Source organism: Anolis sagrei, chromosome 4 (assembly GCF_037176765.1).
Source record: "Anolis sagrei isolate rAnoSag1 chromosome 4, rAnoSag1.mat, whole genome shotgun sequence".
Lineage (NCBI taxonomy): Eukaryota > Metazoa > Chordata > Lepidosauria > Squamata > Dactyloidae > Anolis > Anolis sagrei.
In genome coordinates this window covers 76,402,856-76,657,468 of record NC_090024.1, presented here as the reverse complement: position 1 = coordinate 76,657,468, position 254,613 = coordinate 76,402,856, and the positions used below count along the sequence as shown (strand labels likewise).

The window sequence follows — 254,613 nt, the reverse complement described above, 5'->3', positions numbered from 1 at the left end:
CCCTAAAGGTAAAGGTTTCCCCTTGACATTAAGTCTAGTCGTGTCCGATTCTGGGGGGTGATGCGCATCTCCATTTCTAAGCCGGAGAGCTGGCATTGTCCATAGACACTTCCAAGGTCATGTGACCGGCATGACTGCATGGAGCACCGTTACCTTCCTGCCAAAGCGGTACTTACTGATGTATTTACATTTGCATGTTTTCTAACTGCTAGGTTGGCAGACGCTGGGGCTAACAGCAGGAGCTCACCCTGCTCCCCAGATTCGAACCACCAACCTTTCGGTCAGCAAGTTCAGCAGCTCAGTGGTTTAATGTGCTTCACCACCAAGGGCTACCTAACACAGCCCTACTCAGTTTGTAAAAGCCTAATGGCTCAAAATAATTTCACTGGGCATAGAAATAAATTGGCAGCCAGTAGAGCTTTTATAATAAGGAAGTTGGGTCCGCCGTGTTGCTAGTAGCCCCAGTTAACAACCTACCTGCAGCCCTTTGGGTCAGTTGACATTTCCAAACAATCTTCAATGGCAGCCCCATCTACAGCACATTGTAGTAATTGAAAAGGACTATATCTAAGGAGTGTACCACTGAGGCTAGATGTAACTTCTCCAGGAACCAATGCAATTGACACATTAGTTTTAATTATACAAAACTTCTGGTCACTGCTGAAACCTGGACCTCCAGGTTCAGAGCCAAATCCAGGAGTACACCCAAGCTACCAACCTGTGTTTTCAGGGGGAGTGTGATCCCCATCTAATATAGACTGAATCTCTATTCCCAGATGTCTTTTGACTAACCAGGAGAACCTCTGTCTTGTCTGGATGAGGCTTCAGTTTATCAATTCTCATCCAGTCCATTACAGTTAAGGAACTCCACAGGACAATGGTCAGGGAGTCCAGGCATCTTCCAGCACCACCATCCGAGAGCTCCCCTCCAGGAAGGAATGAAGCCACTAACAACAGTATGTTCAAGCCCCATCCCAGAGAGGCAACTTAGAAGATACCATAGTCAATGATATCAAAAGCGACTCAGAGAGCCAGCAGAACCAACGATGACACACTCTCCTGCCTAGTTCCCTGCATAGACAGTCCATCAAGATGACCAAAGCTGTCTCCGTTCCATAACCAGGACTGAAACTGATCCTGATATTCCACATCATCTGGGAATGCATAAGATTGAGAAGTCATTGCATGCTCTAGTACCTTTCTCAAAAACAAAAGGTTAAAAGTATTCTAGTATTGAATGGTTCAGGAAAGATTTTTACATCCCTCCCTTCACACGAGTTAGGACCCTGCCTTGTTGTAAAGGGGCATTAATGACACACTCAGACAGTCCTCCTGATCTGAATAATAAGCCAGAAGGGCAAGGGTCTAGTATACGGAATGGCTCTTACTTCTCCTAAGATTGTTGTCCTCATCATCTGGTTGCACAATGCAAAAAGTGTCCATCAGGACTGGACAAGCAGGGACCAAGGTTATATCCATTAGAATTATATCAACTGTGGTATGTCAGAATAAATCTAAGCAATTTTATCAGTGAAATGGTGGGCAAATTCTTCACAGAGAGCTCTGGTTCTGTTTATTCGTTCAGTCGCTTCCAACTCTTCGTGACCTCCCTGTTGGCCATTACCACCCCCAGCTCCTTCAAGGTCAGTCACTTCAAGGATACCATCCATCCATCTTGCCCTTGTTTGGCCCCTCTTCCTTTTTCCTTCCATTTTCCCCAGCATCATTGTCTTCTCTAAACTTTCCTGTCTTCTCATGATATGGCCAAAGTACTTCAACTTTACCTCTAATATCCTTCCCTCCAATGAGCAGTCAGGCTTTATTTCCTGAAGTATGGACTGGTTGGATCTTCTTGCAGTCCAAGGCACTCTCCAAATTTTCCTCCAGCACCACAGTTCAAAAGCATCTAAAGTTTGGTTCTGTATGGATACAGTAGTGTAGCAGACCCCCTCTTTTTTTTTTTTTTTTTTTTTTTTTTTTTTTTTTTTTGCTACCTTCATTTCTCAGCCATAGGCCTTCAGATGTTAGCCTGTTTTTGGTCAGACTCGCTATATGTTTTCTGCTACTGCCAACTCTAATCTTTCTCATTTGATTAATGTGGAGCCCCCAGTAGCACAGTGGGTTAAACCCCTGTGCCAGCAGGACTGAAGACTGACAGGTCATAGGTTTGAATCCAGGGAGAGTGCGGATGAGCTCCCTCTATCAGCTCCAGCTCCTCATGTGGGGACATGAGAGAAGCCTCCCACAAGAATGGTAAAAACATCCAAACATCTGGGCGTCCCCTGAGCAACGTCCTTGCAGATGACAAATTCTCTCACACCTGAAGTGACTGGCAGTTTCTCAAGTTGTTCCTGACATGACCAAAAAAATTGTTTAATTGCTACCAGCTCCTTATAAAACTAGAGACTGGTTTGGCTCCATGAGATGGCCAACTTAGAAGTGATTGTATCCACCCTGGCGATATTTCCCATTCCAGAGATCAGCCAGGGCTTCGTCCACCTGCCAAGGCTGCAGGAAACTCCCCAAGAGCCATGAGACCCATCTGGCCCCATAAGCCTCCTGAGATGGACTATATTAATGAGTCCCCTATCCCTGTAGAGGATTTTGAGTCCCAGCAAGCCTGAAGCAGATTAGGATCTGTCCATAACAGGACAGCAGAAAGGTCCTCCATTTCCATGTCACTATCATTGCTCCCTGTAGAAAAAGCAAGGTCTGGTGTGTGCCTATAACAATAGCAGTGGGGCCAGATACCACCAAGGTAGTCATGGTGGACAAAATGCCACGTGCCCAATCTGCCTTTATCCATCTTACTCTTTCTGGTGTCTAATAATTACCTGAACATCATGTTATACAAGTTTTCTTTCAGATCATTACTCAAAGTAGCACTCATTGTTCCAACTGGATTTATGTACCTATATTTTGAGCCCATTTATCAATGGTGTTTTCCACCCAACATGTCATTTGATATTTTAAAAAGTACACAGGCATCACTTTTTCTCTCTGGAGCTGCCAGACCAGCTCTCTTGTCATTGGGATACCTCAGCAGGCCACTCAAGGCAAGGGAGCCGCAGTGGCGCAGTGGGTTAAACCCTTGTGCTGGCTGAACTGCTGACCTGAAGCAAATCAGCAAGACTGAGTTGAGCTTCCATTTTTCATCTTCAGCTTCCAATGCGGGGACATAAGAGAAGCCTCCTGCAGGCATCCCTTAGGCAACACCCCTGCAGACAGTCAATTCTCTCACACAGGAAGGGACTTGCAGTTTCTCAAGTTGCTTCTGACATGATTAAAAAAAATCAAACTGCCTCTGTTTCTTTCCTCGGCCCTATCTACATCGGCCATTCAATGCAGTTCCAAACCAGGATCAAAGGGAGTGGTTTCGCTGTGCCAATGATTATACAGGAAACCCTGGAACCAGTTTGAAACCCAATGGTGATGACACAAACCACAGAGTAGTAATGAGCATTAAGGACTTTCCTTCACAAACTTTTGTGGGAGTTTGTTGTCTGGCCACCCTAGTTTGAAGCCAGCTTTGAACTGCATTAAATGGTCAGTGTAGATAGGGGCCTTAATACGTGTGACCCCCCCCCCCCCAACAAACAAACACACAAGTAAGGATATTAATGAGGCAGTTAGTGCCCAAAGGGAGGGGAGTCAGTACACGTGGTCTGACACTAATTTTATTTGCTGGTGCTGAAACAGGAAAGTACGTGATTTGGAGATCTTCTGGTGCCAAAAGAAAAGGGCGACAAATTCAGACTTTGTCCCAATTTTGCCGGGGGGTGTTTTTCTTTTTCAGCCCACAAATAACACTATGTAACAAAATTAGATAAAATCTGTTCCTGGTTTGAAAGTGTTATTTCCTGTTTAATTGTGGCACTTGCTTTGAAAGTAGTTGTTACACTCCAGAAACTTTGTTTTTGTGTCTGCCACAAACTATGCTGAATTGGTTGAGCTACATATTGAAAAACTCTAGCAAAATGTGATGCAGGATGGCCCACAGAAACAACACTTTTGCAGTTTCATTAACTTTTCTCATGTTTTTATGATAGAACCAATTAGGAAATCACTCGTTTATAACCCAGGAACAAGAATCGTTTTACTTAGGGCCCTTCCAGACAGGCCCTATATCCCAGGATCTGAGCCCAGGTTTTCTGTTCATTCCAGATTGGGTTGTTGTAGGTTTTTTAGGCTGTATGGTCATGTTCTAGAAGCATTCGCTCCTGACGTTTCACCTGCATCTGTGGCAAACATCCTCAGAAGTTGTGAGGTCTGTTGGAAAGTAGGAAAATTGGGTTTGTATATCTGTGGAAAGTCCAGAGTGGGAGAAAGAACTCTTGTCTGTTGAAGCTAGGTGTGAATGTTTCAACTGGCCACCTTAATTAGCTTTTAATGGCCTAGCAGTTTTCAAGGTCTGGCTTCTTACTGCCTAGGGGAATCCTTTGTTGAGACGTGATTAGCTGTCCCTGATTGTTTCTTATCCAGAATTCCCCTGTTTTTTAATGTTGTTCTTTATTTACTGTTATGATTTTAGAGTTTTAGTAATACCGGTAGCCGGATTATGTGATTGACAAGAAGAAAACTGTCTCATTCATGACCTCACAGCCTCTGAGGATACTTGCCACAGATTCAGGCGAAACGTCAGGAGAAAATGCTTCTAGAACATGGCCATACAGCCCGAAAAGCCTACAACAACCCAGTAATTCCGGCCATGAAAGCCTTCAACAATTCATCCCAGATTATTTGGCAATGTGGACTCCTATAATTCAGTTTAGAGCAGAAAACCTGGGATCAGATCTTGAGATATAGGGCCTGTCTAGAAGGGCCCATAGTGCAATTGATAGTAAAGTGTAGGGCAGGCATGGGCAAACTTGAGCCCTCCAGGTGTTTTGGACTTCAACTCCCACAATTCCTAACAGCCCGTAGGCTGTTAGGAATTGTGGGAGTTGAAGTCTAAAACACCTGGAGGGCCCAAGTTTGCCCATGCCTGGTGTAGGGAGACAAATTGCCCCTTCCCACCTGGAAGACAGCAATTGTTTAACAATAAATAGAGAAAAAAACTTTGAGGTGAGCTTTAAGATCCCCCAGGAGATATCTGACCATTTGGGAGACTGAAGAGAGTGCTGGGAAAGAATGGGAAAGGTCCATCTACACTGGAGAAAGAATGCAGTTTGACACCACTTTGAACTGCCATGCCTCCATGCTATGGAACTCCCAGAGTTGTGTAAGCATTGAGAGTGACGTCACGCCCTAGTTTGAAGCCTGACAGGCCGAAGAGAGAAGGGACCGCCCACCACTTCTCCAGGCCACGCCCATAAATTTGCACTAACCCCGAGGCTACTGGGCTTGTCCCTACCAGGCTCCCGTAGTTGGGGAAAGCGGCGGTTAGTAGGAAGGAAGGAGGGAGGGAGGGCGCGCGGGGTCAGGTGACGGCTGGCGGGCCGATGGAGGAGGAGGAGGAGCTCCCTCAGCTGAGTGGCGACAGCGGCAATGTCTCGCAGAGCCACAGCAGCGCCTCCGGCCTTGCCGACGAAGAGGCCTCCGCCGCGGGTGGGGAGCCGCTGGTGCTGCTGGGCAGCGACTATGCCGCCTACCTGCTGCCCTCGCCTTTCGGGCAGGTGAGTGAGCGAGCGAGCGAGGCGGCCTTTGCAGCTGAAGGACCAGAGATTGGGAATTATTCGCCTAGGCCAGTGGTTCTCAACCTGTGGCTCCCCAGGTGTTTTGGCCTACAACTCCCAGAAATCCCAGCCAGTTTACCAGCTGTTAGGATTTCTGGAAGTTGAAGGCCAAAACACCTGGGGAGCCACAGGTTGAGAACCACTGGCCTAAGTTTTCAAAAAAGGAAGGCATAAGCCAGTGGTTCTCTATTAGGATAATATCTTTGTTAGACCAACCAAAAGGCCATATGTGTACATCCATTTGTATGCTAGGTTCTTGTAGGTTTTTTCGGGCTATAGGGCCATGTTCTAGAGGCATTTCTCCTGATATAGCATTTGTTGGATTTTCTACGTTCAGCAAAGGACAAGAGGGATCCTCTCACCTCTGCAGGAGTCTACCGTATACCATGCAGCTGTGGACAAGTCTACATAGGGACCACCAAACGCAGCATTGCCAAAACACGAATCAAGGAACATGAAAGGCACTGCAGACTACTTCAACCAGAGAAGTCAGCCATAGCAGAGCACCTGATGAACCAGCCTGGACACAGCATATTATTTGAGAACACAGAAATGCTGGACCACTCCAACAACCACCATGTCAGACTACACAGAGAAGCCATTGAAATCCACAAACGTGGACAATTTCAACAGAAAGGAGGAGACCATGAAAATGAACAAAATCTGGCTACCAATATTAAAAAAACTCTAAAATTACTACAGCAAAACAGTAGAGAGGAAACAACCAGGCACATCTTAACACCTCTCAACAGAACATTTTCCCAGGCTCAGCTAGGTCTTCAAATGCTAATGAAGGTGGTCAGCTGAAACATTCACACCTAGCTTCAGCAGAGAGCTCTTTGCCCCACCCCAGTCATTCCACAGATATATAAACCCATTTTCCTATTTCCAACAGACCTCACTACCTCTGAGGATGCTTGCCATAGATGCAGGTGAAACGTCAGGAGAAATGCCTCTAGAACATGGCCCTATAGCCCGAAAAAACCTACAAGAACCTAGTGATTCCAGCCATGAAAGCCTTCGACAATACATTTGTATGCTAGTTTTTGAGTTTGCCAGAAATATTAATACAGTTAGATGGTTGCCAAAGGAGAGAAAGAGAAGAGTTAAGGTCTGGCTGATGCTGAAGCTGCGTCTGCATTCATTTAGACTCAAGAAAGAATGCAGGAGAAGGCTGCAAATGTTCAAACTTTTCTAAGTGCTATGGAGATTTCAGTTTGCACCTAGCTAGCACTTCTAGGCTCCAGCAAAGGATCACCGCCTTGTCGGGGCGCTGGAGCTTGAGCACCTCAATGATGTCATGAGCGAAACCGTGAAGGGCCACCCAAGACGGGACGGTTGTGGCAGAGAGGTCAGACCAAGAGTGATCCCTGGGGAAGGCAATGGCAAACCACTCCAGTATCCTTGCCAAGAAAACTAAATGGACCAGTACAACCAGAGATATGTCGGTATGCCATTGGAAGATGGGACTCCCAGGTCGGAAGATGGCCAAAATGCTACTGGGGAGGAGCAGAGGATAAGTTCAACTAGCCCCAGATGTGATGACGCAGCTAGCTCAAAGCCGAAAGGAAGGCTAGCGGCCGACGGTACTGGAGGCGAACGACTAATCCGATGCTCTAAAGATCAACACACCATAGGAACCTGGAATGTAAGATCTATGAGCCAGGGCAAATTGGATGTTGTTATTGGTGAGATGTCAAGACTAAAGATAGACATTCTGGGGGTCAGCGAACTGAAATGGACTGGAATGGGCCACTTCACATCAGATGACCACCAGATCTACTACTGCGGACAAGAGGAACATCGAAGAAATGGAGTAGCCTTCATAATTAATAAGAAATTCGCTAAAGCGGTGCTTGGATACAACCCAAAAAATGACAGAATGATCTCAATTCGAGTGCAAGGAAAGCCTTTCAACATCACAGTGATCCAAATATACGCCCCAACCACAGCTGCTGAAGAAGCAGAAGTAGATCAGTTCTATGAGGATCTGCAGGACCTACTGGATAATACACCAAAAAGAGACATTATTTTCATTACAGGAGACTGGAATGCCAAGGTGGGAAGTCAAATGACAACAGGGATCACAGGCAAGCATGGTCTGGGAGAACAAAATGAAGCGGGACGCAGGCTGATAGAATTTTGCCAGGAAAACTCGCTGTGTATAACGAATACTCTCTTCCAACAACCTAAAAGACGGCTTTATACATGGACCTCACCAGATGGTCAACACCGAAATCAGATTGACTACATCCTTTGCAGCCAAAGGTGGCGGACATCCATCCAGTCGGTGAAAACAAGACCTGGGGCTGACTGTAGCTCAGTCTTCTTATTGCCCAATTTAGAATAAAACTAAAGAGATCAGGGAAAATACACAGACCAGTTAGATATGATCTCACTAACATTCCTAGCGAATATACAGTGGAAGTGAAGAACAGATTTGAAGGACTAGATTTAGTAAACAGAGTCCCAGAAGAACTATGGACAGAAGTCCGCGACATTGTTCAGGAGGCGGCAACAAAGTACGTTCCAAAGAAAAAGAAAACCAAGAAGGCAAAATGGCTGTCTGCTGAGACACTGGAAGTAGCCCAAGAAAGGAGGAAAGCAAAAGGAAACAGGGATAAGGGGAGATATGCCCAGTTAAATGCGCAATTCCAGAGGTTAGCCAGAAGAGATAAGGAACTATTTTTAAATAAGCAATGCATGGAAGTGGAAGAAGACAACAGAATAGGAAGGACAAGAGACCTCTTCCAGAAAATTAGAAACATTGGAGGTAAATTTCAGGCAAAAATTGGTATGATAAGAAACAAAGATGGCAGGGACCTAACAGAAGCTGAAGAGATCAAGAGAAGGTGGCGAGACTATACAGAAGATCTGTATAGGAAGGATAACAATATCGAGGATAGCTTTGACGGTGTGGTGAATGAATTAGAACCAGACATCCTGAGGAGTGAGGTTGAATGGGCCTTAAGAAGCATTGCTAACAACAAGGCAGCAGGAGACGACGGGATCCCAGCTGAACTGTTTAAAGTCTTAAAAGATGATGCTGTCAAGGTGATGCATGCCATATGCCAGCAAATATGGAAAACACAAGAATGGCCATCAGACTGGAAAAAATCAACTTATATCCCCATACCAAAAAAGGGAAATGCGAAAGACTGCTCAAATTTCCGTACAGTGGCCCTTATTTCTCATGCCAGTAAGGTAATGCTCAAGATCCTGCAAGGAAGACTCCAGCAATACATGGAGCGAGAGTTGCCAGATGTTCAAGCTGGGTTTAGAAAAGGCAGAGGAACGAGAGACCAGATTGCCAATATCCGCTGGATAATGGAGAAAGGCAGGGAGTTTCAGAAAAACATCTACTTCTGCTTCATTGACTATTCTAAAGCCTTTGACTGTGTGGATCATAATAAATTGTGGCAAGTTCTTGGTGGGATGGGCATCCCAAGCCACCTTGTCTCTCTCCTGAGGAATCCGTACAAGGACCAAGTAGCAACAGTCAGAACTGACCACGGAACAACAGACTGGTTCCAGATTGGGAAAGGCGTACGGCAAGGCTGCATACTCTCACCCAACCTTTTCAACTTGTATGCAGAACACATCATGCGATGTGCGGGGCTTGATGAATGCAAAGCTGGGGTGAAAATTGCTGGAAGAAACATCAACAACCTCAGATATGCAGATGACACCACTCTGATGGCCGAAAGCGAGGAGGAGCTGAGGAGCCTTCTAATCAAGGTGAAAGAAGAAAGCGCAAAAGCCGGGTTGCAGCTAAACGTAAAAAAAACCAAGATTATGGCAACAAGAATGATTGACAACTGGAAAATAGAGGGAGAAACCGTGGAGGCCGTGACAGACTTTGTATTTCTAGGTGCAAAGATTACTGCAGATGCAGACTGCAGCCAGGAAATCAGAAGACGCTTACTTCTTGGGAGGAGAGCAATGTCCAGTCTCGATAAAATAGTGAAGAGTAGAGACATCAGACTGGCAACAAAGATCCGCCTAGTCAAAGCCATGGTATTCCCTGTAGTCACCTACGGATGTGAGAGCTGGACCTTAGGGAAGGCTGAACGAAGGAAGATCGATGCTTTTGAGCTGTGGTGTTGGAGGAAAGTGCTGAGAGTGCCTTGGACTGCGAGAAGATCCAACCAGTCCATCCTCCAGGAAATAAAGCCCGACTGCTCACTGGAGGGAAAGATACTAGAGACAAAGTTGAAGTACTTTGGCCACATCATGAGGAGACAGGAAAGCCTAGAGAAGACAATTATGCTGGGGAAAGTGGAAGGCAAAAGGAAGAGGGGCCGACCAAGGGCAAGATGGATGGATGGCATCCTTGAAGTGACTGGACTGACCTTGAGGGAGCTGGGGGTGGTAACGGCCGACAGGGAGCTCTGGCGTAGGCTGGTCCATGAGGTCACGAAGAGTCGGAGACGACTGAACGAATGAACAGCAGCACTTCTAGGATGAAGAAACGTACACATAGTTGCACTTCTGGGGATATAAGATCCAACTTTGCCCAACTGTGTGTTTTCTGGTTAAAGCAGTGGTTCTCGACCTGTGGTCCCCCAGATATTTTGGCCTTCAAATCCCAAAAATTTGAACAGCTGGTAAACTGGTTGGGTTTTCTGGGAGTTGGAGGCCAAAAACATCTGGGGACCCCAGGTTGAGAACCACTGGCATAAGCTGTGCTCTTATACAGGTAGCCCCGAGTTACAAACATCCAGCTTGCAAACGACTCCTAGTTAAGAACGGGGCTAAGGCAACAGGAAGTAAGAGACATTTACCTTCAGGAAGGGAAATTCATTCCTGAAAGAGTTGTCATGGGGAAAAGGGTCTCTACTGAAGCTTTATCTCGAATCCTTGTTTCCACAACAACAACATTTATTTATTTAGTTAATTTGTACCCCAGGAGCTGGCTATTCTAGGAGCCCCCGGTGGCGCAGTGGGTTAAACCCCTGTGCAGGCAGGACTGAAGACCGACAGGTTGCAGGTTCGAATCCGGGGAGAGGCGGATGAGCTCCCTCTATCAGCTCCAGCTCCTCATGCGGGGACATGAGAGAAGCCTCCCACAAGGGTGATAAAAACATCAAATTATCCAGGCATCCCCTGGGCAACGTCCTTGCAGACGGCCAATTCTCTCACACCAGGAGTCACTTCTGACACGAAAACAAACAAACAAACAAACATTTCTACTCTGCCTTTCTCGACCCGGGAGAGGGCTCAAGGCGGCTTATAAATCGAGCAAAAATTCAAAGCCGCATAGGTAAACAATAAAACACATCTCATAAAAATATAAGCAGTCTAAGTGTATAAACAATTAAAACACAATGTATTGTCAAAGGCTTTCATGACCGGAATCACTGGGTTGTAGGTTTTTTCAGGCTATATGGCCACATTCTAGAGGCATTCTCTCCTGACGTTTCGCCTGCATCTATGGCAAGCATCCTCAGAGGTAGTGAGGCATTCTCTCCTGACGTTTCGCCTGCATCTATGGCAAGCATCCTCACAACCTCTGAGGATGCTTGCCATAGATGCTGGTGAAACGTCAGGAGAGAATGCCTCTAGAACATGGCCATATAGCTCGAAAAAACCTACAACAACCCAATTAAAACACATAGCAATCTATCAATCAGATTAAAACCACATATAAAATGTGAGTCGTGAGTCATGTCTCCTAGCTCCTTTGAAGTTGCATACTTCCAATCTTTCACCTATTTGTCCTCTGGACAAGTATAGATCCAACTAGTAAACAGTGTGATATAACAGGAATGAGAAAACATCTGTCTTGCCAGATGCTGTTAAAGATGTCAACAGTTCATTAACTATCGCTTATTAAAACTAACACATGCATACTCTGGATAGCATAGGGAAGGGTTAATGCCTATACATACATACATACATACACACACGCATGCATTCATCCTTTGGATACCATAGAGAAAAGTTCACACACACATACCACACAAGCCAATGCTATTTAGCCACAAATGGAAAAGATAAGCACATGATCATATATTTTGACAAATGGTAAATTTGCATGAAGCCCAAAGGAGTGGATCCACGACAAATAGGATATGATATATGTATGTGTGTGTGTGTGTGTGTGTGTGTGTCTGTCTGTGTATGTATGTATGTCTATGCAGGCAGTCCTTGAGTTACAAATATCCAACTTGCAAATGACTTATAGTTAAGAATGGGGGTGAGACAACAGGAAGTGAGAGAAATCTACCCTAGAAAGGGGAATTCAGTCCTGAAAGAGTTATCATGGAGAAAAAGGGTCTCCACTGAAGCCTCATCAGCAGTCCTTGTTTCCACATAAAACCAACTTTTTTCAAAATCCAGTTGTCACCGGGACAGAAATAGAGGTGAAATCTTTTGAACAGGGGCACAGACAGCAAAACAAGCACTATTATGTATGTATGTATGTATTTATTTACTTACTTATTTATTTCAAACATTTATATCCTTCTCAACCCCCGAGGGGGAACTCAGGGCAGTTGTTAACTCTTATGCTATCCAAAGTTTATATGTATAGCTGGAGTTACACTTAAAAATGTACCTATTCTGACTTACAAACAAATTCAACTTTTTTTTATTTATTTATTTATTTTTATTACATACATTTTTATCCCGCCCTTCTCCCTACAAGGGGACTCAGGGCGGCCTTACATAAGCATCCAATGATACTATCAACATATACACCAATAAAATTACAATTAAAACAATAAAATCAATTTAAAACATTATACAGATTCAATAAATAAATTCATTAACAATAAATAAACGTGCCAATACACCAAAGCCAAGCCAAGAGAATCCAGTGTCACAATGTCTGAAATTTTCTTTCATATTGCTGCTCCTTTCTAGTTGAACGCCTGGTTCCAGAGCCGGGTCTTCAGTCGTCTTCTAAAGGACAGGAGGGAAGTGGCCAGCCTGATGTCCTTAGGAAGGGAGTTCCACAGACAGGAGGCCACTGCTGAGAAAGCCCTGTCTCTCCTCCCACCAACCGCATTTGCAAAGGTGGTGGGATCGGGAGCAGGGCCTCTCCTGATGATCTTAAGCTTTGTGATGGTTCATAGCAGGAGATACGTTCAGACAGGTAATCTGGGCCAGAACCGTTCAGGGCTTTAAAGGTTAAAACCAGCACTTTGAATTGTGCTCGGCAGCCAGTGGAGCTGATGTAACAGAGGAGTAGTGCGCTCCCTGTATGCTGCTCCAGTTAACACGAATTAAACTGTTCCACATATATGAAAGGACCCCCACCTTTGTTTCCAGGTTTATTTTCTGTTTTGTCACCATTTGTGTTTTTTCTTTCACTTTTGTTTTTGCAGATTGAAACCTTAGATAAGGGTCTGGAGGATTTGTTGACCAGGGTAGATGAATTTGTGGGAATGCTCGACATGGTAGGTATGCTACTGAGAAATGTAATAGTTAACAATCATTCTTGTCAAGGTTGGCCAAAAGTCACTAAGGGCTTTCGGTATTTAAACTCCTTTGTTTGTTGTTTCTAATTTACAATACCATGTCATCATATATAAGAAATGCCATTTGCATTACATGTAAAATCGTTTCACTTGCCCCCCCCCCCAAAAAAAGTTGTTAAAACATCAGGTGCCCTTGTGACTTTAGACTCACCCTGTATCAAATTCCTAGCAAATGACTGTCCAGTCTTCAAGCAAATCATATATTGAAAAAACCTTTTAACACTATGTAAACATAATAAATATTTCCAAAACTTCTTAGAAGTTTCAAAACTCCCTTTGATAATTATTTAAGAAGATAAATATTTTTTTTCATTTTTCTGCAAAGAAAAGCAGTTGGCAGTCAGCTCTGGATTTTAGCTTATATTGCTGTACAATAGCTAGTTCTAAACAGTTGAATTGTATTATTGGAGTGCATCTTATTCTGAGCCAAATCCAGTCTTCAAAGCATGATATAAGTATACAGTTATAGAGGAGTCATGGTTGGGGTTATTTATTAAATTTATTGTTGAATTTATCCATTCAAGACTTGCTGCTACATTTGTAGGCAACATTGTCTGTTTTTTTCCAGATTCGAAGTGATTCCTCTCAAGTAGTAAATGAAAATGTGCCACATATTCATGCAAAGGCTGTGGAAATGAGGCAGCTATATAGAAAGATTGACAAATTGGAGGTTGGTGTTTCTAGTACTAATGTCATAGTCTTTTTTTCCCAGGACTAATATGGGAGGGGGTTTTTTTTTATAGTGCTGTGAAAAAGATGGTAAACATTTATAACTGTAGGTTATTATTGGTTTCACAATTGACCTGTTTTGAAACATCAGTGATATGCTTTTATTGAATGTACTTTATTGAGATGTGCCCTGCCTCAAGCTGTAAGGAGAAACGGGATAATAATGATAATGATGTTATATTACCTTTCAAAAATTCAAATTAATTCAACAATTCAAAATAAAAAAGAAATCTTGGGGTTTATCTTCACTGTGCTGCAATTACTATTTTGTAATTATATAGTGATATAATTCTTCTAAATCATACATCTAGAACAGTTTTTCAAAGTTCCAAGTGAAAATTATGACCCATAAGACCCAATTTTCTTCTCATGTGCAAAATGAATGTTTGGTGTCATAACTAAAATTTGTATTTATTCCCATGATGTTAATCAACCATTTGATTATGGGTCTTATGTAATATGATTAACTGCATTTTCTGACTTTAAAATAAAACTACTTAGCTACAAAATATCCTTTCAGTATTTTTTTGTGCTTCTATGTGATCTTGCTGAATCTTGTTTTCTTTTTCTCCATGCAATCAGGCCTTTGTTAAAATGGTTGGAAATAGTGTTGCTGGGCTGGAGGAACATATCACAAAAGCAGAATCAGACCTTGGAACATTTCCAAATACTTTTAAAAAACTTCTACACACAATCAGTGTACCATCTTTTCTTAATGTAAGTATTCTAATGATGAAAAGGCAGTGGAGCCATGCATACACGTATGATATCTGAGCATCTATAAATATATTTTGGATAGGAATTTGGGTGGTCAGAATCTATCTGTGTTGAGATATTACAACTTTAGAGCCTGGAAATCAGTATAATGGGATGTACGCATTACTTTCAAAAGGTAAAATAGGAGCAGAAAGATACATTTCAGAGTAATTTCATTTCTTGTAGTTGTATCCTATGCAGATATTTGCTTATAAAATGACAGTTTTCCCTGTTGCTCTTTTTTTAAGTGGGACGTTCAGATAGCTGGGTATTCAGACATATTATGATAGGAGAGCATGGTTTAATTTCTTAAGAACTTTCATAATAAAACATTTCATATCTCTTTTCTGCCCAGACTGTACCAGCACTTTCCAGGCAGATAGTAAGTTTTCTTTACCTCCATAGAAAGTAGTGACAATTTTGCTGCTTTTTTTCCTTCTTAGGTCCCTTCTACACTGCCATATACAATCCACATTATCTGCTTTGAACTGGGTTATATGGCAGTGTAGACTTGTATAATCCAGCTCAAAGATGATAATGTAGATTATCTGATTTGAAAATCTGAATTATATGGCAGTGTAGGAGACTTCGCTTCTTTTGGTCCTAAATGTTTATTCCCAAAGAGTGATTTGTACATCTTCCTACATATACATTTCCCAGTGTCTTCTCACTCTGGAAAAATAGAATCACAAGACTTATAGAATCTGATTTCTATATTTTAAAAACCTTACTGGCTGTGGACTCTAAATTTTATTCCTTATTCTGATGTGTGCAAATGTAGTAACTGAGATTTTAATTACAGAAATCATCTTCCTCAAGGCAGAATCCAGCCTCTTATGAACCTCCTGATCTCTTCAAGACTGAAGATTACTTTCCTTGTCTTGGTGAAGCACAGAATAAGTGACATAACTGATGACATTTTCCAAATGATAGTATTGTAACTGGTTGAGCGCCAGGCTGGTCTTCAGGTTGTTGCTCTTTGAAAACAAGTGTCCAGCTACCTTCCTGTGTTTCAGTCTCTCATCTACATTGCATATGTCTTGTTTTTTGCTTTGAACATGTTATTTCTCGTGTCTTCCTAAAGGCTCAGAAATATATATATATATATGAGTGGCCAATCATATTATCAATTAGCCATATTGAACAGAAGGGATAGAGCTGTGGGATGGTGGAGAACAAGTGTAGTTTTGCCTTGCTGGTGCTACCAACTCCTTTTCACAAACAGATATGGGGAAAGAAGAAACAGCTATCCACCACTATCTCTTTTGCCTTGCCAAATTAGAAAGAGGCTTGGAAGACTAGAGTTGAAACCTAATATGAAAGAGATTTCTTCCTTGCATTTCACCCTTTGCCAAACTCCAGTCCCTCTTTGGCTTTGCCAGAATAAAAACAAAAGAATTGGAGCAAGCAAATACTGTCTTCTGCAGCTTTGTACTTCTCTCCCTTCTGCTCTCCATGCAGGATGACAGAAGCCAAACAAGAAAATGCCCCCTTCCTTTCCAGGAAAAAACTCAAGAGGACCGGCAGAGCTGACTTAACAGCAACCAGTTGCCAGGACTGTAGTATATTTTTCTTTGCTAGCTTCTTTTGGAAATTTTGAATAATAAATGGCCTTCTTTAATTACTGAAAAAATTATATAAGTAGGGAAAATGTATGTTTTGGAGTTTTGCTGCTACTAATGCTAATTTGAATATCACACAGATGTATTTTTTAATACGGTAGTTCTGTAGTACATTTCAGTGCAATAAGGACCAAATTATATGCATTCATGTTTCTTGAATGAGTGCAGGTTTTATTCACTATCTTAGAGAAATCCACCGTTTGATTAGAGAAAAAGAAAAGCTCTGTTGTCTGAACTAAGAATAAAGGAAAACAGTAATATATTCTGATTGCTGTAACATTTCAGCAACAGCTCTCTAACAAAGTCCTTTTTGATGAGTATCCTAAAATGTGTGTATATAATGCCAAAAATATAATGACCAAAGCTCTAGAACTTAAAACTTTAAATAAAAAAATAATACAGTTTTCCATATTGTGTACCAATTTTTAAACCACAAAAAAGTAAATTACTTCCTTTGCAGTAAAATAACCAGGTTGCAAAATTATCGTCTTTGGGTCTTTGATACTTCTGACTTCTTTTTATTCTTCAGTAGTGTTCAATCTCTGCCCCCAATGAAAGGATTAAAAAACTGTAAATGTTCAAAGATTTGTATATCTTGAGGTGTTTAGATTATGTCATCCCACAATAATGTATTTGAGGCAATCGTAACAAAACAATTAACCAATCTTTTAATATATTTACTTACTTACTTACTTACTGGGTTTATATCCTGCCCTTCTCACCCCGAAGGGGTCTCAGAGTGGCTTACAAAAAGGGACAATTGGATGCCATATATATATATATATATATACACACACACACACACACACACACACACACACATACAATAAAACAAAACATAAACATTAAAACCCAAAAGTTAAAACACATCTTCTTAAAACCAATTAATTAAAAACCACGCAGTCCAAAGGCATATTCTAGGAGCCACTATGAGAGTAATATATGCCAAGGTTGATTACTTTTGGTTAAATGGATGCCTTAAATATGTTATTGTGGGATAACATAATCTAAACGTTTCAGTAGATATTGGCTTTTGAACATTTACAGTATTACTATACTTTTTCACAATCTCCAAGATCTGGTTTTCTATGTGTTGCAGTGTTCTGCACGAATGTTGGTTGGATATTTCTGCCACATTGAAGGGGTGTTGAATTGCAGCCAGAGTTCTATTTCTACCTTAATCATTTTCGTAATAGTTCCTGAAAGAAAGAGGGCCTATTTTGGGTTGTTGTGAGTTTTTCAGACTGTATGACCATGTTCCAGAAGCATTCTCTGATGTATTGCTCACATCTATGGCAGGCATCCTCAGAAGTTGAGGGATCTGCCATAGATGTGGGCAAAATGTCAGGGAAAAATGTTTCTGGAACGTAGCCATACAGCCCAGAAAACTCACAGCAACCCGGTGATTCCGGCTATGAAAGCCTTTGACAATAGGGTATTTTCTTTCCTCCCACTTGTGGCTCAGTCCCATTCCACCTTTGTTCTGAGAGCAGTATGGGAACAGGCAGTTTGATGACCTCCAAATATTTTGAATTATACTTAACCTTTGTCAAGTACCATGGATTCTGAGAAGGTTGATTCTGATCTTTCTCTTCCATCACCTTTCTTTGAATAAATGCTCCTCAAATTCAGCTATTCCAAAACAGCCCTCTGTACTCTGAATTTCACTTTATCCTGTTGTTCTAAAGATCAGGCACAGAAAACACGTTCTTTCCCCATATATTCATATACAGCATCTCTCTCTCTCTCTCTCTCTATATATATATATATATAAAAAATTGGTATCAGGCCATCATTAGGCAAACTGCCAAAATTCTGCTCATTTTCCACAAATAGTAATAATACTTGCTAAACTTCCTACGAACATGTTTAATGTCTCCACACTGCCTGTGTTATTACTTATGGTATAGTTTATACTTTATTCTGTTATGTTATTCTGCTTTAATGACTTCCTCTTACAGTAACCTTAAGTGACTGTATTTACTTGCAGGTCCCTCCTTGTTTTCAATGCAAATAAGTCTTCATTTTCTAGCTGCTCCTTTCTTGAACTTTTTCCTCAAAATCAGGTTGGCATAGTGCTTTTCGGTTGTTGCCAAACTGCAATTTCCATTAGCAGGACCTGTAGTGATACTTAAAGTTGTTATCCAAAACTATACTTTTCCCATTCCTGTTGCAAATATACTAATTGGTGCTGTTTTTATTTAACTTATTTTGTTAAATTTCATCAATTCAGGAAATATGGTAAACATCAACATTAGCAATGTAGACAACATTCAAAGCCCAGTCCAACTGAATAAAAACAGCAAGAATCCTGTTGGGGGACTTGCAGTTCAGGAATTAGACCTATACAGTTATGTAATTTCCATATCCAGTAGAGGGCTGCCACCCAGTGTGCACTGGTACTGATGCAGAACTAGATTAATGTGCATCAGTCCCTACTGACATTAGGCACCTATGTACAGCAGACACCCTTGCTGGTGTCCCTTTATGCATCTTTGCAACTCAATAGAGGGGCTTCTTAGCACCTCTGCTACATAGCTAGATGTATGTAAAATCATATAGGATTCTGGCATACTGCTGTACCTTGAGAAAATGTAAGAACCATGTGCAAGATTTTTTTAAATAGACCTAATTATGATCTCCTTCCGTATTAGTATAACCTGAGGTTAGCATACTGCTTCATCCGTATTTATTCCACACAGTTAAAATGCCAGAGTAGGTCCATGTTGTAGCCCACAGACCCATAGAAAAATAATACTTGCATTCACACACAGTATCACAGTAAGATTCGAGCTTTGTCTCAACCTGAGTCAAACACAACTACTCATGGTTCAAAGATATTTTACAATGCCCTCCCATGTTTTTGTTACGGAAACTTAAGGAATGCAAATTTAAGCAATAATAGATGCTGTTCTTGAGGAAACAAAACTAGTCTGTAGATCCTTTCCCCCATAAAGTCATTGTATTTTAGATATGACTTGATTTTTTTTTTTTACAAAATCTGGATATAAATTTGCACACATTGAAGACTGAATGCTTTTTATCACAACTATTATCATAGTGCTTTGGACTGCAAGAGGACTGAATCGTTAGCAATCAAACCCAATCCATCTTGAATGGGCATTTTTATCACACTAACCTCTGCAAAAAGCTACATCAGATTTCTGTGGTACAGTTAGTTCAAAGAACCAATTTCTGCATTACTTTTCCTGTTTTAGTTGTCAAACAGCATTAGTTTTGTCAGGATTTTGACAACTAGAATTAGACCTGCAACTCCGGCTATCAGACTTCATCTAAAAGATTAGTTACTAAAAAGAGCCATATGGCAAATAACATTTTTCAACTTAGTGACAGAAATGTAGTTTATCATTATTAAAAAAAACAACTTGTCAGGTTTGTGAGGCTCTCAGAAGAAAAAAACATTTCCTCTATGAGGTACAATCTATCTCTTCCAGAAGCCCAACTTCATTAAACCTGACTGCTCCAAGAAGCCAAATTGTTCCCAAGAGAACATATATTACCCTTCTCCCCCTTTCTGGGAAGAGAGATTAAATGACCTGAGCATCAACGCCCTTCAACTTCCTACCTATAGCTTGTAATTCTATGTAATCTCCCTAAGACTACTACTTACAATGTTGTTTATTCCCATATGGACCAAAAGGAAGGAGTATCAGTGGTGTCGAACCTGTGGCCAAGTGTTTTGGACTTCAGCTCCCAGAATTCCTGACCACTGGACAAACTGGCTAGGGCTTCTGGGAGTTTGGAGCCCAAATATCTGGAGGGTCACAAGTTAGACACCTCTGATTTATTATGGACTTGGCAAGCCTTGTCAGCCTCTCCATTACATCACATAACTTGTACTGATTACAAGAAAGGGCTTCAACACTTGATTTTACTGTTTTAAGCTATACCAGAGTAAACCAGACACAAGAGTCATTAAGAGAATTCATATTTGAACATGCCAGTTATAACCATTTCATAAATAACCTTTACACATGTATAACTGAAAATGTAATTTATTGGAACCCCTCCAAAAAATTACGGTACAAATTGGTAATATCCATTGCCACAGTTTGCAAGATTTAGAAGTCTGGACAGGAACAGTGTAGATTACCTATCACAATGTTAGGTTCAAGCATTATTTTGTACTCGTTTTACACCTTCATAAGCTCAAGGGTTTTTTTTCCATGTCAGGAGCGACTTGAGAAACTGCAAGTCACTTCTGGTGTGAGAATTGGCCATCTGCAAAGACATTGCCCAGCATCCTTTGGGAGGCTTCTCTCGTGTCCATGCATGGGAAGCTGGAGCTGACAGGTGAGAGCTCACCCCCACTCCCCAGGGTTTCACCCATTGCACCACTGGGGGCTTCATATGCTCAAGTGATACTTGACGAAGAAATAAAGGATGCACCCCCCTGGGAGATAGGATGGGTTACAAATAAGGTATTATGCTGCTCACCACTGAACTTCTATTCTCTATAGGCCACACCTGTGGAGTCAGGAATGAGCACATGCATTTTACAAGCTCCTAAGGTAACTTTAGCCAGGTTGTAATTTATGTTTATCTGCACTGAATAAATACATTTATTTCCTCATAATGCCCCTGCAGGTGGGAGCATTTCTGCATAGGTGAATGAAGGCTAAATGTGAATTCGTCATCACTCTCCTCTCTGAATGGCCAAGCCATCTCTTCTGACTATTGGTATTAATGCAGACATTTATGATCCATATACCAGTATCCTTGATGCTCTGCTCCCACATACATAGGGACTGCAGGTCCCTATCAACACCTTTGCCTTTCTGTTGGTGCATCTACTAGAAGGCTGCATTAAAGGACATTTGAAGTAACTGAACAACTTGTAATGCAACTGCTGAAACGTCATTGTTAGTAACATCTAATTTCACCTCAACAACATCATAGTAACTAGAAAAAAATCCAAGTTCAGCATTCAAAAGTTTTTCTATGTTACAGTAATAGTTTCCATTTATGTTAAGTAAAGCAATTTTGGGCTATTAAAGTCAAACATTTTGTCTTGAATTTGGGGAATGTGAAAACCAACTCATGTCCAGAAATAAAATAACAGCAGGAGCAAAATTTACCACTCTCAGCTCTATTCTCTTTATAAAGAATATCTGCTATGCTTTATTTAACTTTGAAAGAAACTGTTGTTTAACTTCTTTTAGTCACTGGGTTGTAGGTTTTTCGGACTGAATCTATGGCAGGCATCCTCAGCGGTATTGAGACCAACCTCTGAGGATGCCTGCCATAGATGCAGGTGAAACTTCAGGAGAGAAAAACCTACAACAACTCAGTGATTCTGGCTATGAAAGCCTTCGACAATACAGCTTTTAGTCAGCACTGATAAAAATAGCATTAAATCAGTTGAACAGCTTCAGGGCAGTGCAAATAAATATGAGTTTCACACATTCGGTTTTATATGTGAGCCCAAGGGCCAATGCAAGATCTTTCTACACTGGCACTGCTGAAGAGTTTATACTTGATCTCATATTCCAGATACAAGCTTCACAGGCACATGAAGACATGTTAAATGGTACTCAAAGTTTTGCTTTGGACATGCTTGCTAGGACCTAGCAATCCTTTGTAAACAATGCCAAATGGTATGCATTGACACCAGTGTGTTCCAGTGCAAAAAGATAAAGTGATCCCTACTAGGTATCTATCACTTTTTACTGAACAGCAAATCAATACTGGGAAAAGTCAGACAAAATGTCAGAAAAATGAATTCAATTTTTTGCATAATAATTTCCTGGGGAAAGAAGTTTAGGAAGTGTTTGTAAACCCTCCTCTGATGTGTGGCATTGTAGTGGAAGCAGTGTTTTTTTAGTAAGACTGTTACAGTTGATATTACTCCACCAGTACATTATATAAAAGTGGAGAGGCTTAGAGGGCAATATGAAAATCAGATTAGAAGCCAACATATTAAAAGAGTAGGATTTTTATTATAACTGTCTTAACCAGGTTTGAGATTTTACCAAAATTTGCATTTGTAAATACAATTGCTACTTTAAAAATACCTGGATGTCTTCCACTACTATATTTTATTTTATTTTAAAAAAACATGGGTCGAATAAACTGCACAACAAAATTAAAGAGACAGCCTCAATTATACTATACCCCACTGCCACAATGAACAATTGTTCAAAATTAAATGAAGCATTAATAGCTTTTGTATTACATTAATTTTCAAGAGCAGTGTACTTGGTGCATGTTGCCTGATTCTGTCTATTGTGCTTCCTCTCAAAATAGGAGCAGCGATAGAAAACAAGAAATTTGTCACAAATATTTGTAATATGGTGCCTCAACTACAACTCTTTATACATAAGCCCCAAACCCTCCATCCTATTTTCATCACTCCTGAATTAACAAGCAACCCATTTGAAATGAAAGCCTTCTTTCCACTGATAGGGAATCCTGGAATGCAATTCTTATCCTCCTGCTTGCTTACAACTTCATTCCTAATGTCCGAGTAAGGCTATTCCCCAACATGCCAGCCTCTACTTTTTAAAAACTAGTATTTCTAGCTTGTCTGGAGGGCAACAAGCCAAAGGTCCAGGACAATGCTAGGATTTTCTTTCTCTGAGAATTCCTGGTTATTACAGCCAAGAGACCACACACCATGCACTAGGATACTGCTCAGGAACAATAAGCCAGAATCCCCTGCAATTCTGTTTTATGGTTTGCGCAAATGTGGCTATGATTTACTAATATCGTAATATCACAAGAAACTAAATTGAGAGAACTGCTGAAGTAATAAGTAATATTTCTTGCAGACCATAGGATTGTCTTTTTAAAGTTGCACATCTTCTGATACATGTTTCAAATTCAAACTGTGCTTTACATTTTTAAGTTCAGACATATTAAAGCCCAGAAGCACAGATGGCTGGTGATGGTGATTTTTTATTGCCCTTAGGCAGGTGTGTCTCTTTCTTCCAAAAAATGATGCAATATCAACTTTCCATGCGCAGAATATAGACGATAGTAATTCCAATTCCTTCTTAGTGGGATACGGATTCTTGTGAAAATAATCTGCAAGAAATCGTCTTTGAGCTTCATTTGAACTATATTGGAATGGCTTTGGATTTAACGCCAATATATGGAGATCCTCAAGTGAAAATTGTCCTTTAGTTTCTGCCTTATGATCTGTCTTTTGTCTTTTCAAAGGCATAAAATTCATGTCATTGGTTGGAATTTGGGACATATCACTATTTACAATTAGGAATGGCTGGTTATCATTCCTTTTATGTTCTGCAGCAGCATAAAGATGGTCAGATTGTTTCCTCTTGGCTGAAGGAGAAGGTGCTTCATGCTTCTCACCATTCACAGGTAGAGGCTCTTTTTTGATACTGAGTTCAAGCGGCAGCTTCACAGCTGATGTACTATCTTTTGGGGCACTTCGGCAACGGAGCAAATGCACAGCAATGGCAGTTAGAGTCATGTTGCCAGTGTATACACCACAGCAGTGGATGCACTTGAAACCAGGCGAGTTCAATATGGTATGTACAGTTGGCATGATATGGTGCCTATCCTTCAAATGGACCTCATATGCATTTGTACTAGTAAAAGTACTATAACAAAAGGGGCAAGTTGACACCACCTTATTGCCCTTATCCATTTCAGGCGCCTCGTGTTGAAGTTTGATGTATAGAGGAATAAGGGTCCTTGAATTTACCCCAGCTAGGAGTGCTAGGTACACGTCTCTTTCACAAAGTTCTTTTGCAGTTATACTGAAGTCAAAATGGGGAAACAAAAGGTCACCTTCAGAATCACTCTCAAGTTGAAATCCTTTGTCATCGTAATTGGCATGTAGTTTCTTCTGTCCTTTATGTACAGCTCTAGTGTGGTCCACAAGGCATTTTAAGTCATGGAAAATATGAGTACAGAACAAGCAAGTTAGGCCATGTGTAAAAATATGCTTCACAAGCTCTGACTGAGATAAAAAACATTTACAAGAAAAACATCGGACAGTCTTATCTTTAAGCCACCGCAAAAACGGTGCATAAGCTGCAACTTTGTCTATTTTAAGGGCAACCTTTGCCGCGCTTAATTTGTGAGCTACCTGCATGTGCACCTGATAGACATTTGATGGGAAAAGCTCACTGCAAACAGGGCATGTTTTCCACTGCTTAGCCTGTTTGAGGGCTAGGCTCATGGCAGTAGGAGACAGCTTTGTCTTGGCAGGAGTTGTTATAGCAGAAGATGGCACAGTAGCTGGAGCCTGAGAAGCTGGGGCAGATGGCATCAGATGGGCTGGCATCTGAGGTGGTGAAACAGTTGTAGCCTCACTACTAGGCGGACCAGGCAAAGCCATTGAAACGGATGCAAGAGTGTACGTGGGGATCCCATTAACTTGCTTTCCAGTTGGAATTAATTGTCTAAGTAATGGTCCTCCAGCGAGTAAAGGATTCTGAGAAACTCCGGGTCTGCCTGGCTGATTCACAGGAAGAACTCCTGGGGCTGTAGGCTGGTTAAACTGCAGAATCCCAGGTCTAACTGGCTGGTTTACTGGAAGAACACCTGGCGTGCCAGGATGATTAAACTGAAGAACTCCTGGAGTGACTGACTGGGTCACTGGAAGAACCCCCGCAGCACTGGGTTGGTTCAAACTGCCAACAGGTCTATTTACAGCGAGGATCCCTGGTGAAGAAGGCCCGTTTATGGGCATAGTGCCAGGTCCAATGGTTCTATTTAGAGATCCAGCTGGCTGAGTAACCATTGAATTGCGAATTGTTTGCACTGACTGATTAACAGGAAGCAGACTTGACCTGACAGATCGAGGGTATGGCATGAGTCCTGAAGGAACTGCTCTACGTATTGCCCCTGCAGGTTGGTTGAAGCAGAAAACTCCTGGCCTTACAGGCTGTTTTAGGGGGAACCGATGGGAGACAAAAACTTGTTGGGAAACTGCAGATGCATGATTTGGATCTCCTGGGTGGGATCCAGACATAAGTGAAAGACGTGACTGAGCAATTGAGGTTAAAGGTGATGTATGGGGAAAATTACAAGAGGCACTTGAAACACTCAGTGGTCCAACTGTGTTTTGAATTGCATTTGTTGGCATCATATTTGGATTTTGATGAAATGGTGGAAGTGAAAGCGAAACACATGATGTAGAAGAACATGGCCCCGCTGAACCAGGTGAAAAGGCCTTGGCTGCGGAAGGCTTAGGAGCAATATTGATCATCTGCAGTGACTTTGCCTGACTTTTCTTCTTTGGCTGTACCAAAATGTCAGGCCCCAGTAAGTTTTCCAGGTCTCTGTGGACTTCTGATGTCAAAATATGATATATTAAAGAATCTCGACTGTTTGCAAATGCATTGCACTGTTTACAGTAATGTTCAATACAATTCTCTTCACTTTCATCAGATCTCTCTTCAAAATATGTGCTCAATATGTTCTGGAAGTGGGTTACTAATACATGTTTCTTTATATTGTAATACAGTGTGTCTGTAAACTGGCATTTCTGACACGCAAAGTTTACTGCATCATTTCGGAACTGCCTCATGCCACCACTCACGCTATAGTTTTGTATTTTTTTCTTGGAATGAAACATCCGGAGGTGTTTTCCCACTTTTTTGGAATGAGAAGCAAATGCACATTCTGGACAAGAGACAAGTACTTCTTGGTCCATTTCATCTTCATGGCAACGATTCAAGTGATTTTTGAAAGAAGCAAGATATTTTGAGGAGAACTTGCACAGGCTACAACAATATGGATTTGTTCTGTATCTCTGCAAAACAAGTAAAAGACAACAACTGCTTCAGCAAACATTCACAAAATGCCTGAAAATACTAAATGACGTAACTGCCTTACTAACTACATAGAAAAGTTCCTCCAAGACTGGTCTTTATTAAATTGTTGAATGTACATCCTGCTTTTCAAAGTGAGATTCAAAAGAATTTAGATCTATTTTAATAGGTACTGGGACTAATAAATAAGGTTTTATAAAAAGCTACAGTTCTACATATTCACTTGTATACTTTTCTAGAACAATAAACTAGCAGATGTTCCTAATGGTGGAACTGAAGATTTATGTGGTAAGGATGCTTTATAGTGGTGCAGGTGGTGGGTGGGGCTGCCACCAAAACATTTATATATTGATCATAAGGTTCCAAATTATGGGCTGTACAGGACCACATACCCTATCAGCAAGTCACAAAAACTACGCAGACAAACCAGCACTGCAACTTTCACATTTGTTTATACATGTGCCTTAAAGCTGCCTGTCATCTTATGGCAACCCAATTACTTTCATAGGGTTTTCTTAGACAAGGAAAACTCAAGACATGGTTTTTTACCTGTTCTTTCCTATGGCTACACCTAGCATTGACATGCGTTCACCCATGCAAGTACTATCCAGGGATAATCCCGCTTAACTTCCATGATCAATCAGGATATCTTGGAAGCTGTGCACCTTACTTCATGAAATTATCCTATAGTCTTGTTTGCATAAAAACTCAACTAATTTATGTTTTAATATCACTGGCTGAAGGCCCCCTCAGCTTATACTCGAGTCAAAGTTATTTTTATTTTACTCTATTATTGTTGTTGTCATTATTATTATTACATTTATAATTTACTCTATTATTCTTATTGCATTTATTATTTTATTCTATTTTTATTATTTATTGTTTTACTCTATTATATTATATTTATTATTTTACTCTATTATCACTTTTATTACATTTCCATTATTTTACTCTATTATTATTATTATTATTATTATTATTATTATTATTATTATTATTGGAAGGATACGTAAGCACATTTACATTGAAGAAGGTTAGAATAACGGTCTAATCAGAGTTGAACAGTCTTATTTTAAATTAGTTTTATGTAAATATTCAGAAACATTATAAAACATTTAACCTACTGATGTCTCACTTCATGTAATTTTATTGGTATCTATTTCTATTTTGAAATGTACCAGTAGGTGCTGCATTTTTCACCTTCAGCTTATACTTGAGTCAATATGTTTTCCCAGGTTTTTTGTGGTAAAATTAGGTGCCTCAGCCTATACTCAAGTATATACGGCAACTAAAACTAAATACTCAACTTTTATAAATATTTTCACATATATACACCTCTGCAAAAAGGGATTAAAACTTGTGTTCCCAAAATAGTATTTTTTCCTTTCACCACGTTTCAAACTAAGGGAAATCTCAGAAGCATTCTAATTTCTTTCGCTAAATGACAAAAACATTTTGATTTAAGCAGACCTTTAATGTGCCTTTTTACTGGGCACGTTTTTATACATCTTTGAGTTTTTGGATGCTTTTAATTGAGTTTAAAATTCATTATATGATTTTAACTGTTTTTACATTATATAGTACATGTTTATAATTTAAGATTTTTGGAAAACCCCTTGAGTACTGCTCTGGAAGACATATTAAAATAAGCAAATAAATAAAATATAGCAATGGATCAACTGCTCACAGCAAAAAATGTTTCTTAAAGGCCCCAAAAGTATACCCAACCCTCTGGCTTCAAATAAGCAAACTTTGTAAATAATAGTTAACCTTCTGAAGGATAGTTTCTGAAAATTATAGTGAATATACATACTCGTCTTTTAGGCACAGGCTCCAAATGGGACACATCGCTCCATGAAGTGTTGTAGAAATATTTTTCTCCTGGATCAAAACGTTTCAGAGTCTACGAAGAAACAGTCTTATAAGAACAGCACATAATTGGGAAAATGCCATTTTATACAGTTAACTGAAATAACATTATTGTATTCATAAACACTGATTTCAAATCTAAATTATCATAGAAAATTTTCAATAATAAATCCTTTAAAACTGATGGGGAAAATGAAGTAAATCCTTAAGAACCTGCACCCTCTCAGGATTAAGGATTGACTATGTTTCCATACTTGTGGTGTTTCAGATTCACTGAGATCTTTTCCTCAAAGTAAAAAGAGGCACCCTGATTTACAAGAAGGCAGCTTATGGGTCTTACACCAGAGGGCAAAAATAGCACAATTGCTTCCAATGTCCCTGGAAATAGCAAAAACCTAGTTTAAAATTGCAGAGTGAAAGGGAGACAGAGGCACGGGGGAAGTGTGGCCCTTTAACTGTCAAGGACACAGAAGGCTTCCTACTCTAAGCTGTATGAGATATAAAAACAGTGAAAAAACTGATCAGTATGATCAAGATACTTCTCAGGTAAGATTCCTCCATGTTCCAAGAAGACTGAGACTCAAGAGTGAGCTGCATGTACTCTCTTAGCTGTATCTAAAAGTTATGTTACTTACATATATTAAGATTTATAAATTCCAAGACCCATGTCCTTATTATATTGGGACTCAGTATCAATAAGTACTGTGACAGATTTGCTTGATTGTGTTAAAGAATACATGACAGGATAATTCAATACCACCAATTCTAAATGTATGGTAAAAGATGGACATTCATCAAGTAACAGCTCACCTTACTATAACTGATATTTATTATTTATTTATTTATACCCCACTTTTTTCTCTCAACAAGGAGACTCAAAGCAGCTTACATTATGCAATATGCAAACACGGGCTAGAGCCTCCCTTAAGGCATACTCCGTGGCCATACGGGCGGCCAGGAAGTCATTCACGACCGCTCGTATAGCATCTGCAGCAAATAGATCATCGGAGCTGTTTCGGGTCGTGGGAGAACTCCTCCACCCACCTGCGGTGGAGGAGGTCCCTGACGACCCCGCAGCTCGGTGTCGCGATTTCGCACACCATTTTGCAGATAAAGTCGCCCAGATACGCCTCGAGCTCGACTCCAATTCCATCGCAGTGCCTGAAGAGGTGACGGAGGTACCTGCTTGTCGAATTTTGTGGGATTCTTTTAGGCATGTTCTTCCTGAAACCGTGGAGGAGATTCTTGGGGCGGTGAGAGCGACCACCTCATCTCTAGACCCATGCCCATCTTGGCTCATTAAATCAGCCAGGGAGGGGTTGGTTGACTGGTTTGTATTGATTATCAATGCATCGTTGGAGCAAGGGATTTTTCCATCTGGTTTGAAACAGGCAGTGGTTCGTCCACTCCTCAAAAAAGCTTCCCTTGACTCCACGGTGCTGAGTAACTACAGACCGATCTCCAACCTCCCCTTTCTGGGCAAGGTGCTGGAGCGGGTGGTCGCCTCGCAGCTCCAGGGCTTCCTAGACGATACCAACTACCTAGATCAGGCACAGTCTGGTTTCAGGCCTGGTCATGGCACCGAGACAGCCTTGGTCGCCTTGGTGGATGACCTCCGCAGAGAGCTGGACAGGGGGAGTGTGACCCTGTTGGTTCTCCTGGACATCTCAGCGGCTTTCGATACCATCGATCATGGTATCCTTCTGGGTCGTCTCTCCGGGATGGGCCTTGGGGGCACGGTTCTGTCGTGGCTCCAGTCCTTCCTGGAGGGACGCACCCAGATGGTGAAGCTGGGAGACGCCTGCTCGGACCCCTGGCCTTTGACCTGTGGGGTCCCGCAAGGATCTATCTTGTCGCCCATGCTCTTTAACATCTACATGAAACCGCTGGGAGAGGTCATCCGGAGTTTTGGAGTTGGGTGCCATCTCTATGCGGATGACACACAACTCCACTACTCCTTTCCACCTAATTCCAAGGAGGCTTCTCGGGTGCTGGACGAGTGCCTGGCCGCTGTGTCGATCTGGATGAGGAAGAACAAGCTGAAGATCAATCCCGACAAGACAGAGGTCCTCCTGGTCGATCGTAAACCGGATCGGGGTATAGGGTGGCAACCTGTGTTGGACGGGGTTACACTCCCCCTGAAGCCACAGGTCCGCAGTTTGGGTGTCCTCCTGGACTCTTCGCTTACACTTGAGGCTCAGGTGTCGGCGGTATCCGGGAGGGCCTTTGCACAACTGAGACTTGTGCGCCAGCTGCGACCGTACCTCGTGAAGGCGGATCTGGCCGGGGTGGTCCACGCCTTGGTCACCTCTAGAATGGACTACTGCAATGCGCTCTACGTGGGGCTGCCCTTGAAGACGGCTCGGAAACTACAATTGGTCCAGCGGGCAGCAGCCAGGATGCTAACTGGAGCTCATTATCAAGAGAGGGCAACCCTCTTGTTCAAGGAGCTCCACTGGCTGCCATTTATTTTCCGAGCCCAATTCAAGGTGCAGGTGCTCACCTACAAAGCCCTGAACGGTTTGGGACCACCCTACCTGCGTGACCGCATCTCCATCTACGAACCCACACGCTCACTCCGGTCATCTGGGGAGGCCCTGCTCGTGATCCCACCTACGTCGCAAGCGCGCTTGGTGGGGACGCGAGACAGGGCCTTCTCTGTGGCGGCCCCCCGACTTTGGAATGCCCTTCCAAAAGAGCTCCGTCAGGCCCCCACTCTGGCAGTTTTCAGAAGGAATCTAAAAACTTGGCTGTTCCGATGTGCCTTCGCAGATTAGGAATCCCCATCCCAAGTCCTAGATGCACTTTAGCACAACTAATGTTGCTGCACACCGCACTTAATCCTACGTTCCTCCTGCCATCTCAGCACTTTTAACCCTGTACCCCATTGCGCTGGCCGAACCAGTTTTTAATAGTGTTTTGATGTATTGTTCATTGTGGTTATTTTGCTTAATTGTTTGATTTGCTTTGTTTATTGCTGTGTTATGTTTTCTATTGTATTGTGTTTTGTGGCTTCGGCCCGTGTAAGCCGCATCGAGTCCTTCGGGAGATGCTAGCGGGGTACAAATAAAGTTAATAATAATAATAATAATAATAACATTAAAACAGGATTAAATATTATTGGTATTTTTTTCAAAAATGAGCTTAAATTCATAAAACTAAAACCCACAGCACCCCCTTACTTGATCTTGAAATCCTTTAAAGGCCTGGCTAAATAAAAATGTTTTAGCCTGTTGCCGGAAGGACAGCAGGAAGGGAGCCATTCTGGCTTCCATGGGCAGGGAGTTCCAGAGTCGAGGGACAGCCACCAAGAAGGCCCGCTCTCTCCTTCCCACCAACCAAGCTTGAGATGGGGGTGGGACTGAGAGAAGGGCCTCTCCCAAAGACTTGAGCCATCTAGGGCCTTAAAGTCATAACCAGCACTTTGAATTGTGCCCGGAAAGAGATTGGCAGCCAGTGGAGCTGCAGCAAGTTGTCCGCTCCTTGTAGCCGACCTCAGTTCACAGTTCTTTGGACCAGCTGGAGTTTTTAATGTATATTTATCGGACAAACTTTTGAACACAGGAGCCTCGTTGCGAGTTAAAATTTGACAGACAGGTCGGGCCATTGGCGGATGGATGGAGAGTGTTTGTATGAACTAATTAGGAAAAAATCCACAACAGATGGCCATCCAGCCTTTGTAATAAAATAATAATAATAATAATAATAATAATAATAATAATAATAGGAGCAATCCCAGAGGGCATTCAATCAACTCTTTGTGCCATGCAGGAAAAGCACAAAGCACCCCTGTCAGATGGTAATCCAGCCTCTGTAGTAATAGTACTATGAGTAGTAGTAGTAGTAATAATAATAATAGTAATAGTAATAAGAGCACCCGGTTCAACTCCTTTCTGCCATGCAGAATAAGCACAATCAAAGCACTCCCTGAGTGGTGGGAGGAAAATAGAGCTGACTGTGAGAGCCGTTCAGCAGTGGAACTCTCTGCCCCGGAGTGTGGTGGAGGGTCCTTCTTTGGAAGCTTTTAAAAAGAGGCTGGATGGCCATCTGTCAGGGGTGCTTTGAATGCAATTTTCCTGCTTCTTGGCAGGAGGTTGGACTGGATGGCCCATGAGGTCTCTTCCAACTCTTTGATTCTATGATTCTATAGGGTTTTGGAAGAAAAGAAGGCGGGGGGGGGGGGTCTGAATGGCAAGGAAAAAGAGTCTGTTCTCCAGAAGAACACTGCTACTGCTGTTTCGGCTCTTCAAAGCGCCCCAAACTTTAATTTCCCTGCATTTCTCAGGAGGAGGAAAGAGGTAGCAGGAAGCAGTATGGCATCATGGAGCCCCTGACTATCACTTGTGGAGCCCCAAGGGCTCCACGGAGCAGTTTGAAACACCCTGAAATAAGGCATGTACAACCATGACCAGATCTGGCTTCTCTAGGAACGGGCTCAGTTGGTGCACAAGTTTTATTTTTTTAGGGAAAGGTAACATCTGGAGGTGAATATATTTTCTCCAACTCATATGTGTCAAAGCCAAGACTCGTGGGGCAAATCTGGCCCTCTGGGCCATTTTATGTGGCCCTCCAGATGCTGGACTACAATTTCTGCACACCACCCCCCATCATGACTAGAGCTGATAGGAGTTGTGATACAGTCACATCTGGAAGGTTGCAGTTTGTTCTCTTTAGTCAGAATAGTGGAGGATGAATTTAGATACAAGACTTGTGGATATGATGTCGAGCCTTAAAACGTCCTTTAACCTTTCCCCAACCTCAGAGCCACTAGCACTGTTGGATTGCAATTCCCATTATCCTCAGTCTGCATGACAGATTATCAAAAAGGATAGGAGCTGTTGTTCAATAACATCTGGGGACCCGAACAGGGAAAAACTAAAGAACCACTAACCACTATGTAAAAAAATATAGTTGGCTCTCTGTATCCACAGATTCTCTGTCCATGGATTCAATGGCTCTTTGAAAGCAACTATGAGACTGATGTGGCCTTTGATGAAAATCAATTTGACCTAGCTACATTACTTCGCAGTAGAGTGGTCTTATCACAGCAGTAGTCCACTCAAGGCCAGCAGAGCAGACTACTCTCTGCTAAGGATTGTGCAGCACACACTTACTTTCTCCTACTGTGCTGCTGAAGATCAGCTAGGTTGCGGAGAAATAGCACTGAAATAGTGACCCAGATTGGGTCTCTCATAGTTGAGGTCTACCTATGACGTCAATTACAGGTCTCTCTCATCTTTTTAAGTGGGAGAACTTGTACAAAAGGTATCTGACTAAATACTTTTTCCCCCACTGTACATCCCTTTTTCTGTAGTCCGAGGCAAAAAAAAAAATCATCTGAACTGGGGAGTTATGGAGAAGCAATTGGAGGTTTTTGCATATCTTTTCAATGCATAATTCCACAAAGAATCAAAGGTGCTATTTATAGGAAAGATCACTACAAGGCGATTGCATTGTAATATTTTTCAGCAGTTACAAATTCAAAATATGATTTCACAACAAAAACATTCAGTTAAATAAATTATATTTCTTTACGTGAATTAACTCCCGACAGCTATCAAGTCCAATATCCACAAGAATCCGCTTCACTTTCTTTCGAGCCTTCCTTATACAATCAAGATTTTGTACAGGAATCTGGAACATGATGAATTTTGCCTATAAAAAAAGAAACAACAGTGTAAGTACCGTTTTCTTTTTAAAAACCTAAAATTGATTTTTGTGGCTTACGATTTTGACATGTTTAATGTTTATTTTAGCAGTCATGGACACTATTTATACAAGGCGTCCATAAAGTCTCTTTACCAGGTAAGCCCTGAAGATGATGCTAGATGATTGCTGTTCAGCTTTTTTACCACTAACCTGTGGAATCTACAAAAGCTCTGTTTTACTGCCCATGCTATTCAACGCATGTATATGTGCTTTCAGGCCATTGGTGGGAATCTGAAGACACTACTTATCTATCTAAAATTTAAACTATGCATGTCTGTCTATACTACAAAGGCTCTTACTGGGTGACAGCCCAGTGGCCTTTTGTGATGTCACCGAATTGGTTGTTGCTAAGAGAAAGACTGGCTGTTGCCAGGCAAAGTGGTTGTCTGTGATGTCACTGGGAAAGAAAGGTGACATGCCTAAGAGGGGAAGGGAGGAAGTAAGGAGCCACAAAGCAAGCCATGTTGTCATGGAGACATTATGAGGCTCTCTCAGAGCTGGAGAAGGGAGGAGGGGAGGGGGAGAAAAGGAGGGAGGGAGGGAAAGAGAAAGTGTTGAGTTTTATCCCTGGCCTGCACAAGTTTGTGTGTGATCAAGTTTCTAGTCATCAATGAACAGCTAGACTAGAGACAGCGCTAAACTGAGGGATTCCTTCCCCCCACATTCCTATGCATGTTTCCCAAAAGGGCTTTGTTTTTTGCCTGGACTGCTAGCCACTGCCTCCTCCCCCTTTGGTGACGTAGTAATGGAATTTCTGTGAGGGAATTTTCTTTTTAAGTTCAAACTGCCCTGGGTCAACCATGAGGTCTCAACCATTTTAGTGTTCTGCTTTCCTTTCTCCCTGTGAGGACGCATTTCGCCTCTCTTTAGGCAAAATGTAGCTGCATGGATTTTTTTTTACCTTGCATCTTCTTTAGAAGATATTTAGTAAGCTAATTAGTGCCAAGACCTTTTCTATCAAGAATGCATTTCTTTTTTACTTCAATAAAATATTTTTGGACCCAAAGTTCTGACTCTGCAATCCTAAGCCACTCTAAGCATTACGAGGCTATTTCTGCTCATCACACGTAAGTTTCTGCTGGTCAAGGAGTTTACTCTTGGTACTCTGCTATATTTTGGTGGAATTGCCCAAACTGTGGTTTATTTTTGAGCCTAACAGCTCAGATTCCCCAAAAGAAAGAAAGAACGACAATGGAGGTTGTGGCTCCTCCAACACCCGGCAATTGCTGAATAAATACACTAGTGTATTTATGAATGTGACAAGATCTTTGCCTGTATAATTTCTGGGGCTTCAAATTTTAAGGAAATTTAACAGATCACTGTTCTGGGTTGGATCCTGACTATCAAAATTTAGAAGAAATGCACTGAAATGAATGGGAAATAAGTAAGCCATCATTATTATTGTCATTATCATTATTACCACCACCCTACCTTTATCTCTTTGGTTGAGAAGCAAAGCAACTCACAACATTAAAAAAAATCAATGCAATTCTTCTTCTTTCTAAGCTATTTTCCCAATAGAGGGGTTAGCTATTTTCCCAAACAGGGGTTTGTTTTGGGCATCATCAAGTCTCAGGTTGGTAACAGGCATGTCTTCGTTGATGGTGACCATCCATTTTTCTTTGGCTGTCCACGTGGTCACCATCCTGCAATCTCCAAATGTAGTGCTGTTTGTGCTATGATGTTGGGTCTCTTCTCATGACATGGTCGCCTTGCTTCCTGCATTTTCTTCCTGATCGCTTTTATTTCTAGTCTTCGACGGATGTCATCATTTGGCACATGGTCAAGAAGTGTCTGCAGCTGTTGGAGGGTTGCATGTTTTTGGTGGCCGAGTGCTACGTCGTCTGCATATAGGAGTGTCCAGGGATGCATAGTCTGCAAATCTGCTGTAGCAGTGTCCATGCAGACAATGAATAGTAACTGTGAGAGTGATGATCACTGATGCACACCAATAGTGATGTTGAAGGGTAGTGAAATCCCTGCAGGGCAGCGGACAACATCTGTTGTATGATTGTATAGTAGCTTTTTCCATGATACATAGTTTTCTGGTATTACATGTGACCGTAGTGCTCGCCAGATGAGGTCATGACACAATAGGTGTTTGTTATTTACTCATTCAGTTGCTTCCGACCTCATGCACTAGCCCACGCCAGAGCTCTCTGTTGGCTGTGGCCACCCCCAGCTCCTTCAAAGTCAAGCCAGTCATTTCAAGAATACCATCCATCTATCTTGCCCTTAGTCTGCCCCTCTTCCTTTTTCCTTCCTTTCCCCCCAGCATCATTGTCTTCTCCAAGCTTTCTTGTCTTCCCATTATTTGGCCAAAGTACTTCTCATTATTTGGCCAAAGTATCCTTCCTCCAGTGAGCAGTTGTACAGTACTTTATTTCCTGGAGTATGGACTGGTTTGATCTTCTTGCAGTCCAAGGCACTTTCCGAATTTTCCTCCAGCACCACAGTTCAAAAGCGTCTATCTTCCTTCATTCAGCCTTCCATATGGTCCAGCTCTCACATCCGAAGGTTGCTATGGAGAATACCATTGCTTTAACTAGGCTTATTCGGCGGTATGTTGAACAATTGCAAATGTCTCCTTTGCCTTGGTATACTGGTAGTCCAGTCCATGGAGGTGATTTTTCTGTTGTCATTTTGTTGAATAATGATGCTAGAAAGATAGCATCACAGTCTTTCAGCATTTTCAAAATTTCAGCTGGTATGTCATCTGGGCTGGTGGCCTTTCCATTCTTCATTTTTTTGTATGACTGCCTTTACTTCAGTGGCTGTGATAGCTGATACAGGGCCAAAGACTGGAGGAGGGCTTATTATTGGTGGGTGGGGAAATTCTATATTACTAATGATGGAAAAATAGTCACACCATCTTTGTAGGATGGATTGAGTGTTACTCAATTATTTTACCATTTTTACCCTTGATGTGCATCACAATGTCCTTTGTGTCGCACACTAGGTCAGGAACACCTTTCCACCCAGCATCAAACAGTGTCCAGTAGCTGTTAACTACAGAAGTTTATTTACAAAAGGCATATACAAAATGGGGAAAGGGCCTTTCTCCAAAGGCAATAGAAAAGGTGCCATAAAATAGCAACAGTCCAAATTATAAAGATCAATAGTCTAAGATTGTAATGTCCATGAAATCCAAGGTAGCAAGAAACATGAAATCCACTAAAGCAAAGTACATGAAGTCCAGAATAACATGAAGTCCAGAATAAAATCCAAGAACTCATAGCATAATCAAAATTCCATAGCATGTAAACAAGAACTTAAGCAAGGCAAAAATCCATACAGGAACATAGGCAAACTTGAGAGCTGGTCATGAACATGAAGTTAAGACAAAGTTGTCTGCTCTGAAGAGCCCCGGGAAACGGAAACTAATTTAAGCTCAAACCTGACCCAACAAACATGAGACAATCTTTTCTGCACCTTTGTTTCAAGGACTGTTTCTCACGAATTCTTTCTGACTTTCTAATTAACCTTCCCTTAACTGTAATCTCATATCACAGAGCCCTAATCTCATATCATGGGGCAACTCCCCATCTTCTGAAAGCTGAGAAGACTGGGCAGATCAATTCTCAAGAGAAACATTTTCTATCTCTTCTGCAGCTGTCAGCCCTGGCCTGTCTCTGTAATCTATGGCCTGCATTCCTGTCTGTGCTTCAACCCGAGGAACAGACACAGGCTCAGTGAAAATCTCACCCTCAGAATAGCATCCCCAGCATCCTACTGAACCCCAACTTTATGTCATCCTTTGGTGTGATTTAACAAGTCAATACGCTGTGTTTGCTCCTTCTGGTGTATCTCATTTATCATAAACTTGTTGGTAACAGGCATATATTTTTTTGCATCTGTTACTACATGTTTTGCTGCTGATTTAAAATCTATAATATATGAATATTAAAACAGAATTAAACATACAAATCAATTTAAATCACTTAAAACACACATTTTAAATGGGCAAAGGCACTCCTGGCCACCATAGAAACCTGGGTCTCCAGGCTCAAGGCTGAATCCAAGAGGCTGAATCCAAGAGTATACCCAAACTGCAGACCTAGATACATTAACTAGAATTTTACACATTTCCATTCGTATCATCACGTGCTATCACTCGTGGCTGAGTATGATTGTCTTCCAAGTGTAGTCTTGGCAGTTGGTTCCGAAATGACTGTAGAGAATTATTCAGCATCCACACGGTCTATTCCAGTGAGGCTATACATTTCCAGGTAGAAGGCAGTCCATCAAGGGTTTGCTTGATGTGCCTTCCTCTTGATACATTTCTCAGTTTCGCCCTCTATTTCTATTACAACTCCCCTTCCTTGCCATTTTCTAAGAGTCCAAAACATTGCAAACTGTGCTTATAGGCAGTTTTCTCCTATTCTTTGGTGTTTTCCATCTTTCCAACATTCTTTTTAAATGTGATGACTACAATTGTATACAGTACTCAAGTGGTGGCCAGAGCATGGATTCATATGCAATAATAGCATTATGACATTAGCTGTGTTCCATCTTGGAATTTTCCTGTTTTACAGCAGCCATACACTGGGTTGAGAGATTTCCAGAGGTATTAACTATGATCTTGCAGATCTCTTGGTCAGCTACTGCTAGATCAAATCATATTAGAGCACTAGCGTATCTACTAAGCATGTGCGATCCATGGTTCTAAAGTACTTACAAAACTAGGGGGCGCTGGTGCTTTTTTTCTAACGTGTTGGTGGTGAAAATTTCAGAACTCTAACAAAACTTTCAAAATTTCACTACTGTTAGCTCAAAAAATTTCAGAACCTTTGACTTATCCACAGATTATGGGATCAGGCATTCACAGAAGAGTTTGTTTACTGGGAAAGGCAAGATTTATTGGATCAGGCTTGGACTACTTTGGATGACAATTTTAATTCTGGTGATTTTAATCTGGCGAGAGGGTTCTTAATGCATATTTAAAATTAGTTTAATTTTGTGGATTTATTTATTATGTGTTTTATATTATGTTCGGCATCAAATTGTTGCCTGTTTGGAAGCTGTTCTGGATCCCGCCACGGAGGTTGAGACGGATGGGGTATAAATGTTTTAAATAAATAAATAAATGTTTTGGGGGGCAAAGTTTTTATTTAAAAAAATTAATAATAAAGAAAATATGTTCCTGGTTTGAAAGTGTTCTTTCCTGTTTCATTGTGTGGTCTTTACTCCAGAAACTTTATTTTTTGAGGCAGAAGCTTTGTTAAATTGGTGGAGATTCAACAAACCAAAATGTGCCATAGGGCGATGTCCCTTGCACAAACACACCGTTTTTTGCAGTGTGATAAATTTTTGCCATGTTTTTATGACAGAACCAATTAGGAACTGTCATTTATAATGAAATTTTGAAAGTTTTGTTACGAGTTCTGAAATTTTTACCACCAAAACTTTAGAAACACTTTAGAAACAAAGCACCAGCACCCCTAGTTTTGTAAGTACTTTAGTATCATTTAGAACAATGGATCGCACGCGCCTAGTATCTCCTGGCGTTGCTCAGGTGTCAGAGGAGCCGTTTCCACCACCACCACCACCCGCTTTCACCCCTTCTTTCTCTTCTCTTCCCCTCATACCTTTCCCCTCTTCCTTTCTCTTCCTTTCTCTGCTCCCCCTTTGTTCTCCTTCTTCTCCTTCCTTTCTTTCCTTCCCCTGCACTTTCTCCCTTCTCAAACTCTGAGAGGGTCTCACAATGTTGTGGCAGGATGTTGGTTCGTGAAGTGATTTATAATTTACAAATCATGGCCTCCCTTGCCCCAGAAGCAAGCAAAAATACAGCAGTCCTTTTACAGTAAAATATGCTTCAACACATCTATCAGCGAAGTCCAACTGCCAGCATCTGACCTGATCTACACAGTTTAGTAAACTCATGGATTCAGGTTTTCATCCAAAATATCCAGAAGCTTTAATCTTTACCGTTGCAATATATTCAAATGTACAATCAGGATACGCAGATCCTCATTCAGACTTGTCTTTACAAACAATCAGAGTCATCAAATAGTCATGACTGAGTCACACAGGAGAGAGAAAGATGGATTACTTCGTCCTCCTTATATAGCCACTTGCTGATAGGCCGTTAGTAAGGGACACTGGATGATGCAACCCCTTTGCAATATTTATTATTTATTTATTTTAAAACATTTATATTCCACCCTTCTCACCCCACAGGAAACTCTGGGAGGAGCATAACATATATATGGCAACCATTCAATGCCGGGACATAAACTATAAATATATACAAACATTAAATTTACACAAACAATACACCTCATATGATTATTACTCAGCCATTACCACACCCCCTTAGGTTTTGCATCATGACATTCACAGTCATTACCCAGGTGCTATCAATATCCCACATGTTCATCAAACAGTATTTTCTCTATGACTACAAAAGCTGTGTCATTTCTATCTAATTAATGTTTCTAAGGCAACGTGACTTCTTCCTTCTTCCCTTCCCCTCATACACGTCACCTTTCCCAGTGATATCACAGAGGACTACTTTGCCTAGCAACAGCCAATTCTTCGCTTAGCTTATCTAATGACATCACAAAGGGCCACTGGATTGTCATCTAGCAACAGCATTTCTATGACAGAAAGGCAAGTATACATTGACTTTTATATAACCAGATATGAGAAGGTAGTATTTGGCCATCTTTACATTTCTTTTCATTTTTAAGCCTGTTTCTCCAATGTAATCTTTTGGAATATATTTTTTTGTTCTTTTAACTCTACATTAATTGATTTCAAACTTGGCACTTCATTATATATCCTTAACTCCAGGTTTGCATAAGAGGATTCTGAATACCGCAATCTGGATAGATAGGCATATTTTGCATTTTCTATTTTTGTGATCCTATATCTCGTGTATCTCTACAACTTTTTTAATGGATCTGTTAGACCATATATGTCTTTTTAAAGGTCTTGCATATTTTCCCCACTGCTTAATATATTAATTGCATTTTATTCAATTTTCTAATATTTCATTTATTACTTTCTTCTTGCTTTCATTATAGTCTGGCAATGATGGTGATGGTTATTTTAACACATTGTATCTTCCCCCAACGTTTTGTAAAATCACACCCGTAAAATGAAATGCAGTATTTACAATGGACTCCGCAGAAAATGCTTCAGCTGTACTTCATAAAAAGGAATTGGACAATGCTTGAGAATAATGAGACACTGATGATGTTGTTTTTATTGCTTTTGTGATGTCTTATACTGTTTAATGTTTTTTATCTATATTATGTTTTATGTATACTGATTTGTTGGAAACCGCCTTGAGTCGCCAATTGGCTGAGAAAGGCGGTATACAAATACAGTAAATAAATAAATAAATAAATAAATAGTCTGTTTAGCAAGCTTTCCAAAGCCTTGCAAATGCCCATTTATTATCAGTATTTTTTTGTTTTTAAACATATTTTATATACACACATTTACCCCTTTTGCGGGAGGAAAGGGTCACAACTAGAAAGGGTTTAAGAAGCCCTGGACTAAACCATCTAAACTTGTACTGCCTGTTCCAAGTACGAAGACATCTTTTCCCCCTTTGTTACCAAAGATTCTTTAAAATCAAGAATGTCAAAAATTTCAGCCTTATGTCCACAGGGAAGCAAAAGGCTAAGACCAAAAATATCAGCATATTTAGCTTAAAGCTCTTCCAGCCAGGAACAAAGCATTGAGAGATGCATTTTAGATGTTTAGAATGAGGGAAAAGTACACAAGCTGGGAAAATACTAAACAACGGTGTATTCCTGCATGGCAAGGGGTTGAACTGGGTGGCCCTTGTTGTTTCTCCCAACTCTGTGATTCCAAGATTGAGTGGTACCTCAATAATGATAGCATAAACTTCTGAGATCCCAGGTCAGGCAGGTTTCACCAGACCCTAGGATTTCCCATTCAGCCAAAGATTACACTGAGACCTTTCCACGCACAAAGCACATTGTCCAATACCACCAAATGCAGTGCTCAAACATGAATCGAAGAACACGAAAGGCACTGCAGATTGATTCAACTGGAAAAAGCAGCAGTAGCAGAACACATGATAAACCAAGTTGGGCACAGAATATTATTTGAGAACACAGAAATTCTGGATCACTCTGACAACCACTGTGTCAGATTACACTGAGAAGCCACTGAAATCCACAAGCACATGGTCAATTTCAAAAGAAAGTAAGAAACCATGAAAATTTGGGTACCAGTATTGAAAAACACTAGAATCAAGATAGTGACTAATGAACACCATCAAGACACAGGAGGCCTCCAGGCAGGAAACCATCAAGAGCCAGTGAACACCGTCCAAAGGATGCCTCTAGGCAGCAAACAATTCAAAGGGAACAACGACCTAGCTATTTCCATGTTGATGCTGTAATCATATGGTAATGGGGGGATCCCATTCAACACATTAAAGAATCTAGCTTGCTAATTGAACTTTTCACACTTGGTTAATAGACATTGATGGTTTCTCCCACCTGGACATCCCACAGGTATATAAACTCCACTTGCTTGACTACCATCAGATCCTCTGAAGATGCCAGCAACAGATGCAGGAGAAACGTCAGGAGAAAATTCTGCTAGAACGCAACCATACAGCCCGGAAATCACACAACACCCCACTGATATTATCATTATTAATTTGTGTGTAATTATAGATGGAAATCTCAAGCCTCTTCTACAAAACTTGGGAAATGTCTAGAGAAGACTACAGTAACTGATGAATCAGAAAATTTTGAAGTCTGTTTCAGTTTCTAAAGATTTTCATTAAAACGCTGTTGACAGGTAAACAAATTACGAAGGCGAAAAAGCTAACCTAGCACCTGAAGGTCTCACTATGATAGACTAAAAACCACTACCTGCCTCAAATGACCTTAACACGTGAAAGTCTGTCCTGCTTTACTTTCCTACCCTTGGTACTTCTTTGTTCCGCTTTCTTGATGATCTTGAGTTATCACAATGATCAATTATCTTTATGCCAATGACAGTCTCTATGGAATTGGTATAGGCCAACCATCAAAATATGTTCTTCGGCCAGTTTACAGAAGAACACACCACCACTAAAAGGCAGCCATTTGTTTGCCTCCGCCATAACTAAAGTCCCATAATCTCTAGTCATCAATCACTCAACTGAGCAAAACCTTTTGATTCTAAATTCCAAGACCATTATTATTATGGACTAGCTGTACCCCCCCCCCCCACTGATTGCTGTGGCCAACCTTTCCTCCCTCTTTCTCTCCTCCTTCCTTACCTTCCCCTTTCCTTCCTTCCTTCTCTTCCTCTTCCTTTCCTTCCTCCCCTTGTCTTTCCCTTCCTTTTTCTCCCCTTTCTTCCTTTTCTACCTATTCTTAGACTGCAATTCCCAACAGTCCTCCTGATCAATCTACCTACCTACCTATTTATCTCTATCTAATCTATCTATCTTATCTGGAGGATTGCTGGGAAATGCAGTCCAGGAATAGGAAATTGGAAATATGTAGGGATTGGGATGCAGTCCAGAGAAATCCAAGGAGGAGAAAGCTTGCATCTTGGAAGCAGTGCATTTGGATCACCCTCCTCTCCTAAAGGGCCTGGTCTAGGGGATGCTGGGAGTTGTAATCTGAAAGAGTGTGTGGATATGCTCTTGTGTGTTTTGTTTGTGCGTTATAGTGTCTTTTTGCCTTTTTGGATTTTTAAGTCCATTCTGTTGCGTTTTTCAGTGTTTTTATGAGTGATGGTCACTTGTTGGCCTAATAGGTGTATTGTGTCCAAATTTTGTGTCAATTCGTCCAGTGGTTTTTGAGTTATGTTAATCCCACAAACGAACATTACATTTTTATTTATATAGATTAAATTCAACGATTAAGGGCATCAATTCCTGCGGAGTTTTCCCATTTGTAGATGATGCCATGGAAACGCAGAGAAAACCTGCCACATGTGAACACAGGTTTAACAGTCCCATTATGATAGATTCGCAGTTGAACGAAATATACAAATAATAATAAACTTAATTTCTAGACCGCCCTCTCTCCCCTGAGGGACTCAGGGCGGTTTACCTATAAAAAGACAAACATTCAATGCTTCAAAATGGATACAAACACATCAAAATAACACAGGATAATGTATAGTAAACTTACAACGAAAGACTTAAGCATCAAAATAAAATAAAAAAGGATCAAAATATAATAAAAAAGGGACAATCCATTAAAATACAAAAACTAAAACTTAAGCAAACATTGAGTACACCCTAAAAGCAAGTTAAGAGACATTACATTAAAAATGTCATAACTGCCATAAAATACATGCCAGCATTTAAAGTGTCCGAGTGTCCTAAGCTGTTTTTATAATACTGAATTCTAACACTATGTAACAAAATTTGAAAAATAATTCTGTTCCTGTTTTGAAAGTGTTACATCCTATTTGATTGTGTGGTACTCACTTTGAAAGTTGTTGTTACGCTCCAGAAACCTGGTGTTTGTGGCTGCCACAAAACATGTTGAATTGGTTGAGGCTTGATGTGATAGTCATTGAAAAACCATCGCAAAATGCGCTGCAAGATGTCTTGCCAAAGCAAACTCTTTGTAGTTTCATTGTTGCATATTTTTCATGTTGAGAAACTGCAAGTCACTTCTGGTGTGAGAGAATTAGCCATCTGCAAGGACGTTGCCCTGGATGTTTGATGTTTTACCATCCTTGTGGGAGGCTCCTCTCATGTTTTTATTATTATTAACTTGCCATCCCCTGCCACACGTTGTTGTGGTCCAGTCTGTATATATGTGTTTTGTGTGTGTATATATGTGTGCATATATTTGTGTATATGTGTCTTTGCGTATATATATGTGGTTTTGCACATGAGTTGTAATGTATTTTTTTTTTGGCTTTTTAAGTCCCTTCTGTTGTGTTTTTCAGTGTTTTTATGAGCGATGGTCACTCATTGGCCTGATAGGTGTATTGTGTCCAAATTTGGTGTCAATTCGTCCAGTGGTTTTTGAGTTATGTTAATCCTACAAACTAGCATTACATTGTATTGTCGAAGGCTTTCATGGCTGGAATCACTAGGTTCTTGTGGGTTTTTTCGGGCTATAGGGCCATGTTCTAGAGGCATTTCTCCTGACGTTTCGCCTGCAACTATGGCACTACCTCACTACCTCTGAGGATGCTTGCCATAGTTGCAGGCGAAACGTCAGGAGAAATGCCTCTAGAACATGGCCCTATAGCCCGAAAAAACCCACAAGAACCTAGCATTACATTTTTATTTATATAGATATCATTAATTGTTGCATTAATGATTTTTAAACAATTGAATTGCTGTGGTGCCTTTTACATATTTTATTAAGTATGCATGTATTTATTTGTTGGCTTTGAATACTTGCCTTTTATGACGTTAGCCCAGGAATGGGCAAACTTCGGCCCTTGGGGTGTTTGGGACTTCAACTCCCACTATTCCTAACAGAATTGGCCCCTTTACTTTTCCCCCTCAGCACCTTGAGCTTTGAGTAACTCAACCATAGAATAAGTGTTGGAAGTGACCACATGGGCCATCTAGTCCAACCTCATTCTGCCATGCAGGAAAAGCACAATCAAAGTATCCCTGACAGATGGCCATCCAGTTTGTGTTTAAAAGTTTCCATGGGAGGAGTATCCACAACCATTTTCCAACCTGAACCTGTTCCAAAAGTCCCAATTTTAGCATTCCATTTTTTCCCCGCCCCATTGTGCGGCTTCTCCCGCCCTAGTGTCGGAGGCTTTGGAGAAATTCTGAAATGAGTGAGGAAAATTAGGGCTTAGACCAGACCTGGGCAAACTTCAGCCCACTCTGGACTTCTACCCCCACAATTCCTAACAGCCTCACGCCTAAGGGGGGTTAGGAATTGTGGGAGTTGTAGTCCAAAACACCTGGAGAGAGGAGGGGCTGAAGTTAGTCCATGCCTGGCTTGGACCCAGCTAGCTGCCTTCCCGCGCTTGGCGCGCTCTCCAAAGAGAAAGCAAAGGGAAAAAAGATGGGAGGAGGCGCCCGCGAGGCTGGACTCCGCCCAGAAGCAGCGCGCGGGGAGAAAGGGCGAGGGGCGCGCGCTCTCACCTTCCCTCCTGCCCTCCTTCCCTGGCTCGGCTGTAGCGCCTGGTGGCTTCAGATTGGGGACTTGCACTTACCTGCCCCGGCCGCAGGGGGCGCGCGCACTCTCCCGCGCTCTTCTCTGGCGCCGCCCTCAGGGACGCGCGCGCCTGGTTGCTGCTGCTGCAGCTGCCGCCTTGTCTTCTTCCTCCTCCTCCTCCTCCTCTTCCTCCTCCTGTCTTCCTCCTCCTCGCTCAGAGGCCGGCCCGACTCCACCTCTGCACCCTGCAGGCCCGGCGCTCAGGCCTCAAAGCCCCGAGCATCCCTGCCCGTCCCTGCAGCGCTGGCCCTTGCTCTCGCCCCGCGAAAGCCGACCGCACAAGCCCTGCTCCCTGCTCCTCCCTCCTTCCTTCCTTCCAGTGAGAAAGAGAAAATGGCGCTCGATTTGTCCCAGGAAGTGACGTCCCGCCTCATTTGCATCTCAGCCAGTCCACCAATGAGGAGAGGCTCGGTCCAGGGCTCCCATTGGTTCCCTCCATCAGCACTAACTCTTCAGGGTGGCTGAGGTTCCCAATGCAGCCGCTGGGGAGCGCTCTAGCTGAGCCTGGGGGGCCTCCCCTCCACTCACCCTCACCTGGGCCACTCACCTGTCCTCCCCTGGGGCATGGGCACCTCTCCCACCAAGCCAAAGTGGCAACTTCCACGTGATTTTGGGTTGTGACGTCACTGCAGAGGGGTGGGGCCTTGCTTGCATCATCCCATGTGATGCAGTCATGTGGCCATGCATCTCTCTGGCTGGTTTGCATATAAGGTTGAGGGTGCCTTGTTTGCATCATCAGCAGGCTTCTTGAAACCCCCCTTTACCTCCAACAACCAATGGGACCCATCCAAATGGAGTCTGCCATTGGAAGAAGGAGCCCTCAAGTCATCTAAGAAAGGCTGTTGCAAAGTTGGCATCAAACCTGGAAGGCTCTTCTTTGGGTCAACCATTCTTTCCATCTCTAGAAGGTCAAGTTTGTCTTCAAAGAGTAAAAAAAGAAAGTGAAATGGTTGGTTCCTATCATTTGAGGTCTTCAAATCATTCGGAAGCGCTTTCAAATTGGGTTCCTCCAGGGGGGAGCAGGGGCTCGTGTGGGTTCCTACTCCATTTGTCCCACAGTGGTGTGACACGGAACCAAACTTATACATCTAGCCAGGCAGCGGTTCTCAACCTGTGGGTCCCCAGATGTTTTTGGCCTTCAACTCCCAGAAATCCTAACAGCTGGCAAACTGGCTGGGATTTCTGGGAGTTGTAGGCCAAAAATATCTGGGGACCCCAGGTTGAGAACCACTGAGCTAGAGGAAAGCAGGACCTAAGTAGGAAACTGATGTTCCTAAAGAACAATCCAAAATCTAAATGTTTTCTTTAAAATATATATCAACTCAATTTGGATATAACCGCCAGTGTCGTTTCTGGTCCCAAAGCAAATATCAAAATGGAGAGGCCATTGTGATGTTCCTTCAAGTTGACTTTGACTTAATTGTGGCGCTCTTTGAAGAGTTTCTTGGCAAGACTAATTCAAGGGAGATTTGCTATTAAATTTCTGAGAGAATACGAATCCCTCAAGGTCACCTAGTTGTCCATTCCTGAACCCTAGTTTCTTGGGAGTTTGCTTGGCAATGGAAGATTTTAATGGAGTCCCCTTCTCTGAAGATGTTTAAACAGAAGCTGGATGGTCATTTGCCTTGAGTGCTTTGATGGCCTGTTCCTGCATGGCACAGGCTTGAACTGGATAGCCCTTGTACTTTCTTCCAACTCTATGCTTCTGTGGGTACTACTCCAACTTTCAAATTACTGTATCGTATTAGCTTTCAAAATTCTTGTCTTCCCAGTGTCTCATGATGTACTAGCACAGTGGTTCTCAACCTGTGGGTCCCCAGATGTTTTGGCCTTCAACTCCCAGAAATCCTAACAGCTAGTAAACTGACTGGGAGTTCTGGGAGTTGTAGGCCAAAGCACCTGGGGCCCACAGGTTGAGAACAATTGTCACAATAGCAAGAAATAAACCATCAAGTGACATCATGATTAGTAGATGTGTTAATAGATGCTGTGTGCAGTTTGGAACATGGAGACATGGACTGTTTAGTTAGAGTAGGGCATGGGAATACTTCGGCCCTCCAAGTGTTTTGGACTTCAACTCCCGCAATTCCTAACAACTGGTAAGCTGTTAGGAATTGTGGAAGTTGAAGTCCAAAACACCTGTAGGGCTGAAGTTTGCCCATGCCTGAGTTAGAGCAGTACACGTGTCCTTTCTCATGTTGTTTTCCATTAGTATCGTTCATGCACTTGTTATTGAGGAAATGCAAGATCTGACCATGATACAAGGTACCGTGAGCACTTGGTATTCACTAGCAGGTTAGTTCCAAGACCCTCCCTGGATACCAAAAGTCCATAAAATGGCCATAACATACAATGGCAAAGTAAGTAATTTCCCCTTCATATCAAATGGAGAACAATTCTAATGAGTGCTGAAGAGAGGCTGAGGATCTGTGAAATGTCAAGACGCTACAGCATGGAATGCCTACATATCACTGTAGTCTTCAAGGTTTTTGGCATGTTCTTCTACATGTCTTGAGTTGTGTTTGGTTGAGTCCATAGATGCCAAACCCATGGATATGGAAAGCTGAGTAACATTATGTCTGATTGTTGCTGCCATTGAGAAGAGGGCAGCTTTAATAAGGAACAAACATCTGGGGTTGATTCTGAGAGCCTTGATGAAAGGAACAAGCATCAAGAGCATTACAAAAGGTTCAAATCAAGACTATTCTTTGTTAACCATCTTTCCTTATAGAGAGCCTATGGATTCTCCTGCACTTCTAGCATTCATTGCCAGTGATTAAAAGCTGGAAATGAAGAGGTTAAAAGCATAATTGTCACCTATATAAATAAATTACTTCACAAATATACCAAGGGTATAATGAACTCACATTTCAGATCAACATAACAAATTATGGTAATTGTTTTTTAGCTAGAGGGTGTGATGTGTAACATTTTCCAATTATATTTAAATGGAATGTTAGAATCATTGTAGTTTAATTTCTCAGGTCTGATGCCATTTTCTTTTCAATCCTATGATTAATATGTTTTAAGCAACGGAAAAGCAACAAGTTACGTTTTTATTAACTGCTGTCAAGTCAACTTCAACCTCTAGGGACCTTATGAATGAGAGAAGTCTGAGGGCCTTTCTACACTGACATGTAATCCAGAGTATCAAATGATGTAATCTTTCTGCTTTGAACTGAATTATCTGAGTCTATACTGCCATACGATCCAATTCAAAGCAGATAATCTGGATTTTATGCAGCTGGGCAGAGAGGACCAAAGTCACTCTACCTTCCAACAGCCCTGCTCAGGTCTTGCAGACTCAGAGCCGTGACTTCCTTGATTGAATCAATTTATTTGGAATGCAGGCTTTCTCTTTTCCTATTGCCTTCTATCTTACCAAGCATCATTGTCTTATCGCATAAGTCATGTCTTCTCTTAGCATGTCTAAAGTATGACAGCCTTAGTTTATTCATCGTTTCATCTAGGGAAAGTCCCAACCTCATTTGCTCAAGGATCCATTCATTTCTCTTTTTTATTGTCCACAGTATCTGCAGAATCCTTCTCCAGAACCACATCATCATCATCATCATCATCCAATTACTTATTAATTGCCCTCCATCCGAGAATGCTCTAGAAGATTTACAGCTAAATTGTAAAAGATAAAATACATACATACAAAAATTAAAAGGGATCAAATGCTCTAGTAAAAAGCCAGGTCTTAAGTGCATGAGTAAAAGGCCCTAAGTCACGCATGGCTCTCATGTGGGGTGGCAAGGAATTCCATAAGGCAGGGGCAGAAATAGAAAAAGCCCTGCATCTGATCCTTTCCAAGTGCACTTCTCTAGGACCCGGTATATAGAGTAAGTCGCGTTGGGCTGGTTGTTGCGACCTCCGATGATGGGAGAAGGAGAGGCGGTCCCTAAGGTACGATGGACCCTGGCCGTAAAGAATTTTAAAGGTCAGAACTAACATCTTATACAGACCTCGGTACTCAGTTGGAAGCCAATGTAAATGTTGCAGCACTGGTGTTATATGGCATTTCATGGGCGTTCTTGTGAGTAACCTGGCTGCCGCGTTCTGAACGATACGAAGCGTTCGGGTTGTAGACATCGGAAGGCCAACATACAGGGCTTTGCAATAGTCCAGCCTAGACGTGACCGTGGCATGGATTACAGTTGCCAGAGCCTCGTCAGATAGGTAGGGTGCCAGTTGCCTCGCTTGTCGTAGATGGAAAAAGGCCTGTTCGCTGGCAGCAGCGACCTGAGCTTCCATTGTCAGCTGCGAATCCAGGACGACACCTAAGCTCTTAACAGTGGTCGATGGAGATAGGGCGGCACCATCGAAGGTGGGCAACGGAGGAGTCAGACCTGCCGGGCGGGCATGCCAGAGAATCTGTCTTTGCCGGGTTCACCTTCAGTCTGCTAGCACGTAGCCAGTTTGATAGAGCTTCCAGACATAGGGTGAAATTGTCTGGAATTGACATTGCTCCAGGCGCAGAAGGAATTGGGTATCGTCTGCATATTGGTAGCAGTCCAGGCCGAAACTCCGAGCCAAACTAGCAAGGGGTCTAAAATGATCTCAAATGAGTTCATTTTCTTCCTATCAACTTTGTTCCCTGTCTAGCTTTCACAAACATATAGAAATGGGAAATATGATGGCATATATCTTTATGGTTTGGGATCTTGTCTAGTTCCTTCATCACTTCCCTTCACAATCTTAGTCATTGTAGACATCGGAAGGCCAACATACAGGGCGTTGCCATAGTCCAGCCTAGTCCAGCTTGGGAGTGATCCTGGACTCATTGCTGAGCCTGGAACCCAGTTTTAATTGTGGAGAGCTTTTCCACAATTAAAACTTGTGCACCAGTTGCGCCCGTACCTCGGGAAGTCTGATCTGGCCGCAGTGGTCCACGCTCTTGTTACATCCCGTATAGACTACTGCAACGCACTCTACGTGGGGTTGCCCTTGAAGACTGTTCGGAAACTTCAACTGGTCCAGCGAGCAGCAGCCAGATTGCTCACTGGAGCGACATACAGGGAGCATACCACCCCCCTGCTGTGTCAGCTCCACTGGCTGCCGATTCAGTTCCGAGCACAATTCAAGGTGATGGTTTTGACCTACAAAACCCTTTACGGTTCCGGTCCTGCGTATCTGTCCGAACGTATCTCCCTCTACGTCCCACCCGGGAATCTGAGATCATCTGGGGAGGCCCTGCTCTCGACCCCACCACTATTACAAGTGAGGCTGGTGGGGACAAGGAACAGGGCCTTCTCAGTGGTGGCCCCTCCATCTGTGGAACTCATTCCCGGGGGAAATCAGGGCATCAACATCTCTCCTTGCCTTCAGGAGGAAGGTAAAGATGTGGTTGTGGGACCAGGCCTTTGGACACCCTGACAATTAGATATGGAAACCAGATGGATAGGACCGACAATTTAGTGGAAATTGGAACGTAAACTATGAGACTCTGAAACGCTGACCATCAATGAGGTTTGTATTGATTTTATTGCTTGTATTGGTTTTATTGGTTTTATGGTTGTTTTTGCCGATAATAATTATTGTCTTCTGTTAACTGTTATTGCTAAAATTATTGTGTTAACTGTTGTTATTGTCCTTTGCTGTTTGTGATGCGGGCATCGAATTGTGCCTCGCTTTTGTAAGCCCCCTGAGTCCTGTCCCCCCCAGGGTGAGAAGGGCGGGGTAGAAGCAACCGAAATAAAATAAATTGTCTGATTTATTGATTGTAGTCTCCATTCTGAATAATGGCTGAGTCAAGCCATAAACATTCTTGAACTAGGTAAATGTCTGCATTGCCTACTTTCTAATAATGTAAATCATATGTGGTCAGAGAGATTAGAGCTATGTCAAGAGGACCAGCAATTAAGGACTCACTTTTCCAAGCGGATCCGAAATAAGGAAACCAGGTGCAAAAGAAGTGACTTTATGGGAGGGGTTTGGGGTCGCAGTGGTCAATAGGGATTCCATCTCCCTGGCTAGGTTCCCTATCCCAGAATCAACCACATTTGAGTGTGTCCACCTAAGGGTAGGTGGCCGGGACAAAATAGGGATTCTGCTAGTGTACCAACCACACCGCTGGACTACAGTCTCTCTACCTGAGCTAGCCGGGGTGATCTTGGGCCTGGCTTTGGAGTCCCAACAGCTCATAGTGCTGGGGGGGGACTTCAACGACAATATGGAGACCACCCTGTTGGGAGCGGCTCAGGACTTCATGGCCACCATGGCAACCATGGAGCTATCCCAATTATTATCTGGCCTTACCCACAGAGCAGGGCACACACTAGACTTGTTTTTCTGCCAGGGATGTGAGGAAGGTGGTAGTGTGGAGGAGCTGACCATCACTCTGTTGCCATGGACTGACCATCACCTGCTCAGGTTTAGGCTTACTGTGCCCCCTAACCTCTGCAGGGAGTGGAGGACCAATTAAAATCATCCGCCCCAGGAGGCTTATGAATCTGGATTCCTGGCTGCTCTTGGGTAATTTCCCACCACCCCAGTAGGTGATCCTTTCGATGCTCTGGTCACTCTCTGGAATAGGGAGAGGACAAGGGCAATAGACATTATTTCTCCAGAACACCCCCTCCCGTATAGCAGAGCTAAATCATCTCCTTGGTTCATTGAGGAGCTGGCAGCAATGAAGCATGCAAGACAGAGACTAGAGTGCATGTGGCATTTAACTCGCAGTGAGTCAGACCAAACAGGGGTATGTGTCTATATAAGGGCATATGCTATGGCAGTGGAGGCTACAAGAAAATCTAATTGCAGCCAACACTGAATCCACAAGGAACCATCCACCTGAGCTGTTTTGAATTATCAGAGGTTTGTAAAATCCCATCTCACAAGATGGGATCCCTGACCATTTCGTAGCTCGCTGTGAAGCATTTGCTCGGTTCTTTGTGGACAAAGTCCGATCTGTTCCGACTTTGGCTCCATGTTAATGGCAGTCTCTGAAGATGTAACATGAGCACCTGCTTGTCCGGTTTTAATGGATTCATTTCAATTGGTACAGCTCAAGGATGTGGACAAGATCCTTGGAGAACCGAGAGTAACCGCATGCATCTTAAACCACTGCCCATCCTGGCTGATAAAGGAAGCCAGAGGAGGTTTGGCAGAGTGGATGAAGGTAGTGGTTAATGCCTCCTTACAAGAAGGCAGGATTCCAGCAGGCCTAAAGGAAGCGGTCATAAAACCGCTGTTAAAAAAAACATCACTGGACCCCACTCAATTGAACAACTTTTGGCCAGTTTCCAATCTCCCCTTTTTGGGCAAAGTTCTGGAACGTGTGGTGGCCTCACAACTTCAGTGTTCTGGGAGGAAACGGATTATCTGGATTCGGCAGTCTGGCTTTCGGCTGAAACAGCCTTGCTTTCCTTAGTGGATGATCTATGCAGAGAACTTGACAGTGGGAGTGTGTCCCAGTTGGTTCTCTTGAACCTCTCAGTGGCCTTTGATACCATAAAGCATGGTATCCTTCTGGGATGCCTCACAGGAATGGGACTTGGAGGTGCTGTTTTGCAGTGGTTCCAGTCCTTCCTGGAGGGTCGTTCTCAGAAGGTGTTGCTGGGGGATACCTGCTCGGTCCCACAGTCTTTGTCCTGTCTTTGTCCTGTGGGGTTCTGCAAGGCTCAGTATTGCTGCTCATATCGTTTAATATCAATATGAAGTCATTGTGAGAGATCTTTTGGAGTTTGATGACATCTGTATGCAGATCATTCTATAATTCCTTTCCACCTGCTGCTAAGGAGGCTGTTCAGGTCCTGAACCGGTACTTGGCAGTTGTGATGATCTGGATGAGGGCGAATAAATTGAAACTGAATCCAGACAAGACAGAGGTACTTCTGGTCAGTCGCAAGGCCAAACAGGATATAGAGTTACATCTTGTGCTGGACAGGGTTACACTCCCCCTAAAGACACAGGTTTTCAGCGTGGGAGTTCTCCTGGATTCATCACTAAGCCTGGAGCCATAGGTTTCGGCAGTGGCCAAGGGAGCTTTTGCATAATTAAAACTTGTGCACCAGTTGTGCTCATACCTTGAGAAACCAGACTTGGCTTGTGGTCCACGCTCTTTTTACATCCCAAATGGTCTACTGCAACATGCTCTACATGGGGTTGTCTTTGAAGACTGTTCGGAAGCTTTCAGTGGTCCAATGGGCAACAGCCAGATTTCTCACCAGGGTGGCATACAGGGAGCACACAACCCACTTGCAACACCAGCTTCACTGGCTGCTCATCTGCTACTGAGCACAATTCAATGTGTTGGCTTTGGCCTATTAAGCCCTAAATGGTTCTGGCCCAGCTTATCTGTCCAAACGTATCTCCCTCCATGAAACATCTTGAAGGTTAAGATCATCTGGGGAGACCCAGATGATCTTAACTCTTGATCCCACCTCCTTAACAAGTGCTGTTGATGGGAAAGAGGCATCAACTTTTTGCCTATTGTAACACTGATGCGAGTCCCCTTTGGGGTGAGAAGGGTGGGATATAAATACAGTAAATAAATAATAACAACAGATCCAGACACTCCACCAGGAACTTGCTGTCGTGCGGAATGAGCAGGCCAACCCCAAGATGGCAGTGAGACCCAGAAAGGCGCTGCTGGCTCTCCCTGAAATGCTTGCAGGGGAGGCCAGCATGATTAATACTTTCATGTGCCAGTGTGATTTTTACTTATCCACCAGGGCCAGAGATTTCCCAGATGACAATGCCAAGGTGGGGTTTATATTCAATCTGCTTTCTGGACCTGTGTTATCTTGGGTGTCCAAGTTTAAGTTGGTTGGCTCAATCTCCTGTGTTGGCCAACGTCAAGACCTTCATGGAGCATATAAAACTGACTTAGGAAGCCCCGGTCCTGGGAGAATTGGCAAATATTCCAGGACACGGCATCATTGGCCCAATACATTGCTGATTTCCGGGTCCTGGCTCAGACGTTGGATTAGAATGATGCCACACTTCAGAGTCAATTCATCACCGGGTTGAACCTGGATCTGCAGGAGGAGATTGCCAGAATGCCAACTAAATCGTAAGTTAGAGGAGCTGATTACCTTAAGTCTGTGGCTGGATGGAGTGCTTCTCAACCAACGCTACTTAGAGAAGGGAGCAGCGGAGCAAGCGGTTTGGCGGGCCACTTCAGTGCCCATCCCATCCAGTGATGGCGAGGAATCGATGCAGCTGGGGACAGTTTGACCCAAGATTGATGCCTCAGAAAAGGTGCTTCGGCAGCGGCTGAACCTCTGTTGGTACTGTGGAGCTGCCAGCCATTTCTCTTGGGAATGCCCTGGAATAAAGGGGTACCCGGGGGGTGCCTCCAGGCCTCAGTGCTCGAGTGAACATGTCAACACCTGGTGGGAGCCGCCAACAGTCATCAGGGGAGGGGGTCGATTGGGCCTAGACGGGCTCGCCGCTTCAGTCGGTCCTCCCCCCACAGAGCAAAAGACTTGGATGTTGTTTTTGATACTCCTGATCTTGTGGCCTGGAGGGAGAGGGCCCCAGACAGTGAATATAATGGTGGATTCGGGTGCCACGGACAACTTCATTGATCAGTGCTTTGTAGACCAACTGGGGAAGGAATGAAAAGAACTCTAGGAGCTGCGGGTGGTGCAAACCATTGATGGATGCCCCCTGAAATCAGGATCCATGAGTTGCTGGTCAGTCCCGACTCGGATAACTATCAGGGAGCATATCAAGGACATTTCCTTTTTGGTCACAGAGGTCCCTCATTTCCCAGTCATGTTGGACTTGTCATGGTTGTGCATACATGACCCGGATATCTCTTGGTCATGGCAGGAGTTACAGTTTGCTTCTTCTTTTTGTCAGAACCATTGTTTGCTGGCACATTGGTGCCATGCCCAGGAAGGGGAGACCCTAGCTACATTGCTACGGAAATATTTGGAGTTTTGGGATGTTTTCAGCTAAAAGGAGGTGGACTGGCTGCCTCCTCACTAGCCCTATGACTGTGTTATCAATTTGGTGCCAGGTGCTCCTATTCCCCAGGGAACCTTGTACTCCCTCTTGGAGCCTGAGCTGGCTACTCCCAGAGCATTCCTGGAAATTAATTTGCACAATGGGTTAATCCATCCATCAGTGTCACCAGCCAGGGCACTGGTCCTGTTTGGCAAGAAGTCAGGAAAGTTGTGCTTGTGTAATGACTACTGTGCTCTGAACATTATTTTTATTTATTTATTTCATATATTTATATCCCGCCCTTCTCCTCACAAGGGGGACTCAGCGTGGCCTCACAACACCATTTGACATCATTACCCACTGCCACTGATCCTGGAGTTGCTGGAACAGCTGCAAAGTTCATGGGTGTTCACCAAGCTGGACCTTCTGGGAACTTACAACTTGGTCCGGACCTGGGCCGGGGATGAATGGAAGATGGCTTTTCAGATGCAGTACGGTCATTAGGAGTACACTGCCATGTCTTTCATACTGTGTAATGCATCAGCCATGTTTCAACACTTTGTGGATGATGTCTTTCATGACATTTTAGATTGCTTCCTAGTGATCTACTTAGATGATTTTCTGATTTACTCGCTAAATTAAAGGGTGCATGACGAACATGTCCGAGTGGACCTGAAATGGCTGCAAGAGCATAGGCTGTTCGCCAAGTTGGGGAAATGTGTCTTTGACCTGCAGGAAGTCAATTTCCTAGGGTATCACATCTCTCCTCAGGGCATTGCCATGGAGCCTGCTAAGGTGACAGTGGTGCTAGAATGGAAGGCTCCCACTTCCAAGAATGACATCCAATGATTCCTGGACTTCACCAACTACTACTGCCTTCGGGTAAAAACTCCCTTTCAGTGGACAGACGTAGTGGAGAAGGCTGAAATGACTGTTTACCTTGCAACTGATTCTTCAACACCCAGATCCTCTGACCCCTTTTGTGATACAGGTCGACGCTTCGGATGTGGCAATCAGGGCAGTATTTCCGCAACCTTTGGGTAAACATTTGCATCCTTGTGCCTATTACTTCTGTTAGTTGATGGAAGCTGAGTGCAACTATACCATTTGGGAGAAGGAGCTGTTGGCAATCAAGGGAGCCTTTGAGACTTGGAGACATTGGCTAGAAGGGGCCTGGCATCCAGTGGAAGTCCATATGGACCACCAGAATCTGGAGTACTTGCGGACCACTCGGAAGCTCAATAAGTGACAACAGTAGTGGGCACTGTTCTTTGAGCGCTTCAACTTCCACGTCCAATACGTGACCCCTACTCAGACGAAGCAAGCAGATGTGTTGTCTTGGAAGCTGGAGTATACTCAGGGCCAGGAGGAGATGCTGGAGGCCTGCATTCTACCCCCAAGAAATTTTGGTGCTGCCTCCACCAAGCCTGGGTGTGCTGTCAGCAATGGGATTGTGGGGGCCAGGTCAGTACTCTTGCCCACCTCAACACTGTTGTTGCAAGATCAGATTTCATTTAGCTAGTATACTGACTTGTGGATTCAGGAACGACAGGAGTGTGGGGTGAAATTTCCCTTCTTTGTGATGGGTTATTGTGTCACCACGTGCAAGTGTATGTGCTGTGGAGCCCGATGAGAATGGAGATATTGAAATTGTGTCATGACAGTTGCCCAGCAGGACAGTTTGGATGATCCAAGACAATGCAGCTGTTTCTGCTACATTTTTTGTGGCCTAAGGTACAACATGAGGTGGATAAATATGCATCCACCTACCCTGTGTACCAGTGCTCCAAGAATGCAGTGGGTAAACTGGCCAGGGTGTTGCACCCTTTACCCACCCCCCCCCCCCCCGTGAGGCCTTGGGAGATCACATCTGAGGATTTCATCACTGATCTTCCCCATTCTCATGAATTTACAACTATTCTTGTGATCGTGGATTTATTTACCAATATGGGGCATTTCATCACTTGTGCCAGATTGCCCATGGCAAAATAGACTGCAGATCTCTTTTTACATCTTGTTTTCTGCCTGCATAGATTACCTAAGAGTCTGGTCACTGATCAGGATGCTCAGTTCACTTCCCATTGCTGGAGGGCTTTAACGCGATTGTTGGGGATCAAATTCCAGATGTCAACTGCTCACCAGCAGCAAACCAATGGCCAGATGAAAACAAATGCTACTTTAGAACAATATCTCTATTGCTATGTGAATTATCAGCAAGACAATTGGGCTTCATTACTTTCACTGGCTGAATTTAATTATAATAACTCTGTTCATGGCTCTACCAAGGAGTTGCCCTTTTTTGCCAACTGTGGCTACCATCCTCAGTTTTTCCCAGCAGTGATTGAGTCTGGTGGTGTCTCTGCCGCCGTCACCTGGATTGAAGAGCTAATGGTGGTCCATGAAGTGGAGCTCAAGTAGAGCAGGCTAAAGAGGATTACAAGCAGACGGCAAATATGCATCTGCAACAGGGGCCAGACATTCAGGTGGGGCATTGCATATGATTGTCCACCCATTCAGAGGCCTTGCTGGGGCTGTATCCAGTGGTAACCCAAATGACCCCAGTGACATTCAAACTACAAGTTCACCGGGAGGTTCGGCTTCACCTTGTGTTTCACTATTCCTTGCTGCATCTGGCTGACAATGTGTGGCCGGATATGGGACAGGGTGCCTCCCCCTCCAATCCTCAGAGAGGATGAAGAGGAGTTCAAAGTGGCAGACATTTTGGATTTCCACACACAGCAGCGTCGATTGCAATACCTAGTGGACTGGGCTGACTATGGCTCAGGACAACATTTCTTGGTGAATGCTCATATCTCCCCACTCTGGATTTGGTGGCACACTTTCTTCGCTCCTACCCTGTCAAGCCTTGACCATGGGGAGGGCTAGGGGAGCAAGGGGGAAGGATAGTGTTGTGGCCTGATCAGATTCTTAGTGTTCAGAAGATGAGGCTGGAGATGCTGAGAGGGATTCTGAGGGCTCGCAGAGAAATGTTTTAGAACCTTCCAGCAGCAATGTTTGGTTTCTCCTAATTTTTCCCAGGAGACTGGTGAAGGCTGTTCCCATGGGAACCTACCAAAAGTGCTGTTCGATGAAATTGGGGGAGACAAATGTCTGTCGAGGTCAGAGAGATTAGAGCTACATCAAAAGGGCCATCAATTAAGGACTCGCTTCTCCAAATGGATCCGAGGCAAGGAAACCAAGTGCAAAAGAAATGACTTTATGGGAGGGTTTTTTGGCTATTAAAAATTATTCATGTTGATACAATTATTGTGAGAGCAATGCTGCATTCAGGTAGAGCTGTGGAATTAATGTAATCAAGGGTCAAGGTGTTTCTGTGTTCTGATATTGGAGGTATAGTTTTGCCTTGCTGGGATTCATGTACCTTGTCTTTGAATGGCATAGTTTTGCTTGCCTTGGTTTTATGTACCTTGTTCTTGCATACCTTGCTGGATTTATCTAAGAGACTTTCTCTGAAAGGATTTTGGAACCTTTGGCTTTGATGGACATAACCTGTGAATTTTTGATTCCTTTTTAAAAAATTGCTTGCTTTTCATATAATCAGCTTTTATTATACCCTGGTTTTATATTAGATCCTCTGCACTGTGTGTGGTTTGTGGTGAAAAGGTGCTTCAGGGCTCTAGTGCAAGACCATGACACATGTGGTCTCATAAGAACACGAGAACCACCACAATGGATCAAGCCAAATGCTTATGTAGAACCTAATCTCATGGGGGGGGGGGGGGGGAGTGGAGGGAATCATTTTACCATAGCATATTGTTCCATTCTGTTTAAAAGGAAAATTTATAATACATTCACCCTCATCACATGCAATATACTTTTGTCAATTTCTATAGTTATCCTCCAGGTTCTGAGCTGTCACACGAGCAAATGTAGTCCCTACCCTTACCACTTTCTTTTCTTTTTTATCCCCTTATTATGATTAAAGGGGGGAACCTCAATATTGTGGAGGAAAATATATTCTTCAGATGGAAAAGATGTGCACCTTTGATTAATAATTCCAACATATTGCCATTCTGAAGTGCCAACTATTGTCTGGTATCTGTGAAAAGGAGTCTTGAGGGAAACTAGTTCTACGTTAGCAATGATGGAGGACTAAAGAGAGAAAAAGAAAGGGGCCTTGAAGTTAAAATTTACTAGAAAGTTCAAGTCAAAATGCAGGAGGAGGAGACAGAAATCGGCCTGCTGAGTAACAAGCAGAAGAAAGAAAGGAGGGTGCAGGAGGAGAGATTCCGAGGAAAAGCAGACACTGCTGGCACCAATAGAAAGAAATAAAGGAAGAGATAAGGGATGAGGCATGGAGTGGAGAAAACAGCCTACACGCATGCTCAAAGTATGCTCAAAGTTTTGCCTATTCTATTTAATTATTTTAGGATTGGGAAGAAAACTGTTCAAAATGAGGGGAAACATCAAATGGAGATGGGCATGAAATAATCCAGGGAGTCTCAGGGCCCTGCCACATGGCAATATAACCCAGAATATCAAGCCAGATAATCCACAATATCTGCTTTGAACTGTGTTATCTGAGTCCACACTGCCAAATAATCCAGTTCAATGTGGGATTTTATACAACTGTGTGGAAGGGGCCTCAAAGACCCAAAATCAATGCCAGGAGCCAAGGTTCCTCACCTCTGTTCAGTTCTGTAGAGAAGGTACAGATTGCAGCCCTGCTTCTGCAGCTGTCCAAAATCTTAAATGCTTCTTCCATAACTAGTATGGATTATTTAACGTATCTGTGTAATGATATTCATAGATGTAAACAATCTCAGCATGCATTCCCACTATCCTGATCATCTGAAAGGGACAGCCTAGAATAATCCTTAGCCCTTAACATACTTCACAGGCTCCAAACTGAGTTCAAAGGTAGTTCGCACTCAACCAGTTCAACAAAGTAAGAGGAGAGGAGGAGGAATCTCTGTTCTCTGTAGGTTCTATTAAAAGCAAACTGCTGCAGTCTCTCTTAGTTCATGGGTTCTATCTCATTAATCAATTTTGCCACCTTGACCTCAGTCTGATATTGCTTGGCCATATGTGACTCTGGGTTGTTGTAGGTTTTTTGGGCTCTAAGGCCACGTTCTAGAAGCATTCTCTCCTGATGTTTCACCTGCATCTATGGCAAGCATCCTCAGAGGTTGTGAGGTCATATGTAACTCTGTTTTCATCTGTGAAATGGTGGAGGGTATGTCTTACGTATGAAGCTTTCCATAACAGCTTATATCCACATTTTATGTTAAGTGGGTTCTGTAAAGTTGCATCTTATCTCCCATGATTCCATAACACTGAGCCATGACACTTAAAAGTGTCAAACCACAAAAATCCAGACAATAATCTGTTGTTCCTGGCACCCAGTAGGAGGCCACCCATCCATTGGCCACCAGAAACTTCCCCTTTGGGGAATCCAGGCAGCCACTGGACAAAGACCCAGGAAGAGACCTTTCATAGAATCGTAGAATAATAGAATCATAGAATCATAGAATCAAAGAGTTGGAAGAGACCTCATGGGCCATCCAGTCCAACCCCCTGCCAAGAAGCAGGAATATTGCATTCAAATCACCCCTGACAAATGGCCATCCAGCCTCTGCTTAAAAGCTTCCAAAGAAGGAGCCTCCACCACACTCCGGGGCAGAGAGTTCCACTGCTGAACAGCTCTCACAGTCAGGAAGTTCTTCCTAATGTTCAGATGGAATCTCCTCTCTTGTAGTTTGAAGCCATTGTTCCGCGTCCTAGTCTCCAAGGAAGCAGAAAACAAGCTTGCTCCCTCCTCCCTGTGGCTTCCTCTCACATATTTATACATAGCTATCATATCTCCTCTCAGCCTTCTCTTCTTCAGGCTAAACATGCCCAGTTCCCTAAGCCGCTCCTCATAGGGCTTGTTCTCCAGACCCTTGATCATTTTAGTCGCCCTCCTCTGGACACATTCCAGCTTGTCAATATCTCTCTTGAATTGTGGTGCCCAGAATTGGACACAATATTCCAGATGTGGTCTAACCAAAGCGGAATAGAGGGGTAGCATTACTTCCTTAGATCTAGACACTATGCTCCTATTGATGCAGGCCAAAATCCCATTGGCTTTTTTGCCGCCACATCACATTGTTGGCTCATGTTTAACTTGTTGTCCACGAGGACTCCAAGATCTTTTTCACACGTACTGCTCTCGAGCCAGGCGTCCCCCATTCTGTATCTTTGCATTTCATTTTTTCTGCCAAAGTGGAGTATCTTGCATTTGTCACTGTTGAACTTCATTTTGTTAGTTTTGGCCCATCTCTCTAATCTGTCAAGATCGTTTTGAATTCTGCTCCTGTCCTCTGGACTATTGGCTATCCCTCCCAATTTGGTGTCGTCTGCAAACTTGATGATCATGCCTTCTAGCCCTTCATCTAAGTCGTTAATAAAAATGTTGAACAGGACCGGGCCCAGGACGGAACCCTGCGGCACTCCACTCCTCACTTCTTTCCAAGATGAAGAGGAAGCATTAGTGAGCACTCTCTGTGTTCGTCCACTTAACCAATTACAGATCCACCTCACCGTAGTTTTGCCTAGCCCACATTGGACTAGTTTCCTTGCCAGAAGGTCATGGGGGACCTTGTCGAAGGCCTTACTGAAATCCAGGTACGCTACATCCACGGCATTCCCCGCATCTACCCAGCTTGTAGCTCTATCGAAGAAAGAGATCAGATTAGTCTGGCATGACTTGTTTTTGATAAATCCATGTTGACTATTAGCGATGACTGCATTTGTTTCTAAGTGTTTGCAGACCGCTTCCTTAACAATCTTTTCCAGAATCTTGCCCGGTATCGACGTGAGGCTGACTGGACGGTAGTTGTTTGGGTCATCCTTTTTTCGCTTCTTGAAGATTGGGACCACATTGGCCCTCCTCCAATCTGATGGAACTTCTCCCGTTCTCCAAGAACTCTCAAAGATGGTTGCCAATGGTTCCGAAATGACTTCCGCTAGTTCCTTCAATACTCTTGGGTGTAGTTGATCTGGCCCTGGGGACTTGAACTCATTAAGAGCGGCCAGGTATTCCTGGACGACTTCTTTCCCAATTTGGGGTTGGATGTCCTCCAATCCCTCATCCACTCCATCTTGCTGAGGTTGAAGACTCTCTTTTTGTGAGAAGACCGAGGCAAAGAAGGCATTAAGTAGTTCTGCCTTTTCCCTATCCCCTGTCAGCATTGCCCCATCTTCTCCTCGAAGAGGTCCTATCGCCTCCTTGTTTTTCCTTTTTCTACTGACATAAGAATAGAAGCCCTTTTTATTGTTTTTAATGTCCCTGCCAAGGACATTAGCCAAGGACCCCCTCCCAGCTTGGCAGGGAAGCCCTGGGGCCTCAAATCGGCTGGTAAGGAGGTTCCTGGGGCAGGGAGGCCTCCAGGGGGCTGTGTCATCCCCTGGGTGTGTGGCAATGGAATGTAGGAAACAATGAGACTCCACCGATCAGTGCTCACGTCGGCTAAGGTCTGCCTCTTGACCAATCAGATATCTGGGAAATGCCTGCCAGCTTTCTGGAGCTCGCCAATCAGGAATGAGGGGGAATTCCGAATTTCTTTTGGCAATAAGAATTTGCAATGTCTATTGGATGGGAATGGAAAAAACTGAATATAATACTGATTTAAGGACAGATGTAAAATATTTCTTGGAAATGTTAAAACTACAGCCCCCCTTTACTCTTAGCAAACTGCTTTTTGACATTTATCATCAGAAAAGGCCATAGCTAATACGATATATAGCTGGTCTGTTTTAGAAATTGTAATCTTGTGATGAAAGGAGTTATAAGAAATGGTACTTACCCCCTTAAAAGGTCTGTTGTGTAGATCCATCCAAGCTGATGTGATTTATCATATCCAAGATTATCATGTCCTGCACAACTCATTTCTCAGCTGAGTCATAGGAAAGGCATGCCTTCTTCTTTGCATTTTTAAAGGTTGGTTAAAAATATATATCTTTTTGAGAATTTTGTCCCACTTGAAGCAAGTTTTTTTTTTGTTTCCATTGAAGCAAAAATGTTTCATTGGTTGCCTTTACACTTATGGACTATTTTTTTTGCTTCCTTTCTGTAGTACACTGGTAAAATAAAACTTCTTCCATCTCTAGGAAGTTACACAACCTGGGGTCCTTTCACTTTCTTTTTAGTCCATGTTTATTAATCAGTTTTTATCCATAGTCTGTGAAGGACTTCTTGTGATTAATTATCTGCTTTTCACTTCTTGATAGACTGTTCTACGAACTGATTCCTTCCTTCCTTTTTTTTTTTACAAGTTTTAAATTTATAGTATTTTTTGGTCTTGAGATCAGTACTTTTTTCTTGAATTGATTCCAAATTCAAGCAAATGGATAATACAGTGCTGTATCACAAATAGTACAGACCTGGACATAAAGTCCGGCTTAAAATCTGAATATAATGAAGAAGTGTACTTGAGTAAGAAACGAGCTCCTAGTCTAACCTACCTCACAGTATTGTTGCGAGGATAAAAAAAAGTTTATTGTACATGACAAGCAAAGAATATTGATATGTAAATACATTTGGGACATCTTCCGACTTCTTTTAGAGATATATTTAGATTTCTTCCTTCCTTCTCCCCTCTTCCCCTCCTTTTCTTCTCTTTCTTCCCATACTGAGACGATTTCTTGTTAACAGAATGGCCAGATAATCCCATTCAGCAACTTGATCATATGACATTCAAATTGGGTTCAAAAAGAGTATTTCGGTCCAGAACAATAAAACCTAATTGTTTCCAAAATAAAGAGAGTACAGGAAGAGAAAGGCTGTGATATATAAATAGTATGACCAGCTTAAAGGCAGGGTCCAACCTCCATTTCGTCTTTATCTGTAGTGTTGCTAACGGTTTCAGAACTCTGCTGGTTTGAAATGGTTCCAAACCTGAAGTGACAGTTAAAGGCCACAGAATTCTTTAAGAGAATGATATTAGATAATACCTTTATATTTCTCAGTACTTTATATAAAAATGATAATTCCTGTGTCACCTTTGGATATTCCCACACTGGACTTGTAGCCATAGGAAGACTGTCTTGCGGAGCATAATGCTTAACAATAAGGCCACTCTGCACCTTATTGATATTTCTAAACAAGGCATGGGCAAACTTCAGCCCTCCGGGTTTTTTTGGACTTCAACTCCCACTATTCCTAACAGCCTACCGGAGGGCTGAAGTTTGCTTGTGCCTAGTCTAGAAATATTTATTTATTTACGATATTTATATGCCGCCCTTCTCACCCCGAAGGGGACTCAGAGCGGCTTACAAGGTATATATAACATACAATATATTAAGCATAATGCAGCTCCACAAGACAGTCTCTTCCTATGTCCAGTGTAGGAGTTTTGAACTGCACTGTAATGAGGGAGACGTAGTTTTAAAAGGGAATTTTGAGGGAAGCCCAAATGTCCTGATGTACTGCCGTATTAGCCTATTTCTGCAGAGTCTTTGTTTACAGAAAATGCTGATGGTTTGAGAAAACTACTGCTATCAAGGATAAAAGTACATCAGGACAAGACTGGCTAGCTAGCGGATAGTTAGTACTCCCCAAGTTTCCCAGTCGTTTTGGAGTTATGCTTGTAACAGGACTGATAAGACCGATTCATTAAGAGAATAGATTATAGTTGTGCCATTGTTGGGGTCCCACGTGTGCTTTCATGCCTGTCAAAATCATAAAGAACCAATGAGCATCTTTATAGCCAGCTTAGACCAATGACATGATAGATCTTTGAACACCAATAAGAATGTGTATTCAATTTACTGCCAAAGTGATAAAAGCTCTGCAGCCCCAATGGAGGGTGCGACAAAATTTCTGATTACATTCCTATATGCATGTTTGTTGTCTTGCTATGGCAACGTAATAAAATAGCATTTAGCAATTTGAAGATTCAACTTCCGTGGAGTCCTCCCTCGCCCTCCCCACAGGAAAGGGAGCTCCTGCTTTTCAGATTTGGATTTAAGGAGTATTTTGGTTCTTTGCCCCTTCAATGTGTGATGTGATCTTTCTGTTGTGTTGTATTTTATTTTGCTGTATTATTTTTGGGCTTGGCCTCATGTTAGCCACCCCGAGTCCCTTTTGGGAAGATGGTGGCGGGATATAAATAAAGATTATTGTTATTTTTATTATTATTATTCAAGATGGCAGTGCAGACGGGGCCCTAGGCCCTCAGAGTCCTACCCAACACAAACTACTATGTCAACATTTATAAAGAATGGATGCCCTCACTCTGTTGCTTTTGCTTTGAAAAGCAGTCACATCACTGTAAAGGTCTTAGGCAAAATGCATAATTAAGAAACTTATTTACAGACAAGACAGCTTTTTTTCTTTTTCTCTGCCAGGACTGTTCATATTCAGCTCATTTTTGAGGAGTATTTTACACCTCACTGCAGAGTATTTCTGCTGGCAGCAGCGGACAACATGCAGAGGCTGAGATCCAATTATCAGGTTTTCTTTTGAGGCAGTGAACCCATCATTAAGTGGTTTTACAACATCAGCTTCACATTGCAGAGTTCTTGATTTCCACGTGCCTGAAGCAACGGCTTTTCTTTCCCGCAAGGGCATGCTGCTTTTCAATGTTTTGCCCAGTGAAAAGTCAGACATCCTTGTCAGAATTTATTGAAACAACATATTTCTCATGCAGAATTGTCAAGCAAATTTTATCCTGAGTCAACATCATATTAACAAATAATGTGAACATGTGGTTTTAAGTTGTACAAAGAAAAGCGTTAAAGAATAGCAAAGATTCAGTTCAGGTCTACCAACTGGGTTTCGTAGTGGTTATTTTGTTGGAAAATGTGCTATTTTTTAGAATAATAAATCAATTTAATAGGTTTCAGCAAATGTAATTTTAAAAAGCCAGGCAATGTTCTTACAAGACAGAATTCATGAGATGTTTTATGTGACAGATGTACAGGGGAGGAATATAGGTATATCTGACAAAATGAACATATTAGCTATTTCAATTAACACAACAGGACAGGACAGACATGTTCTTTCAAACACAAATCTCACAAAAAAATAACTTTAAACCAGGTTTTGTTTAGTTAGAAATTTGAGAAAAGGGAAGGTGCATTTCCAAACAGAGATTTTAAGCAAAGTTGTACAGAGCCAGCCGAAAGATGTCATTGGAACAAACCCATTTATCATTAATGTTCTTGAGGACAAACAACTGATGAAATCCCATCACTGGATCGTCATCCACCTTTAGGGAAAAAAAGGACAAGTTTCAATTTCATGTGAATGTGCCGATTACAAAAATAAAGTCTGCAAAGCGGTTTAAATGCTACGGCCAAATCCTAACCAAATCTATGTATTTGTAATCTTCAATAATTTCAACAAAGTGGGTTCTTAGAGTAGGGTTTTACAATATCAACATCCAATTACCATATATACTCGAGTATAAGCTGACCCGAATATAAGCCGAGGGACCTAATTTTACCACAAAAAACTGGAAAATCGTATTGACTCGAGTATAAGCCAAGGGTGAGAAATGTAGCTGCTACTAGTAATCGTCAGTAGGTTAAATGTTTTTGAGTATTTACACAAAACTGTAATTTAAGATAAGACTGCCCAATTCTGATTCAACCATTATTCTAACCTCCTTCAATGCAAATGTGCTTACCTATTACCTATAATGATAGATTAAAATAATAAATATAACACATAATAAAAATAATAGAGTAAATAATGGAAATTTAATAATAATAGTAATCATAATAATAAATGTAGTAAATGTAATAATAATAGAGTAAAATAATAAATGCAATAAATATAATACAGTAAAATAATGTAAATGTAATAATAATAGAGTAAAATAATCAATGTAATAAAAGTAATAATAGAGTAAAATAATGTAAATGTAATAATAATAGAGTAAAATAATCAATGTAATAAAAATAATATTAATAGCAAAGTAAAATAATAAATAACCTTGACTCGAGTACAAGCCGAGGGGATTTTTTTTTCAGCCTAAAAAAGGGGCTGAAAAACTAGGCTTATACTCGAGTATATACAGTATATTGTATGTCATGTCACATTTTAGATTAGTTTTTAAATGGCCTAAATAACATGTAAATCAGTTTCCCTGGTAATTTTTTCTCAAGATATACTGGATTAAAAATCCTATAATCTTCAGAGCTAGTTAATTGTCTAAAGAATTGTGTCACATTGGGATAGATAAAAGAACATACATCTGCTTTATACTTGTTTGATTGATTTTTTTAAAATTAATTACACAATTTTGTGCTTCCAGGATCCAGTTTACATGTTGGGTAATTGTTGATGTTTTTTTTTTCATGTCAGGAGCAACTTGAGAAACTGCAAGTTGCTTCTGGTGTGCAAGAATTGGCTGTCTGCAAGGACGTTGCTCAGGGGACTCCTGGATGTTTTGCCATCCTTGTGGGAGGCTTCTCTCACATCCCCGCATGGGGAGCTGGAGTTGACAGAGGGAGCTCTTCTGCGCTCTACTCGGATTCGAACCTCTGACCTGTCAGTCTTCAGTCCTGCTGGCACAAGAGTTTAAACCACTGCACCACTGTTGATGTAAATACTTTATAGATGTAGAGTCCTTCCACACTGCCAAATAATCCAGGTTATCAAAGCAGAAAATCCACATTATCAGATTTGAACTGGATTATCTTAATCTACACTGCCATATAATCCACTTCAAAAGAGATAATGTGGATTTTATACAGATGTGTAGAAGGGGCCATAGTAACTAAACTGCCATTGATTTCCAAACTCACCTTCAGCTGACCCACTACCATACTAAGAATACAATTGTCAGGAGTTGGTTGATGATCTTGGGATGTGATGTTATGCTGAATTTTTTGGAAAGGGAGTCTCTATTTCCAAGAAAGAAAGAAAATCATATTAAGACTTTCAATAACTATCATACAAACATGATACAATTCAGTTTACATTCTTCTTTATACTTCCCAATCAAAGCTTAAATATTGAAAACTAGTGCAAGGAAGATTAGTTAAATAAAACAGTTTGATTATGACTTTTAAGTGATAACATACCATTAATTTTTCCATAATTGATGTTTTCCCCTGGAACTGTTGCCCTTCCCATGACAAACACGATGCATCTGTCTGCAAAAGGTTTTTTTTTAATGTCAGTAATGCATATGTTAAATGATTAATCAAAAACAAAGCATATAAATGAATAATCATAAATCCAATTCAAACCTCAGTTTTCCTACAACCAATTACACCTCAGAACCATTGCAAAACCACTGACAATATTTTGTCTGTGCTTAATCCAAAGCACTTCTCTGTATAGCAGATAAAATTGCACATCCTTTCCAGCTGAATGTCCAGACTGGCTACAAGGGATTTATATTTGTGTTGCTGTGAGTTTTCTGGACCATTTGGCCATGTTCCAGAAGCATTCTCTTCTGATGTTTCACCCACATCTATGGCAGGCATCCTCAGAGGTTGTAAGATGTGTTGGAAATTAGGCAAGTTGAGTTTATATATCTGTGGCGTGTCCAGGGTGGGAGAAAGAACTCTTGTCTGTTTGAGGTAGATGTGAATGTTGCAATTGACCACCTTGATTAGCATTGAATGGCCTCACAGCTTCAAAGTCAGGCTAAAAATAATGAGATTGCTATTTTCTTTTTTACATGGAAGAACATTTCTCCAGGATCTCTAGGTTCTCCAGCATGACACTATGGTCAACTTCCACACTGAAACATTTAGCAATTCATATTGAAGTGTTATATCCTATGATGAACTTCTGGTGGAAGCTGATCATAGCATTGCACTGAAGGACCTAGGAATTGCCAGAGAGGACATTTTAATCAAATTCATGAATCATGAAATTTGCAAATGTCGTAAATTGAGAGGTCCAACTTTAATTCAAAACGCAAACAAAAAAAAAAATAAACCACTCCTTTTTCAAAAACTGGTTAAAATAGCATATTGGGATAGGGAGCTTCCTACTAGCTTCTGACATGGGGATATGGAGGGACAAACCATCACTGAGGATTTCACTTTACCCAGGTGGATGGTACATTGTAGCTGGTGACTCTTGCTGGCAAAACCAGATGGCAATCTTAAAAATGGCACCACATTGTTCACATCCAGGAAGGACAAATCTGGATCCATCAACACAACAAACGTAACCAATAACTCATGCATTACATGAGAAAGGGTAAACTGTAGCCTCTGCATGATATTGGACTGCAACACCTATACAGGCAATCCCCAAGTTATTTATTTATTTAACTTGTATACCGCTGCTCCCAATTTGGCTCGGAGCGGTTTACAGAAATAGATTAAAAGCAATACAATTAGCTTTAAAAATAACCATAATAATAACAATGGCAGCAAGGACAGACATAGCCCGGGTTGTTCACAAGATAAATTCTGTAGGTTTGTTCTTACATTGAATTTGTTTGTAAGTCGGAACAGATGCATTTTTAAGTGTAACTCTAATCAGATAAGATAGATACAGACATATTTATTTATTATTTATTTATTTCTGGTATTTTTACCCCTTCTCTTCTCTACTTCGAAAGGGGGACTCAGGGCGGTTTACATGTAGCAATGATACAATGCCGCTACATAACAATTACAATAATATAACCACAATTAAATACATAAAGCAATCATTAAAAACAATACATACAGGGTTAATTAAAAGCAGTAAAACAATATCACAGTAATAATAGACCAATGTTGCAGAATGCTGGGCACTCAAGTTCAACAACTTCTAGAGCAGTGGTTCTCAACCTGTGGGTCCCCAGGTGTTTTGGCCTACAATTCCCAGACATCCCAGCCAGTTTGCCAACTGTTAGGTGTTGAAGTTGAAGGCCAAAACATATGAGGACCCACAGGTTGAGAACCACTGCTCTAGAGGGTTGCAGTTTGCCCAGCCCTGCATTACACCAACAAGAAAACAGTGCTAATACGTACATAAAGGGCTCCCAATTGTTCCCTGTTGGTATCAAACTGTTGATAATACAGCTGTATAAAACTGGTTCCAATTTGCTCCCAGACGGGTCTCTCTGCCATTTTACACACCTGTAAAGAGAGACCCTATTAGATATGTTTAACTAATAAAATTGAATCAGATAGAAAACATAGACAATCACAAGCCCACCAATAAAGCAAACAAGCTTGGGAGAATAAATGTAATAACATAGTCTAACATATATGAATTATTGTCATACTGAATTTAAATGTGAGGGAATTCGGGACTATTGAAAGATAAGCAAAAATCAAGTCACATGAAGTATATAAATTTGCATAAAGTAAAGGTGGACAACTGAACATACAGTACTAAAGAGAAATGAGGGGTGAATCTACACCACTGGTTCCCAACCTGTTGTATGCAAAACGAAACTAAAATATGGTCCATGGCCTCACTGTTACTACACCGTTGCAACGAGAGCGACTGGTCTCGCAAAACTCTCTTATAATGCTGAGGCTTATTAAATATGGATTTCTATGGGTGAGCAGATGGCAACTACTGGATGGCATATGTTCTGTATCAGAAATTAGAGTTGATGTATCTATCCAATGCAGTTTTCTGAATCGGCACCCCAAATAACCAAACCAAATATTAAATTGACCAAAAACTGATTCATAACCTTTTTTATACTAATGTTGGAGAGTGGTCTCTGGTCAAAGTGGTCCCTGGTCAAAAAAAGGCCACACTATGTAATTAATCCAGTTTGATGTCACTTTCACTGCCATGGATCAATGCTGTAGAATCACGAGAATTATAGTTTTAAAAGGTGTTTAGCCTTCACTGTCAAAGAGTGTCAGTGCTCACCAAACTACAAATCCAGGATACAACAGCATTTAGTTAGTGGCAGTTAAAGTGGTGTCAAACTGCATTAATTCTACAACCCAAAAATGACATACAATACACAAACAAAGGTAAAGGCTTTCCCCTTCCAGTTCTGGTGTCTAGCGATGCTCAATTCGGGCCAGGGGGAGGTGCCCTTGTTCCATTTTTCTATGCTGAGTACCCTGTTGTCTATAGACAATGTCTGCGTGGGGCAATCTTTTATATTCCCGGTGGGGCAGTACCTACTGATCTACTTGTGTTGCATGCTTTTGAACTGCTAGGTTGGCAGAAGCTAGGGCTAACAGCAGGAGCTCACCCCAGCTTTGACAGAATCCCCCTTTGAATAAATCTTATTGAGAAAACCCTATAATAGCCCCCTCCTTAGAGGAAAGGACTTGGAGACACACTTAAAAAAGCAAAAGGAAATATATATATATTGAGGGAAACCTGGTAACACAGATCCCAAACACAACCCACCATAACCTACTTTTATTTCCAGCACATCTTTATGATTAGCCTTCTCCCAGGATGGTGAGAGTGTAGGATCCATTGTCAAGGAGAACTCAGGGTGCATCTGCACTGTGGAATTATTACAGTCTGACCCCACTTTAACCACCATGGCTCAATGCTTTGGGGTCCTAGGGGTGTTAATTTGGGGCAGAAAAGGCTTTGCAAAGCCACAACTTCCAGCATTCGATAGCATCTAAGACAGAGTTTCTTAACCTGGGGGTCGGGACCCCTGGGGGTGGTGTCACCAGAGGGTGTCAGAGGGGGGTCACCAAAGACCATTAGAAAACACTATTTTCTGTTGGTCATGGGGGTGCTGTGTGGGAAGTTTGGCCCAATTCTATGTTGGTGGGGTTCAGAATGCTCCTTGGGTGTGGGGGATCTATAAATCCCAGAAACTATAACTCTCAAATGTCAAGGTCTATTTCCCTCAAACTCCACCGGTGTTCATATTTATTTACGGCATTTGTAGCCCGCCTTTCTCAGCCCAATGGCAACTCAAGGCAGCTCACACAATTTGCACATTTGATGCCATACATTAAAAAATACAGTTAAAAACATATAACTCAACATTATAAAAACTTATATAAAACATTTTAAAACATTTGGGCATATCGAGTATCTGTGCCAACTTTGGTCCAGATCCATCACTGTTTGAGTCCACTGTGCTCTCTGGATGTAAGTGAACTACAACTCCCAAATTAAAGGTCAATGCCCACCAAACCTTTCCAGTATTTTCTGTTGGTCATGGAAGTTCTGTGTGCCAAGTCTGGCTCAATTCAATCACTGGTGGAGTTCAGAATGCTCTTTGATTGTAGGTGAACTACAAATCCCAGCCAGTACAACTCCCAAATGACAAAATCAATCTCCCTCCCAAACACATCAGTATTCAAATTTGGGCGTATTGGGTATTTGTGCCCAATTTGGTCCAGTGAATGAAAATCCATCCTGCATATCAGATATTTACATAACGATTCATAACAGTAACAACATTAGTTACGAAATAGCAACTAAAATAATTGTATGGTTTGGGGGTCACCACAACATGAGGAGCAGTATTAAGAGGTCTAAGCCATGGCAGTTAAAGTGGTGCCAAACTGCATTCATTCCCCAGTGTAGCTGCACCCCGATTGCTGGAGTTAAGAGGCAATTGGAAAGTGAGGAGGGAGAGGCAGGCTGCCGGGAAACACGCGGGATCACAACCCACCTTGAGGAAGAGGCGTCCCCAAAGACAGTGGCTGTTCCTGGGGATTTGGCGCCAGGGCTCCAAACTTTTCCACGCCCCCTTCGGCGCTGTTCCGCAACACGTGGGCGGGCGCGGCGAGGCCGGAGCCGGCCTGCAGGGGGCGCTGTGCGGCTCTCTACGTCACCTCTCCCTCAGCCAATGGGAGCCGCCGGCAAAGCATTTCCGCTTTCAGATTCTGAAGGTTGGAGTACACAGATCTTCTCAGGTCCCAGGCGGGCCTCCAGAATGAATGCAGCTTGGCCCTGCTTTCGCTATTCATGGCTCAGTGCTATGGGATCCTTGAAGCTGTTGCTTGAACTCTTTAGAAGGGAAGGCTGCAGATTCCATTGCATGGAGCCAGGGAAGTTGCCAAATTGCATTCATTTTGCAGTCCAATGCACCTCAAAAGTACTCAAGTAGTTCAGTCTTCTATATAAATAAAAATGTAATGTTCATTTGTGGGATTAACATAACTCAAAAACCACTTGGCCATAAGACACCTACTAACCCAACTTACTTACTACTTACTTAGGCGATCCCTCGTTGTCCGAGTAGGATCATAGAATTATAGAATCAAAGAGTTGGAAGAGACCTCATGGGCCATCCAGTCCAGCCCCCTGCCAAGAAGCAGGAATATTGCATTCAGATCACCCCTGACAGATGGCCATCCAGCCTCTGTTTAAAAGCTTCCAAAGAAGGAGCCTCCACCACACTCCGGGGCAGAGAGTTCCACTGCTGAACAGCTCTCACAGTCAGGAAGTTCTTCCTCATGTTCAGATGGAATCTCTTTTCTTGTAGTTTGAAGCCATTGTTTCGTGTCCTAGTCTCCAGGGAAGCAGAAAACAAGCTTGCTGCCTCCTCCCTGTGGCTTCCTCTCACATATTTAAACATGGCTATCATATCTCCTCTCAGACTTCTCTTCTTCAGGCTAAACATGCCCAGCTCCTTAAGCCGCTCCTCATAGGGCTTGCTCTCCAGACCCTTGATCATTTTAGTCGCCCTCCTCTGGACACATTCCACCCTGGATAATCCTCCAGGGTGGGTCCATAGGTGACTGTGGAGCCCTATTATTGATCTGCATCATCTCCCACAGTGAGACCATTGGTTTCCAGGTGGAAGGCGGCCCCGGTCGGGACTGGCTTGACGCGCCTTCCTTTTGGCACGTTTCTCTCTTTTGCCCTCCATTCGTGCCACTTCAAATTCTACAGCACTGCTGGTCACAGCTGACCTCCAGCTGGAGCACTCACAGGCCTTGGTTTTGGCTTTAGAAAATGTTGACCATTTCCACTATCTTGGCAGCCACCTCTCCACAAAAGTCAACATCGACACTGAAATACAACACCGCCTGAGCTCTGCGAGTGCAGCATTTTTCCTAATGAAGCATGGCAGGGGGTTGGACTGGATGGCCCATGAGGTCTCTTCCAACTCTTTGATTCTATGATTGGACTCTGTGACAAGCAGAGAGTGTTTGAGGACTGGGACATTCGTAGGGATACCAAGGGGCTTGTTTATAAAGCTATTGTCCTCCCAACCCTGCTATACGCCTTCGAGACGTGGACTATCTACAGATGTCACATGCAACTTCTGGAATGATTCCATCAGTACTGCCTCCGAAAAATCCTGCAAATCTCTTGGGAAGACAAGCGGACAAATGTCAGCGTGCTGGAAGAAGCAAAGACCACCAGCGCGATGGTCCTCCGCCATCAACTCCGCTGGACTGGCCATGTTGTCCTGATGCCCGACTACCGTCCCCCAAAGCAGTTGCTCTACTCCGAACTCAAGAATGGAAAATGGAATGTTGGTGGACAGGAAAAGAGATTTAACGATGGGCTCAAAGCCAGCCTTAAAAACGCTGGCATAGACACTGAGAACTGGGAAGCCCTGGCCCTTGAGTGCTCCAGTTGGAGGTCAGCTGTGACCAGCAGTGCTGTAGAATTTGAAGAGGCATGAATGGAGGACGAGAGAAACATGCCAAGAGGAAGACGCATCAAGCCAACCCTGACTGGGACCGCCTTCCACCTGGAAACCGATGCCCTCACTGTGGGAGAACATGCAGGTCAAGAATAGGGCTCCACAGTCACCTACGGACCCACCGCCAGTACACCGAACTTGGGAGGACAATCTTACTTGGACAATGAGGGATCACCTAAGTAAGTAAAGTATACATATATCAGTCTGTCCCTGAATATACAGTAGTCAGGGCTCTAAAAGGTTCATGGTGTCTTTGATTCCTAATTCAAGGTGGTCTTTACCTGTCCATTTCATTTTTACGTGTGCACATTGAAAAATGTAGATTAAAAAATTTGCTGAAACATGTTGAACAGGTCATCTTTGAGATACGGGAACCTATCCCTAAACTTTTCATGTCATTTCTCCCTCTGGTACCAACTGTTCTGTTAAGAAAGTAATGGCCAGGAACACAATTGCTTTAAGTTCGCTACGGTACACGTGCATTTTAAAATTTATATTTCTCTGATATTGTAATGCTATTGAACATGTCTATTAAGCTAGATATTTCCCTCTATAGTAGAATATCCATTTTGAAGTCAAGCCACTCCCAAGCAAGAATCTTGTTTATAGCTCTTGAGAGCAAAACTCTTTTGAATAATATGCTTGCATACCTGTGATTGCCATAAACCCTAGCCAACATGGCCAATATTCAGGTAGCATAGAAGCTGGAATACAGTAGAGTTTCACTTATCCAACATAAACGGGCCAGCAGAACCTTGGATGAGCGAAAAAGTTGGATAATAAGGAGGAAATAAAGAAAAGCCTATTAAAGGCCAAATTACGTTATGATTTTACAAAATAAGCATCAAAACATGTTTTACAACAAATCAACAGAAAAAGCAGTTCAATACACAGTAATGTTATGTAGTAATTACTGTATTTATGAATTTAGCACCAAAACATCACAATATATTGAAACAGTTGGGCAGGAGGCAGACTGCGTTGGATAATACAGAATGCTGGATGAGCGAAGGTTGGATAAGCGAGACTCTACTGTATAAAAAGAGGCCCTAGACAATGGCTATCCAAACTTTCCAAACAGTATTGTGTTGAGACACAATACTGTGTCAGCTGCAGTGTGCAAATGTGTCACACAAACATGTGACACTCCAAAGTCTCTGTGAAATAAGCAATAACCTATATGTGTGTGTGTGTGTGAAAGGTTTTCATGGAATATATTTTGTTCCCATATACTTCACAATTACAATTTATGTATCTCTCAGTATCTTTTAAAAAGAGTATGATTAACTCCGTTTCCTAGTAAAACTGAATTACTATGTCGCGAAATGATGCCTGTTGAAAATGGTGTATCAGCAACATGATCTCTACCGTCACCTGTGGACCCACCGCCAAGACCCTACACTTGAAAGGGAAACATACTCGGACAGAAGGGATCACCTATGATGACTTGATCATTGGATGACTTTAAAATCTTTCAATTCTATGTTCACTGAACTTGTTTTCCTACTCTGTTTGATTATGTGGTAAATAGTAAAGCACTGTTCTACACTGCACTCAGTTTTCCCAATGAGGGGTGTCAGACGTGGCTACTCTCCTCTTTTAGGGCTGTCCCTCTTTTCCCAATATAGAGGGCCTGTTCTACAATTATAGGCAGATGAACTCTTATCCAGAATTACAAAATCTGAAAAATGTTCTCAAACATTTCGGATAAGAGATATGCAAACTGAATGTGGCATCCTGCTAAAGTACTGTCTTTGTGTGATATGTCTTTGTGCGATATGTGATTTTATGTGCTGTGTTTAATAATGTTTAATGTTTTATCAGGGGACGATCAATTTTGATGTTTTATACTGTTTAATGGCACTGAATTGTTGCCAACACTATGAACTGTCCTGAGTTCAGAAGGGTGGTATACAATTACCGCAAATAAATAATAATAAATAACACCGAAGAACGCAGAGTAACTAACTCAAGGTGTGTGCTTTTGCTTTGCTGTTACTATATACCTTCAAGGCTACTCCCAATTTATGGCAACCCTATTCTAAGGTTTTCTTGGCAAGATTTATTTTGTTCTTAGGCTGACTTGGGATTTAAACCTTGGTGTCACACACTCAGTTCAACACTTGTGCCACCATGACACACTGGCTCTGTGCTTTAGCTCAGGTATGAAAGATACAATTTCACCATTCCCAAATCATGATGTGTGATGCCTTTTTAAAAAACAAATTCATTATTAAAACTGACAAAACATATGGAAAGAAAAATGGTGTTAATAATAATCACAGTAAACTCAGGATTAATCTCAGCTCTTTTCTCCCTTAGTTTTATTAAGAAATAATTTGCTATAGCCTCTCAACGCAAACTTTTATTTGACATAATCAGGAATTCTCTTCAAATCATGCTTAGTTGTCAGTTTAGAGCAAGGCTGGGAAAGTACAACCTTCCAAATATTGTTGGGATCGAAACCACCAGCACTGTTTGTAGGGGGTAATGAGAATTGCAGTCCCACAACATCGGAAGAACCATAGGTTGTCTGCTCCTAGTTTGCAGGTAAATCATATTTTGCATTGGTCGTTGTTTGTCTTATTTGGACATCACTGCAAATTATTGCGATCCATACAAGAAAAAGAAGTAAATGGGTAAGAGGAACAGAAATAAGAGTGATTTCAAAGTATACTTCCAGACCTCCAAATCTTAACCTGAACGATGACAACAAACTAAGTCACTGTTGTGTTCATCCTTACTTAACCTTGGTGGTACTGCTATCTATCTCCACTTCATTATCAGTTTCATCTGATTCATGTTCCAGTTGATTTTCCTGTGAGGATGCAACTTCATGATCCCAATAAGCTTCACTGTATTTGTCCATTAGATATTTCTGAGGAGTAATATCATCGTCAAAGGGTTTCTTGGTTTTTTTCCATCTCATTTTCTTTTGCTTTCGTATCTCAGCTAGCTGCTGCTGATGTTGCTCTGACAGCCCAATCCCTTCTATTTCTGGGTCCTTTTTCATTCTTTTATACTCAAGTATTTGCTTATTTAATGCTTCATGGTCAATTCCGAACAGATTAGTATGGACAGAAGAAGCCGAGGAGTCCAAGTACATGTCATTCGCAGTAGAGCTTTGTTCACTGCAAGAAAGGGAGAAAATAAACAAGAAGTATTACCATAACCTAATCTCCACCTAGTTTTTGCCAACCCCTATCTCCAAGGGCAGCTCATGCTCTTTTCCAATGGTCTTCCAAGAAACATGGAGGGCTACATTGGAAAGAAGGAAAATCCTATTGTGTGAACAGCCTGTGACGTATTCTGGACCTATTCAGAAGAAAGCAAAGTGCAGTCCATGGGCCACATGCAGTCCCTGAGGCCTTTTTATAACCCCAAATGTTATCTATTTTTGTTATATTTATATATGTTTTGTTATATGTCTACTCCAAGGCAATTTAGGTACCCAAGGTAGCATGAAAGCAAACTACATTTCTAAAGCATTGTTAATTCACTGTATACCTTTGTGGACAGTATCCAGTACTGGGCTTCCATTAATGGAACAGCTGAAACAGGGGTGGATGACTCCAGTTCCCAACCATCCCATAAGCCAGATTTCACAGGCTGCAAGGACTCCACAGCCATTTTTGAGGCCAAAGAAACAAGGATGGCTCTATTACAGGTATGGGCAAGCCCGGGGGTCAGATGCGGCTTCTTGGATTCTTTTCTCAGCTCCTCTTCTCTCTCACGAGCTTATCCTTCCTTCCCCCTCTTTCCTTCCTCCTTCCCTCCTTTCCTTCCCTCACTTTTTCTCCCTCCTTCGTTCCCTTCTACCATTTTGCCCTTCCTTCCCTCTTTCCTTCCTCTTTCCCCTCTCTTTCTCCTTCCTTCCTTCCCTTTTGCCCTTCCTTCCCTCTTTTCTCCCTCCCTCCACTCCCTCCCTTCTCTTCCTCTCTTTCTTCCTTCTCTTTTTCCTTCCTCCTTTCTTCCTGGGGGATGTTTAGCTGGGAGAAGAAAAGGTAGAGAGAGAACATGAGAACCATGTTTCAAGATTTAAAAGGTTGTCCCGTTGAGGGGGGGGGGGGCGGAGGAGGAGGAGGGAGGAGGGAACTGACTTTCTGCTGCTCTAGAGACCAGGGCACAAGGGAGCAATGGTTTCAAATGGCAGGGAAAGAGATTCCACTGAAAAGATTAGGAAGAACTTCCTGAGAGTAAGAGCTGTTGGAGAGTGGCATAGGCCTCCTCAGAGTGTGGTGGGGTCTCCTTCTCTGGAGGCTTTTCCACAGAGGCCGTCTAACAGGAGTGCTTTGATTGTGCCTTCTTGCATGGCAGGGGGTTAGACTGGATGGCCCTTGGGGGTCTCCTCCAGCTCTAGGATTCTACATCAGAAGTAGGGTCTAATGGAAACACTTTTTCTTTCCTGTCCACCATCTCACCCTGACCAAAGCCAACTCTTTTGGGATCCAAACTTTCCCCCTCTTTCCTTCTTTTTCTGCCTCTGAAAGGGAAGAGGAGGAAAGGGCAGGGAGGGGACTTGGGGTGAACCCTTTCCCTCCAGGGCTGCCCGCCCTGCTCCAGCCCACCATGCAGCCCCCAGGTTAGAATGTTTTCCCATATCTGCTCTATGATTATGTTAGATGAGGCAACTGCCTTAGACAATAGGGTACCCAGAGTAGCAAATGAATCCCCCTGAACCCTGAAACTCATCTTTCTGCTACGCATGCCTACTACACTTAAGAGCATTTGGCAATGCCCACTCTTCTCTGCTGTCCCAAAAAGAGGATGACACTGAAATGATGCCTGTACCGCACTCTCTTCAAAGGAAAGGCAATGGAGTCCCAAGCATGAGGCTGATGTAGCCACACATCCCCACACTAGTTCTACACCTGGCTAACCATTTTCCAAAATATCAAGCTCTGTGGAGAGCCAGCCCTTGGCATAGTGGAGGTATGGCTTCAAAAATTTCCTTCTTTTCTTTCTGAGGCACCAGTAGGATCAAGTATCCTCTCCCTCTTGTTGTAGATGCTGCAGAGCACTCCAACTGTCAAGTCCTCCTTCACTAGAAGGAGAGCATGGGGAGTCTACTGAGGGAAATGTAACTTCCCTTCCCCACTTAAAATAGTGTCCAAGGGAGAAGAGGGAATGGAAGCTCTGTTGCACCGCACTACAGTACCAGTACAATGCTGGGCTCTGATCATTTACCTGATATCACTAAGAACCAATTCAACATCTCCTTCTTCTGGCCCCATATCAGCAGTTGCCAACAGCCGCTCAATCTGTAAGGAAGTATATTTAAATAGCATTAAGAAACCACCTCAAAACGTAAACTTGAATTCAAATCCATTCTGCAAGGAAATCACTTTGATGTCTCAACTACTGTGCATGTTCTACTTTTGAATATGCATTCTGTAGGAATAGAATGCTGTGAGCAAAACATCTTTCACAGCAGAATATTCTTCCATATATGTTGCATTTTTTACAAAATGATATTAAGTGTGTATGCATAAAGGTGCCTTCAAGTCACCTGCTGACTTATGGCAGTCCCATAATTTTCTTAGGGTTTTAAAGGCTTTAAAATATGCTTTTGCCCCTTCCTTCTATTCCAGTGTTTCCCAACCTTTGATCTTTCAGATGTTTTGCACTTCAGTTCCCAGAATTCCTGACATTTGGCCAAGCTGGCTAGGGCTGCTGGGACTGAAAGTCCAAACACTCAAAGGACCAAAGGTTGGGAACCACTGCTCTATTCTCTAGCAACAGATAGTTCTGGAGGCTCCTCCAAAACCATACTCCTGTCAGGTAAGGAATATTTGTTTTCACAGCAAGCAGGATTAAAATATTTAAAATACATTGCTTGGAAAAGCAGAACAAAACCACACAAAATATAAACATGTTGCAATGTTATATGGTAATAAATTCAATGGAACCCAATGCCTGAGTAGATGCTTACAGGACTAGATTGTAAAAAACCTTTTTAGAACTGTCTTTACCACTGTATTTTTGTACATCTCCAGATTTAAACTTTCACCCTTTTATTTTATTTTTATTGCATTTTGACCAGGTTCAGATCCCAATTCAGAGCATGGGCAAAACACTATTCCATATATACATATGAGATGCAACATTTGCTTTAGCTCCCTAATCCAAAAGATTGTTTGATAATACTTGGTGGAAGAACAGAGCTGAATGCATGAGCAGAACAATTTGACAATACTTTTTTTACAAGGCCCAACAAGCATGGCTTCATGTTTTTTTTTTTAAACAAATAGTGGATGCATCTTGCAATGGTATTTGCTAGGAGACTGGTATGTAGAATGGGAGGATGAGACAAACTGCAGCTGGATCCACAATTAAATAAAAAAAAGAAAATATTTATGTACTTTCTTCCTTACCTCTCTTACAATAGCATCTGCCTTATCTCTAACAAAGACTATTGAAGGAACATTTCCCATGACTTGATGTGTGATCAGAAGGTGCCTGTAAAAAAATATAATCATCATTACAATGACCATATTTAAAGTCAGCGACCATGTTACACATGCCTGGCAATGTTATCATTTACAAAGGCAGATAAGGATTATGACCTGTTAGGATCATAACCTATTGGGTAGCAGAGTTTTAGAAGTGTTCCTTTAGTTTATTGGGTAATGGATAATTACTGGGCACGTAAATATCTTGTTTCTGTTCAATGTTCTCAGCTGAAAAGATTCAAATAGACTTCTTTAAAATAACCTGTTTGTTTTACTCATAACTTCATGTATTTAAATATACAGGTACATTTCTTGTCAGGTTAAACTTTTCAGTTTGTATCTTTAACTTATAGTCTTTATCAGTCTCTTCAAAACTATATTGCTCTGTATAGTTATCTTTCATGACAGTCTACTTCCATGGGACTCAAGACTCAATGGTTTTCTAACTTCCTACACTGACTTTTGTACTCAAACAGATTCAAGCCTCAACAGTTTTCTAGCTTCCTACACTGGCTTCTGTACTCGAACTGACTCAAGCCTCAACTGTCATTCCTCAACCGTCATCCTTTTAAACTGCATTGTAAATAGTCACTGAACCAGTCACATGGTATGCAGCCCCTCCCACTGCCTCAAGTACATAGAGCTAAAAAAACTGTAAACCAAAGTAATACATGCACTTCAGAAAATACACGACACATTATAAACAGACAAAATATTAAATAGAGGAGGCTTGAGAAGGTTGCTATCTCCAACAACTACAACATCTAAATAATGTGTCAAACAATTATCTGGAGTCCTTTAAGTGTGACGCAGAGCCATTCTCTAGGAATTTTCTAAGTTTTCCAGGGCAATTCTATTGTAACATCTGTAGAAAACATACATTATACTTCCTTGGGGGGGCCAAGAAAATTCTGAGACATGGCATATTTTGTCAGATGAAACTGAAGCTACTGGTCCTGTGATTACAGTATTTGTCCTCCTCTAAATACATCACAGTATTACCTTATACGTGGAGCACTCTTCTGCAGAACCTTCTCGATATAATCATCCTGCTCTATGTTGCCAGTAGTCCTCCAATATATTCGGCATATTGAAAAATCTGATGTGAGAGATGCCTAAAGAATATCAAAAGATACCAGGTATAAAATACACATTCTACAGGGTAAAAAAGTATTTTGAAGGAAATTTGAAAATCTTATGACAAACAGATGTGGAAAAGGAGACCATTATTATCTAGATCAGTGGTTCTCAACCTGTGGGTTCCCAATTGTTTTGGCCTTTTGGCTGGTAAACTGGCTGGGATTTCTGGGAGTTGTAGGCCAAAACACTTGGGGACCCACAAATTGAGAACTACTGATCTAGACAGATCAATTCAATTACAAATAGTAAGAATGCCCTTACATTACTGAATAAAAGGTTTAATACAAACAAACATAAGAACAATAATAACTAGTGGGGTAGGTTGGAATCAGACCATTATAATCCTACTTTAACTGCCATGACTGCACTCCTTGGATATATAGTATACTGCATAGTTTACACTGCAAAGCTAGCCCATGAATACTTATGTCGAATACAATTCTTTAGCTTTTAAGATGCCACACAACTCTTGCCTTGACCACACTGACATCAGTAAGTGGAAATTCATCATTTAACTATTTGTTCAAGTGATCCAGATCTTAGCTCAACAAAAGAACACCTAAAATGTCTGAGGATATTCAAAAATTAAAGTTATCTTCTAAGTAAAAAAAAAAATCACATTGTACACCCAGTACAGATTTCTGAACTTATATATTAAATTTGTCCAGATTCTAAAATTTGAGAAATAATAGTACATGTAGATATGATCAACAACCTTTCCTCCTTTTCCACTAAGGGACTGAAAGTTAAACACTTCAGTAATTGGCCTAAGAAATGCTATATAAATCCAAAATACTATGTGGAGGCTCTCTCAGGCAAACTATAACAAACTGCTGGTTATTTGCAGGGAAGCTTGCAGAAATGAGACAAGATTTCTCTAACATTCCAATATGAAAGGTTTTGCTGGGCTCATATTATTTATACTTGCCTTGGACAGTTCCACACAGAGGTCATACACTTCCTGGCCGGCATCACAAGTACTCAAGACGCCTCTCACAGCTTTAAATAACAAGACGTTCAGCATCTTTTTCCGTGTGCTATCTTCTTTCTTAAACTTTGGCGGAGCAAGCTTTAACGTGTTTGCCAAACTGGATGGCTTTGGTGTCTTTAAAACAAAAAGGCAACAGTAGAAAAGAAGATTGCACCACAAGCAGGACCAAACTCATGACAAGGAGAAAGGCTGTATTTTGAAGTCAAGTTTGACTCATCAGCTTTTAATGCCTTTTTAGCCTAATTCAGTGGTTCTCAACCTGTGGGTTCCCAGATGTTTTGGCCTTCAACTCCCAGAAATCCTAAATCCTGGTAAACTGGCTGGGATTTCAGGGAGTGGTAGGCCAAAACACCTGGGGACCCACAGGTTGAGAACCACTGGTCTAATTTTTAAGAGTTTATCATGTGGTAAATGGGTGTGATGTGTTATACTATGTTTATTTAAGCTAATTTTTTTGTTATTTTTATTAGGTTTATTATTTTATATTGATACTAGCTGTGCCCTGCCACGCGTTGCTGTGGCCTATAGTAAAACTTATCAAAGTTGAGGTAGATATCTGGACTATTATGAAAGAGAGGTCCCTACCTATTCCTTACCCCTTTTCCTCCCCCTTTCTCTCCTTTCTTCCTTCTCTACCTCTTTCTTTCTTTCACTACTTGGTTTCATCCTTCTCTCTTTCCTTCATTCCCTCCCCCTTTCTTCCTTTGCCTTTCTTCCCTCCCTGTTTGCTTCCTTCTTTCGCTTTTTATTTCCTTTTATTTCACCACCATCATAACAATAACAATAATGCAATGCATTGCCTCTGGGACCTGACACCTCTCCCATTCCCCCTAAAAGGGTCTCAGAGGAAGAATAGCATCATCATAATCATAGAAATAACAACCTTTACCCGCCACGCGTTGCTGTGACCAACCTTCCCTCTTTCTCTCCTTCTTTCCCTCCTTCCTTCCTTCCCTCCCATCTTTCCTTCTCCTCTTCCTTCTCTATCTCCTTCCTTCCCCCTTTTTCTTTCTCTTCTGGCCTCTTTCCTTCCTTCTCTCTTTCCTTCTTTCCTTCCCTCCCTCTTTCTCTACATCTTCCCCCTTCCTTCACTCCCTCTTTCCTTCCTTCATTCCCTTTTTTCTTTCCTTCTCTCCTTCCTTCCTTCCCCCTTTTTCTTTCTCTTCTGGTCTCTTTTCTTCCTTCTCTCTTTCCTTCTTTCCTTCCCTCCCTCTTTCTCTACATCTTCCCCCTTCCTTCACTCCCTCTTTCCTTCTTTCATTCCCTTTTTTCTTTCCTTCTCTCCTTCCTTCCTTCCCCCTTTTTCTTTCCCTCCCTCTGTCTCTCATTTCTTCCTTCTCTACCTCTTTCCTTCCTTCCCCCTTTTTCTTTCTCTTCTGCTGTCTCTCTTTTCTTTCCTTCCATCTTTCCTTTTCTTTCCTTTTCTTCTTCCTTCTTTCTCTAACTTTCCTTCCTTCCCCCTTTTCCTTTATCTCCCTTTCTCTTTCTTCCTTCTTTCCTTCCTTCCTGTCTTTCCTGGATTTTGACAGGGTGGGAAGGGGCGGGGTGGGGTGGGATTTGGAGGTGGCGTGAAGTAAAAGGAGGTAAGATTGGGGCAGGCGAGTGATGGAGCGTGAGGTTGTGTGTGTGTGTGTGCGGCAGCGGGGGGAGTGATGGAGCGTGGGGTTGCGTGTGTGTGTGCGGCAGCGGGGGGGAGTGGGGTTGCGCGTGTGTGTGTGGCGGTGGGGGGAGTGATGGAGCGTGGGGTTGCGTGTGTGTGTGCGGCGGGGGGAGTGATGGAGCGTGGGGTTGTGTGTGTGCGTGCGGCGGGGGGGGGTGTGCGGGAAGCGACGCGGCGGGGCTTGGAGTGGGCATGGCTTCCGCAGAGGGAACTGTGTGCGCGCGCCAGGGAACTTGCGGCTGGGCACCAATGCGCATGCTCAGTTGTTTTGCTGTTTTGTGAGTGTGTTGTTGTGTTATTTTTCATTTTGAGTAGATATGTTTGTACCTTATGGGTTGTGTTATGGGCATGGGAATTTTGGTTAAGTTTCATTGGGGGGGTTGTGAGTTTTGTTGATTTGCCGTTTTGTGAGTGTGTTGTTGTGTTGTTTTTCATTTTGAGTAGATATGTTTGTACCTTGTGGGTTGTGTTATGGGCATGGCAATTTTGGTACAGTTTCGTTGGGGTTTTTTGAGTTTTGTTGTTTTGCCGTTTTGTGAGTGTGTTGTTGTGTTGTTTTTCATTTTGAGTAGATATGTTTGTACCTTGTGGGTTGTGTTATGGGCATGGCAATTTTGGTTAAGTTTCGTTGGGGTTTTTTGAGTTTTGTTGTTTTGCCGTTTTGTGAGTGTGTTGTTGTGTTGTTTTTCATTTTGAGTAGATATGTTTGTACCTTGTGGGTTGTGTTATGGGCATGGCAATTTTGGTACAGTTTCGTTGGGGGGTTTTTGAGTTTTGTTTCCTCGTTGGATGCCCCTAACAAATTTATATATATAGATTGTTTTATCCACTGTTTTGATTTATTAATTGTTTTCGGCATTGGATGTTTGCTACTTTGTTACTTTTACTGGAAACCACCCTGAGTGTCCCCCCCAGGGAGATTGGGCGGGTTATAAATATTATTATTATTATACTGACACAAAAACACAACGTGTCACAGCAAATGCTGGATTTCTATCACAAAATCACAAGTCGAACACTTCCCAAGCGTCTAGGACTGTGTGATGTATTTTCAAATGATGCGCGCAGATCCAAGTAAGGTGGCCTTTTGCAGTTGACAGATAGTGATTTTGTCAATGTTTATTGTTTACAAATGCCGACTGAAATCTTTTGGCACGGCACCCAATGTACCAATGACCACTAGGATCACCTGTACTGGTTTATTTCAGAGCTTTTGCAGTTCGATTTTAAGGTCCTGATAACAGCTGAGTTTTTCCTGTTGTTTTTCCTCAATGCGACTGTCACCTGGTATGGTGACATCAATAATAATAATAATAATTATTATTATTATTATTTTATTATTATTATTATAAATATTTGAAATGCAACAAAAAATTAGTACACAGCAAACAAGATCACTATGCTGGCTGTTGTATTGGATCACACATTGGACACTTTCCAAGCGTCTAGGACTGTGTGATATATTGGTGAATAATGTGTCCAGATCTGAGTAAGGTTTATTATTATTATTATTATTATTATTATTATCATTTATTATTATTATTCCCACTATCACTCCTCTCATGTGCTTTAAATAGCAGTAAAATCAACACATAATAATGAATGTGAAGCATCTCCTGCCATGAAGATAAGTGTTAGGAAATTTTTCAGTACTGGGAAGCATTCTGAAAAGCTCACAAAACTGCCAATGACAATTGTCCTTCTCTTGAGATCTCTCATGAATAAAAGGATAAAAGAAAATGATGAGACTTCCTGCTTTTGCCTTCTACAAAAGGAAATGAGAACGCTATGTAACATGATTTTGTTCCTAGGTTATAAATGTCATTTCCTAATTCGTTATATCATAAAAACATGGGAAAAGTGTATTAAATTGCCAAAACTTTGTTTTTGAGAGACATCCTGCTGCACATTTTGCTGTAGTTTTTCAATGAATATCACAGTCTCGGGCAATTCAACAAAGTTTGTGGCAGCCAGAAAAACCAAGTTTCTGGAGTATAACAACTACTTTCAAAGTAAGTACTGCACAATTAAACAGAAAATAACACTTTCAAACTAGAAACAGATTTTTTCCCCAAATTTTGTTACATAATGGAATTTATCCTCTCCCCAACATCATACACAAATTATTTGGCTGAACTAGCTTGAGCCTTATCTCTTGAAAGGCTTCAACGAAAATATAAATTACAGCTCAAATTAGATAGGACATTCCTGTCTTATCACACACAAAAATGTTGACAATTTAGGAGTATTTTTGGATTTTTGAATTCCAGATAAAAAAGACACTCAACTTTGAAGTCTGAGAGTGCCTTCTCAATGGCATAGAACTCCCTATGGAGGAAAAATAACATCTTAATCTGTTGGCAAATAACTGAAACATGCAATAGGCTTTTGAGAATTGAAGATTTAAGGGAATGACTTTTGAGAGTGACTTTTAAGAGTTTAAATTACAGTGTTTTAAAAATGGCTTTTTAGCATCCGAATTGCATTTCAGAATTATGTGTAGAGTTGTTAATGGTTTAACTGGGGTTAGGGGCTAAGGGCCCCTCTGAAAGTGGAAAACTGCAAAAAAAATCTATTTTTTGTACCCATAAATAAACAAATCTCCTACATACTATGTGGAGGGATAGCTGTAATCTGCTTTGAGTCCCACCCATGGGAGAAAAGCGGGATAAAAATAAATACTCGTATATACTCAAGTATAAGCCAACCTGAATATAAGCCGAGGCACCTAATTTTACAACAAAACCTGGGTAAATATTGACTCGAGCATAAGCCAAAGTGGGAAATGCAGCAGCTACTGATACATTTCAAAATAAAAATAGATACCAATAACATTACATTAACTGAGGCATCAGTAGGTTAAATGTTTTTGAATATTTACATAAAACTGTAATTTAAGATAAGATTGTCCAACTCTGATTAGACCATTATTCTAACCTTTTTCAACGTAAATGTGTTTACGTATCCTTCCAATAATAATAAAGAGAGTAAAATAATTGAAATGTAGTAATAATAATAGAGTGAAATAATAAATGTAATAATAATAATAATAATAATAATAATAGAGTAAAATAGTGGAAATGTAATAATAACAGTAATAATACAGTAAAATAAATGCAATAACAATAATAAATAGAATAAAATAATAAATGTAATAACAATAATAGAGAAAAATAATAAATGTAATAATAAGAGTAAAATAATGTAAATGTAATAATAATAATAATAATAATAATAATAACTAAGTAAAATAATAAATTATTAATATTTATTATAATAATAAATTATACTCGAGTCAAAAAAGAGCTGAAAACCCTGGTTTATACTTGAGTATATACTGTACGGTAAATAAATAATAATAAAATAATAATAATTCTATTTTAATGTTGACATATTTTTTATTTTGTGACTATGTTGTATTTATTTTAATTTGTAAATCTCCTTGAGTCACAGTTTTTATGACTATGGCAATCGTAAGTTTTTCACTTTCCATTATGATTCTTCTGTTTAGGGATTTAAATAAAACACTAAAAATACACAAGTATCAACAAAAAGGAACTGCAAACACTGCAGCCATCAATAACAGCACACTGACAGAATAAGAGGAATGTTTCAAATTAAAAAGGCTTACCAGGTGAGAGCTTAGAGCAGGACTTTCATACCAAAACTTCTTCTTTCCCCTTTAGGGAAAAAAAGAAAACATATATTTATATTGCAGTTGGTATTTTGTAGCTATGGATTTGGCATCCATTGATCCAATCATCTATGGCTTAAAAATATGTACACTAATATGAGCACTATTTTAATATGCCATTGCATTTAATAGGATTTGAGCACCTATGGATTTTGGCATTCCTGAACCAAACCCCAGTGTATACCAAGGACTCACTCTTGGTATTCATTTAGCAGTTGAAAAAATAAACAGTGTCCTATGTGTGTATGCTTTTGCTCCATAAAATCCATATTAAATATTATTTTAGAACAGACAACAATTTAGCATTTGCTTAAATATTTCTAATGAAAGAGAACCCATCCCCTCTTAAAGTAACATCTTTTTCATGAAAACTATTCTCGCCCCTTCCACAAAAGCTGAATAAAATCCCATTTTATCTGCTTTGGACTAGTATATATGGCAGTGTGGACTCAGATAACTCAGTTCAAAGCAGATATTGTGGTATTTTCTGCCTTGATATTCTGGGTTATATTAGTTGAGGTAGGCTGTAGTCTGTGAGAGAAGGCCTTGCAGTGTGATGTAGTCTGTAGTCTGTGAGGGAATGCCTCGCAGTGTGAGGTAGGCCTTAGTCTGTGAGAGAAGCCTCTGTGTGAGGTAGGCCTGAGAGGTCTCAGTGTGAGGTAGGCCTCGGTATAAGAAGGCCTCATGTGTAAAGCTCCAGTGTGAAGGTTGAACTTTATTTGTTTTATGGAAACCTCATTTTTGTAAATAGCGCAACCATATTATTTTGCCTTAAAGAAAAGCCTCCTATGGAAGAGATAACATTGATCTGTGTGTTTTTGTTCTTTTTATTACTTTGGGCTACTGGAGCTGGGTCATGCTGCTGCTGATAAGTTAATTCTGCTATACATTTATGAGGAGGGTCTTTTGTTAATAAGCCCGCTCGCCCAACTGTTTCCATTAATGCACCCCATGATTATATAGGCTGAACATGCCTTGTTTGGAAATCCTAAATCCAAAGTATCAATAAAGTATCCCTTCTCTGGAATCTTAAAAATGGAAATACACAATTATCTAACTGAGTGCCTGAGATAGTGACAACTTTGCCTTTTAATGGTTCAATGTAGCCACACTTTGCTTCATGGACAAAATTATGCAAAATATTGTGTATAGTTTTAACTTTGGACTATGAGGTATATAAGAAACAAAAAGGATGTTGTGTTTAGACTTGGGTCCCATCTCCAAGGGATCTCATTCGTTCTGTTTCTCTCTATGCGTGACCGCATTTCTGTGTACGAACCCACACGATCTCTTCGATCATCTGGAGAGGCCCTTCTCGCGCTCCCACCTCCTTCGCAGGCACAATTGGTGGGGATGAGGGAAAGGGCCTTCTCGGTGGTAGCCCCCCGACTCTGGAACTCACTTCCCAAGGACATCAGACATGCCCCAACTCTAGCACTCTTTAGGAGGAGCCTGAAAACGCTGTTGTTCCAGTGTGCCTTCCCAGAATAAGAAAAACTCTCAGCAATATGCCCTCAAAATGCACTATACTATGGATTTAGGACTGTGTTCCCTCATCTCTCAGTTATATCCTACCTTGTTCATGCCCAGCATTATTTTTTAAATCTTAAATTATTACATTTGGCCCGGCCATAGTTTTTTAAATGCTTGTGTATTACTGTTATTGTTTATTGTTTATTTTTTGTTTATGTGATCTATATTGTTTTGTATTGATGTACTGTGGGCTTGGCCTCATGTAAGCTGCAGCAAGTCCCTTGGGGAGATGGCAGCGGGGTATAAATAAATAATAATAATAATAATAATCAGTTCTTGTGGGTTTTTTCGGGCTATATGGCCATGTTCTAGAGGCATTTCTCCTGACGTTTCGCCTGCATCTATGGCAAGCATCCTCAGAGGTAGAGGTCTGTTGGAATTAGGACAATGGGTTTATATATCTGTGGAGTGGCTGGGGTGGGGCAAGGAGCTCTTCCCTGCTGCAATTAGGTGTGAATGTTTAGCTAATCACCTTCATTATTATTATTATTATTATTATTATTATTATTATTGTATAGTGGACTCCCAGATCCCATCTACACTGCCATATGATGCAGCTTGAAACTGTATTATTTGGTCAGTATAGACCAGACATGGGCAAACTTTGGCCCTCCAGATGCTTTGAACTCCAACTCCTACAATTCCGAACATTGAACTGCATCATATGAGTCTACACTGGCCATATAATGCAGTTTCAAGTTGCATCATAGGACAGTATAGATCACAAAATCATAGGAGTTGGAAGAGACCACATTGCCCATCTAGTCCAACCCTCTGCCATGCAGGAAAAGCACAATCAAAGCACCCCTGACAGATGGTCATTCAGCCACTGTTTAAAAGCTTCCAAAGAAGGAGCTTCCACCACACTCTGAGGCAGAGAGTTCCACTGCTGAACAGGAATGTCCAAATCTGTCACCTACACTCTAGAGCAGGCCTGGGCAAACTTCGGCCCTCCAGGTGTTTTGGACTCCAACTCCCACAATTCCTAACAGCCGGATCTCTTGTGTTAGGAACAGCCGGTAGGCTGTTAGGAATTGTGGGAGTTGGAGTCCAAAACACCTGGAGGGCCGAAGTTTGCCCAAGCCTGCTCTAGAGTGTGATGAGGTCCAATATAGTTGTAATTTTGCAGTATCTCTGCCCAAAAAAGAATTCCATCACCATGGCGGTGAAAGAGGCATCGAAGTGCATTAACTGCCCAGTGTAGACAGACCTTGGGGCTGTGTCTTTGGGGATGGAAGGGAAGGGAGAGCCAAGGCGCTTACTTTTTCTTGGAGATGAACTTCATGAGCGGGTTCCTGGAGCCGGCAAGCGCGGCCTTGGAGCAGTGCAGAGCCCTCCAGCAAGGGCGCGGGGCCGGGGAAAGGCCCAAGCCGAGGAAGGAGGCGCCCCGGAAGGTTGTGGCGCCTGCGGCCTGGAGAAGCGGGCTCGCCCCCTGCGAGAAAGAGGAATAGGAGGTGGGAAAGGCGGCTTCAGCCCCCGCGGCCAGGCGGAGGAGCCACATGGAAGGATCCCCTTCGAGGTGTCTTCCTCCCGGGAAGCCAGGCCACTCGGCCTCCTTGGAAAGGCAGTCAGTATAGCGCCCCTAGTGGCCGCGACGCGCAGCTTCCCTTCCCAGTCATTTGGATCTCTTATGTTGTCCAAGGCTTCCATAGCCAGAATCACTGGGTTGCTGTGAGTGGTATGGCCATGTTCCAGAAGCATTCTCTCCTGAACTTTCGTCCACATCCTGGGAATCATAGAATCATAGAGGTGGAAGAGACCTCATGGGCCATCCAGTCCAGCCCCCTGCCAAGAAGCAGGAATATTGCATTCAAAGCACCCCTGACAGATGGCCATCTAGCCTCTGTTTAAAAACTTCCAAAGAAGGAGCCTCCACCACACTCCGGGGCAGAGAGTTCCACTGCTGAACGGCTCTCACAGTCAGGAAGTTCTTCCTCATGTTCAGATGGAATCTCCTCTCTTGTAGTTTGAAGCCATTGTTCCGTGTCCTAGTCTCCAGGGAAGAAGAAAACAAGTTTGCTCCCTCCTCCCTGTGGCTTCCTCTCACATATTTATACATGGGTATCATATCTCCTCTCAGCCTTCTCTTCTTCAGGCTAAACATGCCCAGCTCCTTAAGCCGCTCCTCATAAGGCTTGTTCTCCAGAACCTTGATCGTTTTAGTTGCCCTCCCCTGGACACATTCCAGCTTGTCAACATCTCTCTTCAACTGTGGTTCCCAGAATTGCACAGAATATTCCAGGTGTGGTCTAACCAAGGAGGAATAGAGGGGTAGCATTACTTCCCTGGATCTAGACACTATGCTCCTGTTGATGCAGGCCAAAATCCCATTGGCTTTTTTTGCTGCCACATCACATTGTTGGCTCATGTTTAACTTGTTGTCCACGAGGACTCCCAGATCTTTTTCACACATACTGCTCTCGAGCCAGGCATCATCCCCCATTCTGTATCTTTGCATTTCGTTTTTCCTGCCAAAGTGGAGTATCTTGCATTTTTCCCTGTTGAACTTCATTTTGTTAGTTTTGGCCCATCTCAGAGGTTGTGAGGTTGGTTGGAAACTAAGCAAGTGGGGTTTCTATATCTGCGGTAAGTCCAGGATGGGAGAAAGAACTCTTGTCTGTTTGAGACAAGTGTGAATGTTGCAATTGACAACCTTGATTAGCATTTAATAGCCTTGCAGCTTCAAAGCCTGGCTGCGTCCTGCCTGGGGAATCATTTGTTGGTAGGTGTGAGCTGGCCCTGATTGTTTCCTATGTAAATACCAAATGTCCTGTTGCTATAAATATCAGCAAAAGTATAAATATAAACGTCAGCAAAAGTATAAATTCAATTAATCTTGAGAATACTCAATTAATTCGTATAGTACACAAGCATAGGGACATACAAATGCGATGGGACTATTTACAATGGCGTAGCAAACATAATATTCATGTTTTCAAATAATTAGTCGGATCTTCCAAAAGTCGTGTGGACAAACTTTAACATATCCGAAATAATCCCATATGAGTTCAAGTTGAGATTAAAAGTCTTGGGAATACTACAAGGATTTCCGGGTATTTATTGTCTTTGTTTCACGAGGAGTATTCCCTTCTTCAGGTTTCTTTCAAGGTTTCTTCAATCGTTTGAAATAATATCTTCTAAGGCTTTATAAACTAAACTTGAAGAGGACAAAATAATAGATATGCTACCAGCACCCAGTTGCAATATAATACATTATATACAATTTAACAAGATAACATACTCACTTCCATACTTTTGCTGAAGTTTATAGCAACAGGACATTTGTGTATTTACATTGTACTTATAGATATCTGTGTAGTTAGACTGATTGTTTCCTGTCTGGAATTCCCCTCTTTTCTGAATATTGTTCTTTATTTGCTGTCTTGATTTTAGAGTTTTTTTAAAGGGCCCCCAGTGGCATAGTGGGTTAAACCGCTCAGCTGCTGAACCTGCTGATCAAAAGGTCGTAGATTTTAATCCGGGGAGTGGCGTGAGCTCCCGGCTGTTAGCCCCAGCTTCTGCCAGCCTAGCAGTTCAAAAACATGCAAATGTGAGTAAATCAATAGGTACCGCTCCGGTGGGAAGGTAACGGCGTTCCATGCAGTCATGCCAGCCACATTACCTTAGGTGTCTAATATTTATTTATTTATTTACAGTATTTCTATACCGCCTTTCTCATCCCTGGGGGGACTCAAAGCGGTCTATGGACAATGCCAGATCTTCAGATTAGAAATGGAGATGAGCACCAACTCCCAGAGTTGAACTCAACAGGACTTAATGTAAAATTTGTAAAGGACACTTTTAGGAACAATATTGAAATGCTTGGCAGGGCATTTATTTGATTCTCTGGTTCCCAGCAGCAGATCTTTTCTTTATGCACAAGGTTTTAAAGTGAGAAATGATAACAAAAAGGGTATGGCCTGTCTGTCTCTGTGTCCATTCTAGGATTTTATTTGGATATGTGAAACCGCAGATAATATCAGACCTTATTGATTGAATGACTTCTGGCAGAAGCTTACCACAGTATCACTTGGAGGACCTTGAAAATGCCTGGAGGGAATATATTTTACCAGATGCAGGTAAATGAAACCGTGGGTACTGATCCTGCAGATGTGGAAGGGATGCTACTATATATCATCTTTTTAAAAAATTTCCATATTGCTTTTCTATCTCATTTAACAGCCCTCTATGGAATAATGGAAGAATACAAAAAAGGAACAAAAAAAAAAAGGAACAAACAAAAAAGTGCTGTTTATTCATGTTATCTTTTATATTTCTGAGGAGTGTGAGATTCTGTTGCCCAATGAAAAGAAAAATCAGTGTATCATTTTTCAATGTAAAATCTCATGCAGATACAGATGATTGTACACAACACATATGCAGCTTGTCATCCTTGGACTTCATTCAGGACAGGGAGACCTTTCACAGCGGTTAAGATGCTCTCAACCATGTTTCTCATCATAAGGAAGCGGGTTTGTGAAGTTGCACTTCCAATGTGAGGTGTTATTGTCACATTCTTTAACTGCAACAAAGGATGGTCTCTGGAAGGAAAGGAAACTAGGGGTCTTCATAAGCTCTCAGTGAAGCATAACACACTATTTCAGTTCTGAAAATGCATGGGAGCAACTTAAAGCCAAACGTAATTCATGCTAATGTTTCTCTACTTTCCTCTTATTGCAATCTATGCTAAATATTGTGCTACTTTATTCACAAACATCTTTCTGGAAAGTAAATGCAGTAGAGTCTCACTTATTCAAAATAAACAGGCCAGCTGGACATTGGATACGCTAAAATGTTAGGTAATAAGGAGAGATTAAGGAAAAGCCTATTAAACGTCAAAATATATTATGATTTTACAAATTAAGCACCAAAACATCATGTTTTACAACAAATCGACAGAAAAAGCAGTTCAATACATCGTAAAGTTATGCAGTAATTATTGTATTTACAAATTTAGCACCAAAACATCATAATGTATTGAAACCGCTGTGGATCCAGGCAGGAAACACACTGCTTTGGATAATACAGAACATTGGATAAGCGAGACTCTACTGTAATAACATTTCCTCTAGTCCTACAATAATAGACATTGTTTCACATCATATCGTAATGATCTACAATATCAGACCTGGTTTTTAAATCTTTTTTGTTATTTATTTAGCTATGCATTGTTTTAATCCATATTGTAAGACACTTTGGATTCCATGCTGGGAGAAAGGAAAGGTATCATTGAATGGATGAATGAATAAATAAATAAATACATTCCAAAAATAGCTTTGTACATTAAATTGAAAGTTTTTCTTCTTTCTGGGAGATTTCTTTTTTGATCTCGTGCTGAGAGAACGGCAAGACATAAATGGAATAAATGGTTTTTTTAAAAAAAAAATCCAATAAAAGCTTTGTGAATTAAATTGATATTTTTTCTTACTAGGGGATTTTTTTAAGTATATGTTCAACCTAGTCTGTCATGATACTTAGCATGCTGAAGACAAGAGATAACAGTTTATAGAAGAATTTGAGAGATACTGAAAGTCTGAATTCAAAGTTCACTAAGTTAATTAAGTACACCGTCTCCCAAAGCAGTTGCTCTACTCCGAACTCAAGAACGGAAAATGGAGTTTTGGTGGACAGGAAAAAAGATTTAAAGATGGGCTCAAAGCCAACCTTAAAAACTGTGGCATACACTGAGAACTGGGAAGCCCTGGCCCTTGAGCACCCCAGCTGGAGGCCAGCAGTGCTGCAGAATTTGAAGAGGCACGAATGGGGGGCTAAAGAGAGAAACGTGCCAAGAGGAAGGCGCATCAAGCCAACCCCGACTGAGACCGCCTTCCACCTGGAAACCAATGCCCTCACTGTGGGAGAAGATGCAGATTAAGAATAGGGCTCCACAGTCACCTACGGACCCACCAGAACACTGATCCTGGAATACTATCCTACTCGGCCAACGAGGGATCGCCTAAGTAAGTAAGTAAGTAAGTACATAGGTATAGTCTGTGTATCTTAGATATTAGTGGAGGACATGGAAAGAGCCTCCTTGAAGACTGAGTAAATGGGAAATGTTTCTTGTAAACAGCTAATCTTTCCAAACCAAACAAAGAGTGGGCAACTTCCAAATTTCCTTAGTTATAGATGGATGGATAGAGGAGTTTTTTTAATATAACCTTCTCTTCTTTTTAATGCTATCCCCACCCTACTCCCCAATCCACATTTTTGTCATCTTATTATATTGTATGTAAAAGTCACAATAAAAACCATTTATAAAAAGAAGGGCAACTTGGAAGCCCCTGAACAAACTCAGAAGTGGAGTGGGCAGATCAAAAGACAATCTGGCAAAATGGCAATACCTAAAAGAATCCTCCACCCTGTGCAACTGTGGATCAGAACAAATAACTCCGTATCTGTATGCTTGCCCACAATGCCCTGCCTCATGCACAGACAACTGTTTAAAGCTATAGACAATGCGGTCTCTGTTACCCGGTTTTGGTCAAAAATTATTTATTCACTTGTGTTCCTCTATTTAATCAGTTTTATGCTTATTTATGCAATGCTTTTGACATGAAATAAAAACATGTTGGCAATATAAACACTCTGAAACATCAGTTGGTCTAAATGAGGAAAGTTAAGCACATACCTCACTGTATGAAATATTTTATGTAGTTTAGCCAAAAGTAATTCCAGGTCAACAAAACACATCTGAATTGTTTTGTAGTAAATGGACAGCTATCCCATCTTGAAATAACTCTGGGCTGAGATGACATTGATGTATTAGAAGTAAGTCTGAACATATTTTGGTACAGTTTACGCCACAGACATAGCAGCAGAGCCAAAACATTCATAGACCAAAATGGATTGTATTGCTACTTAAGCATTTAACCCTGAACAATTTTTTACCTTGGCAATGGCTCAGGATAGGTCACATCCAAAGCTGCAGACTTAATAACTCCATTCTGGAGTGCATTCACCAGGGCATCTTGATCAACCACTTGGCCTAAATAAAAAACAAAACAAAACCAAAACCAAAATAATTTTCTTGAATCAGTATACAGTACTTAATTACAAAATAGAAAATAAAAACTTTAAGATTCTACTAGGTTTTTAAATCCTTGTGTGTGATTGTTTATTGGTTATTGTTTATATGTGATTTATATTAATTGTATTGTATTTATTATTTTTGTTTATTGCTTTTTTGTTTTTATTGATGTGTTGTTGGGCTTGGCCCAACATGTAAGCTGCTCCGAGTCCCTTGGGGAGATGGTGGTGGGGTATAAATAAAGTATTATTATTATTATTATTATTATTATTATTAACAGATTTTCACCAAACCATAACTGGTCCACTATCTTGGGGTGGGGGATGCATGGTTGTACTCATGTTGTCACATCTTTGCTCACCAGTACCTATACAAGCTAGGGTTGCTGAGACCTATATAGGCCAACAACATCTGGATAATCACAAATCCCCTTATCCTGCAATATTTAGCCCCTCTAGTTTCATCGCCATGTGTAAAATTATCTTCCTCATAAAGTGGAGACATCACATCACAGAAGGTTCTCAAGATTCATCAAGTGTCAGGGTTCTTCTGACAAAAGACTTTTCTGGATCATAGACCCCTTCAATACTGCATATAATCCTAATTATAAGAGCAGATAATCCACATTATTTGCTTTGAACTGGATTATATGTGTCCACACTGCCATATAATCATGTTCAAATCAGATAACCTGGATTTTATATGGCAGTGTCGAAGGGGCCGAAGATTGGTGTATTTGTATTGATTTGGAAAGTGACAGCTGTTGATTTGGGTTTTCTGGGCTGTGTGGCCATGTTCCAGAAGCATTCTCTCCTGACGTTTCACCTGCATCTATGGCAGGCATCCTCAGAGGTTGTGGGTGTGTTGGAAACTTGGAAGTGGGGTTTATATATCTGTGGAATATCCAGGGTGGAAGAAAGATTTTTTTTGTCTGTTTGAGGTAGGTGTGACTGTTGCAACTGGCTGCCTTGATTGGCATTTAATGGCCTAGCAGTTTCAAAGTCTGGCTTCTTACTATATGGGGGAATCCCAAGCCATAGATGCAGGTTAAACGTCAGTAGAGAATGCTTCTGGAATATGGCCACACAGCCCAGAAAACTCACAACAACCCAGCGATTCCAGTTATGAAAGACTTCAACAACACAGCTGTTGATTTAATTGCAGTCTTTAGTGGATTCCACATCTTCCTACAGGTCTTATCAGACATACTTCAAAACACATGATAATATTGCTCAACTCTGCAGATTACTTTTGGATGAATCACTAAATGTTTATAGACATGCATGCACATAAACACATGAACAAAACAGTGGTTATGCATACCCATGATAGCTTTCTGTCATTGCAATATAATTACTTTCTTACTAAATATTCCAATCAGGGACAACATACTGGCAGAATTGCTACCATATCCACTACTACTACTACTACTACTACTACTACTATGCTTTATTTATATTCTCCTCTTCTCCCCTAGGGGACTCAGAGTGGATTACAACATTTACTTACATAGGCAAACATTCAATGCCTTTACAATCATATACAATGAGACACACAAACAAAGGCAAAGGCTTCTTTTATTTCTGGCTGTGCTCATCTCTGGCTCTGGGGAGATGCTTTCTCCATTTTCAATTCAAGGAGCCTGCATTGTCACCCCCTGGTTGTGTGCCTGGTAAGATTGCTTGGATTGCTCTTTGCCTTTTCCCGCTGAAGCGGTACCTATTGATCTACTCACATTTGCATGTTTTCGAACTGCTAGGTTCGCAGGAACTGGAGCTGACAGACGGGAGCTCACCCCATCTCACGGATTCAAACTGCCAACCTTCAGGTCAGCAGTTCAGCAGCACAAGTGTTGGAGCCACTGCGCCACCGTGGCTCCAACACATACTCAAGAGGTGGAGGAAAGACAGCACAAATGTTTTAAATGGCCTTTCAGATTCTCATTGGCCACTATCCAGCAATCCCAGAAAGTGCTGAAGAAGAGAACTATCCAGTAACAGAAAGAGTGAAGCCATGGCAGCCAATCTGGAGAAAACTGGGAAGGCCATACAATTATTTCCCCTGTTATAACCCTTCAACTGGCAGATCTTTAGCACAGTACCCTAAGTGTGTACAGAATCAAGTGTGCTTCATTTTATACCACCTTTCCAAGCATATTTTATTGATCTGTTCACAGCTGCGACAGGTTTCTCACCATAATGAATGTGTGATTGATTGTAATGAGTGCCACAGCAGTACTATATCCTACCTCGACAAATGTTGATCAGAGTAGCTGTGGGTTTCATGAGCTTGAGCTCCTTTTCCCCAATCAGCTTCTGTGTTTGAGGCGTTAAGTTGACAACCAACATCACAAAATCAGATTGTCGGAGTAACTCTTCCATCTTGGGACAATAATGAGCCCCAACTGCCTGTTCGTCAGCTTCTTTTCTGCAAGAGGCAAATGTTTAGCTCAAGTTAAAGTTTCAACATAAAGAATATCTCAGTTGCGGCTTATTATCAATGCGAAACCACTTGATGAGATTCAGGATTTCAAAAGGACATGGACTAAAAGGACAAAGAAAACTGAACATCATCTGCATATCAGTTGTACCATGTGCCATTGCAGTGTGAAGCGGGAATAATATACTATGCTATTCATTAATCTGCAGATCAGAAGGTCAGCAGTTCGAGCCCGGGTCAGGGTGAGCATCCGCCGTTAGCTCCAGCTCACCTGCCCACCTAGCAGTTCGCAAGTAGATAAAATAGGTACTGCTTTTAGTTGAAAAGGTAATAAAGTTGCCCCTAAAGACATCGATTGGAGGAAAGCTCCTCGGCATATATGATGAAGTGACAGCACCCCCCTGTGGCGGGAGTCGAGCACAACCTCCAAGATGCCGGAATTAAGATGGGAAAAACTGCCTTTATCTCTCTTTGTGTTGTATGTCCTTTGGGTTTTGTGTCCTTGTTAATTGTACATTCAGCATCGAATGTTTGCCATATATGTGTTCTGTAAAGCTGCTCTGAGTCCCTTTCGGGGTGAGAAGGGTGGGGTATAAATACTGTAAATAAATACGTATTTTGCAGGATGTGTGTTTGTTAAACCATGATCCTCCAGAGCATATTGTATTACGGTCTTATTTATTAAAATAGTGCAGGTAAAGATATTATTTGAGACTTGTGTCTCCTATACTTTGACCTATGCTTATATTGTATATTCCTAAACCCAAATATTACATTACTTTTCCAGGTAATAACTGCCCTTAAGCATGCTCATGGAAGTCAGGCTCACATTCCTGACAAATCAAGCAAAGGAAATAATAGTTTAACTGAAATGGGCCCGAATCAATAAAAGAGAAACAGTTAATGCTGAAAGTGGCAGAAAAGTGAAATCAGTTTAGAAAAGTCCCCAGTGAAATGAAGTTCAGTGTAAGATCAAGCTGATTAGAGATTAATTTTTACCTCCGGTTCCTGTTATGATAAAGGATTTTCATTTCAAAGGCTTTGGCTCTCTGGGCTACCTTATAACCGATGGTGCCCATTCCAATGATCCCCAGAGTTGCACCAGTTACTTCTTCTCCCAGCCAGTCAGCCTTAAAATGTTTAGTGTCAGGAGAAACTGAAATCTGATAACCTGAAATAAACAATGATATTATTCCTGTACTCAGACGACTTGAATGATAGAAGCTTTATCTATATATATAAATTTGTTAGGGGCATCCAACGAGGAAACAAAACTCAAAAAACCCCCAACGAAACTTAACCAAAATTCCCATGCCCATAACACAACCCACAAGGTACAAACATATCTAATCAAAATGAAAAACAACACAACAACACACTCACAAAACGGCAAAACAACAAAACTCAAAAATCCCCCAACGAAACTTAACTAAAATCCCCGTGCCCACAACACAACCCACAAGGTACAAACATATCTACTCAAAATGAAAAACAACACAACAACACACTCACAAAACGGCAAAACAACAAAAATCAAAAATCCCCCAACGAAACTTAACCAAAATCCCTGTGCCCATAACACAACTCACAAGGTACAAACATATCTACTCAAAATGAAAAACAACACAACAACACACTCACAAAACAGCAAAACAACAAAACTCAAAAATCCCACAACGAAACTTAACTAAAATCCCCGTGCCCATAACACAACCCACAAGGTACAAACATATCTACTCAAAATGAAAAACAACACAGCAACACACTCACAAAACGGCAAAAGAACAAAACTCAAAAAAACCCCAACGAAACTTAACCAAAATTCCCATACCCATAACACAACCCACAAGGTACAAACATATCTACTCAAAATGAAAAACAACACAACAACACACTCACAAAACGGCAAAACAACTGAGCATGCGCATTGGCGCCCAGCCGCAAGTTCCCTGGCGCGCGCACATGGCCTTCCGGCCAACGTTCCCTCTGCGGAAACCATGCCCACTCCAAGCCCCGCCGCGCCGCTTCCCGCACACACACACCCCCTGCCGCACACACACACGCAACCCCACGCTCCATCACTCCCCCCGCCGCCGCACACACACACGCAACCCCACGCTCCATCACTCCCCCCACCGCCGCACACACACGCAACCCCACTCCCCCCGCCGCCGCACACACACACGCAACCCCACGCTCCATCACTCCCCCCGCTGCCGCACACACACACGCAACCCCACGCTCCATCACTCCCCTGCCCCAATCTTACCTCCTTTTACTTCACGCCACCTCCAAACCCCACCCCGCCCCTTCCCGCCCTGTCAAAATCTAGGAAAAACAGGAAGGAAGGAAAGAAGAAAGAAAGAGAAAGGGAGGTAAAGAAAAAGGGGGAAGGAAGGAAAGTTAGAGGAAGAAGAAAAGGAAAGAAAAGGAAAGATGGAAGGAAAGATAAGAGAGACAGCAGAAGAGAAAGAAAAAGGGGGAAGGAAGGAAAGAGATAGAGAAAGAAGAGGAGAAGGAAAGATGGGAAGGAAGGAAGGAAGGAAGAAGGGAAGGAGGGAGGGAGGGAGGGAGGGAGGGAAAGAAGGAGAGAAAGAGGGAAGATTGGCCACAGCAACACGTGGCGGGTAAAGGTTGTTATTTCTATTATTATTATTATGCTATTGTTCCTATGAGACCCTTTTAGGGGGAATGGGAGAGGTGTCAGGTCCCGGAGGCAATGCATTGCATTATTGTTATTGTTATGATGGTGGTGAAATAAAAGGAAATAAAAAGTGAAAGAAGGAAGCAAACAGGGAGGGAAGAAAGGCAAAGGAAGAAAGGGGGAGGGAATGAAGGAAAGAGAGAAGGATGAAACCAAGTAGTGAAAGAAGGAAAGAAAGAAACAGGTAGAGAAGGAAGAAAGGAGAGAAAGGGGGAGGAAAAGGGGGAAGGAATAGGTAGGGACCTCTCTTGCATAATAGTCCAGATATCTACCTCAACTTTGATAAGTTTTACTATAGGCCACAGCAACGCGTGGCAGGGCACAGCTAGTGTGCTCATAAAGGTAAAACGTTCCAAATTGCATTCTACTGAAATGCTTTGTTTTATCCAGTGCCTGAGTTGGGGTGCGTCTATACTGTAGAATCAATGCAGCTTGACATCACTATAGCTGATATGGCTCAATGCTTTGGACTTGTGGGATTTGTAGCTTTACACAGTCTGTAGCCTTTTCTGTCAAAGAGTGCTAGAGCTTCACCAAACTATACATTGTTGAGTTTCCTACCTGGACTGCACAAGTCTTTGTGCCATCAAGTTTCTAGTCATCAATGAGTAGATAGACTAGAGACATGGCTAAGCTCAGGGATTCCTTTTCCCCACATTCCTATGAATGTTCTTTGTCTTTACTGCTAGCCACTGCGTTCCCCCACTTTGATAACATAATAATGGAATTCTATGGGGGAACTTCTTTTTAAGTTTGAACTGCCCTGGGAAGGCCATGTGGTCTCCACCATTCCTCTTCTGCTTTTCTTTCTCCCTGTGAGGATGCATTTTGCCTCTCTGTAGGCAAAATGTAGCTGCATGGACTTTTTAACTTTTTAACTTCTTTAGAAGATGAGATTAGGTAAACTAGTTAGCTCCAAGGCCTTTCCTATCAAGAATGTAGTTCTTTTTTACTTTAATAAATATTTTAAGCCCAAAGTTCTGACTCTGCAATCCTGAACCATCCTAAAGATTAGAAGGCTATCACTTCCCACCACACGTATGTTTCTGCTGGTTATGGAGTTTACTCCTAGTACTCTGCTATATTTTGGTAGAATTACCCTTACTGGGGGTTATTTTTGATTCCCCAACACAAATCCCATCATTTCATAGCACTGAGTCATGACAGTTAAAGTGGTGTCAAACCACATTGGTTCTAAGTGTAAAAGCACTCTTAAACTCCTTTCTTGCCATAGAAATACTGTCTAATTAACTCACTACTTCCTTCACACTAAGGGCCTCTGAACCATGCAATAGAGAGAGACAGGTTTGAGGTTTTGAGGAGATCCATGTAAGTCAGAACTTAGTTATAATTTATCTGCACTCTTACGTGATACCAGGATTCGACTGAGTGTAAAACCTGGATCTAAAACATGTGCTGAGGATAAAGCAAGCATTTGTTGAGAATGAGATACAACTAGGTTTTCTGCATCATAAAATTAGCTGGAAAACTGTTTTCTAAAAGTCATCATCAATAGTTGCAGTTCAGATTGGAGGGAAGTCAAAAGTGGAATGCCCTTGGCTTCTGCCTTGCGACTGACACTCTTCAATAATTTTGTCAATGACCTGTAGGTTGGAAAACCTGTCTCTCGACACTGAGAGGTAAAGTTGATTTTATTCTGCCAAAATTTCAATATAAACATATTGGCTTGTGAAGACAGGCCTAGTGCTGAAGCATCAAGGGAAAGAAATCCCATGCACAGCTCAAACAGAAAGTAAACAAACACCTCCGCCTGGAGAGGAAACTGCAATGTACCCATACTAATGCCCTTTCCCTTTGTTCCTTTGCCCTGGTTTTGCCCATCACTGATCTTCATTGGACAGGACACTCCCATCAGTGCATCCCACCAGATAGGGAGGGGGAAATTACATATTGATCCAAAATTAGCAATTTTTTGTAGCCAACATCCCAGCTGGTTCCTGGGGTGCCTGTGTGGGTACCATGTCTATTTAATACACATCCTGACCTAGTTTACATGGCATTGTAATCAGTACATCAGTATCTGCATCATAAACATTGTATAATGCAAACCATATAAAACAGGTTTTGGCAGGTCTTTACTAGTGAAACCAGCTGTTCTCTGATCCACATCTGCATTCTGCTTACAACCTACAAATAAGTTTTATGTAAGGCTTTCAACACATGACCATTCTAATTAGTAGGGTCTGTGTAATTAGGTACTTGTAGCATACAAACAATCCAAAGACAATACTAATGCTGTAAAAAAATTTCAAGACTCTGAATGTATTTTAGGCTAGATCTAATAGAAAATGTTTCATACAAATTAGTTGTCTAAAGTCTGCTGGTTATTGTGCAGTATTTAACCATACACCAAAGCCATACATGATCTAGCAAACTCACAAGCAAGATATTTATCCAACGGTAATTATAAGACAGAGTTGTACCTTCCACAATTCTCCTAGCAGAAGCCAGCATCAAAGCCATTCCAAGGTCTGCTGTAGCGTTGGTAACTGCTAATGGAGTGTTAGCTAGTTTTACACCAAAGCTGAAAATCAACTTTAGGTCCAGGTGATCTATTCCAGCACCAGAGTTTACAATCACCTTCAAGTTAGGCAAAATCTGTAGAAGCTCCCTGTTAATCACGGGCTTGTGGAACCATAGGAACACCGCTTGGATTTTATGACGGAGAGTTTCCTTGTTTTCAAGAAATTCCTTCATAGTGATGAGCTTCAGATGTTTCTCCAGAAACTCCACGTGGTCTTCATATACTCCATGGAGACCTCCTATAACATTTATTAGTGTATAAGGAAGCTCCTGTTCTTCCATCCTCTGTAATATATACATATACATATACACCATCATACAAAAAATCTTTTTAATGAATGTGATGTTAATAATGTTATACTTTCAATAATATTTTGTCTCAGTCGTAGTGGTTTAATTATAAAATCAGTTAAGGAAGGTCTAATCAGGATGGTTATTTAAGATTTCTAAGGCCCCTTCCACACCACTGAATAAAATCCCACATTTTCTTCTTTGAACTGAAATATATAGTAGTGTGAACTCAGATAATCCAGTTCAAAGCTTGAGGGATTTTCTGCCTTAATATTCTGGATTATATGGCTGTGTGGAAGGACCCTAAGAGGTAAGAATTGAACTCCATTCAGTAGAACTCACTTGGGATACTAGATCAAGATCTTTTAATATCCATCAGTTCTTCTATACTTATTACTTAGACACTCTACGCTACAAGATCAGCCCTCCCGTTTGATAAAAAGAGACGGTAGATGTTGGGAGGAGGCTACAAGGTGTGAAATGAAAACATAGTGCAGACCACTAGTATCCAATCTTCGGTCCTCTAGGTGTTTTGGATTTCAGTTGCCAGAATTCCTGAGCATTGGACAAGCTGCCCAGGACTTCTGGGAGTTGGAGTTGAGTTTATCAACAGGTGTAGGTTTAAGACATCCTGTGATTATTCACTTCTTGTGAATGTTTGTCAAGGATGATAGGACCTACACTACAATCCTTTTCAAGATCAATTAAATAAAACAATAATTCCAAAATTAAGTTTGGTTTGCAAGACTCAAGGGATCTGATAATTTTTTTCCTTGGTGTTATTGCAGCTTTCTTCCAGAAAAATTGTGATGAAGTGTAATGAATAGGTAAAGGATTAAATCCCATCTGATCTTAGAAACTAAGTGGGCTCAACACTGGTTAGTACTTGGTTGGGAGACCAATACACACCACCAGAATTGGCAAAACCACCTGAGTATTCCTTGACTGGGGCCTTATCTACACTGCCATATAATTGAGTTTTTGAATCTAGATTATCTGATTTGAACTGGGTTACATAGCAGTTGAATCCAGCTAAAATCAGAAAATCTGAATTAAGAAACTGGATTACATGGCAGTGTAGATCCAGCCCTTTCATTACAGTGATAGCTATTTATTCTGCTCCTGAAACATCTCCACACCGAACTATTTGTGTATTAATATCAGACATTAATGGTCAATATACATGCACACCCAAATCTGAATTTTCACACAATCCTCCTGGTTGTGTTTATTGTTTAAATTGGCTTTTAATACTCTTTCTCCTCATGTGAAGCGAACAGCCTGCTTTCACTACAGACAAAAGGCAGTTCTATGAGTAATTGCGAAACTTCGCTTATGTAAGAGTAATTTATTTTAAAGTCTGAAAATAATTGACTCAATCTATGTCCATATTAATGCTTGTCAGATGGAACCAGTTAGATAATTATTATAAAGGAGAAAGAGGATCAGGAGGAGAAAACATTCAAGCGGAAAGAGCTACAAAAATGGTAAAGGTTTGTGAAGACCAAAGGAAGGAACCAAGAATGGAAGTTTTGAGTGTCTAGGTCAATTTTGAAGCATTTATCTTGGGCTACTTTTATCAGGACAGATAAAGGAGGGATTGATTTTACAATGAAGTCTCAAAGTATCCTCTATTTTCTCAGTGTGACTATATCCAAGAACAGGTCTCTGAAACCTGCTGCAAATATGCCTTTATATGAAGCTAAACCTGGTTTGCAATACATAATAAATAAATAATAAATAAGAAACTTTATTTCTATCCCGCCCTATCTCCCTGAGGGGACTCCAGGTGGTTTACAACAAATATTGGCAAACATTCAATGCCGTGAGAAGCTGAACGAAGACAAAAATATCCAACCCCCCCCCCCCAAATTCCAAAAACAAATTTACGTCTACATTAAAATAACACATTATACTGCAATATTACCAGTAATATTATATGTAATATCTAATATACAATTATCATATTATTACATTACTATAGTGTACGTTGTAGGTAAAGGTTTTCTCCTGGCATTAAGTCCAGTCGTGTCTGACTCTGGAGGTTGGTACTCATTTCTGTTTCTAAGCCAAAGAGCCGGCATTGTCCTTAGACACCTCCAAGGTCATGTGGCCAGCATGACTGCATGGAGTCCTGTTACCTTCCCACCGGAGCAGTACCTATTAATCTAATCACATTTGCACATTTTCAAACTGCCAGATTGGCAGAAGTTGGGGCTAACAGTGGGAGCTCACCCCGCTCCCTGGATTTGAACCAGTGACCTTTCAGTCAGCAAGTTCAGGAGCTCAGCAGTTTAACCCCCTGCACCACCGGGGGCTCCATAAGTTGTAGTATATAGAATATATTATATTACAATATTATTAATATTATATATAATATACTAGCACTATTACATTACAGTGCTATTATTTCTATATATATTATTACATTGTTTATATCAATAAAGAGAGGAAATGTAGGTATGATAATAATAATAATAATAATAATAATAATGGTTTGCCGGCCATGAAAGCTTTCAACAATATAATAATAGTAGTAATTCCCTGATGTCCTCCCTTAATTATCATATTATAATGGATATAACAATAATAATAATAATGGTTTGCCAGCCATGAAAGCCTTCAACAGGGCTGCTTTACAAGAGCCGGCGTTGTCCGTAGACACCTCCAAGGTCATGTGACCGGCATGACTGCATGAAGCGCCATTATATATCTCATTATATAAATATAATATAAAGATAATATATATTATTATATTATATTATGATATTTTTTTTAATCTGTTTGTTTGTTTTCTGTTAGAAATGTAATACAATGTTTTGGTTGCGGATGACACGATAAATAAATAAATTATGATAGATTATAGAGATAGATTGAAATACAAATATTCCAAAATACAAAGCACTTCTAATCCCATTCATTTAGAATAAGGGATATGCTACTTGTATTAATGCAGTCTGGCATCACTTGGTTTCAGCTCAGTGCTATGGGACCCTGGGAGTTGTAGTCTGGTGATGCTCCAGCGTTCTTTGTCAGAGAAGGTTGCAGGCTATGCAAAACTACAGCTCCCCTAATTCCACTCCATTGAGCAAAGGCAGTTAAAGCGGTCTCAAACTGCATTCATTGTACAGTGGAGAGCCACCCATGGACCTCAAAACACATCAAGTCCCTTCGCGTTCTAATCCCCCTCCCCATCTCTCTGCTGAAATTTGCATAAAGCAATCCTATTGGTTGGAAATCGCTTCCTACTCCAATTCGGTCTGGAGCTCTGAAAGCCCCATTTCTCAAGAGAGAGAGAGAAACCAGTTACTTTTGGGAAACTGAGGTTTGCAGAGAGTTGATCAACAATTCCTTTGACAAAGAAGCAGCAGAAGAGAGAGAAAAGTATGACCACCAAGGAGAATATTACATTTCCCTTTACTTTGTGTCATCAAACCATAAAATTTACCTTTTTTTCAGCTCGGTTCAGCAGAAAAGAATGAGTTTCTTGTCCTGATTGGCCCTTTTAGCCCAGATTCCTGGAAACTGTCTTCAGAGGACTTTTTAATTCCTTGGGTTTTAAAGCACCAGAAGGAGTACACACAGAGGACTTTACACTTGAACTGAGAAGTTATAAAGTGGGAGGAGCTACAGGAGGAGATCTTACGTATTGAGGCTGAGATTGCAGCCAAATAGTAATTATAGACCAGAGATTTCCAAACACATTTTTTAGACATGCATGATTTTCTGACACAGTAATTCAGATTTACTAGCAAACGAAAGGTTAAACCAGTAGTTCCCAGCCTTTTTTTGACCAGGAACCACTTTTTCCAGGGACCACTCTCCAACATTAGTACTAAAAGGGTTACTAATCAGTTTTTGGTCAACTTTAGATTCGGTTTGGTTATTTGGGGTGCTGATTCAGAAAATTGCATTGGATAGATCACATCAGCTCTAGTTTCTCATACAGAACATATCCCATCCAGTAGTTGCCATCTGCTCGCCCATAGAAAATCATATTTAATAAGACTTGGCACGATAAGGGGGGTTTGTGAGATCAGTCGCTCTTGTTGCAAAGGTATAGTAATGGTGAGGCCGCAGATCAGATTTTATTTCTTGTGGACCACTGATGGTCCATGGGCCAAAGGTTAGAATCACACTCCTAGAGCAATGTTGCCTTGGTTAGATCACACCTGGAATATTGTGTCCAATTCTGGGCACTACAATTGAAGAGAGATATTGACAATATGGAATGTGTCCAGAGGAGGGTGACTAAAATGATCAAGGGTCTGGAGAACAAGCCCTATGAGGAGTGGCTTAAAGAGCTGGACATGTTTAGCCTGAAGAAGGGAAGGCTGAGAGGAGACATGGTAGCCATGTATAAATAAATGAGAGGAAGTTATAGGGAGGAGAGGGCAAGCTTGTTTTGTGCTGCCCTGGAGACTAGGATGCGGAACAATGGCTTCAAACTACAAGAAAGGAGATTCCATCTGAACATTAGGACGAACTTCCTGACTGTGAGAGCCATTCAACAGTGGAACTCTCTGCCCCGGAGTGTGGTGGAGGCTCCTTCTTTGAAAGCTTTTAAACAGAGGTTGGATGGCCATCTGCTGGGGGTGTTTTGAATGCAGTTTTCCTGCTTCTTGGCAGGGGGTTGGACTGGATGGCCCATGAGGTCTCTTCCAGCTCTATGATTCTATGAAAGTGGTAGCTCATGGACTGGTCTTGGTCCCTTCACTATTAGTTCCTAGCTTGCAGTATGTTTCCAGGAAATGAATCTGTTACAAATTAGTTTTTGGTCAACTGTAGATTTGGTTTGATTATTTGTGGTGCTGATTCGGAAAATTGCATTGGATAGTCCACATCAGCTCTAGTTTCTGATACAGAACATATGCCATCCAGTAGTCACCATCTGCTCACCCACAGAACACCATATTTAATAAACCTCAACACTATAAGGGACGTTTGCGAGAACAGTCTCTTGTTGCAATGGTGTAGTAACGGTGAGGCTGTGGACCATATTTTAATTCTTGTGGACCACTGGTGGTTCCATGGACCACAGGTTGGGAACCGCTGGGTTAAACCAATACCTTATAAGAGATATAGGCACATACCTCAATGGTTGGAGGCACAACATTGATGCTTTTAAATATATGTGATTTATTGCTTATTTCACATAGACTCAGAAGTTTCTTATTACATTAATGTGTTATGACACAGTTTGAAAAGCTCTAAATTAGACGCTATCACTGAATACCTTTCTCTTGTGATTTCAGCAGCTGTGGGCAGCCAGCAATTGTATACAAATGTATAAAATACAATAACTATATTAAATACAGGCTGAATGTCCCAAATTCTTGGGATCAAAAGTGTTTTGGACTTCATAGAAACATTGCATCCTACAGTTGGAAGAGATCACAAGGGCCACCCAGTCCAATTCCCTGTCATGCAGGAATATTTATAGAAGAGCTGGGTCGATGAGCCATGACAGTCAAAGTGGTGTCAGACCACATTCATTTTACAGTATATAGACGTACCCACAGCCACTGCTCAACCATTCAGGATTGTCACCCAGTGGAGGCCTCATTGGGCTGAAGAGGAGGAAGAATCCCACAACAATAGACCTCTGAGGCAATCCTGTCTTGGTAATAGCAGTGTCCAGCCCTGCTCCAAGAAGTGGTTGCAGATCTTGAGGAGGGTGCAAGCTCAAGAATTAAAATGCCAGAAGCAAAAGGTCAGGAAACGCCTGCTTCACTTTGAAAGGAAGATGTTCAGATAATGAGGCCAACTTCGCCAGTTCACTACTGATTTAAAACATCCAGGCTTTTAAACAGAGGCTGGATGGCCATCTGTCGGGGTGTTTGAATAGAGTTTTCCTGCTTCTTGGTAGGGCGGTGGACTGGATGGCCCACGAGGTCTCTTCAAACTCTATGATTCTACCCAGCCTATGCTGCAGACAAACAGCTCCAACATTTCTTTGTGGATTTCTAACTTTCAATTCGTTTTTCCGGCAATGCTTTTCTTGCCTTTGTCCTGTGACCAGGATTAACTTTACCTATTTGGACCTAGGACTGAATGCTGTGGCGTAATGTAAAATCATGCGTAGTTCACGTTTGATCAGTCCACACACTGTCTTGCCAGAGAAAGAAAATATGCCTTGCAAGTGAACAGTAAAGAACAAGTAGTTTACTCTTTGAAATTCAGAACAACATATGTACAATCATGTGATCAGTCGCATTAACTCACATAATGTACTTCTAGAGAGATTTAAAATGGTCTTTCTTTGTGAATGTGGAAAACCCTCCTCCAGCAGCTCATAAAGCAAGAACAAACTCCAATCCAGTGGTTCCCAACTTTTTTTTGACCAGGTCTCACTTTGAACAGGGACCACTTGAACAGGGATGACTTGGCCGGGGACCACTTTAACTAGGGACCACTCTCCAACATTAGTACCAAAAGGGACGGGGCTGGTTAGCTCTGCAGAAAGGAGCGGAAATAAAATAAATAAAATAAAATAAATAAAGAAGGAGGATCGTGAATCGGATTTTTGTTCTCGCAGCCCAGTGCTGGGCTGCAGCCCACAGGTTGAGAACCACTGCTCTAAACTGTCTGTCTGTGCTTCTCTGCAAGCACCTGCACAGCACATGCTTGAAAAATGTAACAGTATGCAAAACTCCTGGGCTCAGCTAGCTCCCCAGGCATAGCCCAACCAATCAGCTTTGTGCATCTTATTTTACAGTTGACACACACACACACTAACTGATTTCTTACATGCCCCAACAAATGCTTCTATTTGCAACTCTGTTTAAGCTCTGTAACAGGTTTAGTTTCTTCCTGCCAGCTTCGGCTGCATGTAAAAACATTCTCCTTGGTTCTTGGGTGCATCTACACATTGCAGAACTAATGTAGTTTGACACCACTTTACTGCCAATGCTCAGTGCTATGGAATCCTGGGAGTATTCGTTTGACAAGGTCTTTAGCCTTCTCTGCCAAAGTGTGCTGGTCTCTCACCAAACTACAACTCCCAGGATTCCATAGCATTGCATTAAAGCGATGTCAAACTGCATTAATTCTACTGTGTAGATGCACTCCTAGCCAGCCTTACACAGGATAGAAGCAGTAGCCGATAGTTGTTTTTTTTATAGAGTGATGAATCTGCTCTGGATTCTAATGTAAACTTTAAAGGAGCTATCCTTTAATGTTCATTCTTTTAAGGGGATAGATTAGGTGCATCACATCAGACAGCTTAATCAAAGTTAAGATTTAAACCCAGAGTGGGTTCAAAATATGCAGTATCCACACCAGACAACATTTGGCTCTTTAATCAGGAAGTGCCATAAGTATGCAAAATTACGTCTGCTTTCCAAGACAGTTTTCCTCACCTTGGCATTGCACAGTAACCAAGCAGATGATTCTAGGAAGTCTGTGAGCAATATATGATGAAAGTAACAAGCCACTCCTGTTTTTGTTTTGTTTTGTTTTGCAGACACAGGGACATGAAAGCCTAGGATGATAAATTAGTTTGGGGTCAACTAGGTTGCTCTTGCGCTGTGAAATAGGTCAGAATGGTTTCTGACTTTTAATTGCCTGACAGTGGTGACAGCTAAAAAATCTCCCTCCCTCTTAAAGGTCACAAAAAACTTGAAGAAAAGTAAGTTGTGTGTGTTTTAAAGCATATAGACTTTATTCTTGCACTCAGCAGCAATTTCAGGACTAATGAGATTTTCATAGTTATGTTGTTCTTTGACTCTTAGTATAACTATTAGTATGAGTATGTGTGCACAGTTTTCACACATAAACATACAAGATTTGCAATACCAGATGCAACCTTGAAGGTCAAAACGTGTGTATTCCTGCAGCCAAAAGAGGACATTTTGAAATTGCAGGCAAGCCTATTCTCAGGATATCCCTTATGCCTGAAATACCATTTTATATTGATGGTACTTGAGTATCAAGCCTCTGTTTGGTTCCAAATTATTATGAAGTACTACAGGCATACTGCTATAACTCAATTTGAACATCTGCATTTCTCCAGCCCTTCTTCACCATTTCCAAATGGCAATGCTGATAAAAGATTCCCTCATCTGTACAGATGACAAAGAGGAAAAGAGGCTGGTTAGGCCAAGAAGAAGAGGAAGCAGAAGCAGAGCTGAAGCAGCAACAGAAGAAAGAGAAACAGCAGCAGCAGAAGAAGAAAGAGACAACCTTGAAACCGGAGCTTCCTTTTCAGAGGTTAATGAAGGAATGTTTATTTATTTACTTATTTACACTATTTCTATCCCACCTTTTTCAAATCTGAAGGTGACTCAAGGTGGCTTACAACCAGGCAGCCATTTGATGCCTTAACAATATACACTTAAAACCACAATATTTAATCACTATCCTTATTATACTAGGAAAAATACAGGATAAATTTATATCATGGGTGATGATGTCCAGCTTGCTTAACCAGGGAGCACTTCACTGGGCATTGGGAGACCATTAAGAGCAGCCAGTATATTTGCTACTGCTTCCTTTGTTACCATAAAGATAGTTTTTGTTGTCCTGGCACCAAGGTGAGGTGTTATGATAACATTCTTTAATTTTAACAGCGGATGATCTCTGAAACAAATACAAAAAGATAGTTAGGTAATGAATGTCATCCAAATTAGTGAAAGAAAAATTTGGAACTATTTAAAGAATTCTACCCAAAATATGGGAGCAGCTAGTTACAAGTAGTGTAACTATCTGTAATAAGTTTTTGTTGTTTTTGGTATTGAAGGTGGAATAAAGTCACATTCCAAATAATACAGTGTCCTACAAAAGTATTTACCCTTTTTCATCTTGTCTACATTTTGTTATCTTGCAGTTCGGAACAGAAATGGATTTAAATCACATTATTTCTTGATGTATTTGTATGCAAGATATACAATATTGCAAAGATGCATATAGGTAAATGTAAACAAAAGCAAACTAATAGTTAGTACCTTGTACACCTAAGTGATAGGAATGCTACTAGTAGTTTTAATGTCAGTTTATAACAGAGTGAAAGTGAGTAGAATACCTGTTATTCTAAAAGATACTGTATAACAAATTTAAATCGCTTGACTTTATCGGCAATAAGCAATGCCTTCTTGTGAAAAGCTTATTTTTACAAGAATTTATAGTGCTAGGGACTTTCTTGAACACTACAATTAATTCCCTTTGAAGCATCAAGTGTCCCAAGACCCCATTTTAGTCTTTTACTACATTTATTTACCATGTAACAGTTGTAACAAAATCACAAGTCAAACACTTCCCAAGCATCTAGGACAGTGTGATGAATTTTTGAATGATGCGCACAGATCCAAGTAAGGTGGCCTTTTGCAGTTGACAGATCGTGATTTTGTCAATGTTTATTGTTTCCAAATGTCGGCTGAGATCTTTTGGCAGTGTGCCAATGACCACTAGGACCACCTGTACTGGTATATGCCAGAGCCTTTGCAGTTTGATTTTGAGGTCTTGATAACGGCTGAGTTTTTCCTGTTATTTTTCGTCAATTTGGCTGTCACCTGGTATGGCGACATCAATAATCCAAACTTTTTTCTTTTCCACAATCATGATGTCTGGTGTATTGTGTTCCAAAACTTTGTCAGTCTTCCAATAATAATAATAATAATAATAATAATTATTATTATTATTATTATTTCCTGGCTGTCAGCCGTCCCAACAGTGAAACAATTTAAAAACCACAAGCAAAAATAAATTAAAAAAAATGGTTTCTTTTGTTACATTAATCTGCATACAGGTCATACCGGATTTAAAGTGGATTCATTCTCTATTGTGATGAGGTCCTTTTTTTGTTCTTTGCAAATTAAATATTTAGCAGTAGTTCTAAGAGATTCTTTAAGGAGGTTCTTTATGGCCTACCTCTAGATATGTTTATGAGAGTAGCTGTGGGCTTCATCAACTCCAGCTCCTTCTTCCCAATCAGTCTGTACGTCTGAGGTGTTAGACTGACCACCACCATGACAAAGTCAGACTCCTGGAGCAAGTCTTCTATTTTAGGACAATAGCAGGCACCCACAAGTCGTTCTTCATCTTCCTTCCTGATAGAAATATAATAGAGGTGCCTCGTTCAACAGATCTTGGAGCTATGCTGGAAATAGCCACATATGTAGACACACACATTCTTTTTATATCAACACTAGCTCTCCAGGAACTTTTGGCTTGCAGCTCCCATTATTCTTCACCATTAACAATGCTGTCTAGGGCTAGCAACAGATTAGACTGTAGAATTATTGTTATTATTAAGTCATTTCAAGGGTTAGTTACTCAGCCCTCTTCATAACAGGAAGCATACCTGCACATCCCATAGCCCTTGACTTCATTCAGTTTGAATATAAAGGGTATGTCCAGTTTTATCAACTCTTTAAGGTTACTTGAAGACATTAGTTTATCATGATATAAAGGTTATTCCAAACCTGTATCAAAACACACATTTTTTACCTCCTGTTCCTGTTGTGATAAAGAATTTTCATCTCAAAAGCTTTAGCTCTTTGAGCAATTTTGTAGCCAATGCTGCCCATTCCAATGATGCCCAGAGTCGCACCGGTGACATCATCGCCTAGCCAATTACTAGAGAAATATTTAGTATCGGGGGAAACAGCAATTTGATACCCTAAACAAAGAAAGAGATAAAGCATTGGGAAAGGAGTAGTCAACAAATAAAGATAGAATTCTGGCTGGATGTCATAACCATTGTTCTGCACATATTGATAAAAACTGTATCAAGCCATGGCTGCCTTCAAACACATCAATGCCAGAATTCTGGAGAATAATAGCTTACCATGAACAAGCTGCATGCTATGGAGCACTGCTGTAATATTGGGCACTCTTTGACAGTGGCTAAAGACTTTGTAAAGCTGTAACTCCCAGGATTCCATAGCACTGAGCCATGGTAGTTAAAGTGATGTCAAACTGCATTAATTCTACAGTGTAGATTTACCAAATCATATGGGATTTACCGCATCTGGATGGCGGCACAATTTTCACCCTTGCTGTAAACCCCATAACTTTCTGTTCAGTGCATTTGTTATTGCTATTCTGTGCCTTCGGCTCTGGATACTAGAGTAAGAATCCCTGCTCAGCCATGGGAATCTATTGGATGACCTTGGGCAAATCACACTCTCTCAGCCACAGAGGAAGGGAAAAGCAAACCCACCCTGAACAAATATTGCAAAGAAAATTTCACGATAGGTTGTCATAAGTCGGAAACAGAGGCTCACAACATATTCAGATGTCTTAGTGGAAGCAAATGATAAGACAATCACTTCTTGATACAGGGGCATTTTGGAACATTTAAATAAAAAAAAAGAATGAAGACAGTTGACAGCTCATTAGTTAATAATGCAATTTAGGGCTGGTATAGGACTAGATAAGGAACAAAGGGATGTGTCGGCAGCAGGGCACAGGCTTTCCTTACCTTTCAGAATACTTAAGGTGCAAAAAGAAAATCAACATTCAATGGCCTTCCAAGGACCTCCTTCTGAAGGAAACTTCATCTAAAGAGAACCTAGCACTCAAACGGTGGGCCAATTGTAACAATGTGTGGAAGCATATATATAATTTCAAACTTTACCTTCAACTATTCTTCTTGCAGCTGTTAGCAAAAGAGCCATGCCAATATCCGCTGTGCTGCTGCACACAGCATGAGGAGCGTTGGCCATTCTCACTCCATATCCAGAGATCAGTTTCAGATCCAAGTGATCCATTCCTATTCCTGAATTTGCTATCACTTTCAAGTGAGGCAGGCTGTCCAAAAGTTCCCGATCAATGACTGGTTTATGCCACCAGACGTAAATAGCCTTGACTTTGGCACTGAAACGTTCTTTCCTCTCAAGGAATTCTTCCATGGTGATCAGGTGAAAGTGCTTCTTCAGAAATGGCAAGTGTGCTTCCAAGATCCCAAGTATGCCACCTACTTCATTTACCAACAACCCAGGCAGTTCTGGTCCTTCCATGACCTGCAGAAGAGTAAAAGACTATTACTTTTCTGGAGAAATATTAAAAAGGCGTTAGAGATCTGCACAAAACACATAGTATGCTGCTATTTTACTGTTAGTAGCCCACCTTACTCCCTGAACAAATCTACAATAATTAGTACGACATGAATGAGATATGTTGTCTGTGCCAACAGGACTGAAGATGGGGAGAGCGCAGATGAGTTCCCTCTGTCAGCTCCAACTCCCCATGCGGGGACATGAGAGAAGCCTCCCACAAGGATGATAAAACATCAAAACATCCGGGCGTCTCCTGGGCAACATCCTTGCAGACGGCCAATTCCCTCACACCAGAAGCGACTTGCAGTTAGTCAAGTTGCTCCTGACACGGAAAAAAAAATATCCTCAGAGGTAGTGAGGTCATGAATGAGATCGTTTTCTTCTTGCCAATCCCATAGCCTTATTTGTCATCACTACTATCAATTACCTGCAAAGCTACAATTTCCACAGGTAAAAAAAAATCCTTGAAAATGAATGTATGGCAAACAAATTAACAAGCTCTTTTGAAGATTGGAATCCCTCAAATAACATAAAAAACTCAATGCTGAACTTTGAACACTAGAATGCACCCAGTTACTTTTTAAGCCTTTTTACTTGCCAAGAAAAGGCATCATGCAGCATGTGTACATCACCACCTTTAGATAATCAGGTTGCTATTTGAAAATGTTGTACCATTAACTCGTTCATCTCTTTACTTAAAATTAAAAGTTTGAAAATGCAGAAAGTCACCTCTTTTTATTAAATAACAAACACTGACTCTGACCTAGGAAGCTAACAATCCAAAAGAAGGCTGCTGCTTTAATGCAGGAGGGCCTTCCACTTCAGGGATGTGTCATTATTCAATCCATTTATATGTTAAGTGTGGGCTTTTACATCCAGCTACAAATTTCCTCTGATTGGAGATAAGGAAGTATGTAAACTTCACGAATTAGGCTGCTATTGTTATTTTGTACCTTGAAGTAAGTTCTGATTAGAGTGCCCCTAAGGCAAATGTGGAGGAAACAAAGTTAAGTTGTCTTAACTGAATTTAAATGGGAATAATGTATATGCTATAAGTAAGTCACGTCAAAATTAGTTGGAGCTATTAACAGGCAAACTGCTGTAAGGCCAACAAAAGTTATTAAAACCCAAGCTAGGAAGTTGCTGTGTCCTGTACCTTCAAGTTGCTTTTGTCTTATGGTGACTCTACGGCTCCTACATTGCTATATAAAATCCAGATCATCTGCATCTAGTTCAGCCTACTTGGGTTTGGCCCTGTCCACCCTATCCTTCATATTGCCATCTTCCGCTGTTGAAATGTGGGTCCCCATAGTCTTACCACGTTTGTCTGATTTCCCAACTAAAAAGAACTTACTCTACTTATGTTACTGGAATTATATGCAAAGCCAGAAGTATGTAGATTTAAAGCTATTATTCATTTAGCATGATTTACATTTTCTAAAGGAGGCATCAGGTTAATCCTGTATGTAAATTATCCAGAGTTTGGAAAAGTTAGCATTTTGGACAGCAGCTTCCATAATTTCTAAACCAGTGGTTCCCAATCTGTGGTCCATGGACCAACAGTGGTCTGCAAGAACGAAAATATGGTCCGCGGCCTCACCATTACTAAACCGTTGCCTTGAAACCAGGCAGCAACAAGAGTGACACATAACCCTTTCATAGTGCCAAGGCAACAGGGATGTCAGGAGGGAAGAGGCTGACTACTCACAAAAGATTACTACTACCACATCAGCTCTAGATAATTACGTATGGTTTTCTGTGGGTGAGCGGATGGTAACTACTGGGTGGCATATGTTCTGTATGAGGAACTAGAGCTGATGTGGTCTATCCAATGCAGTTTTCTAAATCAGCACCCCAAATAACCAAATCAAATCTAAAGTTGACCAAAAATTGATTTGTAATCTTTTTGGTACTAATGTTGGAGAGTGGTCCCTAGTCAAGTGGTCTCTGGTCAAGAAAAGGTTGGGAACCACTGCTCTAAACCAACATGGGGTTATTGGAGTTGGAGTTCAAATACATTTTCCAATCTCTAGAATGGTCTAGTAGAATCTCAGTGGTGTTCAGTCACAACCTCATGTTTGACATTATTTGAAGATGAATATAATGAAACAGTTGAAATGTATGCTAGTTCTTTTGAAAATTAAAGAGAACGATTACATTTTCAGTCTTTTTCACATTTTTCAAGCAACCTTCACACATCCAGTTTGTAAAGAGGAACAAATGACGGACTCACAGATGTACTTATTATGTTCAGAAACCTTGAAACAAATTTTATTGAATACATAAATTGATCACAATAGGAAAGTACACAAATCAAAACCATTTGCTTTAGAACCATGATATTACATTGTTTGTTACTAAGAGGTTAATATTCTTTTGCTGATCCGGCATTGACTATTCACGTTCTTGCAGAAATCATTTATGGATCACTTCACTGGGAATGGGGAGGTCACTGAGAACAGCCAGGATATTTTCTACTGCTTCTTCAGTCATCATGCGCAGGGCTTGTACAGTCGCAGTTCCAATGTGAGGAGTTATAATGGCATTCTTCAATTTCAACAGCAAGTGGTTTCTGCAGTAGAAGAAGAGCAGAATAATTATTCTCCTGTCAGAGCCAGAATAACTTTAATTGCTTTGGTGTGCGAAAGTAGTTGGAAAAGAGGAAGCATAAGTTATAAAGTAAAAAAAAGAGAAGGATCCATGCCATTAAGGAGGTTGTACAGCTATAATTGTTGTTGTGTGCATTCAAGTATTTATTTATTACTGGAAACCTCAAAACCTGACTTTTCCACTGTGCCTTTGGCGAGTAGGTGCTCAGTATGATTTTTTATACCCCCTCAACGTTTTTGGCTAATGGAGTACGTGCCCTCCAAATAGGATGTTTTGCCTCATAACTCTGTGTTTTATTAGTTCCATTTAAACTTCCTGCTCCTATTTTATCTCATCATAGTCTGTTAATTGTTTTTATTCGGAATATGTGGCCCGCCCATTGTCATTTCTATGTTGATTGTGTCTATTGGTATTTTATTTTATTTTAATAAAATAAAGAAGCTGGGGCTGACAGCGGAAGCTCATGCTGCTCCCCGGATTCGAACCTGCGATCTTTCAGTTAACAAGTTTAGCAGCTCACGTTTTAACCCACTGCGCTACTGGCAGCTCTACACTACATAATCATATTTCATCAATATCTTCAGACATCATAACAATGAGCCCGTGAGTTATTTCTCTGGCTTGTTGTGTGAAAAAAAAAAAAATCAGACCAGCATGCCATCAATAGGCTGTCTCCTCTGGTTTCTTCCTCTGGCATATTATGGAGAAACAAGTTAGAGAGAAAGGTGTTGCTAGCTTTGTATATCAAAAGCCACAGAGCATAGCCTTGAGATATGTTGAGCTATTCACGCTGCATGAAAGAGGGATTTGAGAGTATGCACCAACACAGTGCGCATTTGTGAGTCAGCTTATGCGGAGTCTCAAAACAGCCAATGTATGTCCAGTCCATAAGATATTATTATATTGGTGTTACATTAGCCACTCATATTGACTAAGGAACCAGGTAAAGAAAAAGAAAAAAGAAAAAAGGATGAAGCATGAGCATTTGTCATGTTTTCAGCATTATGTCTGGATCAATGAAGATATTTTCTTTGTTTAATCAGTATTATTTTACCTTGGCAGTGGTTCAGGGCAAGTCACATCCAGAGCTGCAGCTCTAATAGTTCCTTTTTGGAGAGCTTCTACCAAAGCATCTTGATCAACTACAGCTCCTAATAGAGAAAAAGCAAAGAAAAAAAAAGGGGGGGGGGGAAGAAATTAGATATTTACTCGAATTCTATACATATTCACACAAAAGTATAAGGTACTCTATACACTAAGGTTCACTTCTAATGCACATAAGGCCATAGACCACTCTTAGTAACTACTCTATTTCATTGCTAATATTCACAATTCCCCCTTGAGGAAAAGGGAAGGTGTGACTATTATGCAATGGTGACTATTACATGGTGAAAAAACCCGTTACGTTTTGGACTGTTTGCTGTTTGGATTAATCCCCATTTGGGAGCAGATTCTTGGTTTCACGGCAGCGCCAAAATGGCAGTCACACCCCTAGTTCCCTCACTTGGGCAAGTTAATTAAGGATGCAACTATTATGCAGGGAATGACCAAACTCCATTTTTGCCTTCTCCAAAAGTGGGGTGCAACTATTATGCAGTGGTGATTATTATGCAAAGAAAGACAGATAAATATTTCCCCACATAAGAGTGCGGGGAAGTGAGGTGGATGGAAGGTGGTGATGGGGCATTTTTGAGGGATAATATTTTATGATGGGAGAGAAGTAAGTGAGAAGAAGGATAGGAAGCATTTCCAAAAGCATTTGACTGCGACAGTAATCCAAAGCTTGTCTGTGCTAAGGCATGACAAGCATTTAGCTGTAAAAAGATATCAGGGTTCTCGACTTTTTGGTGGGGCTCCAGAGATTTGGAAGGACCAAATTTTGCCCACCTCTAGCATGAATACTTACACTCATGCTTCTGAACGGTAACAGTGACCATTTGTGCTTATAATTAAAATGCATTCATTAACATTTGTGGCAAACAACATCTTAGCTATCAGCAATATTTTTGATATCTGCACCTAACCATATTTCCCTCATTTGCCCTGTTATTTTTAGTGCATGGTTTCCTATAACACTGACTTTTTAAGGAATGCAATTATAGTGCTACATTTTGGGGAAAGTTTGATAGTTGCAACCATCAAAAGAACAAAAGTGAACATCTGGGCAAACACATGCCCTACCTCTGCAGATGTTGATAAGAGTAGCTGTGGGTTTCATCAGCTCAAGCTGCCTTTTGCCAATGAGCTTCTGAGTCTCTGGTGTCAAATTCACAATCAGCATCACAAAGTCAGAATGCTGGAGCAAGTCTTCCATATTTTTACAGTAAGTTGCACCAACTTCTTGTTCTTCTTCCTCTTTTCTAGAAGGAATACATGTGAGAATAACAACGTATACTAGTGCTGCTCAGTGCTAGAACTGTTTTAAGGCAGGGATAGGAGCTCTTTGTGGATTCTTTTCCTGTGGGAATCAATGTTTCAGTCCAGAAAGTTGATCAGTACTGCATACAGGACAGCTGTGTTGTTCCAAGTTCTACAAATTTTCTACCTTTCAAAATTGGCAAAGGATGTTAAAGAATGCATTGCTTACAAAAGGAAACAATTTCTACATTTTAATGCAAACATGGCCCATGAGCCACACAAAGGTCACAGAAGCAATGTATAAACCAGGGGCCCTCAAACTAAGGCCCAAGGGCAGGATATGGCCCTCCAACATCATTTACCCGGCCCTCGCTCAGGATCAACCTAAGTCTGAAATGACTTAAAAGCACACAACAATAACAACAATCCTGTCTCATCAGCCAAAAGCAGGCACACACTTTCCATTGAAATACTAATAAGTTTATATTTGTTGGAATCGTTCTTCATTTTAATTATTGTATAATTTTTAGATGTTTTTTTTTGCACTACAAATAAGATATGTGTAGTGTGCATAGGAATTCATTCATGTTTTTTTCCCCTTCAAATTATAATGCGGCCCTCCAACAGTTTGAGGGACTGTGACCTGGCCCTCTGTTTAAAAAGTTTGAGGACCCCTGGTTTAAACCCTCATCTAGCCCACAGAGCATTTTAAAGTAGTATTTTTCCCAAAACAAAGGCATTGAGGAATATATTCTAGTATAAAATATCTTTTTATGTTTCCCATGACTTGTGTTGACTACTAGTTCTGAAGATAAAGAGTATTGCCACTCACTGTTTTTGTTCCTTGAAAACACCTTCTCCAGAAACAGCCAAAAATCTAGATTACATCTTTGTTGTTACAACAGGCATGGGAAAACGTTTTTGTCTTGGAGTCGCATTGTGGGCCCGACCAAGAAAACCGGGTCGGGAGGGAGACACACACTGGGTGAGATGGAGCTGGGAGGGAGAGGGCCTGTGAGAGGGTGAGGTTGGGAGAGGGCGGGGCAGGGCAGGGCCCGGATTGTCCTCAGATTTCCCTCCTGGCGTAAGGATGGGGCTGCTCACCCCATTTTTACGCCGGGAGGAAAATGAGATATGCGGTGAATAGCCCGATCCTCCTCCTTGATCCTCCTCCCCAGATCTTCGTGCTCCCCCAATCTCCCAGCATAATGCCGAGAGGAAGGTGACACAGGCAATGGCTAAGAGTACTCCAGAGGGCTCTCAGTCACTCCGTGCCTTCCTTGGGCCATCCTTTGGCATAAGGATGGGGCTGCTCACACTGTCCTTATGTCGAGAGGAGGAGAGATGCTGTGGCTGAGAGCACTCCATAAGCCTCTCCGCTGCTGCGTGCCTTCCTCCCCCATCCTTTCTAAGTAAGGATGTGACAGGCCACCGTGTCCTTATGCTGAGAGGACAGGGAAAATAAGAAGGGCTGCTTCTGGCCCCCGGGACTTAGTTTGTCCATGCCTGTGTTACAAACAAGTTGTTCTGCCCCTCAATTTTTACATTTTTTATGTTGCAAGCAAGTATATCTGTTAAACAATGGTTAATAGACATAGAGTCATGACAAAGTCAAAGAAGCCCTGGTTTATATTTTAATACTGAAGAGCGGTTTTGTTTGTTTGTGATTTTTTTTTTGTCGTGTCAGGAGCGACTTCCAAAACTGCAAGTCGCTTCTGGTGTGAGAGAATTGGCCGTCTGCAAGGACGTTGCCCAGGGGATGCCCGGATGATTTGATGTTTTTATCATCCTTGTGGGAGGCTTCTCTCATGTCCCTGCTTGGGGAGCTAGAGCTGACAGAGGGAGCTCATCCGCCTCTCCCCAAATTTGAACCTGCGACCTGTCGATCTTCAGTCCTGCGCCACCGGGGGCTCCATTTGTGATTTGTAGAGCTTACTGAAAAATAAAATTAGTATTTCTTTCCATTTCAATTTACAAATTTCAGCAGGAAGAATCACATTACACTGACTTTTCTGATTTGGACATGGCAATAGGTCATGTCTTCAAGGATTAACATTTTTATATTTTACCGTGTTCCTGTCTCTTATTACCAGTCAGCCTCTACGATCACATGCAGATTAACATATTTTAACATGGCATACAGATATGTAGTTTCAAGAAGCTGCTTCTGACTGAGTTGGAAGTATAAATCCTAATATCGAAGAACACCGACAAGTCACACAACAGTAACATCCCCAGCACACCTTTACCTACGATTCCTGTTGTGATAGAGAATGTTCATGTGGAAAGCTTTTGCTCTCTTTGCCACTTTATATCCAATGCTTCCCATCCCAATGATGCCAAGGGTCGCTCGGGTGACTTCTACTCCTAGCCAGTCCACAGCAAAATGTGTGGTATCTGGAGATGTTGCAATGGAATGACCTATTTAAAAAGCCATAAAACAGTGTGAACTAAATTATCCCTTTTCAGTTAGAGAAACAGTGTAGACATGAAGTTTAAAATATTCTCCATTGTACAGTACACATTTATATTCTGTATTCATACAGTGAGCAAACAAGAATATAGATCGGTAGTCCAATGGACATTTGTCTATGTGTAGTAGATGGTATTAAGTGATATATCTAGTTAGGACTACAGGTCCCAAAATAAAGTTGATTTGAGCACACAGAATACTCAGGTTCCTTCTACACTGATATACAAAATCCAGATAATTTGCTTTGAACTGGATTGTATGGCAGTGTAGACTCATATAACCCACTTCAAAACATACAATCTGTATTACTTTGATAATATGGATTATATGGCAGTGTAGATACAGCCTCAGCTAGCACAACCAATGATCGGGGATTCTGGTGATTTTAGAACAGTGGTTCCCAAGCCCTGATCCATGGACCACCAGTGGTCTGCAAAAACGAAAATATGGTCCACAGCCTCACCATTACTACACCGTTGCCTTGAAACCACGCGGCAACAAGAGTGCCTGGTCTCGCGAAACGCTGAGGCAACAGGGATGTTGAGAGGGGAGAGGATGACTACCCACCTAAGATTACTACTATCACTTCAGCTCTAAATTGCGGCAACACCAGAGGCACTCCAAGTGGCCAGATACTGGTCAAAGGACATTTAATCAACTACCAAGCTTGTAAACTTTGTGTTTTGTCTGTTTGTTTGTTTGTTTTGTTAAAAATGTAATACAACTGTCTGGTTGCTTCTGACATGATAAATTATTAAATATGGTTTTCTGTGGGTGAGCAGATGGCAACTACTGGATGGCTTATGTTCTGTATCAGAAACTAGAGCTGATGTGGTCTAGCCAATGCAATTTTCTGAATCAGCACCCAAATAACCAAACCAAATCTAAAGTTGACCAAAAACTGATTCATAACACTTTTGGTACTAATGCTTGAGAGTGGTCCCTGGTCAAAGTGGACCCTGGTCAAGCAGTTCCTGGTCAAAAAAAGTTGGGAACCATGGTTTTAGAACAACATCTGGAGATCTGTGTTTAAGATTAAAGGACTTGAAAACCATCTGCAAAAGACTTTGAAGACTTGAAACTAACTAGAGTTCAAAACTAGATGGATATTTTCCTCAAACTCCACCAGTGTACACATTTGGGCATATTGCATATCTATGTCAAGTTTGGTCCAGATCAATCATTGTTTGATTCCACAGTGCTCTCTGGATATAGGTGAACTACAACTCCAAAACTCAAGCCCACCAAATCCGTCCCGTATTTTCTGTTGGTTATGGGAGTTCTGTGTGTCAAGTTTGGTTCAATTCCATCGTTGGTGGAGTTCAGAATGCTCTTTGCTTGTAGGTGAACTATAAATCCCAGCAACTACAACTCCCAAATGACAAAATGAACCCCCCACCCCACCCCCAGCGTCACCAGTATTCAAATTTGGGCGTATCAGGTATTTGTGCTAAATTTGGTCCAGTGAATGAAAATACATCCTGCGTATCAGATATTTACACGATTCATGATAGTAGCAAAATTACAATTGTGAAGTAGCAACGAAAATAATTTTATGGTTGGGGGTTACCAGAACATGAGGAACTGCATTAAGGGGTTGTGGCATTAGAAAGGTTGAGAAACACTATTTTGATGGGAAAGGCCAGTTCTTCTTATTCACAAATATCCTCACTTCTGGCTATGAGGCTTTGCACAAAGACCTAGTATAAAATCTTATTAACTACAACAGACTGAGGAGTTGATTTGGGAAGGGATGTGTAAATGAAAGTGCAGATTATGTTCCTCGGAGTCTCGCTTATCACTCATAACTTTGGATACAGTGGAACATTTCTTTGTTGGATTAAACAAGCATTTTACCTTCTACTAGTCTTCTGGCAGATGCCAGCATTAATGCCATGCCAATGTCCGCCGTTGAGTCAGAAACAGCATGTGGAGTGTTGGTTACTTTTACTCCAAAGCTAGAGATCAGTTTTAAATCCAAATGATTCACTCCTACTCCTGAGTTTCCAACCACCTTTAAGTTGGGCAGGCTTTCCAGAAGCTCCCGGTCAATGGTAGGCTGGCGCTCAAATACAAACACAGACTTAATCTTTTCACGTAGTTCTTTCCGGTTTTCCTGAAACTCCTTCATAGTGATGAGAGTGAAGTGTTTCTTGAGGAACTCCACGTGACTTTCCAATACACCACATGCACCTCCAATATCAAAGATAAGAACACCTGGAAGATCCTTTTCTCCCATGATCTGAAAGATATGGTGACAAATATTAAATTACACGAATCAGTATCAAAGGTTCCTAAGGGAAAGGCTGCTGGTGTCTCTGACTGTAGAGCTTGGTGTTCACTCATACACTAACTTTGGAGCGTTACTGAACAGATTCATATAATCCAGTTCAAATCAGATAATCTGGGATAAGATACTTTTTGTGTCAGGAGTAACTTGAGAAATTGCAAGTCGTTTCTGGTGTGAGAGAATTGGCCGTCTGTAAGGACGTTGCCCAGGGGATGCCCAGATGTTTTACCATCCCATTGAAGGCTTCTCTCATGTCCCCACATGAGAAGCTGGAGCTGACAGACAGGAACTCACCATGCTCCCTGGATTTGAACCACTGACCTTTCGATCAGCAGTCCTGCTGGCACAAGGGTCTAACCCACTGTGCCACAGATACTAGATTATATGGCAGTGTAGAACCTGCCTGGGTCTTGCATACAAGCTGAAATTAGAACTGAACTGGAGCTAGTCTGCTTAGTTTTCCGGTATTTGTAATGAGATAAGAGAGCTGGTGCCATGCTGTGCTTTAAGCACTGGACTGTGACTCTGGAGAAGGTTCAAGTCCTGCTCAGCCTGGAAACCCTCTGGGTCACTTTGGGCAAGTCACATTCTCTCAGCCTCAGAGGAAGGCAATGGCAAACCACCCTCTGAACAAATCTTGCCAAGAAAACCCTGTTATAGGTTCACTTTAGATTCACCATAAGTCGGAAACCATTTGAAGTCATGCATCAACAACGATTTTGCATCTGTCCCCATATTGTGTGATACAGCAGCCTAGTGATATCGCAGCTAATTCTGTCAAAGGACTGCTCTGGTTTATAGCTTATTCCTAAGAGTGCTTTAGTAGCAAGTACCTTTGGGGACACTTTTCTTTCAGTCTATCTTTGGCCACATCTACACTGACCATTTAATGAAGTTTCAAACCAGTATTGAAGAAAGTGCAGATGATTACAAGACATTCAAGAACCAATTTGAGTCCCAGATGGTGATTACACAAACCACAGAGCACTGATAAGCATTAAAGGCTTCCCCCACCCTTGAAGCTAGCTTTGAACTGCATTAAAAGGTCAGTATTTGGGGCCTTTGATTGCTGGAAATGCAAGGACACAGCAACTCCTAAATATCTGTATTTTTTCTAGAGATGTGACCTTTTAATGCCCACATATGATTCCCGCTTCCAGGGTGAATCAAATGACTTACTACATGTGAGATGCAAACTGTCAGCGACTTTTGAGGCAGACCTTAAAAACCCTTCTTGAACTTTGGCACTCCCTGCCCATGGAGACTGCATGGTTCTGTGGGTAGGAGTTCAAACAAGGTCATTTCCCCACTGACTTGGGGATTTTTTTTTGTGTGTCAGAAGCGACTTGCAAAACTGCAAGTTACTTCTAGTGCAACAGAATTGGTCATCTGTAAGGACGTTGCCCAGGGGATGCACAGATGTTTTTAATGTTTTACCATCCTTGTGTGAGAAGTGTCATAGCTTCCTTCTAAAAGCTATCAAAATTGAATAGGCACACAAGGCACATAAGCATGAACTCCAACCACCATTAAAAACAGGCAGATTTTTGCAAGGCAGTTTCCTCCATCTTTGGTACAAACCTGAGCTTGATAAGAGCTTGATGCTTTCCTCTCTGTGTTCCTTTGGCCAGTTCTATAGCTCTGAATGCAAGCAATGCTTTTCTTTGCCCACTTAGAGCAATGCTTGTCTGGCACTTTAAACTGTGCAGCAGCCAGCTGAAAACACTCTGCCAGGAAGGTTTTGACTCCAAACATAATATCAGAAAACCCTATGTTGGTAATACCTGTCTGAGAAACAAGTTCAATTTGAGTTCACGTGGTGGAAACATAGCAGATAACACTATGAAACAAAATTAGAACACTTTTATGTTTCTAGTTTGAAAATGTTATTTCCTGTTAAATTGTGTGGTACTTACTTTGGAAGTAGTTGTTATATTCCGGAAACTTCGCTTTTGTGTTTGCCACAAACTATGTTGATTTGGTTGATACTCTGTGAGATATTCACCGAAAAACTATAGCAAAATGTGCTGCAGGTTGTCACGCAAACACAACGTTTATGCAGTTTAATAAACATTTTCTGTGGTATTATGATAGAACCAATTAGGAAATGATATGTATAACCCAAGAACAAAAATCATGTTACATAGTGTAATTCATCATTTTATCAGTGGATTTTAACTTATATTTTAACTCTGTGTATCTTGTTGTATGTTTTTAATAGTGTTTTATCTCTTGTTTTAATGATGTTGTATCCCACCTCAAGCCACAGGGAGACGCGGACAGTTTTTGGGCAGACAGATTGTAAATAGTGATATCACTCTGCTATATATTTACTGTGTATATGCCTTTGATTGATGGCAATCCCATACATTTTTGGCAACAACTTTTTGGCAAAGCTTTTTAGGCAAGAAATATTCAGAGGTAATTTGAAATATAGCCTATATTGGTGGTTTCATCCAAGACAGTAAAGGAGATTCCACCTGAACATTAGGAAGAACTTCCTAACTGTTCAGCAGTGGAACTCTCTGTCCCAGAGTGTGGTGGAGGCTCCTTCTTTGGAGGCTTTTAAACAGAGGCTGGATGGTCATCTGCCAGGAGTGCTTTGAATGCAGTTTTCCTGCTTCTTGGCAGGGAGTTGGACTGGATGGCCTTTGAGGTCTCTTCCAACTCTATGGTTCTATGATGCTATTTTTCTACTTATCTTCCAACATCAGACAGGATCTTATATGCCTTTATTGTACTTTCCTTACAAAAAAAAACCTGCAGTTTTTCTTAACAGCTCTTCTTTAGAAGGCTCAGAATGTTATTTTTCTTTAATATAGAAATATATTTAATATAGGAGACTTCTACAATATTTCCCTGCAGATGCTACAACCCTCTACCATTTGTCATCTCTCCCTCTTAAGTATCTTTTCCATCAATGTACCATCCCCTTATGGCTGCACCTGAGCATTGCAGCATCAGGCTCACGGGCTGCCAATGTAGGTTGTTTTGAAAAAGAAGAGTGTATCGGAAAAGTGGTAGGGGTGGGGTTTTGTTTTTTGTTTGTTTTGTTTTAGTTAAAATCCCTTTAATATTTTATGTTGAATAATGTTACTACCAAGTCTGGTCCTGATCCATCAAGCCATGTAGGAGCCTTTAAGGTACAAACAAACAAACATGCTTCACGTATATCTTTACTAACACATTGTTTTATAGATAACTTACCAGTTCTAGTAAAGCAGAAGAGTTCACTTGCAATAACACTATGTAACAAAATTAGAAAAAATGTTCTATTCCTGGTCTGAAAGTGTTATTTTCTACTTAATTATGTAGTGCTTTCTTTGAAAGTAGTTATACTCTAGTAACTTTGTTTTTGTGGCTGCCACAAGCTATATTGAATTGGTTGAGACTTGAGATATTCAAGGAGCCACGGCGGCACAATGGGTTAAACCCTTGTGCTGCTGAACTGCTGATCTGAAAGTTGGTAGTTCGAATCTATGAGACGGGTGAGCTCTCGTTTGTCAGCTCTGGCTCCTGACAACCTAGCAGTTCGAAAACATGGAAATTTGAGTAAATAGGGACTGCTTCGGTGGGAAAAAGCAAAGAGACTCTTGCTGGCTACACAACCAGGAGGTGACAACGCAGGCTCCATGGCCTGAAAATTGAGAAAAGCACCTCCCCAGAGATGAGTACTGCCTTCTGAAACCGGAAAAATGAAAGGAGAAGCCTCTGTCTTTGTGTTTGTGTGTCTCATTGTATTTGATTGTAAAGGCATTGTATGTTTGCCTATATATGCTGTAATCCGCTCTGAGTCCCCTAGGGGAGAAGGACAGAATACAAATAAAGTGTATTATTATTATTATTATTATGCATTGAAAAACTAGAGCAAAATGTGCTGCAGGATATCCTGCAAAGACAAAGTTTTTGCAGTTTAATAAACTTTTCCATGTTTTTAAAAATGATATAATTATAAAGTAAAGAACAAAACTCTGAAAACAGGGGAATTCCAGACATGAAACAAACAAGGGCAGCTAACACCCCCCAACAAAGGATTCCCCCAGGCAGGAAGCAGCCAAACATTGAAGCTGCAAGGCTTTGAAACGTTTGCTCCATCCATGTTCAACATCTACACAAATGACCAGCCACTGCCAGAAGGGACAGAGAGTTTCATCTATGCTGATGATCGTGCCATTACCACTCAAGCAGGGAGCTTTGAAATGGTTGAAAAGAAGCTCTCCGAAGCTCTAGGTGCTCTTACTGCCTATTACAGGGAAAACCAGCTGATCCCCAATCCATCTAAAACACAGACATGTGCCTTTCACCTTAAGAACAGACAAGCATCCCGAGCTCTAAGGATTACCTGGGAAGGAATCCCACTGGAGCATTGCAGCACACCCAAATACCTGGGAGTCACTTTGGACGTGCTCTGACCTACAAGAAGCACTGCCTGAACATCAAGCAAAAAGTGGGCGCTAGAAACAACATCATACGAAAGCTGACTGGCACAACCTGGGGATCACAACCAGACACAGTGAAGACATCTGCCCTTGCGCTATGCTACTCTGCTGCTGAGTATGCATGCCCAGTGTGGAACACATCTCACCACACTAAAACAGTAGATGTGGCTCTTAATGAGACATGCCGCATTATCACAGGGTGTCTGCGTCCCACACCACTGGAGAAATTACACTGCTTAGCCGGCATTGCACCACCTGACATCCGCTGGGAAGTAGCAGCCAATAGTGAAAGGACCAAGGCAGTGACATCTCCAGCTCATCCCCTGTTTGGGTATCAGCCAGCACGTCAACGACTTAAATCAAGACATAATTTTCTTAGATCTACAGAGACACTCGCTGGAACACCTCAGCAAGCGAGAGTCCAAAAGTGGTAGGCCCAAACCCAGCACCTCAATCCATGGGTGATACCAGATGAGAGACTCCCCCCTGGCACACAGAGGACTGGGCAACTTGGAAGGCGCTGAACAGACTGCGCTCTGGCACCACGAGATGCAGAGCCAACCTTCAGAAATGGGGCTACAAAGTGGAATCCACGGGATGCGAGTGCGGAGAGGAGCAAACCACTGACCACTTGCTGCAATGCAACCTGAGCCCTGCCACATGCACGATGGAGGACCTTCTTGCGGCAACACCAGAGGCACTCCAAGTGGACAGATACTGGTCAAAGGACATTTAACCAACTACCAAGTTTGCAAAATCTGTGGGTTTTTTTAAAATCTGTGTGTTTGTTTTCCTCTGTTAGAAATGTAATATAATGGTATGGTTGCTGATGACACGATAAATAAATTTGAAATGCTATTAAGGTGGTTAATTGCAACATTCACACTTGCCTCAAACAGAGAAGAGTTCTTTCTCCCACCAGGGCCATTCCACAGACGTATAAACCTCCCTTGCTTAGTTTCCAATATACCTCACAACCTCTGAGAATGCCTGCCATAGATATAGGAGAAAGGTCAGGAGAGAATGCTTCTGGAAAATGCCCGGAAAACTCACAGCAACCCTATGTTTATTTTGTTATTTCCACAAATACATTATGAAGAGAGCCTTTAGAACAGACCATTGTCATCAAGGGCATATGAGGGGAAAACGAATGTATTTACTTAAGTGTCTATCTACACTGCAGAGTTAATGCAGTTTGATACCACTTTAACCACCATGGTTCAGTACTACCATGAAATCATGAGAATTAATAATAATAACAACACTTTATTTATATTGTAGCTTTGCCTTCTCTTTAGCCTTCTGTGTTCAAGAGGGCCCCATCAAACTACAAATCCCATTATTCCATACCATGGCAGTTAAAGCGGAACAACAGCGCGACAACAGTGCAATGCAATAGGGCCATTTAAGCCTCTCCTATCTCTTTCTCACACCAAAGACTCGGGTGGCTTTCTCAGCTTAACATTCCTTTATCAGGCAGGGTGAGTCTCCCCACTCTTCCTTGCATGTACTTGCCCCGCTTCCTGCTACAGATCTTCAAGACCTTGCCCCGCTTCCCGATCTTGGGTGCTCCAGGGGTTTTGGACTTCAACTCCCAGAAGCCTCAGCCAGCGTGGCCAACACTCAGGAATTCTGGGAAGCGAAGTCCAAAGAAATCTGAAGGAGCAAAGTCTTCTTAGCCCCGCCCACCGCGCGCTCTGAGCTTAACCGGAAATGGGCGAATCGGAGAAGGGCTTCCGGAAACTTCCTTTGGTGACGTAACCCCGACGTCACTTTAGATTAGAGGGAGCCGGCCTGCGCCTCGGTTGGAGAGGTGTGCGTGTAGTCGCGACGGTGGGGAAGATCCGTCGAAACCTTCTCTGCTTTTGGGTGAGTTGGAAGAGGATTGCTGACGGGGCCCGGATGTTGGGCCTACTGCGCCCCGTGCTATTTGGACTGCGATTGAGGGACTGATCAGGACCTTCAGCCTCTTGGGGTCACGTGCTTGGTATTCCTCGACGCCATTGGCTGTATTCGTGGCTTTACAGTGAGAGCGTGTACACTTGCCATGGGCAAACCTGGGGCCTCCCTCCAGGTGTTTTGGACTTTTGAACTTCAAGGGAAAAGGCCCTTTCCTTTTCCCCCTCAGCTCCTTAACTAATTTAAAATAGTGGTCTAAAATGGTCTAATTTAAAATATTTAAATTAACATTAGAACTGCACAACAACAGAGAGGAAACAAACAAGGACATCTAATCACCTCTCAACAAAAGATTACTCCAGGCGCTGCCAGGCAATCAAATGCTAATCAAGGTGGTCAGTTGAAACATTCACACCTAGCTCCAGCAGACAAGAGTCCTTTGTCCCACCCTGGTCATTCCACAGATATATAAACCCTTTATCCCTAGTTCCAACAGACCTCACTACCTCTGAGGAAGATCGCCATAGATGCAGGCGAAACGTCAGGAGAAATGCCTCTAGAACATGGCCATATAGCCCGAAAAAACCTACAACAACCCAGTGATTCCGGCCATGAAAGCCTTCGACAATACATTAATTTAAAAAAGTTTGCAGCAGCCACAAAAGCGAAGGTTCTGGAATGGAACAACTACTTTCAAAGCAAGTACCGCACAATTAAACAGGAAATTGCACTTTCTCAAACTAGGAACAGAACATTTTTCAAATTTCGTTACATAGTGTTATTGATTGCTCTTTCCAAGTTGCAGCCAGACATGGAGACACATGGTGCTCACTGTTTGTGTTTGTGTTTGTTTTTTTTTAAATTAAGCTTCACCACTGAATGGTTGGTTTCATTTTTGGCAACATTGTTTGTTGACCATGACACCTTGTTTTCCTAACATTATGTTTCCTTTACGGATAATAACGTACTTCAAAAATGAAACAAAACGAGGGGAAACTATTAAGGATGGGTCAGTTGGGCTCCCCTGATGTTTTTGTTCTACCATAGGTTAGTGAAGGGGGCTAAAGGCAGCCACATTTCAACCACAAATTAGAAAATGAACCACAAATGACTAATTCTTTCTTTTGAACAAATAGTTAGGTTTATGGGCCAAGAAATAAAATAGTATTTTTTAGAAAAAAGAAACCAGGTGCTGTACAGGCTGTCACCAAATGAACAAGATAGGTTCTGTAGGTTTGTTCTTAAATTGAATTTGTATTTCAGAATTTTGAAACAGGTACATTTTTGAAGTGTAACTCGCTTTCTCTCTCTCTCTCTCTCTCTCTCTCTCTATATATATATATATACTAGCCATCCATGCCACACGTTGCTGTGGCCCAGTCTTGGTGATCTGGAAAATAAAGTAATGAGAAAGTATTGGTTTCTAATATATGTAATTTTTTTATGCTTGAGGGTAAACAGTATTTCTTCTTGTTTCTTAGTGTTGATGTAGAGCAGTGGTTCTCAACCTGGGGTCCCCAGATGTTTTTGCCCTACAACTCCCAGAAATCCCAGCCAGTTTAGCAGCTGTTAGGATTTCTGGGAGTTGAAGACCAAAAACATCTGGGGACCCCAGGTTGAGAACCACTGATGTAGATATTGTCTGGTTTGCCTACTCTGGAACATGCAACATGTAATTGTCCTTCTTTAGGGTTCCCTTTTATATCTATGATACTATATTTGTCATATATATATATATACATATGTGTGTGTGTATGTGTGAATCATATCTATCTATATCTATTGCTGGATGGCTCTTTGTCAGGAGGGCTTTATGTTTTCTTGCCCTGGTGAAGTGAGTTGGATTGGATGGCCTTAAAGCAGCATTTCTCAACCTGGGGGTTGGGACCCCTGGGGTGGGTCATGAGGGGGTGTCAGAGGGGTCACCAAAACTATCAGAAAAAAAGTATTTTCTGGGGGTTCTGTGTGGAAAGTTTGGTTCAATTTTATCGTTGGTGGGGTTCAGAATGCTCTGATTGTAAGTGAACTATAAATCCCAGCAACTACAACTCCCAAATGTCAAGGTCTATTTTCCCAAACTTCCATCTGTGTTCATATTTGTGCATATTGAGTATTCGTGTCAAGTTTGGTCCAGATCCATCATTGTTTGAGTCCACAGTGCTCTCTGGGTGTAGGTAAACTATAACTCCAAAACTCAAGGTCAATTCCCACCAAACCCGTCTACTGTTTTCTGTTGATCTTTTAAGTCCTGTGTGCTAAGTTTGGTTCAATTCCATCATTGGTGGAGTTCGGAATGCTCTTTGATGGTAGGCGAACTATAAATCCCAGCAACTACAACTCCCAAATGAAAAAAAAATCATTTTTTTAGTGATGGTCACTCCTTGGGTTAGGTGTCTTGTGGCCAAATTTGGCGACAATTCGCCCAGTGGTTTTTGAGTTATGATAATCCCACAAACGAACATTACATTTTTATTTATATAGATATGAGCAAGCTTTGGATAGCACCCCTGTGGTGTTTGTTTTTCTGTCTGCCCCCCCTCCTCCCCCGGTTCAGGAGCTCTCACCTCAATTTCTGTCCCTGTGATCATTGCATTTTGACAAATGTAGCATGTCTCGATAAAAAAACTACTTAATGAACAGGCTTGATTCCTTAAAAGCAGCACACTATGTAAGTTAGTTCATATGAAGTTTAAGGCCCCTTCCACACAGCTGAATAAAATTCCACATTTTCTGCTTTGAACTGAGATATATGGCAGTGTAGACTCAGATAACCCAGTTCAAAGCAGATTTGTGGGATTTTCTACCTTTATATTCTGGATTATATGACTATGGAAGGGCCCTAAGAAGAAAGTTTGAAGGGCACCTAAGGGCTGACATTGCTACTGCATTGCTGCATTGCTGTAGCAGAATGAATGCAATTTAACACTGCTTTAATTGTCATGGTTCATTTCTATGGAATTCTGGGAGTCGTAGTTGTACAAGACCTTTAGCCTCTTCCAAAGAATACTGATGCATCACCAAACTACAACTCACTTTATTCCATAGCATTTAGTCAGGGCAGTTCCAAGTGATGTCAAACTGCATTCATTATACATTATAGATGCACCTACAGTTCCTGAATTCATCAGTAAATCATCTCTCTTAAAGGAGGAGGACAGAAGAGATAATCATCTGCCTCTCAACATACCTGACTGGCATTGTTCAGTTGGATTAAGCTTAATTCAAACAGGCTTGGAAGTTAATTGTGGCTGAAAAATGAATTGTGGGTCTAATACAAGCTTTTCCTTTGTGGGAATTCATCTCTTAAAATAAAGTACATTTCTCTTCATTATATTAACTCTTTTGTAACATTCAACGTGAGGGAAATGGTGTAATAGCAAATTCTCTTCTGTTTCTCTCATTTTACAGACCTCACCTGAGTTCTAAAAATGTCGTATATGCTCCCGCATTTACACAATGGCTGGCAAGTAGACCAGGCCATTCTTTCGGAAGAAGATCGTGTGGTTGTCAATCGCTTTGGGCATGATTGGGATCCCACTTGTATGAAAATGGATGAAGTTTTGTATAGCATTGCCGAAAAGGTATAACACAAAGTGGTGCGATATCATTGAAATAATACACATGAAATCTAATTGATAATATGCTTAAACCCAGAATACAAATATAAGGGAAAATGCTTTCATTGCAAGTAGCACTACCTAAATATAATTTAAATATGTACTTTTTGTGCAAGAATGTGTTAAGGAAAAGTTGCAACTCAGAAACTCTTTCTAGGATAATATATACAGTTACATTTCATTGTTGGCTATGGGTGGTGAGAAGTATATATTCTAAAAAAAATTAGCAATTTGCAGAGTGAAATACATTATAAATTAGCACATACTTTGAAGTAAGAAACTGAAGAACTTTTATTCATGGAAATCACTACCATCCCATGCTCTATTGATCACTGGCTTAGAAGGTATTTTAAAAGGTGAGTAAACAAGAGAGACAGATTGGTTTAGTGGTTTGAGCATAAGAATACGATTCTGGAAAGTAGGGTTCAAAACCCTGTTTAGTCATGAAAACCTTCTGGGTGACCTTGGGCAGGTCACATGCTCTCAGATCAGAAAGCCTATCGAATCAGAGTCTGAAACAACTTGAAGGTGCACAGCAACAAATGACAAATTAATTGGTGATGTATTTTTAAGGTTGTTAGTGATGAAATTTATACGTCTGCATAATCTTTGCTGTGGATTAGCTGATTCAGAGCTGTCTTCATGCTGTAGTTCCATACTTTCTCAAAGTTAGACATATAGAAAAATTATTCAATGAAACTTTTGGTCAAATTTAGCAAGTTTTCTATTAGAGTTTTGTTTAAACTATGTGGGCTTTCATTAGAGCACAAGACTAGGGGAGCAAATTTTGGGGCTGATAGATATAACATGAAGCTAAGGTTTGGAATTACGAGAACAAGTATGCAGAAGCCATGAGACTGTGAGCTTTCTTCCCCTCCTGATTTTTCCAAAGGTAAGAAATTAATGAGAAGCATCTATACAATGCTTCCAAGTTTTCTGGCAGATCGCTTGGCCAATGTATCTGAGCCAGACAAATGTTTTGTGTGCAAACCAGGAATACAAACCATGATTTAACCATCTAGTACAGGCATGGGCAAACTTTAGCCCTCCAGGTATTTTGGACTTCAACTCCCAACTCTTACCGGCTGTTACGAATTGTGGGAGTTGAAGTCCAACACACCTAAGGCTGTGGTGGTGCAATGGGTTAAACCGTTGAGCTGCTGAACTTGCTGATCAGAAGGTTGGCGGTTCAAATCCATGGGTGAGCTCCTCCTGTTAGCCCCAGCTCCTATCAACCTAGCAGTTCAAAAACATGCAAATGTGAGTAGATCAATAGATACCACCTCGGTGGGAAGATAAACAGTACTCCATGTAGTCATGCCAGCCATATGACCAGGAGGTGTTTATGGACAACACAGGCTCTTTGGCTTAGAAATGGGGGTGAGCACCAGTCCCCAGAGCTGGAGATGAAAAGGGGAAGCCTTTACCTTTTTCTATGTGTCTGTGTTTCATTGTTTCGAGGCATTGAATGTTTTTCTTTGTGTCTTTGTATATGCTGGAATCCACCCTGAGTCCCCTTAGGGAGATAGAGTGGAATACAAATAAAGTGTTGTTGTTGTTATGATTATCATTATTATTACCTGGAGAGCTGAAGCTTCCCCATGCCTGATCTAGTATGATCCCCTACAATTGAGTTTTATTCATAGCAACTAGGAAAAGTGGTTAATTTCTAAATAATACGTATGTGTAATTTCTAGTTTGATGTTTTCAGAAAATCACAAATTATATGAATTTTGTTATTTACCATCCGGTACTAAAGTAGTCATTAAACAAAATTCTACTATAGTAAAATTACCCCTCATAGAAAACGGATATCTTTTGATCATCTTGTTTTCCAAAGTGTAGTTAGATTGGTTTTTTTTTTTTTTGGGGGGGGGGTTGGCATCTCATGACTGCCTGCTGTTAGCTGTCCTGAGTCCCTCTTCGGAGGTGAGAAGGACGGGATAGAAATGCCCAAAATAAATAAATAAATAACTTCACTAAAGAACAGTGTTGATTTGTGCAAGAATAAAGAATGTATGGCTTTCGTATACTTGTAAGATTAGGCTGCATTCACATGGAATTATAAAATATAAGGTGAGGTTCTCTGATAACAAACACTTCTAAAGGTAATCCTCCCTTCGTTGCAAGTGAGGAAGAAGAAGGAACATATAATCATGATTTCTGTTTAGATGTGTGTATGGCTTGTGGATGTAGTGTTAAATTGTTTCTTAGTTCTATGTGTAAAGTTATAAACCGAGCTTTTATGCTTGCAATGAATAAGTTGAATTAGTAAGTGAGAGTCATGCTATGAGGTAAAACAAGGCTGGTTATTGATAGGCCTGCTATACCATGTTATTATTTCTTTAGTAGCTTTTGTACTTACATAATTGCCAAGTCTTTTTTTCTGTAGCCTAGCTGGTCAATATTTTAAAATATGGTTTAGTGTTTTCCATTCTTGCTTCCTTTCAGTGTCTGTCAGCATGCTTGTACTGTTGGAGAAAATTCTGGAGAATTATCTAGGGATAGAGCTTAATAAAAAAGCCAGGGCAAGCCCATGGTTTTTAGTAGTAACATACATGAACTGTATTTGCAAGCTGGAATGCAGTCCATCTTCTCCAGCTTTGTATCATAGAGGAAGTTTGCTTTTGGTTTGCAGACTATTTTTCTGAACAACTTGTTCTTCTCCTTAAGAATCCTTTAATATATTTACAAAAATCCCAGCATCCTCAGAATATAATTTGAAACCAGTATTGTAAATCCTTGAGAGGAGTGTGTGGCATTAGTTTCTTGAACTGGAGTAGAGCATGCTCAAATAGGCTTCTCTTTCTGCTTGCTGTGGTATGCTGAAGGTTGTACATTAGGTTAGCTTGAAAAGTTTACAGCTCAATTATGAATACATAATTTAGCTGTAAACTTGAATGAATTCATTTAATAATTGCTATTAAATGAACAGTGGCCATATCTGCAAATAGAGATAAGATAGAATTCCAGAGAATTTGGATACTGTTGTTCATGACCTACTCTATACAGCCAGTTTGGTTCCTCCTGTCAAAGAGCAGTTAAACTAACCAGGACGAGGAAGCCTGCAGTGATGTCTGAAACGGAGCCCCCAGTGGCGCAATGGGTTAAACCCTTGTGCCGGCAGGACTGCTAACCGAAAGGTTGGTGGTTTGAATCCGGAGAGTGGGTGAGCTTCCACCTCTTAGTTCCAGCTTCTCATGCAGAGACATGAGAGAAGCCTCCTACAGAATGGTAAAACATCCTGGCACAGCTGGGCAACGTCCTTGCAGACATCCAATTCTCTCACACTAGAAGTGACTTGAAGTTTCTCAAGTCGCTCCTGACATGGAAAAAAAGATGTTTGAAGTCAGGAGTTGTAAGCCAACAACAAATACTAATTTATGATTGTGCTTTTTACACAGAAGTCCCATTATAGGTCAGTAGTGTAAACTTTCCTTCCCTGTCTGTTTCCAATAGTTACCAGGAGTCAAAAAGAGTGCTTTGGAGTACAGTTCACAAATGATAAACTCAAACTCATTGGCATTCTAGCTTACGGATATGTGGGAGTTCGGGCTGTATTTCAACTGGCATGTGAATGCTATTGAAGAAGGCAGTAGCTAAATGGGTAGGAGAAGGAATTCTACATGTGGAGTGACATGTGAATGGCTGACTCATCTTTCTTCATAGCAGAAAGAAGGGACTCTGAGTTGGACTTTTATAATTAGCAAAGTTTTGTTTCAGGGGTGAGCCTTAGCCAACATAGTTAATAATGAAGAATTATTGCAATGTAGTATACAGTGCAGTATTTATTATGATATAGAAGCGGAATTCCACACATGGAACAAGACACTCTGAGATATCTCCTTTCCCTTCAACTCTCTGAAAAACTATTCTGGAGAACTCTCCAGAAGAAAAAGGTGGAAGATGTTGTGAGAGAAGGAGGTGATAACAATGCTTTCCCTCCTGCACAGCTACTCTTTGTTTTTGGCAGAATTTTTGCACAAGTAGAGGGACTTGCCTAAGTGGTAAAAGCATTTAACCTTTTACAATCTCAAGACTTTAAAAAATCCTCCCATATAATACAACTCAAGCCTCTATCGTTAAAGAACTTGTGAAAGCTACACTATACAGTATTTTTCAGTATTACATTATGTTAATGTGTTGAGGATGACCTTAAATATTACAAAAGTGCAGTATCACCAAGCAATGAGGAAAGGGCTTTAATATTATTTGGAATACCAACATAAGCTGATTGTAAAGGAATTCTAATAACTTGGACAACATACTGGCTTTTCAATTTTCATGCAGAGGAAAAAGATCACTGTAACTTTGTATTTAAAAATCTCCCTCTGCAGAAATAGCAGATTAAAGAGGGTGATCCATCCTCATCCTCTTGCTTACGAGTCCTGATCGGATATCACTGCTGTTCAAAAAAGAGTGAGTAAACAGTCCAATTTGTACTGCATATTTATGCTAAAACATCATGCGGATCGATTGTTCAGTTGCACTTGCATGCTACATTGAGAGAATGTTTACCAAGCATTAAGTTTGTCTATTTCTATACTGGACAATCTTTCCCCATATGTGCAGCACCTTCCTTCATTGTTTGTGTTTCTTCTGTTCTGCTCTGAATATCCGTTCTTTCCCAAGTTATGGGCATGATTAATTTTCTCTCATGTCCACAACTGTATGAGAGAGAAATCTTAGCTCTCTAGTATTTTCCCTCCAGTTTAAAGTTATGTTACCATGTCTTATCAATTAATACGAGTACATGGAATTGAAAAACTATACTTACAAAAGTCACAATGTTGATATCTGCTTATGGTATTAAGGGGTATGGGTTTAAATAAGACTTGGAATCAGAGAAGTTCCATTAGTGTGAGAGGAAGGGGTCAGATGAGAAGTTTTTGTTAATTCCTCCTTTCTGTTAAAGAGGTTTGGGAGATGCTCCCAAATAATGCCTGAGATAGTACCAAAGCCTACAGAGAGAAAATACAGTTGGACCTCCATCCTTTTCCTCCAGTGGGAAGACCCTGCTAGATCTTGGAATGAGCCTGTCTGAGTTAATGTTTATACATTTCTAGTATGGTTTAGTTAATGTAGTGTTTATGTTAAGTTAATTATTTCCTGAGAGTACTTTAGAAAGGTAAAAATTATAAAAGATTTTACAAGATATTAGTGTTGTGGACAGGAGTATACTTAGGCTAACAAAGTGTTTGTAAATAAAGTATAAACAGACCTAATACCGTAGTTCATTTTGCTTTCCTTCCTCCTACAAGCTTCCTACATGTCAGGTTGAACAATTGCAGAAATGTATGTATCTTAAAATAAAGCCTACTCTTGCAGTGATGAAGATTGTTTAAAATCCGTAGAAATTATTATTTTGGATTGTTATCCCCAGAATCTCCCACTAGCTCCCACATGACTGGGAGATCTAATCCAAAAATTAGCTCTTGTATTGATGACTTACTACATTGCACAGATATGTTATAAACAAACCTCGCAGAATGTATCATAACCTCTAAGTTAAGAATATGCATTGCTGACAAATATGGTGTTGTAGAATTGGGCAATGTTATTATGTGGCATGGAGAAGGAAATTGGATGACTATTTAGTTGGAAATGTTTTTTTTCTTTTGGAAGCTGGAAATATAATTGTCAAATGCTAGCATATATTCTAAATGGTGACGTTTTGACAAATACTTTAAAATGAGTGGAATCTTTCTATTCTGAAACATTTTGCAATGGTAGGATGTGTTATGACATGAAAATATGGTGAAGTTTATTTGGTACAATTGTCGCATCCAGGAGGCGCCTAAGAAAACTTGCAAAAGAGTAATAGCTAATTGGGAAGTTTGTTGTTATTCTTCTGGGACGTTGAATATAACCAAATTCTCAGTAAATCTTTCAGGTATCTTGCACATGCTCTATTATTCCTTAATTAGTATGACAATATATAATTAGTTTGTCTTTTATAAATTTAAACCCTGTGGGTGTTCAATTTAACTTTACAGGATTGTGGCAATAATTTTGCTTATGAATATAGTATGTTCTAAGCACAATTTTCATTCCATAGGTGAAAAATTTTGCTGTTATTTATCTTGTGGATATCACAGAAGTGCCAGACTTCAACAAGATGTATGAGTTGTATGATCCCTGCACCGTCATGTTCTTTTTCAGGTACATTCCATTCATATATTTAACACATACATTCTCTGGTAATATGGGTCTTTCTTAAAACTGTTGTATCTTGTTTGTTCACTCATAGCATGTAGTGTAAGCTGAGCTGTAGTAGCCATTCTAGGGTGAGTGATTTTATAACTTCTAGTGCTGACTTTGGCTCCTTCCGCACCGCTGAATAAAATCTCACATCATCTGCTTTGAATTGCAATATATGGCAGTGTGGACTCAGATATTCCAGTTCAAAGCAGATATTGTGGGTTATTCTGCCTTGATATTCTGGCTGTGTGGAAAGGCCTTCTGAAACTGTCTGGCTTTCCTGACAGACAATATTAGTGTTATTCCATGGGAAAATACCAGCACTGCCTCAGCCAACAAACTACCCTTGGCTGTTTCTTTCTGAGTTGCTCAGGGTCAGGGGAAGGTGGTTTATTCATGAGGGAGCAAGTAGAGGATCACCCTTTGCCATCAGATCAGCTCTCATCTCACCTGTTTCTGGGTTTGAGGGCATGGCTCTCTCCATAACTGGCAGGGCATCACACCCGTACTTCTGTTCTGGCTCTTTCTCTGGTGGTGGCAGCCCACTCCTCTGCTTCAGTTCCTGTGTGGCCATGCTGGTCATGTGGGCTGGCAGTAGCGGACATGTATCCCATGGCAACAATACTTCTGGAGCAGCATTATAGATTATTGTGCTGCCTGGGAACCGGAATAAAGCATGCCACCATCTCCATCACCATATTTTAACTGTGTTTTAACTTCAGATCCGCACAGTTCTATAACAATGTCTGAATTTTTTTTGGTTCCTGGTTTGAAAGTGTTATTACTGTTTAACTTCGTTTTTGTGGCTGCCACAAACTGTGTTGAATTGGTTGAGACTCGATGAGATATTCATTGAAAAATTGTAGCAAAATGTGCTGTGGGATGTCCCACAAAAACAATGTTTCTGCAATTTAATAAATCTTTGCTATGTTTTTATGATAGAACCAATTAGGAAATGACATTTACCATCCAGGAACAAAAATTGTGTTACATAGTATAATTAAATAAACAATGCAGCCTGTGTATAAGTCCACCCTGTTGTAACATTTCTGTTTGAGTATGGTGTATGAATATTGATGCAACTCTTCCCATTTCTCCCTCTTTCTTAAAGGAACAAGCACATAATGATTGATTTAGGTACAGGGAACAACAATAAAATTAACTGGGCGATGGAAGACAAGCAAGAAATGATTGATATAATCGAAACCGTTTATAGAGGAGCACGTAAAGGCCGAGGTCTTGTTGTGTCACCCAAAGACTACTCAACCAAATACAGATACTAATATTTAAGCTGTTTTCTTAAAATATTTTTGCAGAAATGTCATCAGTGAAACTTTGTACAGTTTTTTTTGCTTACATCTGGTTCTCAAAATATTTTGAATTTATGCAAATATATTACCTAAGTTATGGAGGAAATGCTAATAGATACTGGATTTTAGAAATAAAGTTGTATCTTATTGTTTTTCCTTTTAAACATTAAAATGGTCTTCATGTTTACTATTTTTATAAAATAGTTCTGCTCTTTATAAATAAATTGGTCTAAACCAGCTGAAATAGAAGAGATACTTCTGGACTGTTTTGCCAGAATAGAAGAAGACCATTGAGATTTTGAGCAGAATATGAGGATCCAGCCTGCTGTTTAAAGCCAGTTTCTGGAACTGCATGAATTAGTTTACTCTGCCTGCGAAAAGCAGGATGCAGAGCAGTTCAGTTGGCATTTAATATAAAGAAATAAAATTGTGCTTAATCTGGTCACTCTAGCTTTCTTAGAAAGCAGATTTGATTTAAAAGTTTATTATCAAAATTCTCAAAATTCGGTTCCAGAAAAAAAAATTTTTGCTTACTTCCTACTGTGTGTTTTCATAGTTTGGATTAAAGTGAAATATACGTCTCAGGCTACAAAATACAGTATTATTTTATTCCTATGTTTATTCCAGTATCCTTAACAGGAACATCACCAAATGTTGTATAAAATATTTCTTTTCATAAATAAATTAAATACATACAAATAAAAGTGGTCTTTTAAACATCTTCTGTGGCTTCATTCAGGTATCCAGTTCATACCCTGAACCATAATACACATTATGTTCTGGTTGGCTGCTGCAATGATCTTATGACCTGATTCACCGGGATACACTGGTTAGAGGTCAGAACACACATTACGGGGAGATTGGCCAGACAGTGTAAATCCTTTCTTGTAAAGGTAGTTTTTAGAATACTCTCTTCCCACTTGATGTGCATAACATTTTTAATGCATGATGAAAGAGTGGGGAATCTGGACAAAGCAATATATGAAAAAAGCTTATATGTTTGCTTTTATTATAAATATATAAATCATCACGAGATCAGTACTATCAGGTTTCAAAGATAATATTATAAAAATATTTAAAACTTTTATTGTAACAGTAATAAAAGCTAGATATTTTGTGTTTCGTATTACTATAGCCACTGATGTCCTAGTAGGCCGAATTTGTCAGTTCATCAGTCGCAGACTAGTATGAACAGCCTATGTTGTAGAATTGTAGCTCGCTCTCAAGGTCTCTGTTTCTGAGTACTTCTTTTATCATCCTGATAACTTCATCTTCAGTGCTGTAGGAATAGAAATTTGCACAGGGATTGGATTAAGATTGTGGCATCTGAAGAAAATAGTTGTAGACACCATTTTCTTCTAATTTAATGAAAATGCTTAAATTTAATAAATGGGTGCTTTTAAAACTATAGCTAAAATAATATTTCAATAGTGGAAGAGCACATAGAGGAAACACATACAGGCAGTCTCCAAGTTACGAACAAAAGAGGTCCTGTAGGTTTGTTTTTAAACTGAATCTGTATGTAAGTCAGAACAGGTATGTTTTTAAATATTTATCTAATCCATTCATACCCCACCTTTCTTCCCCTCAGGGGACTCATAACTCCAGCCACACATACACACACACATATACATACAAACACACATACCCTGAAGCTTTATCACCAATCCTTGTTTCCACAACATTTTTTTTTTCAAAATCCAGTGATCACAGGGACAGAAAGTGTGGTGAAATCTGTACAGGCACAGAGAGCAAAACAAACACTACAGGGGTGTTGACCCATATAGATAAATAGATAGGTAGATAGATAGATTGATTTTACCTTACTTTCTGTCCCTGTGATCATTGGATTTTGAAATATGGCTTGCTGTGGAAACAGACTGGTGAAAAAGCTTCAGTGGAGACACTTTTTCCCCATGATCACTCTTCCAGGAATGAATTTTCCTCCCAAGGAGTAGATTTCTTTCACTTCCTGTTATCACACACCCATTCTTAACTATGAGTCATTTGTAGATTGGATTTTTGTAACTTGGAGACTAACTGAACACAGAAGGAACTGTCTGATTAGCGTACAGTGTATGCAGTTCAGGCTAACTGTGTTATACCATTCTGCAACTTATTTTGCATGTTCAGTCCTCTAATGTCTCTACATTACTCCATCTGTGTGCACAAATGGGCATGCCTCTCCTGCTACAATTGTACAATTAACCAACATTCAACACACTGCCAACTTTTCCTTCCCCAAACCCAAACTAAGCTGCCTCTCCTGAGAAGCCCCTCTTCTACAATTGGAGGGCAAGTAAATTGTTTTCTTTTAACTAGTTCTCTTGCCAGCAGACAGACAGCTATTAACATTTATTATTTAATAGAGCCCGAATCTTACCATTATTTCTTCACCAGCATTTTCTATTCCCGCTTGTGTCATCAGTCCAGTAACATGCTCTTCTAAATCATCTATGCGTTCACCCATTTCATCCAGTAAAAATGTTAAAGAGCATTGCATTTTTGTCTTCTGGGTTTATGTGGTTCTCAAAATAATATGGCCATGGAAAGAGAGACCATTGTCTAATATTCAAAGTAACATGAAATTGAAAGACAAACTATTCATGTTTGATGAATACTGAGAAAAGGACTATACTGGCTTATTTGAAAAGCTTATTCTTTTACCACTCATACATTATTCCCTTTCCATTATAGACACCAAATAGTGTATCACTGGGAATTAAATGTTTGTATCATGACTGGATTTAATTTGCAACTACTTTTAGTACTAGCTAAATTATACTAAAAGACAACAGTGTAATTTAGTTTATTCCTGTTTATGTGCATATAATGCCCTTAACCACTGTATACTAAAGTCAAAACTAATATAAATCTAATTGCAGTAAGACTGTTAGACTTCTAAAAAGGCTAAATTAAGACTGAAATTAATCCTAACAGAACTTTTCCTCTCTTTTCTCCTGCAGTCTTCAGGACTGTTCCAAAATCTGCTCTGATAGGGCTTTCACATGTGTTCAGGACAAGTTTCTAGGGTACATTATGACACCATGACCACAACGCTACAATTTGTCTGATATGATTTAAGATGAAATTGTATATACATCATAATGGAGTAAGTCACATTGCATTTGGTGGGGCTTCTGAGTAGACATAGGTGTCCTATTGAACGTCTCTTTAAAAGATTATGGATCATTGAACCCTACTCCCTCACTTTGGATGCAGTTAATTCATCCTTCTATATCCAAATGCTAGTCCAAATTGGAGTAAAATCACTGAATGAATTGAGAATGGCAAGTCAAGACTTATGTCAGTCTTAATGGGTGTCTAGCAGTAGCTGGATTTTGGCAATGGCGGGACACTGAAATAAGTGTTACAAATAGCAGTCCTGCTGGGATACATCTTGTATTATGTAAGGCTTTTTTAAAGTTTGCCATCAATATTTTTGCCATGCATTTAGTTGTTTATCTTTGTCAATACTAAGGTCTAAACACCCCAAAGGTACCATATCCTGTCTGATTTTTGAACCGAAGCAGGGCAGCAGTAGTTAGTACCTGAATGGTTGGCCATCAACCAATACCAGATGCTGTAGGTGATATTTCAGGGGAAGAAACTGGAAGACCACCTTTGAGTATTCCTTGTGTATGCAAACCATATCAAATTCCTGGGGTCACCATAAGTGTGTACTCGAAGGAACAAATACACACACATTTTAATCAACTTCAACTACTACACTTAGTAAAATTACTCAGAATTACAACTAAACAAATTTTGCAAATTATTGAATTATAAATTAAGCAATTCATTTGAAACTATTTCTAAATATAGTTAATGCTGAAAGTTTTGTGATTTTTGAGCAAAAAAACATTAAAGGATATTTCTTAATTTGGTCTTGTCAATCAGTGCTTGAAAATTTTCCTGCAAGTGTTGTAGTAGGTTTTCTGCCTGGGAAAAAAAACACAAACAAAAATACTGTCAGCAAATTACTGTTATGCTGTAAAGGTTGGATAAGGAAAATATTTTCTGAAGCAGTCTTGTGTATTTAGACCAGCGATGGACAAACTTTGGCCCTCCAGGTGTTTTGGACTTCAACTCCCACAATTCCTAACAGCCTACCGGCTGTTAGGAATTGTGGGAGTTGAAGTCCAAAACACCTGGAGGGCCAAAGTTTGCCCATGCCTGATTAAACTTAGGAAGAGTGTGAAAATTGCTGGCTACAGGCCACATGCAGCCCTTTGAAGGGCCTTGGTATCATCACTGCCCCCACCTAGAGGTCCTTGGTACTGCTTCCATAGGTAAAATGTGAAAGTCTCTTTAGTGGCGTGATTTCATGATGTTTTGAGGGATATACTATCCTGAAATGGCTCCCAACAAACAACTTGAGAATTTCCTAGAAGCAATACATGTCACTTTCTGTCAATCAGTGCAGTTCTGGAGTTCTGCAGGGGAAAGAAATCAAGGAATTTAGTCCTTTGGTCTCCAGAGTGTGAGCACCTGAACTTGGCAGGTGAATACATAACTTTGGTAAATCAACACATCTTAATTTCTAAGCTGAAGACACCTCCAAGGTCATGTGCCCAGCATGACTACATGGAGTGCCATTACCTTCCCACAGAAGCAGTATCTATTGTTCAACTCACATTTGTTTTCGATCTGCTAGGTTGGCAGAAGCTGGATCTAACAGTGGGAGCTCACCCCACTCCCTGGATTCAAACCGCCAACCTTTCGGTCAGCAAGTTCTGCAGCTCAGCGGTTTACTCACTGCGCCACCAGGGGGCCACATTCACGTTGTAAATGTTTCCTTTTTAGGAAAGAAGGTATACATGGAAAATTGAGTTTTATTTCAGCTAGAGCATATGTGGGGAGGCAGATATTTTTTTAAATGCCTAACTGAATCCCTTTATTTATTTATGAATACACATCTGAAGCATCTACAGATGTTGAAAAAGAACACATCTGGCAAAATCAGGCAAAATCAGGCAAAAAATATTTGAGAAGTTTGAAACCCATTCAGTCTTTAAATGTCGAAAATCTATTTCCTTATAAAATATTCAGTGTTCCTAAGCTGCTTTGAATGGCCACATACATTTAGCTTTTATGTGATGTTATTTTTGTGAAATCTTATAGATTGAAAAAGATGCCTGCACCTGCATCAAATAATGTATTTTATTCAGAATAGCTCAATGACTTATTGAGGAAAAAAAGTTTTCTTAAGTGACTGATGAACAAAAAATTATACCCACATTCACATGCAGGCAGTATATTGGATATGTGAACTATAATTATGTTATTGCAAGAGAAACGTGAAACTGAAGAATGCATGAATCATCAGTGTAACACATTCATCATAATGACTCAGGAAATGTGGAATGGCAAACAGTAGTGAAGAAAATCAACTCATTTGAAATGTGCTAGAGAAGAAGAGTTCTAGGAATAGCATGGACTACTACAAAGACAAATACCAGTATAAGCCAACCTGAATATAAGCCGAGGCACCTAATTTTATCACAGAAAACTGGGAAAATGTATTGACTTGAGTGCAAGCTGAGGGTGGGAAATGCACCAGCTAATGGTAAATTTCAAACTAAAAATAAGTAAAGGTAAAGGTTTCCCCTTGACATTAAGTCTAGTTGAGTCCGACTCTGAGGCGTGCTGCTCATCTCCATTTCTAAGCCGAAGAGCTGGAGTTGCCCATAGATGCCTCCAAGGTCATGTGACTGGAATGACTGCATGGATCACTGTTACCTTCCCACAGGAGAATTACCTATTGATCTCATATTTGCATGTTTTCAAACTGCTAGGTGGGCAGAAACTGGAGCTGACAACGGGAAACCCTGGAAAACCCTGGTTTGTAGCGAATTTAATTTGATATTGCATTTATTCTGCACCTTCTTGAAAGGCGCAGGATAAATGCACTACAGTCCAGACACCATTTTCACTGTTCACTGGGCTAAATAAGCCCAGTAAACTGTGGGAATACCCACCCCTCCAAGCCCCCAGACTCTTTAGAAAAGTTTTTAAAAAAGCTTACCAGGGCTGCAGTCCCCCCCCCCCCCGCAGTAGCTCTCCCGGCACATACAAATGACATGCCAGGAGAACAGGGAGGGGGTAGGGTTAGGGGGGAAACTGCAGCCCCGGGGAAAACTGCATCCTTGGTTAACTTTTTTCAGTTTTCTAAAGGGTCTGGGGGCTTGGGGAAGAAGGGGTAGGGCCTCCACATGTTATCTCGGGCTAAATCCCAAGGTAAAATGTGGACAACCTAGCCCAGAAAGCATGCACTTTCTGGAGTGGGTGCAAACAGCCCCCCAAAAACATCCGTGTTTTTTTTAAACGTGGATGCTTTTGGGATAGAGGGCTTTCTGGAACCGCCCTGAGCCTGCAAGACCTGATTAGAAGCTGTTGGAAGATAGGATGACTTGGAAGTTTCTCATTCGCTTATGTGTATGTGTCTTCAAGTGGCCTGTTGACTCACGGTGACTCGATTAACTTCTAGGTCAACTTGTCAGCAATTAATAAGAAAACAGTACTACTTAAAGCATCCAAGAACATGTATTTCTGCTAGCTTTATTCTGAACGTTGGAACCATTAAGGTTTAAAAATTTATAACAGGATCCAGGCACAGTCATGCTTTAAGAGTCTATCCTCTGAAATCAGTGGGACCTCTGACAGCACTGGCTACACACATTTGGCGCCTCAAATATTAGCCTTGTTCTGAGTATAGTTGACTTGCTGATTCCAAAACGGCATCAGTTTCCCTCTATCAGTGGTAGTTTGTGAGATACAGAACATATGCCATCTACCAGTTGCCATCTCCTAACCTATAGAAAATCATGATAATATCTGAAAAACTAGACTGGATGAAGTCTAGGATTTTCTGAATCAGTCTCCCAAATAACCTGAGGAATAGGCCTAAAAACAAAGATAGCAAGATTTTTTCCCCCTGTTGGGCTGTTTTGTCGGCTTTAGTTGGTTTACTCTAGGACTGTGGCTTGATCTTGAGCTTGATTTTTTTTCTTTACATAACACTATGTAACAATTTTTTTTAAAAAAAAATCTGTTCCTGCTTTGAAAGTGTGATTTTCTGTTTAATTGTTTGCTACTCACTTTGAAAGTTGTTAGTTGTTATACTCCAGAAATTTTGTTTTTTTGACTGCTATAAACTATGTTGAATTGGTTGAGACTTGATTCATTGAAAAACTATAGCAAAATGGGCTGCAGGATGTCCCGCAAAAAGCAGGTCAATAAACTTGGTACTGTTCCATGATCTGGGCGGACTCCAGAAGGGACCTAGACAGAGGATAGTCCATTTTATTTGGGGGCGGGGGAGTTGAAGGAGGAAAACCATTTTCCCCATTTTTGCTGTTTATTCCCCCCTCCCTTTCCCATATAATAAATTATGGTTGTTTCTGTTAGGGAAAACTACCCTAAATATAGCAGAGCATCCAAAAACAAACAAGATACCTAAATTTGAGCATTCAGCTCATTAGTGCCATTTGTTGTGGCTGTAAAGAATTTAGAGTTTAGGCAGGCAAAGATGCAGAATCCAATTTCAAAAATCACAAAAGGTTTATTTACAATAATAAAGACCTAACTACATTTCTTCATGGTAAAGAACTAGGTCTGAGCTACTCTAACACTCATCTCTTCTAAAGTTTCAAGAGAGGGGAAAAACACCAATCACTATATCTCTCTGACACACAGGCAGAGAGAGAGAGAGATCTCAAAGCACACACCACATACTCTCCCTACTAAAGTGCAAGAAGGCAGAAGGCAGATTTAAAAAGCATGCAGTAGAAAAGCACCCATTTTAAACAGCCAATCAGAATGTGATCAGAAACAGAGAGGAGAGAAGAAGAAATAGATACATTCTCCAACTGTCATACAGGAGACATGGGGGAAGGGAAACCCTTAGCATATACTAAACTAACTAAACTGTTCCTCATTGAGGACTTGAGCCGTGTGGGGTTGAATTCCAACAGTTTTCACGACTGTGACATGGGTGAGAGGAATAACAGGAAAACAGATAGAAATGGTTTAACTCCTTCAATCTCCCAGTACGAAGAACTATCCTTCTCTCTCTCTAGCACCCCCTTGTGGCCTCCTTTCCTCTTTCCTTTCCTGCTTTTCCTATCCTTTCCTCTGCTCCTTACCCTCTTTTCCCTTCCTTCCTTTTTTCTTTTCTTCCATCCATTTCCCTTCCTTTCCTTTTTCTTCCATCCTTCCCTTCCTTCCTTCCTTCCCTCCTTCCTTTCCCTTTCCTCCCTTTCCTTTTCCCTTCCTTCTCTTCCCTTTTTCTTTCTTTCTTTCCTTCTTTCTTTTCCTTTCCTCCCCCTTTGCCTTTCATTTTTTCTTTCCTTCTTTCCCCTCTTCCTTCTTTCCCTTCTTCCTTCTTTCCTTATTTTCTTTCTTTCCTTCTTTTCCCTTCCCTTCCCTTCCTATCCCTTCCCCTCATTCCCTCCCATTCCTTTCCCTCCCTTCTCTTCCCTCCTCTCGCATCCCTTCCCCTTCCTTCTCTTCCTTCCCTCCCTTTTCCTTCTCTTTCCTCCCTTCCTTCTCTTCCCTTCATTCTCTTCTTTCCCTTCCCTTTCCTTCCTTTCCTTTCTTTCTCTTCCCTTTCCTCCCTTTCTCTCCCTTCCCTTCCCTCCCTTCCTTTCCTTTCCCTTCCTTTTCCTTTCTTCCCTCTTTTCCTTTCCCTCTCTTTCCCTCCCCTCCCCTTTTCTTTCTTCCTTCCCTTACTTTTCCTTCTTTCCCTCCCTCCCTTTCCCTTCTCTTCCCTTTCCTTCCCTTCCTTTTCCTTACTTCCCTTTCCTTTCCTTCCTTCTCTTCCCTTCCTTTTCCTTACTTCCCTTTCCTTCCCTTCCTTTTCCTTACTTCCCTTTCTCTCCCTTCCTTCCCTTCCTTCTCTTCCCTCCCTCCCCTTTTCCTTCCCTCCCTTCCTTCTCTTCCTTTTCCCTTCTCTTCCCTTTTCTCCCCTTCCTTCCCTTCCCTTCCCCTTCCTTCCCCTTCCCTCCCTTTTCCTTCCTTCTCTTCCCCTTCTCTCCCTTCCTTTCCTTCCCTTCTCTTCCCTTCCCGTCCTTCCCTTCCTTTCCCTTCCCTTCTTTCCCTTCCTTTCACTTCCCTCCCCTTCCTTTCCTTCCCTTTCCCTTTCCTTTCCCTTTCCCTTTCCCTTCCCTTTCCCTTCCCTTCCCTCCTCCTTCCTTCACTCACGAACTGAGAGAGCTCCCTGGCGCTCTGAGGGTCGTTGCCGTCAGCCATCCCCTTCCTCTTTCCTTCTCTCTCCGTTTTCCTTCCTTCTTTCCTTCCTTCTCCGTCCAGTGTTGCTAGCTGGCTGGCTGGCTTTTCCGCGCTCCCTCCCGCCTTCCTGAAACCGGTTGCTTTGTTGTTGTTGTTGTCTCCTTCTTTCCCTCCCTTTGGGCCGCCCAGAAGCAGGGAAAGCGCGCCTGCGAAGAACTGGTCCTTCAAGGTGTGCCCGGGGGGCCTTCCACACAGGCCCTATATCCCAGGATCTGAGCCCAGGTTTTTTTTTTTGTGTATCCCAGATTATCTGGCAGTGTGGACTCATACAATCCAGTTTAAAGCAGAAAACCTGGGATCCGATCCTGGGATATAGGACCTGTCTGGAAAAGCCCAGAGTGTGAAAGTGTTTATTTCTCCAGGTGTTTTGTACTGCAACTTGTAGTCCAAGTTGTAGTCCAAAAGACCTGGAGGACCAAAGTTTGCCCATGCCTGGTATATCTGCATTGTAGAATTAATGCAGTTTGAAACAACTTCAGTTGTTGAGGTGCAATGCTATGGAATAATGGGAATTATTGTTTTGCAAAGTCTTTATTCTCCTCTATTAAAAGAGTGAACTTTGAAAAGTGTTATTGCATTATATTCTCTCTCTCTTTTTCTGTGTGTGTGTGTATGTGTGTGTGTGTATGTGTGTGTGTGGTGTGTGTGTATATATATACACACACACATATTATATTATATATAGGAGCCCCTGGTTCAGTCGGTTCCTGCCTGGGGGAAATCCTTTGTTGGGAGTTGTGAGCTGGCCTTGATTGTTTCCTGTCTGGAATTCCCATGTTTTCTTAGTGTTGCTCTTTATTTACTGTCCTGATTTTAGAGTTTTTAAAGGCCCCCCTCTGGTGGCGCAGTGGGTTAAACCACTTAGTTATTGAACTTGCTGACCAAAAACTTGCTGGTTTGAATCCAGGGAGCGGGTGAGCTCCCGCTGTTAGCCGCAGCTTCTGCCAACCTAGCAGTTTGAAAACATGCAAATGTGAGTAGATCAATAGGTACTGCTCTGGCGGGAAGGTAACAATGCGCCATGCAGTCATGCCAACCACATGACCTTGGAGGTGTCTATGGATAACTCTTCAGCTTAGAAATGGAGATGAGCACTAACCCCCAGATTCGGATACGTCTGGACTTAATGTCAGGGGAAAACCTTTACCAACCTATCTATGAAGCAGCACAAAGTCCTTTTCCCTGAATTTGCACAGTCCCTGAATCTTAATAGTTTTGCTATAATCTATGATGATCAATACGTTTTTAATTATCAACAATGACTGCAACACAAAGAAGCTTGGGTTTAATAAATAAGATCATGTTTGTCAATGGAAAAATTAAGCAGAAGGCTTCAAAGGAACTGTGGAAAGGCAGAGGGATGGGGAAAAGGTGTTTAATTTTCCACTCTCACACATTTATATACACACATACACAGGATGGAGAGGTCATGGGATTACAGAAGGGAAAGTGTACACACCAGGAAAACAATAAAAGCTATTGGTATATATAGCTTTGTGGATTTGTGGTTCACAAATCTATATAAGAAAAACACACAGCCACTTGTGGTTGTGTGACCTAAAACAATCTGATATAGTGAACACATGACTATGATAGAAATGTCCTTTTGCACCAAGGTAATTTTAGGGTCGGGAAAAATGTGTCGCTGTCAAGACCAGTTGGAGATCCAACAGTGTGATGTTAAAAGTGTGATGTTGACAGGTGGAAGAAGGTGCACCCTGGACCTGGGATACAGCCTTTTCCTCCTCTTCTGATTCGTTGGGACTAACACTTGAACATGATCCTATTTAATAGACACAACATTCTTTGTATTGCATTCATGGGTGGTTGTTACAACTTTATTTTTTGAAATATTTTATCATGATTTTTATCATGGTTTATATTTTGGACCTTCTATTAGATAACTTTAATTGTTGTGGCTCAATGCTGTGAATTCACAGGAGTTGTAGTTCTTCAAGATTTTTAGCCTTGTTTGCAAAACAGTGGTGGTGTCTCACCAATGAGTTAAACCTTTGTGCCGACAGGACCAAAGACCAACAGGTTGGAGTTCGAATCTGGGGAGAGCGCAGATGAGCTCCCTCTGTCAGCTTCAGCTCCCCATTTGGGGACATGAGAGCAGCCTCCCACAAGGATGGTAAAACATCAAAATATCTGGGCATCCCCTGGGCAATGTCTTTGCAGACGGCCAATTCTCTCACACCAGAAGCGACTTGTAGTTTCTCAAGTCGCTCTTGACACAAAAAAACTCTCAAACTGCACCTCCCATAATGCCACAGCATTGCAGCACAGCAGTTAAAGTGGGATCAAATTGCATTGATTCTACAGTGTACATGCCACCTAAGACTTGTTGTTTATTTGTTCAGTCGCTTCCGACTTTTCGTGATCTCATAGACTAGCCCACGCCAGAGCTCCCCGTCAGCCGCACTTAAGACTGCTATTGCACAAAATTCAAGCTTGAATCCACCCTGGACACGCAGAGCATGTCTGACAGGTCTTCAGATCTTGGGTATAAGAATAGCAAGTAAAAAAGATCAAAATTTCAATTGAGCTGTCATTCTCTATTTAGGAATATTTTACATAAGGAGTGCCTAGCAACACATACTTAGCTTGACATATTTTCCTCAAATGTTCCTTCTCAGTCTTGAGTACACAGATGGTTTATACTGCTGGGAGAAAATAAATTAGAAAAACTCACCAGACAAGTTAGACCAGTATTGTTTGACAACCACTTTTTTTCTGAACTTTTCTGAGGCTGGATGTATACTGCCATACAATCCAGTTCAACGTAGACAATCTGGATTCAGAAACTGGTTTATATGGCAGTATAGATGAGGCCTGAGAGTCATCCAATATTCTTTGTACTATCATATAATGCAGTGGGTATCTTCAGAGAAACTCAGTATGCATCTGCACTATGGAATTAATACAGCTTGATACCATTTTAACTGCTATGATTCAATGCTATGCAATCATGGCAGCTGTAGTTTTACAAGGCCTTTTGCCTTCTCTGCCAGAGCGCTGACAATTTATCAATCTACGAATCCCAGGACTTCATAATTTGAGCCATGCCAGTTAAAATGATGTCAGATTGCATTAATTCTAAATGCACCCCAAGTTATTAACCAGTATAGCTTGAGTATGGGTGTTGTGTTTCAGTAAAAGACATCATTATTCATCTCATGCCTTCACAACGCTTCAAACAATCATTTTCATCAGGACGTTTCTTCCCTATTTCAGCGTGTTTTGATAGAATGAGAACAGGAAGCAGAAATTTCTGTGTGGTTGGCTGAAGCCAACTTCTGTTAGGTAGTACGACTTGGCTATAGGTCACAAGGATTTATTTTATTCAAGCTGTGAGATGGGGTAAGTATTAGTAAGGCAAGACACATGATGAATGTTATGTGAGATGTATGACCTCTAGCACCTCTGAAGTATGTGTTGTTACTTAGAGTTATTTATGGAACAAAAGATCTGATCGCATGGGAGCCATCTAGTTTAGAACTCCATACTCTGGTTGATGCAGAGCATCTCCCCCCCCCCCCCCCCAAGTATTTGTAGTTAGCCAAGGGCCGGACAATGGATTCTGCTGCTTCCTGACCCAGCACACATAACTGGGTTCCTGTTTCCTCTCTGTGAATTCTCTGGCTTGTGCACTGGACTATGGACTCTGCTACTACCCAACCCAGCTCCCCCTTCAGCTCCAGCTCCTGTTCCTAGAAGGAGCCAATCTTCTGTTGACCAACCCGGACCTTGGACTGATCTTCTGGTGGCCAGCCTGATGCATGGACTGGCCCCTGCACCCAAAACCCTTCCGTCCAGACTTTGGGACTTCTAGTTCTTTCCTCTCTCTTTCTATGAAATGAATAAAATATTTTCTTATTACTGTGGATTGGGGTTGGGATGGGTGGTGGGTGGTGATATATGGAATGCCTGTATACTGGTGATGCCTATGGTTTATGAATATGAAATATGTAACCCCTATGAACTCCTCTGTATCCTCACCCCCTTGACCCTCACCCCACAAGAAAACCAGTGTGGCCAGGAACTGCCTGGGGACAGAGTCCAAGCCTCTTTCCCCCAAATCACCCATTGATTGACTCATTTTGCATGGACAATGCTGCTGGCCCCAACCCTAGCCCTCGGAGCATGGCCAGCGAAGGAACAAGGGTCAGCAGAGCTTCGGAAAAAGAGACTGATTAATTCACCCAGATATTGTTGACCCTCCGGGTGGTCCGATATCGATCTAGCCTATTCAAATTCCCTGCCAGACTCATCAAGGACAGGAAAGCCTTTGTTTGTCAAACATTTGGAGACATTTTTCCTTTGTTTCGCTGAGCACATGGCATTCCTTTGTCTGCAGATTCCTTTCGCAGATTCCTTTGTGCTCCCTCATCCCGCCCCCATTTCTCCTGATTGGCTGTCGCCACCATGTGACAGAGGTCTCCCCATTGGATCCTACAGACCACTGGAGCTTCCTGATTGGTACAGAGGCGCCAGGGGCGGGAGGGCTGCTTCCCAGGTGTCCGCCCATCACCCAATCACAGCGGGGAACATCCGAGGAGCCGGGGCAGAAGGGTTGAACTCTGGGTTTTCAAAATTGTATAAATATGCCTGCATCACTGTACCCCGGCATGCTTATGGAGGATTCATCCCTGTAACGCATCCTTTTCATCTGAATCGCAGAATAAACGCTTCGGTCACTGATACCTCTTCAGCCTGGTGAGAATAATTATCTAATATTTTTGCATCTTTGGATTGGCGTTCGCTGGCAGCTCACCAAGGTCAAGACCCCATTAGCGGTCTTCAGGGATCTCCCTTGCTGGGAGGGCCCCCCAAAAGAGCTCGATATCATGGTGACACTTTCACCGACTGTATCAAACCATGTTCTCTCTCTCTCTCTTTCATACGTACACACAAATGTCATGATGAAATGTGATGTATGGGTTGAATGAACTGAATGAAAGGAATGAATGAATGAAAGCTAATAATTTTGGAGACACCAACTCTGAGGATTGGAGGCCTGGAAAACAACTACACTCAGGAACTGTAATTAAAAGTTGCTGAGCTGCTGACATTGATAAGATCTATGACAATGATTAACTGTTGAACTTTTGGGGGAAAACGTGTTTACATTAATCAGAGACAATGGCTTTTTACATTAAGGAAATGATTATGAAGTTCCTTACATTAAGAAGGAAGTCGACACAAGGCTCCTTTGCTAACACCAATTAAGAAGACTCAACATCTGGCAGGAAGCTGAGATCGAAGCCAGGATGTTCCAGGATAAAAAAAAAATCATTCATTTACAACTTTGGAACAACATCAGCAAAAATATTGCTATATAAGAGACCTTATTACAATCCAAAAATTGTGACAGATCGCAACGGTGTTCACTTGCCATGCTTGAGAGAGATGATGTATGGGGCATGTCAGATTTGCCATGGAAAGCAGAATTCTGTACACTTGTCTTCCTTTTCTCAAGGGAAGATAAAGGAGTGCGATTTTGGAGTTTTGGCTTTTGTGCAGGGAGTCAGGTTCTTCTGTATGAAAAACAGGGATCCGATCCTTGGCATTGTGCTTAGGGAAAGGAGTTTTGGAACTGTGCATTGGCAGATTTGCAAGATATACTCTTCACGGCAGAAGAATGGTAAATAGTGATGTATGAATGAGGATGACTGACTATATATGTGTGTGAATGCTGAGTAAAAATGCAATTCCCCTTTGCACCATGTCAGGCTACACAGAGAAGCCATTGAAATCCACAAGCATGTGGACAATTTCAACAGAAAGGAAGACACCATGAAAATGAACAAAATCTGGCTACCAGTATTTAAAAAAAACCTCTAAAATTACAACAACAAAACAGCAGAGAGAAAACAACCAGGCACATCTTAACACCTCTCAACAAAAGATTTTCCCAGGCTCAGGCAGGCCTTCAAATGCTAATGAAGGTGGTCAGTTGAAACATTCACACCTAGCTCCAGCAGAGAAAAGCTCTTTGCCCCACCCCAGCCATTCCACAGATATATAAACCCATTGTCCTATTTCCAACAGACCTTACTACCTCTGAGGATGCTTGCCATAGATGCAGGCGAAACGTCAGGAGAAATGCCTCTAGAACATGGCCCTATAGCCCGAAAACCCCCCACAAGAATCCCCTTTGTTTGTTTGTTAGACAGTGTAACTTTAGGTTGTTTGTGAATTCAATGTAGTTACATAGAATCTGTATGCCTGAATGTCTAATTGTTGTTCTGTAAAAGTTCTGATACTGGAAAATTGCAATCAAAAGAACCTATGCTTTAAAGTTATTTAAAAGTTTTTTATATATATATATATATATATGGGGGGGGGGGAGGGAGGGAGGCAGGGAGAGAGAGAGAGAGAGAGAGAGAATGAATTATGTATAGTACATTCTGGATCCCTTTCAAGAGTCTGATGTTGTTTTCTCACCAAATTGCATATAAATAGCTGACTCCTGATACTTTCAGAGTTTCACTTCTGACAGCACATATCAATGTTACTGGTGAAGAATAAAGGAGGTAAATCAGCCTTTTCATAGGCAGCAGATATAGTATCTCTTCAATACGCAAAAAATATTCAGAACTATGAAACCAGAATCCTACAACATTGCTTCTTTTTCGGTGATAGACTCCAGCCACTTTGGTTTGCAGACACATTGTATGATAACTGATATGAGTGTGCCAAACTGCAGCCAAATGGAACTCTTTCTGTAATTGATTTGAATGAAAACATTAGCAGCAGACAGAAAAAAACACAAGGGCAGAATATTTAGCATCAGATAATTTAGTCTCACGGAACATTGCAATGAAATAAAGATTAAATCTGGTATAGTTTATTTTGTATGCTTGGCAGTCTACCTATATAGTATGTGTGTATTTATGTACATCTGTCACTTAGCGTGGTTCCCTGTTATCTGCAAGAATAGCATTTATGTGACTCAGTAGGAGACAGAAGATAAATGTTTAATTTAACAAGGTTATGCTACTAGCCAAGTGCAAACAATTGAAATTGCTCTTGAAGCCTCTCTAAATCCTTCCTGGAATAATCGCAGAATAATTATCCCTCTGCCTCCATTAGAAGAGAGCCTTTAACATTCTATCTTAAAAACTGCTAATAGATGTCATCATTTATAACCATGTCCCGTTCAAGCGATGCTGTGGCTGTCTTGCCATTGTTGTTACTTTAGTGCTAGACATTTTACTGACTATATTGATAGCACCCTGAGCAAATTGCCTGTCAAATTATGAGCAAGTGGATTTCCCACAGTAGTTAGAAATGTCTGCTTGTACTGTACTGACCAGTCTCAGCTTTCGTGGAATGTTATTTTAACATAATTTTGGGTGCGGAAATTATTCCTGCTGTACATTGTCATGATAAGCAGTGCAACATGTCATGAAACTGTGCCAGCACAGCAAACATTGAACATTACCCCAAACATAAATATACTGGCAAATAACATATTCAACAAAATATGAAAATATAGGTGTAATTCCTCGTCTTAATGAAATGTAGATAAGGCTGTCTGCTTTTCATGTGATTCACTATTAAGAAGGCTTATGTTTGGATACAGACATTTTCCCACCAGCTGGCCCTTCATCTGCTCTATATTAATTAGTATGTATGAGCACCAATGGTTTTCCATGGAAGTCTGGAAAAGTATTAGATCCAAATAATGGTAGAGTTAAAAACCCCAGTCCCATTAATTGTGGGGACTTGCTTCTGAATATACTATATGTGAGGAACAAGTATCCCTCTAGGTTTCATTAGATTACAGCTCTCATCAGCTTTAGCCAGAGTTGAGGGTAGACAATGGAAGTTGCAATTCCACAATATTTAGAGAGCAACATATCCCTCATCTTCGGGAATAAGCCTATGTAAAGTGATACTATAGGTTGGAGTTAACTTTAAAAGCCAGGAACTTTTCCCACAGGCATGATTGTTCAGCAAAATGTGTACATAGAAACTGAACATATCCTTTTGAGTAAAAAAAATGTATTGTGAATCTACTGGGAAAGCTAGTGACTAAGCATTACCCCAGTGTGTAATGAGCACTAGCTTTCCACATAAGTTTGACTTTCTCAAATTTTGACTTTGAAAAACTGTGCTTATTCTGAATTGTAATTACTTTGGGAGAGGAGCTTTCTTTCAGTAACAAAAGCATTTCCCTAAGACAGCAGTGGTATGTGAAACTACAAGGGTATCTACATCAGGCATGGACAAACTTTGACACTCCAGGTGGTTTTGGACTTCAACTTCCACAAATTTTAACATCTGGTAAGCTGTCCGAGATTTCTGGGAGTTGAAGTCCAAAACACTTGGAGGGCCGAAGTTTGCCCATGCCTGATCTACACTGTAGAATTAATGTTGCCTGACATCACTTATATTGCCGTAGCTTAACGCTATTGAATCATTGGAGCTGTAGCTGGGTAAAGCGCTAGCACCTTGTGGCAGAGTAGGCTAAAAACCTTGTAAAACCTTGTCAACATTCCATAGCATTTTTGGTCATGTCAGGAGCGACTTGAGAAACTGCAAGTTGCTTATGGCATGAGAGAATTGGCCGTCTGCAAGGACGTTGCCCGGGGACGCCCAGGTGTTTTGATGTTTTACCATCCTCGTGGGAGGCTTCTCTCATGTCCCCACATAGAGAGCTGGAGCTGATAGAGGGAGCTCATCTGCTCTCTCCCCAGATTCGAACCTGCGTCCTGTCAGGTCTTCAGTCCTGCTAGCACAGGGTTTAACCCACTGCACCACTGGGGCTCCTCCATAGCATTCAGCTATGGCAGTTAAAATTGTGTTAAACTATGCTAATTCTACAGTATATATACATGCTTAGTCTAGAACAATATATTTTGCTTGACGTCAGAGGCAGCCCTAAGTAATTTTCAACGGTAAGCAAACAGTATTTTGCCCCCCCCCCCCCCCAACCAATCACTGATAATATATTTTCTGTTCGTCGTGGGAGTTCTGTGTGCCATATTTGGTTCAATTCCATCATTGGTGGAGTTCAGAATGCTCTTTGATTGTAGGTGAACTATACATCCCAGTAACTACAACTCGCATATGCCAAGGTCTATTTTCCCCCAAGAGTGCCTCAAGAGTGCCCCTGGGCAAAATCAACTATACTGCAAATGCTTACTTTGTGTAATGGGTTGAGCCGCCCCTGCTTGGTGTTGCATCACGTATCAATTTTAAGACAACAGCTGACGTTATATATAGGCAGTTCCCATGTTATGAACAAGGTAGGTTCTGTAGGCTTGTTCTTAAGTGGAATTTGTAAATTGGAGCAGGTACATTTTTGAAGTATAATTCCAGCAAATATACAGGGTTAGTCAAAATGAATAGGCCAATTCGGGTACAATTAATTTTCTTATTGGCCTATTCATTTTGACTAACCCTGTATTTATACTCACATGCTTTGGATAATATAGGGAAGGGTATACAAACCCCTGAGGAGTTGGTTTTGATGTCTTTTCTTAAGATTTCACCCACTTTCTGTCCCTGTGGCAATTGGGTTTTGAACATTTTGGCAAAGATTGTTGAGAAAGCTTCAATGAAGACTCCTTTCCCTCATGACAAGTCTTTCAGGAGTGAATTTTTCTTCTGAGGGGTAGGGTTCTTTCACTTGCTGTTATCTCACCCCTGTTCTTAACTATGAGTCACTTGTAAGTTGGATGTTTGCAACTCAGGGACTACTTGCATATAGAAATACTTCAATTGGGGTAGCCATTTTTAAAATACATTATATATATATTTACAATTTTTGTATATTTTTATACATTATAACTGTATTCTCAATTTGCTTCTGACATATGATAAAGAAAATGAAGTAGCCAACTTTTAGTTAGTGCAGGGCCACAGTAGTGACTGCAGGTGGATATGTGTATATTCCAGTAAACCCATTAAGAGTCAAAGCTTTTATTATACAAATTCAGATATTTTGCATGTGCTTTTGCCTTGTAAAAGGGAACTGGTTTAATAGCCATCTGTTGCCCACTTGCAAAATCTGGCTGTTCTTTTAGCAGGTTTGAATGTGGGAGAGCAAAATGGTCGGAGATGCAAAGCTGCTTTGTTCCATGTTCCTCAAAGCGATCTAGAAGAGCAGAAAGCAGTGTATTAGATCTGAGAGGAGTGGAAGGCATAAATGAGGATGGTATGGCTTGTCAGTGTATTTTGTTCTCCTTATGTTGTTTTTTTGCCTTTATAAGCTGCTTCCATGACAACCCAGAAGGTGTCTCCAAACTGTGAGATAATCATCTGTTGAATTCCATATGCTTTGGTGGAGGCAGTGTGAATGCTAGCTTAAAAAAAAAAGCAAGTAAGCATAAGGGCTGGATCAGCTATATTTATTTGAAAAGTTTATAAAGTTGGGTTTTGATTCTTCAAAGAGCTGCCAAGGTAGCTTGCATAACGTAGACTGTGCAGTATATACCATATTCCCATGATTCTACAGGATTGAGCTCTGTCAGTTAGTCACGCCAAACTGCATTCATTCTATATTGTAGATGCATCCTTAGATGATTTTCACAAATAAGGAACTGGGGATAAGGAATCAACTTAAGGCACACACACACACACGTGTATAACAGACCAACAAAACTACAAACAACCCAATATATAAACACTGACTTTTGGTGCAATATAAGATGTATTGATCTGCCTTGAAAAGTTCCTAGCTCCTTTGATTTTAGGATATGGAAAATTGTTTTGGGGAGTATATGGAATACAGCGTTCCCTCGCTACTTTGCGATTTGCTTTTCGCGGACTCACTGTATCACAGGTTTTTGTCTTCTAGCAATGATGGCGTGTGGGATGGGGTTTCACCCTCCCGCTCAGGAGAGAGGCAACCAATCATAAAAAAAATGAGACAGAGGAGATACAAAGCAGTATGTAAATCATGGCCTTATAGTCAGCCATAGCAGAGCACCTGATGAACCAGCCTGGACACAGCATATCATTTGAGAACACAGAAATGCTGGACCACACCAACAACCACCATGTCAGACTACACAGAGAAGCCATTGAAATCCACAAGCATGTGGACAATTTCAACAGAAAGGAAGACACCATGAAAATGAACAAAATCTGGCTCCCACTATTAAAAAACTCTAAAATTACAACAGCAAAACAGCAGAGAGGAAACAACCAGGAACATCTTAACACCTCTCAACAAAAGATTTTCCCAGGCTCAGCCAGGCCTTCAAATGTTAATGAAGGTGGTCAGTTGAAACATTCACACCTAGCTCCAGCAGAGAAGAGCTCTTTGCCCCACTCCAGCCATTCCACAGATATATAAACCCATTGACCTAATTCCAACAGACCTCACTACCTCTGAGGATGCTTGCCATAGATGCAGGCGAAACGTCAGGAGAAATGCCTCTAGAACATGGCCCTATAGCCCGAAAAAACCCACAAGAACCTCACGGCCTTATAGCTAGCAAAAAAAAAAAAAAAAGTGTGCAGTGCCTTTAAATCTCTCCTCGCTTCTGCCTCACCCTCGGAATGCTATATATATACATACACACTTTCCAGGACCACCCACGAAAAGTGAAAATCCACTAAGTAGGGACAATATATATGTATATGTATATGTGTGTGTGTGTGTGTGTGTGTATATATATATATATAGTGTTCCTACTTAGTAGATTTTCACTTTTCGTGGGTGGTCCTGGAATGTAACACCCGCAATAAGTGAGGGAACACTGTACTATTCTTAGTACCGATTTTAATTTATGGTTTATGTTTTGAGTTATATTTCATATGTTTTGTGATTTATGTTTCTTATTATGTTCTGTTCTATTTATCATTTGCCTTAATTTCTAAAGTATTATGTGATTGTTATTATTATTATTATTATTTGATAGACAACAAGATTAGTACATAGCAAACAAGATCACTATGCTGGCTTTTGTATTGGATCACACGTCAGCCACTTCTCAAGTGTCTAGGACTGTGTGATGTATCAGCAAATAATGTGTGCAGATCTGAGTTGGGTGGCAGACGGTAATTTTGTCAGCACCAATTGTTTTTAAGTGCTGGCCAAGGTCTTTAGGCACTGGTGGTCCCAGTGTACCGATCACCACAGGGACCACCTTTACCGGCTTGTGCCAGAGTTTTTGCAGTTTGATCTTCTTCTTCTTCCTCTTCTTCTTCCTCCTCCTCCTCTTCTTCTTCTGTGGCTACTGAAGTGATGGTCACTTGTTGGCCTGAGAGGTGTATTGTGTCCAAATTTGGTGTCAATTCACACAGTAATTTTTGAGTTATGTTAATCCCACAAACGAACATTACATTTTTATTTATATAGATGGAATAAAAATATTCCATTCACACACACACGGAATAAAATGTGAAATATTTTCACACACAAACACACACACACATATAATAAAAATATTCCATATATATGTGGATGTGGAATATTTTCAATGTATGAGTGGTTGAATCCGCGGATATGGGGGCCCGGCTGCACTCTTTTAAAATGTCCATTCTCTCCTGCCAAAGCCTGCTTGAGACCGACAGAGAGCGGCAGCCACTCCCACGCGTGTTTCATTCCTCGCATAACACAGGCAAACAAGAGGAATGTGCCCATTCCAGTCCCACGAATTCGTCTCCTTCTAGGACCCAGAAGACACGTCGCCAGCAGGCCCTGCCGGGCGGGGCGTGGGGCGACGAAGAAGAAGGCGTTTCGTTTTCATTGACGGAGGCGCTTCGGGAGGCGATGACGTCACAGAGGCAGGCGGGCTCCTTCTCTTCGCTCCTGGATGCCGCCTCTGACTCCGCTGAGCCTCGCCAGTCTTCTGGGGAAAGCAGAAGCGGCAGGAGCCAAGGAGGAGAGGAGGGAGCCAAGGCGCAGGCGCAGAAGGGGCGTCCAGGCTGGGGGCCCGCTCCGCTCTGGAAAAGGGGATGCGCGGGGCTGGCTGCGGAGGGGGGCCGCTCGCAGCAACAGGAACAGCCGCCCTAGCAACAGCGTCCGTCCTCGCTGGTCATTGGAGGGGCGCGCGGAGGTGAGAGAGCGGGGAGCCTGCTGCGGGGGGAGGGGGACCCCAGGTGGGAAGAGCCGCTTTGTATTCAGGCAGCTGTCGCTTCCTGAGTCACTTGGAAAAAGGGCAGAGGAACTGCCTCAACTTGGGAAGAGTTTCCTGGCCCTTCCTATCAAGACTGAGCATCTCCTGTCCGGTGTGCTTGGGACCAGAAAGGTTGTGGAATTTGGAATATTTGCATATGCAAAATAAGATAACTAGGAAGGGATTTTGTTTCCCATTTTGGAATATTAACATAAACATTAGACTTGGAGGCAGGACCCAAGTGCAGACATGGAATTATGTTTCCTATACACCTTGTACACAAAGGTAGCATGTTTGCACAGTATTTTTGTAATAAGAGGTGCCTCCGCACTGTGGAATTAATGCAGTTTGACACCGCTTTAACTGCAGTGGCTCAATGCTATAGAATCCTTGAAAATGTAGGTTGTTGTTGAGGCACCAGCATTCATTTGGCAATGAAAGATAAAGACCTTGTAAAACTACAACTCCCACAGTTTCATCACCTTCAGCCATGGCAGAATGAATGCAGTTGGGCACTGTTTTAACTGCTATGGAATCATGGGAGTTGCATTTTCACAAGGTATTTCACCTTCTCTGCCAAAGAATGCAGTTGCCACACCAAACTACAACTCCCAGGATTCCATAGCATTGAAGCATGGTGGTTAAAGTGGTGCCAAACTACATTAATTTGCCACTGTAGATGCATCTTCAGTCACTGAATCATAGAGAACTGCATTCACTCATTCTGGAACACGCAAATGAAGACATAAGATGTCATTTTAAGACATTTCCTGCAAGGAATGCTATTTCCACACCAAACTATAACTCCCAGGATTCTATACCATAGAGCCATGATGGTTAAAGTGGTACCAAACTGCATTAGGACCGTGGAGAACTGCATTCACTCATTCTGGAGAGTACAAATGAAGACATAGAGATTATTTTAAGACATTTCTGCCAAGGAATAAAGTTGCCACACCAAACAACAACTCCCAGGATTTTATAGCATTGAGCCATGGTAGTTAAAGTGGTGCCAAAGTGCATTAATTCGACACTGTAGACACATCTTCAGTCACTGAACCGTGGAGAACTGCATTCACTCATTCTGGAGGGCACAAATGCAGACATATATATTATTTTAAGACATTTCTGCCAAGGAATACAGTTGTCGCACTGAACTACAACTCCCAGGATTCCATAGCATTGAGCATGGTGGTTAAAGTGCTGTCAAACTGCATTAATTTGCCACTGTAGATGCATCTTCAGTCACTGAATCATAGAAAACCGCATCCATTTATTCTGGAGGGCACTAAGGAAGACATAGATATTATTTTAAAACATTTCTGCCAAGGAATGCAGTTGCCACGCTGAACTACAACTCCCAGGATTCCATAGCATTGAGCCATGATAGTTAAAGTGGTGCAGAAATGCATTAATTGGTCACTGTAGATGCATCTTCAGTCACTAAATCATAGAGAACTGCATTCACTCATTCTGAAGGGTACAAATGAAGACATAGGATATTATTTTAAGACATTTCTTGCAAGGAATGCTATTTCCACACCAAACTACAATTCCCAGGATTCCATAGCATGGAGCCATAGTGGTTAAAGTCCTGTCAAACTGCATTCATTCTACACTATTGATGTCCCCTTGGAAGATATATTCCCTCCCTTCACACAGAGCATGTCTCTTTAAGACTTCCAGCTGTGATTCTTGTGTGCCTGACCTAAAAGGAAAGACTACATTGCTGCTTCTTCTACTATTAATTCTCATGGAGCGAAATTACATTGATTCAAACTCATACATAAAACATCGACATAAATTTCCTGGAAATATGTTTCAAGGGTGATGTAAAAATACATATGATATGTAACATCTATGCATTCTTAAGTTGTAATTAATTGGGTCACGGCCCTAATCAATATTTATTGCTTTAGCTCAGGTATGGGCAAACTTGGGCCCTCCCCCTCAGCTTAAGCGGCTGAGGGGGAAAAGGAAGGGGCCTGAGGCTGTTAGGAATGGTGGGAGTTGAAGTCCAAAACACCTGGAGGGCCCAAGTTTGCTCATGCCTGCCTTACGGCCCCATGAATTTGCATAACCTTTTGTTTAATGCATGCATCCTTGTCTGAAAAGGGCTTCCAAAGTGGGGCATATCAGCTTGCAGTCTGGAAATGTGTGGAGCCATTCGCAGGATGTTTTTTTCAGCCAAGGTAGTTTCATGTTATCTGCAGAGTAAGGAAATCCCCAGTAATTCAGAAAGAAGAGGAGTTAAAGCAAGTGAGATCAGAGACTTCAAGTCTTTATGGGCGCAAACACTGTAGAATTAATACAGCTTGATGCCACTTTAAATGCCATGGCCCAATACTGTCAAATTTGGGAGTGGTAGTTTTACAAGGTCTTCCAATAGTTTACAAGGTAGTTTTACTGAGTGCCTTTAGAGAGAGTGGTTGGGTTATAAATAAAATATTATATTTATTGTTATTATATTATTATTATTTGAAACACAACAAGATGAATCCACAGCAAACACTCTGCTGGCTGTTGTAGTGGATCACATGTTGGACACTTCCCAAGTGTCTAGGACTGTGTGATGTATTGGCAAATAATGCGTGCAGATCCCAGTAAGGTGGCCTTCTGCATCTGGCAGATGGTAATTTTGTCAGCACCAATTGTGTTTAAGTGCAGGCCAAGGTCTTTAGGCACTGTACCCAGTGTGCCGATCACCACTGGGACCACCTTGAATGGCTTGTGCTAGAGTCTTTGCAGTTCAATTTTTAAATCCTCATATCATGTCAGCTTTTCCAGTTGTTTCTCTTCAATCCTGCTGTCACCTGGGATTGCAACATTGACAATCCATACTTATTATTGTTATTATTCTTGTCAATATTATTATTATTATTATTATTATTATTATTATTATAGAGCACCCGGTGGCACAGTGGATTAAAGCGCTGAGCTGCTGAACTTGCTGACCGAAAAGTCGCAGGTTCGAATCTGGGGAGTAGCGTGAGCTCCTGCTGTTAGCCCCAGCTTCTGCTAACCTAGCAGTTTGAAAACGTGCAAATGTCAGTAGATTAATAGGTACTGCTCTGGCAGGAAGGTAACAGTACTCCATGCACTCATGCTGGCCACATAACCTTGGAGGCGTCTACAGATAATGCTGGCTCTTCGGCTTAGAAATGGAGATGAGCACCACGCCGCAGAGTTGGACACAACTGGACTTAATGTCAGGGGAAAACCTTTACCTATTGTTGTTGTTATTATTATTTGAAATACAACAAGGTGAGTCCACAGCAGAAACTCTGCTGGCTGTTGTATTGGATCACACATCGGACACTTCCCAAGTGTCTAGGGCTGTGTGATGTATCGACGAATAATGCGTGCCGATCCCATTAAGGTAGCCTTTTGCAGCTGGCAGATGGTAATCTTGTCAGCACCGATTCTGTTTAAGTGTAGGCCAAGGTCTTTAAGCACTGCACCCAGTGTCCCGATCACCACTGGAACCACATTTACTGGTTTGTGCCAGTGTCTTTGCAATTCCATCTTTAAATCATCATATTGTGTCATCTTTTCCCGTTGTGTCTCTTCAATCCTGCTGTCACCTGGGATTGCAACATCAACAATCCATACTATTATTATTATTATTATTATTATTAAGCTTTCTCTACCAAAGAGTGTTAATGACTCACAAAACTTCAGTTCCTGGGATTCTATAGCATTTAGCCATGGCAGTTAAAATGGTGTCAAACTACATTAATTTTATTGTGTAAATGCACCCTGTGACTTCTTAGTAGACTGTGTGGCAAGCAACCCGTCTTGCTCATATTGCTATTGACTAAGTGACATCAAGTCTAGCTATTTCTTCACTGGAATCAGTCTCTTAGTAAGGTTGCTCAGTGCCATTGGATTTAAAAACAAACAAACCACAAGTTATTTCATTGTTATATTGAATGCTGTCAGTGCTATAAAGATGGTGTACCGCGTCCTTTATAGACTGTATAGTTTTATGCATTGTTTTGTCAGATCCTGCATTGCTTTATAAGATCCTGGTAACTTGGAACCAGCTGTGAAAGATAGTATTTTCATGAGCACTGAAAGACATCAGTGACCTAAGTTCTGATACTGTCATTTCTTTGTAGAATGAATGCAGTTTGGGATCATTTTAACTGTTGTAGCTCAATGTTATGGAATTATGGGAGCTTTAGTTTTACAAGGGCCCCCTAGTTGCACAGCGGGTTAAACCACTGAGCTGCTGAATTTGCTGATCAAAAAGTTGGCGGTTCAAATCCAGGAAGTGGGGTGAGCTCCTGCTGTTAGCCCCAGCTTCTGCCAGTCTAGCCATTCGAAAACATGCACATGTGAGCAGATCCATAGGTACTGCTTCGGCGGGAAGGTAATGGCATTCCATGTGGTCATGCTAGTCACATGACCTTGGAGATGTCTACGGACAATGCTGGTTCTTTGACTTAGAAATGGAGCTGACCACCACTTCCCAGATTCGGACACGATTAATGTTGACCACCACCTCCCAGATTCGGACACGACTAAGGTCAGGGGAAACCTTTACCTTTAGTTTTACAAGGTCTTTGAGTGCCTCAGCCAACTCCAACTCCTATGATTCCATAGCATTGAGCCACGGCAGTTAAAGTGGTGTAAAACTGCAATTATTCTTCAGTGTAGATGTACCCCGAGACAATGTTATTTCTAGGATTTGAATGTTTAAGTCTTAGTGGAGAAGCCAAATGCTTACCTTGAATGTAGAGAAGGCACTGGTTGAAACCATGGCTCCCTTTCCATTTTAAATGCAATGGTTGCATCCTGTGGAATCCTGGGATTTGTAGTTTGTTGAAGCACTAAGCATCCCTGGCTGAGAATACTAAAAATCCCTAAACTACAAATCCCAGATTATTCAGCCATGGCAGTTAAAGTTAAATCACTTTCTAGTGTTAAAAGACTTTTGATTCACATGGACAAACTTTTCCTACAATTTTGTGATTTGGCTAGCCTTTGATATTATGAGATTATTTTTTCCTTTCAAACGCATCCTTTCAAGTTGGTATTTTTTTCTCTTTTTGTTTTCTTAGGGATGCATGAAGAATGAAACACATCCTTTGTCAACATTTACTAGACTTGAATAAAACTCCAAATCAATAAAGTCTCAGGAAGAAGTAGAAGGGGATCCCCTTTCACCGCCTTGATGCTAAGGGACTTTATCTTGCCAATAATGGAAGTGGACGGCTGGGAATGGCTGGTGGCACCAGTGCATCAGCTGGTATCCTGGGGTGCATCGGCAGCGATGGTGTTTGGAGGCGTGGTGCCGTACATCCCACAGTACCGGGATATTAAAAGGACCCAGAATGCGGAGGGCTTTTCAACCTACGTGTGTTTAGTATTATTAGTTGCAAACATTTTAAGGATACTCTTTTGGTAAGTTGACTCTTCAAACCATATGAATGCTTTCTCTAAACTTGTTTTTGTGTGTGTTAGTGGGAAGAAACTGAGAGTGAAATATATTATTTTAATCGAGTGTCAAATCCAAGCGATCTCAGTCAGAGTGATTTGGCTGCTGAGTCCTGCTTTCTGTGGATGTATGTCTTTGCCTCTTGTTAGGATGCTGCATTTCAGTTGTATATTAACTTGGGTGGAAGGCTTTGAACAAACCCAAACTGCAGTATCACATGTAGGTTCACACAGTTGAAGGCTGGGGGTATTTTACTGGAAGATCTATATACTGATAACGATCCTGAGTTGCCAGTTTAGTGCAAGATAGGAACTGAAACAAAAACTCTTCAGGTTAACAAATTATAAACTCAAGTTTTAATCCTAACGCTTTTGGAAAACTACATCGGTACACATAATAATATGATGGCTTCAGAATAAATATTTTAAACTGAAAAGAATGAGAAAGAATAAGGATTATTTTTTATATACAGAACAAGCATTTTGGTATCCATGGTTTCACTTACACAAAAAATGTTGGAAATAGCAACCTTCTACAAGCTTCCTATACTAGTTATTTGTTTATACATAACTAGCGGTCCCCTGCCACATGTTGCTATGGCCCAGTCTGGTGATCTGGAAAATAAAGTAATGAGAAAGTGTTGCCTTCTAATCTATGTAATGTCTTTATGCTTGTGGATAAACACTATTTCTTGTTTCTTTGCCAGTGTTGATGTTGAGATTGTCTGGTTTGCCTACTCTGGAACATGCAACATATCATTGTCCTTCTTTAAGGGTCCCTTTCAAATCTTTCATACTGCATCTGTCATATATATATATGTGTGTGTGTGTGTGTGTGTGTGTGTGTGTGTGTGTGTGAATGGCTTTGTCAGGAGGGCTTTGATTATGTTTTCTTGCCCTGGAGAAGGGAGTTGGACTGGATGGCCTCAAGGCAGCATTTCTCAACCTGGGAAGTCAAGACCCCGGGGGAGAGCCACCAGGGGGGTGTCAGAAAGGTCACCAAAGACCACCAGAAAACACAGAATTTTCTGTTGGTCATGGGGGTTGTGTGTGGGATGTTTGGCCCAATTCCATTGTTGGTGGGGTTCAGAATGCTCCTTGATTGTAGGTGAACTGTAAATCCCAGTAACTACGACTCCCAAATGTCAAGGTCTGTTTTCCCCAAACTCCATCTGTGTTTATATTTGGGCATATTGAGTATTCATGCCAAGTTTGGTCCAGATCCATCATTGTTTGAGTTCACAGTGCTCTCTAGATGTAGGTGAATTACAACTCCAAAACCCAAGGTCAACGCGCACCAAACCCTTTTAGTGTTTTCTGGTGGTCATGGGAGTTCTGTGTGCCAAGTTTGGTTCAGTTCCATCATTGGTGGTGTTCAGAATGCTCTTTGATTATAGATGAACTATAAATCCCAGCAACTACAACTCCCAAATGACAAAATCATAATTTTTTGAGTGATGGTCACTCCTTGTGTAATGAGATGTTTTGTTTCCAAATTTGGTGTGATTTCGTTCATTCGTTCTTTTGTTTTTAAGGTACTAATTATGCACAGAGCATTTATATATATATATAGATTCAGATTGATTACTGTATTGTATATGTGTGTATTGGTATGCAGTTTTCTTTAAGTTCCAAAGAAATGGGAAATTATTGTTTTCATTTGATGTTTGATGTTTTGTCTTATGTCTGTTATAACAGGCTGTGCTTTTATTTAATTTTAATTTGTTAAGTTATAATTTCTATTTATATGTCGGGTTGTATAAATGTTGTTAGTATGGATTTATTGTTGTTGTATTCAGGTATTTAATGTTTGCCTTTTATGTTTGGGAGCTGCCCTGAGTCCCTTTGGGGAGATAGAGCGGAATACAAATAAAGATCATTATTATTATTATTATTATTATTATTATTATTATTATTTCATGTTGTGAGAGGGGCTGCAGACCATGTGATCAAATCTGGCACTTGGTCAGCTCAGACTCCAGTTTAAACCTCAGGCTCCATTGGACTTTCAGACTAGACAGAGACTCTCAAATCAGAGAGATGCTTTTTAGACTGTGGACGGTTTATTATAAGAAACATACCCTGTGTTATCTACACAGAGAAACTACTTCAAATCCTATCTCTAACTGGACTGATAAGAAATATATCTGTATACTGAATATGTGAAGTTTTGAGTATACCAACTATACTACTTTTAAAGAAGTCTACTTATGTTTGGTCTCTTGAGAGTATGATTTAAACCAAGATGTTTTAAGGGAGAGTAGATGTTTTTTGGGCAACTGATAAGAACACTTCTGAAACTCTTCTCTCTCTCTCTCTCTCTCTCTCTCTCTCCCCTCCCTCTGTTTTTTCTGCATTGGCATATCTTTGTTCCTAACAGTTCAAAGGGATATATAGGTATATCATTTTAACAGCTGAGAAACCTAATTGCCATGCATGAATGCTAGTGGATATTTACTACTAAGGAGAAGGTTGACTCAAGCAAGTTTTTAATTCTTCTCAGTGAGATTCCTGATTTTCCCAAAATAGCAACGAATGCCATTTTCCAAAAGGTTATAGAGATTTCTATTTTCCAAAAGGTCCTGGCATAATTTTTCCAAAAAACAAAAAACCTCTAGAAGTGTTTGTGGATTTCCAGTGTGATTCTATGGCATGCTTCTGTCCCAAGTACAGATAGCCTTGTGCATTTATTGTGATTACGGATGTGTATTATAAGTGCTGTTTTTTTATTTGAGGGAACATCTCTTTAGGAATCTCTTTAGGTTTTCTAGCACAGGGCTTCTTAAACTTTTTCCACTTGCAACCCCTTTCCACCTGAGAAAGGTGTATATGTGTATACTATGTAAGATAGATATAAAATCCAAAACATTTACTGATAATAAATCAGCATTTGCACCCTTTTCTAAACAGGGTGATTTTGCTTTTTATGAAGTACAGCTGAAACATTTTCTATACTGTAAGCACTGCATATTGTTGCTAAATGATTCGTGTAAATATCTAGATGGTGTTCAGAAATCTTTTGCAGTTTTCCATTTTTTGTGACCCCAACACTGAGGTAAGGGGATCCTATTTGGGGTTGGGACCCACAGTTTAAGAAAGCAATGCTCTTGCACAGTGGTTCTCAATCTGTGGGTCCCCAGGTGTTTTGGCCTACAACTCCCAGAAATCCCAGCCAGTTTACCAGCTATTAGGATTTCTGGGAGTTGAAGGCCAAAACATCTGGGGACCCACAGGTTGAGAACCACTGCGTCTAGCATGACTATGCGATTCGTTTTTGCTCAGAAGTAGTAGAAGTAGAGGGAACATTTTCATCAAATTGATGAATAATCTAATCTGCAAAAGTAAAACCTGCAAATGTACAGTCAAAATATAGGGTTTGCTATCATCCACAGTTGCAGGCATCCAAGGAAGGTCTTGGAATGTATCCCCAGTGAATGTGGGGGGTGGGCATACTCCACTAATTTCTGTGTGGAGGGATCAAGAGACCTGCATGTAGATGATGACTAGGATCCTTTTGAGTAAAACCGCTCATTCAGCAAACTGTACTGTGAATGGCCTGCCTATTAAAATGTTTGCAGAAGGAGGGATTCATAACCCCCTTACATCAGAATGTCAATGGACAATAACAAGGAAGTACCCTTATGTGACTCCTTGACAAAGATCATAGCAAAGCTGGCTTATTCAACCAAACCCAGCTGTTTTCTCAGTGTCCTTGGAGGCAGATGGTGAGGCCATAGTGGATCATGTGAGCTTTTGCTTTGCCAGGACAAATCAGGGTCTTGGCCTATGATTTCTGCAGTTCTTGACTGTGGCTTATGGATAAATGCTTTTTGTCTATACATACAAGCCCTATATAATAATGCACATATTAATGTCACACCTTTTCTTGTCGAAGAACATTTTGTTTTCATTGGAGAGTTTCAAGAAATACAGTTAGGAACTCTAGTGTACTAATCTACAGTTATTATGTGATGAACTTCCCTTAAAGATAAGGTATTGTTTGCTTTGTGCACTCATAAAAATGAAAGCTTATGCCGTTGTTCAGCAATTCCATTTTATTCTTTCCTGATGAAGAGAAGTACCATTCTGATCTTAAATCTGACTAATTAGTCTCAAACTAAATCGTGACAGCTACTTCTTGTTCACATACCTCAGAGTTAACAATTGAAAGACTAGCTGATAACTCCTAAAGGGGCTGGATTTGACTCTTTTGTTTATCGATTTCTTTTGTGTCATATAATTTAACTATGTGTGATTTGTGGTTTCCACTGGAAGCTTCAGTTCCATTGAAAAGACAATAGAATACCTTGATTAATTTTAACTCATTTTCTAATGATAGAGATAATATTATTAAAGTTAGCATTAGAGAATTTGAGTTTTGAGAGGGAAAATTGACATATTAGGCACACTAAGGTCATCTTTGATTTGTGAGAAATAGTAAAGCACCTTATGATTTCTGAGTTGCTCTGTTACTATTGTAAGATCCTGCTGGATTATTTGACATATAGCAAGCAACTTGTTACAACTTTTTAAATGGGTAGCACATGCCAGTATGCTATGTACCTAACACGTATCAACATGTGGTTTGGTCTCACATCCCTGCCTCCATCCAGTTAGCCAGACTTTTATAGCAGTGTTGGCACTTCTCATAGTTTACTTATGATGATGTGATTATTTGCAGTCTCCATTTCCTGAAGGAAGCACCTGTTCTTACACTTAAAAGTTGTTGAGATTTTCATTTGGAAACCATAACACAAATATTTTTTGCTTAAAATGTTGATGTCACAAACTCAAAAACTCTGGGACACAAACAGTATTTGAAAAGAGCAATTGTTATGTACTTTCAAGTCATTTCCAACTTATGGCAACCTAAAATAGAGTTTTCTTGGCAAGATTTGTTTAGAGATTTTCCTTTGTCTTACCCTGAGGCTGAGAATGGAACTCCCATTCAATGGCTTTTCATGGCTGAGCAGAAATCTGAACCTTGGGGCCCTTCCACTCAACCATATAATCCAGAATATCAAGGCAGAAAATTCCACAATATCTGCTTTGAACTGGGTTATCTGAGTCCACACTGCCTTATATTCCAGCTCAAAGCAGATAATATGGGATTTCCTGCCTTGATATTATTGATTATATGGCTTTGTGGAAGGGCTCTGTGTCTCCAGAGTTGCAATCCATCACTCAAACCATTATACCACACAGGTGGTAGCTACTGTTAATGGTCTTGAGACTGGCCAGTAAAGTATAGTGCTTTCAGTGTGCACTAGATATCTAGGAGACAAAGGTCTGAATATCTTACATCTTTTCACTTATTCGGTGGATTTTTGCCTTTTAAGGTATAGCTCCCAGAACAAGAAAATAACAATTTAGAACAAGTTAAATTAAGATGACCCAGTGGTCCAATCATCTAAACTAAATTGTGTACTAGAAAAAAAGGGAAGGAAAACATAATGGTGCCGGGCTTTAGCACACCAGGTTAATCACTCAGCAGCAATAAATCTTGCCAACTAGAAGGTTGATAATTCGAAGCCCGGGGTCAGGGTGAGCATCTGACCTTAGCCCAGCTTTTGCCAACCTAGCCGTTCAAAAACAAATGTGAGTAGATAAATAGGAATCACATTAAAATGGGGAGGTGTGGCGTTTTGATCAGAAAAAGTTTACGAACAAAAGAAAAGCTCTTCGGCAAGGAGATGGAGCAACAGCACTGTCCTGTTGCCGTAATTGAGCACAGTCTCCAAAAGATGTCAAAAGAGTAGAAAACTTCTTCTTCTTCTTCTTCTTCTTCTTCTTCTTCTTCTTCTTCTTCCTCTTCTTCTTCTTCTTCTTCTTCTTCTTCTTCTTCTTCTTCTCTCTCTCTCTCTCTCTCTCTCTCTGTTGTTTGTCTTGTCATTGTATAATTGGCATCCTGAGTCCCCTTCAGGGCGGGAAGGGCAGAATATAAATAGTGTAAATAAATAAATAACAGAGATATTTTAAAGACCAATTGATATAATCAGTACAATATGACCCCTATATCTGCAGGAGATAAGTTTCAAGGCCCCTCGTGGATAGCTAAAACCATGGATAAAAGTGAATGCTATATTTTGACTATACTTAACTAGCATAACATAAAATCAAACATTTCAGAGTGCAGGGAATATTTTTGGAGCATAAGTAAGTGAAACTGAATATCAAATCTGTGGATAAGGGGGTTGTACTGTATACACTTTTCATGTTCTATAGCCCAGGGCTTCTTAAGCATTTTCCCTTGGGACCTGTTTTTTGGCCTGATACATTTTTATGTGACTCCAGGTATACAGGTTTGCAAAATAGAAATAAAATCAAACATTTATTGATAACAAATCAGTATTTCCAAGGCTTGCTAAACAGGGAGGTTTTGCTTTTTATGAAGTACAGCTGAAGCATCTTCTGCAGAGTCCAGTGTAAACACTGCATAACAGATCCGCGAAAATGTCTAAATCAGCCATTAGGTGACATTCAGAAAATAATTTAGTGATCCCAACATTTAGCTAAAGAGACCCCATTTGGGGGTGAGACCCATAGTTTAAGAAGCAGTGCTATAGCCTACTTCATCAGAGTTGAGAAGTCGTCAGGCAGGGTCAGACAATGCATTCTGCTGACATACTAACTTGCATTTCAAATTTCCTCCCACTCCCCTTGCCAGAAATGAGATAGTCATGGGAATGCTTTTTTTCATGTCAGGAGCAACTTTAGAAACTACAAATCGCTTCTAGTGTGAGAGAATTAGTGGTCTGCAAGGACGTTGCCCTGGGAACGCCTGGAAGTTTTACCATCCCATGGGATGCTTCACTCATGCTAAAGTAGAATAGCACAACTAATGGAGAGGTCTCAACTAGGTATCTTCCATTCTGGTTCAAATAGAAACATTGAGACAAAACAACATATTCTTGGTCAGTGTTTTCAGCCTTTTTTTTTGGATGTTGAACACTGTGATTCCTCCTCCCTTACCCATGTCAATGAACTAATAAAACATCTTTTATGTTTTGAACATGAACTTTGAGTCTCCTTACGGAGAGAAAAAGTGGGGTATAAATAAACATCATAATAAATTAATGGACCAGCCCTTTCTTCAGTTTTAATTTGGTTTTGGAGGATCATTTCTATAGCACTGTTGTTTTTTCATGTATGTAATATAGGAATGTGGGCACTAGCCAAATGTTACCAACGAGTCTGCTTGTCCGTTAATTGCACTAGATTTTGCTTTAAACCCCGCATTAAATGTTCAGAGAGACTTGGCTGTTCTCCAGATGCCACTTGGTGTATTTCCTGAAAGAGAATCAAATGTATGATGTTTACTCTGTAGGGGTGTGTTTTAGAGTTTTGAAACATTAACCGATAGCGTACATGTTTAAAATAGGGAGTTACGAACTTTGTAAACAAAGTGGGTTCCATTTCCTGTTAGAAGGCTTTTGAATCTTTATGAGCAGTCTCCATACATTCAAAAATAGAAGCTGTTGTGATAAATAGGAACACTGAAACTGACAACATTCAGCTTTCATTTCCTGTGTTTCTCTGGCTAGTGCAATAATTGCAAAGGGAATAGAGGGTTTGGTTAAGTCTCCCTTCTCTGCATGGCTTCTGCAGTTCCTTTGGCTTTTGAACTAGCAAAGAAAGATCCTCTATACCTGGACATTCTGTATGAAGAGCTATGGCCATGTCAGCCAGCCCTTTGAGAGGTGTTTCCTTAGATCAGTGGTTCCCAACTTTTTTTTTTTTTTTTTTAACCAGGGACCACTTTGACCAGGGACCACTCTCCAACATTAGTACCAAAAGGGTTATGAATTGGTTTTGGTCAATGTTAGATTTGGTTTGGTTATTTGGGGTGCTGATTCAGAAAATTACATTGGATAAACCACATCAGCTCTAGTTTCTGATATAGAACATATGCCATTCAGTAGTCGCCATCTGTTTGCCCACAGAAAACCATGTTTAATAAGCCTTGGCACTATAAGAGGCTTTCATGAGACCAGTCGCTCTCCTTGCAAGGGTGTAGTAATGATGAGGACCATATTTTAGTTCTTGCAGATCACTGGTGGTCGACGGACCACAGGTTGGGAACTACTGCCTTAGATGAAGTGTGCAGAGTGCCTTTATGATCACAATCTCTTGCTTACAAGGCAAAATACAGCTTCTAACCATTGTGGATTATTATATGAACCTCTCTTATAAACTTGCAAATACCACATTTGTTTTATGTCATTAGTATTCCCCTATGGTTATGAGTTCAGAAGTTAGTAGCATGAGTGAATCCAAAGATTAATCCAACAGCTAGTCATCAGTATTTGAAGGAAGGGTGCAGTAACAATGACATTGTACTAGCTTAAGAATCATGGTGCTGCATTTCCTGATACATCTCCACCATATAGCAATATATATTCCGGGAGTACCCAAACTCTTTCAGTTAAATAGTTGCAGACTTTGATTGTCCTTTCCTGCTACAAAATAATAGCAAGAAGTAGGATTGATACTGCCTTTGAAAGGGTTATGTTGTGTATACCTGTCTTGCATGACCCCTTTGAGAGGGTTGAACTGAATTCTTCTTGAGCATGACATTCCTTTTTCCTGCATTTAGTAGCTTGCTAGTCTCCCATTTGTGTGTCACAGAGACTACAAAGAAGAATGACAGGTTGGCTACCTGTTGTTGTAGTTCTTCAAGTTGTCATTTGTGATCTCATGCAACCCCACCCATTCTCCCTTCTTTGTGTCTTGCCTTTTTAAAGTCTTTGGATGCTGGTGTTTTGGTGTCCGTGAAGCTGAATGTTTGGGTGGGAAATGCACTGTATAGATCTGTGATGACTGGCCCAAACATATGAAATAGCTGTAGAAGGTTCTGAGTGATGGATTGTGGAGGCACAGATAACCCATTTATGTTTGATACTTCTTTACACAAATGTCTAATATGCTCTCCCATATAATTAAGGTATTGTTTGGGAAGAAAGATCAAAGAAGAGTTTTGTCTGATTGACTCATAACTTTATTAAACATAATGCAGTTGGGATTTTCTTGCTGTCATTACAGTTCAGGAAAAGCAAGATTATTTGTAAAAGGTTTTTTAAGGGCAACACGGGAAATTGTCAGTCAGCTTCTCCTGACCAGTTTGATCAGCCCCCAATGGCGCAATGGGTTAAACCTTTGTTCTGGCAGGACTTAAGACTGATAGGTTGGAGGTTCGAATCCGGGGAGAGTGTGGATGAACTCCCTCTGTCAGCTCCAGATGCCCGTGCAGGGACATGAGAGAAGCCTCTCACAAGGATGGTAAAATATAAAACAAACAAACAAACAAAAACCCCAAACATCCGGGCATCCCCTGGGCAACGTCCTTGCAGACAGACAGACAGACAGACAGACATACACACACACACACACACACACACACAAATTAGAACCATTTAGCTGAAAGAATTTTCCCAGAATGTATTGGTATATATTTTGTATGATGGGGATGTATCAGGAAATGTAGCACCATAAATTTTATGCTAGGACTGTAGCATACTAATGTTGTTATTGTACCCTTCGTTCAAATACTGGTGACTAGCTCCCAGATTAATCCTTGTCATTTGTTTGGATACTGTAGCTAACTTCTTCTTTATATAATCATAAGGGAATACAGTATTGACATAAAGTAAATGTGATATTTCCTGGTTTTTGAGGGAGGTTGATACAATTAAGACAGCCAACAATGTTTACCAGGAGGTATTTTACCTTGGAAGCATGAGATTGTAATTGTAAAGTTATCAGGCATATGTCTGCTTCTGTTTTTGACGTCCATCATTTAGATTTAGAATGATAAAAGACTTTATTATGCACAACTGCAATATATATGAAATGCCTGCTATCACAATGTCTGTAGTGATTGGACTGTGGATTTTAAAAACTCCTTTTTCGTGTTATATTGTCTGCAGATTAGATTGATTATGGAATTACAGAGACCTCTGCAATTCAGGAAGTGGGGCCTGGATAGCTGCCAGTTTTCACTGCATGTCTAGCTTTTGTGATGAGAATCTAATGCAGTCATAGAAAGTAGACTCTCCAGTAACATTTGGCTGATGTCCCACTCTAGATCTACAGTAAGCCTAGCTGAAGGACATTAGTAAATTAACTTGTTTGAGAAGGCAGTGTTGCTAAAACTGTTTTGAAGACTTAATGTGTGCATTGTTTGCTATGCTTTCTGAATATTATTGTTTTTTTGGCCTTTCGATAATGGTTTCTAGAAATATCTAGCTAAAGAGTTGGCTAATTTAGTTAAAACAGTGCAGAACTCAGCTATTCTTCAGTCCTGTAGTCTTTTTATTTCTCAGTCTCTTTTTTCTTCCTTGCAGCCAAGCACAGCCCTTGCTTCCCCAGTGTGTGCTTTATCAGCATGCCTTCAAGTTGCCTGTTGATTTATAGCAAGCCTATATATCTTGTAGGGTTGTTTTATGCAAGGCATACTCAAAGGTGGTTTTGCCAGTTTATTCCTTTGAAATATATCCTACAGCATCAGATATGTGTTGGCAACCTTCCATTCAGGTACTAACCAAGGCTACTTAGCTTCTAAGATCAACATGTCTTTAGGGTGTTTGGGCTCTCTTACTGGAACCCTTGATGTTTCTGTTAACCTTTCACCTCCACTTGTGTTATTTTTTTCCTTTCCATTTTTATTTTAGTCATTCTTCTTACTTTCCGACTGTAAGAGCTGTTCAGCAGTGGAACTCTCTGCCCCAAAGTGTGGTGGAGGCTCCTTCTTTGGAGGCTTTTAAACAGGGGCTGGATGGCCATCTGTCAGGGGTGCTTTGAACGTAATTGTTCTGCTCTTGGCAGAGGTTGGACTGGATGGGCCAAAATGTCTCTTCCAAGTCTATGATTCTATGGTTCTTTTATTTCCCTTTGTGTGTGTGTGTGTGTTGGGGGGGGGGGGGTAGAGGGCTCCTTGGATTCAGTACATCCTTGACTCTTTAACTATCTCATCTGTTTACATGACCTACTGTTCCTTATAGGTCCTGTATTTTCCTTGATCAATGATTTCATAATCCCTTCCAAATTGACCTTTCTTCTGCCTCAGAGAAGCTGTTCTGTTTGTCAACATTTTACTGCAGGCAATTCTTCCCAAGTGACAAGAGCATTAACGAATATTTGGATTTACAAGAATGATGGGAAACTGATTAGAATTCAGAGAGGAAGAGAACAGTACTAAAAGAGAACCAGTTTTAATGATTCCACAGAGAATTGCCTTTGTTAGATATGAGGCAGAACTTTAAAATGTCTAATTCTGCATTAATAAATATGTTGTAAAATATTCATGGAGGATGGTAGTAGAGGTGGTGGTGGTGGGAATGGCAGTGTTAAGAGTTGTCTCGTCTGCATATTGTATTGAGATGGTATAGAGCAGTGTAGCTTGTGGGTTCCCAGATGTTTTGGCCTTCAACTCCCAGAAATCCTGACAGCTGGTAAACAGACTGGGATTTCCAAGAGTTGTAGGCCAAAACACCTTGAGACCCACAGGTTGAGAACCCTGGTATAGAGTAAGTGTGTTCAAATGTTCAATTTGAGCTAATCAAACACCACTCCCAATAACTCTGAGTTTGGTGGATATATAAAGGGTAATTACAACAATAAACAATAAAATTTGTATTTCCATTTGAGAATACAAAAAATCCCCTGAAACTTCAAATCTCTTTCCATCTGGCTACTTTGCTGTAAGAAAGCTATCTCTTCCCCCAGATACTGTCTATATTGTCAGACCTGGTTAGACAAAGAAGGCTTGCAGAAGCCAATTTTGGTAGCCTTACCTTTGGTTTATGGGAGTGAAACTTGTCTGGCTGGTTTCCTCCACGTTTCTTCTTTTCTGATGACCTGTTTTGTATTGTATTACTACAGGGTTGAATTGTGGAACATGATATTGATGAGGGCATGTATTTTAAGAAATTGGTTTCTTCATCACTGTAGACTCCTTGTTTGAATGCTCACTCTTGGCACAACATTTTCAGTTGTTATTTGCTTTGCGATGGTGCTGAACAAGAATTAAAGTTTTGCTTGATATCTGATTTAGGCCCCTTTCACACAACTGAATAAAATCCCAGATTTTCTGCTTTGAACTGGGATATATGGCAGTGTAGACTCAGATATCCCAGTTCAAAGCAGGTATTGTGGGATTTTCTGCCTTGATATTCTGGGTTATATGTCTGGGCGGAAGAGCCCTAAGACATTCATTGGAATGCCCATTGCTTAAGACATATCAGAAATAAATAGTATCTATTTTCACATGCATTTTTATTTAGTTTAAATATAAATATGGGCATGTCCATTCAGGATACTAAGAATGTGTTTTAGCAGGTTATATATGTTTATTTTTAGTTATTTTTTTCAACTCTTAAGAAAGGAAGAGATCTCCCTCTAGTGGCTGTAATGGGAGAGATTGAATTAATTTCTATTTTCAATCCAAAGGCAAGAACAGAATTCTATTGGGTTTTTTGGGGGTTTTTTTTGTAATGTCATCTGTACCTTATAAGTCCAGAAGAGACAAAGACCACTCATACATACAATCTTAGCTATTGCTCAATAACTCCAAAGTTTGTTGTATTTGGGAATACATACTACTCTGAACTACATATATTATAGGTAGACAATTTATTCATATTTAACACCAGGCATATCTATGTAGGTAAGCACCATGTTAAGAAGAGATGGAGAACTTTTGACTCCTCTCTCCCATCAACCCTATCCAGTATGACCAGTGGAAAGGGATTGTGGGAGTTGTCACATGCTTTTGGACAATCAAGGCCTTGTCCAGCATTTCTGAGATGTTGCACAATTGCATTCCCCAGTGTTTTGCAAAGGGACTGCCACAAGAAATGTTGTTGACTTCCATTTGGCAAGCATGTTGCAACATAATTACAGCATAGGAAGAAGCGTTTAGCCTCCAGTAATCTGAAGGAGGCAATTCCTTTCTCTGATTCTGAAAAAAATACACATTGGAAGCTGGATCCAGAAATACCATCCACCTTCTCATCAAGGAGATGTCTGCAAGCTCCTTGTAAAGAGGTGTAAAGCTGTCTCCACACCATTCTGCAAAAGAGGATAAAGAACAGAGGAAGGAATGGGCTTAAAATGACAAGAAGGGTATCTTCCTGAATCTCTCACTGGCTTTTTACTACTGACCAGGGTACCTTATTGGACTGGGATTGTGTTCTGGGAATTCTGCTCTTATCATTGGGGCTGGTTCTGGAGACACTTATCAGAGAATCCCTGCTTTGCCTGTTTTCTATTAAGCTGTGAGGTGTTGCATGTTTCTACCCTGTCTCCCAAGATATTTAATATTTTCATAAAGTAATTGAATGAAGTCATGAGGACTTTTAGGGTGGGTTGCTTTTTTTTCATGTCAGGAGCGACTTGAGAAACTGCAAGTTACTTCTGTTGTGAGAGAATTGACCATCTGCAAGGACATTGCCCATGGGAAGACCGGATATTTTACCATCCTGTGGGAGGCTTCTCTCATGTCCCTGCATGAGAAGCTGGAGATGATAGACAGGAGCTCACCCCGCTCCACAGATTCAAAACCGCTGACTTTTCAGTCAGCAGTCCTGCCAGCACAAAGGTTCACTGTTACCTCTGGTTTTGGATATTTACATGAAATCTTGCAATGATACACACACACTTTATTGACATAAGTAAAGGTTTCCCCTGACATTAAGTTTAGTTCTGTCCAACTCTGGGGTGGTGGTGCTCATCTCTATTTCTAAGTCAAAGAGCCAGCGTTGTCTGTAGACACCTCCAAGGTCATGTGGTCAGTATGACTGCATGGAGCATGGTTACGTTCCTACTGAAGTGGTACCTATTGACCTACTCATATTTGCATGTTTTCAAACTGCTAGGTTGGCAGAAGCTGGGCCTAACAACGGAAGCTTACCCTGCTCCCTGGATTCGAACCGCCAACCTTTCAGTCAGCAAGTTCAGCAGCTCAGCAGCTTAACCCACTGCGCCACCAGAGGGTATTGGCATACAATAGCAAAATTACAGCACAGGCATATACAACAAAAGGAAGTCACACATAAAAAGGAAAACATACTTCATCCAAATTTGAACATGTTAAAGGGTTGCAATTTATTTGAATTCTTCCATATTACCTTGGCAAATTATTTAATATTGTCTCTTATTGTTAACATTGTTTTCTACTGTTTTATATTTTTAAAATGTGTTAAACTGATTTTATTCCCTGTTTGAAATCCTTGGATAGAGGGCGAGATAAAGTTTTCTTAAACAAACACAAAGAAATACAAATCAGTAAAATATTCACATAGGCTTAGAAGAATATTTTTCTTTACATATATACTGTATGTTTTTGCTGAATTAGTGGGGGCTCCCACTCTTCATGTTCTGATGTCTCTGTTTTCTCCCCCTCCTTCTAGGTTTGGGAGGCACTTTGAGTCTCCACTGCTGTTGCAGAGCATTATAATGATAATTACAATGTTATTGATGCTGAAACTGTGCACTGAAGTACGGGTGACAAATGAGCTCAACATAAAACGGCGCTCCTTTTCAGGTTGGTTGAAGTCATTGGTTTTATATTGGCTTTTTGTGGTTTCACTTCATTTGGTTTTACAAAATTATAAAGTGGCAATTATAGTATTGCGTCTAATTCTCTCTTGTTAATTCAGCACTAAAGGAGTGAGCAGCTCACCTGATGGAAATCGTCTTTATTATTATTATAATTCTCTGAAGCTTGTTATTTCACTTTACTGCTCATTGGAGAGTCAGGCCTCAGTAGTTTCAATCTTGCCTAACTCCAGTTGTTTCAGTGTGGATTTCATCATTTCCTCAACAAGCATTTGCATCATGATCATGCATATCTGAAAAATGCTAATTTAAAGCTCCTTCGAAGAGGAAACGCGCTCACTATCTGTGGATGTCTGTTCTGTAGAAGGGAAGGCAGAAACTGGATTGAAATATGAACTGATGGTTGTTGAAATTCTGGATCAGCTTTCTTTTTTTTTCTTGTCCACTTTTGACTTTCCTCTGTTTTTCTGTCACAATACAACTTTCTACAGTTTTCTTTAATTCCTTCATTCTTCATTATGCCCATTGTTTATGTCAACGATTTAGTACAAACCAGCTGCCCCAAGGATCTTTTGCATGAACCCCAAAACAGAGACAAAAGGGGAGAGCATATGCTCCTTACCATCGAATCCCAGCATATTAAAAAAGCACAAATCTATAACTTTAGCCACCAAAATGGAAATTTATAAGGAGGCTGTGGAAAAGAGCCCAAATTTCAATATAGTTTGTAAGAAGCTTTCAACTGATTGCTAGAATATGCAAAATGTTTTTTTACCTTTGCAAGTCTTACCTGACCTAGTTGAGTCATTTTATGTGTACACATTGTTAGTGTCAGTAAAAGACTGCTGAAACACGTTAAATTGCTTTTTTTTGTGATGTAGGAACTTATCCCTATTCCTTTTATGTTATCATTGCCTCTGATACCAAACTTTTTGTTAAAGAAGGAATGCTGAGAAGCAAATTGACTTTGTTAACAGAGGTATCCTTGTATTGATCTCCATAAACAAAAGGCCAGGAATATCTAAGCCAGACCTGCTTTCGGTTTGTTTGATTGTCTTCTATCAATTTGTTTTCAATCAATGGATTGTGTATTGTGTATTACTTAAAAAAGGAAATAAGATGATTTTAATTAGTAAAAATGTATAGATCTGTTATGGCTTTCTGTAGACTTGTGCATTTATTATTGATATTGGTGCAAGATATTTCTTCAGTCACAGACTTCCCAGGAATAACATGAAAGAATTAATTCGCTTGATATCGGAAAAAATCTCTCTTAAAAATTCTCTTCTGGAATGACTCACAGGTGCAACTTGTAAATTATAGATACAGAGTTTATGTTGAATTCATTTTTTTAACTCAGCTGCAAATGTATTATTAAAATAGGCTTGACTATGTATAGCCAATGCTTTTGCTATCGTTGTTTTCTTTTCCATTGTAGAATCCCTTTTGCCCAAGAATACAGAATTGGATTATCTTGGCAAGTGCACTTCATCATACTAGAGAATGAATCCACTTTAAATCCAGTTTCTGCCTCTTGCAGAATTCTGGGGTTTGTAGTTTAGGGAAACAAACCTACAAACCCCAGAATTCTGTAGGAGGCAGAGACCAGACTTAAAGTGGATTCATTCTCTAGTGTGATGAGGTAGTTGTGGACAGAATCAAATCGCTCTTTTTTTTCTATAAATGACCATTATTGAGTTCTAAAAGCCGAGAAACCTCCCCCTCCCCCCGACAAATGGACTGAAATAATAAAAATGTAAACTTTTTCTTCAGTGACTGACTGGTAGAATCTGAACTTAAATGCACTGAACACTGTAAACTCTTCTGTGTTTTGTAAAAATAGTAATAATAAAATACTAAGCTAAGCTCTTTCTTTTTGTTTTTATTTGATTGAGCTTCTAAATATTTAAAATGAAACAGTTTTACCGAACCTTTGTTTTATCAAAGCTTACAATGATATGTGCTTGGTAATAATGAATTAATTAGATATTTGCTTAGGTCATGGATTATACGTTATATCAGACTTGCTTTGGGTATTTTTTCCAACTATTTTTCTGCAGCATATTGTGACTCCGTTTCTTGTAGCTTCAAAATCTGCAAGTTTGCCTCTTAGATGTCGAAGGAACTAAACCGACTTTTGGCATGATGACTAGCAGCACGACATACTAACATTAAATTAATCTAAAATTCGAGAGGAGTCAAACTACTCTGTTTTCTCTTTGCTTTCTCTTCAATCTTTTAATGTAGCTGCAGATAGTAAAGATGAAGAATTCAAAACACCTCCCAAGAGATCCTTTCTGGGTATGTACTTTACAAACCCATGCTGCATGAGGTTGCCACTTGAAACACCGCCTGTCTTTCATTGCTTTTTTTTTTTTGCGTTTTTTAAATGTGTATGCTATGGTAGAAATGAATGCATGATTGTCATTTCTACAAAAAGACTGTCTGTAGCATATTTCTATTAACAACAAAATCCTACTTCAAAACAGCTTCAACATTGACTGAGGAAAAAGATGCATTCAGTTTTGCTTTTTAGATTTTAACTTTCGTAGGGATTAGCGTCACTTGCCTTTGTTCCTGGCTTCAAAAGAAATTATACTCAGAAGTCATGCTGCATAATTTTTTTTATGCCTGAAAGACAAGTGTGGGTGTTTATGGTCAAGTAATTTCAGTTTATGAAATTTACCATATATACTGGTGTATAAGTTGACCTCATGTATAAATCATGTATATTTCTAGTCTTATCTTTGAGTACATATTGTCAATGATCCTGAAAACACATTTCATAGAATCATAGAGTTGGAAGAGACCTCGTGGGCCATCCAGTCCAACCCTCTGCCAAGAAGCAGGGAAATTGTATTCAAAGCACCCCTGACAGATGGCCATCCAGCCTCTGTTTAAAAGCCTCCAAAGAAAGAGCCTCCACCACACTCTGGGGCAGTGAGTTCTACTGCTAAACAGCTCTCACAGTTAGGAAGTTCTTCCTAATGTTGAAGTGGAATCTCCTTTCCTGTAGTTTGAATCTGCGTCCTCCTTCCAGGGCAGCAGAAAACAAGCCTACTCCCTTCTCCGTATGACTTCTCCTCACATATTTATACATAGCCATCATGGCTCCTCTCAACCTTCTCTTCTTCAGGCTTTTATGGTATTTATGTTGTTAGCATCCTCTGATGCTCATGTGAGGCCATGCTGAGTCCCCCTTGTGGGGAGAATGGCAGGATATAAATATATGAAATAAATAAATAAATAAATAAATAAATAAACATGCCCAGCTCTTTAAGCCGCTCCTCATAGGGCTTATTTTCTTCATAGGGCCTGTTCTCCAGACCCTTGATCGTTTTAGTTGTTTTCCTCTGGACACATTCCAGCTTGTCAGCATTTTCCTTAAATTGCATTGCCTAGAATTATAGAAGTGCAGTCAATGTGCTTTAAGCACGATTTCCTGTATATACCAATGTGTAAGTCTAGTAATAAACTTGATTTATACATGAGGTTGACTTGTATACAAGTATATATGGTAAAACTTCTACACTAAGTGTCTCAAGGGGTATCATTTGTATTCAGTAGTAAGCAATTGGCACCAGCTAGGTTTTTATAGATATTTTGGTATGTGCAAAAATCAAATCAGTAGTTTACAGCAAATGACTGTACTTAATTAGATTTATATATTAGCATGTTCCCAAGACTCTAGGCTGTCATCACAGCTACTGAGTTTTGAAATCGGCAGGAGGTTGTGAACATGAATCTTAATGTGTGATGGCACAACACCTTATTTGTCTCTTTAAACAATTGTTTTGGAAGTCCATACGTCACCTTTGTGGTGTGGCTGCTGTCAGAAATCAAATACCCGCTCCATCATACTCAGTGTTGCAATAATAAGATGAGCAATATTAGGCTTTATGGGACAGCCAGGTGACATGGATGCGTCCTTTTCTCGGTCACTGCAACCTTGATGGGGGTGGTCATCTTTGAAGTAAATGGTATTTTAATTTCCTTATGGATGTGAAATACTTTCCATATGAAAATATTTTACCTTCGTTATGCTTATAGGAGTGTATGAGCTCATCTTAAACGAATCACCGAAAAATGACTGCCCAACAGAATTGATTGCCTAAGAATTGATTTTGCAGTCCTAAGTCAAGCATCTCTGCTTATTAGTCAGTCCTTTTCCAGTGATTTTTAAAGGGTGAGCTCATACATTTTGGAAATTTGACCTGTTATTACACTTTAAAGTATAAATGATTATTAGTTATTCCAGATTAGTCGGCTCACATTATTTCAGGCTATTATTGATAATTATGGGAACATAATCATCTTGAGATTTAGCAGTTCCCCATCATTGTTAATAGTCATCATTTGGCAGGTTGACCTTAGGTACCCACTGTGAAAAATATATTAAAAATTCAGTTAATTCATCCTTCATTTTGGGATTAGGATACTTCTTCCTCCAGTGTGTCGATTGGCTTCAATCATGTATTTTTCAAATAGGCATGCCCTGTTGCATCTTTTTCAGAACACATATTTTTTGTGTGTGAAATTTCTGCACCATTTTTGTTTTTTGTTTTTCATCATTAGCTTATAGCGATTTTCACCTGTTTGCCATACAAAGTCTTCTAACCTATAGAATGTAAAATGGGCGGAAATGCCATAACTTTACATTCTTGCTTGTGCTTGTGGTGCATGGTGGAAAAACTGTCTTCTATTAATATTTTTTAAAGTTAGAAGAAGTATTCATTTCGGATGCATGAAGTGTACTGTGAGTAAATAATTTAACATGGTATTGGTTTGCTCATTTCTTAATTTTTTAAACAAGTGTCTAAATTAGTTGAACTTATTATGTGCACATAGAAGCTGGAACGGATTGTTGTAAATATGAACTGGTTAAACTTTGCTGTTAATTTGGAATTATGTTGTAAAATAAGAAAGGCACAGAAATTGAATGTACTGATTCCCCCACATCAAAGAAAAAGATGTCCAAAGCAGGTTTCTTATACTTGTTTCAACTTGGAAAAAACATATTGAAAAGTTATGTGAGTCATGCAAATGCGTATTCTAATGGCAAACTTGGAATTTCGTATAGCTCTAATGTTAAGGCACTTATTTAGGTTACATAAACAACAAACAACTACTTTTTTGTCTTCATCCTCTTATTTTCCTTCAAGTCCATTTCAAGTCTTTGAAATATACTATGGAGAAATATGGTTAATGTATGTATATGTCAACCCCATGTATAAGTCGAGCCTCCCTCGGGGTGAGAAGAGCAGGGTATAAATATAGGAAATAAATAAAATGGGTTTGGGGGCTAAAGTTTTGGATTTTGCTATTGCCTGTAGAGACTTTGAAGGTAAAATTTAGGGGAAACTTCTTTTAAAAAGGACAGAGAGAACATATTCAGGAAGAGCTAAAGAGAAGGAGAGGATTATTCCTGCTTCTTGGCAGGGGGTTGGACTGGATGGCCCATGAGGTCTCTTCCAACTCTTTGATTCTATGATTCTATGATTCTAGGATATGTTTATTTGGGGGATTACAATGGGGATGTGTGTAAATTGCATTGCTGATCTTAAAATGTCTGCATCTATATAAAACAGATAGGGAAAGGAATATAAATGCAGAAAAATAATGAGAAAATGATTTTTAAAAGGGTTGAGACAAGTAAGGAAAGCAACCTACCTCTATTAGGGAGGCATTGTGAAGGCAGTGATAAGAGACAGAGGTGCATCCCCTGAAATTTACCCACTTCTCAGTTACTAAATATTTGGGAGGCATCTGATCATGACTGATCTTGGAAGCCAAGTAGAAGTATCCTACTTTACTTAGGACTTGGATGGGAGACTGGCAATGAATTCCCAGGTGCTGTTGGCTAGAAGGAAGGAACTGGGGCAAAACACTCTCTGAGTATTCCTTGGCAAAGAAAACGCTGTGAAATTTATGAGGTTCCCATAAGTTGACATAAAGTTTTCATAAGTGACTTGAAGGCACAGAAACTATAGTAGAACCAAATTAGGCTGTATTTTACCTTACATGAATGTCATCTTTGCAAATGGTCATTTCTCTTGTACACTATAGCTGGCCCTCCATATTTGCAGGTTTAGAGTTTGTGGATTTTATTTATGTATTCTCTCTAGGAATCTCTAGGTCTTCCACTATCTTTGTTGACCATAGAGTTGAGGTAGAAGATCTAGAAATTCCTAGGGAGAACATTTCTCTCCACATTTTGTAGGTCCTTGATTCTGTGGTTACCTTCTGACAGAGGTTGCCATAGAGTCGTGCTTGAGGACCCAATGGTTTTGTTATGTGGAGGCCCTAGAGATTTGAATGTGGAAGGCTCATTGGAGTTGGAATATTTAAAGTGTCAAAATTAGCTAGACAGTTAGATTTAGAGAAGTGTAGTAAACCAGATAAGATTATGTTGTAGTTATCATTTCATATTACCTTCCAATCAAAACTGAGATGTTTCTCTATGCTTTCTTACTTTGCATCCTCTTGAGATACTTGTCAGCTATCCAGCGAACCACTTAATGTCATTGATTCTCTCTTCCCTTCCTGCAGAAAAAAAGAAAAACAAAGCATGCTTTTATCTGTGCACATTATTTCTGAATCCTGTCTCATTTTTACAGTGCTAATGGATAACTTTCTATTTTTCAAATGGAGCCAAAATGGTGATTTTCATTAAAAATAAGGAGAACTATTGAATAAAAATGAGTTCAACAACATTTTTATGATTCCATTAAGCAGCAAGCTTTCTTAATCATGTTCAGATTTTTAAAAAAACCCTCTTATGCCAATTTTAACCATTACAATTATTTCACTTACATTGGTGGAAGTGATATTTTGAAGGTGGTTAATGATGTTTCTTTTAAATAATGAACTTGTAATGTGTTTATATGATCAATTTAAAGTAATCATTCCTCAAATCAAGAGGAGATGCACCAAGTGTTTACCTTTCTTAACGATAGCGAGAAACCATTTCTTAACGTTTGTGGTTAACTATGAAATATGAGCTAAAAACTATTCTTGATGTCTGGTCATGTATGATCCACTCTGACTCCTTCCGCCTGATAAATTCTTATGTGACCCCAGGTATATAGGTATATAAAAGAGAGATACAAATCAAACATTTACTAATAATAAATTATCATTTGTAACACTTGCTAAACAGCTGGATTTCCTTTTTATGAAATAGAGCTGAAGCATCTTGTGCAGAGTCCACTGTGAACACTGCACATTGCCGTTAACAGATTTGTGTAAATGGGTGGCGTTCAGAAACCTTTTACTGTTATCAATTTTTTCATGACCCCAGCATTGAGTTAAGGGTATCCAGTTTGGGGTCAGGACCCACAGTTTAAGAAGCAGTGATCTAATGAAACTTCCCCCATCCTTGACCAGCAGCTTGGGTGATTCCTAACTTTGGTTGCCCAAGTTGTTAGACCACAGGTCTCACCCCTAGCCAACATGTCCTGTAGGATACAAGTAGCAGTGTTACAATAGCGAGAAACCATTGGATCACCAAGGAATCAAACATGAAACTTGAGTCTGTAGGTTTTGAGAAGTTAAGCTCTAGCTTTTATGTGGATCTTTTAATGAATACATTGCGGTAAATCCAAATTTATGTATGTACCTTCTTACATTTATTTTCAAAATTCCATCAACAACTGAGCTTGTGATCAACACATAGAAGAAGACGTTGTGTGCATCTTTAGTTTTAGCAAAATGCTATTAGAATTCAATTTTGATAACTAATGTTTATATTTTGGATATTGTGCCAAATAGGGCCAAGTTGTTATTTGGTAACCTATGTTTGGAAAATGGGTTGTTTAGCATAAGGATTATGGGATAGGCTGGAAAAAGTAATGGCTAGAAGGTCAGCATCTGCCTCCTGAAGCAGTTGCCTCAATCACCCTAAATGTAGTATTGGTCCAATTGGGTACATAAGGCTCAATACCACTGGCATGGGCTTTTGGTTGGCAATCAAAACTAAACAATTACCTTGAAACAAGTTGTTAGTCTTCTTTATCTTCAGTAGAACATCAACTCCATGAAGGAGGTTTCTATAGTGATATGTAACTTTGATATCTGTTGTAATAATAAATATTTTTAATAGGATTATATCACATAATGATTTCTTATCTTCTGTTATGTGAATGACTGTTTATATTGTTTGCTTCCAGCTTGGCATTGTAATTCCTGGTCTGCTGATCCTAAGTACTGATTTGTATATTGCTTTAGTATACTGACATCTAAGTTTGAACTAAATCCAGTCAGTATTTTAACGTAGTAATCACACTGGTTTTCTTTTCCTTCTCACTTGTGTTTTTTTGATTGTACAATTTGTGAAGAAACCAAAATTATTATTCATATATGTGGTACACATTATATTCACACATTAAAAAAACCAACATTTGTTGCTTAAAAACCACAACAATGAGCTAAAAAATGAAAAAGCCATATTAACTTAAAAGCAGCATGGTGGCTGTTTTGACATCTTCTTGGGTTTAAAAAAATATTTGCTTGCTGCAGCAATTCCTTTCATTCATTTACTCTGTCTCCTGAAATTATGAACCATCCTTCAGTTGTGAATGTTAATTTAGTTACCATTTCACAGAAATTAATGGGGGTCAGATTGTTCATGTCTTAAGAGAGCTGTAGCTTCAGGCTGCTTGAAGATGAACCCCACCTGGAAATTCAAAATTAAATATATGACCGCTCTAATTAGTTGGTAGCAGTACAAGTCTATAAATATTTCAGTTGTTGCTGCCGTGAATTGGAAAGTACTCCTTTGAGTAATGATAATATAATTTTGGATCATAGTCTTTCTATCATGGTTACATTTTCTATTCTTAATTTTTTATATATAGTTCTGGAAGCCAGAAGAGTAAGCTAAGTATTCAGACATTATCAAGTGAACATAGAAATCCCAAATGGTCTAACAACTGATTACTGTTGTTGTTGTGAAAAAGGTAGCACTTTTTATTTTTTGTCTTTCATAGCCTTATGTCATGTTAAACACATGTTATTATTCCATATTCCTTTTCCTGAAACAGTCAGTATAGTCGTGATGGTAAGATAAAAGCGTCATATACACAAACATCTCCATTTTTGGATATGTCTCATCTGACCACAATGGTAAATGCTTTGGTTGCATCCCGTTTGGATTCCTGTAACACAGTTTTTTTGTAAAGCATTCTAACTCTTTGCCAGTTACACAGGGAGAAGAAAAACCCCTTGTTATCACAATTTCATTGGCCATGATTCTACATCCAAGTGCAATTAAAAGTGTTGGCTATGACCTAAAAAGCACTAAAGTTCTTGCGACCACACTTTCTAAAGGACCATGCAAATCTGCTTCAGTTTTTGATCTTTTCCAAGAAAGACTTGGTTCTTATCCCATTCCCTCCTTAGATATTTTAGTGAGGGTATGAGATAGGACTTAGGCTATGGAATTCCCTACCATGGAAAACTGTACTCCTTCTTCTCTTCATCCAGTATGGTCCTTATTCAGGCTTGTGTTTGACCACTAACTCATTGCTGCAGAAAGATAGTTTGAGGTGTGTACACTTTACCTCTTCCCTTCTTTGTAACCCAGTGCTTGGTTTTAATATAACATCTTATTTAATTGTTTTGAATTGCTCTTTGTTATACTTTTAATATTACAACTTTCAACCACTGTGTGTGCATACAAGTGCCTTCAGGTTGACTGTCAACTAATGATGACCCCATTAATTTTAGATAGTTTTCTTAGATAAGGAATACTTAGCCAAGGTTTTTACATATCTGTGCCCCGTACTCACAGACACACATAATGTAGATGGTACGTATAGTATAAAACCTTATATTATGAAAATTAAGGGTTTTTTTTTAAAGTTTTAGGTAACAGCATTTGAAAAATGCTGGGTTTGATAGTGGAATAGGATTTTTTTGTTGGAGCTCATTTGGTGTAATTTTAATGAAACTGATTGAGAAGTTGCATTTGTTGTATTTGACCACTTGATGGTGCTCTTAGGTTTTCAGAAGTTAGATGTCATGCAGTGTGTAAGTTAAATAGAAAAAAATATTTTGCACTTGCAAGCAAAAATGTGGAGGAGCAAGAAATTCGCTAACTTGTTCTGCTGTTCAAGGTTATATGTAACTGAAGGAAAAAGTGTGTGATTACAAAAGTTATGATTACAAAACCAGAAAGGAAAATGTGTGGAAAAGAGATTCAATTTTTCGTATTTGAAATATTTAATAGATAATAAGTCAACAAATGCATTCACATGCTGTCAGCATTTTTATGATTAATGTAATTAATTGAATATAAGTTGAAAACAAAAATATATTGAAAGCCGAAGGGTATGATTCTGGGTGGGGAGATGTTTTTCTTAATCAAGCCAATTGAACAAAAGCAAACCCAGGTTGAAGTATTACGATCATAATTTTGTATTGCCATCAGTTTGATTAACGTCAGTCCTGTGCTTTAATACTATAAGAGGAGAGAAGGTAAATAGTTGACATTCTTTTGCCAGTGGCGCATTGCATTAAGACATACAGTTCTCTGCAGCCACTCATGGCTTGCTTTTTTATATATTAAAAAATCCATATGGCAAACTTTGATTATGCCATTTTATGTATAGGATAGCATTGTACTATGCTGCTGCATATAATAGGAGTTAAGCAACCATAGATTTTGTTATCTATGGAGGGTCCTGGACCAAGCTTCAGCAAATACCAAGGGCATGCTATATAAGAGAAAGCATCAGTAGTGGCTTTCTTACATTCAATTTATCAGTGTGTGTATCAGTTGTTCAGGGCAGTGCTTAGAAGAGCCTATTTGTTAGACTATAACTTCCACAATGTCCCAACCAATTGGTTTGTTGACTGAGGCATTCTCAGTCAACAAACCAAGAACTTCAAAGAACTTAGGAAAGGTTGAAAATGAACAATATTATTGCCATACCAAATTCACACAGAAACTGGAGTTTTCTGGGCTGTATGGCCATGATCCAGAAGCATTCTCTCCTGACCAAGATGAAAAGAGTTCTTATTATACATCAAGGGAACCACTGACCGCATAGGGAAGCTACAGACCCACTAAGAAAATCCAACAAATGGTATGTTCAGCAAAGGACAAGAGGTATCCTCTCGCTTCTGCAGGAGTCTACCGTATACCATGCAGCTGCGGACAAGTCTGCATAAGGACCACCAAATGCAGCAGTGTTGCCCAGACATGAATCAAGGAACATGAAAGGCACTGCAGACTAATTCAACCTGAGAAGTTAGCCATAGCAAAGCATTGGTGAACCAACCTGAACACAGCATATTATTTGAGAACACAGAAATGCTGGACCCAAGCCCGTAGCCAGGATTTCGTTTCGGGGGGGGGGGGGGGGGGGCTAAAAAAATTTCAGCGGGGGTTTCGGGGGGGCTGAGTTTCGGGGAGGGGGGGCTGAGTCTGAGTGAAAGCGGGTCTAGCCTAGCAAACCTTTTGTATCATTACCCCAATACCCCCATACATATGGGATATATTGAGAATGGTGATCAAATCATGATATTAATAAACATAACAGTTTAAATAATGCACCAGTAAGGCCTTTTCGCGAACCACCATGAGAATTTCGGAGGGGGATGAAGCCCCCCGAGCCCCCCCCCTCCCGGCTACATGCCTGGCTGGACCACTCTAACAACTACCATGTCAGACTACACAGAGAAGCCAGTGAAATCCACACACATTTCAACAGAAAGGAGGAAACAATGAAAATGTACAAAATCTGGCTACCAGTATTAAAAAACTCTAAAATCAAGACAGTAAAGTACAACACTCAAAAACAGGAGAATTTCAGACAAGAATTGATCAGGGCCAGCTAATATCTCCCAACAGAGGATCCCCCAGGCAATCAGCCAGGTTTTAAAGCTACAAGGCCATTAAATGCCAATCAAGGTGGCCAATTGCAACATTCACACTTGCCTAAAACAGACAAGAGTTCTTTCTCCCACCCTGGACATTCCACAGATATATAAATGCCACTTGTCCAGTTTCCAACAGACCCCTCAACCTCTGAGGATGCCTGCCATAGATTCACGCAATACTTCAGGAGAGAATGTTTCTGGAACATGGCCATACAGCCCAGAAAACTCACAGCAACCCAGTAATTCTGGCCATTAAAGGCTTCGACAACACATTCCTTTTTTGGTTCACACTTCTCTGAACCTCTCAGTCTGTGTGGCAAATGGCACTGCAAAACTGGTGGATTCTGAACCTGGTCATCCCCAAAACAATGTTTGTATTTTTGAGTTTTCCAAACAGTTCTTGAGCGAATAGGAAAACCCTTCTCACAATAGTTGGAAGATACAATGTTCTGTAGTGCTTTAGCCAAAACAAAACAGGGTAGGTAGCTCTCCAAATGCAGGTGTGGGAATTGTTATGAGATCCAAACATTTGCCCCCAACCGATCCTACCGGCCTCATTTAATTTTTCCCCTTCCAAAGTGCTGGATCAGATACGTTTTGCTAGTACTGGTGGTTATAGCTATAAACCTCAATCACTGCAAAGAGACGGTTTCCCTATAATCTCCCTCAGATGTATTCATGTGGAATCCCATTATATGTTTTGTACATTATGAATTACCAACAGTATATAATGGGGGAAAGCATTGAAAAATTGACTGTTAAGAAAAAGATGAAAGCGGCCTGGAAGAAGGTAAAAGTTGAAGACATTGCTAGAGCTTTTAAAGGTCTAATCAAAATGTACCTTTATTCATTCTGTTGGTTTATTTTAAATACAAGTGTCTCTTTCTGCAAGAAAGTGCTCTTTCCCCAGCAGAGCACAAAAAGCTCTCGTATGTGTAATGATGACTGAAAAGCTTCAGTGACTGTCTATAGACATTTTGCTCCCTCAGCAGACATTTGAATCACCCCTCATTCAGATGTTGGAACTTTATTGCTTAGGCAGTTTTCCAAAGCAGACTTGGTATTGAATAAGGCTCAGTGAACAGTGTGGGACTTAAGGTTGCACAATTTTTAAGAACAAAATTAAAATTTTAAGAACAAAATTAAAGTCATTCCTTTACACACAAAATCAATATCTTGTGTATAAATGACACGTGTCAATGATTTTTTTTTAAAAAAAAACCCAGCATGATGTAGAGATTTTAGCATTGGACCCTGGAGACCAGGAGTTGAAATCCAATGTGATCTTTGCCAAGTTAATTCTTTCAGCCCCAAAGGAAAGCAATAGTACGAGCATAGGCAAACTTTCTAACTTGGGGGCCGCATGCTAGCACTTCCTGTTATGATGACTGGCTTCCCAGTGATGGAAGGAAGGAAGGGAAGGAGGAAAGAAAGAGGGAAGGGAGAGAAGGAGGAAGGGTGAAAGGTATAAAGGGAAAAGAGGGAGAGAGGGAAGGAGGGAGAAAAGAGAGAAGGGAGGAAAGACAAAAGGGAAAGAAAGAAGGATGAAAGGGTGGAAGGAAAGGATGGATGGATGGGAGGGAGGGAAAAAGAGAAGGAAAGGAGAAAGAGAAGGATGGATGGAAGGAAAGGAAGGATAAAGGAAAGAGAGAAGGATGGAAAGACAAAAGGGAAGGAAGGAAGGAGAAAGAGGGAGAGATGGAGGTAAGAGGAAGGAGGGAAGGATGGAAGGAGAAAGAGGGAGGGAAGGGAAGGAGGGAAGGAAAAAGGAAGGAGAGAAGGAAAGAAAGGATGGAAAGGAAGGATGGAAGGAAGAAAGGGAAGAAGAAGGAAGAGGGAGAAAGGAAAAGAAAGAAGAAAGGACGGACAAAGAGGTGGAACGGAAGGGGAAAGAGGAAGGGAAGGAGAAAGGCAATAGAGAAGGAAGGAGGCATAGGATGGTGAGAGGGTCTGAGTAAAGAGCCCAAGGAGCCACATCCCGTCCCTGGGCATGGGTTTGCCCATACCTGCAATAGCAAACCAGTTTAAAACATAAACCATTAAAAACACAGCAAAACAGCTAGAAAATTAGGTAGAATGGCCTTGTACACTTAATCCACAAAAGCTTGTTGAAATAAAAAGGTCTTTACCTGACTGTGGAATGAAAGTATGGCACAAAGAAGGCCCTCTCCTGAGTTCCCACCAGATTTACCTGGTAGGGAGGTAGGACAGAGAGAAGGGCCTCCCTAGGAGGTTTAAAAACACAGGCAGAACCACACTTAAAGGTTCATGACCATCTGTAAAAGAAATAAATGAATAAATTTTAAAAAGGCTGATCTTAACACCACTCAAACACTTCTCAGCATTGTAGAGACAGTTATCAGAGTTTGCTGCAGCCCACTCAACAACTCTGAGCTGCAACCAAGTGTCTCTTTTTCCTTCATCTTGGGGAGACTTTGTGGCGGCTGGCAGCTGCTCCTTGTTGATGTGTTTTTCAAAGTGTGTTAGGAACCCCATAGGGTCCAGTAGTCATTTCAAATCCTTCACACTTGTCCAATGGATGGCGATCCCCATTAATTTCACTGCGTTTTCTTAGACAAGGAATTCTCAGAGGTGGCTTTGCGTCTTCTCAAATATAGCCTACATCACCAGGTATCCATTGGCGGTCTCCTATGCTATCCAAGCACTAACTGGGGCACACCCTTGTTGACTTCCAGTACCAGATTGGATCCAATGTCTGTTGGGATATTTAGGTCTTATGCTTTATTCCAATATAATAAAACTTTGTTGTGTGTCAAGGTAGGTGACCTGATGAAATTATTGAGAAGCTAAAGGTAAAGATAATGGTTTCCCCTTGACATTAATTCTAGTTGAGTCTGACTCGGGGTGTGTGTGTGTGTGTGCTCATCTCCACTTCTAAGCCAAAGAGCCAGTGTTGTCCATAGATGCCTCCATGTGGCTGGCATGACTGCATGGAGCACCGTTACCTTCCCGCTGGAGCGGTATCGATGGATCTACTCACATTTGCATGTTTTTTAACTGTTATGTTGGCAGAAGCTGGGGCTAACAACGGGAACTCACTCCGTCCTGCGGATTCAAACCGCCAACCTTCCAGTCAGCAAGTTCTGCAGCTTAGTGGTTTAACCTGCTGTGCTACCATGGCCCCTTTGAGAAGCTAAAGAAAGGTTTTAATAGTTCGTCTCTTTTAAAATTGGCTGGTTTTCCTCCAGCAGTGTTTTCTCTCTCAACTTGACAGATCAATACAATATATCTATACAAACGTTTCCTAATCAAAAGTCTTATCCATTGCCAGAAAGCCTTTGCGGATGTTCTAGTTGCAAATGTTATCCTTAGGAGTTCAGTTAATTTGGGGAACAGTGTAATTTATTCAGACTTATATAGGATGCTTTTTGTTCATTTGTATAAATGTTTTAGTTACCTTCTCCTTTTTCGGTAATATTAATCATGCTGTTAATGGTCCCCTACCGCTCATATCCAGTATTTTGAATGCACTCTTCCCTACTACCCAATTATTTTTCCACTGACAGTGATGAGTACACCTCTCTCTCATATTTTACTAACTCTGTCTTAACCTTGAAAACTCTTTGATGCCACAAACCTTCCCTTACTCCCCCTCCCCCCCAAAACTGCTAAAGATACGGGATAAGTACAAATTCAGTCCTGCTGTGAAGGACTTTTGAGCTTGTTGACTTTCTTAGAGAAGGATTCACGGAATGATAATTTCAGATTTTTTAGTTGTACTGGCTTTTAGAAAGAAATGTTAATAGCTGTGCATGCTGCGTTCTTTTTTCGACAGGAATCTTTTATCATTTTATGTGTCTGTATCTCCTGGGATTGCATATTATGCTGCAGTGAAATGCCTAGTTGGCTGCTAAGCATTTCCTAAGCACCTTTGCTAAAATTTAGAAAATTGTAGCTGAAAGGAGCCTTTTGAGAAAAAGGAGGGTGCATTGTAAAGTTTGAGAAAATCCATTGTTTGCACGGGAAGGAAGCATTCGTATGGGGTACCAAAACCAAGCCCTAGTGAAAAAAAATGTTGAATATCTATTGGGCAAACAAAAAAATATAATGGAGGAATGGCATATAGCAGTGCTTCTCAGCCTGTCTGATGTGGGAATCCACATTTTTCCTCATGCGCCAGGGGCTGTGCCATATTTATGTTAATTGGCTACTGTTGTTCTTTCATTCTTGGAAGCTCTTTGTGGACCAGCATCGATCCAGAGAAGCCATGTCCAGAGAAGCCATTGAAATCCACAAGCATGTGGACAATTTCAACAGAAAGGAGGAAACCATGAAAATGTAGAAAATCTGGCTACCAGTATTTAAAAACTCTAAAATCAGGACAGTAATTAAAGAACAACACTAAAAAACCAGGGGCATTCCAGAGAAGAAACAATCAAGGCCAGTTAATCACCTCCCAACAAAGGTTTACCCCAGGCAGGGAGCAGTCAGGCTTTGAAGCTACAAGGCCATTCAGTGTAAATCAAGATGGCCAAATGTGACATTCACACTTGCCTCAAGCAGACAAGAGTTCTTTTTCTCACCTTGGATATTCCACAGATATATAAACCCCACTTGCCTAGTTTCCAACAGACCTCACAACCTCTGAGGATGCCTGCCATAGATGTGGGTGAAACGTCAGAAGATAATTTCTTCTGGAACATGGCCATATAGCCCAGAAAACTCACAACAACCCAAACTATAGTATTGTTCAAGGTTCCAATGTACTTTTAATATTTATAGTATTCTCAGTCGTCTTTCCCTCTGTCAGTCCGATTTGTAACAGTACACTATTTTCTGTGCATTTGAAATGTTTCTCTAGACTTGTTGACTGTTGTGGATGTCTTCATAATCTTGGTTGAAATGTCCAAAGAAAACAAGGTTAGGAATTAATCCCTGTAGGATTAATCCATGTTCTTTTTCTATCTTCCTGTGCAAAATATGCTGTTTAAAATTGAGGTTACTGTTAAAAACCATCAATAAGCATGCTGTGTTTTCCTAGTTAGCAGTTAGAAAGGCTAATGAGGACAGTGTTTACCTGAGCATAATGTCAAACACCTACCATGTCCCCAGGCACTTCTCTATGCTGATCAATAGATACTGTCCATAACATTTATTTGGGCTAAGCCTCTTTTGTTGTACACTGTAACACTTCTGCAAACATATATCTTTGGTATTTCCCTGGTAAACATGCATGTGTAACTGAGTAGCTTGTTCCACATGTCCCATGCCTGTATTTTTTATTTTGCTATTTAGAAAGTACAATTGTATATCTTCCCTTTCTTATTAAAAACCTATTCAACATTCATAAAATCAGCTTTTATATTTCAGTTGAAAAGCTTCATATTTGCCTCATTTAATTTTCTTTTAAGACTCTTAGGATTTCAGATTTATTTATTTATTTCTTAAATGGGAGAATTTGTCACTGTTCAGTAAGCACAGCACAGCTCTTTTAAGACTTATTAGACTTATTAGAAAGAGGGATACTTTTGGAATCCGGTCTTTGTGAATTCTCATATAAATTGATTGGATTAGAAACTCATTGATAAATTAATATTGCTGTTGTAATGTATCAATGGGTTAAACCCTTGTGCTGGCTGGACTGCTGACCTGAAGGTTGGGTTGCTTACCTGAAGGTTGCCAGTTTGAATTCGCGAGACAGGGTGAGCTCCTGTCTGTCAGCTGTAGCTTGTGGTGACATGAGAGAAGCCTCCCAGCAGAATAGTAACACATCTAGGTGTTCCCTGGGCAACGTCTCTGTAGACAGCCAATTCTCTCACACCAGAAGCGACTTGCAGTATGTTCTCAAGTTACTTCTGACACGATAAAAAATGATCTGAATTAAGGATTTCATAGGGTTTATTTGGCAAGTTTTATTCACATTGCTGAGTGAGTGTGACTTGCCCAAGGGGTTTTTAGAGAGTTTCCATGGCGTGAACAGGGATTTGAACTCATGACTCCCACAGTTCTAGTTTAACACTTAACCACTATACCAATTGCAGCCTCTTTAGGTCTTATATTATGTTCATGTGCTACTTGTGGATTTTTCATGGGCTTCTGCTTGCCCTATATGGAAAACAGATGCTAGCCCAGATAAATATTTGCATTAATCCATTACAACTCCATTCACGTTAATCTCTTATGGAGATGTGAGTTCAGTAGTGGAGCACATGCTTTGCTTGAAGAATGTCCTATTTCCAGTCCTTGGAATCCCCAAGTAGGACTGGGAAAACACTCAGGACAAAAGGTCTTCTGCAATGGTAGATAACTTCCTGCATTCCTAATGTATACTTCCATTTGCGTTTGCTCTTACTGAATATTCCAATTCAATCCAATAAATAAAATAAAAATTTAAAGATGTATTTCAAAGTGTATATTTTAAAAGGAAATATATATAAAATAAACATTTCAATTCTTTTTAAAATATTGTTTTAAATATTTAAATTCTTAATTTTTTTAATTTTTTAAAAATATTTAAATTTTTTGTGGGGGTGATAACAAGATTAAACAGGTTAATGTATTAAGGGGCTGCGGTGGCACAGTGGATTAAACCACTAAGCTGCAGAACTTGCTGCAGAACAAGGTCAGAGGTTCAAATCCGTGGGACTGGGTGAGCTCCCATTGTCAGCCCCAGCTTCTGCCAACCTAGCAGTTCAAAACCATGCAAATTTGAGTAGATCAATAGGTACCGCTTTGATGGGAAGTTAATTGTGCTCCAGGCAGTCATGCTGGCCACATGACTTTAAATATTGTTTTAAATATTTGAACATGAGGAAGAACTTCCTGACTGTGAGAGCCGTTCAGCAGTGGAACTCTCTGTCCCGGAGTGTGGTGGAAGCTCCTTCTTTGGAAGCTTTTAAACAGAGACTGGATGGTCATCTGTCAGGGGTGATTTGAATGCAATATTCCTGCTTCTTGGCAGGGGGTTGGACTGGATGGCCCATGAGGTCTTGTCCAACTCTTTGATTCTATGATATTATGACATAGGAGGTGTTTACGGACAATGCTGGCTCTTTGGCTTAAAATGGAGATGATCACCAACCCCCTAAAGTCAGTCTCTACTTGGCTTAATGTAAAGTGGAAACCTTTACCATTACTATACTATGAATTAATACCCTAATCATATGTTATGTGATCTAGTAGCTAGGCAGCATCAGCCCTAGTTAGTACTAGGGAGACTGCTAACAAAACCCAAGTACTGTAGGCTATATTTCAGAGGAAGGACTGGAAAAACCACCACTGATGTTTCATGCCTACAAAAACCATATGAAATTCATGGAGTTGCTATTAGTCAACAGGTGACTTGAAGACATATACACACATTTAAAAGTAGAATGGCCCATCCATCCCTCTTTAGGAATAGACATGGTAATGTGCCAGCGACATGGTCACTTAATTCATGGTGAATTAAGAGAGGATTGTTTCTGTGCATCTTGTTCCCTTTCACCAGGAGAAAAGGAGGCTGTGATGACCCTGCCAAATGGCTTTCAAATAAACTGACTTAGAAAGCTTCTATGAACATTCATTTTATTACATATTTATGCAAAAAGCAAGGTGTCACCCTGCAGTCAGTGGAGGTTTACTTATTCTGTGTATTGAACTTATGCCTCCCCTTTCTTCTGACATGGATACTTGGAAGTATTTATTCAATAACATTTTTGTACTCTGCCCTTTATCTGATGATCTCAGGGTAGTCTACAATGAAATACCCTCAATACAACAAAAATTCCAGAAGTATATTAAATAGTTTTTCAGTTTAAAACTGGCTAAAACAATCTTCAATAATATAACTACCAAACATGGGCAGTCTAGAATCATAGAATCATAGAGTTGGAAGAGACCTTGTGGGCCATCTAGTCCAACCCCCTGCCAAGAATCAGGATAATCACATTAAAAGCACTGCTGCAGATAGCCATCCAGATGGTTTAAAAGCCTCTAAAGAAGAAGCCTCCACCACACTCTGGGGCAGAGAGTTCCACTGCTGAACAGCTATCACAATTAGAAAGTTCTTCCTAGTGTTCATGTGGAATCTCCTTTCTTGTAGTTTGAAGCCTGGTCTCCAAAGCAGCAGAAAACCATCTTGCTCCCTCCTCCCTATGACTTCTCCTCACATATTTATACATGGCTATCATGTCTCCTCTCAGCCTTCTCTTCTGTAGGCTAAACATGCCCAGCTCTTTAAGCCGCTCCTCATGGGGCTTGTTCTCCAGACTTTTGATCATTTTAGTCGCCCTCCTCTAGACACATTCCAGCTTGTCAACATATCCCTTCAGTTGCAGTGACCAGAACTGGACGCAGTATTCCAGGTGTAGTCTGACCAAGGCAGAATAGAGGGGTAACATTACTTCCCTGGATCTAGACCAGTGGTTCCCAATCTTTTTTTTGACCAGGGACCACTTGACCAGGGACCACTTTGACCAGGGATCACTTTGACCATGGACCACTCTCCAACATTAGTACCAAAAGGGTTACAAATCAATTTTTGGTCAACTTTAGATTCGGTTTGGAGTGCTAATTCAGAAAATTGCATTGGATAAACCACATCAGCTCTAGTTTCTGATACAGAACATATGCCATGGTCAGCGACAGGGAAGGAGTGGCAGGTGGCACGAAAAGGAGCAGAAATAAAATAAACCAAGAGGAAGGAGGATCGCATCCTCACATCCCACTGGTGGTCCATAGCCCACAGGTTAAGAACCACTGATATAGACACTAGGAGTCTATTTATGCAGGCCTGGATAAAATAAGTTGACGGCTTTAATAAAAAGCCAGGTTTTTATTAGTGCCAAAATGATTCTTTCTCCCATCTATCCTTCTTATTTGAATATTTAAAAGAGAAACATACATTCCTTGTTCTCTTTTACTTCCCCTTCCCTTCCCATTTTTGTGTGTTGTGTCAAAAACGTGGTGTGGAGTTGAGCAGGCACAGCCTTTTGTAACTTGCCCTTTCTTTAAAGCTGTTTTGTGTTCGCATGAATTGAAAGATTAAGACTATATACTCAGAAACTCAAATTGGTGTGAAAGGTTGTAGCTTTTTCTATTGTACTGTTAAGAGGGTTGACAAAGCAGTGCTTTATATTATACCTTTAGTAATGTCAATCAATTTTAGCAGAACAGGGTTTTTTTTAAAAAAAAGTACCTATTCATATACCAGCTGGGGTGAAAATAAAGATTACATTTCAACTCCCAGCATGAAGTCATATTAGAATTCAGAGTTACCTAATCAGCACACGCATGATATGTGCTATATCATGGGTCCAGACAAACGCTGCAAATGATATTTTGCACTAGCCCTGAACAAATGGATGGGTTAGGACTAGAATTTGATAGAAGTCAGGCTATGTAATTGGAACAGGAAAGGTTAGAAACATTATTACTAATTACAGGGAGGATAGTGATTTCTGTGAACATATATTTAATCCACACAATTATGTGAGCTAAGTGAAATACTTTTAAGTAGTGCAATAGGTAATTAAGGACCAATATTCAAGCTACATGAAAGATTCATGATGTGACCCTCTATTTAATCCTTTCCCCCCTTTAACTTTTTCCGGACTGAAATTTCCGGACCGAAATTTATCTTACCTGCTGTTTGCAAGGGAGGAAAATGTCAGTACTGATTGTAAGGCAGTGATGTGCTTGCAAAAAGGCCACGAAGAAGAGGGAAGTCATGTCTACAAAGTATGGTTTAATGCAGTGTAATTAGTAAAGATAAAAGACAAAGATAAAATGTAAGATATCATCCATATCGTAAGTTCTGTCCCAGTAAGTGCCTGAGAAAGATAGTTGCAGAACTTGGAAAGATGATTTTTTCCTCAAATTTTGGCTCAGCTCTCATAAGTTTCTAGTCCTGCCAAAAGGGAAATATCACACATTCTAGTGCTGGATGTTTTTTCATAGGATCCACCCTGAATATATGCTGTCTCATTTTCCCAAGAAGTATACTGCTCCATGCATAAATATTGGTACAGGGACTAGCAAACTTGATTCTGCATCTCCGATGCATCTGAGAAAGTTGACATAGGCCCCTTCCAGACAGGTCCTACATCACAGCATCTGATTCCAGGTTTTCTGTTTATCCCAGATTATCTGAAAGTGAGAACTCATATAATCCAGTTTAAAGCAGAAAACCTGGGATCAGATCCTGGGATATAGGGCCTGTCTGGAAGGGCCCTAAATCTACACAACTATGTGTTACCAACTTTGTTTGCTCAGTTAATCTCTAAGGTGCTAAAAGGTTTTTTGTATAATATGGCGGAAACTCCCAGTTTTATAGCCTAACTAGCTGTACCCACCACGGGTTGCTGTGGCCAACCTTCCCCTCCCTCTTTCTCTCCTTCTCTCCTTTCCTCCCTTCCTCTATCCTTCCTTCCCTTTTTGTCTTTCCTTCTCTCCTCCCTTCCTTCTCTACCTCTTTCCTTCCTTCCCCTCCCTTTTTCTTTCCCATTTTAATTTCTCTCCTTTCTTCCTTCTCTACCTCTTTCTTTCCTTCCTCCCTTCACTCTTTGTTTCCATCCTTCTTTCTCTCTTTCCTTCTTTCCTTCTCTCCTGGTCGGTGGTGCTTCTCGCGCTTGTTTTGTCCTCGCGCAGGAGGGAATGGGTCCATGCAATGCATTTGCATGCACACGCGGTGTCATTTTCTGCCTTTTTTGGATTTTAAAGTTATTTTCACTGTTTTTGGTGATTCTTTGAGTGATGGTCACTTCTTGGGTTAGTAGGTGTCTTGCAGCCAAATTTGGTGTCATTTTGTTCAGTGGTTTTTGAGTTATGTCCGTCCCACAAACAAATATTACATGTGTGTGTGTGTGGGTGTGTATAGACTAGCTGTCCCCTACCACACATTGCTATGGCCCAGTTGCTGTGGCCCAGTCTGTGTATATGTATTTTGTGTGTGTATATATTTGTATATATGTGTATATGTGTGTTTGTATATATATGTGTGTGGTTTTGCACATGTGTTGTAATTTAATTTTTGTTTTTTTGGCTTTTTAAGTCTCTTCTGCTGTGTTTTTTTTTTTTACTGTTTTTGAGTGATGGTGACTCGTTGGCCTGATAGGTGTATTGTGTCCAAATTTGGTGTCAATTCATCCAGTGGTTTTTGAGTTATGTTAATCCCACAAGTGAACATTACATTTTTATTTATATAGATGGGGAATCGAGCCCTGGTCTCCAAATTGTCGTCCTATGTTCAAACCACTGCACCATCTTGCAGACTTCAGTCCCGCTTTGTTAGGACTTGAGAAAGCTCATTTTTATTGTTGCTGTTGGACTACCAATGCCCAGAATCTCTTAGCCAGCATGGCCAAACTGGTTGAGGGATTCTAGAAGTTGATGGTCCAGAAAACAAATTTCCAAAGCTCTACATACACAGTCAGACACTCCTAGTTTGAGTGTCTTGTGCAGTTTCTTTTAGTGTGGTTTCTATTTTTGAAGCCATAGGTTCCCGCTGCTTTGGCGAGTGTTGATTAGTGCCATCACAAGCCACTAGGCAACTATTAAACTGGTACTAGACCAGCAGACAGTGTCTGGCTTGCTTACTGCTTTCTGAAACATTTTTATAGCCAGCTAGCCAGCTGTTGACTGGTGCTGTGGGGAGTTTCATTATAGCTGTTCTGTGAAAGCAGATGCTCAGCTATGCAGAACTTCAAGGAAAAAATAAATATATGTAAGGTGTTTTTAAATGACATTTTAAACATGGTTTGAGTGAATATTCTTCTTGGTATCTGCAATCCAGCAGTAGAGTGCTGCTTTCTGTCTAGGAAAAATAGGTAATAGCCTGTGAATTATGGCTTTTCACATCATCATTAACAGCATGCCTTTGCATTGTAGGGTTTCCATCAAGAATAAGAGGTATGTTCCTTTGCTGTTCTGTAGATTTAATTTCTTTCTATTTCCCTTCCTATTCTAAAAAGCTGGGTCAAAATTCTCCCTTTGTCATATATACTCTGTTCAAGAGAAAAAGCCTTTGCTCAAAGTTTCAGCGAGTGAAATATCTTCCCTTACCTCTTTTTTGTTGCTTCCACCACTTCAGTTTTGACTGTCAAGGCCCAGGTGAGCTCTCTGTTTATTGGGACTTGACTGCATGAAGCTGGGTAGCCAAAAACTATTTTTGTAGCAGCATCAAGGGATGAATTCTGAAGCAGCAACAAAACCAGAAGACTGTTTGGAGCCTGAGTGTTAATTTGCAGAGAAAATTCTTTATTTCTCTTCATGGTATCTGTTGTGAAATCTGTTGATTCTTTAGAATGAATCTTTTGTATGTCATAGAAGAAGTGGATGTGTGTGTCATGCACCCCAATTACATTTTCTTGGCAGCTGGAAAACATTGCAGAGTAGGTTTTCATAACTGAAGGGACAATATAGTGGAGAGGTGGCTTAAGAGTGATTGGATTTAAGCCTCTATCAGAATTAAGCATCATAAATACAGACACCCCCCTATTTTTTGACATCCTGCTTTTTGAGAAGCCACTCTTACGACAATCACCGGAACTACTTGTGCCCTTCACTCTGTCCATCTTGTCTCCCTCAAAAATCTAACTGAGTCAGAAAACTCCCCATGGAAAAGGGTGTAGAACAGTGGTTCTCAACCTGTGGGTCCCTAGATATTTTGTCCTTCATAGAATCATAGAATTGGAAGAGACCTAGTGGGCCATCCAATCCAACTCCCTGCCAAGAAACGAAAATCAACTCCCAGAAACCCTAACAGCTGGTAAAATGGCTGGGATTTCTGGGAATTGTAGGCCAAAACATCTGGGGACCCACAGGTTGAGAACCACTAGTGTAGGCTGTAGTTGTAAAAGCATACTTCATTTGCCCCCCCCCCCCCAATATTCTGCCTGCTTCTCAATCTATCCCTCTCTCTTCCTTCCATCCTATGTATTCTGTTTGCACCAGTTTCCTGCACTCGTAGTAAGACTGCAAGAAACTGCTCTAGACATTTTGAAGATAGGTAAAGGTAAAGATTTTGCCCTGACATTAAGTCCAGTTATGTCTGACTCTGCGAGGTGGTGCTCACCTCCATTTCTAAGCCGAAGAGCCAACGTTGTCCATAGACACCTCCAAAGTCATGTGGCCAGCATGACTGCATGGAGCGCCGTTACCTTCCAGACGGAGAAATCCCTATTGATCTACTTACATTTGCATGTTTTCAAACTGTTCGGTTGGCAGAAGCTGGGGCTCAAAGCAGGAGCTCACCCTGCTCCCTGGATCCGAACTGGCGACCTTTCGGTCAGCAAGTTGAGCAGCTCAGTGATTTAACCCACTGTGCCACCGGGGGCTCCGCCTTAAAAATAGGATTCCACATTTTGATGATTTCCTGTTTTGGTCCCTAACCTTTTGAATAAATGGGGATATCTATCAATATCCTGAGTTCCTTGGTGCAAGACATGATGATAAGTGAAGACGGTTTCTCTTAGATAACTATTTCACCTTGGTCAAAAGTCCTTTGGGGGTGGGGGATGAAGATAGAGGATGAGAGCTGGGGACATAATAACCTTTGGCAAAGGAAATAACAGGAATTTAAGAAATGAAGGAAATTGCTATTATAGGCTAAAAAGAATGTAGACATTCAAAAATATAGTGCTTCACTGTTGCTTTATTTTGGGTTCTGTGAAATGCAAGTGGTTTTTTTTAAGGAAGATATAAGGAAACTGAAGAGGAAGAAAAATTATTTGAAAACTTAAAAGTTTATTTTTACAGTATGCAAACCAGAAATGGCGGACACAGGCTATGATTTGTTTGATCATTTGCAATTCATGACTTAAGCAACAAGCCAAGGTTAACAACTAACCATGGCCTACTCTGTGTGCATGTCCCACTTGTTGGTGATCATCCAAAGTGCAGAAGTGAAGGATTAAGCAAAATGTCCGTAGGCAATCCACCCAAATGTAGACCAAGGTAATAATTTTCAATATATTTTAAGATCATGGGCTTTGGAAGCAGTGTTTCATAAGTTTATTCCTTTGTTATAATATACGTAGCAAACTTTCCCAAGTTCTTTAGATAGCATGACTTGTAAGTTTTTGAAGCAGTGTTTTACAAGTTTGTTCCTTTGTTATAATATAAAAGCCTTTCCCAAGGCCTTTAGACAGCATGACTTATTTAGAACTCCTTCGTAACACATTCTGTTATATATGATGATATTAAATACTGGTGTTGTCATCTGAGAGAAGCTTGGCTGAAGTAGGAAGGAGTGAAATAAATTTTGGAATCCAATATGTCATTATTTACTTTATTCTTTTGGAAAAAAGGAATTGCTGATGCCCTAAAAAGAGCCAACAATCAGTATGTACCAAAATAAACGTCTCCTTTTAGAAAATGCAGCTGTTTAATTGCACAGTAAAGTATCAATTTGATTGTTTTTAGCATAACTTAGATATTTCTGATTCCCTCATCGATTCCCTCACTATAAATTAAATGCACATTTTTATTCTTTTTATACTTCTTCCCCTGCGAAACTTACCCCAAAGATACAGTTTTGCCATGTTCCCCATAGAGAAAAATATGAATTGTACACTAAAGTGTACTGTAAAAGAGTGCCATCTTAGGGAGCATATCTTCTTATTGCCGAAGACTAGCACCATTTCAGCCAATGTCCCAGGCTACTCATGTATTTATTTGCCACATTTATATCCCACCCCTCTCAACCCCAAAGGGGACTCAGAGCAGCACACAAAAACACAATTCAATGTCATACATTACATACAATACATATCCAGCAACTAAAAAACATATACATTAAAACACCCACTAAAAACATATCAACATTAAAATTATTAAATCACATAATCCAGTGTTGTAGTCCAGGCCATTCCAGTTATCATTGTACCATTCTGTGTTCACATATTGCACTTCATCCAAATGCTTGGTCCCAGATCCAAGTTTTCAATTTTTTCCTAAAGGTCCGGAGTGAGGGGGCTAATGTGATGTCACTAAGGAGGGAGTTCCACAGCTGAAGGGCTACCACTGAGAAGGCCCTGTCTCTCGTTGCCACCAACTGCACCTGCGAAGGAGGCGGAACTGAGAGCAGGGCCTCCCCAGAAGATCGTAATCTCCGACATGGTTCATAGACGGAGATGCATTCGGATAGGTAAACTGGGCCATAACCATTTAGGACTTTGTAAGCTAAAGCCAGCACTTTGAATTGTGCTTGATTATTTATTTATTGTGTCAGGAGTGAACCAAACAGTTGTATTGCATTAAAAAAACCCAACAAAAAAACAAAACAAAACACAAAGTTTGCAAACTTGGCATTCTATTAAATGTCCTTTTACCCAGTAGCTGGCCACTTGGAGTGCCTCTGGTGTTGCTATAAGAAGGTCCTCCATTGTGCATGTAGCAAGGCTCAGGTTGCATTGCAGTAGGTAGTCTGTGGTTTGCTCTTCTCCACACTCGCATGTCGTGGTTTCCACTTTGTAGTCCCATTTCTTAAGGTTGGCTCTGCATCTTTGTGTTTTATTTATATGCTCTGTGACGTGATCTTAACCATGCTGGTTTCCCAATGTTTAATTAGTAACTCCTGTTTCAGTTCATTGCTTGTATTTTCTGTAAAGGAAGCTTTGGATCCTAAGTTACCTTACTCATGAGTGGACATTACTCCTAAGGTGTTCCTGATGGCAGAAGGAAAAAAGTCAGTCCTTTTCAAGATTCCTCTACAGCAGTGTTTCTCAAACTGTGCTCCTCCAGGCGTTTTGGATTTCAGCTCCCGGAAATCCCAGCCACCTTACCAGCTGTTAGGAATTGTGGGAGCTGAAGTCCAAAACATCTGGAGGAACACAGTTTGAGAAACTCTGCTCTACAGCTCCCAGTATCACTCAAAAATGTGCACTGGAGCGTTGGAGAGTTCCCTCCCAAAAACAGGGTAGAAGGTGTTTTGTGTAAGAAGGAAGGGAAAAGTTGGCTCTGCCCTTTTGACAACAGAGTCTTTACTGAAATTGGAATCGCTTTCATGAATAGAGGGCCAACTCAGAAGCAAAAACATGGCTATCTTTTATTCTGAGTGGTTGCTGGAATCATGTTAAGCTTTCCAAACAAAATGTGAAACAATGTTCCGTCATCACGTCCATCATCTTGCACCTTTTACATATAGTTGATAGCTCTTAATTGCCATTAATGATATGTGATTTAAAATAAGTGGTTTTAAGGTTTGATATATTTTAATGATTGTTTTAATATACATGTTTATTTTACTGTGTATGCTGATAAACTCTACAAGCTATCTGGCATTGTTACCCCCCCTCCCCGGATGTGCAAAGGAAAGTTGCTGCCAACTGGGAGAGAAATAAGGTTGAACATTTTGAAAGCCACCCAGTAGACTCAAATCAAGGAAAGCTTCATGAGAACCACCTCTCCTCTTAATGTTCCTCCAACAACAGCAAGAGTGTCCCTCTGGGCAGCTAAACCAGGAAATCCCAATTGGATGGCCCCCACAAGGGTCTTCCTCCAGGGGCAAACCAAGAATGGTCAGCTTGGAAGTCCCCGAACAGACTCAGAAGTGGAATGGGCAGATCAAAAGACAACCTGGCAAAATGGCAATACCTAAAAGAATCCTCCACCTTGTGTGACTGCGGAGCAGAACAAACAATTCCGCATCTGTATGCTTGTTCACAGTGCCCTGCCTCATGTACAGAGGAGGATTGGTTACAGATAATGTGGTTGCTGTTGCCGGTTTTGGTCAAAAAACATTTAGTTGCTTGTGCTCCTTCTGTTTTTATCAGTTTCATACTTATTTATGCAATGCTTTTGATATAAAATAAATAAAAATAAATAAACTATGTATGTTCATATGGCATTGAATTGATGCCTATATATGTAAGCTGTCTTGAGTCCCCAATGGGGTGAGAAGGGCGGGGTATAAATATGGTTAATTAATTAATTAATTATATTGGAACTGAGAAAACTGTGTCTTGTGTAAACATTATTCACCAAGTTTAAATTCAGTGGCACCATGCATCAGGATGAATGTGGGAAGGAAAGATTGTGCGAGTCTGAAGCTTCCATCTGCTCATGTGTGTAACACATGATATCCAAACACCGTATCTACATTCTGAAGCCTTACAATATACTGTGAGCATTCTTTCATTTTTGACCTTTACAATACGGTTGATTTCCACCAGCATCACTGCTTCTTACTACTAGCATTGTTACTATGTCTATGCAATTATTATCAATGTTTGTGTTATTTTCTCAGTTTGTCTTCCATCTCACATTGTCCAAATAATGTAATATTACTCTTCCCTCTTTTTTAAAAAAATGTGTACAGCACTACATGAATTACCTTGATTTTTATCTATAAATATTGTTTTTCAGATTTTGACTTGAACTACTTCTGGCACTGGAACAAGTTTACAGATTATGTGCAGTGTGTCCTGGCTTTCACTGGAGTAACAGGATACATCACTTACCTTTCTCTTGACTCAGTGGTCTTTGTTGAAACTCTTGGCTTCCTTGCTGTATTCACTGAAGCCATGCTGGGTGTCCCACAGCTGTATCGAAACTACCAGAATAGGTCGACTGAAGGAATGAGGTAAGATTCTGTTTATGTATAATTGCAGATAGGCTTTTGGCTCTTTCTTAGCACTTAGTCTTCCTTCAGCAACAATTCCAAAATTACTTTGATTGAAAAATAAAAATAAAACTATCGTTCTGGCACAACTCCAGCATTTTGGTGGAAATAGTAACATCACATGCAAGGCATTGGAAATGAAGAAATTCATTTTTCTATAGAGGAAATCATACTGTGGATAAGCTAAAATAATGTACAGTCGACTCTCCATATCTATCAGTTATGCATCCACAGATTCAACCTCCATGGCTTGAATTTTAAAACAAAAACAGATATTACTTCAAAGGCAGACATTTGGACCTGCCTTGTTCTATAGAGTCAACCTTTTCTCTTATTCTGATTATATCAGATGATTTGTCTGGTGAGCTGTTCATACCCAAATACCTGGTGCCGAGGATGTACTTTCTCACAACCAATAATGGTTGTTGAGTTGTTTTTGAAAAGTAACAGAGAGAGGGATGTCAGCGGTTGGACAGTGGCAAATGTGTGGGATTGAATGATGGCACTTATTTATACTGAAAGTGTATTATTTTGGAAAATGTGAATCTCCATAACCATTTGGGAAATGGGATTCACAACCTTTTTGAAAAACTACTGATCCAGGAAAGGCATGACCTTGTTAGAAGTCACAACCCTTTGAAAAATGATGTTCACCAGCATTCATGTAAGGCAACTTGGTGTCTTAGCTGTCAAACTGATGTACCTAAGTATCTTTGAACTGCTAGGGACAAAGACATGCTAATGCACAAAAACATATATTCAGCAGAGTTTCAGAAGTGTTCTTTTTAGTTGCCCAAAAACATCTACTCTTCCTTAAAATATATTTGCATTTAAATCATGCTCTTAAGACACAAAAATAAGTGGACTTCTTTAAAAGTAACATAGTTGGTTTACTCAGAAACTTCATGTATTCAGCATATAGGTACTTTGCTTATCAATCCAGTTACAAATAGATTTGAAGTAGATTAGAGAAGGTTTCTATTTCGAACATATTCTGCATTCCCCACATGAATTGGGAATAAAATAGGAGGATTACGGAAAATGAATAAAAGCATCGCTAAGATAAAACCCAATTCAGAAACCACCAAAAGAAAGGACACACACACACAAAAGGAAAGCCCCACGTCAAGGCAGTCGCAAGCCTGTTCTTCAGCAAGTGAGATCAGTTGCCAAATGTATGTCTGAATGAAAAGATCTTTGTGCCTTTATGTGTGGATGTATGATTTCTTTTATATGTTGTGTCATATAGTTTGGAATTCTGCGACAACCGAGCACACTGATCTCCTGAGATTCTGTGTGTCTTTTAGGACACAAAATAAGGTTCTGGATATATCCATGAATTTGCAAAGGTGATGTGTGGTAACATTTCACAAGTATAGGTGGAAGTGATGGAGCTGGTTGAGTCTTCCAATGCCTTGCATTAGAGAACATAAGAAATAAATGTTACAGAAAATAAGGATAGCTTATGTATGTTGCAAAATTATGTTTTGGCAATGTCTTCTCCCCTACCCCAGTACACACACACACACACCAGTTTATTATAATTATAACATAGAATAAGCAGAATACATGAAGAACTTTACAATGTGAAGCTCTGTATTTTATCATTATTTCAAAGTCATTGGTGAAAGATCTATAGAAAAGTCTTCCATTTTTCTGCTCACAACTGATACTGATTCATCTTATCTCTGTCTGTGGTACTTTAAAAATTCAGATAAATGCATGGCTTCAAGAAGCATTGCACGCCTTCCTGTATAAAATAATTTTATGTCTCTTAATTATTCAAATTTGAAACAGAAAAAAATGTGTAGGAGTGTGAGAGTATTGCTTTGACGTTCACCAATTACTTAGATGATGAGCATCATTTTTCCTTTCTGGGTATCATCTGGTTAGAATGCCCAGGCTAGAGAAGCATAAAAATCATATGCAGACTGTCCCTCTTTGTGGTGGTTGCATTTGTCTCTTTTACTGCAAGTACATAGGTAAAGGTAGTCCCCTGACATTGAGTCCAGTCATGTCTGACTCTGGGGTGTGGTGCTCATCTCCATTTCTAAGCCGAAGAGCCAGCGTTGTCTGTAGACACCTCCAAGGTCATGTGGCCGGCATGACTGCATGGAGCGCCATTACCTTCCCGCCGGAGCCGTACCTATTGATCTACTCACATTTGCATGTTTTCGAACTGCTAGGTTGGCAGAAGCTAGGGCTGACAGCGGAAGCTCACGCCGCTCCCCGGAATCGAACCTGCGACCTTTCGATCAACAAGCTCAGCAGCTCAGTGCTTTAACCCACTGCGCCTCCGGGAGCTCCTATATCCAGGAAAAATACAGTTAGTTACTTTCACACTGCCAAATAGATTTGTATATGATGGTCCTACTTCACATGCTGTCTGTATTACTTCATTGGTGTTTTTCAAATGTCACGTTTGAAACAGCCCAAGTAACTTAGACAAGACTTTTGACCAGGCTCAAAATATTGTGATGCATTGTGTGCATCACTTGCGGGCATGCCAGCTTCTATCTGATTGTTACATATGGGACTGTTTGTTTAAAGAAAATATTTTTCTGCAAGTGTTTCTTTCCTTCCTGTGCTTTATTTTAAGACATTTTTGTTACTCATTTAGACTTTTTTGCCTGTCAGAGAGCAGTTTCTGAAGCGACATCTTAAGCTTATCCCTCTGCTCTCTGCCAATGATGCCTACGGCAGTTTTTAGACGAATTCAGAAGCCTTAGTGGCACTGACTGAGTCGCATGTTTCTCTCCTAAGCATTTCATTTTGCATCCACACACAATATCTATAGCATGTGGAGGAGTGATTTTTTTCCTGTCAGTTCTTTATCAAGTTGGTGCTAATTTGGCTTTTGGCTTTTGCTTTCATGTTTTCCACAGTCTTCAATTATGCCTTTCCGCCATTCCAGTGTTTGGAACCTCGTGCTTTTTCTCTCTCTTAATAACACTGTTGGGACCTCAGTAACACCCTTTCAGTTTTCCATATGCATTATTAAATAAAAACGCAGTAAAATTCTCTTTGCCAACTTGCTTCTTTATGCAGTACAAAAACATAAGGATACAAAATTAATATTTTAAAGTGAACTTCTAGTAGAAGCAAAAGTATCTCATCTCGCTGAATTATGTTAGTTGTAAAATACTGTAAGAAAAGAACTTTGGCTTGAGAGCTGTTTGCAATATGTTCTAATATGGCTTCATATATTTTCCAAAAATAAAAATAGTGTTTTCTATTTTTTAAATTTATTCACAATGGACCTAGTTCATCCAGGTAACAGAAGTTTTCCAGGTTAGGTCCTACTCAACTTCTTCCAGTAGTTCAAAATCTCTTTGAGCTGAGGACAACTGTCTCCTCTCCCTTCCTTTCATATTGAATGGATTTACATACAAAGGGGACTGTGAATTCACCTTCATCAGCTCAGCACGAACAGAAGCCGCTGGCTAACCTTGTCATGAACTAAGATTCTTCTGTAAAACTTACAATGGATGCTGACAGGTTTTGCTCAATACAAAAATGCCGGAGGCTCAAGTGTGGTGTTACAGACTGGTTACCCCAGGTAGCCCAAGAGCCCTTTTAGAAAAGGGAAAGTGACTTATATTGGTTGTGATAAAAGCAAGAAAGCAACATGTTGTCCATCTGGTTTGCAATTTTCACCTCCAACTGGTCACCCAGCATGATTGACACTTCCCCTTTCTGTATCAAATGTGCATGTATTTATGTGGCCGGCATGACTGCATGGAGCGCCGTTACCTTCCCGCCGGAGTGGTACCTATTGATCTACTCAATTATTATAGGATGTTCTATAGCTTGAAAAGTCTGACACAGAAAGAAAGAAAGAAAGAAAGAAAGAAAGAAAGAGAAAATGAGATATTTTCTATAAATTAGAAAATGTAATTATTCTTGATTATTTTGGCAGCAACCAATTTTGGAACCAAGTTCCCTTGAAATCTTATAGGTGGCCAGTTCACCTATAGTTGTCAGAGAATTCCTAATGTATATGACAACAGCAATAAGAGAATAGATAGATAAATAGAGCATCAACTGTTTAGGACATTGATACTTATAGGGTTTTTTTTGTGTTAGGAGCAACTTGAGAAACTGCAAGTAACTTCTGATGTGAGAGATTTGGCCATCTGCAAGGACATTGCCTGGGGACGCCCAGATGTTTAACATCCTGTGGGAAGCTTCTCTCATGTCCCCACATGAGAAGCTGGGGCTGACAGATGGGAGCTCACCCCAATCCCCAGATTCCAACTGCCAGTCTTTTGGTCAACAGTCCTGCTGGTACAAGGGTTTTACCCATTTGCCACGGGGGGCTCCTGATACTTATAGTGACACCTGAGAAGACTGCCAAGACAATTTAGATAGCCCCCATCGTTTAGAAAGTTATCTCAATATCTGTTAAATGAAACCTTAGTTGCTATAAGCTTATTCTACCCCATCTATGTTGCAGTTGCTATGTAAGAGCAGCTCTCTTTGGTTGTAGAATATGTTCAGAGCAGAGAATTTAGGCAGTGAACATTGAATTCTATTAATGACCATCTAATCTTGGCTGGAAGTTCTAGCTGTCCCAGAATAGCACATTAGTACAATCTGTTAAGGGAAGAATTACTTAATTTTTATTCAGTTCAGGACTCCAGTAAGTCACCAGTCGTTTCTTATTATAAATGAGTATTTTAATAGAAGCTAATTGTTTTATAAAGAAGAATTCAATTTATGATTAATGATTAGACTATGTTTAATTTCTTCAACATCATCTGATTAAAAGAGCCAGGGAAGAAATGTGTCAGTTTCAGAGTTCTGCCATGTTAACAGATTGCAAGACTTGTGACATCTGAAAAAGGGAATATATAGCCCAAAGTTGAGTGTCCCCTTCAAAGTGTCCTTCTTGCATTAAATCCTCTTCATCTTTAATTCCTTTCTTTTCACTGTGTTAGATGGGGTGACACTCCCTCTAAAATAGCGTTTCTCAACCAGGGGGTCGTGAGGGGATGTGAGAGGGGTCGCCAAAGACCATCAGAAACACAGTATTTTCTGTTGGTCATGGGGGTTCTGTGTGGGAAGTTTGGCCCAATTCTATCATTGGTGGGGTCAGAATGCTCTTTGATTGTAGATGAACTATAAATCCCAGCAACTAAATATCAAGGTATGTTGTTGTTGTTTATTTGTTTAGTCGCTTCCGACTCTTTGTGACCTCATGGACCAGGCACCAGAGCTCCCTGTTGGCCATCATCACCCCTAGCTCCTTCAAGGTCAAGCCAGTCACTTTAAGGATAACATCCATCCATCTTGCCCTGCTTCCTTTTTCCTTCCATTTTCCCCAGCACCATTGTCTTCTCTAAGCGTTCCTTTATTCTCATGATGTGGCCAAAGTACTGCATCTTTGCCTCTAATATCCTTCCCTCCAATGAGCAGTTGGGCTTTATTTCCTGAAGTATGGACTGGTTGGATCTTCTCACGATCCAAGGCACTCTCAGAACTTTCCTCCAACACCACAGTTCAAAAGCATCTATCTTCCTTCGCTCAGCCTTCCCTAAGGTCCAGCTCTCACATCCGTAGGTTACTACGGGGAATACCATTGATTTAACTATGCGGATTTTAGTTGCCGGAATGATGTCTCTACTCTTTACTATCTTATCAAGATTGGTCATTGCTCTCCTCCCAAGAAGTAAACGTCTTCTGATTTCCTGGCTGCAATCTGTGTCTTCATTAGTCTTTGCACCTAGAAATACAAAATCTGTCGCTGCCTCCACGTTAAATGTCAAGGATTTATTTTCCCCAAACTCTACCAATGTTCACATTTGGGCATATTGAGTATTTGTGCCAAGTTTGGTTCAGATCCATTATTGAGTTCTCAGTGCTCTCTGGATGTAGGTGATCTACAACTCCAAAACTCAAGGTCAGTGCCCACCAAACCCTTCCAGTATTTTCTGTTGATCCAGTGAATGAAAATACGTCCTGCATATCAGATATTTACAGTAGCAAAACTACAGTTATGAAGTAGCAACAAAATAATGTTATTGTTGGGGGGCCACCACATTATGAGGAACTGTATAGAGGGGTTGCATCATTAGGAGGGTTGAGAAACACTGATCTAAAAGCACAGGTTTGTAGTTCGGGGAGGGGGGATTTTTGGATTTACCTCTTGACCTGGAGGCTCAGGTTTCAGCTTTTGCACAGTGAAAGCTAGTGTACGAAATATGCCCATTCCTGGAGATATTAGTACTCACTATAGTGGTACATGGCCTGTTCACATCCCATTTGGGTCATTATAATGTGTTCTATGTGAGGGGCTGCTTTTGAAAAATGCTCATGTACTTCACTTGGCCCAAAGAGCTGTGACCAAGTTGTTAATTGGGGCTGGATACAGGGAGCACACAACTCCTTTGTTGCAGCAGCTCCATGGATTAAATCTCTTTCAGGCACAATTTTAAAAGTCTGATTTTGACCGATAAATCTTTGAGACCAGTTATTTGAAGGGACACATTTCCTTGAATGAGCCCCATAGAGCTCAGAAATTATTGGTGTGTTTTTAATTTGTGATTGAGTCCTTTCCCTTTTGTAGTTGGTTGACTTTTCTAAAGTGGACAGAGAAGTGTTTAGAATGAGATCATGGCTTCATATGTGTTATGATATTTCCAAAGCCCTTTCCCAAATGAGTATCAAAATTTAGCCATTTTAAACCATTATGTTATGGCTAATTGTTGATTGAGCTTGTAATACTATATATATAAATATTAGAGGCTGTGTCTGACAACATTTAATACATTGATTTGTTGTTGATGGAGCCCTGGCTGCTTAGTGCTGAACCTGAGGAAAGAAAACTAGATCTTTGACACTCTGTATGCAACTAGTTTAGTTTCAAAAATCCTCCGTGGTTTACTGGACATATGTAAGGAGAGAAACTCCATTAGCAATGCTCAGTTGCTAAGTGCGAGAACACAACTGCATTTAGAAACTGCTTGAGGTAAGATTTACTTTATGGATGTGCTGCAATTTCAGTATAATTTCCAAAGCTATTGGGGTTTAATCTCTCTTGGTGCATCTATATCCAGATCACTTATATCATTCTTTTCTGGAACTCTTGCGGTTACTTCTGATTCACATTGTTCAGTATGGAAATTGGTCCTGGAAATGCCTCCCTGTTGGGGCAGGGAAGAGGACACACATAGAAACACAGATTGGGCTCTACAAAGGTTAATGCAAAAGAGACTTATTTTCTTTTTAATCACTTCAGGCCTGTGTTTTTTAAAGATGAATTGCAAAAAAAAACCAAAAAAAAAAAAAAACCAAGGCCATTTTAATCACTAAATGCCATACTGGTGTTGATGAATGGGCTGTGGTTATGAATGAGTACACTGGCAGAAGCAAATGAGTCATGGCTAAGAGAGGTTTTAATACTTCTTGGCAGGAAGTGCAGGGAAATCTGGTTGCTGGAGTTGGCTCCCTTTATTCTTCGTTATTTTTTATTCTCTTTCATTACATCAGCCTGAAAATGGACCAAAAATTGAAAGTGAATATTTTTGCAATTATGATAGTTTCCTAACAGGGGCAGTTGTGCAGTTCTATATTCAAAAGAGGCATGAATGCAACCAGCGTTCAAAAGGATCCCCTTTACTCCCTAATCACTGTTTGGGGGAAAAGATGGATACTACTTGTCAGCAAGAGAAAGGACAACAATGGCTCAGTTGTAGCTTTGCATCCAGAGGACCCCAGACCCCAGACCCCAGGAACAAGGGTTCCTGAATAGCTTAAAGGCACCAGGTCCTTCAGCATTGGAAAACTAAGCAGGATCAGACCTGGCTAGCAGTTAGATTGGAGATACCAAGGAATCCCAGGTAGTGTAGGCTATATTTCAAAAGAAGTAACTGGCAAAGCCAACTCAAAATATTCCTTTCCTAAGAACACCCTATAAAATTTATGGGCATGCCATAAGTCAACAGGCAATGTGACTTATTGACTGCATTTTCAGTTCAAAGGAACACCAGGGTTGCAGGTGATGAGAAAAACCTTTCTTTGAGGTCCTGGAAATCTGCAGCCAGTCAGAACAGAAATCATACTGGGTAAGATGGACAAGTGATTCTGTAAATAGGAATACTATGTCCAGTTCTGGTCAACACAATTCAAAAGTATATTGACAAGCTGGAATGTATGCAGAAGAGGGCCATCCAGATAGCCAAAGATCTAGAAGCCAAGTTCTATGAGGAGCAGTTTAGGAACCTGATTTTATTTAGCTTGAAAAAGAGAAGGTTGAGAGGGGACATGATAGCTATGTTTAAATATTTGAGAAAATGTCATATTGATGAGTGGTGAAGCTTGTTTTCTGCTGCTCTGGAGTTTAACTCACTGAGCAATGGAATCAAACAGCAGGAAAGGAGATTCCACCTAAACATTAGGATGAACTTCCTGATGGTTAAAGAAATTTGACAGTGGAATATGCTGCCAACACACCCAGACCCCAATACCCTTCCTCAGCTTCCCACCACAATGTCTTACCTGGATTTTAAAGTCCTTCCTTCATCTCTCCTTTCCCCACTTTCTCACCACAAAATAATAATGTTGGGGGTATAAAATCCAGATGAGGTTTGGAGTTGAGAAGGTAGGGAAGGAAGAGACAAATGAAGGGGCTTGAAATCTGGAAGAAGTTTTGAATAATTGACTGCATTAGTTTAAAAGTGGAGAGATGGAGTTATGGTGCTGGCCGCTGGAGACATCCCGGAGATTCCCCAGGTGCTTTTGAGAGCAGTTGTGTTCAGAGCTCCAGAAGACAGGCTTCTATATTAAAAGCTCCAATATCAAAACCAATGAGTTAGAGCTTCTGCTGCCCATATGAAGAATGGAGGCTGTGCTTTTACTTGTCAGTCCCTTGGCCAAGTAGCATCAATATCAGCGACTGCTTCTTGGAACTCTTTTACCCCATGGAGAATGGCAACCTGAAAATGTCACTGTTGTTCCTCTATCCATTAGTAATATTGGTCTTTTGAGCATGCTTGAGTGTTACATTCTCTAAACAAGCAACTGCATAAACTTTAGCTTAGCGATATTATACAGGGTTTGGAGCCACAAATAGCTCTTTGAAAGCAGTGCTTTCTGGGAAGTACCCTAGTGTGTGATGATGGAGATAGAACAAGAGAGAAACAATGAAGGAAAAATGTATTTGTTGAGTTTTATCGGCCCCTGGTGCTTAATGTACCAAAAGCTTGCTCTTGCTGAAGGGTGTGATTAAGGCATGGAAATTAACTTAGAATATTTTCTCTGCTTCGATGTGAAACTATTGTATTTTAAGACCATTGATTTAGGCTATGGGGAATATTGAAGTTGCACTGGGAGATCTTTAATATATATATATTTATATTTATGAGAGAAGGGAGAAAACCTCCATAGTAGCCTCTGTAATTGAAAACTGTCTAATATTTAAATAGCACAGACAGATCATTGAGGTGGTATAATAAGACAAAGATATGAATCATTGACAAGATCTCAGCTAAATTGAATGAAGAGTTTAAATATTTTATTAGTATTATAAATTCATATTTTCTAGAGGGGATTGCAGAAGGATTAAATATTTTTTATTAATAATTGGGATTTCTATTGTGACCTTTCTTCGGCAAGAATTATTCCCCCAAGCAATAATAACCTTTCATTAAATTGTTTGTAGAATTCCAGAATAGAAATAATGAGAATCTTATTGTGCTGTTAGTTTCCTAAGTGTTCCTGTGAATAAAAATAATACACAGGTCTTCTGTGGACAAGAGATTAAAGCTATGTGTTTTTATGCTTAAATCCATTTTACTTTGCATTGCTATTATGCACATGAACCACTGCAGTCATGTGAGGCATCTATGCATTGTTCAAATGTCCATGGCAGTGACTCTGGGCAGGGAAGTGCTGCTGTTATCAAAATATCTGTGCAGACTGTATAGGTGTACTTCACTTCACTTAGGGCGATCCCTCATAGATCGAAGATGATAGTCTTCCAGATGTAGTGTCTTGGCGGTGGGCCCGTAGGTGGCTGGGGAGTACTATTCTTGATCCACATGCTTCTCCCCCAGTGAGGACATTGGTTTCCAGACGGAAGGCGGTCCTGGTCAGGGCTGGCTTGATGTGCCTTTCTCTTGGCATGTTTCTCCCTTTCGCACTCAGTTCGTGCCTCTTCGAATTCAGCAGCACTGCCAGTTATAGCTGACCTCCAGTTAGAGTGCTCAAGGGCCAGGGCTTCCCAGTTCTCGGTGTCTATGCCACAGTTTTTGAGGTTGGCTTTAAGCCCATCTTTAAATCCCTTTTCCTGTCCTCCAGTATTCCTTTTTCCGCTCTTGAGTTCGGAGTAGAATAACTGCTTTGGGAGACAGTGATTGGGCATTCGGACGACGTGCCCAGTCCAGCCGAGTTGATGGCGGAGGAGCATTGCTTCAGTTCTCGTGGTCTTTGCTTCTTCCAGCACGCTGACATTTATCCACCTGTCTTCTTAAGAGATTTGCACATGACGTCTGTAGACAATCCACATTTTGCAGGCGTATAGCAGGTTTGGGAGGACAATGACTTTATAAACAAGCATCTTGGTATCCCTACGGATGTCCCGGTCCTCAAACACTCTCTGCTTCATTTGGAAGAATGCTGCACTCGCAGAGCTCAAGCGGTGCTGTATTTCAGTGTCAATGATGACTTTTGTGGAGAGATGGCTGCCAAGGTAGATTCCCTGGTCCATATTGTCAAGGCAAATTAAATATGGAATATTTGAATGTGCCACAACATTTGACTATACTCAGGACAAGAGGCTAGTGATAGGACAGAATACGGAGAAACGGAATGTTTCCAATTAGAGAGGGGTCAGAATGCATTTTATTACTGTTCGACTTGTATGCTGATTATATTTAAGACAAGATTAGCCTCGGAGGACGGAGGTATGAAAATTGGAGGAAGGAACATCAACAATTAAAGATATGTAGATGAATCATGCAATTAGTGAAAAATAACCACGATTTGGAATAACTATTTATTGAAAAGTCAAAGAATAAAGAGCAAAGGCAGGTCAGAAGAGAGTTGAGTTGGAAGAGACCACAAGGGCCATCCAGTCCAACCTTTAACCATGCAGGAACACCCATTAAGAAACATTAAGAAAGCAAATATAGTGACCACTAATGGCTCACATAACTTCAAAGTAGATGATGAAGACATTGAAACAATTCAAGATTTTCATTACCTTGACTTGGTCATTAATCAGAGTGGAGACTGCAGTTAGGAAATCAGAAGAAGACTAGAACTTGGAAGGGCAACTGTGAAGAAACTAATGAAGATCCTTAACTGTAAAGATATATCATTTAAAGTTAGAATTGTTTGTGCCATCCTCTTTCACATTTATAAGTATGGTTGTGAAAGCTGGACAGTGAAGAAATGGCCAAGAAAGAAAATCAGCTCATTTGAAATGTGGTGTTGGAGAAGAGTTCTACAGATACAATTGACAAATAAATGGGTTCTAAACAAATCAAGCCTGAACTTTTCCAAAAAGTCAAGATGACTAACTTGAAACTATTGTATTTTGGAATATTATATTATATTGTATTTCCATGAGGAGGACTGAGTGAAGGAAGATAGACACTTTTGAACTGTGGTGTTGGAGGAATATTCTGAGAGTGCCTTGGATCACAAGAAGATCCAACCAGTCCATACTCCAGGAAACAATGCCTGACTGCTCACTGGAGGGAAGGATATTAGATGCAAAGATGAAGTACTTTGGCCACATAATGAGAAGACAGGAAAGCTTGGAGAAGATAATGGTGCTGGGGAAAATGAAAAGAAAAAAGGAAGAGGGGATGATCAAGGGCAAGATGGATGAATGGTATCCTTGAAGTGACTGGCTTGACCTTGAAGGAACTGTGAGTGGTGAAGGGTTGACAGGGAGCTCTGACATGGGTTGGTCCATGACGTCATGAAGAGTTGGAAGCAACTGAATGAATAAACAACAACAACAAATTGTATTTTAGGTGTATTCTGAGAAAACATGGTTCACTAAAGAAGAGCATAATGTCTGATAAGGTTGAAGGCCTTAGGAAAAGAGGAAGACCACATTCCACATTGATAGACTCAATCAAGGAAGCTATGGCTTTGATTCTGGAAGACTTGATGAGACTTGGTGACTTGGATGTCTCAGATTCATAAAGTCACCATAAGTTGAAAGTGACAGAAGTTATGAGCCTGAAGTGTAGACAGTCAAAAAGTAAAAGTGTGCTACCAAACTTGCTAGTGCCTGAAAGTGTGCACCTTTGAATAAGGTTGCTGTTGGATACCCTACTATGGTTAGCTGGTTGAGTAAAATGACACTCGTTTCTGTTGTGTAGCATTGGGGAAAAAACCCTGAAACAAGAGATTGCCCTGACGTTGCAAGAATTTTTAAATAGTTTGATACTTTTTTTAAACTGCCCAGAGGAATGGCCATGTAGGTCAGGGTCTTGGCAGCCTGTACACACCTTTTGATTTGACCTTAATTCTATTCAAAAATAAGCCCCTCACTGATGGACACATTCCAAGAAGATGATGTGTTTGCTTCAGGAATACAACACAGAGTTTGCTCAGGATTATCTTCCTCTGTGAAATTTCCACCATATGTTGTTATTGGAGGGTTATACATACACTTCCATCCAGCTCCAAAGCTGGCTGTAACAAACCTCTCATATTATGTTATTCAGTCACTCGGGGATATAGTTTCTGCTTCATGCCAAAGTTCCAAAAATAGCCGCTGAAGCTCTTCCTTCCCAATTCCAGTTAACTGGGTTTTGTGATAGATGAGGGCTAGACATATTGCTTCCTCTTGAGGTTCTCAGTGCTGCTGTAATGCCAGAGAGATTGCTGTAAAGTGACATAAGACATTCCTTCCAGAGGTTGTGCATGCAGGCATGCTGGAATGAGTTTCAAATTTAGAACTCCTAATGGCTGACCAAAGTTTTATACCATCCGCCTTTTAAAAGGCACTGATTCTTCTCCAGGAATTCTGTATTTTTAGGCACAAACTTAATAGATCAGACTTTAAAATACTCATCAACTCTTAGCACTTTTGAAATGAATCCTATTAATAAAAATACTGGAGCTAATTGCATTACTACTAATCAGGAATCGTGTTTACAATTACATCTCTAACATTTTCCTCGCACTAGCTTCTATCCTGGATTCAATCCTGCCTTGTATGATGGTAATGTCATTTACTTGCTATAGTGAAATCATATCATCGTAGTAAATAGGATCCTTGTGACATTTTCAAAGCAAACACACTTACTACCTTATTTGTCTCCATCACTAGAATCAACTTCATCAGATAAAGTCGTGAAGTATGTCATGATATAAATGTTGTTCTGTAGAATTGTCCCATAGAGGTAGTTGTGTGTGACTATATGGGCCAAATTGTATTTGATGAGAAATCTTACAACAAGCTATCCTGAATAAAAAGTAGCATTTACATGGTGCAAGATTTATCTCTGCTACGACCATGAAGCAAAGAGTAGAAGTGATTTTTAAAACCAGTACTAATGCTCTTGAGATATTGAGTGAAAAGGTGATATTACTGGTCTTTTTCACAGATCCTAGATGGGAAAAATGTGGCAGGACATGGGAGTATTTGAGGCTCTGCTTAAAGTCTTTTCTCCTGACTCTAATGATAAATTGCATGGTTTGTTAGGCTGTTTCCTGTCCTTTTCCAAATTGAAAGGCACATTTTAAAAACGGATATCCTAGGCATGTTTCTAACACAGCGTTTTTCAACCTGGAGGTTGGGACCCCTGGGCAAGGGGGTGTCAGAGAGGTTGCCAAAGACCATCAGAAAACGTAATGTTTTCTGTTAGTCATGGGGGTTATGTGGGAAGTTTGGTCCAATTCTATTGTTGGTGGGGTTCAGAATGCTCTTTGATTGTAGGTGAACTATAAATCCCAGCAATGACAACTCTCAAATGTCAAGGTCTTATTTTCCCCAAACTCCACCAGTGTTCACAATTGGGCATATTGAGTATCTGTCCCAAGTTTGGTCCAGATCCATCATTGTTTGAGTCCAATCCTCTCTGGATGTAGGTGAACTACAACTTCAAAACTCAAGGTCAATGCCCACCAACAGAAAGTTCCAGCACTTTCTGTTGGACATGGGAGTTCTGTGTGCCAAGTTTGGTTCAATTCATTCGTTGGTGGAGTTCAAAATGCTCTTTGAGTGTAGATTAACTATAAATCCCAGCAACTACAACTTCCACATGACAAAATCAATCCCTTCCCAACCCCATCAGTATTCAATGAAAACATGAAGTGTATTAAGGGGTCACAGCATTAGGAAAGTTGAGAACCACTGTTCTAATATGTAAAATTGATAATGCACTGAAACACTGTAGTGCAGTGGTTCTCAACCTGTGGGTCCCCAGGTGTTTTGGCCTACAACTCCCAAAAATCCTAGCCAGTTTAGCAGTGGTTAGGATTTCTGGGAGTTGAAGGCCAAAATGTCTGGGGACCCACAGGTTGAGCACCACTGCTATAGTGGTTTACTTTAAAGGAGGAGCATTGTGGACAAGGAGGTGTCCCCACAGACAAAATGAGAAGGGAATGGAGGGTATTAGGTACACCCACTCAACCCTGCCACAGTCTGTCACACCTACAATGAACTTGAATGTGCCTTGAATGCCCCTAAATGCAGCTGAAGCATTCGGGCAGGGAAGTGCCTAGGAGTGACACAGAGCAAGCAAGAACGGTGATGTTAAATGGTGTGACACAAACGAACATGAGTTGCCAATCTGGAAGAGCCCTCAGTTGTAGAACTAATTTCATGTCTTTTAGATTTTATATGTACAAGTTAGCTTGCATTTGTGTCTGTGTGGCCTTTGATGCAAAAACCTCGGTGCACTCAGAGGTCTTACAAAGGGTTGCTCAAAATATTTCAGTACAGGAAATCTGCTTTGTCTAAAGTCCTTGTATATATCTAAGGGGTTGAATCCAGGATTTGTCATGTGATGATGGAAGAATTCTGCTCCACATCCCATCACACTCAGCAAAGTCCTTCAGTTCTTTGTGCACAGTTTCCAAGGGACTGGAGAGCTGCTAAATGTTAAGAGTAGGGAAATTATTTTTGCAAGCACAACTGCACATGCATAAGGGTGCATCTACACAACAGATTTAATGCAGTTTGGCCCCATTTTAACTGCCATAGCTCAGTGCTATGGAATTCTAGAGATTGTAGTCTTACAAGGTCTGTAGCCTTCTTTGCCAAAGAATGCTGGCGCCTCACTAAACTACTGTTATTCCATAGCTTTGAGCTATGGCATTTAAAGTGTGGTCAAACTGTATTAATTCTACAGTGTAGATGCACCCTAAGTTATGGATGGATTCCTAAATTTGTGCTGCCCTGAGTCGCCTTCGGGCTGATATGGGCGGGATAGAAATAGTGCAAATAAATAAATAAATAAATTTTCATAATTGCCATGGTGACGCAATGACTTAAACATTTGTGCCAGCTGAACTGCTGAACTGAAGACCTGAAGGTCGGTGGTTCAAGTCTGTGAGATGGGGTGAGCTTCCTTCTGTCAGCCCCAGCTTCCCATGCGGGGACATGAGAGAAGCCTCCCACAGGATGGTAACACATCTGGGCATCTCCTGGGCAATATCCTTGCAGATAGCCAATTCTCTCACACCAGAAGCGTCTTGCAGTATATTCTCAAGTCACTTCTGACACAATTAAAAAAAGTAATTTCAATGCTAAGATGACCCTGCTCTTGTGATGCTGTATGTGTAGATGTACCTCATAGGGGTTTGGCATGTGACCACATACTATAAATGAGGTTACTCAATCAGACTGAAATCCCAGTTTTTAACCAAGGAAAGAGATTCTGCTAGGCAGATGTACATATTTCCAGGTGGATTTCCAATGAAATGTCCTCTTGTGTCTAATAAATGCTTTTATTAAGTCATGTTTTTAGATAAGCATTAATGGATACTTGCCTTTGCTAAGCTAAATGAATCTTCGTTCTGAGTATTCCTTAAGTGCGGTTCCTAGTGGTTTCTGATTCTTCAAGACAAGAGCTTTGATATTCATCAATCCATTTCAGACAGTGGTACTCGAGATGTTTCCATGACTTATACCACTACAGAAATTACATCTTCTCTTTTCTCTATTCTTCCTCCCCTTTTTTGCGTAAGAATTCACCCGACTATTCTTAGAGCACATTCTTGATGCAAACTCATAATATTACTCATCTACTGGCAAATATCCTGCTGAAAGTTTGGAGATTTTAATTGTAGAGTGTGTAAAATGAACACTTGTGTCTATTATAGTAAGGATGTAATTACATCAGGAAACCACATCTGTTCCTTAAAATATTATGTACACTTCTGTGCAGAGACACCACTGTAGAAGTTGAAGATATTGTTTTTCAAATGTTTCTGAATATAACAGCATATCTCTAACAGAATGTAGCAAATTCAAATAAAGATGATGTGAAACGTCAAAGAAATGAAAGTTCAGGGCAAAGGAAAGCTATCATAAGCACTCAGATTGCAGATAAATGACAGTAATAATGGGGATATTTCCACTGGGAGTCTTGTAACTAAGTAAAATGTTTAGGTTTGAGACTAATACAATTTTGAACAGTTAGATGTTGCAGAGACTTTTGTAATGATCCACCTGAGGTGAAAGATTTATCAACTGATATGTGTATATGTGAGAGGAAGGAAAGTTAGGAGATTCTCAAGGATTTGAAGTCGTTCTCTCTGTAATTTGCTTTCAGAAATAATGTACTGTTATATTTTAGCCATATGTATGCAGCAAAGGCAAGATCTTTTTATAAGGCTAACATAATTTTCGAGAAGATTCCTTTGTCCACTTAAGGTAGGAAGATGTTTGCAGATGCAATTGTTCTTGCTATTGTGTCACTGAGACAAGAAACTCCCCATTTGCTGAATTCCTCTGTGCCGTTCAGTTTGTAAGGCATGCAGACTTGTCAGCTATTCATCAAAGTCTCCTAAATGCCATAAATAACTGTCCTTGGTGGATTGTGTATGCGAAGTTTAGCTATCCTAACTTTATGTGAAGCTGAAAAATCACTTCCATACCTTGAATAGTGGATAACCCATTTAGGCTCAAGAGCTACTCTTAGCTTGTAAGATAGATGAAGTACGTGGTTATTGCAACAGAATAGACCATTTTTCCATCCGTGTCCTCCTTATGACTGCTACTGTAGAGGAGGGGAACAAATATAGTTTCCTACGGCCATGTGCTGAAGGATCGCACCTGCATTTAGGACTGGAAAGTGTTCTGGAATGAATTTGACAGGTTTCCAAACCAATTACTGTTCTGTGCCTGCACCAAGTTTGGGTTTTTCCAGCTCTTGGCAATCTGCTATAAAATGGCAAAACTCCCAGTTCCAGAGATGGTGTGGACATTGCATCAGCGTTCTCACAACATCTATGGTTTTTATTCGAAGAAATGTTGTGGCCAATCTGTGATAAGTGATAGCTTTTCTAGATAGCTGATGAAAAATGTATTTTATTCTTCATGTCAGAGATGGTCAAACTCTACAGGTTCACAGACTCACTTTTCACCTCTGTAGGTCGTGTCATCTCCCAAAGCAAAGGTGCAAGTCCACTTCTTATTTTGTAAAAATGGGAAGATATATGTTGGTTGTGTATCATTGAAAAAGCGGTTTAGAAATTCTCCCTCCAGAAAAAGAATTCTAAAAAGGAAATCCCTCTTTCCTTGGGGCTTTCATATGGTGCAGTCTGGCCTCTTGAATCCTTTTAAATGTCTTTTAAAAATGCTTGACTAAGGGTCTCCCATGTGTTCCTTGGAGACATGATGACAAATGCTTGACTAAAGGTCTCCCATTGAGACATGATGACAATCACATCATAAATATTCGCCCTGTCATATTTTCAATTCAGATATAATTGCTGGAAATTCCCTTGATTGTTATAAATTGCGCTTTCTATATTGCATAACTGGATTACTGCATTTGCATCCATAAACTAGCAAATTTATAAAGCTCAGCCATAAGAAAGGCACTTGTATTAGAGAGGCGTGTTGTCACTGGATACCATGGTAGTGAATTACATCTCTGGGAAGCGCTATTTTTGTTGCTTGAGCCTCTGGCAATAACATCTCTTTTAAAGCAGCTCGTGCTTTCTTTGTTCCCTCTGGCATATGTGTTTTTGCAAAACCTGATGCCACTCTTGCACCTCTTGCTAGTTAACTAGCCATGTTGTGTCATGGTTCAGTACACACCTGATCCTCACTCAGCGCTGCTTTGATGTGTGTTTGTGGGTTGTTGTTTTTTGACAACCATGAAGATTTAAATGCTTCTCCAATTGATGCTTCCTTTCATAACTCATGGCCACTTAAATACAAGGCCTTGTATGAAAATCTGCAGGAAAATGATCCATTTATTCATTTATTTTGAAATCAGAAAAACTAAATTCTGCAGTCATCATCCAGAATGGCTTGGAGTAAGGGACTTCCAGGGATTTAGTGGCCACATTAACTCCATTACCCTTCCAGAATACGTTGGGGACCATATTGCCACCTCTGCAATTTGGGGAAGGCTGCCCTTTTGTCACACCATGGCTGCTGCAGTTTGGCAGACAATGGTTTAGGAAGGTGTCAAAGCAATCTGTACACCATGGCTCTCTGCCATTGTATAGAGAAGAGCATCTCCTTCCTGTTCTGTGAGGCCAGAGGAAAATATGGCATCTTTTTCTCTTTGTGATCAATATTGCAGCACCAAAACTGAGTGTGCCTTGGGGGGGGGGGGGCACTTCCAAAGTGGCTTGAATTGTTGCCAATGTTAGAATTAGATTGTCATACAAATATATTACTGTATAATTACAAAATTAAGACGCTTTAATGGATTTCTTGTACAGCTTCCCCTGTATGTATATACAGTGTTCCCTCAGTTATCGCAGGTGTTACATTCCAGGACCATCCACGATAAGTGAAAATCCGCAAAGTAGGGATGCTATATATGTACTGCCCCCTCCACCCTCTCTCTCACTCACACAATCCCTTCACCTCTTTCCTCAAGGTGCTGACCTTGTTCTCACATTTCCTGCAGCCTGGGTGATACTGATGATAGTGGTGGTAGTGGTGGTAGTAATGCTGCAGAGAAGCGGCTCCCAAAGGTCGCATCCCACCTTCCTTGGGCGGCTCTTTTTCCCTCCGGCTCCCTTTGGCGGGCGGCGGAGGCAGCAGTAGCCCAGGCGCTGACGAGGAGCCTCCTCCGCCGGGACTATCTGCTCCAAATTCCGCTGGGACTATCCGCTTGTGGAGCAACAGCAGCCGCGGTGCCTGCCTCGGCTCTGAGTGAGGAGTGGTAGAGGCGTTTCAGGGCCCAATTGGCAGAAGCAATAACAAGCCAGGCCTGTTGGCGGGAAGGGAGGCACTGAGGAGGAGGAAGGTAAAGAGGGCGAGGAGGCTGAGCATACGCCACCACCGCCGCCACCACCTCTGGCCCAGCCTTGCGAGGTCTCCCAGATCTGCAACCAGAGCGCATTGGAGAGGGGCCTTTCTGCCCAGTGTTCCCTCGCTACTTGAACTGTATATTTTAAATTCATATTTTTTTAAAAACCGCAAAACAGTGAGTCCTCAAAAAGCAAACCGCGAAGTAGCGAGCTAACACTGTATATATTTGTTTACTGAAGCTTTACTCCATGCATCTGAAGAAATAAACTGTGTCCATGAAAGCTAATTATTCTAGACATTTCTTCTTCCCAGTTAATTTGGATGTTTTTATGTCTTTGTGTGGTAAAGCCCCGAGATGCCTATCTCTATACTTTGATGCAGGGGTGAGCAAATTAGAACATGTGCCAACATGTCAAGATATTGTCCTCTTAGTTTCTCTCTGTCCACCAACAGAATAATATTTTTCAATTACTTCTGTTTTCGGTTGAGTAATTTTCTATCTTTTTGCTCTCTATTGTGCTTATCTTGTTTTTCTTCATTTTTATCACTCTTTTGTTGTTGTTTTTAAAATATTTCCCTTTACTTCCCCCTTTCTCTTCATCATTTGCCTTTTCTGTGGCTCCACTTTTTAAATGTTGTTTTTGTAAAAGAAAGACTGACAAAAAGTCCCTTCATTTTGTTTGGGAGAGGGACATATTGAAGTGGAATAGCATTTGTAGAGGATTTACTTCTCAAGCCTTTGAAAATATAACATCTCCGCAGAAAGTCTGTTGAAAGAAATCACTTCAAGAAGGTCGATTCAGACACTTTGATTTCTTTGGACATTGCTTTGGCTTTGCTCTCAAACAAGAAGAAGACAGTGTTGGTACTGAGGGCATCTCTTTCATTCAGTTCTGCATTTTTGATCCCAGCCATTCTATTGGTCTCATGGCTTCTCCTTCCTTGGTGGTTTCAGCTACCACACTCGGTGCTGCTGTTTTGTCAGATGGGGATGCCTGTTTGATTCCCAAAGGCAAAGAGAGCACAGCAATTCCTGAGAAATTTGGTCCTAAGAAGTTGTCTATGATGGGTCTTTCTGTATCAACAGTTCCTAGGAACAAGGTGATTTTGCCTCCAGACACATCCTTCCTTCTGAAAGGTTTGCCGTTTCACTTTCATGTGGATATCAAACTTCCCACTTTCAACCCATATCCTACATCTGAGCTGGAAGTGTTTCTACGCGACTTTGATGTCTCTGGGTATCACTTTTTATGTTCTTTTTTGTCAAAACAGTCGCATCCAATCTCTTCTTAGAAATTTGCCAAAAGGATGGACAAAGCTATCAGACACTCATATGAACTAGTGAAACAACCTGTATCAAATGAGTTGAGAGTTCACTCCATCAAGCTAGTGGCATCTTTGTCTCTTTTGCTTTGTGACATTCTGTTACCAGACCTATGCAGATCTAGAATATGCTCACAGTCTTCCTTCCAACATTATAGACTGGATTGCAGGGTTCGTGCAGATGCCTTGTTTGTACTGTTCTGTCTTCTATTCTTCAGTGCCCCGAACCCATCATTTGATGGTAAACTTTGCAATCACCTATTTGTATGAGGCATAGAGGTTGCACAGAAGAATAGGTTGCTTACCTTTGACTGTAGTTCCTTCAGTGATCATCTGCACCATCATATAAATGCCCCAACCTCCCCTCTTTTCAGGTCCCTGTAGTGTTTCATTGCACACTTCAAAGTTGGTATGGAGGAGAAGGCATCAACTTGTTCTTTTGGAGACTGCTACTTCAATCCCATTAGTATTCTTGGTAAACTTTAGTGATTTACAGTTAGATTCTTTTAAAATTATCTGCGGTCTTTGGTTTGGATTACAGAGTGTCTTTAGCTTATATTCAGTTTGTCAAAATGCCTTCTGTATAAAATAATTTCTGTGTTGCACCTCTTCCCTCTTCCAGTAATGGAGAGGAAAACGGTTCTGTAGAACAGCTGCTCAGAATGGGAAAAATAACCTTTGTATAATGAAATCCTTCTTATCTGTCCATGCACTTGGCTTCTTTCTTGCTTCTAGGCAGATTGTGTGCTACTTCTAGCTTCCTGCCTATCTGGGGTTTCTTTCTGTGTTTTCCCCCTATTCTTTCCCTTAAAAAATAAGAATAATTCTGTGCGGCTGCTGGACTTCACAGAAGGCAGCATTTTTATACAACTCTACTTCTGTATGAAATTCGGAAATGACTGAAAAGAATTGTTCCTGCAGCAGAAGCTAGTCAGGGTACTCTTGATATATATATATAAACGTTCTGTTATTCTGAACTAGGTCTGAGTTTGTGCAGTGAGGAGACAATAATATCATAAATGGGGACACACATGAAGCAGAAATTTCCAGTGTTATTAATTGTACCAGATGAGCTCCTGCAATGAGAGGAAACAGCCCTCTTTTTTTCTTGACCCTCTGGCCAAAATGCACTTTATTAAATTGTGGCTGTCACAGCTAGGTTGCTTTAATCTTTTTTTTTTCTATTTTAAGTGGACTTGAAATACAAAGGATTGCTAAATGAACAGGAATGACCTCAGTATAGTGTAAGAATTTAGGTACTGTATTTATACAATGATGTCTAACAAGCTTTGTACATTAAAAAAAACAGACATGGGATTTATGTGCAAAAGCACAAGACCATAATTAGGGTGGAGTACGCAACATGTTTTAAAATGGGTTTGAAAGGGAAGGGTTATTGTGTATATGCAAAGCACTGCAGGTTGTCTAAGGGTAAACATTATTTTCAAATTTCCATATATCCATTTCCAAATTTTATGTGTGGTAGAATGCTATTATTTGGAATTAGGTGCATAGCAGATTTTACCCATACAGTAAACTTTAAAGCAGGAGACATGGACGAACAGAGACATGAACTAGAATTCTCTCAGCAGGCTTAACTAGGACTTGGCAAGAGTTATTGCTTCAACACCAACGTTGATCAGACTGGCTGGAAAATCCCCCGGTCTCTCTAATAAAGACATAAAATCATGCAATTTTCCCTGGTTGCCTGATAACGGCTTTTTCTGTAACAAGCACTGTGACCTTCGAAGATGCTGCTGAGCTGCAAGGAGTTTACGAAAACTAAGTTTCCTATTTAAAAACTCATTATCCTCTCCACCTGGGATTTCATCCATGGAACTCATTTTAGCCTCTGACCTTGCTTCCCTAGAGAAAGGCTTCTCAGCAGCATCTGGGCCCCTCTCTGGAATGTGGCCTTCACTAGCTGCTGGAGAAACACTGCTCAGTTTCAGGACTTAAAATCTCATGCTGGCTCGCAGGCCCAGGAGTCCCATGATCCACTTCCTCATTGACATTAGGAGCAAGCACAATCATGGGTTAAACTACAACACCACATTGTGTAGGTGTTTTTCTGGTGTACGACCAGGGGCATTGAATTTTGCCATAATCTGTAATCTGCTCTGAGTCCTTTTCAGGGTGAGAAGAGCAGGGTATAAATATAGTAAACAAAAATAAATAATACATTAAAATGCAAGTGCTGTTGCATATACACAATCAAGTGTTACCTGTATCACTTTTCCCCATTCTTGTGATTTTGGTACACATATGACAATATTGAAGCACACAGAGGGTCCCTGATTCCCAAGAATGCTCTCCACTTTTGATATGTGAACTTGTTAAGCTTATAAATGAGCCATCTGACAGCGTCTGTGTGAGAAAAATCACCCACCAATGCTTTTACATAGTTCATACAGTGACAGCACCCCAGGGATGCATAGGACTGCATCTGGGTATGAACTAAGAACACTTCCAGATGATGACTTTCTTTGGCATGCTTTTTCTAGGCTTTCTCCCCTGCTAGTTCAGTGTAGAAAAAATAAACTAAGTGCAAATACTTGTGAGTAGCCAGCACTGACAGTTGAAATCATGGGATTTAAATTGTCATGATTAATCTATCCCATCGATTTCAATCAGACCCATGTTCACCTAACTCAACCTGCGTTGAGCTCATTAGTTCCAAACCATTTGAATTTTCAGTTACCATCACTGAGGATGTGGTGTCACTTGCATACCAAAATGTTAAAACTGCATTGTCTACTTTTAGGATTGCTAATTTTCAATCCTCTATGATTTTTAAATAGAAGATTATTCTGTGGGCTTGATCCAGTCTTGTATTACGTTAATGCATCACTGTGATAATTATCTTTGCTATCGTCAAGCTCCAGTTTACCCATTGTGCTTAGACTGTGATATTCTGGATACACTGTGTCCTATGGATTAAGTCTCATTAAATGCAGTCAGGCTTATTTCTCTGTTATTTTGGGACTGTGTGGCACATCTCTCATTCATAATTTGTAAACTTGGCCCCGTCTAACATCTGTCCTTGCTTCCCCATTGTCTCTCACTGATTGGACAAATAGAGGGTCATGTCCCTATTTTGTCACACACATGATTACACCTGATTAATTGTAAAATAAGATCTGAAGTGCTTGTTGCTTTCAATTACCGTATATTTCTTACATGTTGCATAATAGATTTTAGGCTATTATAACAATGAACTCCAAAGCTTTTACTGGGCATTGCTTATCATTCCATTAAAAACACTGCCCATTTATAATGCATGGTAAATGGGGCACTTTAAATGGGCAGTGTTTTTAACTCCCAGTACTAAGAGTGCATTAATGAAAAACATTTCTTAAAAAATTATAAATGTTATCTCAGAGCCTCTTCCTTTATTTTCACACTTAAGATTTAAAAAGCAGAATATTATTGAATTTTAGGCTCACAAGTGATGAAATTGATGAGGGTGGGCAGATATGGAAGGCTAGGGGACCACATGAGCCCTTCAGGAAAACTTAGAGGGCCACCTCAATGCTGTTTACACTTCCGTGAGAAAAAGAAACCAAAGCCTTCCCAGTGCCCTCAAACACCCTCTAAGGCAGTGGTTCTCAACTGTAGGTCCCCAGGTGTTTTGACCTACAACTCCCAGAAATCCGAGCCAGTTTACCAGCTGTTAGGATTTCTGGGAGTTGAAGGCCAAAACACCTGGGGATCCACAAGTTGAGGACCACTGCTCTAAGGGACACATGGACATTCTCACCATGTCTTGGTGCCTTCCTGAGGAGGTGTTTTTTCAAACAAAGTAAACAAAATTCACTTTTTTTAAAAAAAGAGGAATTTCTAGTGCATAAATTGCCCTTAAAACACAGTATAGTTATGCCCCTTGACCCCAGAGAGCTTTTAGGAAGGAGGAAAAATATTTTCTTTTTTTAAAAAAAATCTTCCAAGTAAATGTTGTTCCTTTTTTCCTGACCCACTGATGGGTCCAGGAGACCTGCAAATGTTGAAGCACTCAAGACTGAAATAATTAGCTACCATTTGGGGGCATTCAGGAGCATTTTTAACCTCCAAGGAGCTCACAAAATGGCTCTGAAGAACACATGCTGCTCATTAGCTACACTTTGCCTGATCCTGAAATAGATTATCAAAGTGCTTCTCTTTCTTTCAATAAACTATTTATATAGTTAGAGCATCTGTCTAATACTGCTGTATTACACACAGTCTGCCTGATGAGCTGGGACACTTTGTTGTTGCTGTATGCCATCAAGTCTTTTCCGACTGTAGGACGACTCTACCATGACATGTTCTTGGCAAGACTTGTTCATAGAGGGCTTGCCATTGCCTTCTTGTGGACAGTGTGGAGAGTGGAGAGTGTGACTTGCCCAAAGTCACCCAATAGGTTTCCATTGCTTTGGGGGATTTGAGCCCTGATCTCCAAAGTCATAATCAAGTGCTCAAACCACACCACACTGGCAAACTAACATCAATCAATCAATCAATCAATAGCTATGAATTCATGCAGAGTCCTGTAGGTAAAGCTTTCCCCTTGACATTAAATCTAGTCCTGTCCGACTCTAGGAGGTGGTGCTCATCTCCATTTCTAAGCTAAAGAGTTGGCGTTGTCTGTAGACACCTCCAAGGTCATGTGGCTGGCATGACTGCATGCAGCACCATTACCTTCCCGCCGAAGCAGTACCTATTTATCTACTCACACTTGCATGGTTTCAAACTGCAAGATTGGCAGAAGCTGGAGCTAACAATAGGAGTTCATCCTGCTCTATGGATTCAAACCGCCAACCTTTTGGTCAACAAGTTCAGCAACTCAGCGGTTTAACCCACTGCACCATGGAGGCTCCTTAGAGTCTTAGTACAAGCCGTACTTTAAACCACTTTTGAAGACAGGTTTCTCATTTCATTGGAAAAACAAAAGAAAACAAGTGTCTTAGGCAAATTTCAAACAGTTGGTTTTGGATCTTGGCTTGTATTGAAGTTAGAAACCATATCGAAATGGGACTTGCTGGTTTCATTACATTTTAAACAAGAGGAAGCATACAATTTTCTATGGATGTGAACAAATTGGTAAATCATACTTGGCTTTAAAATCTGATGTTGGAAGATATTTCTTTCTTTACATATTGCATGAAATCACATGGCATTGTTCTTTATCTATATCCTTTGACTTGAATTGAGTAACATTATGATTGACTATTCTGTACAAGCACATGCAAGAGATCCAGTTCTTGGTGCCAGGCATTTATCAGATGAGAAAGGTTTGGTTCACGATTACTTCATTTCATTCCCCATCCCAACCTCACCACCAGCATTGATATTTAATAGAGTCACTACAGCGGGTTTTTGATGTGACTGCATTTTTGAAAATTCTTCCATTTCTAACCCTGCTTTTAAAATGTTCTTGTTTCTTTCCCCTTTTAGTGTGAAGATGGTGCTGATGTGGACCAGTGGTGACACTTTCAAGACGGTGTACTTCCTCCTCAATCAGGCTCCCTTCCAGTTCTCCATCTGCGGACTTCTTCAGGTCTTTGTGGATATGGCCATCCTGTTGCAGGTTTATTTCTACAGCTGCTACCCACAGAAGCCAGTTTCACACACAACACACCCAGCCAGTACAAAGGCACTTTAAAGCACACAGTAGAAGCAACTATAAGTCAAAATGTTTGGAGCCAGGCTTGCGACTTCACTTCTTCTAACTACGATGATTCTGGAAATAGCAGCATCAGACATGGAAACCTGCAAGGGTATCATAGCTGGAATTGCTTTTAATGATTTATTTAGCTTGGGTTGCGTACTTATTTACATGGATTTTCATCTTTAGGACTTTCTCACCCCCTTCTGCCCTTTCTGCAGATAGAACCGAATTTTATTTACTTCACTTTGTATTTGTGCACGTGTATGTATCACAAGGGCTGGATGTTGCTGTTTCCAATGCGTTTTTTTAAAAAAGCTCAGTCACAAGAACTAGAGTATTTTGTCTGAAGCTTTAACCTATTTATATAAAATATGTATATGAGTAGTAGTTTTGGAGTGTCTGTTATATTTCTTATATGACTGATGAAGGCAATGCATTCGCCGTAAGGGAGAATGCGAAATCATTTTTAAGTATGATTGATCTTGGGTGGCGGAGGCTGAAGCCTGGGAAGAAAAGGGGTAGTGTAAAGAAATGTATTTTATTCAGTCTAAATGTGTTATTAACATATATACCTGCACACTGCTGGACCAGTGTGATCAATGAATATATATCAAAGAGAGGACTGTTTATAGTATGGGTGATGCTCCGGACAATGGTAAAATACAAATCAGAAATTAATATCTGGTAACTGGTATTTAGACAGATGGAGAGGAAGGAAGAAGTCTAATAATGTGTCGTAGCAGTTTTATTTAAGAGCTCGACTCATTAGAGAGCTGAGGGGGAAAGTGTAAGAGGTTGAAAAATCCTGTAGAGTCATTGCTGAAAGAACCACTGATGGATTTATAGCAACAGTGATGTGAAAATGGCAAAGCCAGAAAGCATATAACTTGGGACACATCGACACTCTTTGTGCCAGTATACCTCTTGGCTGGAAAACCCAACAAAGTTGATTAGCCATGTCTTCCAATAGTAGGCTCATTGAAGATTCTTGAGTGCTCTAACTAATGGGACTTTCAGTACAACTGCATGTTCAACTAAAGGATACTATGTGGGTTGGTATTTTTCAAAGAATGAAACAGTACATTAAGGTAGGAGTAGACCCATTATGTGGTAGAAGAGCAGTAGCCTAGGGATGCATTACAGATCTATCTGGAGGAAAGTTGGAAGTATGAACTTGGTTCTAAGTATTATTTAATGCCAAATCAAACCATTTTGTGTTATGGGTAAAGTTTTTGTAGTAGCCAAATATTGGAGAGGAAGGGAAGCACAACTGTAAACCTATTGAAGTACCACAGCTTGCTTAACTAAAGTAAGAACGTATTGTTGAAGGCTTTCATGGCCAGAATCGCTGGGTTTTTGTAGGTTTTTTGAGCTGTATGGCCATGTTCTAGAAGCATTCTCTTCTGACGTTTCACCTGCATTTATGGCAGGCATCCTCAGAGGTTGCCTCACAACCTCTGAGGATGCCTGCCATAAATGCAGGCAAAACATCAGGAGAGAATGCTTCTGGAACATGGTCATACAGCCTGAAAAACCTACAGCAACCTAAAGTAAGATCCATAGGCAAACTGATGTGATCGTCAAGAATGAAAAAGCTGCTGGTGATCTGTATTATTTCCATGCAGTGTCGATGAGAGATAAGGAGAATCTTTATGTAATTTTTTGACAGTTTCAGATTTATGTAATACTTTCCTGAGAACTTGATCTAGACTTAAATGCAAGCACAGTGCAGCTTGAACTGCTCCATTTTTCAAGCTCCTTGCCTTTTCACAGTTGCTTTGACCCCCAAGGAGGTGAACACACAATCATGCTGGGGTTCAGGAACTGTTCCGTTCCCTTAAAAGAAATCTATGGTGTTCAGAAACTTGGGGTCTTCATTGTTTAACATATTTTTCCAGATAAATCCTGCATGGGGATGGCATTTCAGGTCAGCAGCAGACACTCTGTGAAATTGTTGCTCTCTTTCCCAAAAGTGTTCCAAAGAATAAATTACTTTGTGTGCCTGAGAATTTGATCCTCAGAACTTGCTTTCGGTTGGGCATTTTATGTGCTTGATGCATTTGGCTGTGCCAAATATGCTTTGTCCTTAAGAGACAACAAGATTTCATTGTAGTGAGAGAATGAGACCTTGTCAAGGATTTTCGTTTAATTTTTATGAAACTGTCTCTTGCCTTCCATGCCCATACATTCGGCTTTCCAAATTCTTCATCTGTTAAGTATAGAGAAACCTCAAAACTGGCTGGGCTTCCTCTTCTACAAGTAAAACCTTTCTGCATCTGGCAGCTTAAAATGGCCAATCCAGGTAAAGAGGTTGGGTACTTCCACTCTACAGAAGCCTGTAATAGATTTCTTCCTCGCAATTATATAAAACCTCAGGAAAGCTGCTTTCAATAAAAGCTTGGTGTGAAGCACTATATAGAGTTGACCTTAGACTTTAGCTATTGATTGGCTCCCATGCTTATTCAACTTGTGCCTGAAGTGACCTTACCAAGCTGATTTTATGTGGCATGGCATCATATGAATGTTTAATTGCTCTCCTTTTCATAAATGTTCTGGCTATGTTTGAACATCTGGGCATTTGTCTTTTAAATTATGAATTTCCATCATCCTTATATTTCCCTGGTATGATGCTGCAATTAGGATTGTACTTCTGTTTGTATGACAGGGTTTCTTATAATAACGTGCTATGCTGGACTTTATTTTTGTACTGGGCACTCTCCCAACCACCCCCTTCTTTGAAGAGGTCCGGGATTAAGCTCGGGTGCATTAGCTTAGCCTGTGCAGATCCCCAATGTCTCGTTGCACAGCAAGTCTCACTGAAGGTGAAATTACTACTATTTTTCTTCTTCTCGAATGCTGTGTACAAGTTCCCTTTTAATGGCAATATCCCCCCAAAGCAGTCATGATGCTTGGGCTGCAAAAACATCAGAAAATTCAGTAGATTTGTGTTTAAAAGCATGAGTGAACTTTCCTGAATTACAAGACATTACAAGACATTTTGGTGAAAGATAAGGTTTTTTTTTTTTAAGATTTCCACTATATATCATATTAGTTGATATCAGTGGGATTACTGCTACCGACTATAGCGAAGGGGAGAGTAATTGTTGGGGTGTTTTCCTGCTGCTTGCCAGCACAGTGCTTTGTTATGTCAAAACATCCTGGGATGTCTGCCCACATGGATACGCCATCTTAAAATTTCTCCCAGTCACAGGGGAACGATTCACATATAAGCAACTCCCACACACCTGGGAAAACCTCTATGAAGAGCATCTCAGTGGTCAGAGAACCATATCCATTAACACTGTAGTTCTCAACCTGTGGGTCCCCAGCTGTTCGGCCTCCAACTCTCAGAAAGCCTAACAGTTGGTAAATTGGCTGGGATTTCTGGGAGTTGTAGGCCAAAAGACCTGGGGATCCACAGGTTGAGAACCACTGCTTTAACACATCTCAAAACGTTTTCCACAGGGGAAAAAACCTTGAAATGCTTATCACACCGGTTTGGTTGTAAGTAAATTTTAAATGCATCTCTTGAATGTATGGAACACTCGTTTTGACTATCAGTTACAGTTTTTAAAAAGTAAATAAACCGATTATGCACACATTCACTTTGTACTGTTGCTCTTTTCAATGTAAGATGGGGAGAGTGTGTCTTCTTGAGAGCTTCAGCTAATATGTCACTAGAAATCATAATCTGTGTTACAATCCTACAGATGGTGGCCAAGGGAACAGATGTGTGTGTTAGAGTGTGAAAAGACACTTGAACACACATGCAATCACACACCAAAACTTCCAGAAGTCATTGTCTGATCTCCTAACATCAGAAAGTCCCGGGTACTTTTTATTGCAACCTTATTTTCATTTTAAAGCCTTTGTTTACTTGACCCTCAAACTGCCAGGTGATATATTATGGATAACCCTATCACGGTCAGCGGTATCCCAGTTTTTGAGAGGTACAAAGCCTTATTTAGTCATTTATGTGAAGACGAAAGCATGCCATCACGTTCCCTTCAGGTGGAGAACAACAAGCGGATATGTCTGGAGGCTCAGCAATGGGAATACTGAAGATCTACCCCCTTGGTGTTCCCACTTATGTGGAAGGCCTCCATGTGTAGCAAAACCTTTCTTGTTCCGACACACCCCTCTACCCTTAAGGAAGACATCAGAGTTAGAGATGTAGAGGGTAGGACTAGAGTGCTTTTCTCTTTGCATGTTGTTTCAGCATCCTTGTTTTTGCTGTGTGCCATCAAGTCATTTCCAGTCTATTGCAACCCTAAGGCAACCATATCACAAAGTTTTCTACTGAACGTATAAATAGGATTAATAATATTCTCATATTCTAAATAGCATCATCACTCTTACACTCTAATATGCACTTATTAACCATCCATCAGAATTATTTTTAACTGTTTAATGAGGGTTTTACCAATGAAGCCAGTTGTCTGCAGGACTTAACTGTTTTCTGGGGAAAGCAGAACTGAGTAAGCATTTGCAAAAAATGTGATTCGGACTCACCAGCTATGTTCCTACACTGGGGTTGCATAGCCTAAATCTCAACACATAGTTGTGCTACACAGCCTTTGTGTTTAAAGCCATCCTTACACAACCATGTCTGCATTTACATCCATAAAGGTACCAAATGTGGGAACTCTGCTGCTACAACCTTGGACTGAATACCAATCTTCCACATTGGATTAAATGCCCAAATGTAGGGGTACATGTAAAGCCTGCATTAGAAATTAACAAGGTCATAGTCATCTTGTTCACTGATCCACACCCAGGAATGGTAATTGAGAATCTAGATCCGGCTTGGGCAAACTTTCTAACTTGGGGGCCACATGGCAGGCTGGAGCAGGGTGGCTGGGCTGGGGGGGGGGGGTTCTCCCCAAGCCCCCTCCCTGCCTTTTCCTCCCCTTCCTCTTTCAAAGGCAGAAAGTGAGGTAAAGACAGGAAATGTTTGGATCCCCAAAGGATTGGCCTTGGTCAGGATGAGATGATGGACGGGAGAGAAAAAGTGTATCCATTAGATCCCATATTGCCTACTCCTGATATAGAATTGTAGAGCTGAAAGAGATCCCCAAGGGCCATCCAGTCCAAACCCCTGCCATGCAAAGCACTTCTGATAGACAGCCTCCATCAAACTCTGAGGCAACCTCTGCAACTCTCCAGAGCTCTTACTTTCAGGCAGTTCGTCCTAATCTTTTCAGTCAGATCTCTTTCCCTGCCATTTGGAACCATTGCTCCCTTGCGCCCTTCTCTCTAGAGCAGCAGAAAGTTTTATATTTTGTTATAATGCTGCTTACGTTGTTTTAAATGCATGTTATGCATTCTAATGTGCTACATTTTTAACTCTGTTGATTGGGTTTGGCCCCATGTTAGTGACCATGAGTCCCTTCGGGGAGATGTAGGCAGGGTATAAAAACAAAATTATTATTATTATTATTATTATTATTAATAATAATAATAATAATAATAATAATAATAATAAAGTCAGTTTCCCCTCATCTTCAATGGAACACCCTTTTAAATCTTGAAACATGGTTCTCGTGTTCCCTCTGTACCTTCTTTTCTCCCAGTGAAACATTCACCAGGAGGAAAGGAGGAAGTAAAAAGAGAAGGGAAGAAGAGAAGAATGGAAGGAAGGATGGAAGGAAGGAAGGAAGGAAGGAAGGGTGGAAGGAAATGGAGGGAAGGAGGAAAGAGGAAGGAATGACAAAAGGTAAGGAAGAAAGGAAGGAAGGAGAAAGGGAGAGAGGACAGGAGGGAGGAAAGAGGGAAAGATGGAAGGAGAAAGGGAGGTAAAGAAGGAAGGTAAGGATGGGAGGAGGAAGGAAAGGGAAGGAAGAATGGTGAGAAAGGAGGGCCTGAGAAATAAGCCCAAGGGGCCGCCTCCGTTCCCCGGCCCAGGGTTTGCCCATACCTGATCTAGATCAAGTAGGAATCATATGGTTCTCCAGCAACTGTTGGACTACAACTGCTAGGGGTAATAATGTAACTACAATGTAACCACATGTGGAGATCCACCCAATTGCCATTCCTGATTTGGAGGAAACATTTGGTTTAATGTAGGATGCTCTTAATTTACCTCAACAAATGCTGCAATAATGAGTTTTAGTATCTGCATACAATGAGGAGGGTTACACATTTATACAATTAATGGGGTTAATTGTGTCCTATGAACTTCTGCTTATTTCAATAGGCCCATTCTTTAAACAACTAACATAGGAAATAATCCATACTTTATTATTATATTCATGATCATGGACTCAGAAGAAAGGCATACTCGAAGCCTATTGTCATCAGTGAGTCTTTTGACATGACTAATGTTCTGGGTCTTGGATCAGAAATACTTCTGCATTTTTTAATCCAGTCTTTTCAACGGGAAAGTCAGCAACCATTTAAATTTAATGTTAGTATAAAATGTCACCAGCACCTCTGACTTTGACAATTATATGAATATGGATTTCATTGGAAAGGAAAATGGGGCTCTTTCTACATCGCATGGTGAATATCCCCAGCAGTTCTAAGCCTGGTTGCATCTGTTAAATCCCTCTCTGCAGCTGAGGACTAGAATCCCTTTACAGCCTCTGGCAAATTGACTGGATGCTAAAGTTTGAAGTTTGAGCCAAACCTATGTATGATAGCAAGCTCTCAAAAAAAGTTGGTAGGTTGTTGATTCAAATAGCCCCGTAGAAAATCAGCTTGCAAAGCAGCATGGCTGGCTCTTTCTCTTCCATTGATTTTCAACAGTGTTGCTTTAATCCAGCCAGCATGTTTTGGATACAAAAAGGGGGAAATGACATTTCTTTTATGCAGAACATTGAATGCAACAGAGAGAGTGCTGCCTGTACTACTTGCCATTATCTAAGCCTCCCTCTGGTGTAGTAGCACATGGATTAAGGTGGCAGCTGCTGTCATTATGCTACCAAAATTAAAATATTTTATTAAATTCCGGCAACAGCAAGTATATCATGGAAGAACAAAGGCAAGCATAATTGACAAGAAGGTGGAGTTCCTCAAAAGTATAAAGCAAAGAAACCTCCTACTCTAGGACATTATTCTATCTTACCTGACTTTTAAAAGGGGATCACATGTATATATGGAGGTAGTAAAGCCTAATAGTAGCAAATTCGTTCTGGAAAATAAATGTTGGGCTGTGATAGCAATAGTGTCAGTCACTCCCTCTGGGAGGTTTATTTATTATTATTTATTTACCCTATTTATATCCCGCCTTTCTCTATTATCCCAGGGGGGACTCAAGTCGGCTTACATATGGCAATTATTCAATTATTCAATGCCTTAAAGACAGACAACATTAACCTTAATATCCATTGAATTAAAATTAATACATATTTTAAAAATTAAAATTACATTCAATATTAAAATCATGCCATCCAAAAATCGTAGTCTGAGGCTGTTCCATAGTCATTGCACATATTCCAATTATATTATATTATTGTACTGCTTCTCCAAAGGCTTGGTCCCAAAGCCAGGGTTTTAATCTCCTTCTGAAGGCTAGGAGGGAGGGGGAGTGATCTAATGCCCCTGGGGAGGGAGTTTCACAGTTGAGGGGCCACCACTTAGAAGCCCCTGTTTCTCATCCCCACCAGTCATGTTTGTGAAGAAGGGGGGACCGAGAGCCTCTCCAGAAGATCTTAATCTCTGAGGTGCCTCATAGGGTGAGATATGCTTGAACAGGTAAACTGGGCCAGAACCATTTAGGGCTTTATAGGCTAAAGCCAGCACTTTGAATTGTTCTCGGTAGCAGACTGGCAACCAGTGGAGCTGACATAACAGAAGAGTTGTATGCTCCCTGTACGCCGCTCCAGTGAGTAACCTGGCTGCCTCCCATTGGACCAATTGTAGCTTCCGAACAGTGTTCAAAGGCAACCCCATGTAGCGTGCATTGCAGTAATCTATATGGGATGTAACCAGAGCGTGGACCACCATGGCCAAGTCTGACTTCTCAAGGTACGGGCACAACTGGCACACAAGTTGTGCAAAAGCTCCCCTGGCCACTGCTGAAATCTGGGGTACCGGGCTCAATGTTGAATTTACTTATTTATTTACCGCATTTGTATACTGCCTTTCTCAGCCAGAGGCGACTCTAGGAGAACTTCTAAGGTTCCAGTTAGTGTTACTACAACATATCCATTATGACAAAAATGGTGAGTGAGAGTTAACATTTAATTACAAGTATTACTTCTGGCATACAAATTTAGCATAAATATGTTATGAGCAATGTAATATGTTTTTATGAAAATGTTAGCAGGAATTATCAGTATTGCTATGTACTCTGATGCAAAGTATCAAAAATATTGAGACAGAATCTGCTTGGAGTGTAACACCTGCAAAACTCATGGCTATATCAGTAGTTGTATCATTTAGACATTTGCATTAAGAGATATCCAATTCCCACTTACACAAGGGACTTCATCACAAGGAGCTGGATAAAATGAGGGAAAGCGGGGGGAAAGGTGGACATTCATGGGGTTCTGATGAAGAATTTACTCACTCCCATCATACTGGATCGCCTTCAACTTCGAACTCAACCATCCGCTTAATTCCCATCACATGGACTACTCTTATTTCAAGCATACCAGCACTGCCTTCAAGACTATTCCACTGAATCAGATTTAAGGCATTTTTTCTTAAAGTGGCACTTTTGTTGGGGTTGTTTGGATTCAAGACCCTTCCACTTAAGGTGGCACTTCCTTAAGGTGGCACTTTCCATGGAGTTGTTTGCACTCAAGACCCTTCAATTGAAACAGAGTTAAGCACCTTTCCTAAGGCGGCACTTTCCCTGGGGTAATTTGCACTGAGATTTCCTCCCATGGTTCTCTCCAGGATTTTGATTATTTGTTTTTGTTTTTTTAAAAAAAAACATCGCCCCAGATTGTAGGAAATGGTTTTAAATTGGCATTTCAGCTCCTCCCACACATAGCTTCATCATTTTACTTACAAGCAGGCAACAAAAGAGGGCAACAGGGATTAACATCACACAAGGAAATGGGCCATTTTGCCCACCTCTATATTGGGAATTTGAAAATAAGTTGATTGCCAACCAGCTTAAGAATTGTTGGAAAAACCGACACTTTAGAAACTGCAAAATACCTCAACCCCACAGTTGAAGCTCGTGTCATGTGAAGGAGCTGTGGGTTGCAGTTTCTTAAATGTTTAGAAATTTTGATTTTTCTGTTTCTCCATTCCTCCATATAACAGTTTATGGATGGAAGTCTCCCTCTCTATCCCTGGAATATACTTGGAATGGTCCCACGTTGCATTTTTTTTTTATAAATTTTATTAGGTTTTATAGAATAACAACGAAAGTGGGGGAATAATATAAGAAGATAGAAAAGTGGGAAAATTTCAAAAGTCATACAAAGAAAAAATAAACAAGAGAAAAAACAATAGAAAAAATTCTCTAAAAAAGAGAAAGAAAAAAAGGACTCCACAAAATCTCAAAAAATTCTCAAAAAGAAGAGAAAAAAAAGAAAAAAAAGAAAGAAGGGGACTTCCTTCTGGTTCCGGTCGTATAAAAAAACCCCTTTCTTTTAGTATATTATATAAACAAGAAACAATCTATTTTATATCCTCTTGCAGACTCCGGACCCCTTTATAGTTCTTTGTATCTTTTGTCTATGTAATTATCAATTATTGACCAATTTGTCTCTTTAATCATATTACCTGTATTCTTTTTTAATAAAAAAGTTAATTTGTCCATATCCTTGATTTCGGTTATTTTGTTTACCCAGAGAGGTTTTTCCGGTATTTCTTTCTGCTTCCAAATTTTAGCAAAGACAATTCTAGCGGCGGTCGTCAAGTATGTAAACAGAATATCTTCATTCGCGTCTAGTTTTATATCATTATCCACAAGCATTTGATCTGCAGCTTTTAACCTGATTTTAGGCAAGAGAATGATACCATCCTGAGTAAGACGTATATAACGATACTTTATTTTCCAAGTTGCAGAAGAAGCATCCTATTCCTGCTTCTAAAACCAGACCCAGAGATGGGGAAAGTTGTGCATAGTATAAGACTACCACTATCATCACAAAGTAAGGGGTTCTGAGAACTGCAGTTCAGCATCTGGAGGGCAGGATGCATATACCAGCAATAATTCCCTAAATGAAAGGTTGCCTTGCGTATGTTGAGGTCTCACGCACATTAAATAAAAGCAGCTCTCTGTAGGCAGCGCATGTACAAGTTTTGTTCAGATATGACACAACGAGTTTATTAAGAATGAAGAGATTTGGATTCTGTGTCTCAGGAGGGCTTTATTGTCCATATTTTTATTTTCAAATATTTTGGAACAAGTAATAAGAAAAATAAAACAGGACACAGCAGTTAAAAGCTCTGTTTAAAAGAATCTGATTATCCTTATACTATAGCAGCATGGCTTAAATGCAGCTATTTTGTCAGCACCCCTGCTCTACGAAATGGGCTAGAAAAAGCAACCTCATGATCTCGCTATTCAGAAATAAATGACACCAGCCTCATCCCCCTTCTCTTCTGCCAGAACATTCTTTTATCTCTGGTGGTAGCCCTGTTAATTTTTGCTCAGATTCAAAGCAGTTATTTTTATTTGGATAGTGGGAATTGGGGCTGGCAAGATCCAGTTGTTGTGGCAAATTCCTTTCTCACTTTAGGAAGAAAATAGTTAATACGGGACAATTATTGCTCCTCTTCTCTAATTTCCTCATTGCCCTAAGGCAATAATTTTCAAAGATTAGCCATGAATAATAGTATCATAGAGCTGAAAGGGAGCCCATAGGCCAAACTCCTGCTCAATGTAGGACAGAAATAGTATGCATGCTCCAAAGGTAACCAAATAGGACAAAGCCTATGACTGACGTCATTTTGCATCACTCTGAAATGCAGACTTTATTTTCATCTTCAGAGCAGCTTTACTTGTTAGATTAGGCATGGGCAAACTTTCTAACTTTGGGGCCGCATGCTAGAACTCTCTGCTAAGAGGACTGGTCATCCGGGGATGGATGGATGGAAGGAAGGAAGGAAGGAAGGAAGGAAGAAAAGAAAAGGAGGAAGGAAGGGAAGGAGGAAGGAAAGAGAGAGAGAAGGAAGGAAAATGAGGGAGAGAGGGAAGAAGGGAGGAAAGAGGGAAGGAAGGAAAGACAAAAAAGGAAGGAAGGAAGGAAGGAAGGAAGGAAGGAAGGAAGGAAGGAAGGGGAAGGGAAAGGGAGGAAAAATAAAAGGGAGGGAAGGACCAAGGGATGGAAGGAAAAGATGGATGGAAGAAAGGAAAGAAGGAAGGAAGGAGGGAAAGGGAGGAAGGAAGGAAGGAAGGAAGGAAGGAAGGAAGGAAGGAAGGAAGAAAAGAAGGAAGAAAAGAAGGAAGAAAAGAAGGAAGGAGGAAGGAAAGAGAGAGAGAAGGAAGGAAAATGAGGGAGAGAGGGAAGAAGGGAGGAAAGAGGGAAGGAAGGAAAGACAAAAAAGGAAGGAAGGAAGGAAGGAAGGAAGGAAGGAAGGAAGGAAGGAAGGAAGGGGAAGGGAAAAGGAGGAAAAATAAAAGGGAGGGAAGGACCAAGGGATGGAAGGAAAGGATGGATGGAAGAAAG

The 254,613-nt window shown here is 40.6% G+C and overlaps 10 protein-coding genes across 16 annotated transcripts; 3 read left to right on the top strand and 7 right to left on the bottom strand.

The window, feature by feature from the left end:
* Nucleotides 1-5,391: 5,391 nt before the first annotated feature.
* BLOC1S4 (biogenesis of lysosomal organelles complex 1 subunit 4) lies at nucleotides 5,392-16,670 on the top strand. The gene is made up of 5 exons (XM_060774928.2): nucleotides 5,392-5,615; nucleotides 13,007-13,078; nucleotides 13,728-13,829; nucleotides 14,471-14,605; nucleotides 15,447-16,670. Exons 1-5 carry the CDS (start codon nucleotides 5,442-5,444, stop codon nucleotides 15,546-15,548), a joined length of 585 nt encoding a protein of 194 aa, XP_060630911.2. The 5' UTR covers nucleotides 5,392-5,441; the 3' UTR covers nucleotides 15,549-16,670.
* Nucleotides 16,671-20,266: 3,596 nt separating this feature from the next.
* ADNP2 (ADNP homeobox 2) lies at nucleotides 20,267-45,875 on the bottom strand. Its single transcript, XM_060774929.2, has 4 exons — nucleotides 45,747-45,875; nucleotides 33,438-33,557; nucleotides 27,847-27,936; nucleotides 20,267-26,014 (listed from the first exon to the last, which is right to left on the bottom strand). The coding sequence occupies exons 2-4, from the start codon at nucleotides 33,543-33,545 to the stop codon at nucleotides 23,075-23,077; spliced, it is 3,138 nt and encodes a 1,045-aa protein (XP_060630912.2). The 5' UTR covers nucleotides 33,546-33,557; nucleotides 45,747-45,875; the 3' UTR covers nucleotides 20,267-23,074.
* A 20,803-nt stretch (nucleotides 45,876-66,678) lies between these two features.
* On the bottom strand, nucleotides 66,679-73,241 carry LOC132772803 (nuclear transport factor 2-like). The gene is made up of 5 exons (XM_060771662.2): nucleotides 73,177-73,241; nucleotides 70,583-70,690; nucleotides 68,684-68,755; nucleotides 68,405-68,503; nucleotides 66,679-66,861 (listed from the first exon to the last, which is right to left on the bottom strand). The coding sequence occupies exons 2-5, from the start codon at nucleotides 70,679-70,681 to the stop codon at nucleotides 66,748-66,750; spliced, it is 384 nt and encodes a 127-aa protein (XP_060627645.1). The 5' UTR covers nucleotides 70,682-70,690; nucleotides 73,177-73,241; the 3' UTR covers nucleotides 66,679-66,747.
* Nucleotides 73,242-77,463: 4,222 nt separating this feature from the next.
* RBFA (ribosome binding factor A) lies at nucleotides 77,464-92,197 on the bottom strand. Its single transcript, XM_060774930.2, has 7 exons — nucleotides 91,898-92,197; nucleotides 89,040-89,088; nucleotides 83,686-83,862; nucleotides 82,620-82,732; nucleotides 81,540-81,624; nucleotides 80,353-80,426; nucleotides 77,464-78,296 (listed from the first exon to the last, which is right to left on the bottom strand). Exons 1-7 carry the CDS (start codon nucleotides 92,134-92,136, stop codon nucleotides 77,906-77,908), a joined length of 1,128 nt encoding a protein of 375 aa, XP_060630913.2. The 5' UTR covers nucleotides 92,137-92,197; the 3' UTR covers nucleotides 77,464-77,905.
* Nucleotides 92,198-94,861: 2,664 nt separating this feature from the next.
* On the bottom strand, nucleotides 94,862-109,270 carry LOC132772804 (probable 2-ketogluconate reductase). 2 transcript variants are annotated; one of them, XM_060771664.2, is made up of 6 exons: nucleotides 109,092-109,270; nucleotides 105,253-105,637; nucleotides 101,104-101,275; nucleotides 99,914-100,092; nucleotides 97,527-97,623; nucleotides 94,862-95,176 (listed from the first exon to the last, which is right to left on the bottom strand). In XM_060771664.2, exons 2-6 carry the CDS (start codon nucleotides 105,632-105,634, stop codon nucleotides 95,023-95,025), a joined length of 984 nt encoding a protein of 327 aa, XP_060627647.2. In that variant the 5' UTR covers nucleotides 105,635-105,637; nucleotides 109,092-109,270; the 3' UTR covers nucleotides 94,862-95,022. The 2 variants fall into 2 exon arrangements, with proteins under 2 accessions (XP_060627647.2, XP_060627646.2); XM_060771663.2 differs by lacking the exon at nucleotides 109,092-109,270 and having other exon boundaries at nucleotides 105,253-105,652.
* A 6,815-nt stretch (nucleotides 109,271-116,085) lies between these two features.
* LOC132772805 (putative 2-hydroxyacid dehydrogenase SE_1879) lies at nucleotides 116,086-117,603 on the bottom strand. The gene is made up of 2 exons (XM_067467041.1): nucleotides 117,222-117,603; nucleotides 116,086-116,261 (listed from the first exon to the last, which is right to left on the bottom strand). Exons 1-2 carry the CDS (start codon nucleotides 117,601-117,603, stop codon nucleotides 116,086-116,088), a joined length of 558 nt encoding a protein of 185 aa, XP_067323142.1.
* A 2,277-nt stretch (nucleotides 117,604-119,880) lies between these two features.
* On the bottom strand, nucleotides 119,881-133,522 carry LOC132774657 (probable 2-ketogluconate reductase). Of its 4 annotated transcripts, none has more exons than XM_067467484.1 (7): nucleotides 133,163-133,522; nucleotides 128,955-129,161; nucleotides 126,941-127,325; nucleotides 124,860-125,031; nucleotides 122,434-122,612; nucleotides 121,307-121,403; nucleotides 119,881-120,214 (listed from the first exon to the last, which is right to left on the bottom strand). In XM_067467484.1, the coding sequence occupies exons 1-7, from the start codon at nucleotides 133,163-133,165 to the stop codon at nucleotides 120,058-120,060; spliced, it is 1,200 nt and encodes a 399-aa protein (XP_067323585.1). In that variant the 5' UTR covers nucleotides 133,166-133,522; the 3' UTR covers nucleotides 119,881-120,057. The 4 variants fall into 4 exon arrangements, with proteins under 4 accessions (XP_067323585.1, XP_060630915.2, XP_067323586.1 ...); XM_060774932.2 differs by having other exon boundaries at nucleotides 128,955-129,157; nucleotides 133,328-133,522; XM_067467485.1 differs by lacking the exon at nucleotides 133,163-133,522 and adding an exon at nucleotides 130,581-131,204.
* A 51-nt stretch (nucleotides 133,523-133,573) lies between these two features.
* TXNL4A (thioredoxin like 4A) lies at nucleotides 133,574-145,558 on the top strand. 2 transcript variants are annotated; one of them, XM_060774935.2, is made up of 4 exons: nucleotides 133,574-133,681; nucleotides 137,120-137,292; nucleotides 143,387-143,490; nucleotides 144,641-145,558. In XM_060774935.2, exons 2-4 carry the CDS (start codon nucleotides 137,140-137,142, stop codon nucleotides 144,810-144,812), a joined length of 429 nt encoding a protein of 142 aa, XP_060630918.1. In that variant the 5' UTR covers nucleotides 133,574-133,681; nucleotides 137,120-137,139; the 3' UTR covers nucleotides 144,813-145,558. The 2 variants fall into 2 exon arrangements, with proteins under 2 accessions (XP_060630918.1, XP_060630919.1); XM_060774936.2 differs by lacking the exons at nucleotides 133,574-133,681; nucleotides 137,120-137,292 and adding an exon at nucleotides 141,662-141,747.
* A 268-nt stretch (nucleotides 145,559-145,826) lies between these two features.
* On the bottom strand, nucleotides 145,827-154,297 carry HSBP1L1 (heat shock factor binding protein 1 like 1). The gene is made up of 4 exons (XM_067467486.1): nucleotides 154,044-154,297; nucleotides 148,715-148,781; nucleotides 147,223-147,317; nucleotides 145,827-146,118 (listed from the first exon to the last, which is right to left on the bottom strand). The coding sequence occupies exons 1-4, from the start codon at nucleotides 154,089-154,091 to the stop codon at nucleotides 146,113-146,115; spliced, it is 216 nt and encodes a 71-aa protein (XP_067323587.1). The 5' UTR covers nucleotides 154,092-154,297; the 3' UTR covers nucleotides 145,827-146,112.
* Nucleotides 154,298-166,836: 12,539 nt separating this feature from the next.
* On the top strand, nucleotides 166,837-243,424 carry SLC66A2 (solute carrier family 66 member 2). 2 transcript variants are annotated; one of them, XM_060774937.2, is made up of 6 exons: nucleotides 166,837-167,152; nucleotides 172,279-172,621; nucleotides 187,063-187,196; nucleotides 189,458-189,511; nucleotides 216,401-216,617; nucleotides 242,824-243,424. In XM_060774937.2, exons 2-6 carry the CDS (start codon nucleotides 172,392-172,394, stop codon nucleotides 243,029-243,031), a joined length of 843 nt encoding a protein of 280 aa, XP_060630920.1. In that variant the 5' UTR covers nucleotides 166,837-167,152; nucleotides 172,279-172,391; the 3' UTR covers nucleotides 243,032-243,424. The 2 variants fall into 2 exon arrangements, with proteins under 2 accessions (XP_060630920.1, XP_060630921.1); XM_060774938.2 differs by lacking the exon at nucleotides 189,458-189,511.
* Nucleotides 243,425-254,613: the final 11,189 nt, after the last annotated feature.

Coding starts and splice junctions, on each gene's coding strand:
- LOC132772804 (XM_060771663.2), bottom strand. CDS start 105,652: ATGTATATATTACAGAGGATGGAAGAACAGGAGCTTCCTTATACACTA. Junction 100,093..101,103: donor TATCATAACAGGAACCGGAG/GTAAAAATTAAT, acceptor TGCCTCTTGCAG/AAAAGAAGCTGACGAACAGG. Junction 97,624..99,913: donor TCTGATCAACATTTGTCGAG/GTAGGATATAGT, acceptor TTTTTTATTTAG/GCCAAGTGGTTGATCAAGAT.
- SLC66A2 (XM_060774937.2), top strand. CDS start 172,392: ATGCTAAGGGACTTTATCTTGCCAATAATGGAAGTGGACGGCTGGGAA. Junction 189,512..216,400: donor TCCCAAGAGATCCTTTCTGG/GTATGTACTTTA, acceptor ATTGTTTTTCAG/ATTTTGACTTGAACTACTTC. Junction 216,618..242,823: donor AGGTCGACTGAAGGAATGAG/GTAAGATTCTGT, acceptor TTCCCCTTTTAG/TGTGAAGATGGTGCTGATGT.
- BLOC1S4 (XM_060774928.2), top strand. CDS start 5,442: ATGGAGGAGGAGGAGGAGCTCCCTCAGCTGAGTGGCGACAGCGGCAAT. Junction 5,616..13,006: donor TGCCCTCGCCTTTCGGGCAG/GTGAGTGAGCGA, acceptor TTGTTTTTGCAG/ATTGAAACCTTAGATAAGGG. Junction 13,830..14,470: donor GAAAGATTGACAAATTGGAG/GTTGGTGTTTCT, acceptor CCATGCAATCAG/GCCTTTGTTAAAATGGTTGG.
- LOC132772803 (XM_060771662.2), bottom strand. CDS start 70,681: ATGGCAGAGAGACCCGTCTGGGAGCAAATTGGAACCAGTTTTATACAG. Junction 68,756..70,582: donor AACAATTGGGAGCCCTTTAT/GTACGTATTAGC, acceptor AACCTTTTGCAG/ACAGATGCATCGTGTTTGTC. Junction 68,504..68,683: donor CAATTATGGAAAAATTAATG/GTATGTTATCAC, acceptor TCTTGGAAATAG/AGACTCCCTTTCCAAAAAAT.
- HSBP1L1 (XM_067467486.1), bottom strand. CDS start 154,091: ATGGCTGACGGCAACGACCCTCAGAGCGCCAGGGAGCTCTCTCAGTTC. Junction 148,782..154,043: donor CCAGGGAGCTCTCTCAGTTC/GTGAGTGAAGGA, acceptor TTTTTTTCCCAG/GCAGAAAACCTACTACAACA. Junction 147,318..148,714: donor TGACAAGACCAAATTAAGAA/ATATCCTTTAAT, acceptor TAACATTTTTAC/TGGATGAAATGGGTGAACGC.
- LOC132774657 (XM_067467484.1), bottom strand. Junction 125,032..126,940: donor TGCCAGAAGACTAGTAGAAG/GTAAAATGCTTG, acceptor CTTTTTAAATAG/GTCATTCCATTGCAACATCT. Junction 121,404..122,433: donor TCTTATCAACATCTGCAGAG/GTAGGGCATGTG, acceptor TTTCTCTATTAG/GAGCTGTAGTTGATCAAGAT.
- LOC132772805 (XM_067467041.1), bottom strand. CDS start 117,603: ATGGAAGGACCAGAACTGCCTGGGTTGTTGGTAAATGAAGTAGGTGGC. Junction 116,262..117,221: donor TGCAAGAAGAATAGTTGAAG/GTAAAGTTTGAA, acceptor TTCTTTGTTTAG/GGTATCAAATTGCTGTTTCC.
- ADNP2 (XM_060774929.2), bottom strand. CDS start 33,545: ATGTTCCAGATTCCTGTACAAAATCTTGATTGTATAAGGAAGGCTCGA. Junction 27,937..33,437: donor GCTGTCGGGAGTTAATTCAC/GTAAAGAAATAT, acceptor GTTTCTTCGTAG/ACTCTGAAACGTTTTGATCC. Junction 26,015..27,846: donor AGCCTGTGCCTAAAAGACGA/GTATGTATATTC, acceptor CTTGTTTTGCAG/AGATACAGAACAAATCCATA.
- TXNL4A (XM_060774935.2), top strand. CDS start 137,140: ATGTCGTATATGCTCCCGCATTTACACAATGGCTGGCAAGTAGACCAG. Junction 137,293..143,386: donor TGTATAGCATTGCCGAAAAG/GTATAACACAAA, acceptor TTCATTCCATAG/GTGAAAAATTTTGCTGTTAT. Junction 143,491..144,640: donor ACCGTCATGTTCTTTTTCAG/GTACATTCCATT, acceptor TCTTTCTTAAAG/GAACAAGCACATAATGATTG.
- RBFA (XM_060774930.2), bottom strand. CDS start 92,136: ATGTGGCTCCTCCGCCTGGCCGCGGGGGCTGAAGCCGCCTTTCCCACC. Junction 89,089..91,897: donor AAGTTCATCTCCAAGAAAAA/GTAAGCGCCTTG, acceptor TTTTCCCTAAAG/GGGAAAGAAGAAGTTTTGGT. Junction 82,733..83,685: donor TCTGTGTGGAACTGTCCAAG/GCAAGTATAAAT, acceptor GATATTCTTTAG/GCATCTCTCACATCAGATTT.